We start from the raw sequence: 288,358 nt of genomic DNA on the forward strand, positions 1-288,358 counted from the left end.
ACTAATTGCCCTTAACCACCCCACCCCCCACCAACATTCATTGTCTGTGACTCCCCAGCTGCTGTTCCTAGAAGCCCCAGCAGGTGTCACTGTGACCCTGACCATCCTCACAGGCCCCTGTCCTGGGTCCGTGCACACAACACGTTTGTGGCCTGGAGGCTCTCAGAAGTGCGACCTCAACTCTAAGGAGTCCCACAGGGAGGGTCTTGTCGCAGAGAGAAGGGCCTTGTCTCTGCTTCGGTCTCTCCCAGGACCATTATAGGGAAGGACTGTGGTTCAGTGAAGGTTCAACCTCATGGGCAAGGGGCTGAGGGTGCAGACGGTGGAGAGTGAAGGGAACCAAGGGAATCTAGACCCTCCTCCCTTCCTTCCAACCCAGCTGGACCTCTTCTTCCATTGCATTAGTAGAGAGTCCCCGACCCCCACCCCCACTCTCTTTTAACCCACCTGATCACCAGCCCCGAGCTTTGGGGACAAATCTTTATGGCTGCTGAGGGCCACTCAGGGTCAGGAATCGCTACATTGATGAGGAGCCACAAGGCACAAAGAGGGCTGTAAGTCAGGGAGGCTTCCTGGAGGAGGTGAGTGTGCACCCAAGAGATTAATTCATGGTTCTGCCCCACATTGAGAACAAGGAGGCTGAGGAGCCAATCTACGCGCTTCAGTACTGTCTCAGTGCTGATGTGAGTTCATCAGTGACCATTGGGGAGATGTTTCTTGGGTCAGGGTGGGCTTCCAGGGACTCTCCCCCAATAAGTCAAAGAAGCAGGAGCCACAGAGTAAGAGAGTGTGAGGGGATGGGAGGAGCTGGCCAGGAGTTATAAGGGGAAAACAGCATGCCTGGTTATGAAAGGGGAGAGGGAGTCTTTCTTTCCAGGCTAAAAGTTGGGTCCTCTGAATGAGGGAGGGCTGTGACAACCTGGGTTGGCGGGAGGCAGGACAAAACCTGTGCCCAGCCTTGAGAACAACGCTGCCACCAGGCGAGTCTGCTTTCTTGAGCCATGGCCTTCCCTGGGATGGAAAGTCATTGACAAGCCAGGGAGACGGGCTTTTTTATGAAAGACCCTCAATACTTCCTACTGTAAAACAGAAACCAGGGGACTTCCCTGGTCGTCCAGTGGCTAAGGCTCCAAGTTCCCAGTGCAGGAGCCCCTGGGTTCAATCCCTGGTCAGGGAACTAGATCCCACATGCCATCGCTAAGAGTTCATGTGCTACAGCTAAAGATCCCAGATCCAGCGTACCCCAACTAAGACCTAGCACAGCCAAATAAATAAATGAGTATTTAAAAACAAAACAAAAAACCCCAAAAGACCTCTGAGGACCTGGCAGAACTTTCCAGGTCCCTAACAGTCCAGCTCTCCACCTCTAACAGAGCTGTGCTGCCTCCCTGCCCAGCCAACCTGCCTCCCCAAGAGGGCCTCAGGTGAACACCCACCCCTCCAGCCACTGTCCAAGATACCCCCACGCACACCTCATTCCCCTCCCTGAGTGTTGGCAAGTACGCCCTTTTGGTTATCACCTCATGGGGATTTGGCCCTTCTGGAAGCAAGTCTTGACCCCTGGGGTGGGGCCTGGCCTCAGATGGGTGGGGCCTGGCCTCAGTTGGATGGGGCCAGGAAAGAACAGAACTAGCGGGATTCCCCTGGTGGTCCAATGGTTAAGACTCCTCACTTTCAAGGCAGGAGTTTGATCCCTGATTGGGGATCTAAGATCTCACACGCCAAAAAAAATTTTTTTAAAAGGAAAAGAAAAACCAGAACTAGTTAAAACATATACTTCAGCAGAAACAAGATGCAAAAGAAGTTGGAAGAAAAGCAAGCCTTCCCAATAGAAGCCCTGGACAAACACCCACCCCCACCTGCTTCCTCCAGGAGTCCTGTTTTCCTGGACATCAGCTTGCATGGAAAACATCTCAGTGCACACATGTGTGCAGAGTAAGAGATTTCTTAGAAGATGCAATGACTTCTCCATTTTGTCCAGAAATGGCCTCTGCTGAGCTATTTCACTCCTCCTCTCACTACCTGGGTCAGGCTTCCCCGGTAGCTCAGTCAGTAAAGAGTCTGCCTGCAATGCAGAAGACCTGGTTCAATCCCTGGATCAGGAAGATCCCCTGAAGAAGGGTATGGCAACCCACTCCAGTATTCTTGCCTGAAGAATCCCATGAACAGAGGAGCCTGGCCAGCTGCAGTCCATGGGATCACAAAGAGTCAGACACAACTGAGCAACTAAGGCCAGCCCGAGGCAGGGGCAGTAGGGATGCAGGTCGCCCACTGCCCGGGGCAGGAAACAGGTGTCTGAGCCCAGGGGAACCTCCAGCAGTGCCCCTGAAGTTCAAACAGAACCTCCCAGACGAAGTTGGGGTGAGCTGGCTGGCTGCATCTTTCCAGCACTAACACTTTGAAACTTTGAAGCAGGTTGGAAATGCTCACAGGACTAGAACTCAGACCTTAAAGGCTGCCAGAGGAGTAAAAGAAACTGCTCTTTCTCTAATCTGACTGCTACATGAAACAACAGATATGGCAGCCTGTTTTCAGCAGGTCAGAACACAATGTTGAAGGAGCCTTTAAACCAGGGAGCTCACACTCAAGCCCAGTAGGACTGGTCAGGGCTCCAGCCCAGCTGCCAGGCACGCCTGGCAGAGGACACCCTGGTCTCCTTTACTGACAGCCCCTCCGCTGAGCGCACCATGCACAACCCGCACGGTTGACATCCATCTATTGACAGCCGGGGCCAGGGACACAGGGGTCCTTGTGTTACCAAAATCCCTCACCCTCCATCTATCCCCGTGGCTGTGTGGTGGACTCCTCATTGAAATAGAGACAGTCACCGACCAGGCTGCAAAAACACTGTCCCCAAGTACCAAGGCACAGCCCGCTGTTTTTGTTCAGTCACTAAGTCATGTCCAACTCTTTAGGACCCCATGAACTGTAGCCTGCCAGTCTCCTCTGTCCTTCACTATCTCCCAGAGTTTGCTCAAGTTCATGTCCATTGAGTCAGTGATGCCATCCAACCATCTCATCCTTCTGGAACAGCTGTTCCCACCATGGGACAGGGACCAGGGGGGCAGAGTGAAGGATGGGGGAGTTGTCAGCCCCCTGCCCCACCCTTCTAAGTCCCCTGTTAAGGATTCCTAGACACCGGGACACCTCCAGGCACTGCTTGGCTCACCCTGAGCCAACAGAAAACGATGACCTGCCTTGTTAGATTCCCCCAGCCTCCCCCACCCCAACCCTGTCGGCTCTGATAACTTCCTGGGGCCCCAGCTGGTGAGTTTCACCCCAGAGGTGGCTGCGGCATTTTGGTGGCCAGGGCCACGGCCTTCCCGAATCCTTTTCCATTGCTCTGTAGCCCAGTCTCATTCATCCATAACCCTCAGGAGCGGGGGGCAGGGCTGGGGGCGAGAGGGGCTCTCTCTAGGCAGCGGCGGGGGCGGGGCTGGGGGGCTCCCCTAACTGCGGAGGCTAGCCTTACACACCCAGCAACACATGTCCCCCTTTATGGACAGGGCTTTCTCTCCTTGCTTAAAGGCAACTGTGAAAAGAGCAGGGCTGATTCTGGCTGCCTAGCCGTCTCCTGGCAACAGGCCTGGCAGGAGGTCTTTCTTTCTCCACCCCCCCACCTCCCTTCTCTCTTCCACCACCCCCTTCTTTCTTTCCCCCCTGTGTCTTGTGTTGTGTATCATTAAAACTTCCCTCCCAGCCACTTCGCAGCCAACAACCGGGCCCTTCTGGGGCCAGTTCCCTTGGGGCGGCTCATCCAGCCGGCCCTGGGGGTGGGGGCTCCGAGGGGTCAAGCCCCCAGAGATGAGGCTTTATGTTCTGGAACCAAGGCTTAAACTCAATTTGGCAACCTTCGGCATGTTCATGAGGGCAGCCACTGGGGCCGCCCCCACCCAGGCACCTCTTCCTTCTCTCATCCCCTCCCTCCCTCCCTCCCTCCCAGGTCCCCATCTCTTCTATTAGCGCCTTAAGCCTGCCAACATGGCCACTGGGCACTGCCCAATACTACCAGAGCCTCACCAGGCTGGACACCAGTGGCCCCTCACCTAGAAGAACAGCCCCAGCCATGAGCCTGTAGCCAGCTCTGGCTATTGTCCTGGTCTGCCCTGAAAGGGACAGGAACACAGAGGGGTGTTTACAGGGGTCCTGGGGAGCTGGACCAGCCAATCTATGATGTCGGGAATAGAAGGACTCCTCACTTGGCTGCTGTAACCTAGAGGGACACCGAGACCCAGAGAGGGTAAGTGCCTTGCCAAGGACACACAGCCAGTTGAGAGAAAGCTGAGGCGGAAGCCCCGGTTTCTGGTCTCCCGCTTCTGCGGCTCTTCACACTCCTCATAGGAGGGAGACGAGTGGCTCTCCAACGCCAATGCACCTTCTGGGCCTTGTCCTACCACCTCCTCCAGTCCCTCTGTCTCTCCTGGGCCTAGACTGGAAACTCAGCCCCTCTGGGCAACTGGGACACCATTAAGCTTCCTCCTCCATCCCTGAGATTCCTTGGTGGCTCAGTGGTAAGGAATCCTCCTGCCAACTCAAGAGACATGGGTTCCATCCCTTGGAGAAGGAAATGGCAATTCACTCCAGCATCCCTGCCTGGGAAATTCCATGGACAGAGGAGCCTGGCGAGCTACCATCCATGGGGTCACAAAGAGTTGGACACGACTTAGTGACTAAACAACAGCAGCAACCATCACCCCACCCCTAGTAGGAGTATCTGAGTCACCGAGGCCTCGTGCTAGGCCACCTTGCCATCCAACACAGTCCTAAGGCTGGATGTCTGGCCTCAAGGCTCTTGCCTGTACCTTAAGGCAGAAACGATGCTGGGGTGATTCTCAGCTCATGGCTGGGGTGACTGCCTGTTACAACCCCAGTGCCCTTCCATTCTGCCAGCTTCAGGTCACCCCGGGGCCCTGACCAACCAGCAGGTGCCCATTACTAAGGTGCCCTGGCCACACAGTGGAACTTGAGGGCACCCTGACTGTAAGTACTCAGCTCTGTTTATCCGCATGATCCAGTATTTTCCAGACTCCAGGCATTTCCATGTCACCTTCACTCCATAGGTGTTCTGCTATTTTCTTAACACTTTTCTTTAAATTGATTTGCCTTCCTTTTAATAACTTCAATTACAAAGGAAACTTTATTTATTTTGTTTTGGCCACGCTGGTTTTCATTGCTGTGCGTGGGCTTTCTCTCGTTGCGGCGAGCTATGGCCATAGTTGCAGCGAGTTGGCTTCTCACTGCAGTGGCTCCTCTTGTTGCAGAGCGTGGGCTCTCGGTGCTCTGGTAGTTGTGGCACACAGGTAGTTGCTCTGTGGCACGGCATATGGAACTTTCTCCAAGCGGGGATTGAACCCGTGTCCCTGCATTGGCAAGTGGGGTCCCATCCACTGCGCCACCAGGGAAGTCTGATTACAAAGGAAACTGTAGATTACTATCATTTTCAACAATGTCTTTCTAACCAGATACTGCTGCTAAGTCGCTTCAGTCATGTCCGACTCTGTGCGACCCCATAGACAGCAGCCCACCAGGCTCCCCCGTCCCTGGGATTCTCCAGGCAAGAACACTGGAGTAGGTTGCCATTTCCTTCTCCAATGCATGAAAGTGAAAAGTGAAAGTGAAGTTGCTCAGTCGTGTCTGACTCTTAGCGACCCCATGGACTGCAGCCTACCAGGCTCCTCCATCCATGGTATTTTCCAGGCAAGAGTACTGGGGTGGGGTGCCACTGCCTTGTCCGAACCAGATACTATGCCCCTCCAAAGGCTGGATGTGTGACCTTCTCTCTTTATCACAAAGGAATCTTAGGAAGTGTTGTATTAACATCAAACAGACTTTCTCCTCCCTCGACAATACTCGGGAAGAGTGAAGGAAAACAGGATAGAACATATGAATAAATGAGCTTTCGCACATGTGACCCCACGTGAATTAACACCATCTTTCATATTGTGGGGCATCCATGGTCCTCTCCAGCCTCTGAGAAATACTACCATTAGCCACAGAAAGGCTCTTGGAAGTCTAACTTTTAGGCAAACTATACATCAGACTTTCTTAAATTCTGGAGCAGGAAAAAAAAAAGATAAAGAAAAATATTTTGGTTATGCCACATTCACTGATGTGGGTTTCAGAAAATGATTTCTCCTCTTAGTACTACCCTCTTAAATGTGTACAACAAAAGGCAGAGGGGACCCGGGAGGGTCAAGGTCAGGGTAGGTGAGGAGAAGGAGGGGAAGGTGAACTTTTGGGCCAGACAAAGCAGAAAAGCTGGGAACATCAATCATGAGACAGTCTGGTCAAGGTTTTGCCATTTGTTTGGTCCCAAGTTAATAGTATGTCTTAGGGAACCAGCATTTGTTGTCAACTATTGGGCTTCCCTGGTGGCTCAGAAGGTAAAGAATCCGCCTGCAACGCAGGAGACCCAGGTGTGATCCCTGGGTTGGGAAGATCCCCTGAAGAAGGGAATGGCAACCCACTCCAGTATTCTTGCCTGGAGAACTCTATGCACAGAGGAGCCTGATAGGCTATAGTCCATGGGGTTGCAAAGAGTGGGACCCGACTGAGGGACTAACATTTTCACTTTATGCCCAGGTCTTGGGGATAAATTATGCCATTTGCCCTGTGAGCTGTGGCATTAGTACATGTACCCATTTGCCAGATAAAGAAACAATCACATGGAAGTCTAAATAAATTGCCCGAAGTAGTAGCTAAGGAGAAGGCAATGGCACCCCACTCCAGTACTCTTACCTGGAAAATCCTATGGATGGAGGAGCCTGGAAGGCTGCAGTCCATGGGGTCGCTGAGGGTCAGACACGACTGAGCAACTTCACTTTCACTTTTCACTTTCATGCATTGGAGAAGGAAATGGCAACCCACTCCAGTGTTCTTGCCTGGAGAATCCCAGGGATGCGGGAGCCTGGTGGGCTGCCATCTATGGGGTCACACAGAGTCGGACATGACTGAAGTGACTTAGCAGCAGCAGAGGCAGTAGCTAAGCAGTGGAGCCCAGGTTGGAAATCGCCCTGTCTGATCACAGAGCCTGTGTGCCCCCACAGTATCATTCTGACACCCTTCCCCCAACCTGAGGCAATATGGCCAGTAGGGACAGGAGATCCTGGCTCCTCAGGTGGATGCACAGAGGCCTTAAAACGGTGGGTGGAAAGCAGAACTCACCCTCTGTCCCTAGAGGAGCCTTCCTCCAGCCCCTCTGAGCAGCAACCTCAGAAAGTGGTGCATGGATGTGTGGGAGTGGGGGGCCTGAGAAGGCCAGTGACTACAGGGCTAAGATCACAGGTGGAGGAGAGAGTATGGAAGAAATGCAGGTGAATTGCCAAAGCTTGTTTTTCTGTGTTTAAAACCATGAAGATATAATTCACATACCATGAAATTCCCCATGTTATAGTGTACCACTGACTTTTGCTGCATTCAGTAAGTCGTGTAGGCAACACCATTATCTAACTCCAAAACATTTCATCATCTCTAGAAGATACTCTATACTCGTTAGTAGACAAGCTGTAGCTGTTTAAGGAAAAAGCAACAACAAATGGAACTTTATTCTGGATTAACTTTAAGCTCCACCTCAACCCTACACCTCCCTTTTGTTATTTCCTTCTTCCTCCAAACTGTATCAGAGTGAGTCTCCCAGCTCCAGGCTCCAATTTGCAACCTCATTCCCAGTCAAACTAAAGCCCCCAAAACCAAGAAAAAGAAAAGTGACCAACCTTTAAAGCAACTCAATTTGTAAATCAATCAGTAACACTTTATCTAACTGCCCTATACCAGGCAGGAGAATACAGAATTCAGTTAGGAGGGCTTTGGCTGAAAGTAACAGACTAAAGTAGCCTAAACAACAAGGAAACTGTATTATTTCATATAACAAGAATTTCTGAGGCAGGACTCCCCTGCAGTCAGCTAATATCTTAGCAGTGGTATCAGAGACCCAGTTTCTTTCTCTGTTTTTGTTCTGTTCTTCCTCTATTAGTCAGCCTCATCCTCAGGCAGCTTCCCTCATGGCACAGAATGGCTGCTGCTGCTCCAGGCATCACACTCAGATATAATAATGTCCAAAAGCAGGAAAAAGCAATATGTATAGTATCATTTTCAGTTCAGTTCAGTTCAGTCACTCAGTGGTGTCCGACTCTTTGTTACCCCATGGACTGCAGCATGCCAGGCTTCCCTGTCCATCACCAACTCCAGGAGCTTACTCAAACTCATGTCCATAGAGTCAGTGATGCCATCCAACCATCTCATCCTCTGTTGTCTCCTTCTCCTCCTGCCGTCAATCTTTCCCAGCATCAGGGTCTTTTCTGATGAGTCAGTTCTTCGTATCAGGTGGCCAAAGTATTGGAGCTTCAGCATCAGTCCTTCCAATGAATATTCAGGACTGATTTTCTTTAGGATTGACTGGTTGGATTGCCTTGCAGTCCAAGGGACTCTCAAGAGTCTTCTCCAACACCACAGTGCAAAAGCATCAATTCTTTATTTATAATCCAACTCTCACATTCATACATGACTACTGGAAAAACCATAGCTTTGACTAGATGGACCTTTGTTGGCAAAGTAACGTCTCTGCTTTTTAATATGCTGTCTGGGTTGGTCACAGCTTTTCTTCCAAGGAACGTCTTTTAATTTCATGGCTGCAGTCACCATCTGCAGTGATTTTGGATCCCCCAAAAATAAAGTCTGTCACTGTTTCCATTGTTTCCCCATCTATTTGCCATGAAGTGATGATGGGAACAGTATCATTTTAAGGGCCCCAAAAAAACTTTTGGCAGAAAAGTTTTTGTACCCTCCAGCAGACCTCCCTTCACGTCTCATTAGCCTAAACTGGATCCCGTATCTACCCTTAAATGAATCCCAAGCAAGAGGACTGGGTTTCCATGACTGGCTCAGACCAATCAGAATTTCTCTCTGAGTCAGGTGGGGGAGCCAGAACCAACTGGCGAAGAAAGAGGCCACCGTCAGTGTGAGCTATACTACAACCTAACAGAAGGCTGCCATCGAGACAGATCGGCTAACTATCACGAAGGATGGAGGGGCACTTAACGTGCCCGAGGTGCCCTTTCTGACACTGTAGAAATCACTCCACTGAACAAGCAACAGCCTTTTGAAGCAGGTGTTATTACACCCATTTTGCAGATGAGGAAACAGGCTCAGAGAGGGTAGGTAATGTGCCCAGTATCACACAGGGAGAGGCAGCACTTGGATTCACTGGGGTTGGGGTGCTGGCATGAGATTTGGGCTCTAAGACAACCACTCAGACAGAGGGTCTCTCCAGCCAGACCTGAAACCCCATTCAGGCCTCACCTGGAAGCCAAGGCAAATGAGGGGATGGGCTATGCCAGATGTGGGACAAGGCCAGACAGGTGCCTCTGGTCTGCACAAGGACTCGCCTGCACCTGTGCCAGCCACAGCCACCTGCTCCTGGATGCCTAGTGAGGCAGCTCTCACCACTGGGTACACATCCATGTGTCCAGGCTCCCTGGACCCAGAGCCAATGCTTGGGCCCATGTGAGTTTCCAGCAATGGCTGCTGCTGGCTGCACTGGTTTGTGGGGAGCATAATTAGCTGGCAGAACTCAGGAGAGTACAAACCAGGATTTGATCCGTGATTTCTGCATCACCTCCAAGAATAATCTCTGGCTTGTTCTATCCTATCGCCTTAACGTGCCCCCACAAAAGTCTTCCCCCTCAAGATCTCTGGGATGAAAAGAACTGTCACGGCTCCTATCTTGGTGTAAAGGAAACACTTATCTGATCATCTCCCGGATGACTGTCTCCCCCATAGACGGCAAGGCCAACACCAGGACAGTTTTTGTTCATTAATGCTCATCCTTCATCATTGTTTAGTTGCTGTCTTGTCTGACTCTTTGCAACTCCATGGACTCTAGCACGCCAGGTTTCCCTGTCCTTCATTATCTCCCTGAGTTTGCTCAGACTCATGTCCATTGAGTCAGTGATGCCATCCAACCATCTCATCCTCTGTCGCCCCCTTCTCCTCCTGCCCTCAATCTTTCCCAGCACCAGGGTCTTTTCCAATGAGTCAGTTCTTCCCATCAGGTGGCCAAAGTATTGGAGCTTCAGCTTCAGCATCAGTCCTTCCAATAAATATTCTGTGCTCTATGAAAATGTGTGAATGAATGGAGTCATCCTCTGACCCTGTGCACACAGAGCACCTACCATGCTCCTAGGGTCCTCTTGAGGATCGAGCCCCAGAGCTCAGCCCCAGGCTTTGCCCACAGCAGGCACGAAATACATGTTTGTGGGAGATGGGAAAAACAGAAACACCTTCCTGCCCTGGAGCCCAGGTGAAAGAGGGCCTCAGTTTGGCTCAGGCTGGAGACAGAAGAAAGCAGAGATGGCTCTTGGGTTGCATCCGGGGCTCCCCTTCCTGGTTACGTCCCACCCATCGGGGATTAGAAGGAAAACTGGGAGCAACAGTCCTGACCACGAGAAGCCAAGTCAGCCACACCCAGACAGCCACCCAGAGGTCTGGCTCTACTTGCCCAGGGAAGGAGCACTTCCCTGGGCAGGAACCGACCTGGGGCCCCAGGTCCTCGCTCGGGCAGGCCAGTCATGTCCGGGTAGGGGCTCAGAGCCCCGAGGCAAAGGCAGAATCAAGAAGGATGGAAAAAGACTGAAGAGTTGGAAGAAAAGGGAAAGTGAGGGAGGGAAAGAGGGGCAGAGAGCGGGTCTGGCAGCACAAGGCCCATCAAGCCTCGAGTGTCCTGTGTGGAGGCAACTTCTCGACAGCCAGCCAACCCCTGATCTCAGCCCACCTGGAGCAGTACAGATGTCACCTGGGCAGGAGACAGGAGCCGAAACACAGGAGTGGGGTAGCTAGGGTGGGTGGGTAATTCTCGATGCCAGGATCTACTCAAGATGGGAACCCCAGAGGGCCATAAGGGTCTCAGACAACGGTCCCCTCATCTGGGGCCTCAGCCTCTGCCTCCTCCCTCGCTCCCCCAGCCAGTCATCAGCAATATATAGAAGGGGCTTGCTCTGTCCAGGATCCTGCTCTGAGTGTTGGGGCTTGGGAAGAATTTCATTTTAAAGTAGAGAATAGACAACGTTAAGTGGGTAATTTGACAGACACATTCGACATGGAATATATGGAATATAAGGTCAATGTTTAGGGCTGTGTAGAAAAATAAGGTGGAATAAGAGGCCCAGAGGGACAAGATGGGGAGCAGCTAAGAACTTGGTGGAGGGGGGCGGCGGTCTCTGAAGAGGAGATGGTGAGGTAGGTCTCAAGTTGGGAGGTCAGACAAGATTTTCCTGGATAAATCTGTCCAGAGGAGGCTCCTGGGCGCCTGAGGAGCCGCTCAGCTGAGGCTGACAGGGGCAGAAGGAGCAATCCAAGACAGCTTCTGATTCCTTAGCCCCTAAGAGGAGAAGAAAGAAACCCAATATTTATTATTCACCATCCGCGGTCTGCCGTTCTGTCAGCACGGTTCTCATTTAACGCTGACAACTCCCTATGAGATACAAAGTATTACCCACCTGGATGGAAGAAAGGAGGCTCAGAGATGACAAGCAGCTGGCCAGGAGTGCCCCTCTCACCCCAATTTGCGGTAGCTCCCTCCCTTCTAAAGGACTTTGACCCCAAATCACTTTCCAAAATGCCCTTAGGGAACTAGAGAGGACTAAGACAGGAGGAACTACTGTGACAGGGAAAACCTCTTACGGTCCCACAGGTGGCACCTGTGATCTAGGGGTGCCAGTGGGTGGGCCAGGCCAGGAAGGACTCAGTGACATCACCCGGCTGTCTGCAGCCTCCCACACCTCGACATAAGGTTGAGGCAGCCACACGGCCACTGCCTGTTGGTGCCCAGGAGTGGAAGCCCGGGGCATCACACTGGCCAGTCTGCGTCCTGCTTCTTGGGGCGCGGCCTGCTCTCCCAAGGGAGCCGCCTGGGTGGGGAGGAGAGGGAAGCCTAAAGCCACGCACACCTGATCCCTAGCTAAGCTCGGGGATTGCGAAGTAGATTAAAGGCATTCACTCACGAGGATGCCTACTTAACCGGGATCCCCAAAGATCCGGGCTGCTCACCAACAAAGGTTTCGGCTTCCAGCCGGCGGGTGCACGCGCGGGGCGGGGCGGGGCCACCTTCCTCGGCCACAGACTTCCTGCCTTGTTATCAGCACCGCCGCCAGGGGGCGCGCCGGGGCTGGGCGACAGAGACGCCCGCTTCCGTAGGCGTTTGTTACTCACCTATGTGCTTACCCAGTGCAGGCTTCCGGCGTTTCCAAGCGCGACTTCTATACTGGGCAGTTGAAAGAAATCTTGTTCGATTAAGTCCTGGACCCATCATCCACACTAGGAACCACCTGCCACCAGGTTGCCCTCTCCGGTTGTCTAGCTTTCCAGAGGCCTCCAAGGAGAACCTCGCTTGATACTGTTCTTTAGAGAGACTCCTGTAGCTCTTGGTGGTAAAGTTCAAAGCCCCTCGCCATCCCCGAGCTCCCTCCAGTACAGAGCCCCCACACGCTCTCTTCGTGCGGTTCCCTGCAAGAGTCGCGAGGTTGCAGGCCATCGGCACTTGCTGCATCTCCCCCCGACCCCACCCCGCCCCGCCCCGCAGCGGCTTTGCCCTCTCTCCCTTCATCCGCCCCAGGCTGGTCCGGGATCCCGGCTCCTGGGCCCCAGCGGCCTTCGAGCATGTTCCCAGCACAAGTGAAGCACAGAAGGCTGAATCGACGATGTCCTTCTCCCTCCCCGCGATAGACTGGTAGCCCCCAGCGGGCGGGCGTGCTTGCGGGCGGGCGGGGACCCGGCCCCCCTGTCCTTTGTCTCCGCCGTAGCTCCGCAGGGAGCCGGGTCGAGCGGATGCTGAATACACACCGGCCGACGGCATGCCCCCGGGGAGCGCACGTCGAAGTGAACCTTGGGGCAGCCAGAGCGGTAGGGGTGGGACCGGGACGGGCAGTCACTCCCGACGTCCTCACACAACCCAGAGTGCTTCCCACGTGCCAGCCTTCAGCCCCTAGGCCGCTTTCAAGAGGCCACCTTACCACGCAGGCGGAGGCCTCGTGGTCCAACACGGACGCCTCCGCCGCTCCCACCCCCACCCCGTCCCGGCTGGCCTTGGAGTGAATTTAACCCTTTCCCTATCGAGTGCGGTTCGGGTGCCCAAGAGACAGCGGGTGTTTCCGTTTGTGACACGTGTCTCGGGGGTGCCCTCCCCCTCCCGGGCAGGGACCATTCCTGCGTTCCCACCGGCAGCGTTGGGCCGGCGGGAGGAAGGAAATTAAGCCTGTGTTGAAGGAAGGACACCTGGCAGGGGAGGGGAAAAGGCTCAGGAATCCCCTCTTCTGGGGAGCTTTCAAGTGGGGGGAAATCCCCACACAGCTTCCATCCTCCAGGGCGCCTGTGCTCCTCTAGCAGGTTCCCACACCGCCTCTCCAGGGCTCTCCTTCCTTCCTTCCTTGGGCTGTGAGGCCAGCGCAAGTCCAGGATTCCACCCTACCGCCCACTTGTGACCCTGTCTCAGCTTCCATCCTCTTCCCCAGGCTCACGCCCCAGGTCTCCCGGTGCTCCCGGGCTGCCTGGAGGAGGCATCAGGATACTTGTATCCCTTCAGGGAATGGCCAGGCTTGCCTGCTCGACCTGGGCTCTCTGGCTGGGCAAGTCAACCCCCACCCCACCCCTCCCACAGCCTTCGGGATCTCCTGCCCCCACCTCCCAGGCTGGCACCTATGGAATATTGGGACCCAGACATGACCCCAAAGAAGCCATCTAATCCTTCTTCCCCCTCACACCACCCCCCACACACCGTCCTGGCCACACTGTATCCACAGTGGTGTCTTGGTGGCCAGGGAAAGGCAGTCCTCCTCAGCTCTAATAAAGACGATTGTGGGGTTCCGGAGCCTCCCAAATTATCAGGCAGGATTGGAGTTCGAGCAGGCAGAAAAACCATCGGAGAGCTCCCCGTTGGGGAGGGCAGAGCTCCAGGTAGAACTTAGCAGGCCAGGAAGGGTGTGTGCAGAGGGCTCTCTGCCCTCTAGAGTCAGGGCCCTGAGGTTCCAAGGTCAGGGAAAATGGCAGATTCCCCACAACCCACTTTCCAGGTGAATCAGAAATCAGCCTGCCACGGAGCCATCTCTTAAGGTCCCCATCTCTGCAGTCTCCACCCCCATCCACTGTCCTGGGCAGGTTGGGGCTTTCTCTTCGCCTTTCTCACCCTTCCCCATATCTGCCTCTCCTTCCCCGTTTCTTCCCCTTCTTTCTCTGCGGGCTCCCTCTGTTAATCTCCCCTCGCTCTTGTCTCTCGTGCTCTTTGCTCTTTCTCTCTCAGGCCCTCACTGATGCGCTATTTTCACTACTCTGTCTTTCCCTATTCTCCCCTTTCCTCCCCTCCTCTCTTTCATCTCCAACCAGCACACCGCGCCCCCCCCAACCCCCCCCCCCACCCCCCCGCCCTCTAGTCGAGCACCGGGCTAGGAACGCGCCAGAAGCCGTGACAAGCCCAGGCGGCTCTCCCGACCCTTGATGCCCCCGGGCCAGTTTTCCAAGCTCCCTGCACCCATCACAGCCTTGTGCACTGAGGGCTCTCAGGATGGGCAGGGGCAGTGGGTTCAAGCTATAGGCATGGGTGGCCCAGATCAAAGGCCAGGAATGCCTGGCCCCCTGGCACAGACTTCCTCTAGCCAAGCCCCCACCCGGTGGAGACTCTACCATTCCCGGCCTCCCAGCGCTGGGGGTTAGCCTCCTGATGCAGTTCCAGGAGTCACTGTCCTCAACCCCTCTTATTGGCCTCACTGTCTTTGCCCCAGGCCCAGGGATGCTCCAGCCCTGCTCCTGCCCCAACCCAGAGTGCCTGTGGGGGCCTCGAGGGGCCTGGGAGCAGGGTTGGGGGGCAGGCATCCCAGTGATAGGGGTCAAGGGCCCCCAAATCTGGCTTCAATCTCAGCACCGCTCAAGGCAGACTTAATTCCTTGACTCTGGGGAAAGAGAGGAGAGAAAGAACCCAGGGAGGCCTTGGAAAGACTTTTCTTATGGCCAGGGGTGGGGTATTTAGATTCCTTTGGTGTGCATACAGGAAAGGGGGCATTATCACCAAGTCCCAGGTTGGAGCTGAGAGCCTCAAGCAGGAGAGGTGGGCAGGGCAGGGGGTCTCTTGGCAGCAAGGTCCCCTGAGGACCCCAGCGGCTTCCCTGGTGGGGCTACTGCGTTTCACGCGTGGTAAACGGTTCATCCAGAAGATTCAAAAGGGACTGCGGGTGTCCTTCTGACCTGAGCTTGAGGCCAGGCCTGAACCCCTCAAGGAGGAGAAAGTGACACGGCTCCGCGCGCAGGAAATGCAACTGGCCGCTGGTGTCAGTTGCAGGAAATGCAAAGGCAGCAGGAGGTCCCGATACCGATCTGATCCCTGACAAAAGACTCAAATGACACTCGGCTCGGTCCCCTGGCGCCGCCCGCAGCCAGACCTGCGAGCCTCCGTGGACCTTTCCGCTCGCCTCTTGAAGACTCTGGAAGCCACCTCCCGCGGCTGGGTCGAGGGGCCCGGCCCGCTCGCGGGCTTGGGAGGCTGGGAGGGGTAGCATTTCCCAACCCCCTCTGAGACCCTTGGATCCTGTCCTGCCCGAGCGAAGCTTCTGGAAACATCCTTGTGCTTTCTACTCTCGATTCCTCACGGGCCCAAGTCCCAAGAGGTCACGGTCTCCGGAGAGAAAAGGAGCCACCCGTCAATATCCACGCCAAGCCGGCTCCACGTCAACACCCAGTCACAGCCCCGGCTCCCTAAACCTGGCTGGCGGGGGGCCGCGGCGGTTCCGGGCCAGCGGAGGGTCCGTAGGTGCCGTGTCCCCCCTCAAGTTCCCACTGGGTCCGGGGCGCGGGCTTTGCCCAAGTTTGCTGGGCGATGCCCTTCCCCGAGCCAGACTCGTGGGCCGGGCGGGAGGGGCGCGTGATTGACAGGCTGAACTACAGACTCATCTCTTACCTTAGGCCGCGGGCTCTGATTGGCTGCTCGCTGACATCCTCAAACCCGGCTGCTCCGCGCTGGGCTCTGGAAGGGGGCAGCTGCGGGTGGAGGTGCGCTTCTGACAAGCCCGAAAGTCATTTCCAATCTCAAGTGGACTTTGTTCCAACTACTGGGGGGCGTCGCTCCCCCTCTTCATGGTCGCGGGCAAACTTCCTCCTCGGCGCCGCTTCTAATGGAGCCCCACCTGCTCCGGCTGCTCCTCGGCCTCCTGCTCTGTGGCACCAGGGTCCTCGCCGGCTACCCAATTTGGTGGTAAGACTCGCCTCTTATCTGCCCGCGGCCCGATTTCTCCACGGAGCCCCAGGGAGGTGTGTGTGTGGTGGGGGGGCGCCAGCCGGGGGTGGGCTGCGGCAGGGCTGGGGCTCCTTTCTTCTTACCTCCCTCCAGCTCCCCACTCGCCCACCGCCCCCCACCCCGGATTTTCTGCTGGTGTCGCCTTTAGAATCCAACTCCTGGCTTCTCTGATAAGCACCATTTTCCTTGCTAGTCGCTGCAGAGGCTTGAGGACTTTCCCCATCTCAGAAGGTCTCTTATTCTTAGATCCTAACCCTGAACCCGTCCCAATCTGGGGGCCCCCTGAAGACCCTCCATTTGCTTGCAGTTGGGTTTCTGGAAATCCAGAGAGGTCCCTGGGGCGCAGCCACTCCTCTTCTCCATTTTGGGGTCTTCATGGGCAAAATCATCCTGTTCCTTCGTTGCCACCCCCATCTCCTCCGGCGCCTCCATCAAGAGATTTCCCCACAATAACCCCCTCTGTGCTTTCATATTTTAGACCCCAATGGCTTCAGGGATCCCTGGGGCAGGGTAATGGTGGGGGGTGGATTTCATCAGATTCTCCCCACTCTGCTCTAGATTAATCTTGAGCCTCAGAAGTGAATATGGTATGTGCTGATCCGAGATGCCATTGAATTCGGATTTAATTCATTTCTTGCTTGTCCATCCTGGCAAAAGCAGGGCTCCTTGAAAATGTAGTTGTTTGGGAGGGGGGTGGGTTTGTTCTTTGACCAAAAACCCAATTCTCCATGTCAAATTCGTTCCTTTTGGAAAAACCAAGGACCGAAGAGAAAGGGAGAGAGGGAGAGGAGGATTCAGTCCTTGAGAAATGCGGATACAAAAGACATTTTTAGTAAATAAGGCTGGGAAACCAGGCGCGGTGTTTTGGGGTGGGGGTTGTGCCTGTATGGGGGAACTGGCCATGGAATAAACAGCCCCTTGGGAGCCCCAGTTCCAGGGAGTCCCCTTGTTTTCCAAGCGGCCTCATTGCTACCCGGCAGGTCCCAGAGGCCAGAGGGGAAAGACACACTGAAACCAGCTCTCTAAATTACACCCCGCCTCTCCTCAGTCTCCAGCCCCCTGCATTCCGGAAAACTTTAATTAAAGAATCTTCCCCTCCTGGATGTAGGAGAGCCTCGGCCCGGGGGTTGGGGGGGTGGGGTGGGGTGGAAGGTGAGGAGGAAGAATTTGGGATCTGTGAGTGAGCAGAGGGTCTGTGGCCCCAGGATGAAAGTCAGAGAGGCGTGCTACCTGCATGTCCCCTTTTCCCTTCTTAACCACCCCGTGCCCAGCCTGGGATAGGAAGAGCAGAGCCAGGAGATTTGGGGGTCACACCCTGAGCCTGTCTCCAGCTGTTTGGGGTGGCAGCATTTGTGTCTGGGTGTTCGGGAGGGCAGGATGGGAGTAGGAGCAGGGCATGGCCAAGGGGCTTCATAGAGAGGGTGCTGAGAGTTGCTCCCAGGACAGACACCCAAGGGGAAATCTTTCTTCTGCCCAGCCATTTCTTCCCATCTTGGTGGGCTGGCCCGAGGCCTCCTGAACATAAAGAAGTCCCCAGGGTGGCGGGGGCAGCCAGGAATTCCGGGTTGGGGGCTTTGCTGGTTGACGGGAATGCTGCTGCAGAAAACAGTCCTACCTCACTGGCCCTTCCCGACCCTTTTCCCATCCTCTGGGAAGGGGATGCTGTTCTCTGCTTTCCCAGGGACCTCGGGGTGGGTGGGGAAGGTGGAAAGAGAAGGCTTGGAGACTGATAGGCTGTAAGAACCAAGGGGGAAAGACCGTGTTCCCCTCTCCTATGAGCTGGACAAGAGCACTTTTGGGGGGCAGTGCTGGTAGGGAGGGGTGGGGGGTCTGCTGTGTAGTGGTGTATTGGGGATCATTCAGATAGGGACCACCCAATAGGAAGATGCTGGAGAAACCTAGAAAGCCAGGACATTGGCCCTAATATAATTGCTGGACACATGGCTTATTTGGGGTTGGGGATGGGGACAGAGATGTTGCTTTGTCTGGGCAGAGAGGTGTATGTGTGTTCAGGTCTAAGACCCTAAGGAGTGTCATCTGTATACTAGCGTCCCTCCGTTTGAAGGAGCATCCGTGCCTGCAGATGGGAGACTGTGGATGTGAACTTGTGTGAAATGTGCCTGGGGGAATCCACAGCCCAGGGTGTATTATGTCTTTGCATACAAGTGTTGGCAAGCGGCTGATTCTGTGAAGTGTGTGTGTGACAGAGAAAGTCTAGAAGTATCTGTGCCCATGTAGAGGTCAGCACCCGTGTCTGCTGATGACACTGCATGACTGTATTCATGACTGGGCATGTGGTGTTGTGCGTGTGTGTGTGTGCATGTGCGTGTGCATGTGTGCACATGCCTTCATGACCGTATAAGGGGAAAGCTCCCCAGATGTCTTTGTGCATGGATATCAGTGCTCATGGCCATGACCTGATTGTGAGTATGAGTGTGAGGGCTGTGTCCGGGTCTGCCTGTGACCCCGTCCTCAGGTGGCAGTGATCATGGTTGGGCCTGTGGCTATGGATAGGTTTGCAGGGGTATGACCTGTAAGTGGCTGTGGATATGTTTGCAGTCATATGACCTGTAAGTGTGAATGACATTCTAAGCTTGGGGGCTTGGTGGGCATCCATGGTCCTGCAGGGATAGTCCTGCAGGAGACGAGGGTTTAGAGAGGAAGCTGAAAGGGTCTCAGGGACTTGGGATCTGGGGCTGGGCAGCATGGGCAAGGGGAGGTGCAGAGCCTTGCTTGGCACAAGCTCATCCTGTCTGCCCGAGGACTATGTCACCAGCCCTCCCTTCTTAACGCCGTTTGTCTTTGGTCTTGGAGCTAGGGCAGAGCGTGTTATGTTCTCAGGGCCGGAGCAGGGGGCCGAGGCTGCGACAGGGACAGTAGAGTAGACAGGCCTCAGATTCCTGTTTCTACTCTGCCCCCAGGGCAGCCAGATTCCAGTTCTCTAGCCCATCACAGCCTGCCCTCTTCGGCCCACCCAGCTCACACATTCCCTAGGAGGGACTTTAAAGGGAAACTGTTCAGCTGGGATTTCTGTCTGTGCCACCCATCAAGGAGAGCACCCCACCCGCAGTGTTCCTCACCGTTCAGGCCCAAGCCTCCAGAAGGTAGACCAGAAGGCCAAGAGACAAGGAGGGTCATCAGATAGAGGTTCATGAAAGGAAAAGATGTTCCAGGGCCTTGCAGCCAGGTAGTGGAAGAGTTGGGACAGGAAGAAGTGGCAGCGGCACTGATTTCTATAATTCTTCTTGTCAGTCTCAGTTAGCGCCTGGTGGAGGAACTTGTCTTTCTTCTCCTTCTTGGGGGAAAAAAATGAACAGTCTTATTAGAGCCCAGCCTAGTGCCTGCTGCATTCCAGAGGCGGACGCCCTGATGGAAGGGGCCTGTGCTGGGGGTCAGGAGCCACCTCTGTGGGACACAACCCTCTGGGCCTCTGTTTCCTAACGCAGGAATCACTAGCCTACCTCTGCTTCTCAGCTTCGGTGAAAATGCTCAGCAGAAGTCGAGGGCAGAGATAGGGAAAATAAGAACAGCTGAGCTCTCTCCACCATCCTGGGAGCCATTTCCCCTTTCGAGCACTTGCCCTAAGCCCTACCTCAGTTTCCCCATCTGTCAGATGTCCTGCTGCCTCCCCCACCCACTCCCACCTCCAACCACCTTTCAGAGGCTTGTGAACATGTTCAGTCAAACCCTGTGGGGGTCAGTGGGCGGGGCTCAGAGAGGCACCTGGAGACTGCGGGGGAGGAAGGCCCCGGGCCAGGTGTTAACACTTGTAACAGGCAGGAATTACAGCTGGCTGGGGCTGGGGCTGGTGAGGAGCTGAGCTGGCTGGAGGCTGTTGATCCCACAGACAGACAGACAGACAGACAGATGGGCAGATACCAGATCGGATGGCCAGGCTGTAACCGGGTGGTCTCCCTTCCAGGGCAGGCCTTACCCTCGGGGGAGGTAGTGGGAAATTAATCCGGGTCTCTTGGAAGTGAGTTCACCACCCTCCTGCCCACCCCACCCCCATTGTGGGCGGAGCCTGCTGTCCAAGGGGAGCAAAAGTGGTTGTTGATCTGTTTGTCTTCTGATGGGACCACATTTTGCTTGAAAAAATAAAGAAAAAAGGCCAACAACCATTGAAACGGCAACAAGAGCAAAACCCATGTCAAATATTATTATAATGCTGGAGTAGGAAATGGCAACCCACCACAGGATTCTCGCCTGGAAAATTCCACGGACAGAGGAGACTGGTGGGCTTCAGTCCATGGGGTTGCAAAGGTCGGCCACGACTGAGCACTGCACTGCACAAACAGGAGAATGGAGCTGAGTTATGTTCTCCGAAGAATCTTTTTTAATATATGGCGAGAAGGCATGGGGAAGGGGGTAGCAGTCAGGGAAAGTTCTCCCAGAATTTCAGAGTATTTTGTCAACATCTGTGGGGCCAAGAGGTGAGTGATGGGTGCATCTGGGCCCTGAGCATCACCCTCACCCCAGGTAATCTGAGGACCTGTCATCTGGGAAGGATCTGGAACACTTGCCTGGTGGGAAGAACTTTGGATGGAGGTCAAAAGAGGCAGGAGCTGGACTGGGGTGCCAAGTTCTCTAGCGGGTATGCTCCCTCCCTCCCTGCAGCTTTCCCAGTGGCGAACTCAGCTAGAATCTGCCGCCACTCACACTGTCTGGCTTTGGGGTGCCTGCTCAATCGCTGGTTCAGAAACTGAGGTGAATAGCGAGGGCTCTAGGTAGAAATCCCCAAAGAACAGGCTCAGCCAAGCAAGCATCTCCCATCCTGCCCACTACAGAACTTAATGCTAATAAACATGGTGGTGCTCGGGCAGAGGTACGATCGAGATGTTATGGATGTGAGGCAGGGGAGGGGGTCTCTGACCTGGAGGTTCTCTCTAGACTCTGAATAGATCTCTCCTGAGTCTGGGCAGGAGACAAGGAGCCTGGGGTTGGGGCAGGAGGGGCAGCTCTTCTCAGAGGAGGATATAGCTAACAGACCCTTCCAGGGAGCGTGAGGGAAAAGGAAGACTTTTCTGGTCTCAGAATGTGGTCAGCCCAGAGACTGAGGGGCATCTGGCCTTCTAGCCTTTTCCACTCATCCTGCCATGAGCCACAGAATCCTTGTAAAGCCACCAGGAGGGAAAGGACATTCTCTACTCCCTATTCCTAATTAGGGAAGCAGGTGAGCCTAACCCCTTCCTCAAAGCTTAGTACCACCCTGATGCTACACCTACGTATTCACATTACTGTGTGTCTGGAAGTGAGCAGAGCTTGAGTGCACAGACTGAGTCTGAGGGCGGAGTTTACCACTGACAGGCTGTGTGACCTAGGATGGGTCCCTTTCCTTCTCTGTGTCTCCCTCTAGGCTTCATTTTTCTTAGGCAGCCGGAGGGATCTCTTCTGCCTCCTGGAGTCTGCAGGGCTGTGACAGGGACGTGATTCACGGCTGTGAAACAGGGAGCTCCAGGTGGCCCCAATGCACTCCCCAGGGAGCCTGCCTCCCTCACCCCTCCAGGCCACCCGTGCAGACAGAGCCTCCCATAGGCAGCCCCTTCTGACCTAACTCCCAAAGCTGCCTAGTCCACCTGCTTACACCTCCAAACCTCATTTTCCCCGAACACTCACATTCCTCTTGGAGCCTGACTGCCTGCATTCACATTCCTGTAGTAGTGGGTAACCTACAGCAAGTTCACCTCGCTGAGCCTCAGTTTCCCCATCTGTAAAATGAGAACAGTGACTGTTTCTACCTCATAGGGTTGTTGTGAAGATTGAATAAGTGAACACAGGTAAAGCTTTCTGAATAATGCCTAGCATACTGGAAGTATTAAATACATGTTAGTTTTATCCCTATCTGCAAGCTATTTTGATTCAAGTTCTAGATCGAAACTTGCCTCTCCCAAGAAGTTTTCCCAGGTTGACTCTACCTGTGTGTGTATTTGTGTGTTACTCACTCATTCATGTCCAACTCTTTGCGACCCCATGGACTGCAGCCCACCAGGCTCCTCTGTCCCTGGAATTCTTCAGGCAAGAATACTGGAGTGGGTTGCCATTCCCTTCTCCAGGGGATCTTCCCAACCCAGGGATCGAACCCGGGTCTCCCCCATTGCCAGCAGATTCTTTACCATCTGAGCCAGTTTTCTCCTTATCCTCAGAGCCAACTTGCCCCTTTAACTTGGTACTGGAGACCAGGAGCCTGAGGCTCTATTCTTAACCTGAGGAAGCTAGGCTAGGCTAACCTAGGCTCTGCTGTTTGCCTGCCCAGGAAAGAGGGGGCGGAGAGGGCAGTGTGTTCTCCCCTAATCCTCCTCCTCCCGTCCCACAGTTTGCTGGACTCCTAAGCCACTGCCACTTCCAGCTGCGACTGGAGCCACCTTGGGCTGGACCAGGGAGGGGTGGGAGAGGCAGGTTCCCGGGCTGGTGAGGGTGGGTGGGGGGGAGTGGCACTGGGGCTGCCTGGAGCAGCCTGAGGAGAAGTTACTCCTCCAGGAGCTGAGAGATGATTCAGAAGGTGATTTATAGACGGAAGGCAGAAAGCTTGGCTCCTGGCAGAGGCCTGCTGCTTAATTACATTCTTTGGGGGGTGGAGGTACGAGGGGGCAGCAGCAGGGGAGCGCCTCCCACCCCCTCCCCCTCCAGGTCTTGTCCCTGGAGCCGCCCCAACTCCAGGCCAGTCCCTGTGGCTCCTGTTGCTGGAGAGGGAATTCCCTGTTCTCAGTGGGAGACTAGGACAGGGAGCAGGAAGAGTTCTGAGAGAGAGGGGGTGGAGGAAAAGGGAAGAGTCCTATCTCCTGGGACTCCTGCAGGGGGGTCTGGGATGCAGAGGGGGCTGGGAAGCGTGACTGCCTTGGGAAGATCACTTGGTCTCCTCTCAGCTCCTGGACAGCCAAATATAGCTAACCCACCTGAGCAGAGGGTTTCTAGAATCTTCCTGAGGCCATAACCCCATACTTTCCCTCCAGGGGTCTATCCTATGGCTGCTTCTGGGTTCTTCCTTCACCTTGACTCCTTTTTGTTGCTTGACTTTCAGTGGGCCGTGGGCTGGGAAGCTGGGGACCTGCCTCTGTACTCAGAGGTCGAGACCCACTTCTTTGGTATCAGGCAACCTGTGGTACGTGGCACAGCGGTTGCCTTAGATCCAGAAGGTTCTCCAGGCCGGGTTAGCCTTGCGTTGGAGGGAGAGACACTTTCCTCTCCTCACATTAAACTGATACCTTAGGGAGTCACTACAATTCAACTTGTCGTTGTTGTTCAGTCGCTCAGTCGTGTCCGACTCTTTGCGACCCCATGGGCCACAGCACGCCAGGCTTCCCTGTCCTTCACTCACCCTGTCCTTTGCTCAAATAGTTCAACTGCTAAAGTTAAAATCTCTTCGGTGCTGTAGACAAGCAGCCTCTCGTTCAGTCGGTTACTGGCGGTGGTGACGTCTGGATTCTTTCTATGAACGCTGATCCATGCAGCACAGTCTGCGACATCTCTCCACTACTTCTTAATTCCCATGCAGCCTTCTTCACAGCTTTGAAACCCCAAACTCCGCCTCTCGTTTTTGAGGCTAGCAAGGTGTGTCGGGGGCAGAGGGTAGGGGAGCGCAGGCTGATGGACTCTGTTTATCTGTTTGCAGCTTGGCGTGCACAGCCGGGAGGAGTTGGCAGGGGTCAGGATGGGGACACTAGACAGCTCTCTGGTTCCCCCTGAGGCGGACCTTCTCAAAATGGCCTCATTATGTGTGTGGAGTAAATTCCAGCGATGTCAGGCTCACCCATACATCTAGGGGAAGTATGTTGGGAGACAAGATGGGGCAGTGTGGGCTGGTGGGAGGTTTCTGAGCAGGGAGTTAGGGGACCTGAGACCTGGTTCTGCCACTGGTTGCGGTGTGACATTATGCAAATCCCTCCGCTGTTCTGGGCCCCAGCTGGACATGCTGCTGGCCTTGGACTGCTAGCTATTTGGACTATCTGTATCTGGTTGGGCGGGTGGTGTCATTGAGAGGTGACCTCAGGGCAGGGTGGGAAGTGTTGAGCACAAAACTTTACACTCAACAGCTGTGAGATCACTCATGAGTCTCTAACCTCCCCCAGGCCTCGGTTTTCTCATCTGCAAAATGGGCAATGCTAAGGAAGCCATTTGCCCTGCCTACCTGCAAGGCTGTTAAGAGCTTCAGAAGGAAGGATTTTTACAAAAGTCCTTGAGAAGCATCAAATTCTTTCCAGAAAACCTCTCTATCATTGCTAGTCCTACCAGAGAAGAGGAGTAAGATACAGTCCCTGGTCAAAGAGGGCTGATGATGGACCCTCCAGGAGTCTGAGTCTTTGAGCTTAGAGATTTGGTATTTCCAGCAGAGGAGGAAGGAATGGAACCCAGACAGGGGGGTTCTCAGCCCCTTCTTGCGGTGGTCTTACGGTTCAGTAGGAAGCACCGAGGGGAGGGAGCAGAGGTCGGAGGTCAAGTGGCCACAGAGCATGCCCAGGTTCACCTGAACTAGTGCAGACATTGCAGACCTGACCTGAGCTCAGCCAGGCATGGGATTCCTCAGCAGGGACACGGTGATGGAAGGTGGGAGGCGAGGCGAGGAGTGGGGAGGGTAAAGGGCCAGGAGGCAGAGGGCTTTTCTGAGGCCTGTGGCCATCAGGAAATCCTTGTCACCTGGATGGAGACTAGCACACTGGGAGACAATTCACTCCAGCTAGGCTGGAAAAACAGGAAGGACTGTGTGTGTGTGTGTGTGTATGACCATGTGTGTGTGACCGTGTGTGTGTGTGTGTGTGTGTGTGTGTGTGTGTGGTGAGGGGGATGGGAGCAACAGGACCAAGCGCCCTGCCCCTGGGCACAGAGTCCCACTTATCTGTCAGAGCCAGCTGGGCCAGCGAGGAAAGCCAATCTCCACGCAGGGCCCATTAGGAATGCAAATAGGGACTATGGCGGCAGGAGTGAGCCAGCCTCTCGCATCCTGTCCAGCTTCTCACCACGTATCTTCCTAACCTGGCTGTCTTTCTTTATTTCTTTGGCTGCACCACGCAACACATGAAATCCAGGTTCCCCGACCAGGGATCAAACCTGTGTCCTCTGCATAGGAAGGTGGATTCTTAATCACGGACCACGAGGGAAGTCCCCCTAACCTGGCTTTCTGAGGCTGTCTCTCCCCTGCTCTAAAACCTCCCATGTCTCCGCACTTCTGTGGGCACAAAGGCACCACCACATCAGGTGTACCTTTCATAAGTCCCCAGGAGTCCCTCTGTGCATGTTCATGGAAACACTTTGCTATCTCCTCTCTCCTCTCACGCAGCTGCTCAAATTCCATTTTGCCTTTGAGTGTGCGCTTGCTAAGTTAATTTATTCATGTCTGACTCTTTGCAACCCCCATGGACTATAGCGCGTCAGGCTCCACTGTCCACTAGATTCTCCAGGCAAGAATACCAGAGTGGGTTGCCGGTTCCTTCACCAGGGGATATTCCCGGCCCAGGGATCGAACCTGCATCTCCTACATTGGCAGGCAGGTTCTTTACCACTAGCGCCTTTGAGACCCAGATCAAAATCCTCTCTCTCTGAGTCTGAGATTCCAGATCTACTGTCCAACAAGCAGAGAATATGTCATCCCTCCCTTCTCTTCCCATCGACTCCCCAGGACAGCTATGCCCTATATTCCCAGCGCCCTTTCTCATGGGCCATGGGCATCTTCTACACTACACATGTGTTATTCTAGACTACACATGTGTTATTATTTATTTATTTGGATGCGCTAGGTCTTATTTGTAGCATGCGGGATCGTTAGTTGCAGCATGCGAACTCTTAGTTGTGGCATGTGGGTTCTAGTTCCCCGACCAGGGATTGAACCCAGGCCCCCTGCATTGGGAGCTCACGGTCTTAGCCACTAGACCACCAGAGAAGTCTCACACATGAGTTCTCGTCACCTGGTGCCTGCCTCCCCCAGTGCCAAGCATATGATGGGGGTCAGTAAACAAAAACATAACTCCATGCTATGTATAATACACTGGGTAAAGGCAAGTGGGCAGCAGAGGTTCCTAAGAGTGCCAGTTGTACACGTGAATCACGACAGTGTCATGAGCAGACCTAAGGAGCAGAATGAATTAAAACCTCATCCCTGGGCGTGACCCATGGCTCTGGGCACATTGTTCTGCTGACTTTGAAAGGTAGCCGAACCTGGGTCCTGTCGCTCACTTAGGCCCCAAGTGGCTAACAGCTCCGAGGTTCAAAGCGCACCCAAGAGGATGCAGCCCCTCATCTGAGTGGGCTGCCATCCCAGGGGCTGATGTGAGCCTCATCTCCATGGTCTCAGTTCCCAGAGAATTTTTTCCATCCTGACTCCATTTGCAAATAATTCCTATTACTGTTTTATTTCTCCTCAACAGGTCATACGATGCTTACGTGTCTGAGTCTTGGTTTAAAAATCTCATTTGGCGTGACTTGTTTCCCCATCAAGGACCACGTCAGTATGTTTGGTAATGCTGTGTATGTGCTGGTGTCTGTATACACATCATGAGTTAGAATGAAACGGTCCATTTTATAGATGAGGACTCAGGTCTTAAAGCCTGGGCTCTGAACTCAGCTCTGTTGGGGCCAGAGCTTTTCCCTCCCACTGCCATCCAGATGCAGAAGTGGAGTTCTGCATTTGCTACATGGAGCAAGACTTTACTTATTCGTATTCTAGCTTGGTCCTCAAAGGATGACTTTCAGTCAAGATTACATTTGACCTTCAGCTTGAAAGCTGCTGCCTTGGGTTTGTTAATACTATTTCCGAACCTCTGGGAGTTTTCTTTTTTATTTTACTTATTTTTGGCTGCACTGGGTCTTCGTTGTTGAGTCTGGGCTCTCTCTAGTTGTAGCGAGCGGGGGCTACTCTCTAATTGTGGTGCATGGGCTTCTTATTGAGGTGGCTTCTCTGGCGGTTCACGGGCTTAGTTGCCTGAGGCACTTGGGATATTCCCGGACCAGGGATGGAACCCATGTGCCCTGCATTAGCAGGCGGATTCTTAACTACTGGACCACCAGGGAAGTCCCTGGTAGGTTTCTTATTTGGGCATTTGTGCCAGCCACTGGCAAGCTTTCTACATGTACGAAGCTGGCAGTAGTGGCTCTGTGACCATTTCGGTACGGGTGGAGGGAGGTGGCCTCGGGCAAGTCACTGCTTCCTGAGCCTCTGTTTTCTCACCTATTAAACTGGAAGGAGGTAGAGTCATGGCCTCTCACCTCTCACATTACTTTCAGCAGTAAAAGTTCTCATTCTTTTTAATCCCTTATGCTCCTTTGCATCCAATCCCATCACACATACTAGAAAACAATCAGAATCTTCTCTTTCCCAAACCAATCCTTATGTTCATGTTTCTGATACAGATGATTTTTTACTTGACTTTTACAATTCAGTATTCACCGAGATTTCTCCCTGAGGAACTAGTGTGATTTCTCCTTGTTGTTAAAGTATGTTTCCCTTTAAGTCCTGACTGTCAGAAAACTCAAACATGAACTCAATCCTTGCACCTGCATTGACCTCTATTTGTCGTCGTCTTCACCTTGATCCTGATTTTCTCTTTTCATTTTGTTATTCAATCCATGTGTTCTGTGTTACCAGCTCCTTGAGGGCAGGCTCTGTCTCCCACATCACAGCCTTCTCTATGCTGGGAAAGTTCATAGTAGATACTCAATAAATATTTGTTGTTGTTAGAATGAATATTTGCTGTCAGGCAATTCAAATCCTTCTGGAGGGACTTCCCTGGCAGTCCAGTGGTTAGGGCTCCATGTTTCCCCTACAGTAGGCACGGGTTCAGTGCTTGGTTGCAGGGAACTAAGATTCTCCGTGCCAAAAACAAAAACAAACGAACAAATCCTTCTGGAAAGAGGTAGATCAGATCAGATCAGTCGCTCAGTCATGTCCGACTCTTTGCGACCCCATGAATCACAGCACGCCAGGCCTCCCTGTCCATCACCAACTCCCGGAGTTCACCCAGACTCATGTCCATCAAGTCAGTGATGCCATCCAGCCATCTCATCCTCTGTCGTCCCCTTCTCCTCCTGCCCCCAATCCCTCCCAGCATCAGAGTCTTTTCCAATGAGTCAACTCTTCGCATGAGCTGGCCAAAGTACTGGAGTTTCAGCTTTAGCATCATTCCTTCCAAAGAAATCCCAGGGCTGATCTCCTTCAGAATGGACTGGTTGGATCTCCTTGCAGTCCAAGGGACTCTCAAGAGTCTTCTCCAACACCACGGTTCAAAAGCATCAATTCTTCGGAAAGAGGTAAGGCATACATAAATTTTAAAAATCTTTCTATATCATGGAGTTGGCCCTGACCAGATATTAATAGTTTTGGATTGCAAGAATTCTGATTAGTTTCTGTTTCTTTATCTTCAGAATTTCCCCTCAAGTCTACAAAAGCCTTGTCTTTGGGGAAGTCACCATCTATTCATAAGATCTACTTCATTCTAAACTTGAAGTTGGTACATATTTTTTCTCTTTGGAAGCTCTTGTTTCTGGCCAACGATTGTGCTTTCCCATTCCCTGGCTCCTTTCACACCTGGTTTCTCCCAGCTTCCCTTTCCTTCAAGCCAGCCAGTGCTACTGTGGCCATTCTGCAGGTGGCGGGGTGCCCTGGTAGCATCCTCCCTGCCTCTCCAGATGGCTTGCTTCCAACCCCCACCCCCAGCCATCACGAGAACCGCTGTCACTGTGGGCACAGGTGGGAAGGAAGAAGGAGGCTGGCCGAATGAACATCACGCATGACAAACACCAGATCCCTTGCTGCCAGCCAGGCCCTTCCCAATAGCAAAGCCCTAGAGGGGCACTGGCTTGACCTGGGAAATGCCAAGCCCTCATCCAAAGGATGGAACCTCAAGGAGGGACAGAGAGAGAATGGCTGGTGAGGGATGCCAAGCTGGCCTCACCCACCTGCCAAGAAGGTGTTTTCTCGGCCTCTCACCTCCTCTCTGCTTCTGCATCTCTAGAGACCACCCTCCTCAGCCCCTGGACTTCAGGAAGGAGAATGTGTAACCATAGGTGTGGTGGTCCTTTATCTTAACTGAAGCTTCTGCAGGAGAAATTCTGGAGCCTTCCTCAGATATCAGTAAGGATGGAGTCTAAGACCTTGACACTGTCCTTGAAGCTAAAAGAGCCCCATGAGATTAGCATCTTCACCTCCAGTTAAAAATTTTTTTAAATATTTTGTTATTTATTTGGCTGCACTGGGTCTTAGTCACGTGTTGGCTCTTTGATCTTCGTCGCAGCACGTGGAATCCTTAGTTGTAACATACAAACTGTTGTGGCAGATGAATTCTTAGTTGCAGCATGTGGGATCTAGTTCCCTGACCAGGGATCGAACCCAGGCCCCTTGCTTTGGGAGTGTGGAGTCTTAGCCACTGGACCACCAGGGTGGTCCCTTCATCCCTATTTTATCTGTGAGAAAACTGAGGCTCACAGAGCCCATGCAAGGAGCTGGGAAGCCAATGGGGGAGGCAAGATTTACCAGCCAGCTAAGGAAACATGCCACACACATGACTGCATCCTTACAACAGCCTCAGGAGGCAGACACTCTTATTATCTCCATTCTACAGATGGGGAAACTGAGGCCCTGAGGAAGCCACGCCATTGGCTCCACAGCTGGCCAAGCCCAGAACTCCAACCATGACATAGACTGCCTGAATCCAGGCTTTACAGTCGGTAACACCACATCTTGACAGCCAGGAACTTCCTCCTCAGGTCTGACTGCAGTCTTTCCTGACTTAGTCCAAGACTAGGTTCTCTCCTTTAGTTTTCTAGGGTCATGAGCATCATGGTAACTTCAGCTTGCACTCAAGGACGAGGGTGCATTGCTCAGTGAGTCTTCCCTCCCAGATGACCCAGTCTCCTGCATACCTTTAGCCATCTTGTTCTCCTGATCTCTCTCCAGCTTCTCTACATCTTCTTGCAAGTGCTGTGACCCACAGCACTGTATTAGACCGGGGCAAAGGGATCCTGCCAGGCCCTTCAGATTAGGGGGCTTCACTCTCGTGTCTTAAGGCTACACCCCTCCCTGCAGGGCCAGGTATCTGGGGTTCAAGGGGTCATACCCACAACACTTCACCCTTAGCCATGCTCTTGGTACTCAGAAATATACCCAAGGCACCTGGAAGTGCCTAGTTCCATTGTCTATGAATCTACTTCTGGGCTGGGCAGACCTCAGCTGGGGTTTGTCCCATCAGGGCAGCCATGCTGATGGGTGGGTGTGCCCTTAGGGCTGGGAAGTGGTCAATGGGAGGCCATTTGCAGGGCCTGTGGATGGAGCTTGGAGGTTCAGTCAGGGTGTCCAGTGTGGGTGGAGCAGGAATGAGCAAGTTGCTGGCTGTAGGCTGGGGACTGGCTCTCTCCATGTCACTTTCTCTTTTTCTTCTGTTTCCTTTTAAAAAAAATTTTTTTTTTGGAGGATAATTGCTTATAGTACTGTGTTGGTTTTTGCCATGCATCAACATGAATCAGCCATAGGTATACACACATCTCTTCCCTCCCGAACCTCCCTCACCCCTCCCACCCCATCCCACCCTCTATGTTGTCACAGAGCCCCGGGTTTGAGCTTCCATGTCACTTTCTAGCTCAGAATGCCATGGAGAACCTAGCCTTCCAAGTGGTGAATAAGGTATTTTACCAAAATGCTGCTTAAGTCGCTTAAGTCGTGTCCGACTTTGTGCGACCCCATAGACGGCAGCCCACCAGGCTCCCCCATCCCTGGGATTCTCCAGGCAAGAACACTGGAGTGGGTTGCTATTTCCTTCTCCAATGCATGAAAGTGAAAGTGAAGTTGCTCAGTCATGTCCAACAATTAGTGACCCCATGGACTGCAGCTCACCAGGCTCTTCCGTCCATGGGATTTTCCGGGCAAGAGTACTGGAGTAGGTTGCCATTGCCTTCTCCGATTTTACCAAGATAAGATGATAGAATTTTTTAAGCTTATTATTGAAGTATGTCTACTGAAAAGTACATGAATTATAAGTGTACAGCACACTGAGTGGATAGAATATATATTTTTATTGAATTATAATTAATTCACAATGTATTGGTTTCAAGTATATAGCAGTGATTCAGTCATACATACATATATATTCTTTTCAGATTATTTTCTATTATAGGTTATCACAAGGTATTGAGTGTAATTCCCTGTGCTATACAGTAGAACCTTGTAATTAACCTATTTCATATACAGAAAATATATTTTATTTAACAGTTTGTTAACCTGACATGGATCCTTTAAATATTGGGCAACTGGTAGATGAGATTTCATTTAATACTCTTATCCCAGACCCTGTAAGTGAACCAACCAGGCCTGGGGACTTGGGCAGGAAGTGGAGTCCCTCAGGGTGTGACTAGCACAGAATCTGGAAAAGCCCTGCTTTGTCCGTCTTTGCATTATCTTATGTTCCTGACTTGGTGGGTTGACATCCTTCTACTGGGTTGGCCAAAAAATTTGTTCAAGTTTTTCTGTAACATCTTACAGAAAAACCCAAACTTTTTGGCCCACCCAATACATTGGAAGCACTTCTAGCTGCCTGACCATGAGTGGTCACCTCTTACCTTCAAGTTCCTTTTGTTTGAGATCTTGTCTCACCCACTTTTGGCTTCAAAGGCTTTTCCTTCATATTTGATTGGTTTTGTCTTTTTTTTTCTTTTTTAAAAAAATATTTATTTTTAATTGATTGATGATTGGTTTACAATATTGGTTTGATTTCTGCCATACGTCAGCATGAATTAACCAAGGTTAATTCATATGTCCTCCCTCTATGCCCTCCCTCTTGAATCTCCCTCCCACCTCTCACCCCTTCCCACACATCTAGGTTATTAAGGAGCCTCAGTTTACGGTCCCTGAGTCCTACAGCAAGTTCCCATTGGCTAACTATTTGCATATGTTAGTGCGGTTTTGTTATTTTAAATGGCCCAACCAAGAGCATTCAGCCAGCAGCTCTGACTGATGTTCTACTCTCCTGTTTTTATTATATTTAATTTTTTTGACCTCTGTACACTTTTTTAATTTAAAAAATGCTTATTGAAATATAGTTGATTTTCAGTGTTGCATTTGTCTCATTCTGCCCTCTTCAGTATGGCTTGTAAAATCCAGAATGATCTAGCCTCTTTCTGATTCTCCACCCTAACTCACCTCCCACCCAAACATTTTCACCCTATGACCTACTTTCAGCTGCACAGGTAAGAGTGTGAACTTTGGGTGATACAGTCCTGGACTCCGGATGGTTCTGCCTTTAATATCTGGGTGACCTGAACCTGTCTGAACCTAAGCTTTTTCTCTGCAAAATAAAAAGGAAAGGATACAACATGTGAGAGATTTTGAGGTGTCCACGCTTTGCCATCGGTGTTGCTTCATCATCTGGGTTGTTCTTACGTGATCTTGCATCTCCTGGCCTGTGCTCTTTCCCCGCCTTCTTTGGAATGACTTCCGTGAACTCCTGTCCGTTCTTGGAAGCACAGTCCAGGCACCGCCTTCTCTCTGCTGCCTTCTTTCACACTCAACTCAGCCCCTTCCAGGCGCATCCATTTCATTGATTAGATTGTGGGCGTCCTGCAGGCAGGACCAGGTCTCCATCACCTTTATGCCCACATCACAAGGATAGCGCAGGGCACACATGTTATCCTCTAAGACGGGTTGTAGGATGAAGGGACCCCACTGAGAGTCACCTGCCAGTCCTAGGCTCAGTCTGCTAGACTAGATTCCCATCGCTTCCGCAAGGCCCTCCCGGGAAGACCTGGAGCCCTTGTCACTGGTTACCTCTTTCCAAGGATCTGTCTTGTCTTCCCAACTAGAGAGTCAGCCCCTCTGACTGGCAGAGGGCAGGACTCTGCTCTGTGTCTTCATATCCCTAGTGAGCCCCACACGTGGTCCTGAATGTGGCAGGAGCCCAGCTGGTAACGGTGATGGTTGGTTGGCCGACACACTGAGCTTCTTTTAGCAAGCTCGCAGCTGGGCTAGCTGGTTCCCACTCTCGGGGACAGCTTTTCCCCTCACTCTGTCGTTTCCTAGAGAGTCCGTCTCTGAGCTTCTAGCCTCTGTACACAGAGGCAGCCCGGTGTTTCAGAAAGAGGAGTCAAACCAGCCTGGGAGCGAATCTCAGTTCTACTTAAAAGCCATTTGTGCTGTTAAAAAAAAAAAAAATCTCTGACTCAATTTGTTCATCTGTAAAATGGGGATTAAAATTACTATCTCAGGGCAGTTGTGAAGATAAAATGAAATAATACTCAGGAACCAAGTTAATGATGAAGATGAATTGAATAAATTAAGGATGTTCTGAAGGTCATTCTTAAGCACCAAAGGTCATAAAATATTTTATCCCAGACCAGGCTTCTTTGGAATAGAAAGATCTGAATTCTTTCCAATACAGGAAAGGCCATACTCAGGCAAAGCCATTTGCTTTATGTTGGTTTGTCCCAACTAATTAACCTGTTTGAAGAAAAAAGTGGGGAAATTCCCTGGCAGTCCAATGGTTAGGACTCCTGCTTTTACTGCCAAGGGCCCGAATTCGATCCCTGGTCGAGGAGCTAAGATCCCATAGGCTGTGTAGTGAGGCCAATAAATAAATAAATAATAAGATAAAAAGCAAGAAGTTGGCAGTAAGAGTCCCCTGGTGGCCTAGTGGTTAGGATTCCATGGCTTCTACTTCTATGCAGATTGACTGGGTTCAATCCCCAGTCAGAGAACTGAGACCCTACAAGCCGTGCAGAAAAAAAAGTGGGTGATGGCATGTGGCAGAAGTCTGCGACTAGGTGGAGCTAAGGCAATGTGGACTCCAGTCTGACCTTGTGTTCTGGTGTCCTGTTCAGGCAATAAACTTATAAAGGCCTCCAGTTCTCAGGAAGTGAGGCATCAATCAAAGGTGGTGACTGTTGGAGTTTTTTAGGGGGTTCCAAGGACTGGTCTTTGTGGGTGTACTATGGCTCTGTTTAACAACTCAGCACTGGCCATTTCATCCCTGCGAAGTGCAGTGAGGAAGTTTGGTTGGGGTACCAGGTGGCCTTGGGTTGGATGCAGACTGACCCAGGGATGGCACTCACTGTGCCCTTCCATCCTCCAGGGGAGAAGAGCCTGCTGGACCACAGGGAGGAAGGTGAGGAAACCGAGGCACAGAGGCCATGTAATGTTTTCTGTTCTTATATTTTTGATTGCAGACTGATACAAAATATTTTCTATTATGTGATACTTGATGCATACAAGAGAGTAAACATACCATGCCTGAGTGCTAAGTCACTTCACTCGTGTCCTAGTCTTTTGTGGTCCCATGGACTATAGCCCGCCAGGCTCCCCTGCCCATGGGGATTCTCCAGGTTGGAGAATTAACCTGTTTGAAGAAAAAAGTGGGGAAATTCCCTCACAGTCCAATGGTTAGGACTCCCGATTTCACTGCCAAGGGCCCGAACTCGATCCCTGGTCGAGGAGCTAAGATCCCATAGGCTGTGTAGTGAGGCCAATAAATAAATAAATAATCAGACAAAAAAGTAAGAAGTTGGCAGTAAGAGTCCCCTTACTCTTACTGCCATGTACTTACTCTTACTCTTGTGTGCCATGCAACCCACATCTGCCGTGCAATCCCCACCTAGAGATTGAACCTGTGTCTCTAGTGTCTCCTGCATTGGCAGGTGGGTTCTTTACCACTAGCACCACCTGGAAAGCCCCAAACATACCATAAATACAGGATATAATAACAAGATGAAAACCAGGGCCTGGCCACACCCCCAAAGAACCAGAATATGATCAAGGTCATTATATCCGTCTGTGTTCTACTCCCCGTCCTATCCCCCTGTGTCCCTCCAGGCAGGATCACATCCTGAATTTTGTGTATTTATTCTATCATTTAATTATTTATTTATGTTGGTCACGCTGTGCTGGCTTGCAGGATCTTAGTTTCCCAACCAGGGACTGAACTCGAGTCATAGCAGTGAAAGTGTCAAATCCTAACCAGTGAACCACCAAGGAATTCCCTATTCCATCACTTTAAATAGCTTTCCCAGCTAGAAATGCCTAGACAATGTACATATATATATATAGTTTATTTTTATTGTTTTATTAAAACCTTAAAAACTTGAAGTAGAGTTGATTTACAATATTGTGTTAGTTTCAGGTTACAGCGAAATTATTTAGTGATCTATACATAGATATTCTTTTCTAGATTCTTTTCCATATAGTTTATTACAAAATACTGAGTTATAGTTCCTTGCTCTATATAGTAAGTCCTTGTTGTATAGCTACTTTATATATATTCATAGTAGTGTGTATGTCGGAGAAGGCAATGGCACCCCACTCCAGTACTCTTGCCTGGAAAATCCCATGGACGGAGGAGCCTGGTGGGCTGCAGTCCATGGGGTCGCTAAGAGTCAGACGTGACTGAGCGACTTCCCTTTCACTTTTCACTTTCATGCATTGGAGAAGGAAATGGCAACCCACTCCAGTGTTCTTGCCTGGAGAATCCCAGGGACGGGGGAGCCTGGTGGGCTTCCGTCTATGGGGTTGCACAGAGTCGGACATGACTGAAGCGACTTAGCAGCAGCAGCAGCAGCAGTGTGTATGTGTTACTCCCAGATTCTTTTTAAGAATTTACGCATTTATTTGCTAGGCCTTCACTGCTGCATACGGGCTTTCTCTGCTTCCAGTGAGCAGGGGCTACTGTCCAGTTGGGGCGCACAGGCTTCTCGTTGCGGTGGTTTCTCTTTTTTTTTTTTTACCTTAAGGATTTTTTTTTTTCTTTTTCTTTTTTTTTTTTAATTTCAGGTATACACGTGCTCCCCATCCTGAACCCTCCTCCCTCCCCCCTCCCCATACCATCCCCCTGGGCCGTCCCAGCGCACCAGCCCCAAGCATCCAGCATCGTGCACTGAACCTGGACTGGCATCTCGTTTCATACATGACATTTCACATGTTTCAATGCCATTCTCCCAAATCTTCCCACCCTCTCCCTCTCCCACAGAGTCCATAAGACTGTTCTATACATCAGTGTCTCCTTTGCTGTCTCGTATACAGGGTTATCGTTACCATCTTTCTAAATTCCATATATATGCGTCAGTATACTGTATTTATGTTTTTCCTTCTGGCTTACTTCACTCTGTATAATAGGCTCCAGCGGTGGTTTCTCTTATTGTGGAGCGCAGGCTCTAGAACATGCGGGCTCGCTAGTTGGGGTGCACAGGCACAGCTACCCTGCCGAATGTGGAATCTTCCTGCACCAGGGATCGAACCCATGTCCCCTGCATTAGCGGGTGGATTCTTCACCACTGAACCACTAGGCAAGTCCTCAAATTACTAAGTCCCAGCACTAAAGTGAGGGAGTGAGTCCCTCTTCCCTCATTTTTGTTTATTTTTAAGCATTATAAAAATAGTGTTATACTGTGTACCTTCTCTTCTGTGATTTAATGTTCAGAGCCAGGGCACATTTCTCTCCTGGCTCCCTCCCTGCCCTTCTGTCCCAGTGGATCACCCTGCCTGAGTCACAGCAATAACATCTTTCAGGTGCCACTTCAGGGAAGACCAGAGGTGACTTCTTCTCCTGAGCCTTTATCCAAACTGCTGGGACTCCCTCCTTCTGCGAGAAAAGCCATGAGCTCCTCAACGCACATCAGAGACCAGATGTGGCTGCCATCACCTGCTGGCATCTCTGTCCTCCTGGCTTGGTCCTTACTCATCCTCTCTTCCTGTCCTGGAGCAAAATTGTACTTCCTTGTGCTTGACCACTCAGTCATGTCTGACTCTTTGCAACCCCACGGACTGTAGCTCACCAGGCTCCTCTGTCCATGGGATTCTCCAGACAAGAATACTGGAGTGGGTTGCCATACCCTCCTCCAGGGGATCTTCCCATCCCAGGGATTGAACCCAGGTCTCCTGCATTCCAGGTGGATTCTTTACCATCTGAGCCACTAGGGAATCCCTCCATTTTTTAAAGATAAAGTAGTCTTAGGGTCCCTTTCCTGATCAAAAAACTCTTTTCTATCACTCCTCCAACTGGCCATGACCTTCCTGGAATTTTTCAAAACTCCATTCAGAGCTGTCATCTTCTGGGAATCTTCCCAGTCTAACTTCCACCCTCTCTCTCAGCTCTTCTGCATACCTTTTTTATGTCACAGCAGGAAGTTGCAAACTGTGCTTCTTATACCAGTCCCACAGAATCCTGCTGAGAAGGGCTTTGGGGGTCAAATAAGTTTGGGAAGTGCCACCTGCTACTTCCAGACTCTTGGTGTTTATGGTGCTCATTAGCATATTAGTATCTTCTCAGCATGTTGGCAACACAGAGAGGCTTGCAGGGATGATCTTTGCTTGGTTTGTTTTCCAAAAATATTTACTGTCTCAAGTAAAAACTTATTATCTGTTTGGAAGGTGTGATCTAGAAGATCCTCCAGCCCCTTTTATATGTCAGTTTGTCCTTGTGATCTTATTCTTCTCAGCAACTGGACTGTAATTCCTCTGACTTTTAAAAATCATCCTTTGTGAACTAGTTTAGTCCAGAGCACCCATCCCAGAGGGTCTTGAGTTGAATGAATGAATGAAGCCATCAGCTAATCAACTGGTCAATTTAGTTGAATCCTCTTTCCTGTAAGGCTGGCAGAAACCAGACCCAGCTGCTCACTGTAGCCTGGGGACATGAGTGTCTCTGACCAGTGTTAGACTTTCTCATGGTATTTCTACAAAGCCTAATTCCATCACCCCTGGTAAACTGCATCTCTTGCATTAGGCTTCCTATAATTTTCTTTTTAGGCATCTGTCTCCTTGTGAGTCTGGGAACCTCTGCAGGGCAAGGACCATGTCACACTCACCTCTCTGGGTTCCCATAAGCGGGTGTTCAGTCCCCACTGAACACCGAATAATGAACCTCTCCACCAACTGCACCCGGAGAGCTGGTGGTTAAGACGGCAGGCTCTGGAGCCAGACTGGATGAGCCCCCAAACTACCTGGGTAACCTCGGGCAAATTACTTAATCTCTATACTTCAGTTTTTCCCCACTCTAATGAGGGTAATGATAGCAATACCTTCCTTACAGGGTCGTTGGGAGGGTTAAATGAGTTAAAGCTGGGAAAGATTGAGAGCAGGAGGAGAAGGGGACGACAGAGGATAAGATGGTTGGATGGCATCACTGACTCAATGGACATGGGTTTGGGTGGACTCCAGGAGTTGGTGATGGACAGGGAGGCCTGGTGTGCTGCAGTTCATGGGGTCACAAAGAGTCGGACAAAACTGAGAGACTGAACTGAACTGATGTGAAACAGTACCTGGAGTGGAGAATGGCACTGGTCTGTGTTAGCACTTATAACAGCAACTGCTGTCTATTATACCAGGGATTATGATAAAGTCTTTACCTACCTCCTACACCTCCCTCTAGTCTCTGTAAAGTAAATGATGTTTGGGAATTCCCTGGCTGTCCAGAGGTTAGGACTCTGGGCTTCCACTGCAGGGGACACGAGTTCCATCCCTGGTCAGGGAACTAAGATCCTCGCATGCTGCAGGGCGGGGCCAAAAAATTAAGTAGGTGATGTTTACAGTTTTGGGGTCAGGAAGCTAAGTCCTCCCAAGAGGACATGAAGTGGCAGCAGCAATGGGACCAGGACTCAGGTCAGACAGATCAGCCTGTGGTAGGCGGTGCTGCTCACTCTTCAGGGATGGGGCAGCTCTTCTACCTCTTGTCACCTATAATTACACCCCAGTGAGAACCTGGTTTATCCTCTACCCTTCCCAAAGAGATGGAAATTCATGGCAGGGTTAGGTTCTAGGTGTGCGCATGTACATAATAGAGAGCGTGTACGCATGCGCATAACGGAACCCAGGTAAGCGAGACGAAACTCAGGACAGGGCGGTTGCCAGCACCTCCGTGGTAGACCCAGAAAGACCAAGATATTAAGGCAGGACTTTGAGAATACACAGCAGAACAATCACTCGTGAGTCAGCAATGCTTCCAAACAGCCAGCGAGATCCTGGAATTGCTTGGTATCACTGCCCTCCAGACCTCGCCGGGTTCCCTGTGTGAGCTGGGAAATGTTTGCAGGCAGGACACCTGTGATCGCTTTTAGCTTGGTAGGTTATCCGGTGAAAGAAAGATTTCTGAGGTTAGCAGCCGAAGATTAGGTAGGGTTATAAAGGGGCCTCCAGATGTTGGGGGGCGGATCCCTGACTTCTGAGATGAACAACATGGAGTCACTTGCCCCACGTCTCCACTGGCCTTCACAGACCCCCGAGACTGACTCTATTCCATCCCTAGAAGCCAGGGGCTTGACTGTCTTCTTTCCATCCTGGCCAGGGCTTTATTCTAGCACCTTCCCAGGTCTGGCCACACAAGAGAAGTGCAATGTGGGGGCCTTGGGAGAGGGGCTGAAGGTGGTGATGTGAAGGTAGGAGGTTTATGATGCCCAATCGGAGGCTGTTTCTCTTGGAGCAGAGAAGGTTGGGGTCTTCCTTCCAGGCAGGTGAGGGCCTGCTCCCTCAGCATCTGAGCACAGGTCCCAGGGCTCCACATGGTGGCCAGAGGGCTGGAGTGAATGGGGAGGGTCTCCCATCAGGTGTCACTAGGCAGAGGCACCCATGACTGGAAGCAGCCGGTGAATCTGGCAGTTGGGGGGGTGGGTAGGGAAGCGGGAGGATGCTGAGATCTTCCCGGCCTGGAAAGAGGAGGGAATGCCCAGAAATCAGCTGATTGATTGGGCTACGAATGTGGTATCCACTGTTAGACATTGATCCGCTCCTTGCGGTGCAGTGTGTTCTGTGAACAGAGAAGGGTCTGAATGCCTTAAAGACTTGGAAGCACCCCCACCCCGGCTGATTTCTCTGGTCCCTCAGCCCCTGGGATCCTGCATGAGACACCCCCCTTCCTGGGGCCATGGAGCCTCCTGTGGGCTTTTGTTTTGTGCCAGCTGACCGCCCCCCCCCCCCCCCCGCCCCCGCTGCGCCAGCAGTGTTCCTTCCAGCTCTGAAGAGTTCCTTTGTTGGGGGGGCCGGCCTTGTGTCTGTCCCCGGCTGGTCCCCACTTCACTGCCTGCGGGATCTAAATGCGTCGGCTGGGACCTCAAGCCCTGGCCTCCTCCCTCTTTTGCTCCTCAGGTTTTGGTGTTTTGAGTCACATCTCTGTCCCGGAAGTGCCCTTCCTCTTCCTTTTGTCTCGTAAAGACCCTCCCCAGGGCTCAGCCCTTTGAGGTCTGTGGGTCACCTGAGCCCACCCTGCTCTGTGTCTCCCTTTGCTTGGTCTTCCTGCCTCCAGCAGGACGGCCTGTAAGCTGGCTGCTTCTCTCTGCCTGTGCATGTGGCCTGCCCATTCCATTATACCACCCTCCAGGTTAGAGACGCGACACCGTTCTGTGCCCGGTTCCATGCAGAACACACAGTGGGTGCTGAATAAACACATTAAAAAATATATACATATATATGTATGGCTAATAATAATAATATAAATATTTATTTGGCTGTGACAAGTCTTAGTTGCAATGCCTGGGATCTTTGATCTTTGTTGCGGCATGTGGGATCGAGTTCCCTGACCAGGGGTGGAACCTGAGTCCCAAGCATTAGGAGCTCAGAGTCTTAGCCACTGCACCACTAGGAAAGTCCCATGAATAAACACATTCTGCTCTGATGAACTGGTTATCATCCGTGGGTGGGATCTAGACGGTAGAGCAAAATAGCACCAATGCAGGATTTGGAGTCAGACGAGGGTCAAACCCCCCACCCCACCACCACTTATTGGCTTGTGGGCCCCCTGTCTGAGCCTCAGTTTCCTCATCTGTAAAGGGACAGGATTTACCTCCCGGGCTGTTGTGAGGATTCACTGAGACGCTGCTGAGGCTTTGCAAACTGGAAGGTGCTAGAACGTGTGTCTTCTAGAACGTGTGTCTGCGCATGACACAGCTCATGCACCCTGTGTCACACATAGATCCCTCGAACCCTCATGTGGAGGTCTCCCCCCAGGGAGGCCTTGAGTGTGGGTCTGACCTTGTCTGAGATACAGAGTGTGGAAGATCCATGACAGCCTTCATGGCTGTCATGAAGAAAGATCAGTAGGCAGGGGCCCCGGTACTTGAATTTACAGGTCTGTGAACCCAGAGAGCAGCCCGAGTAGCAGGACAGACCTGAGTACCCCCTCCCCATCAGCGCTCCACCACCAACTTCCGTACAGACCTTGTACTATTAAATGTCTCACCTCATTGCTTTACTGGCTACCTCAGTGCCACCATTTCCTAGCTGTGTGACCCCAGACAAGTTACTTAGCCTCTCTGAACCCACATTAGATGGGGGTAATAATACCCTCCTAGGGTTCTTTGGGAAATTAACAGGTATGTTCCATGTAAAGTGCTTTACATGGCTCTTGGCACTCAGTTCAGTTGCTCAGTCGTGTCCGACTCTTTGCGACCCCATGGACTGCAGCACGCCAGGCCTCCCTGTCCATCACCAACTCCCGGAGTTTACTGAAACTCATGTCCATTGAGTCAGTGATGCCATCTAGTCATCTCATCCTCTGTCGTCCCCTTCTTGGCACTAGTCAGGGCTCAATAACTGTTAGCTATCATTCATAATAATAATGACCGTTCTGAGTGTCCCAGTAAACTGGTCCCCTCACTACCCTATGCAGTTCAGTAAATTACTTCCTCATGAACTTGTTAACCACTCTCTAGCCAAATAAATACATTCACATTATCTTATGCACCCTGGGTTTGCACCATAAAAGCCTTCCCCTTTATTTCATTGACAGCCCTGTGTGTTCCCAGTATATCTCCCCCTGTGTGTCATGGGCACCTTCTCCGGTTTGTGGCCCTCGGGCCTTAGGTGATTTATGAAGGGCCCATAACTGGAGCTAATATGCTGACATTTTGCCCCTCATGGTAAATATACATCCTGTTCATAGAGAGGTTGGTAATTCTTTTTTTTTTAACTTTGAATGTTTGCTGTGTATATATGTGAGTGCATCTGTGTTGATTTTATCTTTTCTGTCTATAAAGTGTTTTTCCCCTGGAAGAAACACTTTTGTAAGAAATGTAACTGGAACACAGGACTGAAAATACGGAAATTGCCTGCAGTACCGGCACTCGTGTGGAGGGGAGGGGGGGTGTACAGCTAGTCCCTTGAGACAATGGTATATGCAGTGAGGGAGCGGGAAGTGAGGCTAGACCCAGGGGTGGTGGGTGGACAGAAGGGCTCCACCATGGACGTGTGGAGAGAAGGCATTTCTGGTGAGAGACAAGTGGGGAATTCGAAATCCTAGACACAAAGTAGCTGTGGGCAAGAACTTAGAAAGATTCTTGTTAGCTATCATTCATAATAATAATAACCGTTCTGAGTGTCCCAGTAAATTGGTCCCCTTACTACCCTACGTAGTTCAGTAAATTACTTCCTCGTGACCTTATTAACCACTCTCTAGCCAAATAAATACATTTGGGAAGAAAGGAGAAAGGCCTTGGTACCTTGAACCCCGAGAGCGTTTGGTGGCAGCCTGCATTTCTGCAGACAGAATTACCACTTAAGAGACACGTACCCCGCCCCCGGAAGGCTAAGTAAGCTGGAAATCAGGAAGAGGGGGAACGAGGAGCTGAAAAAACCAGAGGACACGGGACTGGAGGTTTGGGTGGCAGTGGGGAGGGTGTCATCAGATTAGGCTGTAGGAGGAAATTATTTCTTTTGAAATATACTTTCTATCTTGTCTTTTTCCTGTGCACATTAGCCTGTGTTTTATAACGCACCTAAAATGAGAACACAGTGGCTGGCTGGCTTGTGATTTAGACCTAAGCATATGGAGATAGAGGGGCATGCCCGAACACTTTTTACTGATGCGTTGCTGGATCAAAAACATTTTGCTTCTGTTCCCGTAAAGATGGAGACTTGTTGCAAGGCCAGGAGAGAGACGATGAGGGAGAGGAGAGCTACTTCATGAAAGGACGTGGACAAAACTGTGGCTGGAAAGGATGGGCTGGTGCCGGGAGCCAGAGGGGGTGGGGCCCCTGGGGATGGATGACAGAGGTTGAGGGGGCTCAGCTGGGCCTCCCCCGCCCCGTGAGCAGATTCTTTTCTGTGATCCAGGACAGTGTTTCTCCATGTTGGCTTCTCCTCTTATAATGGAGGAAGAGAGGCCACCACAGAGAGGAGGGGGCACCCAGAGAAGTTAAATCCATTTCTCTGGGGATGGGACCCCAGCATCAATAGTTTAAAGCTCCCCTGGGGCCATGTGACAGGGTAGCCAAAGCTGAAAGCCAGTGACCCACAACTCTGAGTACTGGAACATTGAGAGGGCCTGCGTGCCTGCTCAGCCGCTCAGTCGCTCAGTCGTGATTGACTCTTTTGAGACCCCATGGACTGTAGCCCACTAGGCTCCTCCGTCCGTGTAATTTTCCAGGCAAGAATACTGGAGTGGGTTGCCATTTCCTTCTCTAGGGGATCTTCCTGACCCAGCGATCTATCGGGGGTTCTCTGCATTGGCAGGCAGATTCTTTACTACTGAGCCACCTGGGATGCCCCATAGGTGTTGAGATGATGCTGGCAAAACCAGGCGCCTGTGGCGAGGGGGCCCTCGAGCGAAAGGACAGGGAGAGTGAATGTGGAGACCCAGCAGAGGAATGGGCGGCGGGACACTGGGACTGATGAATTTGGAGGGGCGCAGAGGAAGATGTTGAGGCTCGCTCAGGCAGCCTCGCCTGCGGATGGGGATGGGGCCGGGAGGAGGGGCAGCCGCCGCTTTGAACTTGCGTGGAGCCACCCTTAACAGAGAGGGGGGGCAAGTCCAGGTGCCGGGCAGGGCTGTCTTCACCTGCGCGTGCTCAGCGCCGTGGGGGGACGGGGCGCGCGGAAGCGCTCCTGGGAATGCGGTGGAAATACCCGCCTTGAAAGGGGGGAGCAGACGGCTCCCTAAGCGCCCAGCGATTGCGCAGCGCCGCCCACCCCGGCTCCCGCTCCGCCGGGCGCACCTGCAGCTGCCCGGCCCGGGGGCCACTGCGGATCGGAGACTCCACCGCCCTCCGTGCTCGCGCGGGCAAAGCCGGGTGCGAGCCCCGCGCGGGGTGTGTCCACAAGGCCCCCGAGTTGGTTGGGCTTCTTATGTTCCTTCTAAGTTTTATTATGAACATTGTTCATCAGGAAAGCAGAGAAAACAATTCAAGGAGCACGCGTGGCCACACCTCCTAGCTCGAGTGTTTTGCATTTTGCTGTAATTGCTCCCCTCTCGCTCCTCCCAACAACCCGCCCCCGCCCCCGCCCCAGCTACACAGTGATTTGCTGAACCTTTTCAGAGTAAGTTCTCCTCATTCTGACTCTTCACCCACTGAGTTTCAAAATGTAAGGCTGACCCCTATGACCACATACCGTTATCCCTCTTAACAGAACTATGGATTCCTAATGATTCAGGTTTTCCCAGTAATCCCCCAAATGACTTCATGATTAGGATTTTCAAACCGGTTTCCAATTATATGATTATGTCTCATAGGTTTGTGTGCGTGCGTGGTGGGTGAGTCATATGACTCTTTGCGACCCCATGGTCTGTAGCCCGCCAGGCTCCTCTGTCCATGGGCTTTCTCAGGCAAGAATACTGGGGTGGGTTGCTATTTCCTCCTCTAGGGTATCTTCCTGACCCAGGGATTGAACCCACGTCTCCTGTGTCTCCTGCATTGCAGATGGATTCTTTACCCGCTGAAACACCCCTCCACTGTTTTTCCTGAACACATACACCACACACTGTTTAAAAATGACCTGGACTTTTGGCGAGTTCAGGCCTGCAGCTTTGTGGGTTTGTCTGGTTGCTTCCCCATAGTGTCATTTGGTTTGTTCCTCTATCCCTTGTGTTTCCTGACAGCTGAAAGTTACTTCTAAAGGCAGAGATTCAGGTTAAACGTCTTGGGCCAAAGGACTTTCTAGGGTATGCTGGGCACTTCGTATTGCATCATCTTGCATTGTGCTATTGTCATACTCTGGGAAGGTTTTTATGATCAGGTTCCTGGACTCCTCCCTAGAGAGTCTGATTCAGCGGGGCTGGCTTTGGAGCCCAGCTGTCTGTAGCTTTCAAAACCACCCCAAGTGAGCTGAATGCCCTAGTGCTGTGGCCTGCATCCCTGAATAGCAGCCAGCTGGTAAAGTCATGATCTTGGTTGTCCAGAAGGCAGGGTGGAAGGGAGTGGGTGGGATGGTAGAGGTAGGTGAAGCCCTTGGGGCCCAGCCCTGACCAGGGCAGGTGGTCACTGCTGCCTGAGTGTGAGGTAGGGATCCTGTCCCCTGTCAGGGAGGAGCTTGGGCTACCTGGGGCAGCTCCCAGGCTCAGGTGGGAGTTGTTGCAGCACCAGAGGTGCCTCCACGGACCTCTTGATGCTCCCAGTGCCCGGCACAGGGCCATGTCTCCCGTGATGTGTGCTGAGTGGAAGACACGGCTTTCAGAGGAGCCCTTAGGGAGCTGCTGTGAGCGTGAACTCCCAGCCCAGCAGCTCTTCTTCCCATGTTCCCTCCTGGACTCCTTCCTAATACTCAAATAAAGGATTTCCAGCCTGTGGAAGCTGCAGCTGTGTGATAAGGCCCAGAGAACCAGTGGGGCCCTTAGCTTGTCGTGGCGGCAGCAGGGGAGGTGCGAATGATTGTGGTAACCAGGTGGAGTCGTTCCGTGTGGCAGGAGAGGCAGGTGTGCTGGGCCTCTTGGTGAACCAAGCACTCTGCCCAGTGTACAGAAATGAAAGAAATGGTTCCTCCTCTCAAAAACACTGTTTCAGAGGAAAAACAAAGAGTGAATGGATAATTCAGTGAAAAGTGTTTCCCCCTGAGGTATGTATAAAAACTGGGAAATACCCAGAGGGAACGGTTTAAACTGGACACATTTAGAGGAGCTTTTAGTTTTTATTTATTTTTATTTGTGCTGGTCTTCGTTGCTGCATGGGCTTTTCTCTAGCTGTGGTGAGGGGGGCTGCTCTTCCTTGTGGTGCATGGGCTTCTCATTGCAGTCGTTCCTCTTGTTGCAGAGCACAGGCTCAGTAGGTCTGGTGCACAGGCTTAGTTGCTCTGTGGCATGTGGGATCTTCCTGGATGAGGGGACAAACCTGTGTCTCCTGCATTGGTCGGTGGATTCTTTACCACTGAGCCACTAGGGAGGCCCAGAGGGGATTTTAAAATTGGACCCTGATGGATAAATAAGAGCCCAAAATGAATAAGACAGCTGGGTAGGCTATGTCTTGTCTTTTACCAGAACTGGGCTTGAAGGGTAAAGCAGTCTAGGAACCCAGCAAAATCCCAGTTTGGGAACCAGCAGACTTGCCTTCTTAGAACAAGCAAGTTAACCTTGCGGGCTTCATTTTTCCATCTGTAAAATGGGAAAGTAACCCCAGTTTTATATAACTTAGGGGCTGGAGGAGCTGGGCAGGGGAGAAATCTTATACAACTAAAATGAGCTAAAGATGCTGACATGGTTTATGAAAAGATTAGATCAGAATTCTTATTGGTGGAGTTGGAGGTGAAAAAAAAATGGCAGAGGTCCAGGTATAAAAGATGTCCAAGCTGAACTTACCTTCAAGGCCCCACTCAGAGCTTGCCTCTTCCTCCCTCCTCTTTTCAGTCTCCCTCCCCTCCCTCAGGGTCCACTGCACAGAGTGAGATGGGATTTCTCACACTCTGCTACTGACTGTGGTCACCTTCGGGAATATCTCTCAGGCACTAGGGTGGGGCACCCTGAGGAGGGGGTGGAGGCTGTATTTATACACACCGGGCAGGTGATGGACATGTATCCTAGGACTGGAGCCTCTGAGAAGGAGCTACGTGGTGGAACAGAGGCAGAGTTGTGGCCGGTGGGATCACACAGCCTGGGTTATACTCCCCGCAACTGTGGCGGCAACCTGGGCAAGTCTGGCCTTCAGCCCAGAGCTGGACTAGATAATAGCCAAGGTCCCAAGGCTTGGACATTGTGTAGCCCTGACACTGTGATAGAATGGCTAAGGCCTGTGGCCATCCACAGAAGGCTTATGTCAAGCCCCTCCAGGACATCTTATGTCTCACTGCTCCCTACCCCCCACTCCCAACTAGCAAGAGACTGGAGCAGGAACCTTCTCAGGCTGACACTTCCATTCCCTGGGCTTTTATTAAGCATCTACCTTTGTACCCAGGGAGCACCCCAGAGATCCCTGGTCCCACCATGGTTTCTAGAATGCTCAGCATCTCTCAGGGGCTTCCCAGGTGGCATTATTGGTAAAGAACTCACCTGCCAATGAAGGAGACATGAGAGACCCAGGTTCAATCCCTGGGTCGGGAAGATTACCTGGAGGAGGGCATGGCCAGCCACTCCAGTATTCTTGCCTGGAGAATCACATCAACAGAGGAGCCTGGTGGGCTGCAGTCCATAGGGTTGCAATGAGTCAAACACAACTGAAGCAACTTTAGCATGCACGCACACAGCATCTCTCAGGTTGATAAGATTGGACTCCTGGAGAGAACCCATTTGGCGGAGTACCATAAACCCCCAAGCCTGTCACTTAGCATCTTCAGGCTCTAGTTGGCTCATCCATGAAACGGTGTAACCACTCTGTACAGGTCTGGAGGCAGAGGCTGGGCCGCAGCTTCTAGCTCTGAAGGGTCAGGACTCGACGGACCAAGTGTGACGTGGTGTTCAGGGCTCACCTGTGAGTTCCAAAGTGCTCAGCAAAGCCAGCGCACTTGGGAGCCTGTCCCCCTGGGACACGTTGTCCACCTGGGGTCCTGGTGCCCCTCAGGAGACCCTTCGGGTGTCTGAGGAGGAGGCCTTGGGCCTGCCTCCTTTCTCCTCAGTGGACACTCCCTGGCTCAGGCCGTCTTCCTGGGCTCATACCTGTCTCAAGGAAGATGCCCAGAGCTCGTGTGTCCTCTGGGTCCCGGGGGTGGGGGGGGATACAGCCCGGGGGACCCAAGCTGGAGCTGCTGACAGGCCAGAGAGGCAGGAGCCTCTCCTTCCCCTCTCTCCCCCGACTCCCCGCTTCTCCAAGGCCTCTGGTCTCCCCGCTTCCTCCCAGTTCTTACCCTCTTTTCCTCCCCCTTAGCTCTGACCATCCTGCTCTGTGCTCCCCACCCCCCCACCACTCCTCGGTTTGCCTGAAGGGGACAATCCCTCTCTCCTACCCCCTCCCGTTCTCCATTCCGATCAACTCCACTTTCCTATGAAATTGAGAAGGAGGGAAAAAAAAAAAACACCCCATGCTCACAACACAGCAAAAAACAGGTTTCAACATTTTACAGGTTTCAACATTTTTCAGGCCGCCTTGTCACATCTTATCAGATCAGCCAGGAGCCTCAGGCCAGGCACTCTGGGAGCTGCTTTGGAGAACAGAAGCTGTAACATTCCAGCCGGCCCTGCCCCACCCTCCGCACCCCTCTGCCTCCCCTCCCTCCTCTTCCCAAAGAAACAGCCCACAGGGCTCACCCCACCCTCTACTGGCAACTCTGCGAGACCCTTGGCTTTGCATGTCCCACCCCCTCCCCATCTTTCTCTCCCTCCCACTGCTGCCCAGAGCTGTGGCCCCTCTGGGCTCTCAGGTGGTCTGAGGTGCCCACTTGGTCCTGAAAGGTGGCTTCTAGAAGTTGGGGAGCTGAGGGAGTCATCAGAGGCACTCACAGAATGTCCAGGGGGCTGCTTGGCCAGTAGAGCCCTGAATTGTATTTCAGGAGCCCTGAGATTTTAGGGAGGGAGAGGGAGATGCAGAGAGACACCCAAACCATCCTCAGCGGCTGCTGCCAGCAGGAGGGAATAGCTTTTTACTTTGCTTCCATTTTTAGGGAGATGTGTGGGTCTTGTTGGGCTTCCCTGGTGGCTCAGACAGTAAAGAATCTGCCTGCAATGCAAGAGACCCGGGTCTTGTTACCCATTGCCACCATTCATCCCAGGCCACCACCTCTGGTTCCTGCCACAATGATGGTGACCTTGGTCACACAGTACAGTGACAGATCCAGACAGGGCTGACCAAAGTCCAAAGGCCCAGATTTCAGCCAAGACCACCTGAAGGAGAGACCCAGATTGTGGGTCCCAGGGCGAGAGAGACGAGCTCCCAGGTGGGGGTCAGGTTGGGAAGTCCCACTGTGGGCGCAGAGAGGGACCGCCCCACCCCCCACACACACACCCCCAGGAGGACACAGGTCTGGACTGGAGGCTTAGAATGCATCCACGTGCTCACCCAGGGAGGAGGGTGGGGACGAAAGTGGCCCAGGGAAGGAGCAGAGGAAAGAAGGAAGGGTAGGGTGACTCACTCTGTCCAAGTCTACTGGCTTCGCATCTCCTCTCTCCTGATCAGGAAACCAGAAAGAAGAGCAGACCTGGGCACTGGGTGCCAACGTTGGCTGAGCCTAGCCCAGCCCACCTGCCTCCGGCTGGTTTCCGGAAGGCCCTCCCCACCTCTTGGCCTGAAGTTCTAGTGCCCCTGGAGTGAGGTCCCCACCCCCATCCTTGTGCCCTACTCCTTTGGCTCGTGGCATCCAACACCCCTACGATGAGATTCCCCCACTGTCTCACTCTTTTTCCTGGTGCCCCCTGGGGGAGGCGAGGCCTCAAGCATCATTAGCTGTAGGACGGATTCCCCAGATCTGAACGTCTAGTCTCCGCCTTTCTCTTGGGCTCAGCTCTGCTTCTCCAACACTGTCTGGACCAGGGAGCCTGCAGGTCTCACCAGTCCCACAAACTTCCTCTGTCTTTTTCCCCAAACTACTTAACCTCTTACATTCCTTTTCTTTGTTGACAGTATCTCAATCTTTCTGATCATCTTGGCTCAAAATCTTGGTCATCCTTTCCTCCTTTCCATTGTCTCCATGTGACCCATCCTTGCTCACTGCTTCCTCTGCTCCTAAGGCCACTGTCCAGAGACCCACAGCCACTAACCTAGGCCCCGCTAACCTAGATGGGAAGTGCTCGGGGTCCAGCTCAAATAGGCTCACCCCAGACCCATGAAACCTGTTCCAAGGTTCAGTTCAGTCGCTCAGTTGTGTCTGACTCTTTGTGACCCCATGGACTGCAGCACTCCAGGCTTCCCTGCCCATCACCAACTCCTGGAGTTTGCTCAATGTCCCTCAAGTTGGTGATGCAATCCAACCATCTCGCCCTCTGTCGTCCCCTTTTCCTCCTGCCCTCAATCTTTCCCAGCATCAGGGTCTTTTCCAATGAGTCAGCTCTTTGCATCAGGTGGCCAAAGTATTGGAGCTTCAGCTTCAACATCAGTCCTTCCAATGAATATTCAAGACTAATTTCCTTTAGGATTGACTGGTTTGATCTCCTTGCAGTCCAAGGGACTCTCAAGAGTTTTTTCCAACACTACAGTTCAAAAGCATCAGTTCTTTGGTGCTCAGCTTTCTTTATAGTCCAACTCTCACATCCTTACATGACTACTGGAAAAACCATAGCTTTGACTAGATGGACCTTTGTCAGCAAAGTAATGTCTCTGCTTTTTAATATGCTGTCTAGGTTGGTCATAGCTTTTCTTCCAAGGAGCAAGCATCTTTTATTTCCATGACTGCAGTCACCATCTGCAGTGATTTTGGAGCCCAAGAAAATAAAGTCTGTCACTGTTTCCATTGTTTCCCCATCTATTCACCATGAAACGATGGGACCGGATACCATGTTCTGGGGGGTGCAGTCATAATGCACAGACAGGCCTGAGACTCTCTTTAGCATAAACTGTCCCCCCAGTCCCTCCCCCCACTCCTTTCCCAGCCTTCGGTCTCTTGGTATCCACCCCCTAGCCTCATTCTGCAGTTTGATGATGTCTATGCTTAGTCACTCAGTCTTGTCTGACTCTTTGTGACCCCCTGGACTGTAGCCCACCAGGCTCCTCTGTCCATGGGGTTCTCCAGGCAGGAATACTGGAGTGGGTTGCTGTTCCATTCTCCAGATGATGTCTAACAGATTAACACTCCAAATCACAGCTCAGGAACCTTCAATGGCTGCACAGGTCCCCGGAGTAAAACTTGGCACTCAGGGCCCCCTTCCCCTCTTCTGCTCCTTTGTACGGTCCCTGGACTCTAGCTGGAGTGGACCCACTGCTGTTCTGTCTCCCACCTCTTGTCTGGAGCTCTTCCCTGGCACCCCAGCCCTCCCCCACCCCCCAAGGGAGCCCAGCCATCCTTTACCAGCTCAGTGCCTGCTCCTTCATCGGGCCTTCTTGGTCGCTACTCCCTGGGACCTGCTCTCTTCCAGGATGCCCCTGCTCTTACCATATGCTCTCTGGCATGACGGTTACTTGGGTGGTAAGCTACAGGTGCCTGGGGACCCTCTGTCACTTGTTCATGGCACACACGGCACCCAGACCTAGTAGGTGCCACAGAAATGCTTGTTGGTCTGTAATTGACACATGCCTCCTGGTCTGGGTGCCCCGTGGTTTGTGGCTTAGTTCATCTCCATGTTTCCAGTGCTTGGCACTCTCCCCAGTTCAATCATCACTTAAACGTGTTTTGAGTGAATAGGCAGGAAATGAATTTGTTTACCAAGGGAAGACTTTAACCTACTTTCCTAAGGGCAGGCACCTCAGTGCACTCCGCGTGCTTATTGCTCACAGGGCTCCAGGCTGGATGGCTGGGGCTGAATCAAGATGGGAAAGCAGCAGGAGCCCTGGGCCTTCCAGCTCCCAGGCTCTTGCAGTTGCTTCTTCACTGACTCCTCTCTGGACCCTGGGTCCCAGCTCAGCGTGTGGACCCTTTCTACCTTCACCTTTCCCTTCCTGGGTATAAATAAGGCTGACCCTGAAGCCACCCAAATCAACTTTTGGTGAGAACCATAGGACCCATTCATGCCTACTGAGCGAATGAATCAGCTGCTGATGGGCAAGGTTCAGGTAGATCCTGATGAAAGGCGACCACTGGGGTATCTAGGTCTGCTCTATGGGCCATGTGAGCCCCTTGGACTCTGAAGCAACTCCCTCTCATTGGCTCGCCCTGAGATAGGTTCAGGGTTGGGTCGGGAGGGCATAGAGCTGTGCTTAGCACCCATGCAGCCCAAGTGTGCTCTAGGGAGGCTGACCGGATAGGTAGAAAAAAGTAGTAGCTTGTGACTCTTGACCTAGGTCCCTCCTCTCGCTTTGTCACGAGCTCCCTGCCAAAGCACCAGGGTAAGCGGCCCGTGCCACTCGTGTTTAAGCTCTTTGGAAGTTCCAGGAGTTGGGTGCACCTGGGTCTACTAGGTCCCTGCCCCTGCCCTGCCCCACCCACAGGGTACCTGTGTCCCTGAGTTTGTCACGTTCCCCTCGTGATGTCCACCGGCCCCGAGTGGCCTCTTGAGCTAAGTAGAAAGGTAGTGGCCTTGTTCCAAGGCCAATGCTTGACTCTTTTCTTTCTGCCCATTTTCAAGACTTTCCTTCCCCTTCTGGAAGTTCCCATCTTTCCCCAGGCCAGAGTTGGGCCCCTCTGGACCCAGAAACAGGAAGGGCATCTGTCCTGGAACCAGCAGGTGGACCACCAAGCTCTGGGCCATTGTAGGGTTTCCGGAAATATGGTGGTCATGCTGGAGGAGAGAGCAAAGGACCACAAAGGAGGTGTTCTGGCTCCCGCCTTGTTCCATCTCCCCCACTTCCTCCCAGAACCCATGCCAGTCAGCTGAAGAGGCACTGATTCTTTGGGTCGGAATCTTAGGGTGCCCTATCTGGGGCCAGCAGAGACAGGTAGTCCTTGCCATTGAAAAAGCTGAGGGGGCGGGCCAAGACTCCAAGAAAGGCATGACTCCAGGAGACTCGGCCACGGAGCCCACCCCAAGACTGGAGAGCCTAAGCAGGGACCCTGGATCCTCTTCCTGGGGTACACCCTTGGACCTGCCTTCCACAGCCCTGCCCATATGTGGCTGCATGACCTGGGAAAACAACAAATTCTCTCTGGGTCTCAGTCTTCCCATCCAGAAAAGGAAGTGATTAGACTTCACTTTCACTTTTCACTTTCATGCATTGGAGAAGGAAATGGCAACCCACTCCAGTGTTCTTGCCTGGAGAATCCCAGGGACGGGGGAGCCTGGTGGGCTGCCGTCTGTGGGGTCACGCAGAGTTGGACATGACTGAAGCAATCAGCAGCAGCAGCAGCAGCAGACTAGACCAGTGGTTCTCAGATTGCATCCTGCAGAATGGCCATAGATGGGGAGTGAGGGGAAGGTGAAGGGGTGGGCCTGTGGGTCCCTACCCCCCTCCTTTTTTCAATTTAATCGTTTTAAGTGTACAGTACAGTGGGATCAAGTTATGTTTGCAGTGTTGTCCAACCATCACCGCTGTTTCCAGAACTTTTCATCATCCCAAACAGAAGCTGTATCCTCCCCCTCCCAGCCCCCAGCTGCCTCTAATCTACTTTTGGTCACTATGAAATTGCCTATTCTTGGTACCTCATGTAAATGGAATCATACTATATCTGTCCTGTGTCTGGCTTATTTCACTTGGTATAACGTTGCCAAGGTTCATGTATGTTGCAGCATGTATCAGAACGTCTTTCCTGTTTGTGGCTGAATAATATTCCATTGTATGGATTTGCCACATTTTGTTATCCATTCATCTGCTAATGGACACTGGGTTATTTCCACCTTTTGGCTTCTGTAAATAGTGCTGCCATGAACACTGGTGAACACATATCCGGTTGAATCCCTGCTTTCAGTTCTCCTGGGTCTATACCTTTTCATACTGTTCATGGGGTTCTCAAGGCAAGAATACTGAAGTGGTCTGCCGTTCTCTTCTCCAGTGGACCACGCTTTGTCAGAACTCTCCACTGTGACCCATCCGCCTTGGGTGGCCCTACCTTGGAGTGGAATTGCCGGGTCATAGGAGCTTCTCAGGTGGCTCAGCAGTAAAGAATCCTCCTGCCAATGCAGGGAATCCAAATTTGATCCCTGGGTTGGAAAGATTCCCTGGAGAAGGAAATGGTAACCCACTACAGTATTCTTGTCTGGAGACTCTCATGGACACAGGAGCCTGGCGAGTTACAGTCCATGGGGTCATAGAGTTGGACGTGACTGAGCGCGCATGCATGATGATTCTACATTTAGCTTTTGGAGGAACAGTCCCTCTTTTTATCTGTTTTGTGTACTTGGGAGAGGCAAGGGGGGTGTATATTTGGAAAAAAATAGCTAACAAAAAACACCCTAAACTAGATGACTCCTGAGGCCTCTTTAATCTATCGAATACTACAATGTTAGAAGGGTCTAAGGTAAAAAATGTAGGTAAGTTTGATTGCAAGGGAGGCCACCTGGTTGGGTGAGGGACCCCAACTCACATGGCCCATTAAGGGAAGCAGGGTGGGGGACAGCATGGTGTGCCCCCGTCACCACGGCACGTGGTCCCTGCAGGGCAGGGCAGTGCTGGGTGGACCACAGAGTCTGTGGGTCCACAGGACCACCGTCACGGGGCCCTTGGGGGCCTCACACTATATGCCGTCCACCTCAGCCGGGTCAGCACCGGGCAGCCCTGTGCTCACCAGGCAGACCCACCTCCAGCTTCTGGAGACAGAGGTGCCGCGGGTTGGTGAATGGCTTGGTGAGGGTGGGAGTCTGATGAGACCACACGTGGCATTGAAGCCCGGCTGGTTTGGAGAAAGTCTTTCATCCTGAGAGGTCAACCCCGAGGCCTCAGGAGCCGCCTGTCACCCGCTGGCACCTGCCACCCCATCCGCCTGGCTGCCTGTGTCTGTCCTCAGCCCAGCTGGGCGGTGGGTGGTTGGGGTGGAGGGTGAGCTGTCTGTAGGGGAGGGTGGCAGGGCCCTAGGGCCGGGCCAGGCAGGAGTTGGTATAAATAGCCCTGCCCAGCTGGGAAGGCCTGGCAGGGCCCTCTGCCCTCCCCCTCACCAGCTGCCGATGCCAGGCGGGTCCCCACCTCTCTTGGGAGCCTAGCCATCGTCTCAGGTCCTAAATGGAGGAACTTCCTCAGCGGAACTGAGGAGTCTTGTCCTGTGTGTAGGTGGAACCTCCGGATGCTTGGCAGCCTGGGGAAAGGGGCTGAGGGGCTGCAAAATGGCGGGAGGGGATCAGGCCCTTCGGGAAGGAGTTCTCTAATTCCTCGCCTGGAGAATCAGCGAGTGTTTGTCATGGGCCCGGCTGGCCCTTTCGTAGGCCAAGTGTGCTTGTGTTCGTGTGTGTGTGTGTGTGTGTGTGTGCATCTCCGTCCTCAGGGAACTCACACCAGCACAGCCATGGAAATGGAAACACATCATTTCAGCCCTTTGAGATTAGAAGGCCTGAGTAAGGTAGAAAAAAGAGAGGGAGGAGAGGTTACTTCGGTCTGGGAGCCCACAAGAGTCTTCAGAACGGAGGCAACCCAGGAATTGGAGGTTGAAGGCTGGGTGAGATGCTTGCCGGGCTTGGGCAGTGGAGAGGTGCTCCGGGTGGGTGGCTGCCAGACACATCCGCTTCAGGCCGCTTGCACTTTGGTATGAAGAATGGAGATTGAGGCTCACAGTGTGACCTCCGCCCGGGGAACATGCACTTCACTGTTGGGGACAAGGAGCTGTGAGTCAATGCAAGTTAATGCATCTGTGGTGGGTGGAATCTCAGACATGAGCGTGTGTGGGCAGGAGGCTCGGGCCAGGTGTCAAGGCGTGTTTGGGGGAGGGCAGCCATCCTGTAGATCAGTCCCACGGCCACAGCCTCATTGGCCCCAGCGCCAGCCCGTAGAGCTAAACCCCCATCCCCAGAGGCCCTGGCTCATTACTGGCAGGATGTCCATTTCTGAGCTGAAATCCCTGAATGGAGCATCCTGGAAAGATCCCTCTGCCCTTGCCCTCTGGGTTCTCTTTCACACTCGGCCAGACCACAGATGTCTGTTTGGCCACTCTGGTAAGGACTGAGCTGCTTGGAGAGGGGCCAGCTTTGCTCTGGCCTGAAGCATCCTTCCCAGTGATGGATGGGAAGGGGCTCTGGAAGTTCTGGTGTGTTCTGTCAAGTCAGGGATGGGAGGGCTCAGGAATGAGGTTGATGACATACCAGGGGACAAAGTGCTGGGGACGGCCCTAAACACACAGTAACCACCACAGCCATCACGACTAGAGGGCTTCGTATATGCCAGGAGCTTTATGTCCTTCATCTCTCCCATCACGTGTATCTTCTAGATGAAGAAAGTGAGAAATGAGGGGTTAATAAACCACTTGAGATTGGCAGCTTGGGAACAGCAGAGCTGGATTTGAATGCAGGCAGCCTGGCTCCAGATATTCAATGGATTGGACATGGAAAGCAGGAAGGAGACAGGGTTTGGTGGGAGGAGGGTAAAGAACTCATATCTCCGAGGTGGGGGCGTGCTCTCTGAGGCCATCCATCCTGGAGTCAGACAAAATCTACGGTTGCCCAACTTCTCTGCCTCCGTTTCCTCATCTGTAAAACCAAGATGACAGCAGCCATGTCACAGAGCTGTTGCTGAGGATTAAGCGACATAGTATCTGTGAAGTGCCTGGCATAGAAGTGCTAAATAAGTGATGGTGGTTGTGATCTCTAGTGCTACACATGACTGCAGGGGAAAGAGGAAGTCTGCTTGCTGGAGGGGAAACGGCAGCTATCTGGGAGGAAGAATTCACAAGCAAGGGCGGGTGCCCTCAGGGGAGCACAGGGCACCACACCATGGCATCCCCTTCTGAGAGATGTTTGTGGGGCAGCTCTGGCCTTTGCGGCCAGCCAAGCCCTGCCAGGGCGTGGGGCTCGGGCATGCTGCTGGGCTGGGCAGGCCTGCTGGGGATCCAGGCGGGTAGGGGAGATTGGTGCAATCAGGGAGCAGAGAGCCCCTGAGAACGCTGGGATGAGGAGCATCCTCGCTGAGTGGAAATGAGGAGCCAGCAGGGCTTCCCCACACCCTGGCGCCCTTCCCTGCAGCGCAGCCAGCCTCACCTGGCTTCGTGGGTCCAGCTTTGCCTTGGACAAGCCACTTCTCTCTGTGGGCCTCTGTTTTCTCATCTGTATAATGGGCTTTGTGCTCTCTAAAGGCACCTCTTATAGGTTCTTATTTTGAACCAGCTTAGCTTGAGGGTGCGCCAGCCTGTGGAAGCGCCAACAGGTATGGGAAGAGGATGAGAAAGGAGGCAAGGAATGGGGGGGTGGAGGAGGGGTGAAGGAAGGGTCCTTGAGTGCCCCTCAGGTCCTCCCTTCATTCCTCTGGGCAAAGGGAGTCTGGAGCCTTGGGGCCCTGGTGTGAGAAGACCAGTAAATGGGGGTGGGGGTGGGGCACGACATGGGACAGAACTCCCTGGTGCCAGAGGTGGTCGTGCCACAGGCCTGCCCAGGTTGCAGGTTGCAGTGGGGCCAGGAAGCCAGGTTGAAGGACAGCATAAGGTCCGCAAGGCCAGTCCACCCTTCCGGGGACAGGCATGGATGGAGGCGCCTGCGGTGGGAGGCTGGGGAAGGCTCTGGCCAAAGGAAGGGACATGGAGTTTGGGCAGTGGGTGCCAGGTCTCTCTCCCCATGATGCTCTGGGACAGTTAGGGGCCAGACCAGGGTATAAGGAGGGAGCAAAGAATCACCATATTCCTTTAGAGGGTCTGTCGTTGCTTGCTAATGCAGCATATGCAGGTTTGATCCCTGGGTCGGGAAGACCTCCCTGGAGGAGGAAATGGCTACCCACTCCAATATTCTTGGCTGGGAAATCCCATGGACAGAGGAGCCTGATGGGCTACAATCCATGGGGTTGCAAAAAGTCGGACATGACTAAACACACAATATATATTGATTATGATTATTGTCACAATAACCAGTTTCTAACTGTAAATGGCAGGGGCAGGGAGGGCGACCCAGCAGATGCTGTGTGTGTCCTGGTGCCCATCGTGGGGCTCTGGGCCGACCCACCCTATCACCTGGGTTCAGTCTGGAGGCCCAGGGTGCAGACGGGCCAGGCCTCCAGCCACCCCCACCCTGCAGGGCCCAGGCAGGCACTGCCCAGAGGAGGGTGGTACATGCCCCATGTGCTCTGGAGTCAGGTGAACGGGTTCCAGGGAGCCATCCCTTAGAAGCTCCGTGGTCTGGGTTGGTTACTCCACCTGTCCGGCTAAGCCATGGGAAACGAGCTGCTGTAACAACCCTCCTAGGTCCTAGGGTTGTTACAAGGACTAAATGACGCAGATCCGAGGAAGAGGCTTGGCCTGTGTGGGGCACAGAATTCTCCTCTAATTAGCTAATCTCAGGGGGAAGTCAGGCCTGCAGCATATCCCTCCTTCTCCTTGAAAGGGTTTGGCATTCAAGACCTGGAAATTTCTCATAAATGTTACCATCCAGACTCCCAGACCTGGGTCCCCCATCCCTCCCCAGTGGAAAAATGAGGGCCTGACTGTCTCTCTGATAATGGAGCCCAGAGCCAGCTCCAGGTGGAGGGCACCATGCCCCTCCATGGTGCCCATCACGAGTGTATGATTAGAACTGTTAAGTGGCAGACATTTGGTTCATCCCTGTGTCTAGTCCAGAAAACTCTTGTGTGCTTTTCCCTGATCTGCCTCTCGGGTCTTCTGCACCTTCCTCCCAAGGCCTCATCTTCATTTCGTCCTGGGGACTTGATGAAGGCCACTGCCAGACCAGAGCCTTGGTCAGTGCTGTATACAGGGAGAGAGGAGGTGGGTCCTGATGCCTACCCTGTTCCAGCTCATGCTGGCCCTGATCACAGACAGGACTGACTGAAATTGGCCTTGAAGTCTACTGAGACCCACGGATCATTTTCTCAGCTTCTCTCACAAAATGTCATTCCTCCTGTTCTGTGCTGGGGAGGAGAGTGGAGGAGGAGCCCCTTGGTTTTCCAGTATTTTAATCTCTTGTTCCTCCTCCTCCAGCTCCCACAAGACCTTTTCCCCCATTCGCTCTTCTTATTTTTTTTGTCTTTCTTTTCTTCCCTTTTATTCCTTTCCCCCTGTTCACTCTTTATAAAACCCAAGAGGTTGACAGACTATTGATTGAATAGTGGGACAGTCTCTGGGGTCACACAGAGTCGGACACAACTGAAGCGACTTAGCAGCAGCAGCAGCAGCAGCAGAGGGACGTGATTTGATCAAGGTTATTTGTGTTGGATTGGGGGCTATGATCTGAGGTCTTCTCCCTCCTCACCCTGAGCTAAACTTGCATGAAACAAAGCCAAGCTTCAGTCTCTGGTCAGAGAAGAGACGGAGCTCTGGAAACTTCTAGGGAGCTGCAAAGATGGACATGGAGGCCCTGGTGGACAAAGGACAGAGGACCTGGGGAGAGATGCTGGGAGGCTTTGGGCTAGGTGGGCATCGTCCTCAGAAGAGGCTGCGGAGCATGGCCATGAGTGGCACATGTGTGTGCCTGCATGTATGTGTGCATATGTGTCTATGTATGCATGTGTGTGTATATGCGTGTGTGTGCATGTGTGTGTGCTTGTGTGTGTGCACGCATAAGCTCCCTGCTGGGACCGACACTTCTCTACTTTTTGCTTTCCCTGAAATGTGATGGGGGTCAAGCCAGCTCCTGCCATCTTCCTTTCTGTAGATTTTGTTTCTTTCCCATGGATCACTGGTAATCTCCCATGTGGCCCTAGAAACCAAAACTCCCAGCCTGACCCCTTCCCTGTCAGGGAAATTGGCCCAGAGCCTGGGAGGGACTTGACCTGGGCCCCTAATACCATCTTTCCATCCAGGGTCCTTTTTATAGCATTGCACTGCCCGCTGGTGCCCCTGAAAGCTGGAAATGCCCACAGCAGAGGGCTGACTGCCTTAGATCAGTGCTCTGCACTTCAAGAGACAGTGCACAGCTAAGGTCAAAGGCAGCGCGTTCGTTCGTTCATTAATTTTTATTTATTTGGCTGTGTTGGGTCTTGGTTGTGGCGCACAGTCTCCAGTGTGTGTGGACTGTGTAGTTTGCCACACGTGGGTTCTCTAGTTGAGGCACACGGGCTCAGTAGTTGCAGTGAGTGGGCTTAGTTGCTCCTCGGCATGTGGGATCTTAGTTCCCTGACCAGGGATTGAACCCACGTGCCCTGCACTGGAAGGCAGATTCTTAACCACTGACCCACCTTTGGAAACCTGCTGCCCAAAGGCAGCACATTCAGACACCAGGTTTCTCAGGACTAGGGGTTCAGCCTCATGGGCCCTCAGCGGCTCCACCTCCCCTGAGTGCTCACAAGAAGAAACGATGCCCACGATGGACCATGTGCTTGGTGCCTACAGTGCCACTACCCTCTGTCTGCCCGCAGGTCCCTGGCACTGGGCCAGCAGTACACATCCCTGGGCTCACAGCCCCTACTCTGCGGCTCCATCCCTGGCCTGGTCCCCAAGCAGCTGCGCTTCTGCCGCAATTACATCGAAATCATGCCCAGCGTGGCCGAGGGCGTGAAGCTGGGCATCCAGGAGTGCCAGCACCAGTTTCGGGGCCGCCGCTGGAACTGCACCACCATCGACGACAGCCTGGCCATCTTCGGGCCCGTCCTCGACAAAGGTACTGTCTCTGGGCAGGATAGGAGGTGGGGGTGTGTGTGGCTCAGGACACAGGCGTTCTTCCATATCAGGGTGCCTCAGCTCTGAGCCCAGGGTCCCCAGGGGAGGACAGAAAAGCTGGTCACCTCCACACAAAGTGGGCCAGGTCCCTCTCTGGCCTGACCCAGGTTGTCACTGTGGCTGCCACACCTTCTCAGGCGCTTCCGGGGGTGCTGAGCAGCCTAGAGATCCTGAGATCCTAGGGCGGGCTAGGAGGCTGTGGGTGTTCTTCCCTCCTGGCTGGCACAGCGGATGGCCTCAGGCTTTGATGTGGACTTCTGTGACGTTTTCCCAGTGCTGTGTTAAGTGCTATGCAAATCTAGCTTTAGGGTGAGATGAAAGCACCGCCAGCCTGAGTTCTCTCTCACATAGAACATTCTGGAGCCTTGGAGGCTGCCTGGTGCTGGTGGCATTGCATGGCATCCTGTGAGTAGTTTCTGCTGGTCGCTGTGCCTCCAGCAGGCTGGCTGTGCCTGTGGACTATGGTGGGACTTGAAAACCTGCTGGCCTCTGGGTAACTTTCCAGCCATCATGGAGATTCACAGGTTGTGTCTGAAATGAATGGCATTCACATAACTTGACTTTGAACATGAAGGCACTGGGAGAAAGGGACAAGGTGGGCGACTGGTCCCAAGAAGGAGACTTTGGGGCTGATGAGTTCTGGAATGAAGATGGGCAGCTCTTTGAGCAATTGCTGTGTCTAGGAATGCAGTGACCCTTGCTGCCCTCCTGGGAGCTACCATTTCTTTTCTGCAGCAACTTGAAGCCTCTCAGCCACCACCAGGGCTTTGGCACCCAAACCGGTGAACCTGGCCTTCCCTCCGTTTAGAAGAGCTGCATTTACAGCCAGAAAGAAAAGGGACCCGAGAACCAGCTGGACCTGGGGAAGGGTTGGTGGGGGGAATGGCAGGGAATGAGTGCGGGAAGCCGACCCCCCATTTGGGAGTGCAGTCCCCGTTTACCTGCGCCTCTGGTGCGCCTTGTTAGTCCGACCTACAGGCTATTGTCACGGGACAGAAGGGCAATTAGCGAATCAATGGATGATGATTCTGTTTACGCTTCTATTACCAAAGCTAATTATTCCCTGTTTACATAAAAGGTTTGGCCTCTAATTGGGGCCAAGTGGCGGCGGTTTGCATTTCAAACTTGATCTTGCCGGCGTGTCAGTCTCACCGCCTTCCGGTGCCCCACCTCGGGCCAGGTTGCGCTTAATAAAACAGCCTGGCGTCTAGACGCGCTCCCCAAAGCAACTTATCTTCTGATTGCTCTTCTCTGCGCGGGACGTGAAAACCTGTGAAAACCGGGTCTCTGAGCTTATTATCCCTTCAAGTCTGTGTATAACGTTTTAAATCTCCGTTGTAGGTTCTAGGACTTGCCCACATCCCGAAGTTGCAGGACAGTTTTGTGATGGGGAGGCGTGGGTAGGATGTCAGAGAAAGGAACGTGAGGGGAGCTCAGGTTCCCAAGTCAGAGAAAGGGGAACTCAGCGGTCTGCGGAAGGAGGGCCCCCACAACCCCGCGCCCGCACGCGCTCCCCAGTGCCCGAAGCCTGGCGTGAACGTGTTCGAACCCCGCTCTAGGCTCCACGCTCGCACCCCGCCTCTGGCGAGCTCCCTACCCGCGCCGGGAGGGCTGCCAGGGTAGACCTCTGCCCCCGGCTTTGAGACCCAGGGTGGCAGGGAGGCGGTCTGTGCCGGGGCGCGCGCATCTTCCGTGGCCGCCGGGGACCGACTCCCCGGGGCCGGAGCGCCCGGAGCGGCGGCAGGGGGCGCCGGGGTCGGCGGCCGGAAGGCGCGAGGCGGCGAAGGCGGGGTGCGGGCGGCCGGGGATCGCGGTCCCCGGGCGGGGCGGGGGCGGGCGGCCCGGAGGGGCTTAGGCAGCTTGAAAGGGGCCCGAGCGGCGCCCCCCACCGCGCGGCCCGGCCCCGCGCCCGCTGCGGCCGCCGCGCCATTCACACGCCCTCTGGCCATTCGGCGCGGCGCGGGGGCGGGGGGCGCCGCTTCAATGGGGATTTCGCGGGCCGGCGCCGGGGCCGGGGGCGCGGCCCGGCCGCGGGAGCCGCCCGTTGCTACGCGGTGGCGGCCGGCCCGGCGGCCCGGACCCGGCGGCCGCATTATGCGGGTAATGCGGTGTGACACCGCGCGAACAAAGGCGGATTGAGCGGCCCAGCGGGCCCCGCCGGACGGGGACCGGCACAGCGGGGCTGTCAGCGCCGCTCCCAGGCTAATCCCCGCCCCGCCCCCGCCGCCCCCGCGTCCCCGGGGCTGGGAACCGAGCGCGGCCCGGGCCCGGGCGCCGCCGCCGCCGCGAGAGGCCGCGGGCCGGCCGGAAGCGAGGCGCTCGCCCTCGGCGCCCCCGGCCTCCGGGGCGCTGAGGGGTGGGCAGCCCCGGGCCGGGGTCGGAGCCGGGGCGCCGCGCCTCAGGCCTCGGGCGCCCCCGTCGCAATCGGCCCGGGCTGAGCGGGTCCAGTGCCCGGGCGGGCCTCTCCCACTCCCCGCCAGCCTGCCCGCGAAGGCGGCGCGTCCTCCTTTGCCGGTGGTCCACGAGGGCCCCGGGGCCTCTACAGAGGCGGCAGTGGTCATGAGGGGGGACCGGGCTCCCTGGTCCGCCGAGACCAGAGTCACAGCCCAGGAAAGGAAACATGCAGGCCAGCAGCCCGGTGTTCTGCAGCCTGCCTGGCCTTGGGCAGGTCGCTTCCCGGTTCCCGGGTTCCTCACCAGTAAGGAGAAATGGTTGGACAGGTCTTCCACGCCTTTGCCTCCCTAGTCGTCTATGTCTGTATCTGCAAAATGGGCCTATAAGAAGGCTTTCTGCCTCATAGGGTAAGAGGACTAAATGGGATAAAGCACATGAAGGGTAGAACCTGGTGAATACCCACCACTCAAGGTGGTTATCATTGTAACAAATTTGGGGGAGCACCCTGAGAATCTTCTCTTTCCCTTTGCTGGATCCTGGGACAGAGGCAGGGCATGTGCCCTGTGTCCCTCCATCCTCCTGAGAGGTGCTTGACCTTCTTAGTCCAAAACCTTGGCTTTGTCTTGGGTAGAGGAAAGGAAAATGGAAGGGGGAGGCTGAGATGCCAACCACTGTTCTCTTGGTCAGGAACTTTGGTGGCAGAGGGAATTTGTACCCATTTTACAAAAAGGGTAACTGAGGCTCAGAAAAGGAAAGCCTCAGGGCTTCCCTGGTGGTCCAGTGGTTTAGATTCCACACTCGCAGCACAGGGGGCAGGGGCTCCATCCCTGGAAGGGACACTGGGATCCCACATGCCATATGGTGCTGGCAAAAAAAAAAAAAAGGAAAGCATCTGCCCAGGTGTGTCCAAGTAGGGAACGGGGGGACTTGGGCAGGTTTAGGCTGTTGGTTCCCAGGCATCACTCCCCACAGACCTCAGGCTCTCGGGAATGGGAGGGCCCAGGTCTGTGCTGGATCTCCACTTTAGATAGGCAGAGGGTAGGGGGACCTGGGACCCGGACAGATCAAGGGCACCTTATCTCTTCAGCAACCTGCCAGAGCTGTCTTCCCACCCATTTCTAACAGGCTCCACTCTGCCAGTTAGTGACTCTGGGCCTCCATTTGCTCATCTGTAAAGTGGGGATACCCACTAGGGGCTGGGCCAACCAGAGGGAATGGCATCTGGGTTCCTTCCTTTCCACTGGGGCTGGTGAGCCCCCTTTGGCAGCTGGGGAAGTCAGGGGTGGGGGCGGCCTGTTTCAGGACCCAGTCTGAGCAGTGCCTCCCTGTGGCCTCCCTGCAGCCACCCGGGAATCGGCCTTCGTGCACGCCATCGCCTCAGCCGGTGTGGCCTTCGCAGTCACGCGCTCCTGTGCGGAGGGTACCTCCACCATCTGTGGCTGCGACTCACATCATAAGGGGCCGCCTGGCGAGGGCTGGAAATGGGGCGGCTGCAGCGAGGATGCTGACTTCGGGGTGCTTGTGTCCCGAGAGTTCGCAGATGCACGCGAGAACAGGCCAGACGCGCGCTCGGCCATGAACAAGCACAACAACGAGGCTGGCCGTACGGTGAGCCCCGGCCGCCCTCCCCACGGCCCTGCCCGAGACCCCTTCCGGACCTGTCCCTGTCCCTCCCGGTGGCCCATGTGCGTGCTGGGCTCCCTGCCCTCCTTTCTCCTTGGACTGTTCCCAGCCCCCAGCTTACTCCTGCCCTGAGGATGTTGTCAGCCCACAGGTGTGGCAGCCCCAGGGAGCGGGTACCAAACAGCCCATCCTGGGCACTTTAGCTGCCTGTGTAGCTGTGAGACCCGTGGGCCTGGCTTTGAATTCAGCCTCCGTCCTTTCCTAGGTTACTTGACTTAAGGCGAGTCACTTAAGTTCCCAGCCTCAGTTTCCCTATCTGTTAAATGGGGGTCACAATCCTTATTTCCCAGGGCTTTGAGAAATGAATGTGATTTCTGCCAATGCTGAGGTGTGAAGGAGAGGGAAGCAGGGAAGCAGTGGTCACCATTCTTAGGCTTGAGTCTCAATCCCTAGTCCATTCTCATCCTGGCATAGGGGAGAAATGGAGGAGGTTTCAGCGATGGGGGTGGGAGGGCCTGGTGGGGTCAGTCTGGGGACCAGCTGCGGCTCCTCTTCCCAGACCATCCTGGACCACATGCATCTCAAGTGCAAGTGTCACGGGCTGTCAGGCAGCTGTGAGGTCAAGACCTGCTGGTGGGCCCAGCCCGACTTCCGCGCCATCGGCGACTTCCTCAAGGACAAGTATGACAGCGCCTCGGAGATGGTGGTGGAGAAGCATCGGGAGTCCCGCGGCTGGGTGGAGACCCTCCGCGCCAAGTATGCGCTCTTCAAGCCGCCCACGGAGAGGGACCTGGTCTACTATGAGAACTCGCCCAACTTTTGCGAGCCCAACCCCGAGACGGGCTCCTTCGGTACCAGGGACCGGACTTGCAATGTCACCTCCCACGGCATCGACGGCTGTGACCTGCTCTGCTGCGGCCGCGGCCACAACACGAGGACGGAGAAGCGGAAGGAGAAGTGTCACTGCATCTTCCACTGGTGTTGCTACGTGAGCTGCCAGGAGTGTATCCGCATCTATGACGTGCACACCTGCAAGTAGGGAGCCAGGTAGGGTGGCTGCATGGGGAGGCTGGGGGCGGGGCCTTGGTGCAGGGCCCTGGGCTTGCCTGTCTTCTCTTCTTGACCTCCCCGTCTACTTCTGAGTGACCCTGGACATGTGTGTTTCCACGGCTGCAGTAGGAAGGCAGGCTTTCCCAGGCTTCAGTGGGAATGGTCCTTGGGCAGTGTCTTGGTGGATTACACAAAGCACAGATAATAACCAAGTTTGTGCAAATGAGGCTCCAAGCAGTTGATTCAGTGCATGTACAAGTTAATAAATTATGAGCCAGGCCACTTCACACAGCCACTAGCTGTCATGATTGAGCATCCGTGGAGCCAGAGCAGGGGGTATTGTGGGATTGGAAGCTGGGCCCCCTGACTTCTGGTCTTGACTTGGCTCCTGACTTCCTGTTCTTTTCACTCCTCTGGGCCTCAGGTTTCTTACTGTAAAGTGAGGGGGTTAAAATACTTGGAATAGCAGGCCCCAAAGTCTCTTGTACCCCTGGGGCAGAGTCATTTTGCATCCACCTTGAACTTAGAAGGCAGGATTTTGCACAAGCATAACTCCTACCACCCTCAGGAGGTGGGTGGGGGGAAGCGGTGTGTAAGCCCGTATCCCGGCACATCTGAGGCTTGGGTGGAGCGGGGTGCACTCTCACCGCGTTTATGGCCGGTGATGGGGAGGAGGAAGGAGTCAAGTTCAGAGTGATGGTGGTGAGTAATCGAGGGATCAAAGACTGCTAGAGTATGTTCCCAAGCTTCCCAGAGGTGGCCTGCGTGGGAGACACTGTTGCCCAGCCCTGGGGTCCATGGGTCCCCAGGACAGGTCACGCTGGGCATGTGGTGGTCCTGTTCTTGGAGGGTTTCTCAGGCCCTTGTGCCCTCTCTATTTCTCTGGCCTGAGAAAGGGCCTGGTCCATAGGGATCTGCAACCCAGTCCAGCTGCCACCACTTGCCAACTGTGTGACCCCAACAAGACTGTCTCTTGCTCTGTCGTCCTCCCTACAGCTGCGGTGAGGAAGAGTGAAGGGCACTGGGGACAGTGCTCGGTTCATTGAGGACTCATCTGCCTGGGTTATCGCTGCCTGGGGCTGTGTTGGCAAGGGCACCCCACTGGCCAATGTGGTTGGGAGGGGTCGGGCTTCTCTGCAACAGGAAAGGACTGCACGAGCAGGGGAGAGCTCTGACTGAGGGGTTCCTGACTCAGCCCGTCTGGGGAGCCCCTCTATGTAGCTCAGGTTCCATCCTGGCAGGGACGGAGTCCAGAGAGACAGCAGGAGGCACCGCTTCTCTGGGTGCCTGAATAAAAGCAGCATGGGCGGTGGAGAGGGTGCACGGGTGGTTCCAGCCCCACCGCTTCCCAGCTGCAACCCAGCTCCCTCACTTGCACGTCGTGGGAATGATGGGAGCCTGGCAAGAGTTTTATGAGGTTTGAGCAAGCTGGCAGATGTGAATGCCGTTCTGAATACAGTAATAACAGAAAGTGATAAATGCCATCAGAGCCCTGACACGAGGGCAGTCATCCTGCGAGAAATGGTGGCATCACTTGGGCAGTTACATTTAACTGCTTTTCAGAATGATGGAAGAAAAATCAGTGCATAGGCGAGAACTCCCAGGCTCACTCTGCATGTCAGCAAAGTCTGAAAACTGCGGTGCCTCCTTGCCCTGACATCTACTCTGCCAAGCAGGACACAGCTCTGGCCATTATGAGAAGGCTACGGGGAAACCAGGCTTCAGAACACTAGCTCTGGAGGGGGCACAGGGAGGCTGTCTGTGTAGCCTGCCCATTGTAGCCCAGGGCCCTGCCTCCAGAAAGCCCCAATCTGTGGGTCCTGCAGAGGCCACTCTGGCAGCAGCCCAGGCCCCGGCAGTGGCTCCAGGATGTCACAGCTCCGTTCCAGCTCCTCTCCTCTCTTCCCCTCTGAGGGCAGCTGAGTGAAGCCAAGCCATCTGCTGAGTGGGAAGGAGGTGTGCTGGGTGGGCCCTCAGTGTCCAGAAAAACCCCCCACCTGCGATCTGATACTGATCCTAAGAGCCAACACTCCCCATTTCTGAAACGGAATGGCATTTCCCCCTATGGAACATATTACATGGATGTGGAGGATGGTGGCCCCTGGGCCTCTCATATACGGAGCCCTTGCTCTGGGACATGTGGATTCTTGTCTCCCCATGTGGTGCCCTTTTGATGAACAGTTTTTGTTGAGTGATTTGGGGCAAGTGGTTTTGCCTCTCTGAGCCCCCGTTTCCTCATCTGTTAACTGGGGGATAAGAACCGTGATCCTCACAGGCTTGTTGTACGGATGAGAGCCCTGTGCACGCGAAGAGCCCTGACACGGGGTCCAAGGAGGAGGGAACACCCCAAAGCCTGGCCTCCAGGAGCAGCTTCCCCCCGGCTTGCTGCTGTTTCAGAGCCACAGGCTGAGACCATTACCCTCCTGTCCTTTTATCCACCTGACACTCTGCAGGCAGGACGGGAACTTCTGAGACAGGCTGGCGCAGATGGGAGAGGGCAGGGCGCCCCCAAGCAGCACGCATGCCCTCCACATGCTCGAGGAGGAGCTCGAGCCTTTCCCTTATGTAAGGGCCTTCCTTAAGGAGAAAACCTCTCCACTGCTTGTCGATTGTGTCCGGTGTCTCAGGCGAACCACTGATTTCCCACCTCACGAGGACCAGTTTTGTGCTTTTGTTATCCTGATGCTGTGAGTGCAGCAAGCTAGAAAGGGCTCTGCACAAGAGGCAGGTGGCCTGGCAAACCCCAAGTCCTGGCTCTGTCACTGAGTCCTTGCGAGACTTTGGACATGTCTTTGGAATCTCGCTGAGTAAAAGTCTCCTACTGACCAAGGAGTTCGGGGTTGATGGGGAATGCCCATCAGAGTCCTTTGGGCTTCAAATCTTTTGTGACATGTAAATACATATCTGAGCACACACACGTATCTTGAAATACATACACAAATGAAGAGAAGGTACACATTGGTGCGCCCATGAGGAGGAATTTTTCATAATGCAATAGGCTTTCTTCTGCGTGGACAGCTTGATACAGAAACAGCGGACAAGAGTCTACAAAATTGGGAATTGGGCCCTAGATCCACAGGGTTTCTCCTAGTGTCTATGCAAGGCAGGTTCCTCTGTCAGGCGAGTTACCTAGACTGGGCTTTCTGTTGCCCCAGCCCCGGCTAGAAGGGTGGTGTTGTTCAGTTGTGTCTGACTCTGCGACTCCATGGACGCCAGGCTTCCCTGTCCATCACCATCTCCCAGAGTTTGCTCAAACTCATGTCCATTGAGTCGGTGATGCCATACAACCATCTCATCCTCCGTCATCTCCTTCTGCCTTCCATCTTTCCTAGCATCAGGGTCTTTTCCAATGAGTCGGCTTTTAGCATCAGGTGGCCAAAGTATTGAAGCTTCAGCTTCAGCATCTGTCCTTCCAATAAATATTCGGGGTTGATTTCCTTTAGGACTGACTGGTTTGATCTCTGCTGTTCAAGGGACTCTCAAGAGAGTCTTCGAAAAGCAGTTCAAAAGCATCAATTCTTAGGCACTCAGCCTTTTTTATTGTCCAGCTACAAGGTGGGAAGGCAGGATTTGGATCCCAGTGTGTAGACACTGAAGCCCTGCTATAGCTCACACGCCCTTCCTCAGTGGTTTACCCCAGGGAGAGTAAGGAGCATGGGTCAGCCCCCGCCCCGTTACCTCCCGGTTCAAGAGAAACGCTGAGTGAGACGTGGACCCAACAGCCTCTGTGCTTTGCTTCCTGTGGGTGGTCCCTCTGGGAAAACAACCACTTTCCTAATTCTTCCTCTTTGCTTCCCAAAGGGCACTGGGAACGGGTGAAGTGTGTGGCTGGGCAGATTCACCGAAGCCCTACGGGAAGCAGGACCCAGAGCTGGGCTCGGCCCTGAGCATCAGACAGCATGGAATCAGGACTCTTGCCAGACGCACGTGTGGTAAATGACCTGGACCCAACCCGCCGCTGCCTGGGGGGCCTCCCTCCCTCTCTCTCATCTTAAGTTTCTCACCCTACTCTGGATGGTGTGTGGTTTTTAAAGAAGGGGCTTTCTTTTTTAGTTCTCCAGGGTCTGATAGGGACAGACCCGAGGCTTATCTTTGCACATGTTAAAGAAAATAAAAATGGAAAAAGAAAACAAAACCCCACTTCTACTCCAACAGAACAGGCTGGGCTCAGGTGAGCTGCTCTGCCTGGTGGTAAAGACATCGACGTGGGCAACATTCTGTTTCCTGATGGCTTCTCCCGGTGACATTCCAAGATGCCTGTGAGGTGGGAGTTAGGAAGTAGGACAAAGCCCTGCAGTCTCTCTTTCTCTGTCTACTCCCATTCGAATCTGATAGACTTTCACATTCTGATAAAAGCCATAAGTTTAGCTGGGATCAAGTGGTAGGGAGGCCACGGCCATCGTTAGAGTCAGGTTTCGAGTTTGAAGAACTGGGAGTTCCGGGCGTTTGAAGAGCAGCTGTATGTTCTTCTCAGTCCCCTTTTCTCTGTAACCCTGTTCTGCACGAGAGGCTCTTGTGAACTGCAGTCAGATCTCAAACATCTTTTTCTACCATTCTGCGGTTTCCACCATTAACGCAGTACTTTTTTTTTTTCCTTTCTGTAGTGAACGTTGTAAATAGGTTATGTGTAGGGGGCAAGACTTCTCCAGCTTAGATGGCTTCCTGAAGAAAGTGGTGTCTTTAAAGGGACCATTCTGCCCCTCCCAGCCCTGCTCACCTGCAGATTCTCCATACAAACTCCAGGTTGAGCGGTTGGACTGTAGGTCACCTGAGTATAAATGAGACAGAGGGTCAGAGGGAGAGCAGCCGTCTGTTCCTCAAGTTCCGACTCTGCCAGTAGATGGGGAGGATACAAATGATTCCTTCCTTTGCTCTCCTGTGAGGACACACTGTCCTGCATCCTTTTCTTCCTATGGTCTGTGTGAGGAAGCAGAAATGCAGAGTTCCTTCACACAGGTCTTCCGGCCTCACCTGTGCGCCGATAGCATCAGTCCATGCAGTCTCCGAGGATCAGGATTAGGTCTTCAAAGTGGGGCAGGCCGTCACTTGCTCCCTGGGGTAGAGCATCTCACAGCTGAGTTCTCCTTGATGCACGCGGGTCCTCTGGAGGGTCTTAGGGGAAGTGAGCACAGTGGCGGCAAATGGCTCTGCCTTAAGGAGAATCAGAAAGAAGAGACGCAGTAGGGGCCTAGGCTAGAATGAAGTGACTCCTTCCTTTCCCCCTTCTCTCTCTGGTCTGCCTAACACTGACCTAAGATACCAGGTTAAGCCACCTTCCTACGTGCTCAGGCAGGTTCGCCCAAGACGATCGTCTAGAAGCCGTGCCTGCACACCCGAATCTGCTGGCATCGAGCCCTGCTCAAGATCCACATGCCACCCCCTCTAGAGAGTCTGAAATGCCCCTCCCCATCTCATCTCTTAAGACTGAAAAAGTTTTAAATAATGTCAACCAGATAATGCTTGCTTTATGTGAGAATTCTTTTGGCAGAATGGATACCAATTTTCACAACAGTCTTTTCCTATCTATGTATTCTATATTAAAAGTGATAAAGTCATGTTTCTGGGGCGTATTCAAGTAGCTGACAAGTAATTATTTAATAATAGTACATTGAGTGCACTGTAATTATTCTCGCCGTAGTCAGGTCATAGTATCCAACAGAAATTTCCTACCAACCTGCTGTATCCAAAGTTTTGTAAAAAGCTGTAGAAGTTGTTGATCTTTTTGATTTTATATTCAAAAAGTCTCTTTTTATAAATATTATTTATTATACAATGTATATACCTTTGAGTTAACTAAGATTATATATTATATAAATATATATATATTTGGAGAAAATATATTTCATCATGCAGTTTTTTTCTGTTAAGTCATTAAAGAGAAGGTAAACAAACTGAAAACGGATACATTGTACAGTGTGTGGAGTTTCCAGAGTCATGCTCAGGAGGTCCAGAATATCAGGTTCTAAATGTGGGAGCCTCCACTTTCACTCTGAAATGAGGGGCCTAACTTAAGGTCATCTCCTCTGTTTTCTCAGCAAGATCACCTGAGATGTCATGGACAATAGGTCTGATCTACTCAAGGGCTTTCTCACAGGCTTACTTTGTTCTAAGTCAGCTTCTAGAAGAATTTCCACTGTTATACCTGAGTGACTTGGGCAATAATTCATCTCATAGACTCCAGCACTTCCAATGCACAAATTAATGTCACAGACACTCAAGAGATACGGCTCAAGGCTAATGGACCATGGGGTTGGCCACCAACTTAATCCCTTTCAAACCCATGTTTTCAACTCTATTTATTGGGAAAATAGAATCTGCCCTCCTGAAAATTAAACTTTGAGTGGAAATGGCTCTCCCCTGCTAGCTCCACTCCAAGCTTTGGAAGGGGTAGCTTGGTGGGAAGGAAGAATTGGTGTGCCCTGGCCTCTAGAATGGGCGTCACTGGAAGGGTTAGACTTATTTGGGCAGAACAGACCCACCAGTGGGCATGCTCTAGGGAGGGCATGCTCTCCTTGGACCGCGGCTTCAAAAGGACTCACCCGAAGCTTACAGGTAACACCTTTTCAACAGCCAGATGCTGTAACTCAGTTTTATGACCACAGACAATCCTTTGGTCTTCAGGCCTGCCCATAAAATGTCACCTTCAGTTTATCTGGCACAGCAAAAAGGTTCTCTCTCCCTTTACTTACCTTTATTAGGAATTAAGTAAATTCATCTCACTTCACAGAAGAAATAACAGGAAAACAGAAGAATCTGCCTTCTGTGGTGGAGGTGGGCTGCCTGGGCTCTAACCTCAGATAAGGGAGGGTTCCTAGAAGTTCATGAATTTTCTTGTGCCCATGACGTGTCTTTAGTACCTGAAAAGCTGAACCCACAAAAATGGTTCATTTGTGCAATGAATGGGACGTGGAAAGGATACAGATCTCCGTGTCTCATGAGGCTGCCTGTCTTCGTGTTTCACTTTTACATACAGCTAGTAATACTCATCGACCCCAGTATTTTGGGTACTTGTTTTTTAACCTATAAAACTGCTGAATGTTCAAATGGTCCCTAGTCACACTCGCCAAGCCCATTTGTAATCCTTTCTATGATTAATTATGTTCTATGATTAAAGAGAACACAGTTTATAGCAGTGCTTGAACATTTAGTTTCTCCAGAAGCATAAATACTATTAAACATCTAAAAACAAGAGGAAGATCCAAAAAAAAAAGTCCCAAAGAAGAAGATAATGTAATGAGTTGAGCATTATTATTTTTCAAAGCAGTGTTAGTTTATGAAGGAAGAAGAGAGGTCTGAGAGACAGTTCAAGGATGAGATACAAATAAAGGCAGGAGGAAGAAGCAGAGAGTGGGGAACGATGATGGTGACATTATTCTAGGTGCGTTCGAGGATAGTGTGCTAATGTGAGAGGTTGATCTACACACACACACACACACACACACACACACACACACACACACACATGCCAGTGAAGTTGTTGAAATTTCAGCAAAATTATGGTTGGTACAGTGTCATCATTTCTCCTAGCTCAACAGAGAACTTGCTAGGAGGCAAAACATTATCTCTGCATTCATCTTATACTCCCGAAAATAGAGTGAGAGAGTCAGCTGTGTGACGACTGTATGTTGGGAAAATTTCAAACCCAAGTCCTCCTTGCAAACTGTCTCCACTCCTTGGGATTCCAGCCGATCGCAGGCGCCATCTCCTGCATCTTAATGCCACGGTGTCCACACAGCACACGCCCTCCGTGGGCCCGGCTCCAGTCTTGGCACCGCTTGCCAAGCTGAAGAGAAACTTCGGGTCATTTTGCAATAACTTCTGAAATTTACATGCTTTTCTGAACTCTCATACACACCTCTCCCAGTCATTTCTCTGAAGAGGCTGATGGATCAAGTTGTCAGGCAAGGAAAATGAAATCTTTACCTTCTGTGTTTGGGCTGGGTTGGTTGTTTATAGCTGACTCAGTGCTTCAACAAGTCTGTTTACCAGGATTTGATTATTAGACACACTTGAATCTACTTTAAGACTTGTTGCTGAAACTTAGGCTGTTCACTGTAATTTTTAGGATATGAAAGTGAAAGCTGTTCAGCTGTGTCCTACTCTTTGCAACCCCATGGACTACAATAGTCCATGGAGTTCTCCAGGCCAGAATACCGGAGTGGGTAGCCTTTCCCTTCTCCAGGGGATCTTCCCAACCCAGAGATTGAACCCAGGTCTCCCACATTGCAGGCAGATTCTTTACCAGCTGAGCCAGAAGGGAAACCCTTAGGATATGAAAAGGCAGCCTTAAAACATATTTCAGGTTTAACTACCATGATCCAGTTTTTCTGTGTTACACTTAAAAAAAAGTGTTTGGGTAAAGTTGTAAAACTTTAGGAAGGAAAAAAATAACCCCCTTTTTTGAGGTTTCAATTATATCTTCTGACAAAAAGTAGCCTGTTAACAGTTCATCTGCAGAAATTAAGGCAGTGGCCAGAGGAGTCACCATCGCTTTATCACCAGGCTGTGCTGTATACTCGCTCTGCCTAGCATCAGCTCTGAAGAGTTCTGGAAAGGCTGAAGCCCTCCAATCCCAAGGTTACACGGGGACCAGGAAGATCTTCAGAGGCCTCCTTGCAGGAGGGTGTGCACAGCTCCCAGGGGGCTGACCCTGCAGTCAGAGAAGCTCTAAGGCCGACCTCTCCCCACAAGTCTTGCTGGTTTTCTGGGTGGCCGTTAGTCCTACCCTGAGCCACCTCTAAGCATCAGGGTTTAGGCTAAAGATGTGAGAGTTCAGAAACATGCCAGATGGATGAAGGATACCAAAATGAACCATGTGAAGAAAGCTCACTGAGGGTGTTCGCATCTTTTGGTTTGTTATGTGTCACAGGAAGGACTAATTCTACTTGGGAAACAATCTTCCTTTCTGGTTTACTGCTAACCCGCTTATGGCTTTGGTGTACTTCAGTTTTTTAATAAGAGGAAATAAGTAAAGGGGGTATAAAGATTCTTCTTGTGTGCCAACTTTATATAAAACTGGCTACCAAACTGTATTTGTCAATTTATATTTTCTAAATAATTAAAGTCAGAGATTTTAAAATAAAAATCTTCATCTCCCTACACTAGTTAAAACAAGGAGGGGCTTTTCTGAACCCCTTCTTCATATCCTCTGGTCAGTTATGCATGTTGTCTTGTACAAAATATTGGTCTGTTACAGGATGTTTTCAAGTATACGTACTCTTTATTGCATTCCTTCATTTGCATTAAACAATATAATATTTGCATTTCTTCAATATAGTTCTGGACAAAACACAAAGACATTAACCTTATTTAACAAGAGACATAAGTTAATACAATGTATGCTGCTTTCACGGGGAGCAAAGAAAGAGGCAAGATCTAAAACAGATGAGGGGATCCAGGATACTGGCCACCAGGAACCACAGAATTTTTACAATACAATCCACTTTTTTTAAGCCGCACAATAAGCTAGAGATGAAAACCCAAAAGAAAGCAGATGCAACATATAAATCTACCAAAAATATACAGAGAGCAAGATCTGGAGATAATTTATCCTCTACCACAGGGACAGATGAGAGAGCTGCACCACGGACCACCGTGGTGACACCCAAGTGCCACCTGGTGCCAGCCCTGCATTAAGTACCTTCAGGTGGTGCCTGTCCTCGAAGCTGAAGCTGCAGCAGCAGCGGGGGAGGGGCGCATGTTCTGCAAGTCTTCTCACCGAACATAACGACCTGATCACATTTCTTCCAACTCAGCTTAAACTACTGTTCTCCTTCCCTTTGGAAGAAGCGTGCAGAGGGGGAAGGAGACATCTTCAGTACATTGGAATGGATGTTGAAGGACTGAGGAGAGTGTGCTAGAAAGTGGTTTATTTTTTCCGGAAAATAGTGTTTTATTTAGATGCTAGGGAGTACAGATAATTTAAAATAAAGGAAGGATACATTCTAAGTAAGTCGTTAAGCTAAGGACAGAAGAAAAGTGGTGATACTAAAGAAGCCTTTAGTATTATGGACCCACTTAGACCTGGGCACTAATGAGTGCTGAGAGGGTTGGAAGTTACTTGAGTTGACACCTTTCTGTTTTGGGGTGTATGCTTTTACCATACACATCTCTCACAGGTTCTTAACAACGTCTACTAAGTAGTAATGACCAGCGTTCTCTCTTACCGCTGAGCACATCACTTGCATTAAAGGGATGGCACAGCCAACACGGTAATAATCTGACTTCCTATTAAGAAAGATCTCCTGATTGCAACCTAGAAACATCTCTGAAAATGATCGAGAACAGCATCTTAGAAATTCATAGCCCTAACACTTCAGGCAAAGATAACTAGCCTTCTGGGAGAAACTTGAACCAAATATCCAATGACCTATAGTGTAGTTAGCACAGGGAAGTTGTGAGAGAATCCCTTTGAACCCGGTGCCTCTAGTCACGGCTCCTAGCTTACAGGTGGAAAGTCTTCCTTCTATTAGGCCAACTGCTGTTTTGCAACATCAGTATGTTTATTGAGAGTTTTCGGGTGGTGGTGGTAGGGAGCTTAGAACGTGTAGTGTTCATAAGTACAGTATGTTTCCCACATTTAAGATTGAGCAAGAAGGAATCAGCTTACACGGAGAGTTGAGCACAGCATTCTAAAGCGAATTTACACCTTCCACAAGAGGGAGTATCTCAGTAAGCACAAGGAAGGGAGTTTCATTGCACTCGTCATGCAGTGTGAGCACGTGTCGAAGGCAGGGTTCATTTCACTGTGTTCAGTATCTCGAGGAGGTCGAGTGATGATCCCAGGCCGTCTTCACCTTGGTCACTTTGCTTGGTCACTTTGCGTTTGAAAATAGTTCATGATCATAGTCGAGGGGGCTACTGAAAAAGAAAGAACCGAAACACAATGAAAAACAGATGAAGGGTCTGCAAAAAGCCCTTCACCACAAAACCACACTAAAAGCTTCTTAGTGGTTTATCTACATTTTTCACTATGCATTTGCCATTAGAAGAGCATTTCACAAAAGAAAATGTTTACACTCCATGCATTTAAAAGCAGGTTCCAATAAATATGTACCATCGTGCTTTTTCCTGCCTTGTGACAAGGAAGTTTTGCGAAGCAGGACAGGGAGAGCAAACCAACAGTACAACCCACTTCCTTGCTGGGTCTCCTAGACCTACAACACAGCGGAGAATTCTAATAAATGGAAACAAAGTTGTCCAAGAGAGGTTGAGAATTCAAATTCACAGGCACTGTACAGCAACTCTTAGAACAGGCACACGGGTTTACAAGACCGGGGAGTCTGGCTGGAGGTCTCAAGTGTCGTATGTACTTACGCTCCTTCTTCTCTTAAGAGGGCCAAGAATTTTCTCACACGGTATTCGGGATCCATCTAAATACATCAGAAGGAATAAAGAAGACAGGTTAGTGGTACCTTCTAAAAATGATGCACTTACTTCAGGCCAAGAAAATGACTGGTTTTATACTTTCTCAGGGCTTTGGTGAGCCACGGAAATGTGTTACCTGCTCCTTAACCAGTAGTCTGCTACACAGCAAAGTGGACCGTGTCACGTAAGGGAAGTGAGGAGGGATATTGGAGCACAGAGAATCGCTATGCATGAGGTCATCCACAGGCACCTCAGCCCAGCGACCCCTTAGCTGGGGCTGGGTGAGGAGGTGGCCCTGAGAGGCACGTTGTGAGAGCAGGGCTGGCGATTCAGGGGGTGCAAATGGCATCCAATTCACAGGGCTCATCCAAGGCACGAAGGTGGGGCCAAAATGGAAGAAGCCAATTGATGCTGATTAAACAGTGAAAAAGTAGCCTATTAACTCTATGAGTGATTCTTTAGCTTTTCTTAATCTTGGTGTGCCTGGCATAGTTTTTTCTTCATAATTAATAATAACGGTTGTGCTGGAACTAAAAAAGAAAATCAGTGGGGCTGATTCCTCTGACATGCTCTCTGGATAATCCGGGTCTCCTGGGACTGAGGACAGCATTGTGAGTCTAAGAAAAGATGGGGGACTCAGTTCTCGCTCAGGTTGTAGGGTCTGGGTTGCTATTATTAATTACCCCCATTCATTTTCATTTCATATTTCTTTAAAAAATTTTCACCATATATCTTTTCTCTTTCTTCTTAATTTTATTTATTTGTTTAGGCTGCACCAGGTCTTAGGTGCAGCACGTGGGATCTAGTTTCTGGACCAGGGATCGAATCTGGGCCCCCAGCTTTGGGAGTATGGAGTCCTATCCACTGGACCACTGGGGAAGTTCCTCATATTCATATTTCTATGAATTTGCTTAATTTTGTTTTATTCTCATTGGTCTACCAGAGATGTGAAGTTGTTAAAAAAAAAAAGATCATTTAAAACAGCTTTAATTCCTGAAGATGAATTTTTATTGTAAGAAACACACCTAACTTTGAAAAAATGTTCCAGGGCAAGAGTCTATTCCCCAGGAGGGAACTCCCTGCCCTCCAGGAATAGCTTTCAAATGCTCAGCACAGCTGTGGCTAAATGTGCAATTGGATTCCCCCCTCCAACCACTTTTTTTTTTTTTTTAAAGATCTCTTCTATCCCCCCAAAAATCCAAGTTTCGAATGTATCAAAGTTAAGAGGTCAGACTACAAAGGACTAAGAAAAAGTGTGAATAGTTAACAAGAGAAACATTTTTCCTCTTTGGGAATAGAATTACATATGAATCAATTGTCAAGTTCTTTTTCAAAAAAAAGGAACTGGCTGGAGCTCTGCTGTAGTCAGTACTTGCAGGTCTTTGCCCATTAAACATATTTAATATGTGTGAGCAACGACTTACTGACTTGCCTGTAGCTATGGAATTAAAAGTCAAGGGAAAGGGAGGAAAAAAGTAATCTAGATAAATGACTTTATTCCCTCAGGTGACATCCAGTCAGAGCAGATCCTCAGCACTGTGCAAGTTTTAACAGAATTGTGTATGGTGAACAGAGAGGTAACATGACTTATATTCAGCTAAACTACATGCCTCTTCACTGAGACTTGGTCTCTCTAAGGCAGATCTAAAGAGAATTCACTCAGCTGCACGAAATCCATTTGACGTGAAGGGGTTCAAACTCAGAGGCCTATGAAGTGTCAGTCGCTGAAGATTAGGTCTGAGTGCCCCACTCTCACTTTCCACCCCACAAACAGAGGAGGCATTAACTTGATCACTGACCTGCGGGCATCAAAGGAAGAGAGGAAGGGGTAGGGATTGGGGAGAAAAACCCACATAGTTTCTTCTATGCAATTATTGAAAAAAAATTGTGCTGAAACTTAAAGAAATGAAGCATAGAGCTGACTGTCTGACAGATTTATCTCTTCCAAGGAAAGAGCCAATACAAATGTATGTGCACCTTTACCAAGAATAATCCTCAGCAAAGTGATTAGTCTGGAACTTTAACTTACTGCTCATAAGGAAAAATAGAAATAAATTGGCTTAAAAATAGTCCAGCTGAAGGTTTCTCAAAGCCACAATTTTAAAATAAATTGACCAGCAAAGATTAAAAAAGCATTCACTTTGTGATTGCAATTTGTTATTGGTCTAAGAGCCTATTTCAGCAATAAATGAAGTAAATTTCACCTCTGCCACCCACAGTTCACACTGTTGGAACAACAGGACTGAGCGTTAATGCATGATGCTCAGAATGCAGCCAGTCTGTCCACTGAGGACCCAGGAGAGATTCATTCAACAGAAACTGGCTGAGGGCCTGACAATGTGTCCAGCTCTGTTCCAGGAGCTGTGGACTTACTAGTGAGTGAGAGCCAAGATCCCTGAACTCATACAGCTTCGAAGGGACACATTTAGTATCTAACTAGTATGTCAGATAAGGACAAGAGGACACAGGATAGGCACAGGGAGGGGTGGAGTTACAAAAAGAAGAGAGGTAAGCTGCCAGTAGATGTGAGAAGGTCTCAAAGAAGCTTCATCTGTTTTTGCCCTGGCAGCAGCCTGGGGCTTAGTTTTCTATGTGATCCTGGATGCTTCAGCCTTACAGTAGTTTGCGTGAAATTTCTAGGAGCCCTGCCAGGGGAGAATATATACAGCCTCTGTCTAATCTCTACACTCAATCACCTTGTCCCTTGAAACAGTCTCCCAGGCCTCCTCTGGCATCTGTGCATCACTTCCTGACTTCTGATAGACAATGCCAGGTCCCCCACCTCCACCCCGTTGGATCACTAGCTACGACCTTGGTTAACTCACTGACAACTGGTGGGACTCTCAGGATCCTCACCTCTAAAATGAGGGGGCAGCAGAAATTGTTCTTTCAAGTCCTTTCTAACTGTAAAACCTAGTGACTCCATAAATTAAAATTTAATTTTATCATCTTTTCTTCTATTTTTGAATTTTAAGAAGTAGGAAAGAAAGTACCAATAAGTTGTTGCTTGATCTCAGAAGCAGGTTACTAACACCAACTTGACTCTGGAAATAATATAGGAGACTTTCAACTTAAAACCTTAATGAGAGGGAACGATAACACCTGTTGGGATAATATTGTGAACCTTCTGTGTCTGAACCATATGGAGAAGGAAGCATCTTACCTGTAGGGACATCTCAATCAACATTAGTAACTTCTTGATTCCTATCCAGACCTTCTTCCCTTTGACTTGCTGTGTAATTGTGGTGCGTTCTTCATCCTTGAAGTTGCCCAATAGCTACGAAAACAATAAAAGTAAGGAAAGCATTATATAAGGACATCAACAACATTAATTCCCACATTTACCCTTAAAAGAATAGTGATAAGAACTACCTGACTGGTTCAAGCTGATGGAATTATCTCATATTTTAAAATCCAACTTGACTTTTCTGAATCCATTAAGTGCAATTATGAAAATGAAAACTGGAATCTTAAACCCTATTTTCTTATGGACCTTCAGTATAATTTAGAGATATGTTTGCTGGGGGAAAAATAGCTCCAATCCATAATAAATATCAGTTAAAATTTTTAACATTCCATTCTAAGAATAATCTGTATATGTCAAAGCAGACTAAATTTAATTCTCTCACTCAACCTCGGCACAAAAACTGCTCAAACAGGTAGGCTGGAAACATTTATCATATAGCTTCTATTTTGTTGGGAGCATGCCCATCTGTACAGGTCTTGAGGATTTTAAGAAGCCTTCCTGACTCTATTGCTGCTGAACAAGTAACTAAATAATCTTTCTTAACACTTCATCAAGTCATTTGTGAACACTAATTTTAATCAAAAGTTTAATAAAGGATATATATTTTTTTAAAAATTAAAGACTATGTCATCCTCAAAAAAAGAAAACATTTCCATATTATGAACTTGTTAATAAAAAGGTTCCTTTAAGGCTTTAATTATTGCTCAAATTGATTAACTGCAAGTAAATGTACTGAATGCTAGTATGAAGAACTGAGTTTTCTATATATTGATTATTTTACTTCCTTCCCCCCGCCAAAGCTTCTGGCCCAGTAATCTACATGCATTAGTCATGCTGGGCGCAGAGTAATTCACTCCTGGCAGTTTGCGTGCTGCTTCCACTGAGGAATGAAGAATTGCTTCACTCTCACTTGTATTTCTCTTTTTCCTCCAATTCCTGAAAGTGACTGGAGGTGTATCCTGGGTCCCGTGTTCTGTGTTAACACAGAAACTAAACACCAGGTGCGATGCCTGGGGCACCCGTAGCTCCTTTCTTTGGGCAGTGCGCACTCCACTTCCTCATCCTCACCTCCAGAGCCTCCAGCAGCTGCTCCCCTGTGGCGATATTGGGCACATGGATGGTGGTGCTGAAGGCGTTAAGCATTTCCATCTCCTGAAGGACATCTTTGCGGCTCGTGGTCCCAATGATAAGAAGCTTGCGACCCTGATCATAGGAAAAAAAGGTGTTGAAACATAAAGGAAAGAACTCATTAGGAAACTAGACTCAACACCCATTTTTTTAATTGTAGAAATGCAAACGCTTAGGCAAAATAGAAGGAAAAAATTCAGAACTATCCTCTTGAAAATCTTCTTTTTGGCCACATCACATGGCATGCGGGATCTTAAGCTTCCTGTCCTGCGGTGGAAGTGGGGAATCTTAACTGCTGGACTGCTAGGGAAGTCTCTTGAAAAATCATTTAAAAATGTTATCAACAACATGATTCAGAAAAAGCGACACTTTCTTCAGCATGCGGTTCAGAAAGAAGCAACTGTTCTTTCTCCTCATCCACATCAGTAACATCCTGGGTCAGTAAATCAGGAAGATACATAAACCAAACAGAAAGATACTTTAATATATGTCTGTAATTCATCTCTACAGCCAATATATACATATTTCAACATATGTATGGTTGGGGGGAAAAAAAAAGAATGAAAGTCCTTGCCGCCCACTTAGCAAGACTTTATTAATGCTTTTTAGGAGAGGTCCTCAGGTAATAATAATTGTTTACATTTATGCAGCAGTGAAAGGCATGGTGCTATGTTTCACATAATTGTCTCATTTAATGTTTTTAAGTTCATTTTAATTTTTAGCCTCCTAATGTAACAAGGAATGTTTAAAAACTATATCAGGCTTAGGCCACCATTCCTGATTCCCACATTCCAGAAGCAACCATTTTCTATTCTTTGGGTTTTTCTTCTTGTATTTACTTCCTTATCTTTAAGTAACAATAGCACTCTGTTATTTTTAGATCTTTCTTTTCGGCTTTAAATATTATTTCCTGAATTCCTATTATGGAAGATGGAGACTTAATACTAATTTTGCAATAACCCCGCACCTCCAATATGTCCCTTTTCTCATCCTTTCAATATAATGATTTCACAGTCTCTGGTTAAATCTATACTGAGTATTTATTATGATTATATAAATATGATTTATGACTAAGCTATGTAGTATCTTTTCTTGGGCAACATTTTGTTCTTGTTAAGAGTTAATAATTGCCATTTCCCTCTTTGCTTAGTTTATCAGGTACTTATCATAAGTTCATCCCCAAACAAATACAGCCACAAATATCATGCCAATATGTCCTAACATGTTAGGGAATTTTAAAGTTTGGGGTGTATTTTTAAAAATTTATTTATTTTTGGCTGTGCTGGGTCTTCACTGCTCCATGAGGGCTTTTCTCTGGTTGCAGGGAGCAGGGGCTACTCTCTCGTTGTGGTACATGGGCTTCACACAGCAGTAGCTTCTCGTTTCAGAGCTCGGGCTCTACCGCACAAGCTCGACAGCCGTGGTGCACAGGCTCGGCTGCCCTGTGGCACGTAGGGTGTTCCCGGATCAGGGACTGAACCCGTGTCTACTGTACTGGCAGGCGGGTTCTTTACCACAGAGCCATGAGAGAAACCCCTTGGGTGTTTTTTCGAGGGCATCCCCCTCGTGGAGTCTTCTGTTCTCAGAGCTCAATCTCAATCTGAACTGACTGTTCTCTATGCTGGCTGCACAAGCTATAGCTCTAGAATCTTCCTCTCTCCTCTCTGAGATTCCCTGTCTCCTAGCCCTCCTTTCTGCCCCCCCTGTTTATTCCCTCTTTTCCACGGTACACAGACTTCAAAAGCTTCCTGAGAAAAAGTGTATAGGAGGTAAAAACTTAAGACCTGGAAATGCCTTTATTCCATCCTTAATACTGTACATTTCATACTTGATAAGTTTGTCTAGTATAGAGAATAAGGCTAGAAATAATTTTCCCCTCAGAATTATCAAGTCATTGTTCTATTGTCTTTTAATTTTCAGTGCTGCTGACTAAAAGACTGATGCCATTTTGATTTTCTGACTCATTGCTTCTAACTTTTAAAAAATATATAACTTAAAAAAATCTTTTATCTCTATGTCCTATAAGTTACAAACCTTCAGGTAAGTCACTCTTTATTTCCTGAATGTATCTTTTTTTTTTTTTTTTTTATAAAAATCACATACTGTTATATTTCATGGATACTACCTTATTTTAGAGCTCTGTCAATATTACATATTTTTAAAAATGTTTTTTTATTTTCTATGTTTTGTCTTTGTTTCCTCTGAGATGACTACTCATATTTAAGAGTTAAACTAATAACTGGAAGCTCTGAATCTGAGGGTTTCACGATAGGATGGTAAGATTTGGCTGATTACTGGGGGTCCCTCAAAGGTCAGGATGTGTACATTTTCCCCAGAGAATCTTTCAGTCTCCTTCCTGAGGGCTATACAGCCTAATTTCCAACATACTTCATGGGAATCCATGAGGGAAGGGGTCTGGGTACCTCACCACTCAACATGAAGACGTCCATTTACTCCTATTTGCAGCATGTGCCTTTTTGGATACATCTCTCATTCAGTGTTCATTATGCTCCCAAGAATTAAGTATCAGTATTATCTCCACTTTACTGTGGAAGCTATTAAGTCTTATAGATTTGACTAATTTGTTCAAGGTCTAATAATAAATGAGAGAGTGGAATGGAATGGAAACCAAATCCAGAATCCAAAACTGTATACTGACTTTTTTTCATGAAGAAAAACACACTTTAAAAATGTTTACTTGGAAAATGGAAGAAGAATGGACTTTAAACTATGTCACTAGATTTATGATACACACTCATTCCACAAATAGGCCTTTAATTCAATCATTAAACCTATTCTCAGATCTCAGAAACTCAGGGCATTAAAATAAATGAGGGAATAAAAAAATTATTATGTGAAAATTAAATATTTTAAGAAACTGAAGATCAGGTGCCCAAACAATTACCCTTTGGGTTTTGTAAATATTAAACCACTATTGCTAATAAGGCATGCTAGCTTTTCTCAGTCTTAATTGATTGGTTTTGTCCATCTACTGTGACAAGAATAGATATTGTAAGAACATAAACAATGGCCCACCAAAGAAGCAAAGTTGAGGCTTTCTGGTATAAGCAGTAATTGGCGTATCAAGTGCCTGTGCAAAGACTATGAGAGAGAAGTATACCTATGAAGTATAGAGATTAAAGGGTAATCATTGTTATTATTCAAGAAATCAACTTGCTAAAAATCAAACACATTGTCAACAGACCCTTACCAAGCTACTGGATGAATCTGGAATAGACCTTACACATACAGAGAGACAGATACAAAAGAGATCATTACAATACAATATGGAGAGGTGGAGGTAAAGGCACAGGATGTCATGGAAGAGGGAAGAAATGTGTGGCAGAGAAACACCTCCCTTTCCTCTGGAGGAGACAATATCTGAACTGTCTTAACGAATGAGTGGGCTGACTTGGAGATGAAGGGGAAGGACATTCCAAGTCTGAAGGAGCAGAAACAGATAAATCCAAAGGCAAAATAACAAAAACTGAGATGTCGGTGGGGGGTAATTAAAAACACATGAAGACACAGAAGGGCTTTCCTGGTGGCTCAGATGGTAAAGAATCTGCCTGCAGTGCAGGTGACACAGGTTCGATCCCTGGGTTGGGAAGATCCCCTGGAGAAGGGAATGGCTACCCGCTCCAGTATTCTTGCCTGGAGAATCCCACTGACAGAGGAGCCTGGTGGGCTACAGTCCATGGGGTAGCAAAGAGGTCAGATATGACAGTGACTAACACTAACTAAAGACATATAAACTTCTATTATGTAACAGTAAAGTGGTGCTTTTTACATTCAAGCTATTTTTCAACATTAAATTCTGAAAACTTGGGAACATATCTCAAAACCACATAGGCTGGTACATCTTCATTACAATTAAGATAACTGTTGGGACTTCCCTGGTGGTCCAGTGGCTAACACTCCATATTCCCAATGCAGAGCGCTCAGGTCTGATCCCTGGTCGGGGAACCAGATCCCACATGCTGCAACTAAGACCTGGCGCAGCCAAATAAATATTTTTTAAAAAGAACAAAATTAAAAAAAAAAAAAAAAAGATAACTGTTACTTTGCTTTTTTTTCTTTAGGTTTCCAATGTTCTTAAGTCCATAATTAAAGCTCCCTCATTTTGCTCCTTTCTTACAAAGGACAACACTGGCCCTCAAAGAACGGCTTGCTAACCATTCTAAAAGCTGGAATGGCCATTTTCCTAGTGAAACTCTGTCTTACATTACCAGTGACTATGCACTTCAGAGTGTTGAAAGACTGGGAAATGTGGAGCAACTTATAATGGAGACGCTAATTTATGTTTTGCTTTTCTTCTTGTTTAACAAGACTGCAAACACTGCAGAGAGGTCATGACCCAGGCAAGTTCGGGCCTTGACTTGTAAGCATCATCTTCAAGAAAACACCGAAAAACATTACCAAATAATTAAATTGTGCTGGGTCATTTTGTATATTAATTAGTGGTAGTACTCATGAGGCAGCTTTATCATGAAAAACCAGCTCTGAATATATTTAATATCCTAAATCACACTGGAGAACATTCTGGAGAAAAAGTTGCCAGCAGCATGAGGTGGGAAAGCTGGCTTTAAAAACAGAAGTAGAGCTCAACCCAGAAAGAGAAATCCAACTTGTTCATGTGTGGCTACCAGTCTGAATCTACAGTGCCAAAACATGCCCCTTGATGGGAAAAAAAGAGGCAGAGAGATAACTTACTTGGGAAAAAACTGTTCCCAGAATACTCTTTCCTGAGATTTTCCAGTTCTGATGCAATAAAGAAAAGGCCTAAATAAAATGACTATCTGCCAATCGGATTATGATAAACATTGTTCCAAGGTTAAATAAGTATTAGTTAACTAATTCTTACTACTATAAGAAGCAACTCAGGTGAAAACATTACCATGAAAAAGGCAGGGCTCAGTCAGGTGTTGATCCTTCAAAAAAACACTTCTTTACACGATGAAGAATGAGCCAAGTACTAAGCAGTATCTAAGCCTTTTGCCACACAAAGGACTAACCAGATAATCCACACCCTTTCACAGGTCCTGCCCACTGATTGGCCCCAATAAACTGATCTGTAACAAAAGTTCATGTGGAAGAAAGCTCTTTTTTTTTTTCTCCCTTAAATAAAAATGCCACCAATATAATACTTCAGTGAAATGGAAGGGCTGATTTTAACCTGCTAACAAAAGTGAAGTCAGTTATGCAGTAAAGAAAGGCCAATTCTTTCCCTATCATTCAGTGCTGAGCAAGGGCAATACACCCTGGGTAAGAAGAATGAACTGGGAACAATTGGAAACCCTGAAATGGATTAAGAAGTGTGTGTGTCGGGGGCCTTAAACTTTATTTTCTCGTTGTTAGAATTTGAAGCTTTTGTAAATAAAAGTGAAGTTTCTCTGAATTTGGAATTTATAAGCCCGGGAAGTAAAAGATAAAATAGATTAGCTAATCAGATCATGAGCACGAATTGACTCTGTTCAAGTATGTATGGCATTATGAGATTTGGTTTGTGCCTCCAAAGTGAGTACGATCCAGCTGGGGAGAATGAGTAAATATTCAGAGACCAAGGAACACACCAGCAAACACGAATGAGTAATGGATGTGGGGATACAGCACAGGGGCACAGCTTCACTGGCAGAGGGTCTGCCGGGAAGATTCCTGAAGTATCACAGAGACGCTGGTGAAGAGGAGGCCCTGGAGGAGATGGAATGAGTCTCCTAATTCCCCCGTGGGTGGTGGAGGCAGCTGAACTAGAGCACCAAGAGGGCTGAAAACAGAGTCTTCTTAGAGCGGAGGGGAGTAGGTAGCCTAAAAAAAAAGGAAGACTCTGAATGCTAAACCAAGGAAGGAAGTTTAGTATAAAAAGCAACAAGAAGCTAAAGAAGGTGCTGGAGGAGGAAGAACTGTGATGGAGAGAAAGAGGATCCTAGCAGTTTCATGCCGGGCGGTCCAGTGGCCTGTGAGGAGGCTGCTATGAGAGAGGCATCTCTGAAATAAGGTCTTGGAGCATGTGCGCCCAGGGAGGATCTGCACCTTTTCATTAGTGACGCACACACATGCCTCCCTTTGAAATGCAAGCCCGGGGTGGGCAGAAAGCAAGGAAGGAGAGGCAAGTTCCCTGATAGGTAGGGGCTTGGTGCCATGGAACAAGTACAGGCTCCGTCCTTCATAGCTGGGTGATGTGGGTTAGATTACTGAACTTCTCAGCATCTGTCTCCTCCTCAACCATAAAAATGGGATTAAAAATCCTATTTCTACCTCTCAGAGTACAGCAGGAGGTAAAGGATACTTGGGGAAGGGGGACCTGTGCCATCACTGTCAGGGGAGGCAGGAAGGGAAGGAAGTGAGATGGTCTGCCTGGGATTGGGATGTCAGGAATCTGTGACCTCAGGTCAGGTGGACAAGCACTGGGCACCTGAGAATTCCTCTAACAAGGCAGGCAGGGCACTGGCCACAAAAGATTCCAAGAGAGAGCACTCTCCCAGAGGGCCAAGATGCACTCTGTTCAGGGGAGATGAGTGCGCCAATCTTCAGCTTAACTAGGGTGACAGCGAGGCCCAGACGAGGCCTGAAGCTAAAGATCAAATACCCCTCAGAAGTAGCTGTGGCAGCGGGCAAGACTCAGGCACCTTGACAAGAGGCAGTGACTCGGAGGAGAAATCAGCTCAGGGCAGAGCTTGCGAAGCTTTCCCGGTAAGAGGTGTTTCAGTTCACCCCATATACTAGTTTCCTTCTTGAAATGCGAGTAACAACTCATATTTTAATTTAGTTCAATGCAGATTAAAAGAAAAAAATTCTACCTACCATAGAGCTTGTACAACTTTACCACTACTTTTATTTGCAAGCCTGAATCTTGTTTCTAGCCTGTCGACTCCCTGGGGGCAGGGCCATGCTTGATTCATCTCCGTCCTTGTGGTTCTGAGCACAGCATGCCTGGCGCACGGAAGACACTCCCATGTTCCCTCTGCCTAGAATGCTCTTCCCTGATACAGCCACGTGGTTCCCTGCCTCAGAGTCAGAGCTCTGCTTGAGTGTCACCTTTCCCATAAGGCCCACCTTTCCCATAAGACCCTTTTTCATCTCCCCTTATCAGGCTCTATCTGCCTCCCCCAACAGTAGGGATCACCTCTTAACATACTATATACTTAACGCATTTATTCTACTTATTGCTGGTCCTCCCTTGTGGGGACAGGACTTGTGTCTGTCTGGTTTTACTGATGGGTCCATGGTGACCTGTTAAATACATTTGTGTTGAATGAATGAATGGTGATCTCAGTGTAGGTGTCAAGGGCCACAGACCACTCCCCTACTTCTTCGTTACATTTTCTCTTCTGGTCCTGGAATAACACACACTATATGGTATGTTCAACAGGAAAATAAGTATCTACAGTTACAGTGTCTCTATCGCTGAGTCCCAAGTGTTGAATACTAAGTCAACAAGTTTTAAAGAAAAGAATCTAGAATGAATGGCATGTATGCTTCATTTACAATATAAGTAGACGCAAAGGATGTCAGACCACTTTCTTTTAGCTAATCAACTGATTATCAAAAGTTAAGTTGTAACTATTCATAATACAGACTACTCTCACAGAGAAAAGATTCATTAGAAGCCATTACTTTAAGCTGGCAAGGTAAGTATTGTTACGCATCTCCTATTGGTTTCCCCAAATCCAGGGAAAAATCTGACTACTATTAAAAACGACCAAGAGTCTGGACAGTGAAATGAGAGGAATGCAGCCTCTTTGCGTATCCTGCATGTATTTGATCCAGAGGAAAATCTGACTACTATTAAAAACAACCAAGAGTCTGGACAGTGAAATGAGAGGAATGGAGCCTCTTTGCATATCCTGCATGTATTTGATTTCTCGATGCTCAAACGTCTGTAACTTCTTTTTTTGGTAGTTAAATGTTTCAGTTGAATACCAAAGGAAGGATGTTTCAAATAAATCAAGCTACAACGAGGCAGACAACTACACTTAAACTCTCCATTAGATTTTTACCCTGAAGCAAATTCTTAGTCTGCTGGCTTTGTAACCATCCTCCTGGTGCTGCCAGTAGGAAAGAAGACAACAGGGAGGGGAATTCATGATGCACACTGACTATGAAATATGCAACTTCACCCCAAATAATTTAAAATAATTACTAAAGGCAAGAGCAGACCACTTTGAGATATTAAAGAATATTTTAGTACCAGTTTGTGAAAAAGACATGGAATCATCAGACTATCCTCAGAGCAGCTCTGAAAGCTTATCTAAGTTCCCTCCTTCCCTCTCTCCTCTCCTGGCTATTTTGTAGGTGAGAAACTGGGGTAAGCTTTTACATCCAGGGAGGGAGCTAAAACTAGAGTTCAAGCCTCATGGATATTCCCACTATGCCTTGCCATCCATTTTTATTTGTGTAATATTAAAATTCTATCAGCAGTGGCTGATTTCTTAATGACGAGTTAGATAGGTACCACCTATAAATTATGAATTATGACCTCTAAGGAGAAAAGGTTAAATAAATTTAAGGAAATAAAGATGTATGACCATGCCACAGTATTCTCAGTGCCAAACGGAACAGTTTTGTAGGTGCTTTCATTAGAAACTTAACTAAAATGATCACTGATTCATCAGGGAATCCAGACTCCTCCACCTGGCACCTATGGTAGACTTTCCCTCCCTCCCTCTGCTTTTACCTCAAGACGCCCTAAAATGTCCCCTGTGCTCTAATCAGGTCACTTTTCCTCTTCCTTCTCATTTAATTTCTACCTCTGTGGGTTTTTTTTTTTTTTTTTTTTTGGCTGTGCTGGGTCTTTATTGGTGCCTGGGCTTTTCTCTAGTTGCAGAGAGTGGAGGTTAGTCTCTACTTTGGTGTGCGGACTTCTCATTGCTGTAGCTTCTCTTGTTGCAAAGCACGGGCTCTAGAGCACAGGCTGAACAGCGGTGGCGCACAGGCTTAGCTGCTCCTCAGCGTGCAGGATCTTTCGGAGTCAGGAATTGAACCCATCTCCGTCACTGTCAGGTGGATCCTGTACCAGTGAGCCACCAGGGAAGCCCTGTGATTGTTATTGCTTGTTTCAGAATTCATTAGTAGTTATTATATTTTTTAAAGCTTTACCAATAATTAATACTAAAAGAATGTCAAGTCAAAGAAAAGGATGGACATAAAGGGAAAAATTGATTTAATAAATGTCGTAAGGCTTTATTACCTGTAGAGATGACCTTTGCCAGCAGAACTTATACATCAGGAGAAAATTTAATTTAAAAAAGTCATTTGACTTTTTTAACTTCTTATTTTGTATTGGGATATACCCAGTTAACAAAAAATGTTACAACAGTTTCCGGTGAACAGGGAAGACACTCAGCTATATGCATCAGTTCACTTGCTCCGTCATGTCCGACTGTTACTATTAGTCAAGCAGCAAATCAGCTGCAAAGGATTGGAACTTTGGTAGTTACACTGTTGAGTTAAAAGTGAATACAACTGTATACACATTAAGTTTTTCTTTTTCCTGATTATAAAGTAATAAATGCTCACTGTAAAAAATGTATAAAATACAAGACATAATAAAGCAGAAAAACCCACCCATAATCCACCATCTAAGATAAGAGCAGTTATCTTTAAGACAGAGAAACAGAACTTCCTTTTTACTTCTGTTTTTCATTTCACTCTTTTAAAAACATTCTTTTGTGCATTTTAAAATGAACATCAATTAAAGAATAATAAATGCATTAAAATATTGGGAGGCTGAGCAAAAACTTTTCTTTCAAAAAGTTTGGTGGCCATAAAGACAATCACAGAAAACAATTCTGGCATATTTCCTCCAGGCCTTTTTTCTTTATAGCTGAAATCACACCTAGAGAATAACTGAGGATTAAGTGGAAGGTGATGTGATCATTAGGCAGGCAGTTTCTGACACTGGCCCCGTTTATACAGATACTGGGGGTCACAGCAGACAGCACCCAGCTTCTCATCTCCCTGCTCTGGCTGATGTTCCTCCCTGTCCTCCCTCCCCATGATTACTCCTTTCTCAGGGAACCGGCACCCTCTTCCACTTGCTCCAGGGCTGGCCCTGGCAGGGTCTGTGGGAGCGTGATGGCTGGCAGGTAGAGGCCAAGGAAGGTGTCGTTCCTGCTGACGTGTCTATAGGGCTGGCTTCTGGCTATCTGGAGCCTAGCTCCTTTGATATGGATTAGTTACTCTGTTGGTTTTATCTATTTTTGTGTATGAGGAAAGACAAGAGTCAGAGTTTTCTTCAAAGTGAATACTAAACTGAGTTGTGATTTGTAGTTTACAAAGAATTATAATCAACATTTATCTTATTTAATTCTTAAGACTTAAATATTAAATATTACCACTGTTACCAACTTACAGTGAGAAAATTGAGGCTCAGAAACTAAGTGACTGGATTCAAACTCAAGCTTTCTAACTCCTGAGCTCTTATTTACATTGCCAATGCCAGTTCTATTAATATGTGTAGTTAAGACCCTCCAGCTTCAAGATGTCCATTCAACAAATAGTATTATCTATATAGCCTAAATAGGTCTGGAAAGAGAGAGGAGAGAGGAAGGAAGAGAGGAAGGGAAGGAGAGAGGGCGGGAGGAAGGCAAGGAGGAAGCGTGGGTCCACACAGACAAGTCTGGAGCTTTCCCTGTGAAAAGCAGTCTTGCCATTCCCCAGTGTGAGAGGTAGGCAGGACTGTCAAGATGAAAAATGGTTATAGACCAAGTTGTGACTTAAAAAGATCAAGGCCTTGTTCCACCTATATTCTAATAACTATCAGGAATATTGACAGACCTTTGTAAGGTCCTCCTTAGTGGTTCTGCTTACCCAATAGCTGTTATGCCATAATAGTATAAACCCCAAGGAATCTCCAAAGGCCTGTGTATTTGCTTTGGGGACAGAAATGTAGGAGAGAAGCTGTGAAGCTCTATTCTGTACCACTTGGATTAGAAGGAAAAAAGGGGAACTTTAGTCACAAGCAGCTGTAGGGAAAAAGGCAGTAGGAGGGCAGTCCCTGGAGGCCAAGGACTAGTGTAATGGGCAGTGTCCTCAGGACCCCACAATCCACCAGAAGCCCTGACCCTGTCTCTTCTCCTCATGCTGCTGAACTCCGAAATTCCTGTTTCTACTTCATTCTCCCTTTTATAATAGGGATCTCTAATCCCCAGACCAAAGTATTTGTCTTAGGACTCAGGAAGCTTCTGAATTTCAGCGAATGGGAGATGGGGAAGTAGTGTCTCTATTTCTTTTGACAGTATTGCTGCTGCTGCTGCTAAGTTGTTTCAGTCGTGTCCAACTCTGTGTGACCCCATAGATGGCAGCCCACCAGGCTCCGCCGTCCCTGGGCTTCTCCAGGCAAGAACACTGGAGTGGGTTGCCATTTCCTTCTCCAATGCATGAAAGTGAAAAATGAAAGTAAAGTCGCTCAGTCATGTCCGACTTGTAGCGACCCCATGGACTGCAGCCTACCAGGCTCCTCCGTCCCTGGGATTTTCCAGGCAAGAGTACTGGAGTGGAGTGCCATCGCCTTTTCCGCCAGTATTGCTAGTGAAGGAATTTGAACCTGGGCATTCCAACTTGGAATGCTGAACTCACTTTCCGTGGAAATGTGCCATATACAGCAGTTACACTCTGTATTTTTCCTAACTTACATGCTAAAAAGTTCTGTGGACTATCTAAAGGTACCTCTTTTCTTAAAACAATAACTGGGAGATATATTTCCAGTTCTAAACAACAGCCTTAATAAAATACTAAACCTCCAAGAACTTTAAAACAGTAAGAAAACAGGAAGAAACAGAATCTTAGATGTCAACACTGAACTCCAAGCAATGGGAACATTCAAATCACTCAAGAGAAACATTGATCCTTTTTTAAGGATAAGATTCTTTACAAATTACATTCTCTGTGGACAACACTATACTCCGACTTCTCAGTAACTCTGTGCTTTTCACAATAAGGCATTAATCTTACGTCTGTGCAGCCCGCAGGTTTACACAGAACTTACACGATGTTCGCTGGCTGTCCATGGCGGGGGTAGGGAGGAATCATCACCATTTTACAGATGAAGAAATAGACACAAAGATGTTAAGGGGCTAGTTGAAGACTATAAGGCCAGGTGTTTGTGCTAAATCTCAAACTCAGGTTTTCTGACTCCAAGTCCAATATAGTGAGTAAGCTGTGCAGAGAGTACACTCATAACTAGATTCATGGCCTCGTGGAACACTAGGATGGTAGAATCAACACTTCTCTAATGCTGATGTCATGTCACAGTAATATATCAATATTTAAGGCAATGAGAAAATATTTTGTCTAAACAACATTAGCATTTCTCGATGACTAAAATTTAGAGATCGAATTTTGACTTACCTATAAATGGTGTGTGTGTACGTATATATCTAGCTTATAATTTTTGTATTAATTAATATGTATTATAGATGTGCTCTACTGAAAAACAAAACAAAAACTCTATTTAGAAAACATGGTTTTACTGTGGTTGATTCATGTCAATGTATGGCAAAAACCACCACAATACTGTAAAGTAATTAGCCTCCAATTAAAATAAATAAACTAATTTAAAAAATAAAATACAAAAAAAAAGCAAAAAAAAGAAAACATGGTTTTATTTAGCAGATATTTGTAGCAATATTTTATAAAAGGACTCACCAAACTTCTTTCACTGATTTTGATGAACTTAAAACTGTCTCTCTCTCTCTCTCTATATATATATAACTTACACAGAACTGTCTGAGATAATCTACTAAGCGAAGTATACTTTTAGAGAATTTATTTATAAACTATGGTAGCCATCTAATATCACTGAGTTAAATGGGAAAACTGGGCTACTGAACTGTCAATCATCACCCAGATTTTTTTCAATAAAGAAGTCTAATGCAAAAGTCACCACATCAGTGATTACAATTAATGTGTCTGGCAAAATGACTAAACCTCTTTCCTAAAGTGGTTATATATCTTATTGAGTCATATTATAGTCATTAGCCCGAGTTAATTTTGAACAGATAGACAGAGAGATATTCGTGTTTAGGCCTGCATGAGTTGGAGTCTCTTCCATTATTTGCTTATTTCGCTAAAGCAACCCAAAGCCTGAGGAGTTGCTTAATATCACCAAGACTTCCTAATAACATATCTGAAGTAAGATTGCACTGAGAGATCATATAAGGATTACAGGAAAAGCAATCTTGTCTAGAGATCGGTGACCTTAAATGAAACCCATGGAGAAACAAACATGTCTGCCTGAGTTCCCATCAGGAATTTACTAAGTCTTATTGGTTCACATATTACACCCTTCCCAGCTCTAAGCCCTACTTCTTTCTTCTCAGGTTAATATTTCTAAATGCCAGAGCAGTGAGGAAGGAATTTTTCTCAACAACTTTATTTTTTAGCTAAAAGTCTTAACAACTGTGAGATCTTTTGAGTCCTACTTCAGTAATATTGCTATTGGAGTGGTCTTCTTTTGTAAAAGTTCACAGTTTCCAAAGATTCTGCCAGCTGGAATGCTGTGAATAAACTGTAAGTGTTCTATAGTATCAGTACTATTTAGCCGTTGGGAAGGGGGTTAGCACCTGGTGGGGATGCACCTCTGGCCAGCTGTGACTGGCCTCATCCACTTACCCAACTATATCATCAGATGTTATTATTTTCTATATGCTGTGATATGAAAAGGGCTGGGAAGCACTGAAGTGAAAAAGCAGTGGTTCTCTGTAAGGTACAAGGTTACTCTGGTACATATGGATGAGGTCTTCCAAACTGATTTGCAAAAACTGTCAGGTAAACATTAAGGCAGTCGGGTTAATGGGCTTAACTGCTCTCACACTTGTTGAGGAAACTAGGAAGTCATGTCATTTCACAGCTGAGGAGTTCCTTTTCAGGCACTTTGTCTCCCGGAAGGAAAAAAAAAAAAGAAGGTGCCAGAAGAGATCTAGGAGGAAAGTAACAAAGCCATTCGTGTTACAGTTTGCAAGAAGGTTTACCTGGCCTTACTGCCTCTTTCTTGACAGGAAGAGACTAAGGCTTTCATCCTCCTGATCCTGAAAAGCACATTCCCCTCGACTTCCATAAATCTGCAAAACTTGAAAAGAGCCCCAGTGTCATCGAGCAAAAGAGCCGGCTTTAGGAATCTTACTGGAAGGAGGGGTGTCTTCGAGCCTCTCACTGCTAAGCCGGACATTTCCTAACACTGGACAAATTGTACGTCCAGCTCAGGGAGGGTGAACTGCAGTGGTCTTTTCCCCTCCAAGCCAATTGTTAGCTTTTCACAGGAATCAGCAGGGAAGCACATGTGAAACCTCTGTGGTGACGGTGAGCACCCCCGTGCCTTGTGTGACTCTGCATGTAGATGAAGCAGGCTGGGAGCTTTCTTAGCTGCTGCTGCTGAGTTCTCAGAGCAGCCCTTTTCTCCGGCGTGGCTCCCTGCTGGGACAGCCCTTTTCAATTTTTCTATCCCCCCTCGATCTCTTCTCCTGCAGAACACAGGGAAACTTGATTGAAATAAAGACCTCGGGAACATGTTTTATTTTCTCCTGTTCAATCCATTTTAGAAAAGCTTTTAATTGGTTTTAAAAAGATGCTAAACAAAATGTGATGATGTTTTTCAGTCTTCATGAACTACAGATACCACTTTTTATACTTTCAAAGGGCTAATAAATCAATCATGAAATTAACTCTCCAGCTAAATTGAAAGCAAATCCACTGAATACCGAGTTCATTAAAAATCTATGCATTTACTTACAAAAATTTAAAATTCAAAGAAAATTATCCTAGTAACTGAAATCTGACTTGAATTTTTAGTCCTACACTGAAAATCCAAGACCAAAGCAATCACAAAAGGAAAAAAGGAGGGCTTGTGAACCAGTTTTAATAAGCCAATTTACAATGAGGGAGGGGAGATGGGGGATGGGGAGAAGTAGAAAAGAGAATATCTTGATCCATAACAACACAGTGCCCTTGAAGGGATCCTTTTATTTCAGCATGTGCACACATGCACACACAATTTTTCTATGTGAAAGCTGAATTACAACAAATGCAAAATTAAAGATTCTGTGACTGATAATGATTACTGTATTGTATGCATGTACAGTTCCTCTTTTTAAAGAAAAATGCCTACAACTTTTCTGTTTCCTTGACAGTGATAAAATAATAGCTTTCTACTAATAGTCTACGCATCCCTACAACATTGGGATTCATATACTTTTAATATTTAACTGCAAACAGCTGAAAAGCCTACATGATAATGCTTTGGCAAAGTGAAGCCTTCTACTTCAGAATGACAAATAGTCTTGACACTGGATCACCTTGAAAAATTCTCCCTTATTTTCTTCAGAGGATACAAACTAATTTAAAAAGTAAGATGGTACAGAGAAACCACATTTTTATTTTGTTAAATATATGCCAACTAGAAATATCTTAAGCATTCATTTCTTCTGCCACTGATTCGCTTACATAGCAGGTCATCTAGCAGTCCAGCTCAGAGCCACCCAATTCTGATTAAGGACAGGCTGGTATTTTATTAGAATCCCCGCCACTTCCGATCACTAAGGCAACCAGATCTGCCTTTTACTTCTTACATGTTCCTGTATTCTTCCTTTCCAATCCTTACAGAAATTTGTTCCGCATCCCTTTCTAATGATCCAACTCCTGTTTCTAAGATTTCTCCCAAGCTGGGCCATGTACTTACATTCAGCTCTTCATAGAATCCTCCTTTCTTCATTTAAGCTTCTGAAACTATCTATCGTAACCATTTTATTAAGATGTAACTCCTATTAACACGAAGTTCACTGACTTAAACTGTACAGTTCAATGGTTGTTAGTTATTGGGCAGATACATGCAACTACCGCTGGACTCCATTTTAGAACATATTCATCAGGCCCCAGAGAAACCCAGTGTCCACCAGCAGTCACCTCTCATTCTCCTCGCCGACTCCTCCAGTCTTAGGCAACCACTGATCTGTTTTCTGTCTCTATTAGACTTGCCAGTTCTAGGTATTTCACATAAATGGAATCACACAATATGTAGTCTTTTGTGACTGGCTTCTTCTGCTTATCACGTTTTCAAGGTTCATTCATGTTATAGCAAGTACTCAGCATTTTTGTAAAATGCCAAATAATCCTCCATTGTATGTATATACCACATGTATTTTATTCGATGAACATTTGGGTTGTTTGTACTTTTTGGCTATTATGAATAATGTTTCCATGAACATTCATGTACAAGTTCTTGTGTGGATATATATTTTCATTTCTGTGTGGTATATACCTAGAAACAGAATTGCTGGGGCATGTGGTAACCCTATCTTTAACCTTTTGAGTGCTAGACTGTTTCCCAAAGGTTGCACAGTTTACCTATTCGCACCAGCAGTGTATAAGGATCCAATTTCTCCATCTGCATGCCAACACTTGTTATTGACTTTTTTTTCCTTGGCCATGCCACATGGCTTGTGGGATTTTTTTTTTTTTTAAGTTCCTGACCAAGGTCGAATGGTGCAGTGAGAGACCAGAGTCCTAACCCACTGTACATCCAGGGAATTCCCCTGACTTTTTAATTTTGGTAATAAGATAATGTTCCTTTCCTCAAAGGTCTTACAATCATTTTTATAAAACAGAAACAGTTATTCCTAAGTCTTTATTCAAGATTTTGGAAGTCATTTGTTAATATGTTCTGTTTATTTCTAGAAACACTCACTTCTCTATTTTCAGCTTTAATATAACCTAAAACTTCAACTATTGGGAGTAACAGTTTACAGAAAAATGATGTAAAAAATCCTTCACAGTGCAAATATGCAGTAAGTTTTCAAGATTGTTGTAGGTTATATTCCTTTTCACTAATCTAAGAAAAAAAATAAACCCTAGAAAATCAAGACAAGTCCTCTACCTTTAGGTCTAACACATACACACATACAATTTTAACTCTTAACTTAAATATCAGATTCACCAGCTTAACATTAAATATTTTCCATACAACTTACTTTATATCTCTAACTTCAAGTATGGAATTCCCATACAGTTTTTTAAGTTAGTACTTCACCCCTTTGTATCTGCCTTTGATTGGCATTTCTTCAAGATTACAACATGCAAAATCAACCAAGAGAATTCATGTCTTATGTCATAGCCAAACATGCTCTGGCAGCCTCTCCATAATTAACATATTTAACCAACCGTCATAGGTCAGTTTAAATGTGTTAAGCTATCAAAATCACCAGTCTCCAACAGCCACATCAGTAAAAATGGAACCACGGGAACCAAGAGCCTGGCTATAAACTCACCCTTCAAAAGTGCCACGTGGCATGAGAAAAAGGCAAATTCATCTGTAAAAACTAAAAACAAAACAAAACTCCCTGCAGGACATAAATTTCCCCAAATACAAATTCTTAGAAAAATCTATGAAAGATGGAACAAATGGGAACATATATTTAATCACTTCTACATTAATATCATGTGTTAATATCGCTCATGGGAGAAGGGGTGGGAAGGGATGTGTAATGTGGTGCTGAACTTGTAAAGGAACAAAACAGAATACTAACCGAAACTGGAATTTTGAGATTTTCAGAAAAAAATGGAAAACTTCTCTGCTTCAGAGAAGTGATTAAGAAAATTATTTACGTTAAGACAGAAGGCCAGACTGGATGACCTTGCAAAATCCCTTCAACAAGAGAATTTTACAAGTTTTTGATAATCTGCTTATTTAGAGAGTGCACCATTATATAATTTACTGGAACAACTCTGTGAAAATGTTCCTTATATTATTTTTACCTGCGGAGGCGCCTTTTTCAGTAACACAAGAAGAGCCTGTAGTACCAGATTAGAAAATCGAGGGCCAATAGGGACATAATCTGGAAGAGAAACATTACTGTGTTTAGGGATTCAATATACATATGCACATATTCCAAACATACAGATTTTTCTGCATCAAGAGTGAAAACAGTCCTAAATAAACGTCGTGTAACTAACGATAACAACAAAAAAAGCTTCTAAATATCCATTTTGTGCTTGTGTAGACATCTTTTGATATTCAGAGACAGTTTTTTTTAAAGGGGAAAAAAAAATTCCCAGGTCTATTGACTAAACATTTCCAAGAAGCTACTGCAAACCTTGGCAATACAGATGACTACACACGGCAACAAAACAAGATACTAGAAAATGGAGAGAAGGGGAAGTAACAAGGAGTAATAATGGAAGTAAGGTACTTTGACACAACTGAAATGATGGCAAAGCCGTGAAGACTGGCCCACAGATGGTGAAGAACAGTGAATTTCTCAAAGAGCTTTCTGTTAAGCTCCTACTCATCCTTCAGGATTCCGCACAAATGTTACCCCCTCTGCTTTCTCTGCATACCGCGTGTGCACCCTTGCCCTGTGCTTAGAGCTGCCTTCCAGCAACAGCCCTCTGAAGTCAAAAGTGATCTTCCCTTTTCTGAATACCCAGAACACATGGCACGTTCTACTTTATATTAATTTTTGCTGATGTATGTCATAATGACAGCATCTTACTGTTTTTCTGAAGCCCTAATGATTCTAGCCCAGTGGTAAGGGCTCAGCAAATGCTTACCAAATAAATGAACCAACATGAATGGATAATAACTATTCATACAAGTGAAAATATACTCGGAGGGCAAACATTCCTGACATAGTACTGTTGCTATGACCACACATCTCAATTGTGTTTAGGTAAAGGAATTTATGCAGGGCTATGAGTATGTGCCCAAAAGCTTTTAAAGAAATAATCCCAGAAACTGAGATGAAATGTTTCAAAAAATAGCAGATCCAAAACCCAGGTCACCAGATAAAACTATTTAAGAAGACCTCTTACATATACCTACTTTGTTTTGTAACAAACACTGCCTCAGGAAACAGGAAAACAGATCATAGAGGACATAAAATAAGTCTCAAAATCATGGGGGAAATGTAGTAACAGTTAATACGAAATCATTACTACACCATTATAGACCCCTTAAGGAAGAAGGGTGTTAGTTAACCAGGCATTGGTAGTATCTTCAGATATTTATTAAGTTACCAGATGGGATCAATTTCAATCAATTTTGTTACACCATCCTGAGCCACTGTTACAATGAATTTATCCCAGATTTATCTAGTTTGTGTGAAGAAATAAAATATAAGAGTAACAACACTGTTTCGGCATTTATTTGTGGAATACACCTTATGAGCTGAGTACAGGGACTGTTTCATTTATCTTTGTATTCTATAGGAGTGCACTTAAACATAGGAAATGTTTAATAGGTATTCTTAAAAATTACTGTAGAGCACTTGTAACTTTGGGAATGTTTTTAACTTTCACAACATTATCTCATTTCTGTCTTTACATTTACTCTGTGGGATAACTAAGGAAGAGAATACAGTCTCTGCTTCATCTGAATGGAAACTGAGACAAAGAGCTGACAACTTCTGCCCCAAGTGTTACTGCTAACTTGTAGATTTCATTCCAACCCTAAGCTCTTCTTTCCTTAGTCCTGACCCAGTTAGCAAATGGAACCTCTGAGCTCCAGGCAGCTCTGAGATAGAATATAGCAAACACATCCATCAATGAAAATTACTAATTATTTATTATGGTCAGGGAACTTTGTGGAAGATACAAAATATGAGACATGGACCCTTATCGTTATGTCATAAGGCATATTTACCACTGATATCACTGCTGACTTCAGATATAAGAGAAGTTATATTTCCTTATTAGATAAAGCTATTTCTATTGCCCTATGGATTATAAACACCTGTATTTTCTCTTGTAATTTGTGAGACACTAGCTGTAATGTGGCAAGGATAGTACAATGGCAGAAGTGATGACTCACCAAGCAGTCTCTCAATGTCATCCACAACCACACAACTGAGCTGGGATTTGTATGCATCATCAAAGATCTAGAAGAAAAGCAAAACCATGGATTATCTCACTGCCCACTTGGAAATTACAAGAATTTCCAAGAAGATAACATTTAGCTAATTCTTGACCAATGCCCACCCCCCCCGTCCCAAAACACATTCTTTTTAAAAAGTTTTATTTATTTACGGCTGCGCTGGGTCTTTGTTGCTTTGTGAGGGCTTTCTCTAGCCGGAGCGAGAGGGGATGGGTGGTGGACAGGCTTCAGCAGTTGCAGCATGCAGGCTTAGTTGTGTGACAAAGGGGCTTAATTGCTCCGTGGCATGTGGGATCTTCCCAGACTAGGGGATTGAACCCATGTCTCCTGCGCTGGCAGGTGGATTCTTAACCACTGTGCCACCAGGGAAGTCCCACGCAATATTTCTGACTACACAAAATTAGACTTTAGTAGATAATAGGACTTTAGAAATTCAAGAGTTCTTACAAATTTAAAAGTGAGGAAATGGAGACCTGAAGCAGTTAAATGACTTGCCCAGGACATCACAGCTGGATCACAGCTGACCATGGGGGAGGGTAAGGCTACTTTCAGCTCCAAGGGCTGGATGCGTCACACTGGGGCGTGCTCAGGAAAAACTGGAATTAATCAACTGACAAATCCATCAACTTTATCACAATGGTCTCTCCTCTCTCTGTCGGGGGCACGACTTTCAGTGCTGTGACTCAAGGGCTAAATGGAGCCACAGGAATGTGCAGGGTAAAACTGAATGTCATTTTATTAGTAGTAGGAACTGTGGCCCTGTCAAACAGGAGTAACGTTGAAAGCAGAGAATTCTATCAGCTCAAATCAGACTGTAACAGCCAAAGTGTCTACAAAAGAATTAAAGTTAGGTATAAAATATCAGATAGAGGCATCATTAGAACTAGACAAAAGATGACAGTGCATTATTTTAAGATAGCCAAATAAATGGAAATTAAGCAAGCAGTGAAGGAGGTTGTTATATCCTGGCAGGGAAGTAGCAATTTCAAGCCAGACAGAATAATTAATTCTTTTTTAAGTTGAATATAAGCACTCAAAGCCTTGAGACCAGCGTTTTTGTAAATGTTGGCGGTTCCTATTCCAGCGCTCAGTGTAGCCCACTGGTGTCATCGCTAAGAATTAAACCCTGCATTCCAGTCCAATCTGACTGATGAGTAACCTCAATGCACCAAGATGGTAACCACCACTCTCCTGATTTTGCTTGGTAGTAGCATGATATTCCTTACTGGGTACCTTTTAACTATAGAAGATTAAGAATTAGGTATAGGAACAAAGTAAATTAAACCTACAATATTAATCTTTTTCATATTATGTTTAAAGACAATCTGTGAATATGTGGTCTTTAAAGCATTTGTGACAATTAAGAAAATTTACTACATTAGATTAATAGATTAGCCTTGCTAGTTCAATTTAAAACATGCAGTTGACTAATTTTGATAAACTTTAATGCTGGAAGGTGAAGTATAACTTTAATAAGCCTTGCAAATAGTAATCTGAGATTCACCATAATTATATTATTTTGTGTGTGTGTGTGTGTGTGTGTGTGTGTGTGCTCAGTCATATCTGGCTCTTTGCAACCCCATGGACTATAGCCCGCCAAACTCCTCTGTCCATGGAATTTTCCAGGCAAGAATATTGGAGCAGGTTGCCATTTCCTACTTCAGGGGATCTTCCCAACCCAGATATTGAACCAATGTCTCTAGCTTCTCCTGCACTTGTAGGCAGATTCTTTACCACTATGCCACCATATTGTTAATTTTATTAAATAAATGTAATTATAGATTTACTTTGAAACTTAGAATGTTTTGTTAAACAACTGAAGTACTTCAAAGAGAAAATAAAACATTTTAAATGTCTAAATACAGTTTAAAATATTTAAAGAAACTGAAGTTGTAAAAATCTCTTTTTGAGCTACCCTTTACTTGACTTATAAATAGAATAAAATAAGTGGATTTTTTAAAAGTTTAAGTTTTCTTTTGTGTTGAAAAACTAGATTTTAAATTATATAATTTTATTATGTTTAATGTTAATTTTTTAGACCTCTAACTAGCTACACATGGTCTTTTCTATGCTCAAAAGTCACTCTCAAAGATGCAAAAATAAATAAATAAATAACCCCCCAAAAACTCATCAACAAAAATAAACCCAAAAGCAAAATGTCAACTCATGTGACAATCTACATGGTAAGTTTCTCCCTCACACACTGTATATGCTTTAAGGTAGGAAATGTCTTCTTTAGCATTATGTGTTCAGGGTCTGATGCTTCACCGGTGCCTAATAAACATCTGCTGCATACATGTGGGCAAGAATGCCTCTGCTGCTTTCCTTTGCACCATCCCCTGTACCCGTCAGTCATCTACCCTTTCATCCTTAGCCATCTGTCTCCTCATTGGATTGGGAGGTGGATAAAACCTTTATTCATGTTACCCCCCTGCACCCAGCACAGAAGAGTATTTACTAATCTTATCTGCTCAATGGATTCAATGGTTGAAACAACACAAAGTTCTAATTTCATCTTGTCATAGGTTACTTGCCTCTCTTCTCCTTCGGTATAGCATTTTGTACTGTGTATATATTACGGATTCATAGTATTCTTCCCTATATTACACCAGACTGCTAGCTCTTTGAAGGCAAGTACTGTTGTATTTATCTCTGTATCCATGTCACTTAATATGACGCCTTATCAGAAAGTAATCAATACATACTTACTGAAGGAATACACTGAAATTTATGCATTAAAGTCAAGTAGACATATCAGGGCAGTAGTTGGAGATGCATGACTGAAGTCAGAGAGTATGGACATCTCGTAAGGCTGAAACCATGAGGGAAGAAATCTTCAAGGAGAAACGGTAGAAGTAGAATAAAGGGCTGAGGACTGAATCTTGGAGCGTTGTTCTGTTAACTCATTTAACAAATATTTTTAAATTCATATCGTGTGTCAAGCAGTAATGAAGGCAATGGAGAGAGTAATAACTAAGGTCACGTGTAACTATGATGAAGCACAGCATGCTGATGTTAGCGGAGACACAGAGGATGTGGTGGCACACAGCACAGGAGCTGTGGGGCCCGGGGCGACACCACGCACATCCTACTCTTTCTGGCACGTGGTCAGACTGCACTTTCTCAACCCCTCGAGTCAGGGATGATTATGGGGTTTGCGTTGGGTACTGAAATGGAAGTGGAGTATTTCACTTTCTGAAAGGAGCTTCAAGAGCCATGGCTTGGTTCATTCTCCTGCCTTGGCTATCAACAGAATCACACGTGCGATGGAGCCACTATTACCTATCAGCTTGAGTCTCTGAGAAGCTGCAACAGAGCTTCCTCTCTGAGTTATGGTGGACATGTAGTGTGAGCAAGAAATAAACTCTGTAGTGTTAAGCCCCTGAGATTTTAGGGGCTATTCATTATCGCAGCATAGTTTAGCCTATCGTGACTGATATAAGAGCTTATGAAGTTGATGATGGTCTCCTAAATTCAGGAAGTGACATTTAAGCTGAGAACTGAAGGATGAACAATTCACTAGGAAAGAGGGAAGAAAGTGTTCTAAGCAGTGCATATCAATTATAAGGAGGCACAGAGAAAATCCAGGAGCACTGCAGGAACTAACACAGTCTGTAAGAACTAAAAGGAAGAGGGGTCAGCATTGGTGCTGTGTGTATGGAGAGTGGCGGGTGAGAGATGAAACAGAAGAGAAATGGAAGAGACATGGAAAAGTTTAGAAGCTGTTCCACTGCAGTTCTCTGCTCTTTTTTGAAGACTGGACTAATAGCAGCCAATGTGGCAAACTCAGGTGATTTCTAGAAGTCATTAAAAATAATGCTTAGCTCTTTTAAAACATTTGCTCAGAATCCTATTGATATGAAGGGCTTTGATGCAAGCATATCATTCTGTCTGACAGACTGTAATATCGTGGATTTGAGTCACAGGGGCCCAGGACATTGTGGATGGGATACTGCAGTAGTTCTACACTTTCTCTGAATCAGCCCCTCTTCCTCCTCAAAGCTTATAGAGCTTATAAACATTACTTAGGACATTGCTGGGGTCTGAACTAATGATAAATTTTCACCAATTTATCTCAGATACTGTGAATCACAAAGCATTTCAAATCATTTCACAGCTGACTGCCTGGGCTACCTCTAACATTTTAGAAGAAAATACCTACAGCCTTTAATGTAGTTTGTTTTCGTTTTTTTACAGACAGTTCTTAATGTACTAATTACTACCATGGGGAGAGGAGTACTCGCAGCTAACTCTCTTAACAACATACTAACCATGACAAAGGCTATGCAATTCCAGTTGTAACTTGACCAGTTTCAGTTGACTCTGCTTTAATTTAAATACACACACATCTTTCACTTCTCTCACACACATTCTTTCCCACAGGTAGTCACAAGTGTAAGATAAGGTCACCACTATTCTCCTGAACCCATGTTTCTGCCTAGTCGCCTCAGCCTCTTCCACTCTTGGCTTCCTGGCCCTATGCTAAATAAGGAGATATCAGCATTCCATTGGCAAGTGTATGCAATGAGCTGCCAGACTAAAATCTGAGATATTTACATACTGAGTGGGGAAGTTCTACCATAACTGCAGACAGATAAACCCCAAAAGGAGGAGAGATGCAGAAAAAGTAAAACTGCACAAACTGCCCCAGCTCAGACACAACAACTAAAGTGCTGAACCTGCCATCAGTAATAGCACCCGGTGAATACACACTGCCTTCTCCAGACCAAAAGCCAAAACAACATTTAGCCAGGTGGGCTGAAGCTGGGGCTACTGCTGGTATCTTACAGACTCTTTAAAAAATTAACTTAAATTCTGATCCTTTCATGTAGTAAGATGAAAGTACGATGCTCAAGTTTTTCCTGCTGGAGAGGTTATCAGGAGGGGATCACAGAAGGTATCATGCAAAGTAGGATACCTGAAAGAGGGGAGCGGCTGGAAAAACAGAAAAACCATGACTGCACACAGCAAACTGGAGGATATAGTTTTCCCAGCTCTATCAGGGAGTTTCCTAGAGCATGTAAACTTATCAGAATATATGTATTCTGAGAGTCAGGTGAGAAGTCTGAAAGAGAAGGCTGAAGAAAAGAATGGGGAGAACGGAAGAAAGAAAAAAAGTGTGGCGAAGAGTGACAACAGTCAACAGGGCAAAAACGAGAGGTCTACTCTAGAAGATGAAATCACAAAATCCCACAGTCTACCTAGCTGTGGACATAAGGGGACTGTCGTCATGAACCTCTTTGGTGCCTCCTCTCTTGTGTGCAAAGGCAGGCTGTGGGTCATGAGAGACGACCTAAAACGTGGGGAGCCTGGGCCGGTGGCAGGAGCATGCTGGATGCACTGGGAAAGGAGGTATGGAGCTCCTGTTGCCGAGGGCTTGGGAGCAGGTCTGGTCATGGACCTTGAGGGTGCCAAGAGCTCTCAAGGCACTGAGCCCACTCCTGGAATCTTCACATGAGCTGGGAACCACCTGTGTATAGGGGAGGGGCAGCAGCTGCAGCCTTTGGAGTCTATATGAATGCAAATGGGAACATGCCAGCATTAGCTCCATGTTAATCCCAGTCTTTTAGAATCACAAACCCCAGCAAAGCGTACTCCAAATAGAGTCTGACCTCCATTTTCTAGAACCTCTTTAAGGCTCTGAGGTAAGTGAAGCCAAATTCTCTGGTTCTTTCGGGGCTGAAAGAGTTCACTCAATTCAGAAGTGGTTGGCATGAAGTATTGAGTTAGTAGGAATCTGTTGACAGTAGGAATTTGATGACTTAGAAAATCCCCAATGTAGTAAATCTGTCAGCAATTAGTTGAAAGCATACTCTAATCATATTTGGTAGCACATAAAAATGTAAGTGAGCAAATTCAAATCGGTGCTATCAGTAATAATCTCTCGTTTCTAAAAATAACTTGGGAGTAGACCAAGCAAACATTAGCTGTCTTCTAATGAAACTGACTCAGGAAGTGGACCTAAACTTCTGGCAAAGCGCTCAAGCTTCCTGGAAATGACCTCAAATTCCCTTATTTGTTCTCCCTGCTTTTCAGGAAAAATTCTTACAGTTTCACAAAATATGAGAGACAGACTGAGTGGGATATCTTTAATAACATAAGAAGTCACAAGGTCTGAAAGTTAAGTTCTACTGAAGAGCTGCACAATCCTCTTTTGCGTGCCAGACAGATACAATCGTCAGAAGACAAAGTATATTAAACAAAAAGAACAAGTGTTGCCGCCCCCCAACCCCCAGCAGTACAGGGACCTGTGGTCACTTACAGGGTGTCCACTTGTCAGTTACTGCAAGCACACTCTTCAACAAATCAGCTACATGATATATTAGGATGTTAACCAAAAACATCCAAATTCTGTTGCTTAGTAACTGCTGTCAAAAGATCCAATTTCCAGTTCCGCTCTTTGTATGGACTAAACCATGAAAAGAGGAGGATTAGGCACCATGATTCTGTTCTGTGCAGACTACAATTTGCAGTGGGATTTACAGGAGGATATTCAAAGAAGATTATTTCTTTCTTGCAAAGCTAGTGGAAAGGAAAATGTCTTCCATTAATTTTCAGTCCTTTTAAAAATGAGACTATATGACCTTACTAACGGGTATAGTTTTAGAAATCACAAATCTTTTACTCGATTTTCTTCAAACAATGTAATCACATCGACTGTCCTACTTCATCTCTATACTGACTGTATACTCAGAAGGCATACTAGTTACAATCAAGATCTACCGCATTGTTATTTTTTTCATTTAATGCCATTAACAGAACTAGAAAATAGGTTTTTTTTTTAAAGTATAGATGCAAAAATGGATAAAGAAATTAAATTTTTTAAACAGAATAATGTTGGGGAAACAAAAACAAAATACGGGAGAAGAGAAAGATCTGTAAATACTTCAACTATCTTAAGGGAACATATAGGGTCTCCTCCCCAACAGAATGTGAGAACAATACCTCATACAGAGTTTGCTAGTATTCAGGAGTTTACCTACACAGAGAAAGGATTTATTAAGCAAATTAAGAAGCAGAATTGAATCGAGTATAAACTACTTTCATATGTTTTAGCACCAGAATCTGTATGTGAATAAGAAGCAATAGCTTAATTGCAATTTAAGGTCTGAAAGTTAAGTATCTTAATCTTAGATACTCATTATAGCAAGCCTAATAGCTCTCTCCACTAACAAAAACTCTTGGTTTACGTAACAAAACCAAGCAGTAAAATGATATATAAAGATATTATGGGCAAGAGTCCAAGGAAATTGATATTCTTATATGATGGGGCTGCGAGTATAAATTGGCACAACTTTCTTAAGAAGGTTTTATAAACATTAATATTTTTACATATGTTTTAATAGCAATATTTATCATAAATTTACACCCATTAATATTTTTACCTTAGCAATCTCAGCTCTAAGAATTCATCCTAAGGAAATAACCAGAAATGTATGTACAATAATAATGATAAGTAAGAATAACCACTTATTGAGCACATATTATATCCCAAGGCACTGTATGATACAGCACAAAAATCACCATCTCATTTAATTCTCCTAACAATCCTATGAGGCACCTATTGATATTATCCTCATTTTGTAGATGAGAAAACAGAGGTTTACAGGTTAAGTGACTATTAGAGCTGGTAAGCGCAGCGGACCTGGGATTCAAATTCAGGTCTATTAGAAACTGAAGTCCAAGTTCTCAGCCAGTAAATTTTGATGCTACTCTCATAAAAATGTAATAAGCAAATGGGGGCAGTCACTGAAGTTCTGGAGAAGGAAATGGCGACTCACTCCAGTACTCTTGCCTGGAAAATCCCATGGACAGAGGAGCCTGGTTGGCTACAGAACGTGGGGCTGCAAAGGAGTCGGACACGACTTAGTGACTAAACAGCCACAAATGAGCGTTCTACAGAATACTGTTTATAATTGTGAGAAAACTTGGAAACAACCTAAGTGTTCAACAAAAAAGGAATGTTTAAATGGACATTACACAGATATTAATTCAACATAATATTTGGATAAATTTTAATGAGAATGAAAAAATTTTATAGTAAGTGGGAAAAAAACAGTATGTCCAATGTGATCACCAATACATAATACGTTGTGTGTATGTGTGTCTGAGAAGAAGATGGAAGAACAAATACGGACTTTATTTTCTTCTGTGTTCTTTTCTGCATTTTCTAAATTATTTTTGAAATTGGGAAAAGCTAGATTTTGGGCGTGGGAAGGATGTACCTAAAAGGAAAGAACTTTCTCCAGAATGATAAAAAAAAATTATAAATTATTTGTGCTTTGGGGGAAAAAAAGACACCAGCTTTCCATTTTCACAGTAAAAAAAAAAAAAAAAATGAAGGGAAGAGAACAATGGTGGGAGGTAGACTAGAACGTCTAAAGAATGGCATTTATATTTCATTTTCAAAAGCAAACTGGAAGACTGAGCACCTTCAGATGGGTCTGAGCCCTCAGGCTTTTGTCAAGCTATCATTAGGCAACAATGTGAAAACTATTTGCAGGGAAAGATTCTGCAGTATTTCTAATAAATTTCTAAGACACCTCTGCTTCATTCTTTTCTCCATTCTGTTCTTTAGTCACAGAGAATAATATTTTTCTCCAAGGAAAACCCAAAAAGTCTAAATATGAATTTACTATACTGCTGAAGCAGAAATATTTTTTGCAACTTTAAGAGTATACAGCTGATCCAGACAGTGAATCATGAATCCAAATGATTTTAAGTAAGCTGGTATAGACACATTTTTATACCCCTTAGCCTTCCACTCATCTGAAACCTTACCTTGAAAGGCTACAACAATTTAAAGATTAAATCATAAGTTATTAAGTCATTAATTTAACCATTTAAGCCTCTAAAATCAGCACATATTACCTTCCCCCCTCAAGTCAATTTGCAAGAGATTGAAATAATAAAAATGATAATATCTCACACTTACAAAGCTGCTTTGATGTGCAGGAGCCTAAAATACTTTTAAAAAAACTTTATAGAAAAGACTAGGACCATCCACCCACATCTCAGAGTACATCTGAGGTAGAACCTGGCAGCTGGTGAAAAGCAATGGAGTAAATTACCATCTGCACAGAAGACTACTTTTAAACAAGTATAAGAGATAGATGGAGTTAGGAAAATACAAACAGAATTAGCTATTCAATTAAATGGGAGGTTCAGTGGCTACGAGTCCAAGAGCTGTTTAAATTTTCACCAAAAGAAATGGTTTAAGGGTTCCCTTTAGAGGGAAACATTATAAAAATACAAAAAACAAAAAGAACAGCAACCCCATCTACATAAGGGAGGTTACTGGTCCTAGAGATTCTCTCCAGGTCTTCGCAGGAACGATAGATACTACCAGTTTCATCTCAGACACCAGTCCTGTGTCTTATGATATTTAAGTTCTTTTTGTGTCAGGCAACAACATTTCCCTCACTTTCACACTCAGTTTTAACGACCTTGTGCAGAATGTTTATCTCGACGATTCAGTGTGCAGGGCTGGAATCCTGCTCCAAGCTCTGCCTCCTCCATCCATTTCAAGGAGTCGACACAAATGATTTTCTGCTGCCTGCACAAACATGAGACTCTTCAAACTTACATTTCTGGGGAGTCTGCTTTTGAAAAAATGTATTTTCCTCTTCAATCTCCTCCCTAAAAGAAACACTTAGGTAATCCTATCCTACATCTTTATAAAGTGAGGGCCTAGGAACAAGGTAAAAGCACATCTGAACTGCCTTTACTGGGTAGCAGTCCCATTCTCAAGATTCTTTTCCAGTAGTCTGGCAGGCAGATTCTTTACCAGCTGAGCTACCAGGGAAGGCCCCTGGCTTTCTCACATCTCTTTAACTTTTAACTTACAGTCATTTTTTATCTATAAAAAAATCAAGCTTGAAAAAAAAGTTTAAGTAAAAGATATACTTCAACTAGATATATAAAAACTAACCTTTCTTCAGTCTGGGAGTATGCAAAATCAGAATATCAGTGAAAACCAAGTGAGGTGAAACAGCATTAAGAGTGTTCAGCACTGATTTTTATTGTTTTTGTTTTTAATGAGCAACCACCTACTATCCAAATACCTTACACGGTACTTGCTTGAATGTGAGAGCGATGAACCAGACGATCTAAGAGGCCTTTCAGCACTAGGATCCTAGTCTATGCTGCTGTAACTTTCACCGGTGGTTCAAAGCAGCCATGCTAGGAAGGTGACAAATGGTACTTGGAGAAACGCAGAGACGAGGACCACCTGCCCCAGGTCTGCCGAGCAGACGCTGATTATTATCTGAGACATCACCATCTTTCTGTAGGGGTTTTGAGAATATCTTTCCAATGATATAACTTTGTTCTTTCCCAAACAATACAGTCAACTTAACTGACCCCAGTCTGATTTTGCAGATTGACAAGAGAACTTAAAAAATCCTAAATGAATTTGCTTCACTCTACTCAAACACACTTAATTCAGGCCTTTCAGTTGATACAAACTTAAAAAGTGAAAAATAATCCTAATACATACTAAGTAAAGCATAATCTGGAAGATAAAGGTACTTTAATAAAAATACATTACAAAGTTAAATACTATATCTAAAACAGTCACTGTTTCCCTCCCCCCAAATTCTGCTGATAATTTCACTTGAGAAGAACATAACTGTTATGGCTTATATATATATACACATGTGTGTGTGTGTGTCTACATATATACATGTGCAAAGATAAATATATATGTACATGTGTATGTATACACACACATACACATACATCTAAAAGGTAGGAAGTCAAAATGAAAGTAAAAATCTTGATACCTTCTTCATGGCCTGACACTTGGCTGTCTCAGAAAAGCCAATCATCTTATCAGGAGAACAGATCTTGATGAAGGGGAAGTTGGATTCCTCTGCAATCCTAGCAGCTAAAGCTGTCTTCCCACTGTGAGGAGGGCCTGCATAACGACAGGAGCAAGTCAGGGGAAAAAAGCCAACCTAAGCAAAGGAGAACCAAACAAGTTTAAACTTTTATCCATAAAGTACTGAGGCCTCAACCAGCTGCTCATTAACATTTCCCGACACAATTTCACGGCAGACATGTTTTCTCTTATTAGCAACTAAACAGACTGATTAGCATTTCTCAAAAGTATGATGAAATATATTCCTTCTTTGTCACATAACCTTAATCTTTCAAGGTTCTGGCTACATATACAAAATGCAAAGGTTTTGCTTCTTTAAAAAAAAGAGAACAAGAAAGCATTCAAATGCATATCAGTACTTATTAGTTCTATCAAATCATTTGTCTGACAAAAAAAAAATACAATCTTCTTTGGAGATGATATTAGGGGTAGGGAAAATTGCCCCTGCTCAGTTGCTTCAGGCATGTCTGACTCTGCGATCCTATGAACTGAAGCCTGCCAAGCTCCTCTGTCCATGGGATTCTCTAGGCAAGAATAATGGAGTGGGTTGTCATGCCCTTCTCCAAGGACTCTTCCCCACAAAGGGATCGAACCCAGGTCTCCTGCGTCTTCTGCATTGCAGGCACATTCTTTATAGCTGAGCCACCAGGCTAGAAAACTAAAGACTCAGGTCTTCTCATGAAGGCAACCAAATCTATAAATTCACCTGTATTTAGACAACTCCTCCTTCCCTTCTGTGTAATAAAAGATGTTCCCCTCTCCCACCCATAAACCGATCAATTATTCTTTCCCGTCTTCTCAGAAACCTGACATTATCAACTGTACCCTCTCCCCCTGTGTTTCACCTCTCCCTCTTCCCTGGAGCCTTTCTAACAGCATTTAAACATGCTCTAGGCTACTGACACGACTGATGCGACTTAGCAGCAGCAGCAGCAGGCTACTGACAGTTTAATAAAAAAGACTCTTTTTTGACTTCACTACTTTCAACACTACTCTGCCTTGTCCCTTCAAAATGGAACATCCCTAAACAATCATCTACTCCAGCTGCCTTCACTCACCGTCCAACCATCCTCAAACCAACCTCATGGCTTCCATTCCTATTACATGGCACAGGCTCCCATCAGGGCCACCAACGACCTCAATCTCACCAAATCCAATATTGTAATCTGTTGGCCTCTTAAGAGTATTTGATACAATTGACAGCTCTCTTCTTTCTTTAAATACCTTTCTTGGCTTCTGTGACAGCACGTTCTCTTTTCCTTCTCTTAACTCTGGTTATTCTTGTTCAATCTCCTTTGTCAACTCTTCCTGCTTTACTTAGTCCTTCAACATTGACACACCTCAGAGATCAGTCCTAGACCCCTCTTCCTTCTCAACCTTCCCTTTCTCTAAGTGACTCATCCACTCCCATGGATTGAACAATAGTCTACACACTGACAACTCATGAATGTATACTGCTAGCTAGACTTGTCTTCTGAGCATAGACCTACATATCCAATGGGCTACTCAACATTTTCCATTCAATTATCCCATAGAATAGAACTGATTCAGTGACTCAGGGTGTTTAAGGAAGATATTTGTTGTTTAGTCGCTAAGTCGTGTCTGACTCTTTTAGGACCCCATGGGCTGTAGCCTGCTAGGCTCCTCTGTCTATGGGATTTCCCAGGCAAAAATACTGGAGTGGGTTGCCATTTCCTTCTCCAGGGGATCTTCCCAACAAAGGGATTGAATCTACATCTTCTGCACTGCAGATGGATTCTTTACTGCTAAGCCATCAGAGAAGCTCAATCATCCTATAGGAACCTTGAACTTATGTGTCTAGAAATGAACTTGTGATCTTTGTTTCTGAAATGAACTTCTCTACTAGAGCTCCCACTCTTAGTAAACAACATCATTCACCAGCCCTGAATAACAGAAACCTGGGGATCATGTTTGATACCTCTCTCCATATTCAATATAGCTACTATTTCTAAGCTTCAGCTTCCTCATCTGCAAAATACAGACCCAGCAGCATCTACCCTTGAAGGACTGAAGTGGGGTTTAAATGAGAAGGTATGTGTAAAGTGCTAGTAGAGTGACTGGCAAACAGTTAAGAGTTCAAAGAATGTTACCTTCATTATGCTTAATACTTAATAATTATTATAAAGTCTCTTTTATTCTACCTCCTAAATATTCCTCAAAATAGTCTACATGACTCCATTTCCTCTACTACTATGTAGCTTCAAACCATAATCAGCTCTCATTAAGACAACTGCAACTGCTTCTTACCACTGGTCTTTCCCATATATTAATATTTTTACCACTCCAATCCAATCTCTATCACAAAGTGGTCATGATGTTTTGAAAATACAAATCTGATCATGTCACTTCAGTGCTAAAAACCCTACAAATGCCTCCCCATTGCCCCTTGGATAAGAGTCTAAATCATTAACGTGGTCTACTAGGCTTTGCACGAACTGGCTCCTGTCTACCTCTTCAGTCTCACATTTTAGCGTCTCCCTTTCTGTTTCAGTCTCCTTCCAACCCTGGGCTTTTTCATATACTGGTCCCTCTGCTTAGAACACTGTCTCCAGTTACTCTGCCCAACCAGTTTCTCCTCACCCTTCAGGTCTTGGCTTAATGTGTTTCTCAGGGAGCCCTCACCCTCAGACCTTTGGAAAGAGCTAGATCCACTGTCATGTGGACTCGCTGAACTTTTCTGTTGTTCTACTAATAATCATAAAAAATAGCTGGAGAATAGAATGTCCTTCCTTTTTTTGTCTACCTGGTAAAATCCTCACTGATCCTTCAAAGTCTACACTGAACAGTTTCTTTGACCACTTCTGGGCAAGATGACTTGCATTCAGATACCCTTACACACAAACACAGTAGTTAGGCCTTTTTCACGACCAAACTGATCCCTGTGAATGTCTTTGAGTCTCCCACAACCAATTCAACGCCTAAAACATAGTAAGTACTCAGTGAATATTTATTTAACTCTTTTGAGTACTATGTGTATCATAAGAGTCTATTAAGTAACACAAAAATTTAGATACAGTCCTATAAGAAAATGAGTTGCTATCAATCATCAGTAACATTCTACTCCAAGAAAATTTAAATTTGTGCACAATATTGGAACACAGAATGGACTGCGATTTTCAGATCATGAACAAGTTTAGAACTGAAAATTCAGTTTTCTGGAATGTGCTAAACGGTTTTGTGTAAGTGCTTTTAAAAAAAAAAAACAGAAAACTTTTGATGCCATCTCATCACTTTTTCTCACCTTCCAAGAGGACGCTGACCAGTGGTGTGCGGTCACTGTTTTTAGTCTGTTGAACCAGAAGTTCCCCATCTTCTAGAACTCGAGTAACTGGATCACCCCATTTGATGATACCATTCATAATGTAACTTGCATAATCCTCTTGGTTTGTGCCAAATGCCTATGAAGGAAAAGGACAGTTTAATGCATTTTCAGCATTAGTATTAAGACTTAAATATTTAAAGGCATAAAGGATGAGTAATAATTCCTACATGCTAGTGCTGTAACAATATCTCATATTAATATAAAAACCCTGAAAAGCAAAACAAAAACAAAACTGTTTTATAATTTCTCACTCAACTTTTTACCCAATTTGGGGGAAATAGAAATAAATTTTAGAATAAGAAATAGATTTGGAATAAGAAATAGATTCTAGGCTCAGATTCTATGACAGCCCAAGCCCTCTCAATCTCTGAGATAGGGTATGTTCCAACGTGCTTGTTTTTGTAAGGAGGACATGGGCTGTTTCTGTTAAGAACAAAGGGAAAAAGGCAGAATATGGATTTAGAAAATGAAAATGGTTGACTCAGCACACAGAGATACTACCCTAACACCGACTGTAGGTGTCAGGGATTAAAATGGAAATATGAAATTGTACTAGGGCTCTGTAATGACCTAGATGGGTGGGATGGAGGGGTGGGTGTGAGGGAGGTCCAAGAGGGAGGGGATTTAAGTAAATATATAGCTGATTCTTGTCTAACTCGATGAAACTATGAGCCATGCCACATAGGGCCACCCAAGACAGATGGGTCATGGTGGAGAGTTCTGACAGAATGTGGTCCACTGGAGATGGGAATGGCAAACCATTTCAGTGTTCTTTCCTTGAGAATCCCACGAACAGTATGAAAATGCAAAAAGATAGGACACTGAAAGATGAACTCCTCAGGTTGGTAGGTGCCCAATATGCTACTGGAGACCAGTGGAGACATAACTCCAGAAAGACTGAAGAGACGGAGCCAAAGCAAAAACAACACCCAGTTGTGGATATGACTGGTGATGGAAGCAAAGTCTGATGCTATAAAGAGCAATATTGCAGAGGAACCTGGAATGTTAGGTCCATGAATCAAGGCAAATTAGAAGTGGTCAAACAGGAGATGGCAAGAGTGAATGTCAACATTTTAGGAATCAGCGAACTAAAATGGACTGGAATGGGTGAATTTAACTCAGACGACCATTATATCTACAAGATATAATGGTCAAGAATCCCTCAGAAGAAATGGAGTAGCCATTACAGTTCACAAGAGAGTCCAAAATGCAGTACTTGGATGCAATCTCAAAAACGACACAATGGCAAACCATTCAGGATCACAGTAATCCAAGTCTATGCCCCGACCAGTAATGCTGAAGAAGCTGAAGCTGAACAGTCCTATGAAGACCTACAAGATCTTCTAGAACTAACAGCCAAAAAAGATGTCCTTTTCAATATAGGGGACTGGAATGCAAAAGTAGGAAGTCAAGAAATACATGGAGTAACAGGCAAATTTGGCCTTGGAGTACAGAACGAAGCAGGGCAAAAACTAATAGAGTTTTGCCAAGAGAACGCACTGGTCACAGAAAACACCCTTTTCCAACAACACAAGACTCTACACATGGACATCACCAGATGGTCAATACCGAAATAAGACTGATTATATTCTTTGCAGCCAAAGATGGAGAAGCTCTATACAGTCAGCAAAAACAAGACTGGGAGCTGACTGTGGCTCAGATCATGAACTCCTTATTGCCAAATTCAGACTTAAATTGAAGAAAGTGGGGAAAACCACTAGACCATTCAGGTATGACCTAACTCAAATCCCTTACGATTATACAGTGAAGTGACAAATAGATTCAAGGGATTAGATCTGATAGAGTACCTGAAGAACTACGGATGGAGGTTCATGACATTGTACAGGAGGCAGGGATCAAGACTATCCCCAAGAAAAAGAAATCCAAAAGGCAAAATGGTTGTCTGAGGAGGCCTTACAAACAGCTGTGAAAAGAAGGGAAGCGAAAGGCAAAGGAGAAAAGGAAAGATATACCCATTTGAATGAAGAGTTCCAAAGAATAGCAAGAAGAGATACGAAAGCCTTCCTCAGTGATCAGTGCAAAGAAATAGAGGAAAACAATAGAATGGGAAAGACTAGAGATCTCCTCAAGAAAATTAGAGATAGTGTGGGAACACTTCATGCAAAGATGGGCACGATAAAAGGACAGAAATGGTATGGACCTAACAGAAGCAGAAGATATTAAGAACAGGTGGCATACACAGAAAAACTGTACAAAAAAGAGCTTCATGACCCAGATAATCCCAATGGTGTGATCACACACCTAGAGCCAGACATCTTGGAATGTGAAGTCAAGTGGGCCTTAGGAAGCATCACTACGAACAAACCTAGTGGAGGTGATGGAATTCCAGTTGAGCTCTTTCAAATCCTAAAAGACAATTCTGTGAAAGGGCTGCACTCAATATGCCAGCACATTTGGAAAACTCAGCAGTGGCCACAGGGCTGGAGAAGGTCAGTTTTCATTCCAATCCCAAAGAAAGGCAATGTCAAAGAATGCTCAAACTACCACACAACTGCACTCATCTCACACACTAGTAATGTTCAAAATTCTCCAAGCCAGGCTTCATCAGTACATGAACCGTGAACTTCCAGATGTTCAAGCTGGTTTTAGAAAAGGCAGAGGAACCAGAGATCAAATTGCCAACATCCACTGGATCATTGAAAAAGCAAGAAAGTTCCAGAAAAACATCTATTTCTGCTTTATTGACTATGCCAAAGCCTTTGACTGTGTGGATCACAACAAACTGGAAAATTCTTCAAGAGTTAGGAATACCAGACCACCTGACCTGCCTCTTGCAGGAAGTCTGTATGCAGGTCAGGAAGCAACAGTTAGAACTGGACATGGAACAACAGCCTAGTTCCAAATAGGAAAAGGAGTATGTCAAGGCTGTATATTGTCACCCTGCTTATTTAACTTCTATGCAGAATACATCATGAGAAACGCTGGGCTGGATGAAGCACAAGCTGGAATCAAGATAGCCAGGAGAAATATCAATAACCTCAATGGCAGAAAGCAAAGAAGAACTACAGAGCTTCTTGATGAAAGTGAAAGAGGAAAGTGAAAAAGTTGGCTTAAAGCTCAACATTCAGAAAACGAAGATCATGGCATCTGGTTCTATCACTTCATGGCAAACAGATGGGGAAACAGTGGAAACAGTGACAGATTTTATTTTGGGGGTCTCCAAAATCACTGCAGATGGTGACTGCAGCCATGAAATTAAAAGATGCTTGCTCCTTGGAAGGAAAGTTATGACCAATCTAGACAGCACATTAAAAAGCAGAGACATTACTTTGCCAACAAAGGTCAGTCTAGTCAAAGCCATGGTTTTCCAGTAGTCATGTATAGATGTGAGAGTTGGACTATAAACCAAGCTGAATGCTGAAGAACTGATGCTTTTGAACTGTGGTGTTGGAGAAGACTCGAGAGTCCCTTGGACAGAAAGGAGATAAAACCAGTTTATCCTAAAGGAGATCAGTCCTGGGTGTTCATTGGAAGAACTGATGCTGAAGCTGAAACTCCAATACTTTGGCCACCTCATCTGAAGAACTGACTCATTTTGAAAAGACCCCGATACTGGGAAAGATTGAAGGCAGGGGGAGAAGGGGATGAGAGAGGATGAGATGGTTGGATAGAATCACCAACTCAATGGATATGAGTTTGAGTAAACTCCGGGAGCTGATGATGGACAGGGAGGCCTTGACGTGCTGCGTCCATGGGGTCACATAGAGTCGAACATGACTGAGCGACTGAACTGAACTGACAGCTGATTCACCTCATTGTACAGCAGAAACACAACCCTGTAAAGGAATTACAGTCCAATAAAAAATAATAAATAAAAGTAAAAACTTTTAAAAGTGTGAAGTGGTAATGAGGCAATCTTGTCCACATGAGTCTGGTGGTAGAGGACATAAGTCAATTTCACCAAGGTAAGTGTATGTATAAATGTAAGATTTAGCAAGCAGGAGAAATGAGCAGAGGTAATGAAAGACTGAAGGGTAAGGAAAGGAAAGTGATTGCTATATATTATAACTTTATTTGCACTATATATTGGGGCTTAAATCACATCCCTCTTCATTTTCAGCTTCTAATCTCAAATTGCAACTCCCATCAAACCAGCTGCCAAAAGCAGTTTAAAACTTTAGTAGCTATTTACTTAATTGAATAGCACTTCCATAAGGTTAGCAGAAGAAATGAGTAGGAAAATAAAACCCAGTGTAATGTAAAAGTCATATACCTTGAGAATTTTGAATTAAAAAAAATTATCACAATCCTCAAGTTAATTTTTCATTCCCCAATTATGGAAAAATCTTAACAGTTCTTTAGAACATGCTCCTCATAGAAAGTCTTCCTTTGTAATATTGTCTCTAAACAGTATACAGTGGTCTCATCACTCGATCACCTTGCTACCAAATCACTTTTCAGACTACTCTTTGGTCTTTTCATACACTAGTGCTTTGATTCCTGAGTACTCCCTGTTCCAGATATGGTAAATTCAATGGCCCTATAAAAAGTTACAAGGGAAGAGCCTAATAAATACTGACTGGAAGGCTGTTGTAGAAAATATGTATATTGGCTGGTTTTTGTCTTTAATTACCCAAGATATATACTCCCAAGCCTCATAGCAGTGTTAAGATACCTGAACCAGAAAACAGTGACCCTCTTTAACTATTACATAACATATATAGTCATCCTTACTTATCCTGTCATTCACTTTTCATTTTATCCCCCAGACTCCTGGAATAAATAAAAGTAAGTTACTGCTTACTTAACTAAGTTGTCATAATTGCCTCCTCCTTATAGCCAAATTACTTGCTTTAAAAAATTTTAAGATAGTTTGGTTATGCAGGGCTCTAATATTTTTGGTAACTATTATGAATAACAACAGCAAAATAGTAAACCATTTCCACTGCTGAAATATTTTATATTTAAAAGTCACAACAGTCATTAAAAAAAAGCAGACAGGGCTAAAACAAGTTAACTTCTGTCTTTAAAGGAGATAAGTGCAACAAATAACTATTGTCAAGGATATATGAAGAATTTATACAAATCAAATAAAAACAAACAACAGAAAAATAGGCAAAAGACATGAACGGCATATCATATTAGATTCTCATATGGCTGACAAACATATGAAGAAATAATTCATTCACAGGTAATCAGTGAAATGCAAATTAAGACAAAAATGAGATCCCATTTTTATATCTAGAAAGAATAGTGAAAGTGGAAGTGAAGTCGCTCAGTTGTGTCCAACTCTGTGACCCCATGGAATGTAGCTCCTCCGTCCATGGGATTTTCCAGGCAAGAGTACTGCAGCAGGTTGCCATTTCTTTCTCCAATTTTTATATCTAACTGAATGGCAAAAATTCAGTCTGACAATACCAACTGCTGTACAGGATGTAGAGAATAGGATCTCTTTTACATTATCGGGGGCTTCCCTTGTGGCTCAGCTGGTAAAGAACTGGCATGCAATGCAGGAGACCTGAGTTCGATCCTTGAGTTGGGAAGATCCCCTGGAGAAGGGAATGGCTACCCACTCCAGTATTCTTGCCTGGAGAATTCCATGGACTGTATAGTTCATGGGGTTGCAAAGAGTCAGACACGACTGAGCAACTTTCACTTTTCTTTACATTATTGGAGGAAGTGTTTATTGGTTTGACCACTGGGAAAACATTTTGAAATTCCTAGTTCAAGGTTGGACATTCATATTTCCAATAACCCAGAAATTTTATTCCTAAATATATGTCTAGGAGAAACTCACTCAAGGATGCCTTAGCAGCACCTGTTTGAAATAACAGAAAACTGGTAATATTCCAACTGTCCATTGACAGGAAAATAGACAAACTATGGCAGTCGCACAATGGAATATTATTCGGCAATGAAAATAAATGAAATATAGCACAGAAAATCATACAGATGACTCCTGATAATAAAATATGTAACAAAACAGAAAGTCTCAGAAAATTGATATATACTACATTTTATTTTATACATTGTAGACTAATGACTGTATGTCGTCAATTAAAGATTAAGATGAATCCAATTCCGTGCACCCAAGGTCCATTTAAGAAAGAGAAAAGCATACACACCTTTTTAAGAGGCCTTTCTACAATTTATTTTTGTACTAATATAGTTACTCAAATATGAGTGGTTGTTTTACAGGAAACAGGTTAATGTACCTTATAATATATGCTCCGACTATAACTCCAACTATGACTGTTGAGTTTTAAGTATATTTTAAGAAAACTGACCTTTTTTAAAAAGAGCACTGGGCATAATTAAAAGTTTCAGAACCGAGAATAGTGAGAGGAACTAGAGATGTTGAGCAAGAGAAAGGAATGCCCTAGAAGAAGTTGGGGAAAGGTATAAAAGAGATGAGAGTTAATTTTAAATGTCAGTAACCATATATGAAGGATGGATGAATCAGGATGAATTTAGTTTTCTGTAGCTTCAGACATACAAAGAACCAATGAAAAACTAGTTCAAAGCAATTTAAGAACTAACTGCTAGAAAGTCTCAAAACTGAATGGCCTGACTTATAGGATGGTGAGCTCCCTATCATGGGAAATATTTCAGTAAGTCTTGGCTTCCCTGGTGGCTCAGACAGTAAAGAATCCACCTGCAATGTGGGAGACCTGGGTTCGATCTCTGGGTTGGGAAGGTCCTCTGGAGGAGATCATGGCAACCCACTCCAGTATTCTTGCCTGGAGAATCTCCATGGACAGAGTAACCTGGCGGGCTACAGTCCATGGGTCCATGCAGTTGCAAAGAGTCAGACACGACTGAGCAACAGAACAGCACAGAGTTACTGAACAGATGTTTCTTACACTGGACAGTTACACTATTGAGATTTTATGTTTTTTAAAAAAACTACACGATATAATCTTCCAAAATACAGGGTAAAACAGCACTTATTTTTCTCCTGATTTGTTATTTTTTTGACTTACGCATCACTTGATATTTGTACTCACTGGTTTGATATCATTTTCCAAAGAAGCAAGGAAGTCCCCTCTTGTCACCTGCAGGCTCTCTGCTTTCTCCATGTCCACTTCCACTTTAGTACTGGCCTAATCAGAAATGAAAACAAAGTGTAAAGGACTTCCAAGATTAAAGAATATTTTCAGCCTAAGAGTATAACACCTGAGGATTTAAAAGGCCTATTTTCACATAATAAAAAACATAAAAAACAAATTCACAAACATATATACGTCCTTTGCCCGAACGGTTCCACTTCTAGGTGTTTATCCCATGAATATACTCACAAATGTGCACAAAGTTGGATGCACCAGGAGATCTACTATAGCAATCTCTAAGAGCTATAAAGAAGCTATAAGAAGACAGGAAGTACATTAGAAGTCCATGGAGAGGGTACCAGTTAAGTGAATTATGACATATCTATACTGAAGAGCATTAGATAGCCATTTTTTCCCCCAAAATGAGGCACAAAGAGAAGAAAATATAAAGGGGGGGGGTCTCTAAGAAGGTGGTTCTCATCCTTGGCTGCCTATCAGAATGATACACACACACACACACACACAGATGCCCAGTTCAAACCTGTAGGATTTTGACTTAACAGGTCCAGAAGAGGGTACAGGAATAAAAATATATAAATATATTTTTGTAAAGTGCACAGGTGGTTCTGATGCTCAGTGGTTTGTGAGCCATTACCCTGGGAGACCAAGGACCTGCGACTTTGGTTTTTACTCATACTTTGTGCTCATGACTCTGTGTGCCAGTTCCAAATACTCTGCTCTTTGCACCTGGAGCTCCTACACAGAACAGACGTCTGGAGAAGCATCAAGGCCTTTATCAGCACTTGGAGCTGCCTGTACCTGATGAGTGAATGAGATACCAACACACTTTTTAATGTGACTGGGCTCACTCCCAATAGCACAAGGCAAGTGAGTCTAATTTTTAAAATGGTACTATGGGTTTTTGTTGTTGTTGTTGTTGTTTTTTTTAAAAACCTATCTTCAAAAAATCTGACTATAAAACCAAACTATGTTAAGCAATATCAACCTTCTAAAGATTATTATAAAATATGAGTCATGTCCCTTAGAAACTGACTGCTGAGACAAATAAAATGACATTTTATAAAATCTCAGCCTTATGGGATAAAAAGAACTGTCAGAAAACTGGAACAAGACAGCAAACAAAATACACTTATTTATCTCCCTTCCTGCCCCAAATCCCATGAAATCACAGAAAGTGAGAGAGAAAGGTTCAAAAGCAGGGAACATCAATTTGGAAGTTTTAACTTCCTAATCTAAGACAATTAGATTCCTAGTCTCAGAGGGAGGAGCGGAGAGAAAGAATGATAGAGAAAAAAAAATAAAAGAAGAAAAAAATTTCCCTAGCTGAAGAAAGGTGTACCTTTGCAGTTTAAAGGTTTCAATGAGTAATCAGGGCAAACAGGAAGAGACTTACACCTGTCTAGACACACTACTGCAAGCTATCAGAGCACCAAAGGTGAAGAGAAATTTCTAGAACCTTTCCGAGAGACAAAAACAGTTCACCTGTAAAAGGAACAGAAATAAACACTAGAAACTAGGAGACAATGTAACCACGCCTTCAAAAATCTACCTGGTTATCATTACCCCAGAAAATGATTCTCGTGTGTACATAGGGAGGCATGGGCCAGTGTTTTCGTAGCAGTGTTATGAAATACTATTATGATTTCCTCTTAGAGTGAACCTGCATTCAAATGACAGAAACATATAGCAATATGAAAGGAAAATCTTGTCTATCTTTTGGCATTTGCTGGAAAATAAGAGATTCTAGGACTGCAACAAGTGTGAAACTCATATTTTTACTATTAAGAAAGGACTCACTCAATGAACTAAGGTGAATTAAGATGGTTGAGGGACAGTTATTTTAGAACAGGCTGTTTTCAGGCCTCCATGAATTTTATAAGTTACCTAATTGTACGTAAGCAATATTATAGTTATAAACTTTTTCTACCTATTCATTAAAATAAGTTTCTTAAGGACTTCTCTTGGTTTACTTTTACTATTTTTTCAAAAATTTAAAAAACTTTAAAAATCTACAATTCTGAATTTTTATTCATTCAGCAAAACTTTTCTCACTTGTCTGAATTAGATCAATTTTTTCTGAATTTTATTTATAACAGCTAATCAATATAGAAGAGGCAACATCTTTCAGCTTATACCTGCAGAAACTAATAAACTTGTATTTCAACACTAGCAAATATCCAGTGGTCACCCTTAAATTTAATAACCTTTTAAATCTGACCTTTCAAAGTTCTTATCATTCCTCTTAAATTAAGGGTAGAATGACCTTAATCAATCAAAATTCTACAGAAAATAAAAAATAATTTTATTGAAATTCTATAAACATAAATCAGTTTTGATTCCTTTATAAGGTGCACGTGCGTCCTGAATTTATTTCCTTATAACAGATCAGCACAGAAGAAATTTGGGTTATGAATCTTCTCTACCTGAAGCAGAAATTCCTTTCAGCTAAAAACAACCAGATGTCACATGAATTTTAGGTGACCACAAACATGGGTCTAAGTATAAATGACATGAACATCAGGAGTTTGTGACTGGATCTTCCACTTGTTTCAGAAAACCTGAAAAAAACAGGTTAACAGGGAAGACGTGTTTAGTTTATTCCATCTGACTTTGTCAAGTCTGATTATTTTGAAAAAGCAGCAATATAACACTAGTAATGGCTTCAGTTATTTATTCATTTGGCCACGCCATGCAGTTAACAGGATCTTAGTTCCCCAACTAGGGACTGAACCCAGGCCCTGGCAGTGAAAGCGCGGAGTCCTAACCAACTGGATCGCCAGGAAATTCTCAATGGCTTTTTATAATACAAAGGAAGAACGTCATAATAAACAGAGGAATGTTGTGCGTAAGTTCTACACCAACTGTAAGTCATTAAGTTTCAAATTAAATACCTATTCATCAATTACTACTAATAAAGCTCTGAATTTATACAGCAATGAGAATACTAAAACTGCGTGCTTTTTGTTCAAGTGAGGAAGAGTCCAGCTGGGAAAACAACGTTTAAAGACCTGGGCAGTGCAGTTTTTTTTTTAAATGCAGAAAAGAGAGCAAATAGTACGCTTTCTTTTCTGAGCTTAGTGTCTTACACATCTCTCCCTTTCCTGAAGTACCTATGAAGTCCTTTGCATTGGATATTCCACAGATACTCAAAATAATCAAAAGCTGTTTGGTACAAAAAGTGTTGGTCACAAGGCTATATGCATCACTTAAGTTTAAAGATAATTTATCCACATGGAAAAAGTGAGGGAAATAATGTCCACTATTTGTACTACTTCTTACTTGCAAATCTAAAGGATAATACATTCTGTACAGTGGTGGTTAAACATTTTAGCTTTAAATTAGAAATATTATAACTACAAATAGTTAACAAAAATTGTTAAAAACTCAGATATGGAAAAGGATATATATTATATATTCTCAAATATATATATATATATATATTCTCAAAGTAGCCATAATAACAAAAATGGAAATAACAACAAACATTTATATAGTCTGTAGGGCACTTTCACAAACAGTATTTGATTTTATTTTCACAAAAACTTGATGAAATAGTTATTTCCTCTTGACAAATTAGAAACAAAAATGTAGAAAGAACTGTAACACATAACCACACCTTCTGACTACAAAACCTGTCACCATCCCACCATTCCTCATTGCCTTGTGTGTAAATAAATCCAATACATGCTGGAAGAAAGCACGTTTCTTAAGAACGGCTTTAGAGACATTTGGGGATAAGGCTATTGTGATAAAAATGACAAATGACTAAATAAGATAAAAATCCAGTAGCTAATGCATATGAAAAATCTGATAACTAATAAACTAGTAATTGTGGATTACAGTATCAAGAAGCACTGATGGTGAACTGAGGTGAAAGATCAGTACAGCAGGGAGCAGTTTCCACAACATTTATATAATTTCTCTTGAAGTCACCGTCACTTTATCACTTTTCCTAAGACATTTCTTACAGCAAGGAGGAAGAATGGATGAATGAAATGAGTAGATCCACCTATAAAGGCTCCAGCACTATCTAGTCTTGCATTCTCGGGGTCTTTTGTTTTGTTTTTTAAAGCAGTAGTACCACTATCCTCCTCGCCACAGGGTGGGTCTCCAGTATTTTAAACACGTGTAACACCTTGTCTAAAGTGGCCTCTTCCATTACGGCAGTCATCCCCAACCTTTTTGGCACCAGGGACTGCTTTTGTAGAGGACAATTTTTCCACAAATGGGAGAGGGTTCAGGTGGTACTGTAAGCAACAGGGAATGACAGATGAAGCTTCGCTCCCTTGACCACCTCCTGCTCTGTGGTCCAGTTCCTAATGGACCATGAACTAGTACCAGTCCCTGGCCCAGGGGGTTGGGGACCCTTGCATTATGGCATTCTTAGGAGAGAACAAAGTCAATTATGTTATGCAAGGGAATTAATTATGATTTATGGATAGTTTGATTCAGAATACATATTTACTAATTTAAAAAATATTTACTAAGCAGCTACCATATTCTCAGTATCAAGACCTAGATACTGTGAGAGATTCAGAAATGAGTAAGATAAGGACTTCAAGTCTAAAACAAGGGTCGACAACCTTTTTTCATGAAGGGCTAGACAGTAAATATTTTAGGCTCTGTGGGCCACGCAGTTTCTGTTGCAGATACTTAATTCTGCCACTGCAGCATGAAAGCAGCTACATAAAACACATAAATGAACAGGTGGGTCTGTGTTCCCAAAAACTCTATTTCTAAAAACTGACAGTTGGCTGGATATGGCCCGTGGACCATAGTTTACCGACCCTTGGTTTAAAACCATTGCTAGGGTATACCCAAACAAAACATACTCAACCCGACTGTTAGGCTTTTATTATTTCCTGAGTGAACTGTTACACAATTTCCCCTCTCTTGTCTCATGTCGCCAACTTCACTCCCCTAAATACTCCACTCAACACAGCTGCCAGAGTGAGCTTATGTTTTAACACTATGCCACTGCTATTCTTACAACTCTTCAGTGACTTAGCACTACTCATAGAAAAGGCGTCCATACTTCTGAGCACAATATAAAAGGCTCTTTGTGTTCCATCCCCAGCTTTAGCCTCCCGACTTATCCCCCACCACATCTCTACCTCCCCTTCCCTACCTTTTATGCTGAAGCAATACTGAATTATGCTTAACACACCATGCTATTGTGTCTCTGTTCCTTTGCACATGTTGTTCTTTCTGCCTAAAATGCCTGCCCCACCAGGAAACACGTTCACCCAGAAATTCCTCTGTGAAAGCTCCTCTCACTTGATAAGCTGACTGCACCTGACACCTTTTCGCTTTCTTACCTTGAATGTACTTTCTATTACTGTATGTGGAGGATTAGACTGTGAGCTGCTCAAGGGAGGAAATGGGAGCAGTAACCCTTAGCATAGTGTCTGGCATACAGTAGGCTAAATAAATCCATTGACTGAAAGTCACCAAAAGGTATCATAAATGATACATTACTATTAATATTTCTTTTTTTTTTTTTTCGGCCATGCCATGGGGCTTATTGGATCTCAGCTCTCCAACCAGGGACTGAACCTGGGCCATGACAGTAAAAGCACCAAGTCCTAATCACTGGACCACCAGGGAATTCCTGATACATTACTAGTTCAAGAAGGAAGAGAACACATCATTCTTGAAAGGGAGAAAAAAATTTTTTTGAAGAAAGTGGTGGTACATGAGTCAGGTATGAAAATTTTTTGAAGAAAGTGGTGGTACATGAGTCAGGTATCAAAAAGATAAGTAGGGACTTCCCTGGCTGTCCAGTGGTTAAGACTCTGTGCTTCCAATGCAGGGGGTGTGGGTTCGATTTCTGGTCAGGGAACTAAGATTCCATATGCTTTGTGGCACAGCCAAAAAAGAACAAAAGAAAAGATAAGCAACATAGAGGGTAAAGATTCTCAGTAAAGCATAAAAAAAAAAAAAAGCAACATCAGAGAAGTAGTAAAATACATTACTATATGATGACTGGTAAATATTTCAGCTTGGCTGAAGTGTATGAAGAATAACTGAGAACACATCAAGAAGGGCCAATTTAAGGTCATGTCTAAAAGGACCTTAAAGACCAGGCTAAGACATCTGTTCTTTGTTCTGTAGATCATGGTTAGTTGCTGAAAGGTTCTGAAGAGAATGCTATGAAACAGGAAGATTAATCAAACAGAAGATCAGTGGTGCAATGAGATCTGAAAGATACTGTCAAGATAGAACAGACAAAATCTGGCAAATAACTTGAGGGAGGACACAGTAGGGGCTTCCCTGGTGGCTCAGAGGTTAAAGTGTCTGCCTGCAATGCAGGAGACCTGGGTTCGATCCCTGGGTCAGGAAGAGGATGCAGTAGACTGGTAGAAATCAAAGATAATCTTGGATTTTTAAGCCTAGGAAATTGGGATAAATAGGGAAGTAGGAGCAGGAAGGAAAGTAGTAAAAAAAAAAAAAAAAAGTGAATTTGGTTTTGGAATATTAAATCCGAGACCTGATAAAACATCCAGGTATAAAACTGAAAGTGGGAGAAATACACTTTTAAAAGATGAGACACAAATCTGGGAGTCATCAAACTACAGGGGTAAGTAAAACCTGAAGAGAAGGGATGACAAAGGATTAAATGCACTTTATCAAGCTTTATTTACCAAAATAAAAGTATCCTTTGTATGTATTTCTCCTAAAGCATCAATAACATTATTGTATTAATTTGCAAACACATCCATTTCCCTGTCTATTCTTTGTGGGAAGAGGCTGTGTTTCATTACCTTTGTGTCTCCAGCTTAATACTTTGAAAACAGCAAGCAGGTATTTAATATAATTCTAGCATGCAGGACATCCAACTTCCTATGACATGTTACAAGTCAACACAGCACAAGTTTTTAAACAATTCTTCAGAATCACCATCTTCACATATCTGCATCAAATGGGGGCAACCTAAGTTAAATGGGTCAGTAGTTTCCACGGGGCAGGTGCTACCATTATCTTTTTTCCAACTACTCTGAAGACGTAGCAGTTGACAATTAATTAATACCTTTCATCATGTCTGTTCTCCATCAAAAGTCAGTCAGTATTAGTCTGGCCCTTGGAATGCTTGAAAGAAGAGGAAGAATACTAGCACAGGACTTACAGGGCTGTAGACTCCTAATCTGGCAGTTGATTTACTGACCTTTATGTGTCTATTCATAGCAGTGGACTGTGCTGCTCGCACCAGACCCTCCAGTTCAGCGCCGCTGAAGTTCTTGGTCTCTACGGCCAGTTCTTTAATGTCTACGTCAGCAGAGAGTAACTGATGCCCTCTCATCCTTGCTGTATGGATGTGAAGGATCTGTAATCGGCCTTTCTCATCTGGTAAGCCTGATAACATTGGAAATAAAATAGATAATTATAATCCTAATGCTTTTCTTATAGCCACTCAAGTATATAAATATCTGCTTTTCATGATATACAAGTTTTCTAACAAATATTAAGGTATATGATTTTGCTCCTGCTAATGAACTCTAATTACAACCCCCTACCCCAATCAGTGACAGAGCTATTTACCTATCTCCATTTTAACTTCCAGTCTTCCAGGTCGAAGGAGAGCCTCATCGATCAGATCTGGTCTGTTGGTCATTCCTGAGCACAGGTGTTAAACAATACACAAATGATCAGAATTCAAAAATAAGATAAAATGCCCTTTTAGCATATGCAAGAATAGTTGCAAGAATTTCCCTGACAAGCTAAGAGGACAATTTTAAAAAAGTCAAATAGAAAAGCAATGATTTTCAAAAATACCATTTGTTCTTAACCTAAGAAATATATCTGGGGACTTTGCCTTAGTATTTCACTACTGTATACACCAGTGGAATATAAATGTAATGAAAGCATCAAATATTTAAAAAGAAAAGTTTAGGTTCAAACGGCGTAGGTAAGCTGTCAAAGTGAGAGGGGGGCAATGTGAACATCTATCTGACCTCAAGATCCCTTCCCTTTTTTGTAGGCGAAAGGTGTTCAACCTTCATAAATAGCATAATTTGTGTTTTTTTTCAAAGTCAACTTAAGAAGAACTTCAGTACATAAGCAGTTAAAAGTAAGTTATAATAGGGATGCACGATCTGCCCTGGCCTGCACAGAACCTGAAGAACCTCTGAGGACCCTTGGAGGCCCACAGAAACCAATGTGAAAGCCACCACTTACACAGTGCTGCCTTTTTCATCTGTTAACTACAAGTTTAAAGCCATGAGTCACTAGAACTCATCTTTCATTTGTCTTCTTGTGACTTGTTGTTATTGTTCGGTCGCTAAGCTGCGTCCGACTCTTTATGACCCCATGTACTGCATCATGCCAGGCTTCTCTGTCCCTCACTATCTCCCGGAGTTTGCCCAACTTTGCCTAGAGTTTGCCCAGAGTTTGTTTATTGTGGCTAGACATTAAAACAATGAAATTCTTCAATATCACTTGATTCTAATTTGGCAACACTGGCCAAAATGTTTGTATAAAATTGCAGGTAAATTTTATATGTAATTACATATAAAAATTACACTCAAAAATTACATATAAAATTACAAGCTACACAAATCTGAATTTAGAACCTGTGTATCTAATATTTTTGAAATCACAGTACTTTATTTTTTTAATTAAGCAAACATACCAATGACTAAGATGTTGTTCAGTTGCTCTACGCCATCAATTTTGGACAGCAGCTGGTTGACAACGGTGTCATGAACCCCTGTGCTACCAGCCATGCTCCCCCTCTGCTTGCAGATGGCATCAATTTCATCAAAGATGATGATGTGCAAACCACTGTTAGCACCAAGCTAGTAAGGGAAGAAATTACATTAAAGGTCATAATTTGAATATATTATTAAACAAGGCAATCAAGAAAGCAAAACAAAGCTTTCACTCCATTTGACTATTAAATATAGCAAGTATAATCATGGCTGCTGCCCTGTCAAAGGTGGAACTGCAGTCTAAGAATTCTGCAAAATGAAAAGGCATTCCAGACCTCATATTTAACAGAAATAAAATGAAAACATACACTATATACTGATATAAGTGAATATCCATCATACCTATTCATTCACACACATTTCTTACCTCATTCTTTGAAAGAACTCTCAAACATTTCTTAATTCCATGAATTTCAACTCATTCCCATTTTCCCTGAGTTTTGGTGAGAGGATAGCCCCCAAAGCAGTAGGCTTAATGTTTCTCATAGTATATAGCTAAAGAGGAACTCCACTCAGAGGTGGACTGGAAATTGGACAAACGGGAGAAGGTACTGAACTTGATTCATACCCAGTTATATCACATGAAAAGAGATTGCTTCTTCTGAACAGTGAAGTGAGAAAAGCGACATGATTTATCAAAAGAACACAGTCAAGCAGGTGCTGTTTCCTCTACATCGTGATTTGTTTTATTTTGTTGGATATAGAGTCATGATGAAAAAGAAATCGGTTTATATATTTTGAACTTCTAATAGATGCAGATACTTTTAAATGCCAACAGTGATTAGGTTAAGTTATCACGAACCTTCTAGCAATTTATATTTAAGTAATTAAGTCTCTTGTCAGGAACCAAAGGCAGAAGTGCATTGTAGAGACTTTTTTTTAAAACCATTAGGAATTAGTAAAACAAACAGGTGAAAATAAACATAACCTAAATATAACAACACATGGACAAAATCAATGATGGCCATGAGATTCAAAATTAAATATGACTGGTATTCACTAAACCTCGAGCAAGGATATCATTTTTTTTAATAGACAAAATTTTGATTATGAAAGTATTAGATGTTAACTAAGCAAAAGTTATAAAACAAATAGAAATAAGTTAAAAATAAATTATCAATATATCACTTAAAGATAAATGCTGTTAACATTCTTTAGATTTGTTTTTAATTTATCTTAATTAAAAAATTGGAAACTCATTACATCTTTCATTTGCTTGAACATTAACTGTTTCTTCTTTAAAAATCTAAATTTATTATGTTTGGTTCTAACTGCAAAATACATGATCACTATAAAAACTTGGAAAAATACCAAAAAATGTAAAGAAATCACAATCATCCAAAATCAACTAGCAAGAAATAACTGATATTAATTTGGTACTACTTCAAAGTTTGCATTCCTTTTTTCAGTTCAGGTATCAGTATTTTAAGCTCTTTCCCATGCCTATAAGTATACATTATAATTTTTATATTACAATGTATACAACTATACAATTTTTAATGCCCCTATATTTCATCGTATGACTGGTTTCATAATTTAATTCCTCTATTCCACATTAATTCTTTATTGTCACAGACTTAGTAATTTCTAAGTTTTTTGCATTATAAAAGCTGTTGCAATGAACATTTTTATATTGAAATCTTTGACAATACTTCATGAAGGCAAATTGTTAAAAGGTGTGTTGAGTATTTTAATGCTCTTGAAATAGGCTTTCAAATCTTTTCTAGATAGGTTTTATCATTTTATAATAATCCTACCACAGTATATAACACTGCCTATCTTGATATATCCCCACAAGTAAAAAGTAGTTCCCAAACTGACAGATGAATAATGGTATTTTTCAATCATTTTTAATTGGCACTTGTCTAATTACTGATGGGGTTGGTACTTTTTAAAATCATATATATATATATTTTTTACCATTGTCAACTTTTCTCTTATTACTCGTTCATGTCCTCTGCACATTTTTCTGTTGGGATTTAATAATTTTTATCAATATATAAAAATTCTTTATACATTTAAGGGTATTATTGTATTTGTTATACATATTTTATCCCAGTTTGCCCTTTGGCTTTTAATTTTACTTATGGTATATTTTGGCTTCCCTGATAGCTCAGTTGGTAAAGAATCCACCTGCAATGCAGGAGACTCTGGTTTTATTCCTGGGTTAGGAAGATCCCCTGGAGAAGGGAAAGACCACCCACTCCACTATTCTGGCCTAGAGAATTCCATAGACTGTATAGTCCATGGGGTAGCAAAGACTTGGACACGACTGAACGACTTTCACTCATGGTATATTTTTGATAAATGAAAGGGTTTTTAAAAATGTATTTTTACTATTTAAGCAGCCAACATTATCAATTTTTATTTTTATGATGTTTTCTGTTACTTTTATCTTTAAAATCTTCCCCTATTACAGACACTGGTAGTCACCTACATTTTATTCTCTTGTAAATTTTTACTTTATGTATAATTCTTTAATCTATCTGAAGTTTAATTTTTATATATGATACAAACCAGGTGGTTCAGTGGTAAAGAATCTGCCCACCAATGCAAGAGATGCAGGTTCGATCCCTTGGTTGGGAAGATTCCCTGGAGAAGGACATGACAACCCACTCCAATATTCTCGCTTGGAAAATCCCATGGACAGCAGGGCCTGGAGGGCTACAGTCCATGGAGTCACAGGAGTTGCACACGACTTAGTGACTGAGCACACACACACAAGAATCCAAGTAATTCTTCAAATATTTAGCTGATCCAAAATTGTTGACTCAATAATCCTTTCTTCATCAAGACACTATTTCTATCAGGCTTTATATTTTTACATATGATAGGTATTTTCAGCCTATACTATGGACAGTAGCAGCTGGGGCAAACTCTTTCTCTCCATACCTTTTTCTTCTTTATTATAACTGTCTTGCTTACTTTCAACCATGGTTGCTGCCCCATGATTATTAGAATCCTTCTACTAGAGTAAAAATACGTTCTCCAACTAAAAACAAACAAAAAGCCAAGTTTTGACTGAAATTGGATTTAATCTCTAAATTAGTTTAGGAAGTACTGACATGTTTATTCAGTTCTAAATATATCTCTCCAACTATTTAAGGCTTTTATGTCTCCCAATAAAGTTTTGTACTTTTTGTCATATAAATTTCTTCTTGAAGATTCCTATTTATGGTTTTTGGTTACAATCATGAAATGGGCTTTTCACATTATATTTCAGAAACAGTATATATGTAGAAATGATAATAATTTTTTGTATTTATTTTATATCTGACACTTTACTCTTATTTATGCTTTTTTTAGTTGATTTTTTTTAATGTTCTATGTAGACAATCATATTATCTACAAGCACAACTTTGTGCCCTCCTACACAACAGGTATTCTTCTTGTGGGGTATGAGAAATTATTCCTGAGCAAAGGCAAATAGAAGGAGAAAGAGAAGAACTAACAGATAAGAATTCAGATGCATGCAGGGCCACTTGAGCAGAAGGCTAAGGGGGAAATCCAGGCCCTATAAAGGGGATAATAAAATTTACCTAACATGAGAAACAATAATTACAGTACTGTCACAAGAGGGACTAAAATCCAGAAACAGGCCTTTCTAATGAAGCAGAGAAGATCAAACACACACACACACACACACGCGCGCGCGCACACGCACACACACACACACACAACTGCAAAAGCAGAATGCTCTTTATACAAGATGATTTTAATCCTGACTTTAGGATGGAAAAGGAGAAACACGCAGTTGGAAGGTCAGCGAGAAACAATGGAACGTAAATGAGGTGAACACACTCTTTACGAGACTTTTGGTGACAGGAGTAGTGATGACTGAAAAACAAAAGTCTTAGGTTTGGTTACTGCCTGCAAGAGGAAAGGGGAAGTAACAGCAATCGTTAATAAATTACCTGTGATTACGATAAGAAAGCTTCAGAAGGGAAAAGATGGAAGGGAAAAAAATTCTTTTTTAAGTTTCTACCATGAGAAGACTGAAGTGTTAACAGGACATCTAGTTAGAAATGTCTTCCAGATAACAAGATATAAACTGAACAAAAGAGGATAGAAAGATAGATGTGAAAGTTACCTACAAATGGCAGAGTATAGCAGCAAATGAGATTCTGTAAGGAGATGAATCATATAATTAAGCTGGAGGAATATAAAAGCCAGACAGATTCTGGGCTACAGTACCAGAAGATGATTCCAGTAAAGTCAACCCAAAGAAAACAGGATCAGGAAAACATGACAAAGATGAAAGATGAAATGCTGTATCAGAAGGAGGAAGAAAAATGGTTCTAAAAATGACCTGAAGGAAATTGGGAAGGATCTAAAACACACCTGAATATATACTTAAAAAAAATAAAAACCAGATAAAACATAGTATGATCAAGCAAGTCCCATCCTGGGTTTACAACAGCTCTGCTCGTAACTGCCCCAAACTAGAATCAACCCAAATGCCCTCTAGCGGGTGAGTGGATAAACAAACTATGGTACATCCACATGATGGAATATTACTCAAGAGTACAAAGGGATGTTTGATACATGTGACAACTAAGATGAAAGCTCAAAGGCAATATGCTGAGTGAAAGAAGCCATTCTCAGAAGGTTACATACTATGGTCCCATTTATATGACACTCAAAAAAGCAAAAGTATAGGGATAGACAACCAATTAGTAGTTACCAAGAGTTATTAGCAAAGGGACAGCACAGGTGAATCCTGCGAGGTGATGTAAATGTTCTGCATCTAGATTTTGGTGATTACATGAAACTATACATGTCAAAATTCATAAAAGGGGACACATCAAAATTCATAAAATTCAGAAAAGTTAGTTTTACTTCATAATAAAAAATATAACATCTTATCACACATTCTATTATTCATTATTTGGAATACTGTTCATTCTTTAATGCATTCTTATGCAAGATGACAGTCATGTGTTCATCAAGGTTTTCAAAATTTAACTAAGCTTCATTATATTTTTTTTCCGGAATATAACTTACAAACTGTTCTCCTTCCACAATGTTTTAAAACTAAAGTCTGAAAAAATAACTTAATTTCTCAGTTATTGCCTTATTTATTGAACAGTTATCTAAAGATAAATGATAGCTTGTTGCTTAAAAAAACTTCAACACCAAAACCTATTCACCTTTCTATCTGTAGAGAAGATAGAGAATGAAGAATTGAAACTACAGTCTTAGCTTTGCCAAAAAATTCTAGACAGTACAGTATTAATTCTTGTTGTCTTCAATAAAAGACAAGGACACTCCTGTCTGTGACTGAAAAGCTGTGAGATTTTATGCTATTTTTTTTAAAGACACCTTTATTCAAGGTTGTCTGTCAATACAGCATAAAACAAAAAGCTGTTATAATGTATGAATTTTGCTGTCAATGTGCCTTATGTTACCACTGGAATCATGACTTCCTTCTCAGTCCAACCTCAAAAATCATCTGTATGGAAGGGAAGCCAGAGACAATAAGAACACTGTGTTTGATTTAATGATCACAGGAGCAATCTTCCCTAAACATAATTCAGTACAATTCTGACCTTTTCAGAACCTTGCTAATCTTGAGACTTGTCATCAGGTCCCTTCCCCCAACCTAGGGAGTACAATAACATCAATTTCTACAGGTGCGTTATTTAAATAAAGGCAAGTTCTTATTGTAATAAATTAGGAATTGGGTAAGGAAGATGTCAAGATTAATGTTCACAGATTAATATAGTTGAATCATCAATAAACCCTTTACCAAAAAGTTTAAAGTTGCATAATGCAATCCTCTTCAATTCACTGACTTCTAGCTCTGTTCTTATCTGCAAAGTCTTCCCCCACAGAAACAGCTGATGCCATTGAGCCCCTGGCAACAGCCTTGGAAAATGGCTGTTCTATATTTAGCTAGTTTGACCTATATGCAAGTGTTCGTCTTTGTCAGCCTTGTCCGTCCAGAATCACAGAGGTGATGCTTTTCTTTATTATGTAACACATATATACTCTCCATGGGGTCATTAGCTGAATACACCAAGCCATTTCTGGGTGTAAGAATTGAGAAAAGTATTTCAGAAAAACCTAGCTATGATTAATACCTGCCTAGAAATTCTTTGCCAACTCAGTTTGATTATTAAGTGTCATATTTAAACTGTCTGCAAGTTTCAAATCAGCAACAATGATACCTACGTGGTTATGTAGAAACTATCACAACAGATCTTATAAAATGCTTCTCACCTGCACCTGATGTTTAATCCTCAGTATACCATTAGAGTCCATTAGAAACACAATTTTTATTTTTAATTTTCTTTGTTAAGCAGTATTAGTATTTATAAAAATTGATATCGCATGTTTTTTTCCCCTAGAAGTCTGCTACAGGAACAAAAAGGGGGGAAATTTATTTATTTTTTGGCTATGCCCCATGGCATGTAGAATCTTAGTTCTCCAACCAGTTATTGAACTTGTACCCCATGCTCTGGAAGTGCAGAGTCTTAACCACTGGACCACCAGAGAAGTTTCAGAAATCATGTTTTTTAAAAAATAGAACAAAACTCATTCTGGGAACTCCCTGGTGGTCCAGCGATTGGGACTCTGCACTCACTGGGCCCAGGTGAGATCCCTGGATAGGCAAACTAGGATCCCACAAGCTAGGCAGCACAGTCAAAATAAAATAAAATTCATTCTATCTTCCAATTACTGTATGGATCCATTGGATCTTTTTTATAAATCTAAGATATATTACGGAGAAGGCGGTGGCAACCCACTTCAGTACTCTTGCCTGGAAAATCCCATGGACAGAGGAGCCTGGTAGGCTGCAGTCCATGGGGTCGCTAGGAGTCGGGCATGACTGAGCGACTTTACTTTCACTTTTCACTTTCATGCATTGGAGAAGGAAATGGCAACCCACTCCAGTGTTCTTGCCTGGAGGATCCCAGGGACAGAGGAACCTAGTGGGCTGCCGTCTATGGGGTCACACAGAGTCAGACACGACTGAAGTGACTTAGCAACAAGATATATTATGCTATTTCAACATTCTAGAAATTATGTCATCATTACTCATCAATTAGTCCTAATTATGCTAAAGAAAGATTAAAATAATAAAAAAATGAAAGAATGAGGTATTTCTCTGAAGGATGATGCAATAGTGAAATAAATATCAGATAACATCAATTTTCAGCATTTTTACTGTGTGGCCCAAAGTATTATATCTGCTTTCAAAAAGGTATAAAAGAAGTCTAGACACCATCCACTATCTTTGTTGCATGATTTTAGCTTTAACTGAACACAGTTCAGATTTTTTTATTCTATGGCTGTAACGGCAAAGAAAAGAAAATCAACAGAGGAAAACATTCTGCTATTGGATAAATCTAGATGAATACCAAGAGTGAGACAGCAGCACCTGAGATGCTAAGAAAGATGATGAAATGGATCATCTGAGTAAATCTGACTATGTACCTTTAGATGATGGTATCCTAATAAACTGTCTCAAACTCAAGGATGAATAAGACAACAGATGCTGAAGGCAGGTATTACAAAATACCAAGAAGAAATAGATGATGTAGACATTAAAAAATTAGACTGGTCATTAAAAAGCTGTATACAAACCTAAAAAGAAAAATATTTTGCAATTACAGTGTCTGATGGCCATCCTCTTTTCAAAAAAATTATAAGCCAAATTAAAAAAAAATTCTTCAAGTATTGTCTTGATGACACAAGTAGAAGAACCAGAAGTAATGATGAACTATAATCTATGAGGGATATCATTTGAAATTTACAATCAGTGTACAAGTTCATGCATGACAACTGATGAACAGTTACATTCAGAGGGTCCTGCCCATTTTGGATATATATTAGTATCTATCGATCAGTCAATAGATGTCTCCAAAATCAAGAAAATATGGGATAAAAATTTAGTTTTCTATATTTAAGCTCTTATTAAATAGTTTAATAGTCTTTGCTTCCCTTTATTTTTATGTTTGTAAATGATCTGTAAATCAACTTACAAGTAATTTTTAAAAAGGAGTTCTTTCAATCCAGATAGAAATGGTAATGACTATTTTTCGTGGTATTTTGAGCTGTACAAAGATATTTGAAACAAAAACTACTGTAGTGTTAGGGATGAAATCCCTCGTGGCTCAGACGGTAAAGAATCTGAACGCAATGTGGGAGACCTGGGTTCGATCCCTGGGTAAGGAAGATCCCCTGGAGAAGGGCATGGGAACCCAGTCAAGTATGCTTGTCTGGAGAATTCCATGGACAGGGAGCCTGGTGGGCTATGGTCCATGGGATCGCAAAGAGTCAGACACGACTGAGCAACTGACACAAGGACACAAGGGATGAATGCAAAACTGAATTGGCTCCGGGACTGTCCGAAGAGTTGAGATCAGTTATTAGACTTGCAGTAATATACTAGGACCCAATGCAGCTGAGACAGCTGGAAACCTGAATATGAACAAGAACTTATTGGAATGCAGGGGAGAAAACCACCTTGGGTAAAACTGAAATGATTAAACACCCAACAAATAGATCTGAAGCAGGAGAAGGGCTGTTATAAAGGCAATGTTTAAAACTTATTTTTACCACCAAAAAAAATCAGAAAAAGTATAAAATGACAGTTTAATAGTACTAGATTAAAAAAAAAGATGTTATTATGTTTCTGGTGTTATTCATATTGGCCCACGTACATCTGTTATTTATTTTAATGTCTAAGATGATATTCTATTTCCTACTGGGAAGAATCAAGATGTCTCTACTTTTCCCCCAACTGCATATAGTACAACCAACATTCTGATACGTGTAATTTTGTGCATAAGTGCAAGAGTATTTCTCTAGGGTAGTTGTCTTGAAGTAGAGCACTCATGGGTCATGGGGTTTGCGCATCTTGACATACTCCTTTTCCCATTTGGAACCAGTCTGTTGTTCCATGTCCAGTTCTAACTGTTGCTTCCTGACCTGCAGATAGGTTTCTCAAGAGGCACGTTCAGGTGGTCTGGTATTCCCATCTCTTTCAGAATTTTCCAGTTTATTGTGATCCACACAGTCAAAGGCTTTGGCATAGTCAATAAAGCAGAAATAGATGTTTTTCTGGAACTCTCTTCCTTTTTCCATGATCCAGCGGATGTTGGCCATTTGATCTCTGGTTTTCTGCCTTTTCTAAAACCAGCTTGAACATCTGGAAGTTCACGGTTCACGTACTGCTGAAGCCTGGCTTGGAGAATTTTGAGCATTACTTTACTAGCGTGTGAGATGAGTGCAATTGTGCGGTAGTTTGAGCATTCTTTGGCATTGCCTTTCTTTGGGACTGGGATGAAAACTGACCTTTTCTCATCCTGTGGCCACTGCTGAGTTTTCCAAATGTGCTGGCATATTGAGTGCAGCCCTTTCACAGCATCATCTTTCAGGATTTGAAAGAGCTCAACTGGAATTCCATCACCTCCACTAGCTTTGTTCGTAGTGATACTTCCTAAGGCCCACTTGACTTCACATTCCAGGATGTCTGGCTCTAGGTATGTGATCACACCATTGGGATTATCTGGGTCGTGGAGCTCTTTTTTGTACAGTTCTTCTGTGTATTCTTGCCACCTGTTCTTAATATCTTCTGCTTCTGTTAGGTCCATACCATTTCTGTCCTTTATTGAGCCCATCTTTGCCTGAAATGTTCCCTTGGTATCTCTAATTTTCTTGAAGAGATCTCTAGTCTTTGCCATTCTGTTGTTTTCCTCTATTTCTTTGCACTGATCACTGAGGAAGGTTTTCTTATCTCTCCTTGCTCTTCTTTGGAACGCTGCATTCAGATGCTTATATCTTTCCTTTTCTCCTTTGCTTTTCGCTTCTCTTCTTTTCACAGCTATTTGTAAGGCCTCCTCAGACAGCCAGTTTGCTTTTTTGCATTTCCTTTCCATGGGGATGGTCTTGATCCCTGTCTCTTGTACAATGTCAGGAACCTCCATCCATAGTTCATCAGGCACTCTATCAGATCTAGTCCCTTAAATCTATTTGTCACTTCCACTGTATAATCATAAGGGATTTGATTTAGGTCATACCTGAATGGTCTAGTGGTTTTCCCCACTTTCTCCAATTTCAGTCTGAATTTGGCAATAAGGAGTTCATGATCTGAGCCACAGTCAGCTCCCGGTCTTGTTTTTACTGACTATATAGAGCCTCTTACTTCTTATATAGGAGTTATTACAGAGAATTCATTATAGAAGATGCCAATTCTTTGTGGATTATATGGACTTTAAATATCTTCTCTAGTTTGAGACATTTGTATTTAGTGTAATTTGACAAAGAATTTTCTTTATATCAATGTAACCAAATTAACATTTTTTTCCATGTCTTTGATTTCTCTGTATTAAAGAAATTCATTCCTAGCATCAATTCTTAAAGCTTTTCCCTATATTTCTAAAACTTTTCTTTTGTAAGTTTTAATTTTGTTTTTTGAAAATCCATTTTGTAATTTTGTATGAAGTGAGATAAGGACTACACTTTATCTTTCTCCACAAAGACAATGATCTCAGTCCCATTTATGGAACAGTATACTATTTCCCCTCTGATTTGTATTGCCACTTTTCACATAATAAGTTCTTCTTATGTTCCTCAGTTTCTTCGGTCTGTTTTTACATGCATATATAAAACTGTTTCAATTACCGGGCTTCCCTGGGGGCTCAGTGGGAAAGAATCCACCTGTCAATGCAGGATACACGGTTCAATCTCTGGTCCAGGAAGATCCCACGTGCTGTGGAGGAACTAAGCCTGTGCATCACAACTACTGAGCCCGCGCAGTAGGGCCCAGGAATTGCAACTACTGACGCCTACATGCCTAGAGCCCACGCTCCACAACTAGAGAAGCCATGCAATGAGAAGCCCATGCACTGCAGCTAGAGAACAGCCTTTGAAGCAACAAAGACCCAGCACAGCCCTCCCCCAAAAGAAAAATGTAGGAAAAAAGAAATTGTTTCAATTACTACAGCTTTCCAGTAAGTTCTGATACCTGAATAAGTAAGTTTTCATTATTCTCCAAAATTTCCATGACACTTCAAGCATCCAAATTAAAAAGTTGTTAAATTCCAAAAAATTCATGTTACACTTGACTGGAAAAGCACTTACAGATTAATATGGGCAGAAATGTCATTTTTATGATATGTTAGGATTCCCATATGAACATGTTCTATCTTACCATTTACTAGCTCTTGAAAATTCAAAACTGTTTATAATTTTATCCTTTATTTTTCCTGTTAAGATTTAATCCTAGTTATCTTATCATTCTGACTGCTGTTGTAAGTTAAATCTTTTTTTAAAGTTACATTTTCAGTGTCTTCACACTTTGAGTCATGTTATTCCCTTCCTGCTTGTTAAGTATTTGAGTTTTATTTATTCCTTCCTCAGCTCCCCCTTATGCCTTGAAAAGCTTGAGAACTATATACAATTTTCATATAAACATATGACTTAAGTTTTATGTTAATTAACATCAGCATCTTCTTCCCAAATAATACAAGGATCCTATATGAATTCAACCCACTTACCACATGGTTTGTTCTGTATTTTAGCTCTATCCTTAAAATATATATGTACTGATCATCATCATCATTTTGTACATTGAAAGCTTATTAAATTTTCCTCTTTTAAACCTTTTTATTGTGAAATAAGGCATACCCAGAGGGAAATGTCCCCAAATGTGTATGTATGTCTGAAGGAATTGTCACAAAATGAGCATCCATGTAACCTTAACAGGAACTAGAATAGTGCCAGCATCCTGCAGTGTCTCCTTACCACCATTCCCCAACACCCCTCAACCATCATGCCTCAAAGGCACCACAGTCTGATTTTTATGGTAACTATTTCTTTCCTTTATAGTTTTACCAAGTAAGGAACACGTATCATAAAACACTATACTTTAGTGGAGCTTTATATAAATGAAATCATACAGCACAGATGATCCTTTCTTGTCTGATTTCTTTTGCTCAACGTTCATTTGTGATATCTACAAATATGAATAGCTATGTGTACAGCCAGGCTTCCCTGGTAGCTCAGCTGGTAAAGAATCCACCTGCAATGCAGGAGACCCTGGTTCAATTCCCGGGTTGGGAAGATCCACTGGAAAAGGGACAGGCTACCCACTCCAACATTTTTGGGTCTCCCTGGTTGGCTCAGCTGGTAAAGAATCTGCAATGTGGGAGACCTGGGTTTGATCCCTGGATTGAGAAGATACCTGGAGAAGGGAAGGGCTATACCCACTCCAGTATTCTGGCCTGGAGAATTCCATGGACTATATAGTCCATAGGTTGCCATAGTCTGTTTACTTTTATTATAATACAGTAATTTATTGTATATTTATATGACTGTGAATTCTAGGTTGACAAGTTACTCTCTTAAAAAAAGGCATTTAACTGATTTCTGATTTTCATCGTTTCTGTTGAGAAGACAAAGTGTGAAAGTGTAAGTCACTCAGTCATGTCTGACTCTTTGCAATCCCATGGACTATACAGTCCATGGAATTCTCCAGGCCAAAAGACTGCAGTGGTAGCCATTCTCCAGGGGATTGTCCCAACCCAGGAATTGAACCCAGGTCTCCTGCACTGCAGGCAGGTTCTTTACCAGCTAAGTCACTGAGAAGACAAGTGCCATCTATTTCTGCTTATTGAAAAATAATTCACTTTTTTCCTCTAGTTGTTTTTAAGATTTCTTTTTTTTTGTTTTCAGCTGTTTAATAACGATCATCTATACATGCAGAATTCTTTGGTATTTCTCTTGCTTGAGGTTCATATGCTGGAACCCATGGACTGATGTTCTTCATCAGTTTTAGAAAATTCTAAACCTCTTTTTCTTCAAATACTGCTTTTGCTCTGTTCTCTTTCTCCTGACTTTTTGGAAATTTAAATATGTGCACTAGACCTTGTTATGGTTTTATCTCTATTGCCTTTCATCCTTTGTTTCTGGTTATTTTCGTTTAACATCTTTTGGTTCACTAATTCTCTCTTTGGATGTGTCTAATCTGTTGCTTCAATATGAGTTAATTTACTTACTTTCTCATTCTCAGAATTTCCACTTGATTTTTTTTGTAACATTTTCCAATGCTCTGCCATAATTTTCAATCTTTTTTCTCTCTGAATGTGGTAAGTATACTTAAAATACTATACCTGAGAATTCCAATATCTTGAGGCCCAATTTCTATCATCTTTTGTTTTTCTTTGTGTGTGTTCACGTCTTTGTGTATCTGATTCCTTTTGATTATAAGCCTGGCACTGCATTTGCAAACTACAGAAGCAGTTTATGACCTTACATGACACTATCTTACTCCAGGAAGGATGTACAATTCTGTCAAATGCCGGGGTCACTAATCGTTTAGGAACCCTCAGACTAATTTTAGAGAATGACACAATTCAAAGCTTATCTGTAGCCTCTATTAGAACATGTCTACTTCTGGTTAACATTTGCTCCTATGGTGTAGCCTTTCATGGTCCCAACTCAAAAGTGAGCAGGTTCATCAAGAGTCCCCTCTTTGTGGGCCATGGGCTCTAATCTCTTTTCCCCTTACATTCACTCACTAGCCAGTCAAAAGGGTTACAGAGCTGTTTAGCAACTCTCTCCAGAATTGGCTCATTTCTCCAGAGGAACAGTGACCCCATACACTGGGACCTTTTCCCCCTGGGCCTCCATTCTCCCCATAGATCTTGTACGCTCTTGATGCCTCCAAGCAAAAAAATAAATAAATAAAACTTTTCGTTGAGCCTTTCTGGTAGTGTTCAGTGGCAGGCACAATTTAAATTACCTAATCTGCAACTACCAGAAGTTAAAGTTCCACATTTTATCTACATTTTCACCAATTTCATTGCTCACCATTGTTTCTAGTACCCAATCCACTCCTTCTAGGTTCAATATTTTTCAGTCTCAAGTACATCCTGCTTCACATTCTTCCAACAAGCTTCTGTGACTTGTTGGAAACTTCTAATAGTTAATTCTATTAGACTTTATCTGAAAAAATACCTTCATTCTATCTTAATCCTGAATGAGAATTAAACTGGATATAAAATTTTAAGTTGACAGTTATTTTCACTTAGCTCTGTGAAGATATCTTTCCACTGTTTTCTGATCTCTCTTGCTATTGTTAAAAACTTTACTGTCAACATAATGGATATCTCTTTGGATGTCATCATCATTTCTTCATTGCTAATACTAAGACATTTCTCTTTTTGCTTTGGCATTCTCCAGTTTCACTACAACGCATCTACATATAAGTTAATTTTTACTTTTCCCATTTGAACTCATGGGCTACATGAATTTAGGTATTTATAAATCTAAGTTTTTTTAAAATCAATTCTAGAACATTTTCAGCCACTCTATTTTTGAATATTGCCTCTATACTATTCTATTTGGGTTTCTTATTTTAGTTCTGTTATCTCAATTTCTCTTTCATACTTTCCATCTCTGTATCTCTCTGTGCCACATTCTGGGTGATTTCTTTAGATCTATTCTTCTGTTTATCACTTCTCTCTTCAGCTGAAGCTACTGCTTATGCTGAACCTAGTTGCTGCTGCTGCTGCTAAGTCGCTTCAGTCGTATCCAACTCTGTGCGACCCCACAGACGGCAGCCCACCAGGCTCCCCCGTCCCTGGGATTCTCCAGGCAAGAACACTGGAGTGGGTTGCCATTTCCTTCTCCAGTGCATGAAAATGAAAAGTGAAAGTGAAGTCGCTCAGTCGTGTCCGACTCTTAGCAACCCCATGGACTGCAGCCTACCAGGCTCCTCCGTCCATGGGATTTTCCAGGCAAGAGTACTGGAGTGGGGTGCCATTGCCTTCTCCAGCTGAACCTAGTTGCTGAGTTTTAAATTTTGATGATGTTTCTATTTATTGGAAATATTTTAGCTTTCCCTGTGAGAAGCTCCTGTAGCCTGGGTTTGGTGGAGGACCCTTTGGGGTGTTCTTTTATCTAACACCTCTATGTGGGATCATTAATCCAGGATTCATTTTAAAATTAACTTCCCAATTTGGGGACCTCAAAGTATATTGGTGGTGTGCATATGTACGTCTCCCCCCGCCACCTCCTAAGCGTGAGCCAAAGACCCATGGTTTAGAATGTGAGATTCCTTAGCTTCCACTCTAGAACCCAGGCAAATAGTTGAACAATTCTGTCATTTCTCTGTTGGTAGGGAAATAATTTCTAGTCATTTCTCTCCACTGATGATACCGTCACTTAGGAGGTCCCAGTTCCTAGTCCACATCTTAAGTAAGTTCAAGGGCTCATTTTATGCCCCCTTGTTGTTGTTCAGTCACCCAGTCATGTCTAACTCTTTGCAACCCATGAACCACAGCATGCCAGGCCTCGCTGTCCTTCACCATCTCCCAAAGTTTGCCCAAGTTCATGTCCAATGCACCAGTGATACCATCTAACCATTTCATCCTCTGACGCCCTCATCTTCTGCCTTCAATATTTTCCAGTGTCAGGGACTTTGCCAATGAGTCAGCTAGTGGATGCTAAAACTCAAAGGCACACATTACCAGCACCAAAAAAGGAAGCTCATTATCTTTAGCACTTTAATTTCCAGTTTTCTTTTAATTTATGAAGACATTTCTTTCCCGAGAGCTCAACTGTTCTTCTGAAAATATTTTAATTATATTTTACCCAGCATTTGAAGATTTTTGTATGTTTTCATGCTTTCTAGTCTACTGTATTTCCAGAACCAGAAATCTCATGACATTGTTTTTCAACTTTTCTTTAATGAAACAAATACATTAATACTAGTATATTAGTCAAGGTTTTCCAGAGAAACAGAATCAACACATCTATAGATGTATTCTATCTATTCTATTGGTGCTTTAAAAAAATATATTTATTCTAGACCTAGATTTATCTTTTTACCTATCTAGAGATTAATTGGAGAAGGCAATGGTAACCCACTCCAGTACTCTTGCCTGGAAAATCCCATGGATGGAGGAGCCTGGTAGGCTGCAGTCCATGGGGTCGCTAAGAGTCGGACATGACTGAGCGACTTCACTTTCACTTTTCATTTTTATGCATTGGAGAAGGAAATGGCAACCCACTCCAGTGTTCTTGCCTGGAGAATCCCAGGGACGGGGGAGCCTGGTGGGCTGCCGTCTATGGGGTCGCAGAGTCGGACACAACTGAAGCAACTTAGCAGTAGCAGTAGCAGCAGAGATTAATTATAAGGAACTTGTTAACAGAATTATGGGAACTGACAAGTCTTACTATCTGTACTGGGTGAGCTGGAGACACAAGAGAGCCAATGGTGTGGCTCTCTCATCCAAAGGCCTGTAAGTTTGAGAGCCAGGAAGAGTGGGTGTTTCAGTTTGAGTCTGAAGGCAGAAAAAAACTGATGTCCCAGCTCAGGGCAGTCAGGCAAAAGGAAATTCCCTCTTACTCAAGTGAGGGTAAGCCTTTTTCTTCTTTTCAGGTCTTCAACTGATGGCATATTAGCAAGGACAACTGCTTTACTTAGTCTACAGATTCAAATGGTAAACACAACCCAACCAAAACAATGTTTGACTGATGTCTGGGCACCCTAGGGCCCAGAAAACTAACACAAAATTAGCCATCCTAATTAGTAAACTCTGGTTTGATTTTTAGTTAATTTTATTTTATTTTTCTAAGATCCAAATCAAATTTTCCTTTGTGACCTAACAGCTTATACCTGTCATTCTACAGCTGAGTTGGGTCAGTGGTAAGTAAACTAGCTTTCTGCACAAGAACTTTACACATACATAATTCTATAAGTCTCTTTATGGATTTAACTTCTCTCTTTTATGATAAATGAGTTCAAGACTCTAGAAGTAATGTGAAACAAAAGTGTCACTTAAAAAGATATTCATGATATGTTCTGGGAAAACTTTTGGCTTATATCACCATCCATCTTTGTATTCTAAACATGTGGATACTGACATCTGCTCACAACATGTAACTCTCCCATAATCCCAGGTTAGTGACATAACTCGGTTCTAAATAAATTTTACTTACAATTTCTTCAAACTGTAAATTATGGCAACATGTTTTACACCAGAACTTTGGGTTTCAATCATCACATAAATGACAACAAACTTTTACTAAATTATATTAGCATTACCCTCCTTTGCTCCTCTTCAGCATCAGCAAAGAGTTTACGAATGTTAGCCTCTGACTCTCCCACATATTTGTTGAGAATTTCCGGCCCGTTGACCACTTTAGGCTCTCTTGCATTCAACATCTTGCCAATCTGTCGAGCCAACAGAGTCTTACCACAACCTGGAGGCCCGTATAACAGGATGCCTTTAACATGTTTGCAGCCTAAAAGGAAAAGAGAACAGTCTTACATCAACTAAGTAAGTAAGACATCAAGATTTCCTTTCTTCATATGCATGTTAGGAAAAATACAGCAATTGCATTAACATACATTAATATCCAGGTGCTATAAACATAACAAGAACAAACTAAAGCTCTTTTTAAAATAGAATATTCTACAAACAATTCCTACACCAGTACCAATAGTTGAGGGGGAAAGCTGCCAATTAAAGGTCTTTGGAAAAGTATATCTGAATTATGATTTAGTTTAGAACAAATACTTTTAACTGTGAAAATGTCTCTTTGACTTAAATACCTAATTAGGAACTATTACTTCTTTTTCATTATCCTTCACTTTAAAGCTAGCAGGGGAAAAAGAGATCTGTTTTCAGGCAAATTTAACTCAACACAAATCTATTATGATACAATAGCTATGGAAACTATATCTTAGTCATAGAAATTACAGGTCTGCCTGTCAATACAAGTACTAGAAGAAAGGGCAGACATGTCTGAGTTGGGTGGGGACTGAGCAATCCACAGGATCCAGATGGATGTTACAGACTTTGTGGATAAAGCTGAATGCCCTATTTCACAGGACTATGCCAAGTGAGAAACCTGCTTTTTAGAACCACCAAGAAGAAAATGAAGCTTCCAAAGAACAGTGTTCAATTCTTTTTGAGGCAACCATTGCTAAATGCATTAAAGGTATCATTAACAACAAAAAATAGCAAGACTGAATGACTTAAGACTCCCTAGAATTTCTTGAGCTCACTCTATGCAAGCATTTACTCCATTTCTGAAAATTAAGAGGAACTTTGGTTTCTGTTTATTCACTCTAGGAATTCTCACCTATCTTGCAGTTTCACACTTAAGATGCTTGACTCTTTTCTTATGAGTTTCTTTATACTACACCAAAAAAGCACTCTGTGAAATAATAAATTCTTAGATTTCAAGTGTTACACTCAAAACTACAGGTGAACAGGAAATTTTCTGGAAATGGAATATAGTTAAGTTTTTATGGAAAATGTTCTCATTTGGAATGAAACCTTAAAAAACTGTATCTTTAAGAAAATTATGACAATATATTTAATGACTCACATAAAGAAAACCACAAGATTCAACCAACTCTAACTAGAAATTTTAGATTCTGAGGAGGAAGATACTTGGTGTTGCCTGTATGGCCATTGCTTCTTTGTTTCAAAAAGGGACTCCCTTTTAAATTCTTGAAAGTGATGAGATCTATGCTTATGGTTAGACTTTTAGAGACAAGGGGAACTTGGTAGAAACATATGAAGGCTTAGATTATTAACCTTCTCATCAAGAGTAAGTTCATGTTTCAAGAACTGTAGCCTATAAAATGTCTTTGCCCTTCTCCCACCCTTGGGGCATAAGGGGTAAGGAGATAAGGGGATAAGCCTTGAGCTTCTCCTAGAGGCCAACACCACCAGGCACCCTCAGGATCCAATCTACTGGGACACATCTGAAGTGAACTCTGGAAGTTCACTTCAGTTCAGTCGCTCAGTCATGTCTAACTCTTTTGTGACCCCGTGGACTGCAGCACATCAGGCCTTCCTGTCCATCACCAACTCCCAGAATTTACTCAAATTCATGTCCACTGAGTTGGTGATGCTACCCAACCATCTCATCCTCTGTTGTCCCCTTCTCCCACCTTCAATCTTTCCCAGCATCAGGGACTTTTCAAATGAGTCAGTTCTTCGCATCAGGTGGCCAAGGTATTGGAGTTTCAGCTTCAGCATCAGTCCTTCCAATGAACACCCAGGACTGATCTTTAGGATGGACTGGTTGGATTTCCTTGCAGTCCAAGATACTCTCAAGAGTCTTCTCCAACACCACAATTCAAAAGCATCGATTCTTCAGCTTTTTTTTTCCTCAGGTGCTCAGCTTTCTTTACAGTCCAACTCTCACATCCACATATGACTACTGGAAAAAACATAGCCTTGACTAGACTGACCTTTGTTGGCAAAGTAATGTCTCTGGCTTTTAGTAAGCTGTCTAGGTTGGTCATAACTTTTCTTCCAAGGAGCAAGCGTCTTTTAATTTCATGGCTGAAGCCACCACCTGCAGTGATTTTGGAGCCCCTCAAAAATAAAGTCTATCACTGTTTCCACTGTTACCCCATCTATTTGCCATGAAGTGACAGGACCAGAAGCCATTGATATTAGTTTTCTGAATGTTGAGCTTTAAGCCAACTTTTTTACTCTCCTCATTCACTTTCATCAAGAGACTCTGTAGTTCTTCTTTGCTTTCTGCCATAAGGGTGGTGTCATCTGCATATCTGAGGTTATTGATATTTCTCCCAGCAATCTTAATTCCATCTTGTGCTTCATCCAGTCCAGTGTTTCTCATGATGTACTCTACATATAAGTTAAATAAGCAGGGTGACAATATACAGCCTTGATATACTCCTTTCCCTATTTGGAACCAGTCTGTTGTTCCATGTCCAGTTCTAACTGTTGCTTCCTGACCTGCATACAGATTTCTCAGGAGGCAGGTCAGGTGGTCTGGTATTTCCATCTCTTTCAGAATTTTCCACAGTTTGTGGTGATCCACACAGGCAAAGGCTTTGGCATAGTCAATAAAGCAGAAGTAGATGTTTTTCTGGAACTCTTCTTGTTTTTTTGATAATCCAATAGATGTTGGTAATCTGATCTCTGGTTCCTCTGCCTTTTCTAAAACCATCTTGAACATCTGGAAGTTCACGTTCACGTACTGTGGAAGCCTGGCTTGGAGAATTTTGAGCATTACTTTACTAGAGTGTGAGATGAGTGCAGTTGTATGGTAAGTTTGAGCACTCTTTGGCATTGCCTTTCTTTGGGAACTCTGGAAACTGGCTCATAATCTTCCACCCTAAGCCAAGCACTACTGTTTGACTTAAAACTATTTGTAAAAAACCATACCAGAGGAAAATGGAGGTGGTGGGAATGAAACAGGCACAAGGGGAGAAAACCCAGAAAGGAGAAAACAAAGACATGCTTCACACCTACAAAGTACCAGAGCTTAGCCCCATCTCCAGTCTCTTAACCTTCTCCAAGTTCCTCAACTTCCTCCTAACCACACTTCCTTCCAGTTAAGCCATACTTTCTTTCAAGGACTCTTGCTTCCTCGGCATTCTTACATTTCTGTTATACCTATCTCAGGAGCCCTGAACACAATATGACTTTACTGCACCTAAACATTGGCCACAGAGCAAGACCAGAGAAAATTACACCACTATGCTGACTGATATCCTAAGAGCTTCATGCTATCTGATTTCAGCTCTACTCTCACTGCTTCCTCAGTATTGTATGCCACCCCTCACTCGTTTCTGTTAATCTCCCATTCTCCTTAGTAATTATCCAGATCGTCACTGTTCTCTTCTCAAGTGCTACCCATGTCATTAATTCTTAGGGATGATTTAGATTTCTACTTTGCACATTAAAAAAAAAATCTATCAAGTATGAATTCTGTTTAGCTCCCTGCTTCCTTTTTTTTTTTTTTTTTTTTTAACACTGCAAATTTATTATCTAACAGTTCTTTAAGTCATAAGTTTGAGTGGGTTTGGGTAGCTCAGATCCATTTTTCATAAGACTGAAATCAAGGTGTGAGTCAGTGGGGTTTTGGGTAAAATCAGTTTCCAAGTATATGCAGGTTGTTGATAGAATCCATTTCCTTGTGACTGTAACACTGCGATTCCTGTTTCTTTGCTGGCTGTCAAGCTGGGGGTTCATCTTTTCTCCCAGAGGCTGCCTGTTTTCTTTTGATACTTTCCACATGGTCTCCCTCCAGTGAGTGACTGAGTTTCTCTTATGCTTCAGATCTCTTGAGCTTCTTTTTCTGACACATCTCTCTCTTCTGCCTTCCTCTTCTGCTTTAAGCTACCTTCTGTGATTATGTTAGGCCCACCCCGATAATTCAGGTTAATCTATCTTTTGACATGATTATTAGTAACCTTAATTACATATCCAGACTCTCTTTGCATCCCTGCTTCTTTATCTACAGATTTATCTGCAGACATCTCCATTCTCAACTTCACCAACTGTTCTCAGAGGAGGAGTTTCCTTCCTCTTCTCCAAGGTTTAAATTGCAATTATTTGTCTTTATACTTTCTTCTCTACTAGACTGTGAACTATTCAAGGCAGGTGCTGTCTCATCAATTCTGAATTGCAAACACTCAGCATTAATATCTAGCACATAATATATACTCAATAAATAGGTGAACAAGTAAATTGTTGACATCTTTCCTACAAAACTCAGAGAAAATGGGGGGCAAGAAGATGATTTTTAAAAAAAAAATTATTTGAAGCTCTTGTTTGAAAGTATTCATTTTGTATTTGAAGCTCTCCACAAAAGTATTTACTTTCATGGCTAAGATAATTTAAATACCTAAAAAAAAATGCCTTTGGAAACACTGGGACTTTACAAATTTGGCCAAACTACATAATATCTAAGTACTAGATTTTTAACTCTGTAACTCTGTTTTTGTATGTGGGAAATGCTCAATTTAATATGTTTTGAATTAAATTAACTCAGATGTTATGAAACGAATAACCCACAAGATATTACCATGAAATTTGAAAGAAAGAGATAATATGCACATCCATGGAACTTATATATAATCTATAATACAGATCTGTGAAATTATAGAATCTGTTCAATATAACATCAACAGGAACGTCATAAAAGCTCTAATCTGCATTAAAACCATCATTCTACCATCTTTTTTAGGATGCCAAGAAAGCACATCAAAAAATATACACTTACATGTGAAGATTTTAAAAAATCCACTTCCACAAAGGAAGCAGTTACCTGAATAAGCAGTGGAAATGGGACTTTGTTATTACTATTATTATCATAGCTTTTTCAACTTATTAAATAAGCATTGGTCTCTAATTTTAAATGAGTCATAAAACTCTTCATAAGTAATTTCATTCAACAAAAGTGTATTAAGCTCCTGTTTGGACTAGGCACGAAACGAGGTGTTTGGGATACAAACATGAAAAAGGCAGTCCATACCTGCAGGGCATTTCTGATTTAGTAGGAAAGACAGAAATAAAAATAAGTTATCTATAATATAATATGACATTATCAGAGATGTGCATGAAATGTTTTTGGAACCTAGCCAAGAGAGACTGATCTTGCCAGGGTGATGGCAGAAAATTAGGGATGGACACAGGGGAAGGGATAACACAGAGTCTGGGCCTTGGAGGATGGCTTGAGGTTCCTAGTTGGGCAAAGGAAGGGAAATGGCAGCCTAAAGACAGAGACCATCACTAGATCAGGCACGGCGGCATGGACCTAGAAGCTGTCCTCTCAAGACAGCCAGTCATCCCTTCCGTGGCTGGGAGCCTTGGAGGTGAGTGCCTGAATACAAGGTTGACAGGTTCCCAACTAAGACAGGCCTTAACACCATGCCAGGAGTTTTTAATCTGTTTTGTAAAAACCCAGAGGTTTCTAATCAGGGAGGCTACATAATGAGATGTGTGTTTAAAAGCTAACTCTGGTGGCAGAGCAGAGGAAGGACTAGAGAACAAAGACCAGAGGGTGGGAGTCTAGCTGGAGGAATGTTCTTAACCTTTTTCTGGGGACACTGCCTCACTGTCTGGCTTTGGGTTTTTTGCCAATTAAGCCTTCCTATCCCTCCAAGTCCTTTGGAAGCACATGAACAATTGGGTCGAGAGGCCTCAGAAGGCTGCCTCCCTACTGATGCCCCAGCTTTCCCCTGAGCTTCTCCAGAACATGAAGGCCTAGCACTGATGCTGGGAGCCTCTGATCTCTGACCGCTAGACTGTCTGACTGCCAAGCTGTACTGATTGCTGTTACTTTTTTTCCCCTTTATGTCTTACATGCCCCCTCACTACTCAGAGATCAGTTCCCTGAGTTAGGGAACTACATAGCAAAGGGTAGGCACAGAGGAAGGAGAAATCAGTGGAACTGACTTGTTTAAAATGTCATGTTCTCTCATTCTATCCCTTACTTTTTTTCCCATGGAATAGTCTAGTGGACCTCCCTAGAAAAATGCCCACGTACAAAAATTTGTATGCAGTTTTGAGAAGATTCTTATATCCTCTGAGGTCCAGGCATGGAATTCAAATTAAAAATCCCTGAGTACTACAGAAGTAATCCAGACAAGAGACCAGAAATGGGAAGAGGCAACAACTGTTTGCAACTCCTACAGCTCAATTCCAGAAAAATAAATGACCCAATCAAAAAATGGGCCAAAGAACTAAATAGACATTTCTCCAAAGAAGACATACAGATGGCTAACAAACACATGAAAAGATGCTCAACATCACTCATTATCAGAGAAATGCAAATCAAAACCACTATGAGGTACCATTTCACACCAGTCAGAATGGCTGCGATCCAAAAGTCTACAAGCAATAAATGCTGGAGAGGGTGTGGAGAAAAGGGAACCCTCCTACACTGTTGGTGGGAATGCAAACTAGTACAGCCACTATGGAGAACAGTGTGGAGATTCCTTAAAAAACTGGAAATAGAACTGCCTTATGATCCAGCAATCCCACTGCTGGGCATACACACTGAGGAAACCAGAAGGGAAAGAGACACGTGTACCTCAATGTTCATCGCAGCACTGTTTATAATAGCCAGGACATGGAAGCAACCTAGATGTCCATCAGCAGATGAATGGATAAGAAAGCTGTGGTACATATACACAATGGTGTATTACTCAGCCATTAAAAAGAATACATTTGAATCAGTTCTAATGAGGTGGATGAAACTGGAGCCTATTATACAGAGTGAAGTGAGCCAGAAAGAAAAACACCAATACAGTATACTAATGCATATATATGGAATTTAGAAAGATGGTAACAATAACCCTGTATACGAGACAGCAAAAGAGACACTGATGTATAGAACAGTCTTTTGGACTCTGTGGGAGAGGGAGAGGGTGGGATGATGTGGGAGAATGGCATTGAAATATGTATAATATCATATATGAAACGAGTCACCAGTCCAGGTTCGATGCACAATACTGGATGCTTGGGGCTGGTGCAATGGGACGACCCAGAGGGATGGTATGGGGAGGGAGGAGGGAGGAGGGTTCAGGATGGGGAACACATGTATACCTGTGGTGGATTCATTTCGATATATGGCAAAACCAATACAATATTGTGAAGTTAAAAAATAAAATAAAATTAAAAAAAAAAAAAAGGACTTGTTGAAAGCTTAGAAAAGGTATCAGAACTCCTGGTTCAATATTTTTGAATGTTTGCTCTGGGCACATGAAAAGCCTCCAAAAGCTTTAAGCAGAGGAATGTGACAAGAGGGACAAATGCTCCAGAGACAGAGGATGAGGCCTGGAAAGAGAACATGTGATGTAAAAATCAGGAGGTTCATGCTGATCTAGGTCAGATCATTTGGGGCTGAGGTAGGAGAAGGAAGTCAAGTAGTGTAGGCAGGAACAGACAAGAGGTAACACTTTCTGGAACTCTGGCAACCTAGAGAGGGGATTTAAGGAGAGGTGCAAGGAAACTTCTTCTGAGACTAGTGAAGTAAAGAGAAGAGGAAGTGAGCTGAGGTTCCGCCTGCTGGGTTTTGTTTATCACCTGAAGTAGGGGCTGAGGTCATCTAAAGAATGCAGGATGAGGAGATGGCACTGGTAAACATGTGAAAATTTGGAAAGAACGTGAGGAACTGGGGAAACGTGTGAGAAAGTGGGCTTGAGCAGACAGATGCCACTGGGTAAATGAACTCAGCATAGGAAAGTCAGGTCGCTGAGGAAGTCTCCTCTTTGTTGTAATTATATAAGCAACTTACAGTGTGAGGTAAGGTGTAGGTTCTTACTCAGTTCTGTAAATACAAATTTTATTAAAGCTGGCATAAGAATCTTGACTTTTGGGGTTTTAACCACTGTTTTTTCCAAAACTGAATCTTAAACTTTAGCATTGCAGGGTAAATAAAATTACCACAAAAAAACCCCAAACTATCCCCAAATCCAAAACTACCACGTGGCCTGTTCTCACCACTCTCCCTCTAATTTCCACAAATTTTGAGGCTTTAATTTTCATTTCTAAATCATTTGCATCTTTTCTCCTTCCTCCATAATTTATGGACTAATAGTATAAGCAAAAGAGACACTGATGTATAGAACAGTCTTTTGGACTCTGTGGGAGAGGGAAAGGGTGGGATGATTTGGGAGAATGGCATTGAAATATGTATAATATCATATATGAAAAGAGTCGCCAGTCCAGGTTCGATGCACGATACTGGATGCTTGGGGCTGGTGCAATGGGACGACCCAGAGGGATGGTATGGGGAGGGAGGAGGGAGGAGGGTTCAGGATGGGGAACACATGTATACCTGTGGCGGATTCATTTCGATATATGGCAAAACCAATACAATATTGTAAAGTTAAAAAATTAAATTAAATTAAAAAAAAAATAGTGCCAAAGCATTTCTTCTCTTCATTTCCTGAGTTGTTAATTAACTGCTTATTTTAATAACTGCTTCTGTTAATCTCTTCCTAAAAACACCTAATTTTTATCTGGATGAGGCACAAATATAACACTCCTGGTTATTGTACCATAAAGGAAGGTGGTAGTGAAAACCATAATTCAGAATGGCCAAAACTGGCTTTATATACTTGGTTTTGGAATTTAAGTTGCTAATTATATCTGAATATAGGAGTAAATGAAGTTTTGGGACTGTGTTCTTTGACTCATTCAACAAGTGTTACATTAAGATGAGGTTGTTCTCTTCTGATTATTTCTCTTTCCTCAGTGAAATTAAAGATTCCAAATTATCAGCTGCTGGTGAGGATGGAATGAAGCAAGAGGTAATGTTGGATGTTTGTGGAGAATGGAGATGAACTAGTCCTCTCAGATAGGGGGGAAGGAAATTGACAAGACTAAGGAAATACATCCCTTCTAGGCCTCTTGGCTAAGACCAGGTGTAGACTAAGGGGATATAGAAGGAATGCCAGGAAACACTAATTCCAAGATATACTGATGCTTGCTTGATATTTGGTTCTTAAATTTAAAGTGAGGTCAAACATCATGGTTTTGTGTTTTTCTGAAGCCATATTCAAGAGTAAGCAGGTAGCTGAGAAACACTTGACACACAGAACATGAGGAGCAAGGCTGTTAAGGGCGTACCGTAGGAGGGTAAAGGGCTTCTGCAATGGCTCAGCAGGTAAAGAATCCACTGCAAATGCAGGAGACACAGGAGATGTGGGTTCAATCCCTGGGTCAGGAAGATCCCCTGGGGAAGGAAATGGCAACCCACTTCAGTATTGTTGCCTGGAAAATCCCACAGACAGAGGAACCTGGCAGGCTACAGTCCATAGGATTGCAAAGAGTTGGATGCAACTGAGCACACACAGAGGCGGGTAAGGGTGGTAGACCACGGAATCTAAGCTGGGTAGAGATGACAAAACAGCTGGGAAGTGACAGAGTAAATTAACTGGAAGGTCCCACAGGACTGAACTTGCTGGAGTAGGGGTGAGATGTAGGCTAAAAGAAAGCAAGGAGGAAATGGGAGGTGGCTAGAGAGCAAGAGGCTTAAAACTGAGACCCCCAAAGTCGTGGTTATTAGTCATGGTGCAGTCTTGGGTATGACCAAAGTGAGTGTTTGAGATGGAGTCAAAGAAAAGTTAAATGGAGAACTGTGAAGATAGACTGTTAGACAAATCACCAACAAGGATACTAAAGTCACCAGTGACACACAGAAAAATAAAACAATCAAGATTACAGTTAGAGGAGCAAGTAAGCCAGACAAGTTCTTTATCTGGCCCCCCTGTTCATTCTTCTCTAGCAGGGCTATTCCTGTTCTCTTCCATTTTGTTCTCCATATGTTAGGGACAATGAAAAGTATCAATGTCTATTATTGTAAAATTAATGCCTATTATTGTCTATTATTTTACATCATTATGTAAAAGCTATTAATAAAGGTACAAATACTGTTAAATGCCAGTAACATAAATACAGCAAATGGTAATGCCATTGTTTACTAAGGATTTAAGCAAATATGACACTGGAAACTCACTGTAAGACTATATTCTGTAAATAATTTAGTGTAAGGATGGTTTGTATCTCATTCTAGAGCTCTTGTCATAAGGAATTTTTAATGATTTGCTAGAATATGAACCGCAAAGCTGAATTTCAATTATATTTCACAGTGGATATTTGTCAAATGGATGAAAGTACAGCTTGTGGTCAGGCACCAGATAGGTGAAGAATGACTGGTTTAAGCGCGTTAGAAAATAAATCATGTGAAAAATCTCAACAGAACGTTAAAAATTACTAACTCAGAGTCCCATTTTTCTGACCATTGATTCTCAGACTTAGATTTCTAAAGCTATTGTAGCTAAACAACTTCTTTAAAAACAACAACTGGAGATTAGTGTTGTCATTGGGTTGCTTAGCTTTTATTTTGCAAGGTAAAGATTTCTTAAGCAAACAAAAATATCAAACCTGACATCTTCTATCACCACCATTTAATCTAAGAAAATATATTGTACTATCAAAAGGTAGGATGGACATATAATCTCAGAATGAATAAGAGTTTTTTGTATTAGACTCAAGAGTGAGTGCTCTGGAGTCAGCTTGTCTGGGTTCAAGTCCTGGTTCTTCCACTTATAACTGGAAATAATAATAGCAACTACATCAGAATATTATTATGACAATTAAGGCACTTAGAAAAAGCTCATGCTGCTGCTGCTGCTAAGTTGCTTCAGTCATGTCCGACTCTGTGAGACCCCACAGACGACAGCCCACCAGGCTCCTCCGTCCCTGGGATTCTCCAGGCAAGAACACTGGAGTGGGTTGTCATTTCCTTCTCCAAGAAAGAGCTCATAAATAGGCTTAATTAATATTAGCTTATTTTTTTTTTTATCACCTTGCTGCGCAGGAGTTATGAGATCCAACCAGACTGCCAACTGGTAGGTGAGAATTAAATCACTGCTGCTGCTAAGTCGCTTCAGTCGTGTCCGACTCTGTGCAACCCCATAGACGGCAGCCTACCAGGCTCCCCCATCCCTGGGATTCTCCAGGCAAGAACACTGGAGTGGGTTGCCATTTCCTTCTCCAATGCATGAAAGTGAAAAGTGAAAGTGAAGTCGCTCAGTCGCGTCCGACTCTTGGCGACCCCATGGACTGCAGCCCACCAGGCTCCTCCATCCATGGGATTTTCCAGGCAAGAGTACTGGAGTGGGGTGCCATTAGGTGACTGTAAAGCCTGAAAATAAATGAAGATCTTGCTTGTGAAATTCTTTCTGAGACTGACTACTGTGACCATCTGGCCCCTTAAACACTTTATCTAAAACACCATCATCACTGGGACACTGCAAATTACAGGACTCATTCCACTGATGAACCTCAAAATCCAAATTAACACTGTAATAAATGAGTTGTAACAGCAGTTTCACAAAGATTTTGCTAGTGTTCAGCAGGGCAGGATTCTCTGTAGCTTTAGCCTCTCTTTCCAGGTGGATTACTATCAGAGTCAATCCTCCCTGCTCCTCTTATGACTTAAGCAAGATTCAATTCATACCAATTTCTCAAGCCTTCCAACCTCATTAAGGGTCAATATGTAGCTCCATCCATAAAAATCAAGCTACCATGACTATCACTTTCACATGTATACACCTTTCTAACATCTCTCTCCCCAACCTGTTCTATTATAATAAGCATGTTTCTTCTTCAAAGTTCCCCTTATCACCCCAATTGCACCGATTCTTACAGTCCTTAACTATCAGATATTAGAAAGCTGCCACTCTGTGGCACTCACCTGGGATGATCTGGTTCTATTAAGATGAGCTTGGGCTATTTCTGGGTATTTCACCCAAAAGGACATTTGCAATGCTAGATAACCACTGCCCATCCTTTGTCTCTTAGTTTGAGGTAGCTTAGTATGATATACTGGAGAAGGAAATGGCAACCCACTCCAGTGTTCTTGCCTGGAGAATCCCAGGGACGGGGGAGCCTGGTGGGCCACTGTCTATGGGGTCGCACAGAGTCGGACACGACTGAAGCGACTTAGCAGCAGCAGCAGTATGATATACACTTCTGATTCTAACTTTCACTCTCTTAGTTAAATGAGCAATTCTCCAACCACGTACAAATGTGTAACACTGTTTGAGCCCCATGTATTGTTACTCAGTGATTATAATCATACAAACTTTGGTGGGGACAACTTTAAGAGGCTTTAAGGTGTGTGCTACGATTAGCATGGATGACTTTTGATCTAAAAGTCTAAACAGAGTAAGACCTTATCCACTATAATAAAGCTTATGTAGCCCCTCTGATGAAAATAATACATGAAAATATGTGTAAGATATCTTAATGTACTAACTATAACCTCTTTTCTTAAGATAGTTCAATGAAAAAGAACAGCCTGTTTCTACAATAAAATTAATAAACAGTAATGTTTGCTGTTTATAATCTTTGAAATAGTACCCATAAACGTAAAAAATCTGCATTTATTAATCTCTTCAATTTTAAAAAGCAGTGAATTTTCTTTGTTTTCCTGAGATTGTATCAGAAGCAAGCCGCACTGAGGAAAAATTGTCAACTTTTAGGTAACCAAAAGAGGAAAAAAAATTAGGGCAAATGCTAATTTTACACAAGAGTAAGCAGAATAAGAATAAATTAGGACTGCTGTCAAATTAGCATCAGGATAAAGAGTGTTTATTTCGTGGGGAAACGCGATCCATAGAGAGAGAGAGAGAGAGAAGTGTGAAGTCGGTCTGGTGATGTTTAAAGGGGAATCCCACATAACTTCCAGTTCAAATGCAGACAGATTTGCCATGTTTGCCAAAACAGGGAGGCTATCAACAGAATAGCGGCGAGTCAGGACATATTCACAAGTCTTGCAAGCCGCTCTCTGCAGTTGTGCAAACCAGATTTGAATGCTTATTTTTAAATCGTGCACGCACTTGCAGAAAACACAATCACAAATTAATGCTAATATTTAGTCTTTTATTTTAAAGTTTGCGCAGTTCCAACTTCTAGAATTATATGAGTATTTTCTTAGTTCTGTTCAACTTATCCTTCAATTTTCCATCCATACAAGGAGGACTTGGAGCATAACTTCCATCAATTCATAATATAGGAGGGCTTTCTGTTTGTTTCAAAGATTGTCAATCAGCCTCTAAAACAAGTCATCTACATTTGCTTAGCGGGGCACTTACCAAATCTTTAAGAAAAGGAAATAGTTAAGAATGGAAACACAACTTGGACCCCATTTAAGCAGTCAGGTCTTTGATCATCCATTCTCTGGGTATCATTTCGTCTAGTAGAGACCCACTGTTGCCCCCAACAATTTTAAAATGCTGAGAGCACTCTGAGTTCCGTTATGATTAAGTGAAACGGGCCTGTGCCCTGAGCACCCAGCAGTGCAGGATGCCTGACTGGTCTATATCCAAATTAGTCACCTGAGATTCAGTACAGATCTTCTCACTAGATAGCCCACAACTAAAGATGGGGTGTGTGTAGCAACGCTCCAAACTAATCTCTGCTGACACCTCCACCTTTTATACTCCCTCAGAGGGAGTGGCCTGGTATTTCACAAATTCTTGATGACAAAAATCATGCTTCTACTATATAGCAGGTCCTGCCTTGCTGCCATCTGGCAGCACGTATCTTTACTAGTTTCAGAATTTTACAGCTTCTCCTGTCTTCTTTTTTTCCCTCTGTCCTTCTGTTTTAAACCCACTCTACTTGCTGTTCTATATGGCCTCTGCTTCTGACTAGCAAATACCTTGTTTTCTCTAGCAGACAGCTTATTCTTTCTTCACTTATACCTGGACCTTCTATTGTATCAGTTCATGTTCTTCTGTTTCTCAGAAGTCACCTCCTTAATGCATGCCACCTGACGATCACATCTAATTCTGTTAACACTACTAAGCTCTGACCACATCTTTGGGCTCTATTCTTTAATACTTACAATGGTAGCAGCGGTCAAACTTTAACATGCACCAACCTCCTCTGCATCTAAAAACTCAGATTTCCAAGCACTAATCCTAGAAATTTGAATTCATTAAGTCTAGAGTGGAGCTGGGGAAGTTATAAAACAAGCACTCTCTAGGTGATTTTAATGCGAGCCACAGACACTTTGAGAAACATCATTCATAGTTATAACTGACACTACATTAAGCTGCTTTCTAAGAGCTCTTAGGTTTTTATTTAGTGTAAATGTTCTATAACATTTACTTCAATTAAATCATAAGCTAATAAGAATACCTTTTTTTTAAATTCCTTGACAAGTTGCAGATATAGAAGAGCAAAGAGCTATTCCAACAGGATAAAAGTTATCAAGAATAAATGTAAGGGACTTCCCTAGAGGTCCACTGGTTAAGACTCTGTGTTCCCACGGCAGCAGGCCTGGGTTCAGTTCTTAGTCAGGGAACTAAGATCCCAAATGCAATGTGGCTTGGCCAAAAATTAAAAATAAAAAAGAATAAATGTAAGATTTCTATACTTGAGTACAGCTAGGGGAGATATAGGCTTATGGGAGATGACACAGTGGGAGGGATTTACTTAAAAGTAAATTCACCCATGGCGGATTCATGTCGATGTATGGCAAAACCAATACAATATTGTAAAGTATTTAGCCTCCAATTGAAATAAGTAAACTTATATTTAAAAAAAAAAGAGAAAAGCTCATTCAGCCAAAAATAAATAAATAACTCTAAAAAAAAAAGGTAAATTCGGTATTAATCAAGATAGAATGTGGATGTCAAAAATATAACCCAATTTCAGCCTGCATTAAAAGAAGACTGAAGCTGTGAACACAGGACGGACAGTTCTTGCCTACTGTCTAATGCGGGCCATGCCTGCAGTGCTCCAAGTATTTCCACTGACTGCTGAGTTTCACAATGCAAATATGAACAGATACTAAAGTTCAGAGAAATGAGAATAGAATGGCAGAGGGCTAAAAATCAGGTTATAAAGAGATTTTCTAGAAGAACGAATCAAGCTGGGAGTTTTAGCTCAGGGAAAACATAAATGCAAGGAGAGTTTATGTCTGGACAGAACAGCTTTCTTCACACACCTAAAGGGCTTTCAGGGGGAAGCAGGGAACCCTTTTCTGTATAGTCTTAGGGGGTGAACTACAGCTGGCAGCAGAAGCTATGAGAACCTATGTTTCACCTTAAGTTAAGGAAGACTCAATCAATGGTTGTCCAAAAAATCAATAGTTGACCCAATCAATGGAAGGCAGTGTTCAGAGAGAATGAGTTTCCTGTCACTGAAGGAATTCAAGCTTAAAGAACTTGGCAGAAGTTCCTCAGCAGAAATAGAAAATTTAAACAAAAGACAAGTATGTAAATTAAATTACTTTTAAGATCCCTTGCAATGCTGAGATTCTATCATTCCTTTGATATTCTCTGGTAGAACCAGCTAGTTTTGCAATAATATTTGAAATAAATATTCTAGGATGGGAACAAAGAAGGAGATGGAAGGCTAGGAAGATGATAAAGAGGCTACTGCTGTAATTCATGTGTAATTTACTGAAAGTATGAAAAAGATAAGAGGAATGATCCACTCCCCCCTCTCAAAAAAAAAAAAAAGCAGAAACAAAATTAAGAGTAGTCAATAATGGATTTGAGAAAATGCATACACACATGAATACAGCCAACTGATCTCTGACAAAAATCAAAGGCAACACAGTAGAGCAAACACTGTCTTTTCAAAAAATGGTGCCAGAATTCATGGACATCAACATGCAAAAAAAACCAAAACAACAACAACAAACCTGATCTAGGCACAGACTTCACACTCTTCACAAAAATTAATGCAAAATCAATTACAGACCTAAATGTAAAATACAAAACTGTAAAACTCCTAGAAGATAACACAGAAAAAAACCTACATGACTTATGGTATGGCAGTTACTTTTTAGATACAATACCAAAGGCATGATCCATGAGAGAAAGAATTGGTAAGCTGGACTTCATGAAAATTAAAAACTTCTGCTCTGTTAAAGACAATGTCAAGAGGATGAGAACGAAAGCTACAGAATGGGAGAAAATATTTGCAAATGACACATCTGATAAAGCATTATTATCCAAAATACACAAAGAACTCTTAAACCTCAACAATAAGAAAACAGCCCAATTAAAAAATGGGCCACAGACCTTAACAGACATTTTACCAAATAAGATAAACAGATGGCAAATAAGCATATGAAAAGATGCTCTACATAATATGTCATCAGAGAAATGCAAATTAGAACAGTGAGCTATCACTACATAGCTATTAGAATGGCCAAAGCCCAGAGACTGACAACGCCAAACACTGGTAAGGATGTGGAGCACTGGAATTCTCATTCATTGCTGGTGGGAAAGCAAAATAGTTTGGGCACTTTGGAAAACAGTATGATGGCTTCTTATAAACCTACTCTTTCCATTTGATCCAGCAATCACACTCCTTGGTATTTACCCAAAGGTGTTGAAAACTTATGTCTAAACTAAAACATGCACATGGATGTTTACAGGAGCTTTATTCATAACTGCAAAACTTGGAACCAACCACGATGTCCTTCAGTAGGTGACGCATAAACAAACTGTGGAACATCCAGACCATGGAATATTATTCAGGACTAAAAAGAAATGAGGTGTATCAAGTGACAAAAAGACATGGAGAATGCATAAATGCATATTACTAATCAGAAAAAGCTACTATATGGCATTCTGAAAAAGACAAATCTATGCAGTCAGTAGAAAGATCAGTGGCTGCCAGGGAAGAGGGTGACAGAATATTTTTAGGGCAGTGAAAATACTCTGTATGATGCCATAATGATGGATACACATCACTATATCAATACATTTGCTCAGACTCAGAGAACATACAACACCAAGAGTAAAATGTAATGTGAACTCGGGACCTGTGTGATAGTGATGTGTCAAAGTCGGTCCAGTAACTGTGACAATGGTAACACTCTGGTGGAGGATGGTGACAGTGGGGAAGGCTGTGCACGTGTGGGAACAGGCAGTACACAGGAAATCTCTGTACCTTCCCCTCAATTTTCCTAGGAGCCTAAAACTGCTCTAAAAAAAAATCAATTAAAAAATGCATGCAAAGTACAAATGATATGGCCAATAAGGGATTAATATCCAACATATATAGTCCCAGGTGGTGCTTGTGGTAAAGAACCCGCCTACCAATGCAGGAGACACAGGAGACCCAGGTTTGAACCTTGGGTCAGGAAGATCCCCTGGAGGAGGGCATGGCAATCCACTCCAGTATTTTTGCCTGGAGAATCCCATGGACAGAGGAGCCTGATGGACTACAATCCATGGTGTCGCAAAGAGTCAGACACGACTGAGTGACTAAACACACACATCCAACGTATACAAACAGCTTATATAACTCAACATCAAGAAAAACAAACAACCCAGTTGAAAAATGGGCAGAAGAACTGAATGGACATTTTTCCAAAGAGGAAATGCAGATGGCCAACAGGCACATGAAAAGATGCTCAACAATGCATCAGAGAAATGCATATCAGAACCATAAACAGATATCACCTCACATCTGTCAGAACAACTATCATCAAAAAGAACACAAATAAAATGTTGGCAAGGATGTGAAGAAAAGGGAACCCTTGAACACTGTTAACAATATGCTGGTTTCTCAAAAAAAACTAAAAGTAGAACTACCATATGACCTGACAACAACTCCACTCCTGGGTATACATCTGAAAAAAAAATGAAAACACTAATTTGAAAAGATACACACTCACAATGGAATGCTACTCAGCCATAAAAAAGAACAAAATCTTGCCATCTGAGGCAACATGAATGGACTTGGAGGGCATCATGCTAAGTGAAACCAGACTGAGAAAGACAAATACTGCATGACATCACTTACAGATGGAATCTAAAAAATACAACTATATATATGAATATAACAAAAAAGAAGCAGATTCATAAATATAGAGAACAAACTAGTTGTTACCAATAGGGAGGGAGGGATGGGAAATATAGGAATGGGGGAATGGGAGATACAAATTGCTGGGTATAAAATAGGCTCAAGGGTGTACTCTACAACATGAGGAATATAGTCAATATTTTTTGAGCTCCAAAATCACTGCAGATGGTGATTGCAGCCATGAAATAAAAGATGCTTGCTCCTTGGAAGGAAAGTTATGACCAACCTAGATAGCATATTCAAAAGCAGAGATATTACTTTGCCACCATAGGTCCGTCTAGTCAAGGCTATAGTTTTTCCAATAGCCCTGTGTGGATGTGAGAGTTGGACTGTGAAGAACTGTGGTGTTGGAGAAGACTCTTGAGAGTCCCTTGGACTGCAAGGAGATCCAACCAGTCCATTCTAAAGGAGCTCAGTCCTGGGTGTTCTTTGGAAGGAATGATGCTAAAGCTGAAACTCCAGTACTTTGGCCACCTCATGCGAACAGTTGACTCATTGGAAAAGACCCTGATGCTGGGAGGGATTGGGGGCAGGAGGAGAAGGGGACGACAGAGAATGAGATCGCTGGATGGCATCACCGACTCGATAGACGTGAGTTTGAGTGAACTCAGGGAGTTGGTGATGGACAGGGAGGCCTGGGGTGCTGCAGTTCATGGGGTTGCAAAGAGTCGGACACGACTGAGCGACTGAACTGAACTGAACTGAATAAACTATCATCTTTCTTTATGTTACAGTGTCTCACCTGGAGCCACAACTGCATATAACATGAATATGAACTTTGAAGAGCTGAGTTCTATGTCATTTAGTATGACATACGGTCAGCCTTCTCCATAGCCAGATAAAGAAAGATCAGACTACAGAGAATTTATAACATTATAAAGTGGTCTTCCTTTCTCCCTTTTTCTAAGCTCTTCACAGCCTCAGTTGGTTGCCTAACTGAACAGTTACGAGAGGAAGTCAAAGCAACCAAGTAGCATACAGGAAAGCAAGAAGAACCAATAAAGAGAAGTTTTGTAGAAAGAGAAGTGCAGTAAAAGAAGAAAAGTGTCAGGCAAAAAGGTAGTAGTTGTGGGTCACTATGGAAATGTCTTTGGAATGCATTAACAATCTGCAATTTGGGTAATTCTCCTACGTATATGTGAGATGTGACTGAATATATATAATGTGTGTGGATTAGCAGCATACTAATTATAGGTTTATCCTCTAGTAACCATTCATTATCAAAAGACTCGTAAGTCTTGCTAAGTTTTCTCCCTCATTACAGGATTCTAGGTAGATTTTCAAAAATCAAAGTACTTCTAAAAAACTGTATCATTGTGGGTAAATCTGAGTAAATATATGTATAAATAATTCAGAAGTTTAAGCTACAGATGTGTACACCTTTATATATCAGTTTTCAGTCACTCTGGAATAAGAACAGAACTCAAACTATTACTTGCTTAGAGAAAAGATACTGTATTAAGACCAGAGGTATTAGTGAAGTATTCAAAGTCACAAATAAATCTCTGAGTAAAAGATTCATTAAATACAATGGCTTTCAATGTCAAAGTTTAACACTATTAGTAAAATGGTACGTGGAAGGGATTTACTGTCGTCTACGGTAATTTCTTTAAGAAACCTGAAAGAACACTATGTTAATTATTTAAAAAGTAAATGTAAAACCCTAGTTGCTGGCAGGTTTTTTTTTTTTTTTTAATTATGAACATAATATCAAAGGTAGATTACTCAAGATAACAAATCATATGGAACTCAGAGAAAAGCCTTGTTTGAATCATGGTAGAAGTATCAAGGCTCTTCCTCTTCCTCTTCTGAACAGTAATGTGTTATGTTCTGGGCAGTTTTTTGCTAACATTATAGTTAATTTTTTCTTCCACTTCCCTTCCTACAACATCCTATTCTCTATAGTGTCTTTCAAGATGGTTGTTGTTTTTCTAAGTCAGTATACTACATAGAAGAAGAAACTGACAAGATTTATATAAGGAAGTGAGAGAGCATTTATCAGCTCTTTTCTGATGGAATGTGATAAAAAGTAAATAGAGATCAGCCAAAGTATGAGTTCATAAACAAAGAAAACATATTTCCAGGTGTCCCTTGACTACCTTATCAACAAACACTGTTCAAAATGTATAATTACAAAATATCAAGAGGATAATCTCAGGCGTAAACTGTTTTGAACAGCAACAAAAGTTTAAGATAAGGAGATATACCTAAACATTTGATTAAAGGGAATAGATTAAAGATTTTTGTCTTTTATAACAGCACTTTTTGGCAATATAATCATACCAACCACCATTATGTAATGTTTCACAGTAAGCAAGGTACTATGCTAGGAAATTTTTACACATTAATGCTCTACTGACAATAAACTTACAAAGTAAGTAATTTTGCAGGTGAGGATACCAAAACTCAGAAAGTTCAGGGCCCAGGGCCCTGAAGTACTAAGATGCCCTGGGGGATACAAGTGATAGGTGGTGATGTCAAAGCCAGCCCTGTTGGTGTGCCCAAAAAGCCTTCTTACTGCTGAGGAAGAGATGCTAATTTACCAGTACAAGCTTATCTTGATATAGTTTTGCTAATATGATTCATATTTTTTTTAAAAGTCATTATATGTGTTCTTTCTTGGGAAAAAGCCCATGATACACTCTCTCTTTTTTTTTTTTTTTTAATGAAAGTACCCTTTATTTTAACTGTGGAAAATTCTGAAAGAGATGGGAATACCAGACCACCTGACCTGCCTCTTGAGAAATTTGTATGCAGGTCAGGAAGCAACAGTTAGAACTGGACATGGAACAACAGACTGGTTCCAAAAGCAAAAGGAGTACGTCAAGGCTGTGTATTGTCACCCTGCTTATTTAACTTTTATGCAGAGTTCATCATGAGAAACGCTGGGCTGGAAGAAGCACAAGCTGGAATCAAGATTGCTGGGAAAAATATCAATAACCTCAGATATGCAGATAGCACCACCCTTATGGCAGAAAGTGAAGAGGAACTAAAGAGCCTCTTGATGAAAGTAAAAGAGGTTCATTCCCCGGCACCTTCACCAAAAGAAAAAAGAAAAAAAAAAAAAAAAAGAAAGAAAGTAAAAGAGGAGAGCGAAAAAGTTGGCTTAAAGTTCAACATTCAGAAAACAAAGATCATGGCATCTGGTCCCATCACTTCATGGCAAATAGATGGGGTAACAGTGGAAACAGTGAGAGACTTTATTGTGGGGGGCTCCAAAATCACGGCAGATGGTGATTGCAGCCATGAAATAAAAAGACACTTACTGCTTGGAAGGAAAGTTATGACCAACCTACACAGCATTTTAAAAAGCAGAGACATTACTTTGCCAACAAAGGTCCATCTAGTCAAGGCTATGGTTTTTCCAGTGGTCATGTATGGATGTGAGAGTTGGACTACAAAGAAAGCTGAGTGCCGAAGAATTGATGCTTTTGAACTGTGGTACTGGAGAAGACTCTTGAGAGTCCCTTGGACTGCAAGGAGATCCAACCAGTCCATCCTAAAGGAAATCAGTCCTGAATATTCATTGGAAGGACTGATGCTGAAGCTGAAACTCCAATACTTTAGCCACCTGATGGGAAGAGCTGATTCATTTGAAAAGACCCTGATGCTGGGAAAGATTGAAAGCAAGAGGAGAAGGGGACGACAGAGGATGAGACGGTTGGATGGCATCACCGACTCAATGGACATGAATATGAGTAAACTCTGAGAGTTGGTGATGGACAGGGAAGCCTGGCATGCTGCAGTCCATGGGGTTGCAAAGAGTCGGACACGACTGAGTGACTGAACTGAACTGAACCCTTTATTTTTTGGAGGATAACTACTTTACAATATTGTGGTGGATTCTGCCATACATTAACATGAATCAGCCACAGGTGCACATGTGTCCCCCCATCCTGAACTCCCCCTTCACGTTCCTCCCCACCCCATCCCTCTGGGCTGTCCCAGAGCACCAGTTTTGAGTGCCCTGCTTCATGCATCAAACTTGCACTGGTCATCTATTTTCCATATGATAATATACATGTTTCAATTGCTATTCTATCAAATCATCCCACCCTCGCCTTCTTCCACATAGTCCAAAAGTCTGTTCAATACACTCTTTAATAAAGAAAAATGTCACAATATGACCAGTATGACATTGATCACAATGACCAGTATATGATTCTATTTAAAGAGAAAAAGTGTAGAGCCAGTCAAAAATACATACGTGTATAAATACCTAAGTAAAATACCTTCCCCCTTCTTATTTCTGTAGTCCAGTTCCATTTAGGAACAATACAAGAGGTCTTTCCTAGATTAAGAAGGAATCTAAAAGGATCAACATAGATTTAATAACATTTTAAAGACAAGGCATTCATCAGGGCATCTGCTGCTTCTTCATACTATCTACTTTGCTAATTTGGTTCACAATGTACCTTATACTTTACACAATACTACTCTGGGTATGCTGTGTTAGTCCCACATACACCATAAGCATCTTGAGGGCAGGATTTGGATCTAACTAAGTGGTCTACAACTGAGTTAATCAAGTTCTTGGTGTTTATTCACTTTCTAAAAACTTACACTGTGAGCCAGGCACCAGCACAGGAGCAGAACATACACTAGTAACCAAATAAAGAAGGTCTCTTCCTTCCTGAATTTATCTTATGCTTATGCGGGGTAGGGGCATGGCAGGGCCTACCCGCCAGGGTGTAATAAGCAATTATGCTACAAGCTAATAATGCATAGAAGAACATGGAATTACTAGAACACCTTGGAGGAACACTAAAGTCAAAGCATTCTGTAAAAAGTGAGATCAAAGCTGAGGCCTGGAGGATGAACAGAAGGTTGGATTAAAAGATGGTGAAAAAGTACCTTTGGATATTGAGGTAAGAGACAGTAGCATGGCAAATTAGTGGAGCCTAAAATAGCACAAGTTGGCTGGAACCCAGAGCATGGGGTGGGGGGTACAGGCTGAGAGAGGAGGTGGGAAAGTTTGGCAGGGGCCAGACCACATCAGGCTTGTAAGCCACGGAAGGCGTTAAGGAGAGCTACTAAAGAGTTTTAACCAGTGAAGTGACAGGATCAGACTTGCCTTTTTATAAAAATCGCTCCAGTTACAGTGTGGAGAATGGATTAGAGAAGGGCAAGGCTGAAGGCTTAGGGAGCAATTCAGGCAAGAGATAATGGTGGCCTGAAGGAAGGCATTGGCGGGGAGATGGAGAGAAGTGGACAGATTTGAGATTAGGAGGAGAAGGCAGTACTGACAGGAAATGGGAGGGGAGGGAAAGAGTGAAGTTAAACAGGGTGCCTAGATTCTCTGCCAGAGCATTGCCTGTGCTATAAAACAGAAGTATGTATAGGGGAGAGGATGGAGGGGGCAGATGAATGAGTTTGATTGTGCATTTACTGTATATCCATGAGATAGCCAAGAGGTTATGATGCTAGAAGTCCAGAGCTCTAATTTCAGACTGTAATGGAATACGCATATTTGAGAGTTAGTGGCATAAAGACACTAATTGAACCTATGGAAATGGATGTGACCAATTTAGAGGAGAACAATTTCAGAATGAGGAAAAGAGCTCTAAGACAGACTCCAGGGGAACTCTATTGCAAAGGACACAAAGGAGACTGAGAAGGGACAGCCAGAAAGGCAAAAAGGAAGATGAGAAATCCTTGGAGGGAGAGAAACCAAGTTAAGAGTTTATTTCAAAAAAGAGTGGTCCATGGTGTGTTCTTAAATGTACATAGAGTGACTGAAGCTCAACTTCCCTCTATCCTCAATGGACTGAAATTACATTCATTTAGCAAATATTTATGCAGGGCGATGCTTCTCAAACTATCTATGTTAAAACCCAGTTTGTTTTTTTTTCTTGTAAGTTTTCAATCCACTGCACCTGGCTTCCCAGGTGATGCTAGTGGTAAAGAACCTGCCTGCTAATGCAGAAGACGTACGAGACGCAGGTTCCATCCCTGGAGGGAATCGACACAGGGAAGATCTGGAGGAGAGCATGGCAACCCACTCCAGTATTCTTGCCTGGAGAATTCCATGGACAGCAAGCTTGCCAGGCTACAGTCCACAGGGTTGCAAAGAGTTGGACCCAACTGAAGCGACTTAGTACGCACGCATCCTCAATTCAGCTTCCAGGGTTTTTTTCATGGTGATGAATATATGTGCAATGATTATTTTCTACTCCCCCGAGGTCCTCCTGATTTTCTTATTTCTAACATTTTCTCACGGAGACCTGAGTCTCACCTCTAGTTCTGTTACCACAGTAACTAATGACCAAATTCTGCCAATTTCATCTTTGTAACTGTTTTCAATCTTTTCTTCCTTTTCCATTCCCACTGTCACCACCTTAACCCAGGTTTCTAGTACCACACAACTGCACAATTATGGTCTTCTGGTCTCTCACTATCTCATCTTTCACCTCCTCTCGAGAGCAATGCTTTTCATACAGCATAATCACATTAATTATCTAAGACACTAACTTTAATTGCTTTGTTCCCCTATTGAAAATTCCCCCATGACTTCCCATTATGATTGTTTATTCAAAAATTACATTCATTTGGCAAATACTGATGTAGGGCAATGCTTTTCCAACTATGCTAAGACCTATTTTTTTTTTCCTTCTAAGTTTTCAATCCATTGCAGACCAATGTTTTCGTAAAAATACAATTTAAAAAAGTGATAATTTTTAAATTACTAAAAAAAGTTTCTAAATTCTTATTATCAATTTTGATATTTTTCTCATGATGGACTGGTAACAACGGTTCATGGCTCAGCAATGATCTGTAGACTGTATTCCAAACTGCCTGGTTGTTGCTAATAGATAAAAATCCACGCACATATGGACACCTTATCTTTGACAAGGAGGCAAGAATATACAATGGATTAAAGACAATCTCTTTAACAAGTGGTGCTGGGAAATCTGGTCAACTACTTGTAAAAGAATGAAACTAGACCACTTTCTAACACCATACACAAAAATAAACTCAAAATGGATTAAAGATCTAAACCTAAGACCAGAAACTATAAAACTCCTAGAGGAGAACATAGGCAAAACACTCTCTGACATACATCACAGCAGGATCCTCTATGACCCACCTCCCAGAATATTGGAAATAAAATCAAAAATAAACAAATGGGACCTAATTAACCTTAAAAGCTTCTGCACATCAAAGGAAACTATTAGCAAGGCAAAAAGACAGCCTTCAGAATGGGAGAAAATAATAGCAAATGAAGCAACTGACAAACAACTAATCTCAAAAATATACAAGCAACTCCTACAGCTCAATTCCAGAAAAATAAACAACCCAATCAAAAAATGGGCCAAAGAACTAAATAGACATTTCTCCAAAGAAGACATACAGATGGCTAACAAACACATGAAAAGATGCTCAACATCACTCATTATCAGAGAAATGCAAATCAAAACCACTATGAGGTACCATTTCACACCAGTCAGAATGGCTGCGATCCAAAAGTCTACAAATAATAAATGCTGGAGAGGGTGTGGAGAAAAGGGAACCCTCTTACACTGTTGGTGGGAATGCAAACTAGTACAGCCACTATGGAGAACAGTGTGGAGATTCCTTAAAAAACTGGAAATAGAACTGCCTTATGATCCAGCAATCCCACTGCTGGGCATACACACTGAGGAAACCAGAAGGGAAAGAGACACGTGTACCCCAATGTTCATCGCAGCACTGTTTATAATAGCCAGGACATGGAAGCAACCTAGATGTCCATCAGCAGATGAATGGATAAGAAAGCTATGGTACATATACACAATGGAGTATTACTCAGCCATTAAAAAGAATACATTTGAATCAGTTCTAATGAGGTGGATGAAACTGGAGCCTATTATACAGAGTGAAGTAAGCCAGAAGGAAAAACACCAATACAGTATAATAACGCATATATATGGAATTTAGAAAGATGGTAACAATAACCCGGTGTACGAGACAGCAAAAGAGACACTGATGTATAGAACAGTCTTATGGACTCTGTGGGAGGGGGAGAGGGTGGGAAGATTTGAGAGAATGACATTGAAACATGTAAAATATCATGTAAGAAACGAGTTGCCAGTCCAGGTTCGATACACGATACTGGATGCTTGGGGCTGGTGCACTGGGACGACCCAGAGGGATGGTATGGGGAGGGAGGAGGGAGGAGGGTTCAGGATGGGGAACATATGTATACCTGTGGCAGACTCATTTTGATATTTGGCAAAACTAATACAACTATGTAAAGTTTAAAAATAAAATAAAAAAAAGAAGAACGTCAAAAAAAAAAAAAGACATTACAGTTGCACCCTCAATGCAGGGCGATTTTGCCATTCAGCGGCGACATTTTTGATTGTCACACGGCAGGAAGGAGGGACTACCGGCACTGAGTGAATAGAGGCCAGAGATGCTATTAAACAACCTAAATGAACAGCATAGCCCCCGCCCCCCGACCAAGACTTATCCAGCCTAAAATGTCAAAAATGCCAAGGCTGAGAAACTCTGCTTTACAAGTGTAATGCAAATGAATAATTAGAAGAAAGGCTAAGAACAGACACATAAGCACCTGAGTCTGCCTGGAAGGTTAAATGGACAGTACTTACCAAAGTCCTCATCTCCTGACTCGTAGCTTTCCAGAACCCAACCACGGCCTAACTTTTCAACAACAGTGTTGCTAGACTGGTCAAAGTTGTGAGTGCTATGCCTTGCTTACTGTCAAGTTCCAAGGATACAAACAACCATCCCTTCCCTTCCCCCTACCCAAATCACTCAGCATTTAAGGCCTCACTCTAGGGCTAACTCCTCCAAGAAGTCTTCTGTGATCCTTTCTTTCAAAATTCCTAAAGATTTGCCATCTATACCACTCATTTAGCATTCTATCACATACTGGCTTTTGATACTATTGACATTTGTTAGGTTATATTGTTTAACTCCTAAATGATTATTTGATTTTCACATTCATGTGCCATCTCTAAGCTGACAGCTCACTAAGAGAGAGCTTCTGACACAGCCCCAGCAGCCACCCATTTCCTGTAGTGTGCTACAAAGAGCACCCAAAGCATACGAAGCACGGGGACTAGAGTTACTGGGGAGCAGGCATCACAGTCTTACCACCAGTTCTTCACATGTCTTGAGCTCATGACAATCTGAATATATCAGGTTACTGCAAAAGTAACATCTACAAACTTTAGTATCTTAGAAAGTTTACGGATTCATAGACTGTGTCTATGTGTCTATACTTCTTACTGCAGGCCAAGGTAAGTCCTCAGGTTTCTGCCATATTCAAGTTCCAGAAAATCTACTAGAAATAAGAAAATTAAGGAATCCCAATTAAGACAGTTCCTCCATTCAAATTTTAAAACCCAAACAGATACTTCTTTATGCTTTCAGTCAAGACACTCACTGCCCAGACAACAATCAGAGATTTTAGAAAATATCTCTACTCTTAAAAACAAAAATGGTTAGAAGAAGGTGGGAAGAAGGGGAAGGAGTAGAAGCAAGGAAAAAGAGGAGGAGGAGGAGACGAAAAGGAGTATGATAAAGAGGAAGGAGGAGGCGGTAGTTTAACTCTTTAGCAGAGGAATAGAGGGCAAAAAGCTTCAACAGTTGTCTGACATATAAATGAAAAGGTCAGACTTCCATAGTTATTAACCAGCTCTATATATGCTCAGTATGCAGAATTCTACCAAATCACCAAAGTACTGGGTAATGTCTGAATGTGAAGACTGTCATTTATAAGTGTGTACAGGAAATGGTAGTGGGTGAGGCCAGACCTATAGACCTGCAGTGCTTTAATAATTCCTCCCTCCCTTTTCACCCCCCAAATCTATTAGGTCTAAGCTCTTCCAACCTTATATATATGGAAAGGTTGAGAATTAATTCAGGAAGAAAGGCAAAAGTGAAAGTTATGTACTCATCATAGGATATTATCTGACATAAAATTCAAGGCTTTATTGACTACTTGACTCTTAACTTCATCTCCTCAATATCCAGAGGCAACTCGGAATACAGACTCTGAAGCCAAGCATCCTGATTCCCAGTTGCAACACTGCCAGTTACTAGTTGTACAAACTCAGTGAGTCATTTCCTTTCCTCTTTTCCTCCCCCTGCTTCCTGGACCAGAGACCCAAGTTCTAGTACTAGTTCCACCATTGACCTGGTTAGTGACCTTGGGCCACAATTTCTGCACCTGTAAGGAGAAGGCACCAGGGGATGTACTAGATCAGTGGTTCTCAACCAAGGGTGATTTTGCCCCCAGGGGACATTTGACAATGTCTTGAGATATTTCCGATTATCACCACTAGGTTTGAGAGGGACAGTGCAACTTGGCTTCTAGCCGGTAGAGGCCAGAGATGCTGCTGAAAATACTACAATGCACAGGACAGCCAGTACCTCAGGACAAATAAATATCCAGCTCAAAATGTCAATGGTGCCACAACTGAAAAACCTATGGCTTCAGCTCCCTTGAAGGTCACCTCAGAGGTCCCCTAGAAGTAAGGCTGAGAAGCCCATTTTAATAGTTTTATATTATGGGTTTTCATGAGAAAAGAACAACATAAGAGTTAATGACATGCACTCTCAGGCTAGATTCAGTCATTTCAGTTCAGTCGCTCAGTCGTGTCCGACTCTTTGTAACCCCATGGACTGAAGCACGCCAGGCTTCCCTGTCCATCACCAACTCCCAGAGCTTGCTCAAAGTCATGTCCATAGAGTCAGTGATGTCATCCAACCATCTCATCTTCTGTTGTCCCCTTCTCCTCCTGCCTTCAATCTTTGCCAGCATCAGGGTCTTTCCCAATGAGTCAGTTCTTCACATTAGATGGCCAAAGTATTGGAGTTTCAGCTTCAGCACCAGTCCTTCCAATGAATATTCAGGACTGATTTCCTTTAGGATGGACTGGTTGGATCTCCTCACAGTCCAAGGGACTCTCAAGAGTCTTCTCCAACACCATAGTTCAAAAGCATCAATTCTATGGTGCTCAGCTTTCTTTGTAGTCCAACTCTCACATCCATACCTGAATACTGGAAAAACCATAGCCTTGACTAGATAGACCTTTGTTGGCAAAGTAATGTCTCTGCTTTTTAACATGCTATCTAGGTTGGTCATAGCTTTTCCTCCAAGGAGCAAACATCTTTTAATTTCATGGCTGCAGTCACCATCTGCAGTGATTCTGGAGCCCAAAAAATAAAGTCTCTGTTTCCATTGTTTCCCCATCTATTTGCCATGAAGTGATGGGACCGGATGCCATGATCTTAGTTTTCTGAATATTGAGTTTTAAGGCAACTTTTACACTCTTTCACTTTCTTCAAGAGGCTCTTTAGTTCTTCTCTTTCTGCCATAAGGGTGGTGTCATCTGCATATCTGAGATTATTGATATTTCTCCCAGCAATCTTGATTCCAGCTTGTGCTTCTTCCAGCCTGGCATTTCGCATGATGTACTCTGCACATGAGTTAAATAAGCAGGGTGAGAATATACAGCCTTGATGTACTCCTTTCCCTATTTGGAACCAGTCTGTTGTTCCATGTCCAGTTCTAACTGTTGCTTCTTGACCTGCATACAGATTTCTCAGGAGATGGGTCAGGTGGTCTGGTATTCCCATCTCTTTCAGAATTTTCCACAGTTTGTTGTGATCCACAGTCAAAGGCTTTGGTGTAGTCAACAAGGCAGAAATAGATGTTTTTCTGGAACTCTCTTGCTTTTTCGATGATCCAATGGATGTTGGCAATTTGATCTCTGGTTCCTCTGCCTTTTCTAAATCCAGCTTGAACATGTGGAATTTCATGGTTCACGTATTGTTGAAGCCTGGCTTGGAGAATTTTGAGCATTGCTTTGCTAGTGTGAGAGATGAGTGCAATTGTGTGGTAGCTTGAACATTCTTTGGCATTGCCTTTCTTTGGGATTGGAATGAAAACTGACCTCTTCCAGTCCTGTGGCCACTGCTGAGTTTTCCAAATGTGCTGGCATATTGAGTGCAGCACTTTCACAGCATCATTTTTCAGGATCTGAAATAGCTCAACTGGAATTCCATGACCTCCACTATTGTTCGCAGTGATGATTCCTAAGGTTCACTTGACTTAGCATTCCAGGATGTCTGGCTCTAGGTAAGTGATCACACCATTGTGGTTATCTGGGTCATGAAGATCTTTTCTGTATAGTTCTTCTGTGTATTCTTGCCACCTCTTCTTAATATCTTCTGCTTCTGTTAGGTCCATACCATTTCTGTCCTTTATCGTGCCCATCTTTGCATGAAATGTCCCCTTGGTATCTCTAATTTTCTTGAAGAGATCTCTAGTCTCTTCCATTCTTTTGTTTTCCTCTATTTCTTTGCATTGATTGCTGAGGAAGGCCAGACTGTCTGAGTTCAAATCTACCACTTACTAGCTATATGTCTTGGACCAGTTACTCAACCTTTAGAGACTCACTTACCTTTTCCATTAAATGAGGACAATACAGTATGTACCCTATAACGTTGTTGTGAGCGTTAAATAAATTAATAGATGTAAAGCATTTAGAGCAGTGCCTGGCCCTATATAATTAACAGCTAACATCACCATTACCACCTGAATACAGAAGGAAAATTGAAAAAAAAAAAAAAAACCAACCATTTTACTTTAGGAGTCACATGAATTAGGTTCCTGAGTGGAAAGGTTTTTAAGACCAAAGGGATTCAAGCATGGTTGCTCACATGGCAGACACTCTGCTCTCCCCCAATCCCGTCTCCCACTCCTTCCTCTCTCATGCTTCCACAGCTGCTTAAAGTCTCTAAAGTCTCGGGTGCAAATGTTCTCACGGTTGGGAGGGAATACAAGCTACTTGCACCCATTCCATAATACAAAAAGTATATCCATTCTACAATGCAGAAATTAACTGGAGGAAGTGGTCTGTTACACATCAAGAAACTGTTTTTATCTTTCAGGAGAAAAGGACAGGTGTGTCTGCCTATGCTTAGCAAGGGGCTGCCATCGTAGCTCTTGGGATCCAGGCCTGTCTGAGCTCTCCTTCTCCACAGAAACTTCACCAGGGAGAGGGACATCCTTGTCCCCCAGCTCCCTTGATGTGCCGTCAGGGGAGCTGCCATGAGACAGACAGAGCCTATATGGTTGTCTTTTTGTTTTTTAATTATACAAGCAGAAATATCACAGTTAAACATTCAGAGAAGAGGTACACAGAGTGAAGGAACAAAGTCTCTCTTTATGTCCCATCCTTATTTCCCTTTCACGGAAGCAAGCAAGTTTTTTTTTCAATTTAATGTGAGTTCATATTGACTTTTCTAACAGCATTTACTTTAGTATGTTTAATTATTAAAACGTATCTGTACGTTTAGAGCTATATCATTTTAAGATTTGTTTCACTGTATTCCACAGTAGGTTGGGAAGGATGCAGCCTAATTTATTTAATCATTTCCTCACTGGCGGACATTTAGGTAAAAACTTCAGACTTCAACTTCACAATGACACAACTGTTGATTTGTAAGTAACTCAATTGTAGTTGCCAGCAAATAAAATCCAATGGTGATTCTATAGATAGTTCTGCCTTCCTCAAAGAAAGAAATCATTCTAAAAGTCTATTTATAAATTAAAAATGCCAACTGAATTTACATATAATTTGACTCTGAGATAAAAGCATAACTATAACATTTATATTCAAACATAAATAAGTTTAACTTAAAAAATTAAAACCAATGAAAATTTAATTTTAGGTTAAAATTTTCAGCATATAAAAAGGCACCCATAATATTTCTCAGGGTGTCTGTTTTATCTTTATATCCTGCTCTACAGTTTCTGAAAATCACACAGTCATAAGGCCATTTTCTTCTTCTAATTAAAAAAATAAGATAAATTCCCCAACCTGAAGTTAGAATTAGTAAATTATCACATTCTTCATATTCAAGTATCATCTATAAGTACTCAGTGGAAAAGCAGAAGGGGTGAGTTTTGCATCTCTAACTAGTGAGCAATTGCTTTCTTTTCCTTTCCTAATAAATTACAGGCAGACTTGAACAGATGTCAGGTTGGCATTCAAAACCTAAAATATAGCTGAAAAGCAAGTTATGACTAATACAAGGAAAAAAGATGAATGTCAGAAAGCTTCATTTTTTTTTTGTTTTTTTTTCAAATTTCAGATAAGCTCTTTAGCCTTAGGGTTCCTTTTACAGAGCCCTAGAGTTCGGCAAGATGTCTTAACCCCCATTTAAATTGCAATCTCTCCTCATGTGTGGGGGTGTGAAAATGCATTTTAAGAGTGTCAGTGTTTATGTTAATCTTAGCAAAAACTCCCTCTCTCCCAAATATGGCATGGACAAAACCTCAGCGCCCTTTCTTCCTCCGTATTTTATTTGCACTGTTTTTAGCATGTGAAAGATGTCTGCATGTGATTGAAAGGCTCCTTATCTTCTCGGCAACTGACTTGGTAGAGTAACTGCAGTTTCACTGGTGATATCAGAAACGAGTTGCTTTCCTCTAGAATTTCAAGAGCGACTTTAAAAATACAGATTGAAAATAGGTTTAGAGATGGAGGCAGAGAAAGGGGGACAAGAAAGAACACAGTGTCAGTTTCAAAGAAAGGGGGCACAAGATGCTAACTATTGGCTGTACCCCCCACGGGGTGGCCTGCATTTCTATCACAAAGTATAGTGCTGGCTCTCAGTTGTGTCCAACTCTGCGAGCACATGGACTGTAGTCCACCAGGCTCCTCTGTCCATGGGATTTTCCAGGCAAGAATAGTGGAGTGGGTTGCCATTTTCTATTCCAGGGGCTCTTCCCGACCCAGGGATCCACCCTGTGTCTCAATGGTCTCCTGCATTGACAGGCGGATTTCTTTTACCACTGAGCCACTTGGGAAGCCCAATTACAAGGTATAGGTCCACCCAAGGACAGGATGAGGCTTGAGGCCTTTAAGTCACTACACTCTTTCTTCCAGCTCTGAAACAGATAACTTCTGCCAAAGCCACTTTGCTTGATGCATGTGAACTTAGTCCTAAAATTATATTAAGAGACAGTAATTCTTTAACAATTATTTCACTGTTCTTTGAAAAAAAAATTGTTTTTGCTCTGACATTTATGGTATAGAGGTAACTGCCAGGGATGCCAAAAAAGGAAGTTTCTTTGTACAAACTATCTTTTCCAACCAAAGAGCTATAATGAGAATGGAGGTGATCCTTTGTCCAGAGCACTCTCCACACAACTGCACACCAGGCAGTAAGCGTGGTGAAGGGCTGAACAGGAGCACAAGGGCATTCCTCTGACACCTCAGTGTACGCAAGGGCTGCGGTGTTTATTCACCCTTACTTAACGAGGCTGGTTTCTGATGCCAAGGTTTCTATCTGGGACCCAAAAGGTACTTCTATTATCCCACAGAGTAAGGATTTAAGGTCTTTCCTAACTAAACGGGTATCACTGTAGGCTCTGGAGGACATCCTAACTAAGAGGCTGTTGGGTACCCACTAAGTGCAAACTTTAGGTCTAGTTTTCCTTGCTAATGCTTTCATGTGCTTTTAAGGAAGAGCAGCCCCATGTGGGTTTTGGGGTGAGTCCAACTGCTCCAGACAAGGAAAAAGTAAATAGTTACAATGATGCAGAAAAGAACAACAGAAGCCAAAGTGCATTCCCCCAAAGTAACTCCTTTTCCTAATTCTACATATGAGCTTTCTTCCACTCTCTGTGGGGCTGGTTATATGTGACCTCTTTTCCCCTTAAAGACCTTCCTTGACTTTAATTCTATATATAAAAAAAATTTTTTTAACAGGGGCTTTCCTGGTGGTTCACCAGTAGAGAATCCACCTGCAAATGCAGGAGACATGAATTGGATCCCTGATCTGGGAAGATCCCACGTGCCTTGAAACAACTAAGCCCATGTGCCACAACTATGAAGCCTGCACTCTAGAGCCCAGGAGCTGCAACTAGTGAAGCCTATACACCCCAGAGCCCGCGCTCAGCAACAGAGAAGCCACTGCAATGAGAAGCCCACGCCCCGCAACCTGAGAGCAGCCCCACTCACTTCAAGAGAAAAGCCCATGCAGATTCAGCATAGCCAAAAATGAATGAATAAAAATTTTAAAAGATTATCTCTTAAAATACTATAACAAAAACAGGAAGGTGTATATTACATATTTGCAAGTGTTTCAAGAGAAAAACTAACCTATGGGAAACTCTGGGACCCTTATTTCATGTCTATTACATTATCTGATCCCTATTTTTTTCTGCGTAATTGTGTGCCTCTGGTTAATTCTTTAGTCTCTTTGTATCTCATCAGCAAAATTCTGTATGTATCAAACTATATATGCAATTTTGAAAAGCAACATGAAGTTTTACAGGCAAGAGGAAAGAACTATATTACCAAGAAGCATAATTATCAGTCTTATAAACACAATGACAGAAGAGAATTCTAAATTCATCACTTTGTGAACTTGAAACCTTGATATATAGGCAAGAAGATCCATTTAGTTAAGATTCCTGTTTACAAAGTAGACGTAACTCTAGACTCCATGGTAAAGACAATGATTTGGTCTCAAGCCAAAATAAAAATGTTCCCTGTTTAAATAAAACAGTCTCATAACCTACATTAATTGTTCTTTTCTAATCCTTATTTTTTTTTTTTCATTTGAATTGATTTAACCAATCATATCCATGTCCAGTGAGATCCCATGCAGGTTGACTATTTCATTAACAAAGAATGAAGGAAAAAATCAGCAAATTTTGTTCCCACTTGGCAGGGTAAAAGAACACAGGATATACATTAACAAGATGCATGTAATGTTAAATTAAATGTAGCAATTTGTACTTTCTATATGCCTTTATCAAAGCCTAATGAGAACTTTCTAACCACATTGTACTCAGAAGGCAATGAAATTTTTCTACGTAATTTCTCCAAAATTCAAATGAGAAAAGAAGCCTCTATAGGAAGATAAGGAATGATACACGCACAGCAAGAGAATTCTTTCTCAGCCATTTCACCATTAAAGAAGTAGCATAAGGACACTGAGAGTCTTCATTCAGAAAAAAGAAAAAAAAACGTCTTTCAGTTCAGCTCAAAAGCCAAGGTACCTTAAGACTTACTGCCTTCCCCCTACCCGGTTTTTAAATTTATTTTTAAAATGGAACATAACTGTTTTACAATGTTGTCAGTTTCTGCTATATAACAATGCAAATTAGCTATATATATGCATATATCCCCTCCCTTTTCAGCCTCCCTCCCACCCCAATTTATTCTTTTAAGTCAAATTGACAACACATGCTTCTTGATAACAAAAAGCCATAAAGATAAAGAAGTATTGCTTTTAAAAAGAACTCATTTATGCCTAAGTAAACCAATAGAAATATTAGAAAAATAAATCCATAAAAAATGTAATGGGTAGTAGTACTAACAAACAAACCTGAAATTCAAAGTCCTTGGTCAAAAAGCACGTTAACAACAAAAAGCATACTGTACAACTCAACTAATTTCAGTATGGACTGCAGAAACAGATTAAAGTCACTCAGAAATTCCAAATCTGTTTTAATTTCAAACTCTTCAAGAGCTGACAGAGTCACAAACCAACAGAAACGGGTTTACTTCTTTACAGGTTGTTCTCTCAACCTCAGAGAGAGGCCCTAATGAGCAAGGCTTGGACAATGCACAAACAGGAAACTAGTATCTGAATGTTCGTAAGCTTTTAAACCTTGAGAAAGTATTTTAATATAGTTAAAAGATATAACTTATAGAAGCAGCTGTTTTTCTACTTGTTGGCTGTAGAGGGGTGGTGGTTTACTCGCTAAGTTGTATTGACTCTTGTGACCCCATGTACTGTAGCCCTCCAGGATTCTCTGTCCATGGACTTTCCCAGGCATGAATACTGGAGTGGGTTGCCATTCCTTTCTCCGGGGATCTTCCCAACCCAGGAACCAAACCCACGTCTCCTGCATGGCAGGCAGATTCTTTACCGCTGAGCCACCAGGGGGAGTTTACATGTTCAAAGACACAATCATCATACTCTCTGTATGGGGCTCGGGCTTGAAAATATGTAAAAAGATATTGCACAAGAATAACTTAGAACATTTGGAATCTTATATCTCAAACATACTTAATCAATATTTCCATGTCTTTAAAGTTTTATGGATTTATTGTGCCTCAAAATACACCTTACCAAGGTAGTGAACTATCACATTTTTAACTATTTTCCAAATTAAAATTCTGTTTTTTTATGGACTTGGCCTTTGTGTCTTTCAGATAAAAAAAAGTATCTTATTGCCATTTCAAGGTGTATAAAACTCAGGTGATGAGGGTCTCTGTCATTTTCTCTTAATCCAATTTCAAGCTCGACCTTTAGCCAGTGAACAGGTGTGTGCTGTGTGTAACTTATCAGAGTGAGCGACTAGGCCGAACGGCTACCAACAACAGGAGGCTGAGAGAACCGAGCACTTAGTGCCTAGAAAGTAGTTCTCAGCCCCACCATGATGAATATACTTTTATCTCCCAGTAGCAATTTAAAGATAAAGAGTGATGGAGGTGAAGGGAGTAATATATTTGTATTCCTTCAGTTTTTTTGGATACAGTTTTTAACACGAATAGTCTGCCAGAAGCTGTTATGGTATAAATTCCTTCTTCAGATATTCTGTAGCTAACATTCCAATCCAACGTATGATATACATACGAAAACAGTCATGACAGCATTTCCACCAGGGCAAATAAAGCCATTTCACACATAGATAAATTAAATAAACCTTCAAGAAAGAAGTGATAAATGACTAGTGCATTTCTTTGTATGCAATGTGGAAATTCCTATGTATATTCTGCATTTGTCCTTTTGCATAAATTTAAAACATGCCAAGTATCCATTTACCAGGTATGAAGATGTATTAACTGGGTAATACAATTTTTAAAAAAAGCAACAGCTAATATTAGAACAGTATCCATAGTCTAATAGATAATGACTATTCGGCACAGTAAATCTGACCTTTAGTGAATCTTTAGAGTCAGATGACATTTCTAAATAGGCCCTGTTAAAAATTCATAAATATAATGAAATTTCTAAATATGTCCTATAGAGAAACATACTTGGATAAATAAATTAAATCAAGCAACCACAATTATTATGATTTTCCCATAAAATTAAAATGTAGTTTTAAAAATCCTAAAACTTTAAAAGTTTTTTTAAGCTTTTTTAAAAGAGGAAGAAAACAGAAACAGTTTGTCAGGACTGAAAAATAATTTCAAAACATTACTGAAAACAGATTTTATCACATCCATTTTTTAAAAACAATACAAGATTTTATCCAATTTTTCTTTTTAAAACTCACCCATCTGTTCCACAATCTCTGGAGGAAATACTCTGGAAGCAAATGCTCGTCGAAAAATATCTGAAAACTCCTTGTCCAGACCTCCTATTCCCATTTTCTCAAAGTTCCAGTCAGGATTGATGATGGACTGGCGATTTTCCTTGGTTTTTGCTTTGCCTATTTCAAACAAAGATAATCAAATGTGAGAGAAGAACTTCATCATTAAGCGTAAAAAAACAGTCAGAACTCCCTGGGCATCCTCAGTGAATAAAGAAAAGCTATCAAACATGAAAACACCTTCTTAGCTGATTTTTTAAGAAGGATGAGTTTTGTTATATTCGCTAGTTTGTCTGGTCCCCATTTAGGGTCACTCATGGTGTAGTCAATCCATGAAGCTTGGTCTTATTGACCTCTAACTCCTAACCACGTTAACTAACTTGGTTGATTAGAAGAAACACCATGTGCATATCTGATGAAGAAAACACTAGTTGCCAGACATGCAACTGAAATCTAGCAGTCCCTCAAGGCTCCTAAAGCAATATTTAAAAATACATATACTTATCTAAATTAAGTATATAATCAGGAATTTAACTCTTCAGCCTGAAAAGATGTATGAAATTTAATGTCTTATTTGCTTTTTCTTCATTTGCACAATAATCTAAAATTATCCTAAAGTCTTGGATGATTTCAAAATTCATGTTTTCAAATTTTTTCACAAAGAAGAAAATTATCTAACTTAAATGTCATAGTGCCCCCTAAAGAAACTCAAGAGAACCACATTAACTCTCTCAAACACAAAGAATAAAAGTGCCTTAGTACAGCCCACATAAACAAAAAAAAGAAAGTACTATAGTTTGCTTTTAATTAGGGAATAACAGGTCACATTAGAAAAAGTTTACCCTAGATGCTAACTGTACGGTTAGTTTTGTGGACTTAACACTTCCTTTACGAAGTAACCAAAAATACTTTTCTTAAACTCTACTGCCCTCTTGTGGCGAAATTGTACAATTTTACTTTCCAATGGTGGGGGAAAACTATTCATCACACTTAGAAATTACCTCCATTGTACAAAAGTCATGCAACTCTCTTGGAATAATATACCATATAATATACAAAGAAATCACTCCAGAAACATATTGGATCAACAACAGGAGATTATGATATATCCTAATTATGATCGAACCTTAGTCTCCTACTTGGTAGGTGGACTCTTTAGCCACCAGGGAAGCCATAAAACAATATATTAGTCATTTAGAAACAATATTGTAGAAGTATATTTATTAAGATGCTTGAAATACGTTAAGCAAAAAGAACAAACTATAAAACAGTATGAAGATATAATCAAATATTTTAAATTTTAGAGTGAGCTGTTTTTGAGCGCTTATTCATATTTCATGAAATAAATATTTTACAGTTGAAAAACAATAAAAGAGGAATGATAATTTATGGCTCTCGAGAAAAGGACACGCATTCAAATTTAAATGACTTTGGATATAAGTGTGTAACCACTGCAAATCCTCTACCTTGTACTGGGATAGACACCAACACAGGTAAATACAGTTAATGGCATCATTATGCTGATGACTTACTATTTTTAGAGCCCAATCCGCATTATTTTAATATAATAAAAGCGGGGTTAACGTACAAGAGTAGGACTGAACTATGAATCTGCTGGAAAGACTTTCTTTACCTGTACACTGATCGTTTAACCCAGTCACTAATGGAAATAATGCTAGTATCACATATAACACACATCCAGCTGAGGGACATTCTACAAAATACATGACCAGCTCTCATGGTCATGAAAAGACAATGAAAGTCTGAGGAACTGTCAGACACTGGAGAAGACTATGGAGACTAAACCACTAAATGCAATGTGGAATTCCGAGTTAGATCCTGGAACAGAAAAAGGACATGATGAAAAAACTGACAAAATCCAAATAAAGTCTCTAAAACAGTTAGCAGCAATGGAAACATGTTAATCTAGTTTTGGAAAAGTGTACTATGGTTACTTAAGAGGTACCATCACAGGAAGCTGGTTAAGTGTATACAGGAACTTTCTGAAATATCTTTCATGAATCTTCTGTCAGCCTGCACATATTTATTAAAAGTTTAAAAATTAATTTTTATCCATCTTTTCCTTTATTTTTTTAGTGAGGTTACTAGGAAATTTAAAATGACATACATTATATTTCTATTGGACAAAACTGATTTAGTGAAGGTTTAAAATTTTTTCTACATCAGTACATCTGAAAGATAGGAAATACTCCATGATTCTGTGATTGGCCTTTTCAAGGCAAGTGTCTCTGTTCTCTCTCCCTGTTTAATCACTGTAGTTGAGTCACGTATTGTTAACAGATGTGCTGTGCTTAGTCGCTCAGTCGTGTCTGACTCTCTGCGACCCCAAGGACTGTAGCCCACCAGGCTCCTCTGTCCACGGGGATTCTCCAGGTAAGAATGCTAGAGTGGGTTGTCAGGCCCTCCTCCAGGGGATCTTCCCCACCCAGGGATCGAATCCAGGTCTCCTGCACTGCAGGTTCTTTACTGTCTGAACCACCAGGGAAGCCCACTATTAACAGATGGTCCCTCAGAATCTTCTAAAAATTGTAAATCTTACCAATAAGATTGAGTGATGAATTTTCTGCTTTTTCAAATGCAACCTGACTGTTGCCAACAACCAGCCCTATTTCAATCTATAAAGAAAGACAATAATTAGTAGTTAGTCTTACAGCAGATTTCTGGACTTCTCAAAGCAAGGTGAAAAACAAAAGAGAAATGAAGTCTCCATGAGCAAAGCAAATTTTTCAAACTATCAGCTATTTCAAATTACTTATTAGATCTTCACATGAGTCTGTTTTATACTGTATTTTAATAACTATGCTGGCTTTAAAGGCAAATTTTCCCTACTATCTTAGAAGAGTACAGAATATAAAAGAAATCACTGAGGGAGAGAATGGCTAGGAAAATTGTATTAATTTGTACAAGGCACATCATACAGATTATCAGAAATAAAGCATACCTTCTGTCTTTTACCAGTTGCAGGCTCTCCCTTGAGGATACTAGGATCCATGGCTTCAATGTCTTTGACCAGTAAGCCAAAAAGCTTTTCATTGAAGCTAAATACAAGCTATGTAGAAAAGACGGGGGGGAAAAAATCACTGTATGATATAATGGTTTGATTTTCACATAATCGCCAATGTTTTTCAAACGCAGGCAAGCAGCTTTCTCTTGTATATCACTCTTCTCCACAAGGCAAACTACCCACATAACAAAGGAACTAACATTTACTGAGTGTCTGCTGTGTGCCAAACAAACATTACAGGATGTTCTGTAATACTCAGTAACTCTCTTGCAAAAAATCAGTCCTACTTTACCAGTAAGGATGCTGAGATTCAGAGAGGAGTTAAATGGGGCCTAGAGTAACAGCAAATGGCAGTGCCGGGATGCAAGCCTGGGTTGTGTGCCTCCACATCATGCTTTTCTACAATCAACACTAAGTGCCTCCCATGCGAGTGCAGACACAGCTTCTGAATGCTCGTTCACTCGCCAAATATTTATTAAGTGCCTTCTACAAGCTAGGCCCTCATTGAGGTTCCGGGGTACAACAAAAATACAATAAACAAGGCTGACTGTCCATCCTGCCACTACTAACTACCAAGAATGGGAATAAATACTAAGAAGAATGATTTAAGATACTTATTTCTTCTCTGTATTATGGAGGATTTTCTTTCGTGGGTTTGTAGACGTTTGCATGTCACTGGGTTTTAAATTATTACAAATACCAAGGCATTTTCTATTAAAATACAAAAGCTAAAAGAGAAGGTAAAAACAATGAAGTTTTAGTTAGGCAATTTGAGCACAACTATCAGAAAGTGTAGGAATCCAGAAGGACTATGGTGAAGCCCAAAAAGCAATGGGCAGGTAAATCAACAAACTGTCAGCTACCTATCACCCTGGGGAGCCGCCTCAATCCATCTAATTCCAAGAAGCAGCCCAGCGGATCTCTAGTGCATCATCCCATTTGACTGACATTAACAGTACATGGCATTTCTTTCTTATTTTCTGTCTTTTCCAACTAGAAAGGAAACTCTACAAAGGTAGGAACTGTGTCTGTCTTATTCACCAAAGATTTACAGGGCCTAAAATAGTATTTACTGAACTTGTACTAGGTGTTCAATAAGTATTTGCTAATGAATGGATCAACTGACTAGCAGGTTCTTGTCTCAGCTACACAGGGCAGCTCACAGGTCGTCTCTGGACCTAAATAAAATTCCTCATGTGCAAAATGAGGAGGTTAGACAAGATAACCTCTGAGGTTCATTCCAATTCCAGTACTCTTAAAAACAATAATATGTGTTCTGTGTCCTTTTCCTGTCTATCAGTAACTCAAGTTTTCAATTGTGAAAGTTTGATATTACGATATATGGGTTAACCAAATCCTTACGAGTCTCGTCTTTCCAGGTAATACACTCCACTCATTTCCACAGGTCCCTCCTTCTGCCATTTCTTCCATTTTACAGGCCTTCCCACAGGAGAGACACAAGGACAGTCTATGTAACTCATGAGAGATCAGAACACAATAAAGCTGGAATTTTCAAACTTTTGGGGCTCAGAATCCTTTTATATTCCTAAACCCCCAAATTTTGTTTATATGGATTGTAATAATCTGTTGATATTCACTGTAGAATTAGAACAAGAAAATTTATTAATTAAAAAAAAACAATAATTAAGTATATTATATATTAACATAAATAACATAGTTATAATTTATTTTAAAATATTTCAATTTCCCAAGGTATAAAACATAAGTGAGAAGAGTGGCACTGTGACATTTCTGCAAATCTCTAATTTCTTGCTTAATGGAAGACCACTCAGCATTCATGTTTGCCTCAGCAGGCAGTGTAACTATGCACAACTCCACTTGTGAGAGAATAAGATGAAATGGGCACATAACACCCTTTTTAAAAAATGTTTTGGTATTAGATTTGACCTCACAAACCCCCTGAAACGGCCTCAAGGCCACAGTTTGAGAACAGCTGCTGTGGAGCTATGGGAGGAGGAAGGAGTTAATGATTCAGAAAAGTCACAGAAGAAGAGACAAATGGAATGGTAAGGTCAAAAGAGGAGAGATTATTTATGTAGAAAAACAAATAATTTATGAACTCACACATTTTTTTAGGTAAAATAAAAAAAAAAACAAAAGCACACAGAATTTCTTCTTAGGAGACCAAACAATGTACTAACTGAAGTCCAAAGAAGGGAGCAATAATAAACAGGGTCACTTTTTTCTTTTATTCTATTGGACTATAGTTGACTTACCCTGTTGCGTTAGCTTCAGGTGTACAGCCAAGTGATTCAATTATACACATATTCATTTTATTTTAGATTCTTTTCTCATATTGATTATTACAAAATATTGGGTACAGTTCCCTGTGCTATACAGTAGGTCTGTGTTGGTTATCTATTTTAAACATTGTTGGGGGGGGAGTGTGTGTGTGTGTGTGTGTGTGTGTGTGTGTGTGTTCACTCCAAGCTTCTGATTTATCCCTCCCCCAATGTTGCCCTTTAGGTAATCGTAAGTTTGTTTTCAATAGCTGTAAGTCTTTTCTGTTTTATATATAAGTTCCCTTCTTTTTTAAAATTAAATTCCACATAAGAGTGACATCACAGGATATGTTTTTCTCTATCTGATTCACTTCACTCAGTCAATATGATAATCTCCAGGTTCATCACTGTTGCTACAAATGGCATTATTTCACTTTTTTATGGCTCAGTAATATTCCATTGTATATATGACCCTCATCTTCTTTATAAGCAATATTATTTTTAAGAAGAGAAAATCTGGGCTTCAAAAGCTCCATTAAAAACTGAATATATATTTACATGTAATTTTCTTAAGATTCTCAAAGAAGCTCATAACCAAAAAAGTTAAGAATTACTTTTCTACAGAAATACATCAGGAAAACAGAAAGACATCCCCAGACAGATGTCCCGTGACAAGAAAAGAAATTTGAAATACATGTCTACAGTGTTCCCAAATTTACAGAAAGAAAAGCTGCTGTCCTTATACATGACACTGTAACCTAATTTATAATTTTTCTAAACAGTCTGCTAGAGGTTCAGCAAATATATTTCCCTCACTTTTTATCACTCACCTTAGATATAGCTGTTCATATGCAAAGCTCCTCTCAGCTTTTAAAAAACAATTAATTTTGGACAAGTACAGAGATTAGAATGTCTCTAAATGAAAGAAAGTTTAAAACTACCTGTTGACCCACTGAGAATGCCTGGTTGTTGAACTGCTGAATAAATTCTGCGGCCATCTTGTCAGTATCATACGGGTTGGAGTCGATACTTTTTTTCTGCAGGAAATCAATCTCGATGGTCATCGTGCCAATACACTGCTTGGCTTTGTCAAAGGTATATAAGGACACTGGGGAGGAAACAAAGGAGCATTTTTTTTTAATCACAGAGACACCAAATCCTTGCTGTGCTTCAAGTAACTAAAAGTTTCACATAAATGAATTAGAACGTGACCAAAGGGGGATTTTTCATGACGTTCATTGGAGGAATACATAAGGCACCGATATTTTTTAAACACAATAATAACCACTAGAGATGTTCTTCCCCCTGACTTAATTGGAACATACTAAATAGCAATCTCCTGTACTTTTACCCCTCACCTGACTGTTTTGGGGAAATTACAGCTGTCCCCATATACCCTCTCCATCTTCCTCCTTCTCGTTAGGCAGAGGATGAAGTGACAGAATGGGAAATCCTGGTGGAGATGGCATACCATGCTGTTTCCAAACAAGACTTTTGCTTGACACAAGAAAGAGCTAAGGTCAGAGGTGTGTGGACTCTTGCTTTAGCAAATTAATAGTGTAGGACCAAAACAAAAACCAAAACAAAACCAAAAAAACCTTTGAGAAAAAAATGTTTCCTAGAGGGGTTTCCTCCAGAGCAACTCAAGACTTTGACATTTCTTTTTTTAATACTACAGAAATATTTACTGAGCACCTATGATTTCAGGGAACCTCAGTAAGTTCTACATGCATAACAGGACAAAGACCAGACCTTTAGCTCATTTTTGTATTAACAGCGTCTGTGGGCTTCCCAGGTGACTCAGTGGTAAAGAATCTGCCTGCTAATGCAGAAGATGCCAGAGATGTGGGTTCAATCCCTAGGCTGAGAAAATCCCAAGGAGGAGAAAATGGCAACTCACTCCAGCATTTTTGCCTGGGAAATTTCAAGGACAGAGAAGCCTGGTGGGCTACAGTCCATGGGGTCGCAAAGAGTCAGACATGACCAAGCACAGCAAACAAACAATGGTGTTAGCAGGATGCTTAATATATTCACACTGTTTAAATGAAACAACAGCAGCAAAACACCTATACTTTCCATACTAGTAACAAAAGAGGCAAAACAAAGGGACTCTGGAAACTGCGTTTCAATCTATTAGTAAATGGACAAATGTAAAAAACTTTCTGTGCCTTGATTTGTCACACCTATAAAATAAGACTGGGCTAGATAAACCTTTATGGTCCTTTCATGCCCAATTTCTGTTCTCAACTTATATTTTACAGACTAGCTGAGTCTAGTATTGAGTTACGTACAAGGATTTTTTGTAAATCCTTGGAATGAAATTGCTTGATTAATCATATTTTTGTATTTTGGTCTGCCATCATAAAGGGGACACACATATTTGATATATGTTTTCAAAAGCAAAATAACAAAGAAAGCCAGGATGGAGGGTTGGAAAATTTGCTGAAGATCAAATATAAGCTCAAATCTCAGCTGAGAGTTTCAGAATACTCTCTGGCCTCCACTTCTGCATGTTGTGTTATTTTTGTGTCCTTCCTAGGAAGTACAGATTACATTCTGAGTGATTTTCATAAGAGAGCTTAGTTGTTTCTCCATAAGAAATATTTATAGGATGAATTATTAATGGAAAATAAATAAGTTGATCAACAATCTCATTTCCAGGGGTCTGTCCCCAGAAGACTCTTAAACATGTGTCTAAAAAGAAAGTTACAGGGAGGTTCATTGCAGCATTATTTCTAATAGTCAAACATTTTAAAAATGCTTATCAGTCAGGAAATGATGAATAAAATGTGGCATAGTCATAATGTAGAATAATGTGTAGCACTTAAAATTAAAATCTGATATACATTTAATAAAGATGAATGGTCCATTAAAACATAATATTGAGTGAAAAAAGTATAATTCAGAAAGGGCTGCACAGTATAACACAATTTTGTGCATTAAAGACTCCAAAACAATTTCATGGCATCACCATGTGTGTGTATACATATATGCATGGATATGTACAGGTGTTTGAACCATTCTTATACCAAGAAACTTGAATACGTTATTAAAATATCATCAATACCGACTATAGTTTTCAAATGCATCTTAATTTAAGGTCAATGTTCCTAAACAGAAAAGACTAAGTTGTTACAATTTCAAATGCTACGGCAGTACCATGGACAGTTTCACAGGCAGCACCATGGTCAGCGCCATCATCAGCCCCCAAAGGGACAGATGCCCTGAGGGTTTCAACAAGGAGCAAAGGGCCAAAAGGTTAAGAATGTTTATTTTATGACCAATAGTAATTTAACATCAAAGATTAATTTATAAACAAAAAGTTACAGCCAGTGCTTTGAACAGGCATTACAAAGACAGGTTCAAAAAAACGTGTTAACTGAATGAACATCAGTCTGCAATACTTAAAACATGGTACTTCCAGAGAGAAAACTAAATGATTCTTGTAGAAGATTTAGTCTGAGAACTAAAATCACTGACCTGACTAAAAAATTCTGCTTACAGACAGAACTCCTGTTTTAGAATCTTTGAATAAACACTCCCCTTCATACCAAACTTCCTATTCTCTCTTTGTCTACACCTCTACTTACACTCGGAGAAGACAATGGCAACCCACTCGTTTTCTTGCCTGGAAAATCCCATGGGCGGAGGAGCCTGGTAGGCTGCAGTCCATGGGGTCGCTAAGAGTCGGACACAACTGAGCGACTTCACTTTCACTTTCCATTTTCATGCATTGGAGAAGGAAATGGCAACCCACTCCAGTGTTCTTGCCTGGAGAATCCCAAGGATGGAGGAGCCTGGTGGACTGCTGTCTATGGGGTTGCACAGAGTTTGACATGACTGAAGCGACTTAGCAGCAGCAGCAGCTACTTACACTGAAAAAGCTTTGTACCTTTATGCTACATCATGACAACAATCAGGCCCCCAAACCCTTCCTTACCTCAAGCTTACTCCACCTTAGTCCCATCTGAACACTTAAGTTTTATAATTCTGCCAATTAGGTCTGTTTGATTTGCCTTTTTAAAGAATTGATTTTACATTCAAGGTAAGCATTTCTGGTAGCAGGAGAATGCTTTAAACACAATTTAAGGCCACAAAACACATTTTTTCATTTCATCTTGAATTTTCTTTTTCACAACAGAATTTATCTGCATTAAAACTTAAGAACATTCATATTTAGAAAAGTAAGTTTAAGAAAATTAGAAACCTAAGCCTCATACACATTGGTCTTCTCATTAGATTTAACAAGTGTTCATTTTTATCTCTGACAGTGTCCACAAACAGGGAACCCTGGCTTCAGGCACTGACCTACTTCCCTTTGGTGCCGAACTCCTGCACTGTCTCAGCTGAAATTCACGCTATGCTTTCAAGTGAGGAGGTGACAGTTAAGGGAATCACTTATGTCAATGTTCCCAAAAATGTGACTGATAACAACTACTTAAGGGTGATTGTTAAAAACACAGATTCATGAATTAGACTCCCCAAGGGAGGGGCCTGAGAATCTTTAAAACAAACAAACAAACAAACAAAAAAACAGAACTCCCCAGGTGTTTCTGTGAGGCAAGTTTAGAAAGCACTAATTCTCCAACATTCACTACCAGTTATCTTATCTAATTTCCTTTATTTTCACCCTTAGGCGAAAAATTTTATCTTTAATCCTACTTCTACAAAGAAAAGACCAAATAAAGATAATCCCAATATTTAAGTTCCTTCTGATTCAGAAAAAACAAACAAACAAACAGTAAGTTGCCAAGTTCCTAAATGAGAAAGAGGATACTCTCTCCTTCCACTTCACCAACTTCTCTTCTCAGGCATCTTGACTACAGACTAGGCTCATAATGTGTTCCAGGCAACTGCTTTAAGTAATTGCTTTCTTTCAACCAGTTTAAAGTAAATGTATCTTTGAATATCTCCAAAAGCTTGGATCCAGAGGATCTGAATGTGAATCTGAACATTCCCACACATCCTCCTAAAACTCTGTGGGAACCGCAAGGAGAACAAATAATGCTACGCACAGTCCACACCGTCAGCATTACTAAGAGACACAGAATATCACAAAACTCAAATTACTTGAAAATAGAGAAATATGTAACAAGATCAGACAGAGCTCCCACTGTGGAAAAATAGAAGGGAAAGCAGTACATAGGGAAAATACAAACAAAAATCACCCTCAAAAGAGAAAGTGTAATAGCAAAAGCCAAAACACTATACACAGGTTTGGGACTTGGTAATCTAAGATGGTAGGTACCCAGAAGGGACCTGAAAGTAAGTAGAACTGGAAGTAGTAACATCAAAGAATCACTGGGAAGAATCAGACAGAAATAGAAAGGGTGGTGCCCTTCAAGACATGGCAATAAAGGAAAGAAGACAGGAAGAGAGGAAAATTAGGGATCACACAGAAACCAAACAGAAATAAGCTATACCAACCAACCTTTCTACCTACCCCACCTCACCATTATTAAAGAAACTGCCCTTCTCTACACTAACAGGAAAGAATGCTCTTGCACTAATAATTTTGCCTACAAAATCATATGAAACAAAAAAAAATAATAATTCCACAAAGTTTCTGTAAAGAAAACATAACAAATAACAAAGTATTGCAGCATTTCAGCTGTCTTCTCTAAAAAGATCAATTATGAAATAGAAAATATACATAACATTTTAAACTAAATTAAGTATCCTCAAACAAGTACTTAGACATATAACAAAACACCTAAAGTCAGAAGATTAAAAACTAAGAACAGAAACAGACAAATATTAATAAAAGAAATGCAATGAATTTATCAAACACAGGAAAGAAATCGAGGAAAAACAAAATTACTCAGAAGTGAATAATATATTACAAAGTGTCCATGGAAGAATAGATTCAAGTTAATATTTAATAAGAGGCAGTGAATGAAGACAAGAAAACAACTAAGACAATAAAAATAAAGCATTTACAAAGAATAGAGAGAAAGCAGCTGAGATGTAAGAGAGATAAGGCCTAAAATACATATATAATTAGAGCCCTGGAGAAGAAAATCAAAACAATTCAGTCAGAACTAATATTTTAAACCAAAACCTAAGAAAATCTTTTGGAAACAGACAAAATTTAAATCTACACATTAATGTATAGCTGAGTTGTTGACCCAGAATGGCCAATTCCAAGCAATATTCTAATAAGGATATTTGAATTTAAAGACAGAAAACCCCTCAGGGCTCCCAGGCAAAAAAATCAAATTATTTATAAAGGTAAGAAAATAAGACTGGCATCAGATTTCTCAACAGTTTGATACAAAATAAGGCAATGTGATACAGTATTTTCAAGAAATTCAAGGAAAGAAAAGCCAAAAATTTTATATCCAACTAAGTTTCCCTTAAAGGCATCAAAGATATAAAAGAAAAAAGTTTGAATATCCAAGAACTTAGGAAACGCTATACACATATATACTTCCTGGAAGAATCTACTAGAGGATAGGTTTTATCCAACCAAGTAGAAACTGGCAAAAGGACTGATCATGATCATTTAAGAGATTTATTGTAGAACTGAGACTAAAACAAATATGGGGTCATTTGTGGAAGAATAGCATGTAAATCCTGGAGGAGGGCATGGCAACCCACTCCAGTATTCTTGCCTAGTGAATCCCCATGGGCAGAGGAGCCTGGTGGGCTACAGTCCATGAGGTCGCAAAGAGCTGAACACGACTGAAGCAACTGAGCATAGCACAGCACAGTGTATAAATACCAGAGAAAGAAATGAACCAACATGTACATCATGGTGACTATAGTTAGTAATACTGTATTGCACACTTGAATGTTGCTAATAGAGTAGACCTTACGAGTTGTTATCACAAGAAAAAAAATCTTGTGACAGATGTTAACTAGATTTATTGTGGTAAGCATTTCACAATGTATATAAATATCAAATCATTATGTCAGGTGGTTCAGTTCAGTCGCTCAGTTGTGTCCGACTCTTTGTAACCCCATGGACTGCAGCACGCCAGGCTTCCCTGTCCTTCACCAACTCCTAGAGCTTGCTCAAACTCATGTCCATCGAGTCGGTGATGCCATCCAACCATCTCATCCTCTGTTGTCCCCTTCTCCTCCTGCCTTCAATCTTTCCCAGCATCAGGGTGGTGCTAGTGGTAAAGAACCTGACTGCCAGTGCAGGAGACACAAGAGACGAGGGTTTGATCCCTGGATCTGGAAGATCCCCTAGAGGGGGGGCAGGGCAACCCACTCCAGTATTCTTGCCTGGAGAATCCCCATGGACAGAGGAGCCTGGCAGGCTACAGTCCATAGGGTTGCATGGAGTCGGACAGGACTGAAGTGACTTAGCAGTCATGCATACTTGAAACTAATATAATGTAATATGTCAATTATATCTCAACTTTTAAAAAGTTGCTTCTTCCACTAAAAAAAAAAAAGACTTAAAACTTGAAAAAAAAAAGGAAGCAATTAATTACAAAATGAGAGGAGAAAGAGGAAGGCAGAATATAAAGATTAACTACTGTATAGATTAGAGTCAAATGGTATCTTTTAGAAGATATCTCTGTATTGTTTTTGTAACCTTTCCATAATATGAATTTTTTTAGGTCTTAAAAAACACTTCACACTTCATTTCCCCAACTTTGCCACAATGACTAAGAAACAATGCCAGTTTTCACTTAGCTCTTTGGTTTATAAACCACAAGTGGCTTAGTCTTTTTTTTTCCCTTAAGTCATAAATTGCTTTCCATATCCTTCCCTAATGAACTATGATGACTTTATAACACATTTTAAAAGTCCACAGTTTTCTTAAGTACTGCTACCCTTTCTTCTCCTTACCCTAAACCTGATTTATCTTTTTAAGCAAAGACATTAGAAAATACATCTCAGTATACAGTAAAATGGAATCACCATGTAATACCAATTATTCCTCTTTAACATAATTTCAACTTTTAAAAATTTTTTCCATAGCCATAATTTCACAAAGTCCTATTCAGCTTAATTCCAGGCAAGTCAAATAACCTCCCAGCAATTGTCCTTCACTCCTGTATTCTTCCCACTCCTTGCTATATACTCCACAATGACATTAGAATTCTTTTCTAAAGGTAGGATTTTGATGGGCTTATTCAAGACTTTTAAGTGTGTTTGTGTAAAATCCAAAAATTTCAGTATGTATTTCCAGGCCGCCCACTAACTGCGTACTCCACCTCTCATCACTTAATACAACCCATTCAGGCAAAACCTTTCAACCAAACACACTTATGAGCGATGCCTATAATTTGCTTGCTCCCATCCCAGTGCCTTTTGTTTTATTTCTCATCTGAAGAGCCTTTGTTCCTTGTCACTATCATGTCATGCTTTTCTCCTACTTCATAATCATGCTCAAAACTCCAGTGCTGGAAAGATTTCTCTGGCTAATTATCCAGTCTCCAATCAATTCCTCCACTCCTGTTCTGTCTCAGCACTTTTACACAGTGCTCTTAAAGGTAATTTGTGCAAAAATTTACCTTGTACCTTTTCTGTGAGCTATGAATATGTGGCTGTTCCTTTCCCAGGAATACCCAGACATATAACAAGTAGACAGAGTACTAACTACTTACTTTCCATTCTCATACACCTAACTGTAACATGGATGAAAAGAAAGCTGCACAGATCTCTACGAGAAAATTGTAAAGAGAATCTACCTCAGATAGCTAAAAAATATACCTACCTTCTATTTCTTGTCCAATAGAAAGTCCAGCCCATTTTCGCTGTAAAACAAAAGAGAGGGGGGAAAAAAAGACACTTAATACCACATCAAAATTAGAGAAACGAGGAAAACTGGATTTCTGTGAATTTCATGTACACATTCCAAGACTAAACCATGGCTGTTAAGTGTTGAACCGTGTCCCACAAAAAAGATACATTAAAGCCTTAGCCCCCAGCTCCAATGAATGTGACAGCATTTGGAAACAGGGTCTCTGCAGATGATATCAAGGTATGATGAGGTCACAATGAATTAAGATAGACTCTAAGCCAATATGGCTTCCTTATAAGAAAAGAGAGACACAGTCAAATGGGGAAAAAGTCATGGGACAGTGAAGGCAGGGACTAAAGTGACACAGCCACCAGTCAATGAACATCAAAGACTGTCTGCTACACCAGAAGCTAAGCATGGAACAGATTTTTTCCTAGTGCCTTCAGAGAGAACACAGCCCTGCTGACACCTTGATTTCAGACTTCTGCCTCCAGAACTGTGGGAGAATAAATTTCTGTTATTTTAAGCCACCTAGTTTGTGGTACTTTGTTACAGCCGCCCTAGCAAACATATGCTAGAGTTTATTTATACCTGAATATCTGTCCTCAAAACGTAGAAAGTTTGCCTTTTTACAGTAAAGCCGGCACCACTGAGTAGGATGCTCCTTTGCATAATATTTTAACGCTCCTGAAGGCCTTCGGAGTATCAGACATTTCAGATTCTAAATGTACTGTGGACAGTTATACTGTTTGATACAGTAGCACAAAAAGAAAGATGTTCAATTCATGAAAAATAAATCAGAACTCATCAGATAGACAATAATGAAACCAAGCAGGGATTCAAATCATTAGATGGTCATGACTACTCTTTGTGTACTAGCCAAAGAAGCGTCAGGCATTTGTGACAAGGCTTTTAGCTTCTCCCTAGGTACCGACTGGTTACAATGGCAAGAATATACAGAGGCAGGACAGATTGTGTTCAGGCAGGAATTCAGGACTGGCTTGATATAGATTCAAAATGAGTACTTCCTGACAACACTTCAAAGAACAGTGAGAAAAATAATCTTTGGCTGAAAAACAAGTTTGTCTACTCATCTGAACTTCGTGAACTTTGTGGTGGTGAGGGGTTAAGAAGATGCTGCGTTTTGAATCCATGCAACAAGTGCTCTCCCTCCCAGCTTTCTCACTTCCTCTCCACCCTTCACTTCTCTCTTCTGTCATACTCCATTCCACTTTCGGCCAACCGGAAACGCAGAGGCACACTGGTTGAGCCCAGATTTGGGGTCACAAAGCAGCCACATTTAGGCTCTACACCCAGAGATAGCCTCAAGGATGATAAGAATACTATCCATCATCTGGGATTGTTGACAGAATTCAATGAAGGAACACATGCAAAAGCACTTAAGAGTAGTACTTGGTTTGTAGTAAATGTTGGGGAAAATTTTTTTAAAGCAGACAGACAAGGAAAAATGGTTAGAAATCCCATTTCTGGCCAGCTGAGTCCCAAATTTAGCTCTGAGAAAGCTGGTAAGCTCTAGAACATTCCAAACCTTTGATCTATATAAACAAATGCAAAAAGCAGTCCTGATACTGCAGAGGCATTCAAAAGGGGGAAAGGGAATAGCAATGAAGATTTCCCATAACATGTGAGGAATTCAAGAGATCTTTAATAGTTCCTTAAGGAGTTAATTCTCCTTTTGATCTCTTTCCCTAAACCTCCAGAGGTGGGAGGGCAGCAATCAATTGGCATAGTACAGGAGGTATGGGTTGCATTTGCACTGTTTAGGACTAAGGATCAGCAGCCTGAGTAAGATGACAAGGGAGGAAAAGACACAGACTAGTACTTCCGATGCTCCTATATTACATATTATGTGCCTGCAAGAGTGTTAGGCAATTTCTCCTCCACAGAATCTACCAACAGCTATAAATTTAATCATAATCCTTCCACTTATTATGGAAGCCCAGCAAGTTAGGCTGTAATTTGATATAACAACTGTGCTTAGTCACTCAGGCATGTTCGACTTGACTGTTTGGAATGTAGCCAGTCAGGCTCCTCTGTCCATGGGATTCTCCAGGCAAGAATACTGGCGTGGGTTCCCATTTCCTTCTCCAGGGGATCTTCCTGACTCAGGGATCGAACCCACATGCTCCTGTGTCTCCTGCACTGAAGGCAGATTCTTTATCACTGAGCCATCAGGGAAGCCCTACTCATATCATGTTCTTTAGTCTAACATCATTGTATTTAAAAACGCTATTATTAGATGTCAATTTTAGATGTAAGTGCTATTTTTATATATTCTCTATTACCCTGAGAGCTAACATTAAAATAACTTGACACTGATAGCTAACTGATATCACTGCAGAATTATTTTTTTTAATTAGGGGAAAAAAATCAAGGCAATAAAATACAGATACAGTAAAAATTGGCAATTAAGAACGTATCTTTAAATTCCTTATATAACACCTAGATCGTTTTCATCAATATGAATCAATACCACTACAGGGTGATACAGCTTGCTTTAAATGAATTGATTCTTCTACAACTTTCAAGATTAGAGGAGAATAAATTCACTTCCTAGTTACCTGAGGTAAGCTGAATGCAATGCTCCCTGGAACCACAGATGGGTGTGTCCTCAGTGTAAATGTGTACCTGTGGTTGGGGGAGGTCCTCACAATCACGTGCCTACAAGACAGAAACACAGTCAACACTCCATGTCAAAGGAAATAAAGAACATCAACTCTAATATGCTCATTTCCAACAGATGATGCTTGATGAGGACCAAGTGAAAGCATGGCATTATATGAGTCCTGAAGAAATAGGACCACAAATTGTCAGCAATTCACAATGTTTTCTAGGTGTAAGGACCACCTTGGGCCAAACAGACATCAAGCAGAATCAAGACCAAGTTCAAGAGAGTACATGCCGTTCAAAACATCAACCTCATTACATTTCCAGTTTACATAAAATTGAAGGCACTGATTTACTTGATGCTAAGTAAAAATTAGATGAATTTCCTCTCCTGAGAATTATTTCACACACTAACTAGACTAAAGGAACAAGAACCAGAGATAGAAGAGCCATGGATATGGCAGTCCAAAAAAAGTTTTTAGGACTATTCCTTAAATCTCTTTGCAGATTTCCACAACAGGTTGAAAGAATAACAGCCTATAAAATTTAAAAGGTGGTAAAAATGAAAAATTTTCATGAAATATATCAGCTTTCATATAGATATCAATATTTACTATTTCAAAGCATTTTGTTCTAATTCACCCTGCTCAGAAGTAAACACAGCAAGTAAACAGATGAAATATAGTTATCTTATGATAAATCTCCTATACCAAGAAACTCAGAAGACTGTGTAGGAGACAGAAGCTTCAAACTCTTGTTACAGCAACACTATCTTTTTTTATTAGAATACTATAATTTTAAAAAATATTAATGGCTAACATTTCTATACATATCATTTTGTCAGTAGGACACAAGTTCCTTATAGCCACTATATTTTAAGTAACCCCATCATGTGTAGTAAACACTTGACATGTAAAAGAATTCCATAAGCAAATTCTCACACTGATTATATATAATATATAGTCCAGTTTATATGTAGAAAGTTTTGCATCACAGAACTTTTAGGACTGGAAAGAATGGTAATACTATCACGTAATGTAGCCCTCTACTCTGAGGACAAAAACCACAAACAGCAATTCTAATTCTGTGAGACTCATGTATTTCGAAGATAGTTTTAAAAACAGAAAAAGGCTCAGCTAAAATCCCACTTCCTTCCTCATTTCCCTAGCCTGCCTTCTGGTACTGCCCCTTCATGTCCTTATTTCTACCAACCTTAGAAGCACTGTGGATGGCACTGAACTTGGTAGCATGGTATTTAGAAGTTTGGGCAGTGGGTGATGTGAATGAACTGAAATAAATGACAATGAATCATGTTGTATGACAGAAAATAACAAAATTCTGAAAAGCAATTAACTTTCAATTAAAAAATAAATATGTGTATTTTTTTAAATGACCATGAAAAATGCTTGTTAAGATTCTACAGTTGATCATCTTCCAATTTTCTTGTCTCTTGGGTTGTCAGAGTAACAATGACCAAACAGCTAATATTTGTTAAGGACCTACTAATGTGGTAGGCACTGTTCTAAGTGATTTATTTGTGCAACTCAATATTCACACATACCCTGAGGAAGATGGTGTCGTCATCCCCATTATACAGGTCGACACACTGAGGCACAGTCAGGGTAAATAACCTACCCACAGTCACCCAGTTTGTAATAGGCAGAGCCAGGATCCAAACGCAGACCATCTGCTCCAGAGCCAAAAACCTAATGACTACGCTATATAATGAGTCATATAACCAGTATGCTTAGCTCTGCTAAGAAAACCAATGGAAAAATAAAGTTACATATAAAAAATTATGCATGACTTAGAAAACACTATATTTACCAAAATTTGATGCAGTAAATATACAACTCTTTTTCATCTCTTCCATTTTCCAATTCAGCAAGAGGAATTTAAAAACTTACACTCCAAGGTTTCCAAAAAAAAAACCAAAAACTCTTGACAAGTTTCTAAAATACCACTTTGCAGGTAAGAAGAAAATGAAGTCAGATACTCACTGGCCAGACTGGAAATCCTTTTCATTCACAACTGCACAGTTAGTTAAAGATAATTCATCTGTAGGACATCTTGCAGCTTGCATACTCTATAAGAATGATTAGGAAAACAAAATTAAATCACCTTTTATATCCTTAAAGAATATGTTATGCCTTCCTGTTCTCTATTTCCCATTACTTGTAATAAACACAATGTTTTTGACTCCTGGCACCCCTTCCTCTGTGGTAATAGCAAATCCTGCCTTTCAGAAACTGTTCCTTTCCCATTCCATGCGCTCCTGTGGGCCTGCCAATCACAGCACACAGGCCATCATCAGAGTCCTAATCCATCCATAGGATTTTACATAGACAGGTGCGAGAAGACAGGTACTCTCCCTTATATCACTACCACATGAAGAAGGACTTTCTGCTCTGAAAGAATAAAACTATCCCAGAGAAAGCAAAGGTGAGAAAGACAGATACCTTGAAACTCAGACATGACAAAGAAGTTAAAGCCCTGGAGACCAGTTCTGAAAGTTGGCTGAGTCAATAAGTCCCCTTTCCTTCAAGCTTACTTGGGTTGGGTTTTCCATTTCTTCAAAAAATAAAAGATTCTGACTGATAAAAATGCGATGATATAAATTTGATAAAGTGTATCATGAAAAAGCATTTCTTCATAAGAGATTCCAAGTAGTATGAACCTTATCTCCTATAGACTAATAAAAGCTATCTTCCAAGTATCTCCCAACAAAAATAATTACAGGTATATTTAATATAAAATGGCAATTAACTGTCCTTTTGGCCAACAGCAATGAGAAAAACATTCCTTCATACAAGGTATGTAACCAATAATCTTTCCTCCATCCTCTAGGGTTTCCTAGTTAGTGAGATATGACATTCGTAGTCTGTTCATGACTAACGTGCTCATTCTTCAAACATCAAGCCAAAGCTGATTCTCCATAAATTTGTCTTCCAAATACAAATTTATAGAGGGAAATAAATTACTCTGCTTTGCTTTTGTTTGAAACTAGAAGGCTAGTTTCAACACAGCTATCCCAGCCGTTCAGAGCAATGGACTCTAAAGTGGGGCATGTGCACCTGAAGGGTTTGCAGGATAATCCTTCGGGGTATAATTTAGAACACGACACAAATAAGGTTCAGGTCACAAGTCTGCTTTCCGAATGAGACAGTAGTTCTGCCCACAGTCACAGTTTGACCAGCCACCTGACCAAATGTGCAGACCTTGCTTCCCACTCACCCCGGGGGTCTCTCTCACCTACAAAAGCTTCTTTCTCTTACATTCTCCTCTCTTCCCTAACTCCAAGCCCCTTGCCTAGTCAACACCTACTCGTCCCACAATTTCTCAGCTCAGGAATTACATATTCTAGAAGACCTTCCTAAACACCTTCCCCTCCTGAAAAGACAAATGTCAAATGGAAGAATATTTTCACTGTCTGTAACAAATGTCAAATGGAAGAATATTTTCACTGTCTGTTTATACTGCATGAAAGACATAAGACTCTCAAGGACTGAGACTGTACCCTGTTCATGTCTACGGTTCTCAAGGCTAAGACAGGGCCTGGATACAGTCAGCGCTCATCAAACATTTGTTGAACAGAAGAACTTATGGATCAATACAATCTACCTCAACAGCAAAATAAACAATTCAAAGAACATGGATGCAAAGGACATTTCAAGGTTATTTAGGAAGTGATACAATTTAGCTAACACAGAATCGATACACCCAAAGTTATTTAAAAATTTACAAAAGGCTAACTTAACCTTTTCCTTTGTGAACTTGCTTTCTTGTCAAAGATTTGGTGTCCTTTAAAAGAGCGAAAAAGTCTGTAGAAGTCATCTGGCTGGGTAACTGAAACAGATGCTATGAGCAAAAGGCCTCCCTACTGGAATCTAGAAGCATCTGTGTTTTTATGGCAAGCCAAGCAGAATATCTCATTTTCTCATCAGAATCTAAGTCCCTATAAATAAATGCTGTTTACTTATCACAATAATGGCAAAGGAAAATTCCACAGTTTTTCTAATACTGACCTTGCCTCTAGGAAACAATGACAAAAGCCCAGCCACAATGTCCACATAACTACTATGAAATGAACAGATTGAAACTGACAGGAAATTTTAGTTATAGGTTTAACTATTTGAGTTACTAGAACAATTAACTGTCTAAAGACTATAAAATGTTTTCCTTAATAACTTGAAATGTAAAAAATTAATTCATTGCTTCTCAAAAGTATGAAAATCTCAACAAACCTTTAAAGGAAACTTTAGCAGAAGTAATTGTATCATTGAGCTTCCCTGGTGGCTCAGATGGTAAAGAATCTGCCTGCAATGCATGGGACCCAGGTTCAATCCCTGCATCAGGAAGATCCTCTAGAGAAGGGCACGCAACTCATGCCAATACTCTTGCCTGGAGAATTCCATGGACAGAGGAGCCTGGAGGGCTACAGTCCATCAAGTCGCAGAGAGTGGACACAACTGAGTGACTAACTAATTACATCATTACTTATGTGAGAGCCTTTAAAGTATAGGAAGAGAACTGGCTTCTTCTCATCCCCCAAAAAAATGGGAGAGGGGTGTAACCAGGACTCCTCTGGACAACACTGCCGTTTTTCAAATTTAAATAACATACTTTCATTCAAAGGTTCACTTTAAAAATTAGATTTTTAAGTATATGCTTTATTTTTTACTGAAGAATTAGTAGGGCAAAATTAAAAAAAAACAAAAACAAAGCGTGCAGTACCTAATTAAAAGACCTCATTACAAATAACTGCAACACTCATGAATCCACTGGTCTTCTCTGTGGTGCTTCAGGCCTAGGTTACATGTCTCCAGAGACACAAATTCCTCCACAGGAAAGGGAAGTAGGACAACCTATATGAACCTGCTCCAGAGACAGCTCAACTAACAAGTCTCGCTCAACTATGTGTTTCCTGAAAAATAACATTTTAGAAATGTACTGTGCAATAAAATAACCACTAGACACGTTATTAAAATTAAAACTAGTTAAAATTTTAAAACTCAGTTCTTCAGGTGTACTAGTCACATTTCGAGAGCCACACGTGGCTATTAGGGATCACTGCATACAGTTTTATTTGACGTTGCTAGTCTAAAGCAGTGAGAGAAAGGCCATCAGTAATAACCTGTCTTCAGGCCTACGGAATCACTCTGCTATGACTCCTGAAATAATAATTTCTATTAAAATTCTGAAGTTCTGCAGGACTAAAGTGATAGGTAGAAATAAGTCAAACTTGTATGTCCTATAGTAATCTTGAGGAGAGCCTGTAAGAATACCCTTCACATTATGCATCTCAGACTAGTAACTATTCACACAGATGAACCTCCTGACATCCTGTAAGGCCTTACAATTCCTTTACAAAATTATATTGGAAAAAAAAAGAAAAGACTTCCCGTTTTGGTATTCAAAAGAAACACACACAAACACACAAAGGAAAATGTAAAAAGCTGACAGCACTAAATACTGGCAAAGGTGTGAGGCAGTTTCTTAAAAGGCCAGTGTGCCCCAGCAGATCTATCCCTAGGTTTTAAATCAAGAGAAATGAAAACGATGACTTGTACACAAATGTCCACAGCAACTTTATTCATAAATCAAAAATGGAAACAACACAAAGATCTGCCAACAGTCGATGGATAAACAAACTGTTGCACAGGCATACAATGGACACCACCCAGCAATTAAAAAGAAACCACGTCCTGATATAGGTAACGGCATGTGTAAACCTCAAAACATAACGCTGAGTAAAGCCAGGTGCTTAAGTTATTTAAGCCTCATCTTATAATCAGATGAAATCTCAGAAAAGGCAAAATTAATCTAGAATAACCATATACACACAGAATCAGTGATCAACTGGGATGGGGGTGAAATGGACAGCAAAAAAGCAAGAAGTAATTTTTTGAGATAGTTCTATGTCTTGATCAGATTTTATTGTGCAGAGGTTATACCTCAGTGAAGTTGAGAAATAACAGTCTGGTTTTTTTAATGGTTGGGCAATCTCCAATAATTCCCATTGAAAAGATAGTATAAATGTTCAAACTACAAAACATAGTTTGGATATAAGGTACCTGCTGCTGCTGCTGCTAAGTCGCTTCAGTCATGTCCGATTCTGTGTGACCCCATAGACGGCAGCCCACCAGGCTCCCCCATCCCTGGGATTCTCCAGGCAAGAACACTGGAGCGGGTTGTCATTTCCTCCTCCAATGCATGAAAGTGAAAAGTGAAAGTGAAGTCGCTCCGTTGTGCCCGACTCTTAGCGACCCCATGGACTGCAGCCTACCAGGCTCCTCCGTCCATGGATTTTCCAGGCAAGAGTACTGGAGTGGGGTGCCATTGCCTTCTCCCATAAGGTACCTACACTCATGCAACAAAGACCTAATCAAGAGACCCAATCTCTTGCCTACTGAAAGAGAGATAGCTAGGTTTCCAGGACAGACAGCTCACTTTCCAACAAGGTCTCATCTCAACTGTAGGAATCACAAACTAGGAGAATGGCCAGATCTACCTCTAAAAGGCCAGTCTAAGGTTACTGACCATACTGGCCTGCTAGTCCTGGGCCCAGAATGTAAAAAAAGGAACTATAAAACCTACACTCCTGTGTGTGTCTCATACTAAGATTGGCGATTCTTCCTCTGGAGAAGAGTTAAGACTTTTTTTTTCCTCTGTAATAATTCTTCCTTAAGAGGCAAGAAATTTGATCTAAAGTTCTACTCTCCCCCTGGACAGGAACAGAAACATGAGGACATGGGAAAAAATCCACACCTACCCAAACATACACAAGAGGATTAAAGGAGATACTATGATTTACCTGGTACTGAGTAAATACTCAATAAACCTCAGCTATTATGACCATCATAGAGATATGCAATAATCGTTTGTAATAGAAAAAAAAATTCACAACCTAAAGCTAAATAAATGCCGTGAATAGCACCATGGTTAAAAGCATTACAAGTATGCAGCAATCTAAAAGGTCAAGGTACCTCTGTACATACTGACAAGGGGAATATCCACAATATAGTGCTAAGTTTTAAAAAGGTATAAAACAGTATTAAAAATAGTATGTAGAGCACAGTTTTTAATTACAAAAGACATAGTAAATTGTTAACAGTAGTTATCACTGAGGTGAAACAAGAAGGTATAAGTGAAACATCCTCACTTTTCAGAGTTCTGAATGGTTGGAACTATTTTTACAATAAATAACCCTTATCTTAGGAAAATAATTTAAAATATAGAGAACTTTTATGTACAAAGTCGTCCTCTATGTCATTACTTTACAGTGATGAATTAGAAGCAAATTAAAAGTCCTATTTCAAAATGATAGCTACGTAAAACATGTCTACTTCATACATGTTCACAATATTCAAATCACAGGACAGTATACATATACGTGTGTGTGTGTGTATATATACACATGTATATAAATTTTACTTTACAGTTTGATTTTTTAAGTATAGCAAAGCAATTAAATAAAAACACACCAAAATGTAAAAAACAACTGTGACTGGAAAATGGGACTATGAGTGATTTAATTAATTTTCCTCTTTTCTGCATTTTCCAACTTAAAAAATAAATAGGTGTTACCTTACTAGCCAAATTAAAAGTTTTGTATTAAAGTTAATTGATGGTATATGTCATTTCAGATCTTTGTTTCTGCACAAACAGTGATGACCTCACACACATCAGGAAAATAACTGTAAGGATACTGTCATTATTCACGAAAATATAAGACAAGGTCTCATAATTTGCTTATTGTGTTTTTTCTTCATAATTAAACCATGTTGGTTAAATCTAGTTTTCTTTGACTACAGTGTGACAGTGTGACAAGGATTTTTGTCCATAAATTAAGAAAACATACTTTTTATTAATAAGCTCAGTAAGAAATTACAAAATATGCTCTGAAGCACAGAATCTTTTGATAAATATACAAAGAGTTAAAATTTTGTTTATACGGGGTGGATTAACCAATGATTCAGCATTAAAATGAACACCAAATCATAAACTAGTTAACTGAGTCCTTGGCTTTGTGAATAATTTCCTCTCCATGACTGCATTAATTTGGGAAAGTTCATTAATGCCTCAAAATACATTACTTTAAAATTTGGAGAAGTACCTGGAACAATATAACAGGCACTCAATAAATATTTGTGGAATTAAAAAAATAGTTTGAGAAATATATCTAGAAAGTTAATCAATATAAGATCCATATGAGGAAAACCAACAGAAGCACATACTGTAAGGATATCATCAACTCCAAATTAACCTATATATTTAATGTAATTATAAGAAAATCCCAATGGGACTTTAGCAAACTCAATCTAAACTGTAACCGGCAAAGTAAACGTAGTAGGCAAAATGAGAGGGGAACAAAGTCTTTTCTAATTTGTGAAAGCAGCCAAGCAAAATTTCAGAAAGAATGAGACTGGCCCTACTAGACACACCACACACAGTAATTAAACCAATGTAGTGGAATCCCCTGGCAGTCCAGTGGTTAGGGTTCTGGGCTTTCACTGAGAGCTTGGGTTCCCTCCCTGGTTAGGAAACTGAGATCCCACAGGCTGCCTGGTACAGTTCAAAAAAACACACAAAAAATGACATAGTACTAGTACAGAAACAGTTCAATGAAGTAGAAAAAGCAATCCAGAAACAGAACCAGGCAAGAACTTAATAGGTAAAATTTAGAAACAGTAGAGGAAAGCTGAACAATTCAATAAAAGGCATTGAGACAACTGATTATCCACTTGGTGGCTGGGGGCGGGGGACAGTGTCAATAGTAGTAGCTAATGTGTTTTGAGAGCTTATTTCCTGCGAGGCACTGTTTTAAAAGCTTTACACACCTGCAAACACCCTAGCTCACAATTCTCTTTCCTACTGCCAAAATCTAAAGAACATTATTTGCCTCACTCTAGCTAACATTTTTGTTTTCTCATAACACAAGAATATTACTTCTCTCTAAATGATTTTTTAAACATGACTCATTCTGAATTTTGTACACTTAGAAGAGGAAAAAAAAGTCTGATTTCTAGGTGAATAAACTAAAAGACTGTGTTTTAATCCCACAGCTACCTCGAATTTGACTCAAGTACATACTGGAGCTCCATTTGGTCCTGTTTAAGGATCACAGCATCCTATTCTTAAGCTTACAGAAGCATCTTAAGGCATACATCTCAAATGTATAAGGAGGTAGAAACCCTCACTTCAGTGGTTTTTAGTATATCCGCTATGCCGTGTAATCATCACCACTCTCTAATTCCAGGACACTTCCAGCCCTCCAAAAAGAAACCCTATACCCATTATCAGTTAGTCCCGATGCTCGCCTCCCTCATCCCTTGGCAACCACTAATCTATTTTCTATCTCTATGGACGTGCCTCTTCTGAACATTTCATATAAATAGAATCATACAATCTGTCATCTTTGTGACTGGCTTCTTTCACTCAGCATAATGTTCGCAAGATCATCGATGCTGTTGCTCGTGACAGCACGCCATCCCTTTCCAGGGCTGGATCACGGTGCATCGCATGGATAACCCACATTTGTTTTATCTATACTAGCTGATGGATAATTTCCACTTTTTGGCTATTACGAATAATGCTGCTATGAACATTCATGTACAAGTTTATCTATGAACATACATTTTCAGTCACTTGCTGGACTTGCTGGATCATTCTGTGTTTAACTTTTTGAAGAACTGCCAAACTGTTTCCCACAATGGCTGCACCATTTCACATTCCCACCAGCAGTATATGAGCGTCCCAAATTCTCTACATCGTCACCTTTTTTAAACTATAGCCATCCTAGTGGGTGTGAGGTAGCATTTCACTGTGGTTTTGATTTTTATTTCTCTAATGACTATGATGGTGAACACGTATCTTTCATGTGCTTGTTGGTTATTTTCACATATTTTTTTGGAGAAGTATCTATTTAAATCCTCTGCCCATTTAAAAATCAGGTTTCTTTTTATTGTTGAATTGTAACGGTTCTTTATACATTCTGGATGCTAGACTTTTATCAGACATATGATTATTAAATATTTTCTCACATTTTGTTGGCTCTCTCTTCATGTCTTGGTAGTATCCCTTGATATATGAAAATTTTAAATTTTGATGAAGTTCAATTTATCTAAAAAAAATCACTCTCTTGTTTCTACCACCAGAGACAGAAATCAAACAGATGAGTTTAGCCTGCTGAAAATTTTATATAAATGGAATCACTTCAGTATTCATGCCTGGAGTATCCCATGGACAAAAGAGCCTGGTGGGCTACGGTCCACAGGGTCGCAGAGTTGGACACAACTGAAGCAACTTAGCATACCATGTATTATTCCATGTCTGACTTCTACCCTTCAATATTATGATTACAAGACTCATCCAAGTTTTGGCATGTAGCAATAGCTCATTTTCTTTGCTTTTTATTTATAGTGTATAATTATATGAATATGCTACTACTATTTATCCATGAGTTGTTTCCAGTTCTTAATCATGAATACTGCTGCTAACAATATGTTCATACATGTCTTTTGAATAACATGTCTATGCATTTCTATTGGATATCTATACTATACACACACACACGTATATACACATGTATATACATGTATACACACACTCCTCTACCCCTACACCTACCCTCTCCAGTAGAACAGCTGGATCACAGGCATACATGCACAAGTTCAGGTTTATGGGAATTGTGCCTAAGGTATACAATGTGGTGTTCTGATACAAGTATACCTTTGTAATGATTATGGTAACAAGCTAATTAACAGACCCATCACCTCACAGAGTTACCACTGTGTGTGTGGTAAGAACGCTTAAGATTTACTGTCTTAGCAAATCTCAAGAATACAATATTTTTAAAATTAACTGTAGTTACTATGCTATCTAGTATATCAAAGTCAGTCAGGGTACCTGATTCTTGATACTGCAGGAAATAACTTGTGTTTTCTTAAATGTTTGAAAATTGGATATTGGTGAAGGTATTAAAGGAAAGACAATTCAATAACCCTGAAATGTAGAAACAACAAGTCTGAGTATACATTTGGAAGGAAATCTGGGGGGGATCGTCAACAATTTGTAAGAAATTGAATCCAAGAGCTTACAATCCTAAGTCCATGGTCCTCAACTTAAGCATTCACCAGAATCAGGTACAGAACTCTTAAGGGATTGCAGGGGCCCCACCCCCAGAGTTTCTAATTAAATCAAGTGGAGGGAGAATCTGTACTTTTAACAAGTTCTCAGGTGATGCTCATTAGCTGGTCTACAGATTCTACTTTGAGAATCAATGCACTAAGAGAAGCAAACTTAAAAAAAAAAGGTTCATTTCCTTCTACAATAGAAGAGAAGAAAATATAGGAAAGAAGGCTTCAATAATGCTCTTGGTCCATTTCATCCTTTACCTTGATAAAAGTTTATAATTAAGTTTATTTTGATGCTTGATAAGTAGTAAACTGATTCAAAGTCTATATAAACAAAAAACTTAGACTTCATAAATGAAGATCAAGAAAAAGGACTGTATTGGAGGCCAGTAGCTCTTTAAAATTAGATCTATGCTATATTACTAATGACTTCAGTAGCCTGGCAGAGAACATAACATTAAAATACAACTACACACCTTGTCCAAAATTATAAGTTACTAGGTTAATCAGAAATAGTCATTCATCCATTCAACAATCATTCCATGCCAGGCTCTGTTCTAAACAGTAGGATCTAAGTTTGCTATCATCTCACAAAATTTTGTCGGTACTATTCTCCAGGAGAAAAGTAACTAGGATAACCAAAATGTTTTAATCTCCCCAAAACTGATATTTTTTGGAAGACCCAGAATGATAATTTCTAGTTTCATTGTTTGTCTAAGTAAGAAAACGTTCGTTCATATGCACATAACACTAAAAAATACTTCACACTAAAAAAAAATCCACCAGTGATGGGAATTCCCTGGCAGTCCAGTGATAAGGACACCCCACTTTCACTGCTCAGGGCACAGGTTCAATTCCTGATGGGGGAACAAGATCCTGCAAGTTGCTTGGCCAAAAAATAACAATAATAATTTTTAAATTAAAAAAAAAGTGAATGTTGGATTTCAAAAATGACAACATATTTGTTACTTTAATAATTTTCCCATTTTCTCTTACCAAAGATCTACATGCTGCTGCTAAGTCACTTCAGTCGTGTCCGACTCTGTGTGACCCCATACACGGCAGCCCACCAGGCTGCCCTGTCCCTGGGATTCTCCAGGCAAGAACACTGGAGTGGGTTGCCATTTCCTTCTCCAGTGCAAGAAAGTGAAAAGTGAAAGTGAAGTCGCTCAGTTGTGTCCCACTCAGGGACCCCATGGCAGATAGTGCAAAATACATCAGAACTTAACACTTCATTCCGAATTTAGCAAAGGACCAAAACACTCTGCATTACTCATAAACAGCTGATGCTAATTCACTTGATTTCAAATCTATAGAGCACAAAGTTGCAATAAATTATTAGCACTTTTTGGCTTCATGGTTTAAAAAAAGGAAGGAAAGAGGAAGAGAGGGAGGAAAGAAATCAGCTTATCAGATTCTTAGAGTAATTCAGCTCAGTTTTACTGAAATGATCTTTATATCTGCCCCGTGGATATATAAGGAAAAAATATAAGTCAAAATCAATGGCAATAAACTTAAACATAAAACAATTTAAAGGAGGAGAGACTGAGTTGCTCCTAAAATTCATATGGAAAAGGGCCAAGAAATGCCAAATGAAGAAAAATGAGTGGCTAACCCTACGAGATAGCAAGAATAATTTTTAAGCTATGGCAATTAAGACACTGGTAGTGGTGCACATACAGACAAATAGAACGATGAAACAGAAAAGAGTTCGGACTTAGAACGGATATAAAACAGAGGTAGCATTACAGATCAGTGGGAAAAAGGATGGACTCAATACATGATATTCAGACAACTGGTTATATATATGGGAAAGATAAAATTAGCTTAATTCACACCAAACACAAAAATAAATTCCAGATGAATCAAACACCAAAATATGAAAAGCAAACCATTAAACCTTTTCAAAGAAAATCTTTCTGACTTCAAAGTGGGAAAAGATCTTAAAACATATAAGCACACTAATACACAGAGGTTAAAAATGGGTAGTTATAACTACAATAAAATTTAAATCTAAAACTCTACATACATGAAAAGATCATCACTAAACAGCTCAACAACAACAACAAAATGGGCAAAGGATATGCAAAGGTAATTCACAGAAGAGGAAACTCCAATAATCAATATGAAAAATGCTCAGTCTCACTAGTAATTAGGGAAAATTGCAAATTTAAACAACAGTATTATTTTATACCTATCATATTGTAAAATTTAAAATATCTCAATATTAAGTGCTGGAGAGGACACAAGGAACAGGTAATCATACACTGTTGGTAAGAACACAAACTTGTACAACTAGGTAAAGATAAAGGTAACTGATTACCCAGCAATTCTATGTAGCAATTCTACAAACAGGGTATAGATCCATATCTCTAGACATATCCTAAAGAAATTCAACATACATATGCAAGGAGATATAGACAAAAAAATATATTTCTGTATGTATGAGTATTTTCTCCTGTGCATACCAGAAGAAATAAAATTTGAAAACCACCTAAATTGTCCTCTAAGAAAACAGATAATTGCGGTATATTTACAAAATAGACTACTACACAATAAACAGACTTAACTAACTCTATATAATTCCAACATGACAATCTCAAATGAAAAAATTCAGGTTGCAGAAGGAGATACCCAATATAACACCATTATATACATTTTTAAGACACACAAAACAATATATTGGTTAGGGACACAAACCTACATAGACGTGAACAGAAAGGATTTATACCAGCTTTAGACTAGTGGTTATTTCTGGGGGATTAAAAGATATAAAGCAAATATCACAATATGTAAATACTTTTACAACCTGGGCAGTGAGCACATGGATATAAGTATATAGCATACTTGAAATCTCTTAAGATATATATGACTTATTCTTGTTTAAAATGCACAGAGCTAGAAATAGTTACAGTCATACAAGGACTATCTAGTTTGCATCATAAAAAAAATAAGTAGGAAATCATGACTTTGAATCACTAGGAAATTGAAGGCAATGTAAGGTGGGTCTCAGAGCCCATTCAAGGGCATTAACGCTGAATGATCAAGGACTTCATTATGAGATTTTCCCCTGATACACCGTAACCAGAGTATGGACCTTTCAGAATAGCATTACAGCAAGCACCTAGTGCACTGCCAACACAGCTGTTTCCAAGAGTTCACTGTTCCACCAATTCAGGAATTTCCAACAGTAAAATAATATACTTTCACCTTACACCTTCCTTTGCAGTCTGACTTAAACACTTATAAAGAATACCTTAATCATCAGTTCCTCTGGGTTTCACAGCCTCCCTGTCCATCACCGGCTCCCGGAGTTCACCCAGACTCGGGTCCATCGAGTCAGTGATGCCATCCAGCCATCATACATATATATAATTTTAAAACTGTCAATCAGTTTTATTGGCATTTTAAATGTCTTCTAAAATATTGTCCAAGGGTGTGAAATCGGCCTATTAAGAGCGATTTTTGAGCTGAAGTAAGAGCCAAAAGATGGAATTTCTCCTTTTAGCATTAATTTTTCATTAAAAATCATGAGGTTCAATTTCTACCATATTATTTTCACAAATCATTGTTTTATACAAATAAAAGTAAACCAGTAATTTAAAAAAAAAAGAAAGAAGCTATCTGATAGTGCTGTAAAGAGTTCAATGCTGTTTTCTAAAATGTACTGCCTTTGAAAATAATAAAATCACAGGAGTGACACACAAAAACAGTAACTGTTGCACACAAGATTGCAAAACCCTGACTTAGAAATGGAACTAGGAGACTTTTAAAATTATTTGTTTTGACTTGTGGTACTGCCCATGAACTGTCCCTAATTTACCACGGTGTTCTAATCTGAAGGCTGGTCTTTAGTAAAGATGTCATTCACCCATAAAATGTTATAAATGGTTAGGTTTCTGGACTAGACTACAAGAGCTTTTTCAATATGCTAGCCTGACCCAGACCAACAGCCAGATGAGGTAAATTTCACTTCTAACATCTTTCTAAACCCTTTTCAACACCTAAGAGTGTTCTCTCCCTTCAATTCCTATTTAACGTCGTCTTGCTCCTATTTCTTAAAACAAATTACCTCCACCAGATAAAAGGATTTATGAAGAAGACAATCCATTGGTTTTATTCTCCTTAATGCATGTATATTTTCAGAATGGGACTGCTAAATCTCCAATATGAGAGATGTCTAGTAATTTTAAAAGATAAGAGTACAGGGGACTTTCCTGGTGGTCCAGGGTCTAAGACTCGGTGCTCCCAAAGCAGGGGGCCCGAGTTCGATCCCCGGCCAGGGAACTAGACCCCACAAGTCGCAACTGAAAGCTCCTGCATGCCACAACTAAAACTCAGTTCAGCTAAATAAATAAATAAAATCTAAAAAAAAAAGAAGAGTACAGAAAAGTTCAGGCAATGTGGAAAGCCTATCTTCCTCCCTTTCCTTTTTCTTCAGGAGTGGTTTGAGTGGTAGTTTAAGGGACCTGGCATGTAACATGAGAGGAACGTCACTAAGGAGCCTCCCCCTACCTAGAGTCAGCTCTCCTTAGCTATAAAGACTACATTTCAGATTCTTTTCTCTGCTTCTCATTCCATGATTCCAGAGCAGTTGCAGCATGAGAGTTCTGAAAATCAGTGTGGGGGCCAGAGGCAGTGGCAGCCATTTGTACATGGAGGTCATTTATAAATAAGAGTCTACAGTCAATGTCAGTAATAAGAATTACAACGTTAGCATCTTGATTCATTACGAGCAAAAATTTAAAAGAGCTGAGAAAATCTATTACCTAATTGAATCTTTCGAAAAGCCAAAAGGAACCAGATATGTTTAAATTGATCGTATTATAAAATGTATCCAACTTGTCATTCCATATTTTTCTCATATGACAAATACAGTAAAACAATAAAGACAAAAATTATTTTCTTTCAGGTTCTTTACTTTTAAGATTAGGGGCTTCAAAGTAATTTAGGGATTAACCAAGTTCTGATGACCTTGGAGCTATATATTGAATAACATCACACAGTTTATTTTTCAGTTTCCCAGATGGACTAAACATGATGCTTTCTTTTTGGACAGCAAAAGCAAAGGAAAAGAAATACAGATTACTAATGCTATCATCAGCAACAGTGATACAACAAATCTTCAGTTATAGAGCGAACATAAATACCGTTTACAAGATGATGTCAGAATGCCAAAATTAACTAAACCAACCCAAAGCAGTAATAACTCAAGATAGCTTTTCTCCCACAAAGAGGAAATACAGAACCCATTTTAAGAGAATTACAAGGCTCACCCTATTTGTTAAACATGGATGGGTGGTTGTTAAGTTATGGCTACAGGAAGAGAAGACAAGACAATCTGAGATGGGCCAAAGGGGTTTAGATTTTCCAAAAGGTAGAAGGCAGTTTTAAAAAATTAAACTTTGACAGAGGCTCTAAAATGTTTTAGGTAAGAAGGTAAATCTACTCTTTATACCCTGTCAAGTAAATTGGGGAAGTGACCTGAGTTCAAATCCTAACCTTGCCTTTTGCAGGCTGTGAACCTGCAAGTTACTAAGCCCCTCTCTCCGAGGAAAACAAAGTTAATACTATTTACTTCGCAGGGAGGTTTTGTCCGGATTAAAGGAGATACATTTGTAGTTAAGCAATGGTACCTGAAATGTACTGACATGTGCCAGCCTAGAAGAGGGTCTCTAGCAGCATGCTCAAGGCCTGCTTCTGACCCCATTGTACCCTACGTTTTATCAGTGGCTAGAATGGAGGCACAGAAAGCAGGGTCATTAAAGCTACTGATCTATGGATGAAACAACACTGGAACAGAGCACAACTGTGTTGCATAAAATGAAAGAATCAAAGAAACCTTCAATAGGCAGCAGAAACGGACCCCAAAAAAGTGAACTGCAAAGGGGATAAATGTAAGGTCTCACACTTAGGTTCAATAAAACAACTGCACAATACCTAGAATGTAGGGGTATGGTGGGGGCGGGGGGGGGGGGGGGTGCTGATTTTAAAAGAACACTGGAGCTGTAACTGATTCTAAGTTCAGTATGGGTGGGCCAGGCTTCCCAGATGGCTCAATGGTAAAGAATCTGCCTGCCAATGCAGGAGATATGGGTTCAATTCCTAGGTAGGGAAGATCCCCTGGAGGAGGAAATAGCAGTCCACTCCAGTATTCTTGCCTGAAAAATCCCATGGACAGATGAGCCTGGTGGGTTACAGTCCATAGAGTTGCAGAGAGTCAGACACTACTGAGCACTGAGCACTCAGTATGGGCCAAGAGTGTGATTTACTGCAGAAAAAAAAGCAAATTAGCCTGGATTAGTAATGGTATTGTCCAGCATCAGAGAATAATAGTTCAAGGAGATTCTTCACTGATCACCATGTTAGACTCTTGAGCACATTTTATCAATAGAAGAAACACTGACAAAAAAGAACATTTCCAAAGCAAAGTCACCTAAATCATGAAGGATTTAGAACAGAGGATATTTGAGAAATTGGGGATGTTTAATTTGCAAAAGAGAAAAATCTAAGGGAATATGTAACCTGTTTTCAAACAGCGAGGGAGTTATCACATGAAAAAGGAATTGTTTAGTTTTACAGTTTCAAACAGCAGAAATCATATGTATAAAAATTACATGGAACCCCATACAAAAAAAGACTTTTCTAATATGACACTAAAATGGGCTAGCTTTATGGCGTAGCACCCTCTATCACTAAAGTATTAAGACAGAGATTAGATTCATTTCCAACAAAAATGTATTGAGCACCTTGGTCCCGGGCAGATACAAAGCACTGATGACGACAGTGAATACAAAACTAATATGGTCTCTGCTTTCGTGGAGAGCAAAGTCTAGCAGTGGAGACAAGTAATCACGCTAAAAAGTTTTAAATGTCAGATAAATCTCTAAGGAAAGGAATACAGTTCTTCAAGAACGTATGGAGAGGGGAGTTTGGGGGAGAATGGATACATGTATATGTGAGGCTGAGTCCCCTTGCTGTCTACCTGAAACTATCACAACATTGTTAATAGGCTATACTCCAATATAAAATAAAAAGTTTAAAAAGAGAGAGAAGAGCATATTAACACGGGATCTGACTTGGTATGGGATCAGAACAGGCCTCCCTTGAGTAGCTGAGTGATCTGTGAGTAGGAGGTAAACGGTTGCGAGCAGAACATCATAAAGAAAGAAACAGCACACGCAAAGTCCTTGTGATAAGAGGTTCAAGGATTGGAAAGGCTTATATAACCCAAGCATAGAGAGTAAGGCAGTGAGTAGAGATGCAGGAGCAGAACCACAAAGGGCCTTAAAGGCCCAGTTAAGGATTTGGTCTTCTCCCAAAAGTAATGAGATGCTACTAAAGGGGGGATTAAGTAGCAATTTGCATGGGAGAGAATAATCAATGTGGTGAATGGCATAAGGAGACCACTTGGGAGCTTCCTGCAGTAGTCCAGGCCAGAAATGATAGTGCTTCGGGAAAAGCAGGTGGAAATGAAGATGTAAAGAGGTGGATGGATAGACTGGAGAGATTTTTAGGATGTTAAAATGACAGAACCCATGTAACTAGTCCAGTGGGTGTTTGGATACAGTTTAAAGCAGCAATGCCCAAGCCAGATTCTTTGGCTCTAATAATTAATTCCCTTTTTTTTTTGGGGGGGGGGGGTGGGGCGTGGGGTGGGGACAGAACTCAGTGATGAATTTTACTTGGGGACAAAGGACATGGTGACGGAGAAGTATAAGGAATGACCCACTCCCCATCTGCCAGGCTTCTAACCTATATACATGGATGGATTGTGATGCCATTCACTGATATAGGAAACTGTAAAAATATTAGGTGGGATAAGACCATGGGTTTATTTGAACAAGATGAGTGTGAGGTGTCTTGGTTTTAAATAGTTTGGCATATTGATCCGGAATTTAAAGAACGGGTTTGGACTGGGAGTAAAATACTGAGTATCACTGGCATATAGACAGTAGTTGAAACTGGGCTTAGAAGAGACTGCCTAGGGAGAAAGCACAGACTGAGGAGACAGCCCTGAGGAACATCTGCATTGAATAACAGAGTAGAGGAGGGTGAGTCTGCAAAAGAGTGGTCTGACTAAAAACTGGAGGGAGGCTGAAGCCAAGGGAAGAGCGTTTTCCATGAAGGAGGCAACGGTCAACAATGTCAAACGCTGTTGAGACATCCAGCAAGACAAGGAATGAAAAACATCAATTAAGTTTAGAGGCATGTTTCACTGGGATGATGGGACCAGAAATCAGACTGCAGTGGGTTGAGGAATGAGTGGGAGAAAGGCAAATGGGAGACAAATACATAAGACAATTCTTGTCAAGATTCCTGGCTGTAAGGCGGGAAGAGAAAAGGTGACAGCTGTGGGGGTGAGATGGAAAAAGCCTGAGTTTGTTGTTAAAAGGGAGCAGGTGAACACACAGGAATGGGGTTCCTTAGAAGATGGGGAGAGACAGACTCTGAAGCACAGATGGAGGGAGTTGTTGTGAAGGAAGTAGCTGCAGATAAAAGATAAGGCTGTGGGGAAAAGAAGAGAAAGAGACCTAATTAAATGACCTTTAACGTCTCTTCGCACTCTAGAATCTCCTGACTTACAACTGTATTCAGGGAGTCTATTTGCATGTATGCATAACCTATGCAAACTTATTCAAATATTCCAGTAGAAATAAATCAGTCAAACACATCCTTATCCCCTAATGACGCAGTTAACGTCCCCAGGTTTATGACCAGTAATCTCTAGGCAGGATCCATCCCTCAGAGAGGTTTTTGCTCAACGCACACTGCAGTACAGCACAGAACCGGTCCTATCTCCCCTAGCCAGACCCATACTACACCGCGATCTCAGAGGCTAAAGGAGGAAGTAAAATTTAAAACCCTGAAACTACAACATACCCTGCTGCATTCAAAACGACTGTCATTCATAAAAGCAAAACGTGACACCTCAAATCCATCCCCACTCCAAGCTCAAGGCATTTCTGCCTCAGCCGGCAGTGACACGTCCCCCTGATGGCCGAGGGTTAACAGCCAAAGTCATTTGCACCCCCCTCCTCCTTTCCCGAGACCTCTGATTGTGAACAACCAGGAATGGGGTTCCTAATGGTCCCTGTCACAGCCCCTGACCCAGTGGAGCGGACAGATGCCCCGCAGTTGTTCCAGAGAAGGCACCTAACAAGCCCTCCTCGTAAAAGGGTGCGGAGAAACCCCTCGAGCCCTCCGACCCGGGCTGGGACGGCCACGAGCCTGAGACTACCCTAAGAAGCTAAGGGGACAAGCCCCAAGGGATGGAATGGGAAAATTAAAGGAGACCCGGGAGACCTGGGTTGCTAGGGGGTCTCCTCCCCTCGAGCTTCCTAAGGGGGAAGGAGTTTCTGAGGAGGGCTAGTCCCCTGCCACCACTCCCCACTTCCCACCTTCTCTGGCCTGCCGCCCCCTCCAACACCCCATTTGCTCAGACTCACTCCCCTCCCCTGAGGCCGTCTGGACCTCCCGTTGCCCGCGAGCCTGGCACCCCCGCCTCGAGCCACGGCTCCCGGGCCGGCACTCACCCGGCCCGCCATCTTCGCGGACACGTCCGGCTCCGTCGCTGCAGCTCGGCACTAGGCAGAGCCCGCCCCCGCCGCGCGCGCCCGCTGCCCGCCCTCGCGCAGGCGCGCAGCCGCCTTGACGCGCGCGCGCGCGCGCCCGGCCGCGTCCCCGGCGCCGGCGCCCCCGCTCCGCCGGACGCGCGCGGGTTCGGCGGCTGTCAGGGGCGGGCGGGGCGCCATTTTGGACTCGAGCTGCCGGGGGCAGTGGGGGCCAGTGACTGTCCATGTAGCACGTGTCTGCTGGTGACTTTCAGCAGGGCTCCTTTTGCGAATCTCATCACAGCTGGCTGTTTGCTCTGGACTATGTAGCAAAGATTTTGATACTTTTAACCATTGAGCTCCTGCTTATCTCTACCCTTTAATGACCTTTTAACTTTATGCTTCCAGACCGGCTTGGGTGAAAACGTACAGAAGAGCCCCCAGCGCAGGTACTGGCCTTCCCCCTGGGAAGATCAGTGATGTGTAGCGGGTTCTGAGTTCAAGTTCTTTGTGAATTCAGGCTTTTCATTGTGGGCGCACTTGTTTCCTAGCACCTGGAAATGATCGACCTTGATGTTTACATTTAATTTGTTTTGCCTGGAAAGCTCAGATTTAAGATTTCATTCAAATGTATAGTGAATTGTGATAGTTTCTATGTCTTTATATAATTTTATTATTAAGTATGTTTATGTATAAAGGTAAGTTTATCTCTTAACAACCTTTTGTCATTTACCCGGTGTTCATTTTAGACAGTATAAATATGGAATTTGAATGAATTGTGCCTGAAATTCGGTCTTTTTTTTTTTAAACCTTGAACGTCTTCTGTCTACCACAATATTTCCTCAGAACAGGTAATAATAACAGCGCTCTGTAAGAAGAGAGATTCTCCCAAATAGGGACTCTGATGCTTTTATTGCCTCCACTATATTTCTCTTTATATTTACACAAGACAATAAGAAATGATGTCTTAACTTTTTCACAGTTAATTAGACCACTGTGCCCTGCTACCTCCCTTCATAGTTAATTAGAAGAAACAGTTTTTTCCAGCTTGAGGAAAGGAAAGAATTATAAGAGCTGGCCATGCTTTAGCGACTTGAAACAGAGAACCAATAACAATAAGATTGTGGGGGATGGGAGGGCAGAAGAAAAAAATCAGGTGAGTGTCATAAACTTTCACACTGCACTTGAGAACCAGACTGTGCTCTTGGACAAATTAGATGTTAACTAATCATGGGTAGATCAGAGAGTTCATCAAGAAACACAGGGAACTGGTTGAACTCTGACCTATTAACTTGGAAAAACTATAAAAATAGTTAGAATTGACTGGGGAGTCAGAAGTCTTAGATTCTCGTACTTTTCCTTGCTCTGCTACTCTCTCCCCATCTTTGAGCCCCATGTTCCTTATTTAGGAAGTGAGAGGTATAATTCAATGAGCTTAACAGGTTGTTTTGCATTTTTTGATACTTTGAATGTATAAATCAAAGACATTTTGCCAAAATGATTACCAGATCCAAAAGATGACATTGGCTGTCAGTACACTGATCTGATGTTATTTTCAAGGCGGGAGAATAAGCAACTGTATTTATATACGCCACTGCTGTGTTGTCTTGTTTTGCTGGGTAAGCTAGATTGCAAGTGAAAATGTCTTCAGTCTCTCCAACAAGGAGCAGTGTTTCTCATCTAGGAAAGATAGTCTTGCTGGATGCTTGGAAAGGTTCCTGTGTGTCAGCTTGCAAGCATATGTACCCATGATAGGGGGTTCTTTGTATCCTCTGACAAAGGGTATCAATTCACGGGACTCAAGTGCACAGCTCTCTGCAGGGTCCACCAAAGAAATAACAGGCAGACATGAGCTCCTGTCCTTGAGGTGCTTAGCCTCCAGCAGGGGAGTGAGGGTTCTGAGATATCACTCCAGGCTGTCACATGTCTGTGCATTCCATCTGTGCCTTGCTCTAATATTCCAGGGTCATCCTAGAAACAGTGGGACTGTTGGTGATTCTGCGTCACCTTCTGAGCAATCCTTGCAGTCAGGGTTGATAGGCAGCACACATTTTTTCTGCCCCAAATCCATTCCCCTTTTTTTCTGGTCACAGGTACTTGGGTTCACGTAGCCTCAAAAGCATTGTCAGACAAAGTACCCAGCACTCCCCTGGCCTGGGAAGGATCACAAAACCCAGACTCAGTCAGTCAGATGCTCTCTCTCCCAACCAACTAGAATCTTGACCATCCTGAGGAAGAAAGACAGAAAAAAGCAAGAGCTGATTTACCCCAATGGTGATATCCTGAAAAGGCCATCTGCTTGATTATCTAGCCCCCTGGAATTTACCTGATTTCTATTTTTTTTTTAATAAAGCACCAGTCTCTTATTTTATGTTTTAATTTATTTTTATTTTTGGCTGTGCTGGGTCTTTGTTGCTGCTAGCAGGCTTTCTCTAGTTGCAGCAAGTGGAGGCTACTCTTCATTGCAGTGTTCTGGCCTCTCATTGCGATGGCTTCTCTTGTGGAGAACGGGCACTAGGTGCTCGGGCTTCAGTAATTGCTCCATGACATGTGGGATCTTCTTGGACCAGGGATCAAACATGTGTACCCTGCACTGGCAGGCAAATTCTTAATCATGTGACCACCAGTGACATCCTACCTGATTTCTGTCTTTGGTAAAATCTGTTTGTCTCTCTTTGTCTTGATTTCTGTTAGTCTTTCCTCTCCTCAAAAGCAAAAAACAAAATCTCCATCAGCTTGTCATTGATGCCTGAAACTCTTTTAATATGCTTTCCTTTCAATGAGAAACTAGGTATGACAGCTTACAATGATTTAAATTTAACCTACAATGTAAATAACTAAGGTAAATTTCTAAGGTCTAGGGGGCTTTTTCAGGTGAGAGGAGGTGGGAGAGAGGACTAGGGATAGGCTCAGAGAGGAAAGGGGGACCAGGTACCTGAAGGGTGAGAAGAGAAGATGTCATGCTGAAGTGCAGGTAGCGATACCCAAGACAGAGAACAGTGAGGTAAGTGGGGAGAAGGTCAGCTCTTGCTGATCAGCTACTCTCTGGCCCACCATGATGGTTAATTTTACATATTAACTTGGCTGGGCCATGGTGCCCGGATACTTGGTCAAACGTCATTCTAAATGTTTCCACGAGGGTACTTGGTGACGAGATCTACATTTAAATCAGTGGACTTTGAGTAAGATAGCTCTCCATACTGTGGATGAACCTCATCTAATCAACTAAAAGCCTGAATAGAACAAAAGGCTCATATCCACTTAAAAAGAATTCTCCAGTGGAATGCCTTTGGACTTGAATGGCAGCTCTTTCCTGAATCTCCAGTTTTCCAGTGTCTCCCATCAGATTTTTGGACTTGCCAAGCCTCTGGCATCACATGAGTCAATTTCTTAAAATAAATCTCCCTATATATACACAGCCTGTTGGTTCTGTTTCTCTGGAGAAGCCTGACTAATACACCATGTTTCCTGCTGATAACGAGAAAGTGATTCCAAACTCTTACGCTGTAAACTTGGTATTACTCATTGCTCCCTGATAGGTAACCAGCATTTAGAGGTGGAGGCCTGATTCAAAGTTTTGGAGACTCCATGAATATATATACATATTTAATTTTCTGGATTTTGGCGTGGGCGTGGGGGCGCTGTGCTGGGTCTTCATTGTTGCGTGGGCTTTTCTCTAGTTGTGGAGATGGCATGCTGCTCTCTAGTTGTCGTGTGAGGGCTTCTCGGTGGCTTCTCTTGTTGCAGAGCATAGGCTCTAGGGCACTCAGGCTTCAGTGGTTGCAGCACTCAGGCTCGATAGTCGAGGTTCCCAAGCTCTAGAGTACACGGGCATCATTGCTTCATGGCATGTGGGATCATCCCGGACCAGCCATCGAACCTGTGTCTCCTGCATTGGCAGGTGGATTCTTTACCACTGAGCCACCAGGAAAGCCCCTCCATGGATATAATTCTATGTTCAAATTATGTCCAGTTAAACAACACTTAATAATTGCTTCCTTAGAATGGGACTGAGTAACTTTGGGACATTGTGGTTGTAGCAGTGATGCTAACAACTTAACCAGGGGGAAATAAACATGTTCTGTGTTTTGAGGAATGAGAGCAATAGTGAGCTACATAAAGTGAACTGATGCTCTGTTATCCAGTTTCTTTAACAAAGAATGTGATGTTTTGCTGATTTCCACATTAGTTAAGGGAAAACTAACTTTAGTCTGGAATCCTGGGGCTAAACAAATGGCACTGGGGACAGAAAGGAGTTTTTAGTCACATCAAGGTGTGGGTTTCAGAGATCTTCCAACAGGACTGTATGCAGGTGTTTTGGGGAACAGCGCTGTGCAATGTGACTGTCAGAAGCTATCTTCAGGGTGTGTGTGTGTTTGTGTGTGTGTGTGACAGAAAGAAGGACCTACACTGCCCCCTTGCACAAGAAAAAGATCCTTGTGAAGCAGACAAAGGTGAATTTCATAAAACTTTTGATACCCTTCCCTCTACAGCTCCTCCTTTCTTTCCCAAGTACTTTCAGTATTAGTAACATAATAACATTCCTCTTTTCAGGACTGTATGCAGTTTAAGAGAATATTGCCAGGAAAGCAATAAAGAAACAAATCTCTAAGGGCAAAATTTCGGAGACTGTAACATCTTCATGTGGATAGTGATCCTTATTCTTGCCCCTCCAATCATAGCCCATCAGTCAGCCCCCCATGTCCTCAGTCCAGGCTTTCAGGAAGCCTTATTGAAAACTTCCTATTATGGCCCCATCATAGCCAATTTTAGGAAGATGAAGTCGCCATCTGTTTGTTTTCTGTCAGAGAAACCTATTTCTCAAAATGATGGATAAGGCTAGAGAACAGAACAAAATGGAGAAAGGATACAGAGTTTTCAGAGAAAGGAAGACCAGCTGATGCAATGCAGCATTTTAACTGCAGTCAGGTGTTTTTTATTGCTGGTTTCTTTTCTTTCTTTTTTTTTTTTGATGAATAAGTCTTTTCTCTTTGGAGGATCAAGGACAAACACCTAGAGTCACAAAAAATCAATTCATTCTGGAAAGTCTGAGTGGGCAGGAGAGATGATAGGATCCTCCTTGGAAAGGGATGAACGTTGCTATGGAAACCAGCCATCCTTCATTGCAAGCCCCAGTGCACTTGCCAGGCTGCCTAACCCTGCATAATAACAACATGGGTCCAGAGAGGTGCCTGCATCTCTCGGAAAAGGAATCATTCAGACACTGGGGTCTGATGAGTTTTTATGCATCTTGAAGAAAAGGAACTTACAGTCTCCTGGGTGGAGCTGAGTTGCCTAGAACCTTGAGACGCCAAAGACCCAAGACCCACAAACCATATGGTTGTTGTTTAGTACTGAGTCGTGTCCGACTCTTTTGTGACCCCATAGACTGTAGCCCTCCAGGCTCTTCTATTTATCAGATTTTTCTAGGCAGGAATACTGGAGTGGATTGCCACTTCCTTCTCCAGGGATCTTCCTGACCCAGGGATCGAACCCAAATTTCCTGTATTGCAGATGGGTTCTTTACCACTGAGCCACTGGAGAAACCCCACAAATTACATCGGAGATGACTGTATTGTCTCCAGAGGGCTCCTGAGAAAAACTGAAGGTGTGTCTTAAGATTTCATCTAAGGGAGAGTTTCTGGAGAAGTTTGTTTCCAGGGTAAGGAATATGTATAGCAGGGCTTTTCAAGGGAGGGAGAAGACATCTCTTGAGCAGGATCATGACCAGAACAGAGGGATAAGTCTAGTGATACTGGGGGAAGGTGGTCCAGGAATACTGTGTTACATTTAAACTCTCTAAACGGAAATTTTTTCATGTGAGAATTAAATAACTTTCACATAGTACCGAATACATTCAAGCACCTGACCCAGCAGTTATACAGCAGATGTGAACTACCACTACCAAGAGTGCTGGAACTAATACTAATCACACTATTAACCAATTTTAAAGTCTAACGGGGGTGGCGTGGGGAGCTATCTCCAAATAAGATATTTCTCTGGGTGAAATTATCCCTCTGCTTCTCCCAAGAGCACTTTGTACTTTTCCATGCTGTACAAATAACACTGAAGAGAGACGTGTATTCTATTAAGGAAAAAAACCCCACTCAACCATTACTGTCATAAGCAATTTATGGAGTTGCCACAGTTTGTGTTTATTAAATTTCCCTGAGCAGCAATCATGATTTCTATTATACTTTCTTCCTAATTGTCAAAATTTTGTATTTTTTTAAAAAGTAAGTTGAGTTTTGCATCATAAAGTTAGCACAACATTTTCTCTCAATCTTAAAATGTCATAACCTCAACTCGTGAATACAATCACTAGTAAGTTGGGTCTCTTTCCCTTCTAGCCTCTTTGCATATATTTTCTTGCAGGATTTCACTTCCCCAACCAGGGATTGAACCCAACCAGGCTATGGCAGTGAAAGTGCTGAATCCTAACCACTAGACCACCAGGGGACTTGCCCCATATGTATTCTTATTTAAAAAAATATATATAGCTCTTCCTTGCCCAACAATGGGGTTATATTCCAATAAACTCATCATACATTGAACATATCATAAGTTAAAAATGGATTTATTAATAATATGCCTTGCCTACCAAACATCATAGCTTAGCCTAGCCTACTTTAAATTAAAAGATGCTTTTAATTTGAAAAGATGCTTTTAATGAAATCAAAAGACACTTGCTCCTTGGAAGAAAAGCTACGACAAACCTAGACAAGGTATTAAAAGGCAGATACATCACTTTGCTGACAAAAGTCCGTATAGTCAAAGCTATGGTTTTTCCAGTAGTCATGTACAGATGTGAGAATTGGACCATAAAGAAGGCTGAGCACCAAAGAATTGGTGTTTTCGAATTGTGCTGCTGGAGAAGACTCTTGAGAGTCCCTTGAGCAAGGAGATCAAACCAATCAATCCTAAAGGAAATCAACCTTGAATATTCACTGGAAGCACCGATGCTGATATTGAAGCTCCAATACTTTGGCCACCTGATACGAAATGCTGACTCACTGGAAAAGATCCTGATGCTGGGAAAGATTGGGGGCAGGAGGAGAAGGGGACGACAGAGGATGAGATGGTTGAATGGCATCACTGACTCAATGGACATGAGTTTGAACAAACTCTGCGAGGTAGTGAAGGATAGGGAAGCCTGGCATGCTGCAGTCCATGAGATCGAAGAAATGGACATGACTGAGGGACTGAACAACAACAGCTTACTTTAAACATGCTCAGAATACTTACATTAGCCTACATTTGGGCAAAAACATATAACACAAAACCTGTTTTGAAATAAGGTGTTGACTATCTCATGGAATTTATTGGCTACTGCACTAGAAGTGAAAAATAAAATGGTTGTATGGGTACAGAATGGTTTTAGGTGTACAGCTGCTTACCCTCGTGAATGTGTGGCTGACCATAGAACTTGTGAGACCTGGGGGGATTGATGTTAGATGATTTTGCCCAAATGGATAACATATCACTGGCCCAGGAAAAGATCAAAATCCAAAATTTTAGGTATGGTTCTTCTGAATGAATACTGATTCCCTATCATATAAAGTCAAAACATTGTCAGACTGTTGTAAACTGGGGACTGCCTACTTACATATATGAAGCATATAGATATGTATGAAGCATATATATAATATATATAAAGATATGTGTATATATGTATCTATATAGTTGTAGACCTTTAGCAATTGAGTGCCATACAGGCTAGGACTCTGGATGCAGCTCTTGTGAAAATAATGCATTTTCTCCAGTTGTGAGCACTGGAGGCAAAAAGCTACCAGCCTAAACATTCCTTCCATAGGCACAAACAGTGGTAGGTAAAAAAATCTAATCTTTGCTATTTCATCATTTTTTCAGCTTATGATGATTCCATTCAAATAAACAAACTGAATAGTTGACGGCAAAACCACTTTACATCTTTTCTTGCAAGTTATCAGGACACAAGTTGCTCATTCTTAGTACAGGAAATAAAAATATTAGTAAACATTTGGGGGGAAATAAACCAAGTAACCAAAGAACTGAAAATTAAACCAACATAAGACACCTTTTTTGGTTATCAAATTGGAAAAGAAAACAAAGACACTAAAACCCCTCCTTTTAAAAAGAACTTACCAGATAATAAAGCAAGTTCGGCTTTCACTTGGTTGATGGGAATGGAAATTTGTATAATCTATTCAGAATAGTTTGGCAAGTAATATATATCAAGATCCTTAAAAATCTTAATGTTTTGATGTAGTGATTTCACTGTTGGAATTTTTTTTTTAACTAGGAAAGAATGTAGAAAAGGGAAAAAAAGATGTTCACTACAGCATAATCCATAAGAAAAAAGCTTTAAAAAATCTAAATATTGAACTATGATGAAATAAACATTTGTAGTTCTAAGGCAAGTCAAAGGAAATTTAAGCATAGAAAATTTTCTCTGCCCTTTCGCCTCCTCTCTCCCCTTTACTGTGGATTGTGTAGCTGCATTAAAGTAAAGTGAAAGTGAAGTTGCTCAGTCGTGTCTGACTTTTTGTGACCCCATGGACTGTAGCCTACCAGGCTCCTCAGTCCATGGGATTTTCCAGGCAAGAATACTGAAGTGGGTTGCCATTTCCTTCTCCAGGGGATCTTCCTGACCCAGGGATCGAACCCAGGTCTCCAGCATTGTAGGCAGACGCTTTACCGTCTGAGCTACCAGGGATTAGGCATGCATCAAACCTCCTTATTAACAGAAATACCTGCTCAACCATAAATAGCAACAGTCTCCTAGCATCACCAAGACTATGCCTTAGAAGATAACCTTTCTACTAATTTAGTAACGGGTGACGGTGACCCATGACCCGCTAATTCCTTTGTCCATGTAAACCTGGGTTGTGTAAACTTTTAATATCATTTAATGTACAGCCCTCTGTCTCTCTCTCAAGTATCAGGGCTTCCCTGATAGCTCAGTTGGTAAAGAATCCGCCTGCAATGCAGGAGACCCCAGTTCAATTCCTGGGTCAGGAAAATCCCCTGGAGAAGGGATAGGCTACCCACTCCAGTATTCTTGGGCTTCCCTTGTGGCTCAGCTGGTAAAGAATCCGCCTGCAATGTCGGAGACCTGGGTTCGATCCCTGGGTTGGTAAGATCCCCTGGAGAAGGGAAAGGCTGGCACAGGAATGGCAGCTGCGCGGTTGAGAGGAGGTATCCCACCTCCAGGGTAAGGAGCAGCGGCTGCGCTTTGCTGGAGCAGCCATAAAGAGATACCCCACGTCCAAGGTAAGAGAAACCCAAGTAAGATGGTAGGCGCTGAGAGAGGTCATCAGAGGGCAGACAGACTGAAACCACAATCACAGACAACTAGCCAATCTGATCACATGGACCACAGCCTTGTCTAACTCAATGAAACTAAGCCATGCTTTGTGGGGCCACCCAAGACAGACGGGTCATAGTGGAGAGGTCTGACAGAATGTGGCCCACTGGAGAAGGGAATGGCAAACCACTTCAGTATTCTTGCCTTGAGAACTCCATGAACAGCATGAAAAGGCAAAAAGATAGGACACTGAAAGATGAACTCCCCAAGTCGGTAGGTGCCCAATATGCTACTGGAGATCAGTGGAGAAATTACTCCAGAAAGAATGAAGGGATGGAGCCAAAGCAAAAACAACACCCAGATGTAGATGTGACTGCTGATAGAAGCAAGGTCCGATGCTGTAAAGAGCAATATTGCATAGGAACCTGGAATGTTAGGTCCATGAATCAAGGTAAATTGGAAGTGGTCAAACAGGAGATGGCAAGAATGAACATCAACATTCTAGGAATCAGTGAACTCAAATGGACTGGAATGGATGAATTTAACTCAGATGACTATTATATCTACTACTGTGGGCAAGAATCACTTAGAAGAAATTGAGTAGCCATCAGAGTCAACAAAAGAGTCCTAAATGCAGTGCTTGGATGCAATTTCAAAAATGGCAGAATGATCTCTGTTCGTTTCCAAGGCAAAGCATTCATTATTACGGTAATCCAAGTCTATGCCCCGACCAGTAACGCTGAAGAAGCTGAAGTTGAATGGTTCTGTGAAGACCTACAAGACCTTTCAGAACTAACACCCAAAAAAGATGTCCTTTTCATTATAGGGGACTGGAATGCAAAAGTAGGAAGTCAAGAAACACCTGGAGTAACAGGCAAATTTGGCCTTGGAGTACAGAATGAAGCAGGGCAAAACGCTAACAGAGTTTTACCAAAACACACTGGTCATAGCAAACGCCCTCTTCCAACAACACAAGAGAAGACTCTACACATGGATGTCACCAGATGGCCAACACCGAAATCAGATTGATTATATTCTTAGTCAAAGATGGAGAAGCTCATTACAGTCAGCAAAAGCAAGACTGGGAGCTGACTGTGGCTCAGATCATGAACTCCTTATTGCCAAATTCAGACTGAAATTGAAGAAAGTAGGGAAAACCACTAGACCATTCAGGTATGACCTAAATCAAATCCCTTATGATTATACAGTGGAAGTGAGAAATAGATTTAAGGGACTAAATCTGATAGACAGTGCCTGATGAACTATGGATGGAGGTTCGTGACATTGTACAGGAGACAGGGATCAAGACAATCCCCAAGAAAAAGAAATGCAAAAAAGCAAAATGGCTCTCTGAGGAGGCCTTACAAACAGCTGTGAAAAGAAGAGAAGCCAAAAGCAAAGGAGAAAAGGAAAGATATACCCATTTGAATGCAGAGTTCCCAAGAATAGCAAGGAGAGATAAGAAAGCCTTCCTCAGTGATGAATGCAAAGAAATAGAGGAAAACAACAGAATGGGAAAGACTAGAGATCTCTTCAAGAAAATTAGAGATACCAAGGGAACATTTCATGCAAAGATGGGCTCAATATAGGACAGAAATGGTTGGACCTAGCAGAAGATATTAAGAAGAGGTGCCAAGAATACACAGAAGAACTGTACAAAAAAGATCTTCACGACTGATATAATCCCAATGGTGTGATCACTCACCTAGAGCCAGACATCCTGGAATGTGAAGTCAAGTGGGCCTTAGAAAGCATTACTACGAACAAAGCTAGTGGAGGTGATAGAATTCCAGTTGAGCTCTTCCAAATCTTAAAAGATGATGCTGTGAAAGTGCTGCAGTCGACATGTCAGCAAATTTGGAAAACTCAGCAGTGGCCACAGGACTGGAAAAGGTCAGTTTTCATTCCAATCCCAAAGAAAGGCAATGCCAAAGAATGCTCAAACTACCACACAATTGCACTTATCTCACATGCTAGTAAAGTAATGCTCAAAATTCTCCAAGCCAGGCTTCAGCAATACGTGACCTGTGAACTTCCAGATGTTCAAGCTGGTTTTAGAAAAGGCAGAGGAACCAGAGATCAAATTGCCAACATCCGCTGGATCATCAAAAAAACGAGAGTTCCCGAAAAACATCTATTTCTGCTTTATTGACTATGCCAAAGCCTTTGACTGTGTGGATCACAATAAACTGTGGAAAATTCTGAAAGAGATGGGAATACCAGACCACCTGACCTCTTGAGAGACCTGTATGCAGGTCAGAAAGCAACAGTTAGAACTGGACATGGAACAATAGACTGGTTCCAAATAGGAAAAGGAGTATGTCAAGGCTGTATACTGTCACCCTGCTTATTTAACTTATATGCAGAGTACATCATGAGAAACACTGGACTGGAAGAAACACAAGCTGGAATCAAGATTGCCGGGAGAAATACCAATAACCTCAGATATGCAGATGACACCACCCTTATGGCAGAAAGTGAAGAAGAACTAAAGAGCCTCTTGATGAAAGTGAAAGAGGAGAGTGAAAAAGTTGGCTTAAAGCTCAACATTCAGAAAACTAAGATCATGGCATCCGGACCCATCACTTCATGGCAAATAGATGGGGAAACAGTGGAAACAGTGGCTGACTTTATTTTTCTGGGCTCCAAAATCACTGCAGATGGTGACTGCAGCCATGAAATTAAAAGACGCTTACTCCTTGGAAGGAAAGTTATGACCTACCTGCTGCTGCTGCTAAGTCGCTTCAGTCGTGTCCGACTCTCTGGGACCCCACAGATGGCAGCCCACCAGGGACACCATCCCGCTGTCCCTGGGATTCTTCAGGCAAGAACACTGGAGTGGGTTGCCATTTCCTTCTCCAATGCATGAAAGTGAAGTCGCTCAGTAAGTGTCCGACTCTTCATGACCCCATGGACTACAGCCTACCAGGCTCCTCCATCCATGGGATTTTCCAGGCAAGAGTACTGGAGTGGGTTGCCATTGCCTTCTAGACAGCATATTAAAAAGCAGAGACATTACTTTGCTAACAAAGGTCCATCTAGTCAAGGCTATAGTTTTTCCAGTGGTCATGTATGGATGTGAGAGTTGGACTGTGAAGAAAGCTGAGTGCTGAAGAATTGATGGTTTTGAACTGTGGTGTTGGAGAAGACTCTTGAGAGTCTCTTGGACTGCAGGGAGATCCAACCAGTCCTTTCTAATGGAGAGCAGTCCTGGGTGTTCATTGGAAGGAATGATGCTAAAGCTGAAACTCCAATACTTTGGCTACCCGATGCGAAGAGTTGACTCATTGGAAGACTCTGATGCTGGGAGGGATTGGGGGCAGGAGGAGAAGGGGACGATAGAGGATGAGATGGCTGGATGGCATCACTGACTCGATGGACGTGAGTCTGAGTGAACTCAGGAGTTGATGATGGACAGGGAGGCCTGGCGTGCTGCAATTCATGGGGTCACGAAGAGTTGGACACAACTGAGCGACTGAACTGAACTGAATACAGTCATTGGGCTTCCCTGATGGCTCAGGCCAGTAAAGTATCTGCCTGCAATGCAGGAGACCTGGGTTTGATCCCTGGGTTGGGAAGATCCCCTGGAGGAGAACATAGCAACCTATTCCAGTATTCTTGCCTGGAAAATCCTCATGAACAGAGGAGCCTGGTTAGCTACAGTCCAAGGGGTTCCAAAGAGTAGGGAGGACTAACTGAGCGACTAAGCACAGCACAGTACAGCATACAGTCATTAGGGCTTCCCCGGTGGTGCTAGTGGCCAAGAACCCACCCACCTGTGCAAAAGACATAAGAAATGTGGGTTCGATCCCTGGGTTGGGAAAATCCCCTGGAGGAGGAAATGGCAACCCACTCAAGTATCTTTGCCTGGAGAATTCCATGGACAGAGGAGCCTAGCGGGCTGTCCATAGGGTCGCAGAGTCAGACACGACTGAACCGACTTAGCACACATGCACATACTTTGTGACCAGGAAAGTATTAGGTTAAAAAGATTAAGATGTTATACAGACCTAGGCTTAAAACTCTGCCCAGCTCCTTTATAAAATAGAAATAATAGTAGACTCCAACTAACACACTGGGGCGTTTTGGTCACACATGTCAAGTCCTTGATATATTTCCTGACAAATTTCACGTGTTCAGTAGATGTTAGTTTTCCAGATTATGTACCATTAGGTACAACTATTTACGGGCATTAGTGAAACAAGATGGCATTGGGGGCTGAGTTATCGACTGGATTTCTCAGGAAGTGAGGACTCTGGTTCTGTGCGTCTGAAGGAAGGTGCAGGTGGCTAGTATTTTCCCCAACTGTTGAAAATCTGTTCAAAATCAAGGCGACTGTTTAGCTTCAGACTGAACAGGAAATCTTCCTTATGCCTAATTTCGGTGCCGATGACTGGACGTTTCCCACACAGAAGTCCGCCTCAAGCTAGTTTCTACTTTTAGCTCAACCCGGGCAAATTTCCTTAAATATCTCTGTGAACGTGGTCCCGCCCACATGCCCCACCCAGTTGGTCTGAATGCTCCCGGGGTTAATTCAATCCGTGGAATTTTTTCGAGCTGATTGGCGGAGCAAATCGGAAATCTTTTTGCTTTTTTGATTGGTCGCACGCAGCCTTGGGGCGGGGCACATGGGCGTGTCTCGCCGGGACGCGGTGAGCTGTCATTGGAAGATGAAACCGGCATTTCCAGAGCTTCGTGCCGTCGCCTAGGTCGCAAGGGGCGGGCCTCCTCCCTCCCAGGCTTTTATTGTCCTTTACATTGGCCAGACTTGTTGTCACTCATGGAACCTGGAACTCATTGGTACAAAAGCTCCAAGAAGCGGTGGGTGATTGGTTGGCTACTGTTCCCGCCCCGATCCTGTCGCCATTTTACATAGGGGCTCAGAAACCTTAAAGGGAGTGGTATTAGTACCGGTGGTCAGTTGGGCGATTGGTGAGTCGTGGGCTCGGGCGAGAGGGCTGTGGCACTCAAGGGCTGGGTGAGTTCTCGCAGCTTCAGAGAAAGGGAGGCTGGAGAGCAGCGGGTTGCCTGCAGAAACGGGTGGGTCTCCCTGTCTCTTCGCACTCTGTAGGGCAGGGGCTGGGGGACTCTAGAGGCTTGGCTAGTCCACTATGGGGTTTGGGGGGTCGTGGTGAGGAGGCGCCTTCGCTTTCTCGAGGGCCCGCAGGTCGAGAGGAAGCGGCCTAGCAGCTGGGCAGAAAGGACACTCGGGCGCGTTCCCCGGGGGGACCCAGCGCGCGTGCCCGCCGGCTGCGCACGCCCACTTGGTCACCCGCGCTGGTTCGCGTCCTGGAGATCTCCCCGCAGTTCTCCCTGATGGACAGTTGGTGCTTGTGTTAGAGGAAGGCGAGCGTGCCAGAGAGGCGCCGGGGTCGGCGGCGTCTTCCAGAGGGTCTCTAGCAGCCCAGCGGGCTTTGGGCGTCTGAAGCTAGGATGTGTACTGTGCTGTTGGGAGGAGGAATCGAGTGTTTGCTTCACAGGACATCTTAAATGTACCTCCCCTTCCGCAAAATGTTCCTCACGGTTTTTCTCATCTGTGAGATTTGTCTTTTTCTCTAAAACAAAGACAAGGAATCTTTAACTTTGTCGCCCACAGGATTTTGAGTGCTGCAATGCATTGGACTTCTGTATGCTTTCTGTATGGCCTCCTATGAATAACTAAAGCATTTATTATCATTCTTTGGTTGTAGCAGCTTCCCTGTATCTAATTTTTGTTCAGGTTAAATGCTCTGCTCCTTTTCTCATGTCTTAGGATTAAATGTGTGCTTGGACATCATCCATGAAGTTTAGCAACTGTAGGACACGACTAAATTTCAGAGGTGGGGCTTCTGGAATTTGGTGACCTCACCTCTAAGGTCCCTAGGGAACTGATGAATGGGAGATGGACTGTCCTTGTTCCCTCTCACCTCTGCTCTGCCAAGGAGTAAAATTTCCCCATAATTAGCAGTTTAAAGGGAAACAGGATTTTTTATTTTTCTTTGAAGAATCTTTGTAGACTTCAGTAACAAGGTTAGAGTTGTAGTCAGTACTACTTTTTAGTGGAGGATAATTGCTCTACAGTATTGGACAGTACTACTTTTAAGTCTGTAATTAGAATGTCAAGCCCACACTTCAAATAGGCTGATCTGTTGAGATTAAAGATGTAAATTTCTGCAAAGCTAATCTGAACAACAAATTTGTCTTGACTGTTGCCTTCCTTTATAAAGTCTCTCATGTATTCTACTGAAAAATAAAATATTGAACATTTTTACAGTTATATGTCAATATGTTGTTGTTCAGTAGCTAAGTCATGTCTTGATTCTTTTTGAACCCATGGACTGCAGCATGCTAGGCTTCCCTGTCTTTCAGTGTCTCCCAGAGTTTGCTCAAACTCATGTCCACTGAGTCCCTGATGCCATCCAACCATCTCATGCTCTGTTGCCCCCTTCTCCTCCTGCCCTCAATCTTTCCCAGCATCAGGGTCTTTTCCAACCAGTCACCTCTTTGCATCAGGTGGCTAAAGTATTGGAACTTCAACTTCAGCATCAGTCCTTCCTTTGAATAACCAGGGTTGATTATTGTGATTATCTTTGGAGGAGTGATAATTGGGAAGATGCACAAGGAGATCTGGGTCGATGATAATCATCTTTTTTTGATTTGGTTCATGACATTTCACTGAACTCTATGTTATCATGTATGTTTATATCTATGTAAATTATGTTTCAAAAGCTAATAATTAACAGTAAGGTGATCCTGTTGGTGGGAATATAAATTGCTACAGCCACTATGAAGAACAGTATGGAGGTTCCTTAAAAAACTAAAAACAAAGCTACCATATGATCTAGCAATCCTACTGCTGGGCATATACCCTGAGAAAACCATAATTGAAAAAGACACATCTTCCCTCGATGTTCATTGCAGCCCTGTTTACAATAGCTAGGACATGGAAGCAACCTAAATGTCCATTGACAGATGAATAGATAAAGAAGCTATGGTACATGTATACAATGGAATATCACTCAGCCATAAAAGTGAACGAAATTGGGTCATTTCTAGTGATATGGATGGACCTGGAGTGTTATACAGAGTGATGTAAGTCAGAAGGAGCAAAAAAACAAATATTGGAAAAAAAAAAACAAATATTGTAAATTAATGCATATATGTCGAATCTAGAAAAATGGTGCAGATGAATCTGTTTGCAGGGCAGGAATAGAGACACAGATTTAGAGAATGGACATGCACATGGGGAAGGGGAGGGTAGAGCCAGTTGGGAGGCTGAAATGACATATGTACCATGTGTAAGACAGCTAGCTAGTGGGAAGTTAATGTAAAGCACAGGGAGCTTAGCTTGGTGCTGTGTGATGATGGAGAGGGATGGGATGGGGGATGGAGGGAGGCCCTAGAGGAGGGAATATATATGTACAGCAGGAACTAATGCAACATTGTAAAGCGACTATACTCTACTAAAAAAAGAAAATGTAATTTTTTAAAAAGTGAGGCGATGGTCAACACTGGGTGCTGTGGCCTCTCCCCCAGTCTTTACCTGATTAATTTCTTTGTTAGCCATGCAGTTTCCCAGTGCTGTTATTTCCTCACCTCTGAAATTTTTTAGGTTCTTTTTTGGGTCTTGATACTGTCTACTGGCCAAAGGCAACTATTAGATTTCTAAGAGGTGTTGATATCTAACCTGCCTTAACGAGTTTGCTTCACTGTGTGTAGAATAGACTCGTTCTCTGCTTCATAAGTTCTCATTTCAGAAGTATTAGTTGTATCTGTGGTGGCATTGCTTCCATACTTAGGGTGACGAAAGCCTGCCACCATTGAGACTGGGCTTCCCATACCCCACTTGGATGCTGCAGTGGAAAAGTGAATTTTTTGGCAAGGCATCAAACGGCTTAGTTGAGTTTCCCCTATGAAACCAAGATACTCAGCTCCTTCCTAGCCAAACTATACTTGAAATTGTTGAAGTTTTGCTAGGAGCCACCTCCAGTGGAGGCTCGTATTTCGTGTGTATGTCTCGTATTTGTGTGTCCATATCTCTGCAAAGAACCATTCCTTGACTTGCCTTTCTTTTCCTTCAGGTCACAGAATTCAGTAACAATGGGGAACGTTTTTGAAAAATTGTTTAAAAGTCTCTTTGGGAAAAAGGAGATGCGGATTCTTATGGTGGGCTTGGATGCCGCTGGAAAAACCACCATCTTGTACAAACTGAAGCTGGGAGAGATTGTGACTACCATCCCCACGATAGGTATGTTAACGCCCTGAGACAGGACCAGTGTTCACTGCAGTATGTTGTGCTTTTACAAGCTTCTTGTGTTGCTGAATTCTTACTTTAGAGAATCTTGTCCGCCTCATAAACTTCTTGAGGCCAAAACCGGGTAATATACGATTTCCTAATTGCTTCCTGGTATCTCTGGCACATTGCTAGGTTTATAGGAGAGTCATACAAACAGATGTAGGTGGAACAAATTTAACCCTGTCGACTTGACCAAAAAAAAAAAAAAAAAGGAAAAGATAATGATGATTAAAATCAATCTTTCTTCCAGGAGCCTTTCCAAGTGGAAGCATCTCTCCACGCCAAGTATGTTCCTGGCATTTAAAGATGTAGTGTGGAAAAAAGAGAAGGACATGGCATGGTTTTTTTTTTCTCCTTCACTTTGGCTCACACCAGCTACTTGAGGTGGTGGTCCACTGATGAATCTGATTTGTTCCATTGCTGGAGGACAATCTGACGGTGTAGTTATTCCTGCAAACCAGCTCTGTGTTTTGTCGGCCATTTACAGCTTTTGCAAAGGCAGTTTTGGCAGAACTTAGTCTGTGCCTCCTGAGCTGCCTCTAAATCCAAACTCCTGAGTGAGAGTGGGCTCCCCAGGGGGGCATGTGAATGTTATTAGTATTCTGAAAGTTGGATTAGGCACAGGAACCAACTGAGCAACTTCAGAGATTGCAACATTTAAATGAGGAGGAAACCAAACAGAGAAAATGCTCATACCCATAGCTGTAAAAAATGTTATTAGTCCAAAAAGAAAATAGGATAATTACTTGTTTTTCTCCTTTCATAAAAATAATTCATCCTTCTGTAATGTCATACATACAGAAAAAATTTAAACAAATGTTAAAAAAAAACAAAACACCTGTGATTTTGGTGAATATCTTTTTTTGTTTTAATTTATTTTTGGCTGCACTGGGTCTTCATTGCTGAGCACATTCTAGTTGCAACAAGCGGGGGCTGCTCTCTGGTTGTGGTGCTCGGACTTACTACAGCGGCTTCTCTTGTCACGGAGCACGGGCTCTGGAGCATGGGCTTCGTAGTTGTGGCACGTGGGCTTAGTTGCTCCAAGGCATGTGGGATTGTCCCAGACCAAGGAACAAACCCACGACCCTTGCATTGGCAGGTGGATTCTTAACCTCTAGACCACTGAAAGTTTGCTACTGTAAGCCGTGTGTTATGCCAGGATCCGTGACCTCCAGAGAAGAGGATTTCAATCCGGGATCAGAGACAAGGCTTGACTACTTGGAGCCTTTTTTTTTTTTTTTTTTGAATTGAATTTTTTATTAGAAAAAATGCCATATTTTATAGACCACCATTTATGAGAATCCTACCAAAACACTACAACAAACTGGCCTTGAAGAGAAACAGCACAATGACAGAAAGCTCAAAACACTACACCTCTGAGGAGCCTGCAGCCAGGCTAATTGAAAATCGACACACAACGCCCACCACACCACACACAAACATGAACAGGTTATGTAAGTGAGCCAAGATTTAGAAAACACATTGGAGAGGGGAACACACCCACACACGTATCTGTGTGCATGTTTTCCTTAAAAACATGTAACAGGGTTTCCTTCATTTTACTCAACTCAAAGAAACTCTTGATCTAAAATTATTCCATGTCTAACATTATACAAAAGAAATATCATAAAGCAAAAGTTTACATTTTCCTGGGAGCTGTCCTTTGCAAGAAAATGTTACTTGCATTTTTTAGTGTAAAATCCACATAAAAACAGGAGTTGTAATATAGTGCTTGCCATTTAAGTGTAACATTGCCAAAATGCTTTATACAGGACTATTTTACCTTACAGAAGAGGAATATCAATGTAGAGGTAATCAGTGCTTCCAAACTTTTCTAATTCTTCTACAGGGGAGATCTAAATAGTCAATATATTTCTATTTAAAAGGAGTTTTCTTCCCTCTGGTACGGTGCTTGCTGATGAATAAAGACAAGCACACAGTCACACTGCTTTCTGTTGTGTAGCAAAGTTTCATTAAGGTATAACAGAGACAGGGAAAGCTTCTGACATAGATATCAGAAGGGGACAGAAAGAGTGCCCCCTTGCTAGTTTTTAGCAAGGCATTTTATGTCTGTTGGCAAGCTTCTAATCAGATAAGAGAGACACCTCAAAGCTGAGGGAGTTTCACCAGGCCCCTGTCCCACAGTATGCATATTTGAGATAGAATGGCAAAAGGTATGTCATCCCCAATCATAAATAACTGACATGAATACTGGTTTGTTGAGCCATTATCAACCCAAGGTTTGAGAAAAGAAAAAAAAGGTTAGTCTTAGGCAGAACCAGTTTCATCAACAGAGAAGGAAAAAAAACGTCTGCCACTTGCAGTTTATTTCCTCCTGCCGCACGGGAACCTCTGGCCTCCCTACCTGTTACCCTCTCACCAGGTCCCTGGTGAATATCTCTGTGAAGTCATATGCGTGCTGTTTTCCAGCTTCCTCTGCATTACACAGCATCTTTGGTTCTCTTCTATGTCTTTACCTCTCTGTGGAATGCTTTCCTACCTTCTTCCTTACCACACCCACAACCCTCCCCCCGCCCCCCCGCCCACCCCGACCCCACCGCTTATGTAGCTAAATGTCAGCTTATTCTTTCAGTCTCAGTTTAAGCAGCATTTCTCAGGGATCCCTTTTCTGGTCCCTTGGATGGTTTTCCCCTGTTGTAAGTTTCCATAGCAACCTGAACTTCTGAGTAACTCTCAGCATATTTGTCATTGCTCACTCACTGCCTCTCTTCCAAAAGTGTAAATAAGAGCAGGAATCATGTCTGCCTTGCTCACCACTGTTCTCAAGTGCCTAGCAAATTGCCTGGCACATGGTGGATGTCCGGTAAACATTTGGTGAATGGATTGAATACCGGTCTTGCGGTACATCATTGAACTAATGGCCCCCAATGAATCATGCCCCTCAGTAGCCACAGCCTTCACAGTCCCCTTCCACAGTGATACTGGGCATGGCCATATGACATGCTTTGGCCAAGGGCACATCAGCAAATGTGATTCACACAGAGATTGGATAAGAGCTTGTGCCTTGGGGTTTGCCCTTTTGGAACACTACCACCACCACATGAGGGAGCTCAGTGCTCCTTGAAAGTAAAAAGATCACCTGGAGAAGAGAAGTCCAGCCTACCCCCCAGAGGACTCTGCAAGAGGAAGCCCAGGCAACCTACTGAATTGGGGAGGGGGGAGAATCATTGTTCTAAGCCGTGTTCTAAATAAATCATTGTTCTAAATAATAACCAATACAGATCAACCTCCAGTTTTAGTAACTAGATAGTATGTGGCTCTGTGTTTAACAAATTTCCACTGATGGATGATTAGGTTATGTGCAACAGTTCTCTGCAAACGATCCTGATCATTCGAAGACCAGTCAAACGTGGCTGAGCTCACTAAGGAGATTGAAAAGGTACAGCCAGAGAAACATAAGGAAAATGGGAAGCCAGGGAAGAGTTTCAAGGAGGGAATGAACAGTAGTGTCAGATATAAAATCAAATTATGTAAGCACTGGAGAGCTGTTGATGGATTTCTCAACCTTGCTGACCTCAGTGAAACCATAAAGCATGGTGAAGCAGAACTAAGGTGTAACGGCTGAGAGGTAACAAAGTTTGACTTTAAAAGGGAGAAAGGGGTGGTTGCAGGTGATGACGTGGAGTCAAGGAAGGGTTTCTTTGAAGAATGTACTTTTACATCCTAAGCCTGCTGAGGAGAACAGGTTGGAGATTTCATATGGGGCAGAGAAGAGCAATAGTAGAAGGTTCCAGACAGCATAGGTGGACCAGATTCAGCACATGGGTGGATGGAATCAGCATTAGCTGCTTCCTTGTTCCAAGAGGGAGGGAGAGAAGTGTGGATGAAGCGGTAAGTGGGTTTCTGTGGTGTGTGGTGGCAGGCAGAAAGCAGCCCTATCGATGGCTTCTGTTTGCTCTGAAGTCTGCTGGGAGAGGGAGAGGAGGCATCAGGTGGGAGACACCTGTCAAGATGCACAGAGAGCAAGCTGACTTAACACGGTATGTTGTGTAAGCTGTAGATCTTTGACTGGCAAGCTGCTTCATAAACGAAAAATACTGTCCAAATGTTAGCTGAAGTTATTTTGAATTGTTGAACCAGCAAAAGTCTGCATTAAACACTTTCCCCATCTTCCCCGTGTAGGTTTCAACGTGGAGACAGTAGAATATAAAAACATCAGCTTCACAGTCTGGGATGTCGGTGGCCAGGACAAAATCAGACCTCTGTGGCGACATTATTTCCAGAACACACAAGGTAGAGATTATCCAGTTTCTTGCCTTGCAACCATTTCTGTTAAACGCACCTAAAGATGGGTACTTGAAGCAAAACCTTGGGGCAGTCTGCTCTATCTGGACTTTCAGTCATTCCTTCTCTTTCGATGACCCACTTAAATTTACTGGGGGGGGGGGGGTTTGAGAAGTGGTCCCTGCCTTCTTTGGAAAAATACTTGGGCTTTAATGCTTTACACAGGTATCTCCTCTTAATCCAGAACAGTTATAAAATGGTTGTCCTGATGAGTTCCATCTTTTGGTTAATTGAAAGTGCCTTAGATGAAGTACCAATTTTTAAAGGATTTGAATTCTGTAAACTCCTTAAAGCCAGTTGAGCATATCTGAAAAATCATGCCTAAGGAGAGAAAGAGATAGACAGTGATGGTTGGAACCCCCAAACCCAGCATCCTGTGTGGCCATAGTCCCTCCCAGCTTCCCTGTTATCCCACAAGTACATGAACAGGCACGAATATCCTAGATCAATGCCTTGTTTCCTTATTACTGGATTTTTAAACGTTGGAGTTTTAATGTGTCCCATGCCAGTCTCTCTGAGTTTTTCCATTGATTATATTTTGGATAACCTTATAGATATTGCCTATCCAGAGATCCATAAGCTGTTCAGATAGTTTTTACACCCTCATTCTCAAACCATCTGGCATCCACATACTCATTTCAGAATTTACTTGGAGTCTTTTCATTTTGAAAATTCTACTACTGATGGTGGGTGTTTTCAGTGCATATGTTTCATAGTAATGACCCATATTTATTGGTCTTTTCAGTCCAAATACCCAGGTCGACCACCCCTTTATATTGTATATCATTATTTTAGTGATGACCTTTAACACTTAAGTCTGTTTGTAGTTATTGTCTCAACCTGTAGATTTAGAACGTCTTTCCTCAGAATAGTGCATTTATCTTTTCTTTTTTCACTTTTGTTAGTGGGAAGTTGAAAATAAAAAACAAAGAAGATACATAACACATCCCCATGTACCCATTACACCCAGCTTCAAAAGTTATCAGCATTTTGCCCAGAGTGTGTGATAGCAAATGATGTCTCTTACTCATCGTCCTTCAGTGTTTATTTTAAACTGATAAAAGTTTTTGATTTCAATATTTATTTGGCTGAGCCAGGTCTTCCTGTGGCCCACAGGATCTTCAGTTGCAGCATGCAAACTGTTAATTGTGGCACATGGGATCTAGTTCCATGACCAGGGGTCAAACCCAGTCCCCCTGCATTGGGAGCATGGAATCTTAGCTACTGACCCACCATAGAAGTCCCTAAAGCTTTTTAAGAAAAACTTAATCTCCATGCATTATCCCACTTCCAAAATTAATATCCTTTCTTTACTGTCTGGTACCCAGCTCTTGGGGGATTCCCTGGTGGCTCAGACAGTAAAGAGTCTGGTCTGCCTGCAATGCAGGAGACCAGGATTCAATCCCTGGGTCGGGAAGATTCTGCTGGAAAAGGAAATGGCAACCCACGCCAGTATTCTTGCCTGGAAAATCCCATGGGTGGAGGAGCCTGGCGGGCTGTAGTCCATGGAGTCACAAAGGGACACGCCTGAGTGACTTCACTTTTACCCAGTCCTTGTTCAGGTTTCTCCAGTTCACATTTGACTTGTTTGCATCGGGAATCAAAGTTTACACATTGCATTTCATTGTCACATCTCTTTAGTCTCTTATTCTACAGCAGTTTATCCCTCCACTATTTTCTGTCTTTCCATCTGCATTTATTAGCTGAAATCCTTCTAAATAAAGAATTCTTTTATTAAATATTTGGTTTCTCTGAAATATAGTTTATATAAGAAAGGCAGAAAAAAGATATAATTCTTTCCCTTTATTGATTTTCGGAGAAACAGTTTGATGACCGTAGCAGCCTTCCATGATGTTAGTGTTAGTAGTGTCCAAGTCTTTGTGACTACGTGGTCTGTAGCCTGCCAAGCTCCTCTGTGCATGGAATTCTCCAGGCATGGAATTCTTCCCTGATGACGCTTAGATTTTTATGTTTTACGCTTCAATCTGTTGCAGACAGTATACGTTTTGACACTTAGTTGTTGCTGTTGAATCACTAAATTGTGTCCAACTCTTTTGCAACCCCCATGGACTGTAGCCTGCCAGCCTTCTTTATCCGTGAGATTTCCCAGACAAGAATACTGAAGCGGTTTGCCTCTCTCCAGGGGATCTTCCTGACCTAGGGATTGAACCCATGTATCCTACATTGGCAGGCAGATTCTTTACTATTGAGCCACCTGGGAAGCCCACTCAGTGTACTGATTCAAATGTTAATCTCATCCAGAAACACACTCACACACACACCCAGAATACCGTTTGACCAAATGTCTGGGCAGCCTGTGGCCCAGTCCAGTCGACACATAAAATTAACTATCCAGAGTCCAAAATACTAGAGGTTTCATGTCCTCATTCTCTGAAGGGTTCCCTTCTCCGACCCTTTTAAAAGTTGTCACACTCAGTCAACAAGTAGAAATGCCTTTTTATTTTCAATCTTCTATTTATAGCAAGCCTAATTTTATTGAGTTTCAATAGCCATTGCTTTGATGGTAGGGAACTGGCTATATTCTAGGACCTTCGAGTGGGTGGTTTGGACTCTTGATGAAATAAGCAAATGGGGCCTCTTTGAAGAATGGATTTTCTGTTTGAGTTGGTGAGTTCAAACATTGCAGCCACTAGTAATCTTAGATGTTGCCCTTATTTTTCCTGCACCTTTGCAAGAGACAGGCTGACTTTTTTATTTTAAATTTTCTTCTCCATCAGTATGTTGAGCAGAACAGAGTTAATGATAGCTTAGCTCTCAATTAAGATAGTTAAGTAGGTGTAGATTGGAATGTGAACTATTTACGGGATTTCTTAGTTGATTTATCACGTGTGCTTAGTCGCTCAGTTGTGTCCAACTCTGTGACCCCATGGACTGTAGCCCACCAGCTTCCTTGTCCATGGAAATCCCCAGGCAAGAATGCTGGAGTGGGTTGCCATTTCCTGCTCCAGGGGATCTTCCGACACAGGGATTGAACCCGTGTCGCTTGTGTCTCCTGCGTTGGCAGGTGGATTTTCTTAGAGAAGGCATAAAATAGTGCATTCGATAGGCCATTAGTTGTGATGTGGAAAGATTTTTCTCCTTGATTTAGGTTCAGGTATTTGAATTTGCTAAATAGCAATGTATTTATATGGTTTAAAATTTAAAGAAGTGAAAATACACAGTGCAGAGTCACCACCTCATTCCTGCCCCCAAACCACCCGGTTCCTCTTCCCATTTTTATTTCTTGTTTATCTGTCCAAAGATATTTTATGCGTATACAGCCAGTTGTGGATACATATTTCTACCCACTTCTAAAAACAAATCACAGCACACTATTCATTGGTAATTTTACCTTTTTTAGGTTTTCTTAGTTCAGATGTGTAGTGAGTCTGGTGCTGGTTCTTTTGTTTCTCACACAAGGATCTAAATAAAAAGAATATAAAATGGGACCTAATATTTATAAACCTTTATTTTTTATTGGGAATGGCCAGTGAATCATATGTCAGCTTCTCCCCTGTCGGTTTTGCATGGGAGACTAAGGGTCTCCTAAGAATTCAGGAAAACCGCCTTTACTCAGCTGTGATCGGAGTCCAGAGACTTACTGGCAGCCTATCAAGTCTTTGAGGGGAGTTTTGAACATTCTGCATTTTTTGGGTCTGATGTGATGTAACGGACATGACTTTGACTCTCATGTAAGCCCCAGACAGAAGCTGTGGGCACTCCCGTCTGCTGGAATGGGCTGTTCCGGGCAGCTGGTCAGGCAGCTGTTGGGTGGGCCTGGGAAGCGTGGGGGTGTCAGGGGTTGGGGAAGGGGTGTGTGGAAAGGGCCGAGGGCCAGCACAAGTTTTCCCTCCTAGACACAGTGGTGAGGTCTCAGTGTGAAAAGGAGCCCGGAGGTCATCTCATTCCACTACCCTTTTCCCACCAGCAGAGTCCCTTCTGTGGGCTCCTGCAAGTGGCCACTGAAGCTGCTCACAAGTATCTCCAGTGAGGGGCAGGCCTCTTGAGGCAGCCCACGGCACTTGCAGTTCTGTTAACTCTTTTTTTTTTTAACTTTTTTAATTTTTAAAAATGTATTTACTTCTTTGGCTGCATCAGGTCTTAGTTGTCGCTTACGGGATCTTGGTTACCTCACGTGGGTCTTTCATTCTCTCTAGCCATGGCGCGAGGGCTTCGTTGCTCCGTGGCGTGTGGGATCTTAGTTCCTCAACCAGGGATTGAACCTGAGTCCCCTGCATTGCAAGGCAGATTCTTCACCGCTAGACCACTAGGCAAGTCCCCTGTTGGCTCTTTATCACCTCAACCTCCTGGAGTTGTACCCACTGATCTTCCATCTACTTCCAACAAGTTGAACCTGTCTATGTCATAGCTTTTAGATACTTGAAGACAGACATCAGTCCCCTCGGTGAGTCTTTGCTCTAGGCAAAGTACTCCCAGTTATATAAATTGTTTTTCGTATGACATAGTATCTAATTCCTTTGCCGTCCTCGTCAGTCTTTACCCTTCCAGTTCGTCTGTGTCTTAGAGTGTGGGGTGAGCACCAACCACGTAACACGCCCAGGATGTTCTGACTGGTGCACTGTAGCCTAGGCTTTTTTGCCCATATTTTAGAGACTGAGCTGCTCTCTCTTCTGTTGATACAGCCTAGGGTCACTATTATTAAATGGTTCTTCTGGCAGCCACTTCCTGTTTTTGTCTGCCAAAGAGCTTATTGTCAGCTAACCACCCGGTTCTTACCGCCATTAATGTCACATGGATCACTGCTCAGAGCGTCTTCCCCTTCCTATATGTGGATTGTGTGCTGAGTTCCTCCTGGGCACCGCCTCTAGAGACCCCGTGGCCCCAGCTCTTCCACCAGCCAGTGTGGCAGTGACCAGGTCTGTGCAGGCTTCAGCCACCTTTGCTCAGATACGATGCGGCAGTCCCGTTCTTTGACCCATCTCTTGCTTCCTGGAATTTCTCTGGGCTGTAGTGTGGGATGCTGCAAAGATTTCTGACACCAGTTGCCTGGGGTTGGGCCATACTTTACAGGTTAAGGGCAGAAGACTCCCTCACTGCAGACACCAGCTGCAAATTCAGGGCTCCCCAGACCACCCTCACTTTATTTCAGCTGTTCACAAATATGGCAGTTCCCAGGACACCACTGAGCAACTTCACTTTCACTTTTCACTTTCATGCATTGGAGAAGGAAATGGCAACCCACTCCAGTGTTCTTGCCTGGAGAATCCCAGGGACGGGGGAGCCTGGTGGGGTCGCACAGAGTCGGACACGACTGAAGTGACTTAGCAGCAGCAGCAGCAGCAGTGTCCCTTAGGTTCTTTTTTTTGTTTGTTAATTGGCTGCACCGGGTCTTAGTTTCGGCATGTGGGATCTAGTTCCCAGACCAGGATCGAAACCAGGCCCCCTGCATTGGAAGCCCGGAGTCTTAACTACCAGGGAAGTCCCCCTTCAGATTCGGTCTTCATTAAAACAACTCTCAGGACTCAGATCGCTACACTTAGACCTCCAGTTTTATTACACAGCAGAAGGATACAGATGAACCAGCCAAAGGAAGAGATGGATGTGGGGGGCGCACAAGGTTCACAGGGCTTGTGTCTCCTCTTCCCGTGGGGTCAGGGCTGTTACCCTGTGGCCCATAGAGGTGCCACATACACAGAGCGTTGCCAGCCAGGGAAGACTGTCTGAACGTGGATGTTCGTAGATTTTTATTGGGTCTTTATCGTGTAGGCATGATGTAGAAATGAAGTAACTAAACATGAGCCTAACCTTTTCTCTCTTTATTCTTTTAAACATTTTTATTGGCGTGTAGTTGCTTCACAACCTTGTATTAGTTTTTGCTGTACAGCAAAATGTGTACATAGACTTGCATCCCCTCCCTTCTGGACTTCCTTCCGTTCGGGTGACCGCAGTGCATTAAGTAGTTGGCTGCGCTATAGAGTAGGTTCTCGATAGTTCTCTCCTTTATACATAGTATCAGTAGTGTGTATGTGTCAACCCCCACCTCCCAATTCCTGCCCCTTCTCCCCGCTTGGTATCCATATATTTGTTTTTTTATATCTGTGTGTCTATGTCTGCCTTGCCAGTAGGATCATCTATACCATTTTTCTAAATTCCACATATATACATTAATGTACAGTATTTGTTTTTCTTTCTGACTTACTTCATTCTATATGACAACCTCCAGGTCCATGTTTCTACAAATGAGCCCGTTTTATTCCTTTTTATGGCTGAGTAATATTCCATTTATGTATATATCACATCTTCTTTATCCCTTTCTGGGTTAATGAGCATTTAGGCTGTTTCCATGTCCTGGCTATTGTAAATAGTGCTGCAGTCAACATTGGGGTACGTGTGTCTTAAATTACGGTTTTCCCTGGGTATATGCCCAGTAGTGAGATTGCTGGGTCATATCGGAGTTCTGTTTTTAGTTTTTTAAGGGATCTCCATGCTGTTTTCCATAGTGGCTGTATTCTCTGTCTACTCTTGTTATTGTTGATCTGTTGAGGGGCCATGGTGCCTCTGAAAAAGGCTGGTGGGGTGTCCAGCAGGCTCCCCAACTCTGGAGATTCTATATATGCTTCCGTATTGATTGCTTTCAGTGAAGCCACACATGTAAGCAGGCAGAGGCTGTCAGGACGTGTGAACAGCTACCCTCCCCAGGTTCAGATTACTAACACGCTGCTGCTTTCCATTCAGGTCTGATTTTCGTGGTCGACAGTAATGACAGAGAGCGGGTCAATGAAGCCCGAGAAGAACTAACCAGAATGTTAGCTGAAGACGAGCTCAGAGATGCGGTCTTATTGGTGTTTGTAAATAAACAGGTATGTCACTAGCTGTCTGAATCCTGGGACTGAAAAGTAGTACCAGCTGCTCGCTTTAAAAATAGAGATATTTAATTAGCTGCCTGCCTCCCTCTCGCCAGTCCCACCCATAACCTTCCCCTTCACCTCCTTTTTAGTTTTGGTCTTACATTCGTTCACTCGCTCAGCAAACATCCACTGAGCATTCACTAAGATCCAGGCATTGTTTGGGGTATTGGTGATTCAGCAGTGAACCAGACAGACAGAAATCCCTGAGTTCATGGAGTTTGCATTCCTACTGGGTAGAGCGTCAGTCAGTAACAGATATGTCCTATGTCTGGGGGGGAGTCAAGGGAGAAGGGGCAGGTGTGGAGAAGGATCAAAGAGCCCCTCTGATAAGAGGACGTCTGATCAGATGACACCTAGCTGCCATATAGCACAGGGAGCTGAGCTCAGGTCAGCACTCTGTGATGACTTAGGAAGGTGGGGTGGGGTGGGGGTGGGGTGGGAGGGAGGGTATATATGTATACATACAGCTGATTCACATCATTGTACAGCAGAAACTAACACCACATTGTAAAGCAATTACACTCTATTTAAAAAATAAGCTATAAGCATATGTTGTACAACACAAGGAATACAGCCTATATTTTATAATAAGTATAAATGGAGTATAACTTTTAAAATTGTGAATTATTGTATACCTGTAAGCTATATAATCGGAGAAGGCAATGGCAACCCACTCCAGTACTCTTGCCTGGAAAATCCCATGGATGGAGGAGCCTGGTAGGCTGCAGTCCATGGGGTCGCTAAGAGTTGGACACGACTGAGCAACTTCACTTTCACTTTTCACTTTCATGCATTGGAGGAGGAAATGGTAACCCACTCCAGTGTTCTTGCCTGGAGAATCCCAGGGATGGCAGGGCCTGGTGGGCTGCTGTCTATGGGGTTGCACAGAGGCAGACACGACTGAAGCGACTTAGAAGCAGCAGCAAGCTATATAATATTGTACATCAACTATATTTTAATAAAAAAAAAAGACGACCCCTGAAGGCGCTCAGGAAGGGAGCCAGACTGTTCTAGGAAGAGCAAGGCAGCCAGTGCAGCTGGGGTAGAGTGGTGTGGGGTTGGGGGTCAGCAAAGGGGGGGATGAAATTGGATGATATGGGGCCAGTCCTTGAGGAAACTCGGCTTCCATGTAAATAACACAAAGCAGTAAAAGTGGGGGTAGGAGGAAGATGTGGAACCATCCAGCCTCAGGACAAGAAGCTGAAGTAAGGGTGGAGAAGAAGGTGGAATCCTGTGGAAGTTGCCAGCCTGAGATAAACAGTCAGGTTTTGATGCATTTCCCCCTACTTTCTCCTTCACGAATACATTCGTTATGTAATTGAGATCTTACCATTTTGACAGTGTTGCGTCCTGTTTCATCATTTCAGATTTATCAGAGGCATGTTCTCTCATCTAGCTCTTTGTAAGCACTATTTTAAATGGTGGGCGCATCATCATTCACTTGGCCATTACCCCACCGTTAGACTGGATGTCAGTTTGAGGTTCATTAGTGCACGTGGACTTTGATAAAAGAAAACGTTTGTTCTTTTTAATTATAGAACCAGGACACGTTCAGGGTATAGATCCACAGACAACTCACAATATCGAGTGAAACATTCTAGCCCGGCTTTTCAGGATAAAACCATTGTTAAATTCCTTACATCTCTCTCCAGAGCTTATTCTGCATTCTGTTTTGCAACCTGCTTCTTAGCATATCTTTGATGTCCTTCCAAATCATTGTCTAGATCTACTTTGTTCTTTTTTTTTGGCCGCGCTTCGTGGCATGTGGGATCGTATTTCCCTCATCAGGGATCAAAACCTGTAGCCCCTGCATTGGAAGCTTGGAGTCTTAACCACTGGACTGCCAGGAAAGTCCTCAGATCTACCTTGTTCTTTCATGCTAATTTATTAAAATTCGGTTTCAGCTTACTACATGCTAGACACAGTTCTAGGCACTAGGAATACGTCAGAGAACAAGATAGACAGAGATTGCTTCCACGGTAAAACTTGCATTCTAGTTACAGGAGGCAGGTAATAAACATACTAAGTCAGTCAGTTTTGTAATACAGTAAACTTGCGGTGAGGGCTATATTTAAAACAATGAAGCAGGACCATCAGGAGGGGTCACGGGGGCACAAAGACCTTGCAGAGCGTCCTGAGAACTTGGGCTCTTTACACTGAGAGAGACAAAGCTGTCGAAGGGTGTTAATAGAAGGAAGGACTTGATCTGACTTCACGGACTGCCAGGTTGAGGATAGACTTTTCAGGGAGGAAGAGCAGAAGCGAGGAGACCAACTCAGAAGTAATTTCAGTACTCCAAGTGAGAAGCAGTCAGACTCTAAATATGTTTTGCAGGTAGAGCCAATGGTCTTTCCCAGCGTGGAACTGTGAGAGTGGAGAGAAAGAGAGGGAAGGAAAAATTAAGGGCGATTTGAAGGTTTGAGGCCTGAGCTTCTAGGCGGCCAGAGATAAGACTGTGGGTTAAGGGCAGGTGTTGGGGAAGAGCATGGTATTTCATTACGTGGACGGAACATTGCTGAACTGACTTCTGAATATTCTCTTCCAAGGATCTTCCCAATGCTATGAACGCAGCAGAGATAACAGACAAGCTTGGCTTACATTCCCTCCGCCAGAGAAACTGGTACATTCAGGCTACTTGCGCCACCAGTGGAGATGGGCTTTATGAAGGCCTGGACTGGCTCTCCAACCAGCTCAAAAACCAGAAGTGACGGGAGGTGCTGCGCTCCCCGTGCGTCGTGGCAAAGTCAGCTGGCCTCTTGTGTGTGCGTGTGTGCGTGTGAGGAGCCGAGTGTGGGTGTGTGGCGGGCGTGGGAGCAGCTTTCTCACATAGTGCCTTATACACGCTCTAAAGAAACCAGTCTTACATGTTAAGAACAACCAGTGTTACATTTTCTACACTACCTTCCATTTCAGTAGCTTTGATGACCAGTTTTGCAGTTCATGGGGGAGTCCATGGGGGAGTCCCAAGGGCTCCCCCATGCCCGAGAGCCGGACTGGTCTTTGTGACGGGAAAGTTGGGGTAGGGTGGGCTGTGGACTGCCTTCACTTGTGTGATCTTGGCTCAGGCCTGGGGTCTCTGCACACCTGGGGATCCTGTTAGACTCTGGCATCCTTTTGTTAAAAAAAAAAAAGAAGGCTCAAATTAAAAAGGCCCTTGCTTACCACAGATACAAAGTTCAGATCTGAACTTATTTTCTAGCCCAGAGGTCTTGGTTTAATGTACGTTACTGAGAGAAATCAGTGATCTTATTCTATGAGAAGGAAAAAAAAAACCCATAACACTAGACCCTGTAACACTAGAAAATCATTGAATCCTTCCTTCCTTTGACTCTTATTTGCCAAATGGAGACCCTCTGGGGTGGGCACCCAGCGCGTGGCAAGGCTCTTTGCCAGGGATGCCCCGCCACGCCCCAGGCTGGGTTAAGGAGGGGCGATGCCTTCGTGTTCCTCGTCACCTCTCTGAGGCTGCTGCCCAGACTCCTCTGCTCTGCACCGAATGTTCTCCGCCTGAAGCAGGAGCTTGGCTCCCCAGATGGAAGCAGAACCATGTACAGTATGTCAGTCCAACTTGCGGTTTGGGTTAGCTGCTCTTCGTAGAACCACACACCCGGGAGTTCTGAGAGTTTGTGAGAGAATCAAGGGGTTAAATTTGGGCAACGAGACGCCCGGCAGCCAAATTGGTTGGTGCTAAATTTTGCCATGAAGGATGTCTCATCCAGGCCACTCTCCGTGGCACTGGGACTCCCTCTTCTGGTTGGCAATCATGGAATTTTCCATGCCATGGAATCATGGCAAACGTGGAAACGTGCTCTATGTTATCCTCAAAATAGAGGTAACAACGGCCCGGAAACGAGCTGGGTTTGCTCAGTAGTCTAGAGCTGTTTTGTCCAGACAGCTGTTGTCCAAATTTGTACCTAAGCTCTTCCACTACTACCTTTTAAAGTTGCTTTTTCAAAAAAAAAAAAAAAAACTCTTCGTTTTAAATTACAGAGAAGGAGAGTGTAAAATGAATTTTAACAAAAGTAAACCTTGTTGATAACCACGAAGTTGCTATGACTTGGAAGAAATGTCATGATGTGATCAATGTGAGTGTAATGTTTTTCCTTAAGACATTGACTTTAAAGAATGTTCCTTGCAGTACTGGCAACAAAGTCCAGATTTGATTTTTTAAACCATGCAATTAAGTCCTGAGAAATATTTAGATTGTGCGCCTCGAATTGGCAGGGAGTGTGTCTTACACTTTTGTATTTATGCTTAGTGCGTGTGCCCGGTACCGTGCTGGGCCTCATCAAATACTTGTTGATTGGTTGGACAATAAAGACTTGCTTTGGAAGGAGGAGAGGACAGCCATGTGCTTGCGGATGTCTTGAGCGTCTTTATTTATTTTTTTTTTTTAAACTTTAAGTTCCACCCCAGATGGGGGAACTAAGATCTTGCAAGCACCGTGGGCAGGCCAAAAGAAAGAAACTCAGACCTTGAGCGTCTTTAAAATTCCTTCCCCTCTCCATCTCAGCAGACTTGCTGTTAAAAACCCCCAGGGCACTTGTACAAGAGGCAAAACATCCCAGGGTGCTGTCTGGGCCCTCCTGCCTTCAGCAGTGCTCCTCATTCTTACCTTCCATGATTCTTGGAAGTACTGAGGTCTTTCTCTGAATCTGGAGCTGATGATTTATGGTTAGTGGATCAGTGGAGGCACTTCAGTGCAGTGCCTTTGAGGAAAGGCTTGGGTCCCTGAAAGCCGTATTCACATCCCACCTGTGTCCTCACTCCTGCCTGGCAGCAGGCTTGTCATTCTTTGCCTCCCTATCCCTGAGCCTCCATTTGCTTAACTGTTAAATGGGCATAATAATACCTACCTCATAGGGCTGTGAGGACGAAATGTCTCAGACCTTTGTTTTCCTTGCCTGGTGTTTCCCTGAGGATATTTTGATGTCTCAAGTCTGAACAGCAGTGCTGGCCACAAACTGATGAGCATTTTTTTTTTGGCTGTGCTGTGTGGCTTGTGGGATTTTAGTTCCCCAACCAGGAATTGAACCCAGGCCCATGGCAGTGAGAACACAGTCCTAACCACCAGACCTCCAGGAAATTGCCTGATCAGCATTATTTATAGGAGCAGTGAAGTGAGATGGGATAGGGCTATATTTAATCTCTCCCACTCTGTTCACCTTCTAATCCCATTGAATCCCCTGTCCTTTTCTAACTTGGGAAGTGATAATAAGATCACTTGGGATGCTTGTTTAAAAAAGCATGTTGCTATGTTCCACACTTACTTTTTTAAAAAATTTTCTTATTTTTAGCATATTCAGAGTTCTGTGACCAGCACTACTAATTTTAGACTATGTTCATCACCCCTCAAAGAAAACCTGGATCTATTCCCTAATCCTCCCTTTCCTATGGCCCCTGGCCACCATTATCTACTTCCTGTGTCTGTGGATTCGCCTATTCTGGGCAGGTGTGGGTCCTAGGCAGTTGCTTCCTGAAGCCCTGAGGTGCTGTTGGCTTGAACACAGTATCAGTCCTGAGGCATCAACCTGTAGACAGGTGAGGCAGAGCCCCAGGGAAGAGACTGCCTCACAGGTGACCCTGAAATTTATTACCTTGAGACGGAAAGGGGTGCTTCTAATAATTATGCAGGGGCACAAGGCATACCCGGGGATGTATGGTTACCCTCTCAGAATGGAGAGAGCTTTGAATCTGGAATCAAAGTCACTGCCCCCCCCCCCCGCCCCGCCCCCAATATCTGCACCTGTAAGGAAGTTCCTGGGCTTACCTGGGGGACAGCTCTGTGTGGGTACCAAGAATACAGGGGTAATTGGGGGATCCATGAGTCAATTCTATATATGTGATTTGATCTATTTGAAACAATACCTTAACAGAGCTGAGAATATTCACATGTGAGTTGATCGAGACAGGTGGCTTTTTACTCCTGTGGAGGTCAGTTTCAAGTGACATGAAGCGTAATAACTTGAGAAGACCTGAGTTCTTTATCCACAGGTATCTGGAGGCTGTCAAACCGTACACAGAAAATCTGACAATGTGCTCTGGAGACTTTTTTCCTTTGAAATTTTTGATACTCTTCACCCTTTTTGGCAGCAGCTTTATTGAGATACATTTCCATGAATTCACAGATTTTCTTCAGTCATATCCTATTGTGCAACCATCGCTGCAATCAATTTTATTCACTTATTTGGCTGTGTCAGGTCTTAGTCACAGCACTTGGATCTTTGCTTCCAAGATGTAGTATCTTCTGTTGTGGCCACAGGCTTACGGACTCAGTAGTTGCGGTGCAAGGGCTTAGTTACTCCACAGCATGTGGGATCTTAGTTCCCCAACCAGGGATCGAACCCTTGTCCCCAACATTGCCAGGCAGACTGTTAACCACCGGACAACCAGATCAGATCAGATCAGTCGCTCAGTCGTGTCCGACTCTTTGCGACCCCATGAATCGCAGCACGCCAGGCCTCCCTGTCCATCACCAACTCCCGGAGTTCACTGAGGCTCACGTCCATCGAGTCAATGATGCCATCCAGCCATCTCATCCTCTGTCGTCCCCTTCTCCTCCTGCCCCCAATCCCTCCCAGCATCAGAGTCTTTTCCAATGAGTCAATTCTTCACATGAGGTGGCCAAAGTACTGGAGTTTCAGCTTTAGCATCATTCCTTCCAAAGAAATCCCAGGGCTGATCTCCTTCAGAATGGACTGGTTGGATCTCCTTGCAGTCCAAGGGACTCTCAAGAGTCTTCTCCAACACCACAGTTCAAAAGCATCAATTCTTCAGCTCTCAGCCTTTTAAACAGTCCAACTCTCACATCCATACATGACCACAGGAAAAACCATAGCCTTGGCTAGACAGACCTTTGTTGGCAAAGTAATGTCTCTGCTTTTGAATATGCTATCTAGGTTGGCCATAACTTTCCTTCCAAGGAGTAAGCGTCTTTTAATTTCATGGCTACAGTCACCATCTGCAGTGATTTTGGAGCCCAGAAAAATAAAGTCTGACACTATTTCCACTGTTTCCCCATCTATTTGCCATGAAGTGATGGGACCGATGGCATGATCTTCGTTTTCTGAATGTTGAGCTTTAAGCCAACTTTTTCACTCTCCACTTTCACCTTCATCAAGAGGCTTTTTAGTTCCTCTTCACTTTCTGCCATAAGGGTGGTGTCATCTGCATATCTGAGGTTATTGATATTTCTCCCGGCAATCTTGATTCCAGCTTGTGTTTCTTCCAGTCCAGTGTTTCTCATGATGTACTCTGCATATAAGTTAAATAAGCAGGGTGACAATATACAGCCTTGATGTACTCCTTTTCCTATTTGGAACCAGTCTATTGTTCCATGTCCAGTTCTAACTGTTGCTTCCTGACCTGCATACAAATTTCTCAAGAGGCAAATCAGGTGGTCTGGTATTCCCATCTCTTTCAGAATTTTCCACAGTTTATTGTGATCCACACAGTCAAAGGCTTTGGCATAGTCAATAAAGCAGAAATGTATGTTTTTCTGGAACTCTCTTGCTTTTTCCATGATCCAGCAGATGTTGGCAATTTGATCTCTGGTTCCTCTGCCTTTTCTAAAACCAGCTTGAACATGAGGAAGTTCACGGTTCACATGTTGCTGAAGCCTGGCTTGGAGAATTTTAAGCATTACTTTACTAGCGTGTGAGATGAGTGCAATTGTGCGGTAGTTTGAGCATTCTTTGGCATTGCCTTTCTTTGGGATTGGAATGAAAACTGACCTTTTCCAGTCCTGTGGCCACTGCTGAGTTTTCCAAATTTGCTGGCATATTGAGTGCAGCACTTTCACAGCATCATCTTTTAGAATTTGGTAGAGCTCAACTGGAATTCTATCACCTCCACTAGCTTTGTTCGTAGTGATGCTTTCTAAGGCCCACTTGACTTCACATTCCAGGATGTCTGGCTCTAGGTCAGTGATCACACCATCATGATTATCTGGGTCGTGAAGATCTTTTTTGTACAGTTCTGTGTATTCTTGCACCTCTTCTTAATATCTTCTGCTTCTGTTAGGTCCATACCATTTCTGTCCTTTATCGAGCCCATCTTTGCATGAAATGTTCCTTTGGTATCTCTAGTTTTCTTGAAGAGATCTCTAGTCTTTCCCATTCTGTTGTTTTCCTCTATTTCTTTGCATTGATCGCTGAAGAAGGCTTTCTTATCTCTTCTTGCTATTCTTTGGAACTCTGCATTCAGATGTTTTTATCTTTCCTTTTCTCCTTTGCTTTTCACGTCTCTTCTTTTCACAGCTATTTGTAAGGCCTCCCCAGACAGCCATTTTGCTTTTTTGTATTTCTTTTCCATGGGGATGGTCTTGATCCCTGTCTCCTGTACAATGTCATGAACCTCATTCCATAGCTCATCAGGCACTCTATCTATCAGATCTAGGCCCTTAAATCTATTTCTCACTTCCACTGTATAGTCATAAGGGATTTGATTTAGGTCATACCTGAATGGCCTAGTGGTTTTCCCTACTTTCTTCAATTTAAGTCTGAATTTGGCAATAAGGAGTTCATGTTCTGAGCCACAGTCAGCTCCTGGTCTTGTTTTTGCTGTCTGTATAGAGCTTCTCCATCTTTGGCTGCAAAGAATATAATCAATCTGATTTCGGTGTTGACCATCTGGTGATGTCCATGTATAGAGTCTTCTCTAGTGTTGTTGGAAGAGGGTGTTTGTTATGACCAATGCATTTTCTTGGCAAAACTCTATTAGTCTTTGCCCTGCTTCATTCCATATTCCAAGGCCAAATTTGCCTGTTACTCCAGGTGTTTCTTGACTTCCTACTTTTGCATTCCAGTCCCCTATAATGAAAAGGACATCTTTTTTGGCTGTTAGTTCTGAAAGGTCTTGTAGGTCTTCATAGAACCGTTCAACTTCAGCTTCTTCAGCGTTACTGGTTCGGGCATAGACTTGGATTATTGTGATATTGAATGCTTTGCCTTGGAAACGAACAGAGATCATTCTGTCGTTTTTGAGATTGCATCCAAGTACTGCATTTCGGACTCTCTTGTTGACCATGATGGCTACTGCATTTCTTCTGAGGGATTCCTGCCCACAGTAGTAGATATAATGGTCATCTGAGTTAAATTCACCCATTCCAGTCCATTTCAGCTTGCTGATTCCTAGAATGTCGACATTCACTCTTGCCATCTCTTGTTTGACCACTTCCAATTTGCCTTGATTCATGCACTTGACATTCCAGGTTCCTATGCAATATTGCTCTTTACAGCATCGGACCTTGCTTTTATCACCAGTCACATCCACAGCTGGGTATTGTTTTTGCTTTGGCTCCATCCCTTCATTCTTTCTGGAATTATTTCTCCACTGATCTCTGGTAGCATATTGGGCACCTACTGACCTGGGGAGTTCCTCTTTCAGTATCCTATCATTTTGCCTTTTCATACTGTTCATGGGGTTCTCAAGGCAAGAATACTGAAGTGGTTTGCCATTCCCTTCTCCAGTGGACCACATTCTGTCAGATCTCTCCACCATGACCCGCCCATCTTGGGTTGCCCCACGGGTATGGCTTAGTTTCATTGAGTTAGACAAGGCTGTGGTCCTAGTGTGATTAGATTGACTAGTTTTCTGTGAGTATGGTTTAGGGAAGTCCTATTTTATTTCTTTAGCCATACCATGCAGCACATGGGGTCCCAGTTCCCTGACCAGGAGTGGAACCCACGCCCCATACACTGGAAACACAGAGTCTTAACAACTGGACCGTCACGGAAGTCCTGCAATCAACTTTAGAACATTTTCATCACTCTGAAAAGAGACCCTGCAGCCTGTAGCAGTCACTCCCATTTTTTCATACCTGTCAACCCTAGGCCATTACTAACCACTGGTCTCCTTTCTATCTAGATTTGCTGCTGTTGTTGCTGCTGTTAAGTCGCTTCAGTCGTGTCCATCTCTGTGCGACCCCATAGGCGGCAGCCCACCAGGCTCCCCCGTCCCTGGGGTTCTCCAGGCAAGAGCACTGGACACTTTAAACTTTACTTTTTAACCACCAGCTGGTCTTTGAGGTGTATCACTCTAAGAACTTTCCTCCTATTTTGTTTTTCATTATGTTACTGTAATAGACAGCATAGGAGGGTTTCCCTGGTGGCTCAGACGGTGGAAGAATCTGCCTGCAATGCAAGAGACCCAGCTTCGATCCCTGGGTCAGGAAGATCCCTTGGAGAAGGGAGTGGCTACCCACTGCAGTATTCTTGCCTGGAGAATTCCAAGGACAGAGGAACCTGGTGGACTACAGTCCATGTGGTCACAAAGAGTTGGACACCCCTGAGCGTGCATGCATGCGGCCTGCTACTGCACCCGTCGCCGCTAGGTGGTGCTGCTGCTCCACCTGACTGACACACAGCCCTGGAGTGGGCCACGCGGGTTTCCAAGCGTGGGCGAATCATTTTCTTGCCTGGTCACCAAGAATGACCCAGAAAACTACGGCTAGGAATATGCCTGGAAGAGAAAGATGAAACAGGAATTGTGAGTGCCAATAATAATAAAGGTGGCAGCAACAGTTGTTGATTGTGAAGAATTAATCTCTATTTACTGAGCATGGTGGGTCCTGTTCTAGACACTGTGCACACATCATCTCTAACTGTCACACCCAGCAAAGCAGGAAACCAAGGTTCAAGGATACAAAGTGACTTGATGGTGGCCGCATGGTCGTGATTCAAATGCAGGTCTGGGGCTCCAGGGTCCTGTCCTTCCAGTCCACGCTACTGCCATAGGCTCTGGCCTCCAGAGGTCAGGGGAGGGGGAGGGAAGGCAGCAAAAGTGCCCAGTGGAGACACTGGGGAGGGACACAGCAGCACTCAAAGAACCGTGTCAGCTGACACGCCCTGGGAATAAGGAGTGGATGGAGGGGAAGAGCCAGGGCACTGAGATGCGCTGAGGCCAGTGGAGACCTGGACTTACCCTGGAGGCTGATGATGAATGTTCCTGGGAAGTAAAAGAGATAATCACAGTGTTCTAAAACGGGATTGTGGCAATGGTTGCATAACCATAAATTTACTGAGAACCAGCAAATTGTTCACTTACAATGGGTGAATTGTGGGATGTGTGCATATTCAGTAAAGCTATGAAGTTTATAATCATGAAACCAGTAGCGATGAGGGTGCCGACTCCGTGGGGCTCAGCAGTGCTCTAGGCACTGAGAGGAGAGGGTGAGTAGCGTCTCAGAGTAGAAAGGCTCACCGATGGCTGTCCAGGGTCTGTCTGAATGCTTTGGGTGTCAGGGAGCTCAGTACCTCATAAAGCAGCCCATTCTAGCTTGGGATGACTCTAACCCCTTGAAAGTTGAAATCTGTCTTTGTCTTTATCCTGTCATGCACAATAAATCTCTCTACTTTACCATGTGCCATCTCTCACCACTCAAGGACAGTCACTGCATTCTCCCTAAGTCATTGTTATTCCATATAGAAATCCCCCTTTTTCACAGGACAAGATTTCCAGTGTTCCTGTTCTCCTGGTCTTTCCCTGCCATATTCGTTTTGATCTGTTCAGCATCCTTCCTAAAACGTGGGGACCAGCAGTGGGCCCAATATTCTGTCAGATGGCAGCCCAATGTTATAGTTAACAGATTGGATCCTAGAATTAAGGCCCTTTGGATTCAAATCCTTGCTGTTACAGATCAGCTGTGTAACCATGCTTAAAGTACAAACTTTTCTGGGCCTCTATATCTCTGTCTGTGGAGAAGGCAACGGCACCCCTCTCCAGTACTCTTGCCTGGAGAATCCCAGGGAGGGCGGAGACTGGTGGGCTTCCGTCTATGGGGTCAAACGGAGTCGGACACGACTGAAGCGACTTAGCAGTAGCAGCAGCAGCATATCTCTGTCTGAGTTATCGTCAGGGTTGTACTGAGTCTCACCTTTGGAGGGGCTCTGCTGTCCAACCTCTTTAGGTGGGCTTGGCGTTGGCTAGAGCACAGGAAAACAATCTGAAATAGCAAGCTGTCACAACTGCTAATCAGTCTAGTGTGTGCATGCTCAGTTGCTTCAGTCATGTCCGACTCTTTGCAGCCCCATGGACTGTAGCCCGCCAGGCTCCTCTGTCCATAGGATTCTCCAAGCAAGAATACTGGAGTGGGTAGCCATTCCCTTCTCCAGGGGATCTTCCCCACCCAGGGATCGAACCCAGGTCTCCTGAGTCTTCTGCATCTCAGGTGGATTCTTTATCGTTGAGCCACCAGGGAAGCCCAGTCAGCCTAGCAGATACACACAAACCCTCAGAGGAAGGGTCTCTGCCATCTCTGCCTACAGGGCTTTCCTCATGGAGCTTTGGTCCCTGGCAGAGGGGGTGTGGTAATGGGAATGGGGTGGCAGCCAACATCAGCTTGATGGGCTCATGCCCAAGTCTCTGCTTCCTTCCTTCAACATTTTTATTTGAAAAATTTTAAACACACAGTTGAAAGCACTATTTAGAAAATCTTCACCTAGATGCCACAGTTGTTCACTTTGTTCCACTGGCTCTTTAGATCTTTCTATATATACTTCTTTTGTTGAGTCCTTTGAAAATGAAATGCAGTCATCATGACCCTTTACCCCCAAGAACTTCAGCCCAGATCTCCTACATGTGAAGACATTCTGAACATAAACAGGAGATTATCATCACATCTGAGAAAAGCTGGACTCATTTCCTGATATCGTCTCCTTGCTAGTTCATATTTAAATGTCCTCAACTGGGACTTTACCGGTGGCCCAGTGGTTAAGCAGGTGTTTCCAATGCAGGGGCCATGGATTTGAACCCTGGTCAGGGATATCTATCAATCATCTTTTATAGCAGTTTTTTTTTTTAACCCCAAAATTGTATCACAATATTTGTTCATGTTTCTTTAATCGTATACACCTATTTTTTTAATGGCTTTTTTTTTTTTTCTTTCGTTCTTTTGGCCACATTGCACAGCATACAGGATATTAGTTCCCCTACCAGGGATTGAACCTGTGCCCCCTTGCTGTGGAAGCACAGAGTCCTGACTACTGGACCACTAGGGAATTCCCCAGGGCATTTTTTTCAAGAGTAGACTCTTAATCTCACCCTTTATTCACAGCACAAACCCCTCCGTCAAACAACCCCCAGGGCAGGTCTCACTGGATGTCTTGTGACTCCACAATCTAGCTACTGTTATTCCAGCCATTTTCATTTGCAATCCATTCTCTTGAGAAAGAGACACTGAGACAGCCTAGCTGGTCTACATAATTCAGCCTTAGTCAGGTCAAAGGCTTCATTGGGTTGAAATTTAACCTGATTCACTGCTCATCTCTCCCTTCAGGTCCCAGGAATGTAAACACCCTGCAGATTCTCCCACCAGCGCTGTTTGTGTCTTACGATATTTCCTTCATTTCACTGACTCCACACATTATATTTCCACTCAATCTTACATACGTACTTTTCCCTCTTCCGGTACAGTAGACATCCTTTTTGATCAAAACGACACAAGAAGCATCAAGAAAACATGGGAGCACAGCACAGTACTGGCATACAGTAAGCACTCGGTAAGTATGAACTATTGTTGATGCAGCATGGGGACACTTCTTCCTCCATCCTCCTGTGTAGCTGAAGGTTGTCACTGTGCTTTGGCAGCCACTTCATGCTAATAAGGCTCATTAGCTTCTGACATTTCCAGTCTCTTTGTCAGATCTCTTCCATGAACTGTGGTGAAGCCGTGTCCCTCTTCTACATTATCTGTGCAGCTACTTTTAGGAACCTGAATGTAAGGCGAGTGCAAAGAAAAAGAGAGCTAGCCAGGCAGTCAGGCAAGGAAAGGGAAATTTATTAGAGGGAAAAGAGAGGGTAACTGGCACTTAAGGAGAACCAGCGTCCTCCCTTTCTGACAGAGTCCTTCTTATACCCTACCAGTGAAAAATTCTCTGAAGGGATGGTTATGTAGCCAGAGGTCTGGAATCTGGTGGTCTCACAGCTCTGAGAAGATAGGCACCAGTGAGATAACAGGATGCCATTTGGGCAATTTGGTCAGTCTCAAGGATCACTGTGATTTATTCTTTGTTTGCGAGGTTGGCATAATGAGCTGTCTTATCAGTGAGACCCCATGTGGACCCTATTACTAATAACTGACGTTTGTCTCTTTATTTCATCTAAGCCTTGGCCCATCGCTCTAAACTGTTGGCTTCATTTTGAATCTTGTCATTGAATGTATCAATTCTCCTGCCAAGTTTGGATTTCTGCAAATTTCGTATCAGGACTTGGGAGTCACCATCTCAATTGATTATTAGACCTATTGCATGAGACTAGCTTCCTGCCATCAGAAACCTCCTTCTGGCTTGACTTATTTGTACAAACAAATATTTCCTGAGCTCCTATAATGTGCCCTGGAGAGGGCACCATTTGATTTTTTAGATGTGGATATTCAGCCACCCACACTTTGGCTAGTCACACTTTAAATCTAGCCCTTTTCCTTCATCTCACCCATCAGGAATCCTGACAAATTCTGTCAGATGCTTTGCTAAAATTAAGTAGACAGTTTGTATAGCAATGTCTTCATGTACCACTCTGTCAATATGGAAATGAGGTCAATTTGACCAATTATCCTTAATAAGCCACATTGGCCATGAGTAACATCTGCTATCTTTGATAAGGATGCAAAACTGGTGACTCAAATGGTGAAGAATCCAGCTGCAATGCGGGAAATCTGGGTTCGATCCCTGGGTTAGAAGATCCCCTGGAGAAGGGAAAGGCTACCCACTCCAGTATTCTTGCCTGGAGACCTCTATGGACAGAGGAGCCTGGCAGGTTACAGTCCATAGGGTTGTAAAGAGTTGGACATGACTGAGTGACTAATACTTTTTACTCTTTTTTTCAAAACCTAGCTGACTACAGGTCAACAGCAGACATACCAATCTGTGATTTCCAGAATCCATTCTCTGTCAAATCTGAGCAATGTTCCCCCATCTCCAGTTTTTTTCCCATCCCTCTCAGCTTTATGATTTCTCAATATTTACCAGTAGAGGTTCTACAATCAGACTGGAAAATTTTCAGAAACATTTAGTTGGCATCAAGAGCTCATGCCAAGCAGTAGAGCTCTCCTTGGGTACTGCATTGTCTGTCTTTGGTCCCAATTATTCCATAGTCATGTTTGTTAACCTTTCCAGGTTGAATATTATTCTCTTTAACAAAGGAAATGGAAGAAAATTAGGAGAAATAAGGCTTTAACTTTTTTCAGTCTTTTATTACCATCACGTCATCTGCCTTGAACTATTATTCTTGCCCTGACAAAATTTAGCTTTGAAAGCCTGCCTTTGCTACATTTACATTTTATTACAAGCTCTCAACATTCTGAGATACAATACTACTTACTACTGATAATAATATGAATTAATGTTTGTTGAATATTTAACTGTGTTCTAGGCACTGTGCTAAATGTCTTACACATATTCATCTCATTAATAAACATTTTTGAAATGATCCATTCTTATACTTTGTCCTTTAGTTTTGTTCATTCACATCCTCTTAAAATCTGAGTCTAGTCACAAGCTCCTGGTGCAACCCTTGCATTTATTAAAAAGCTGTACCTCCTTATTTTCTTCTGGGTGGGTGGGTCCTGCCTCTGAAGCTGGGATGACCCAGGTACAAAGGAGTCCTGCCTTCCAAGACCTGCCTGCAGCAGGGGTGGTTCCCTGGGGCTGGATGGATGATGCAAAGTCTTGACTTAGGGTAACTGATGCCTTTGTATGGGAAGTCCAGTTCAATCACTCAGTCCTGTCCGACTCTTTGTGACCCCACGGACTGCAGCATGCCAGGCTTCTCTGTCCATCACCAATTCCCAAAGCTTATGCAAACTCACGTCCATCGAGTCAGTGATGCCATCCAACCATCTCATCCTCTGTCGTCCCCTTCTCCTCCTGCCTTCAATCTTTCCTAGCATCAGGGTCTTTTCTAATGAGTCAGTTCTTCACATCAGGTGGCCAAAGTATTGGAGTTTCAGCTTCAGCATCAGTCCTTCCAATGAATATTCAGGACTGATCTCCTTTAGGATGGACTGGTTGGATCTCCTTGCAGTCCAAGGGACTCTTAAGAGTCTTTTCCAATACCACAGTTCAAAAGCATCAATTCTTTGGCACTCAGCTTTCTTTACAGTCCAACTCTCATATCCATACATGACTACAGAAAAACCATAGCTTTGACTAGCTTTGTAAGGGAAGGAAGAAGCTAAAAATTAACCAAGGAAGGGTGCCAAAGGTGGACAGGCAGACTGAGCATCAAGACCGAGAATGCAGGGGAAAGGAGTCTGACGGTTAAAGTCTGGGAAGCTTGGATCTGGTCAGGAAGCCGAGGGAAGGAAGTCCTTCCAGGTGGGGGCTGTACCAGTATGAACTGATCTACGAAAGTTCATTTTAAGAGTCAGTTTCTCTGGGCTAAGGAATGCCCAGCTAACTGATAAAATGGTATTTCTGGGCATGTCTGTTGAGGGTATTTCCAGAAAGGATTCGTGCTTGACTCAGTAGACTGAGTAAAATAGATTCATCCTCACCCACATGGGCTTGCTGGCATCATCCAACCCGACAAGGGGTATAACAGGGCAAAAAGGTGGAGGAAGGGCGGATTCTTTCTCTTCTTGAGCTGAGACATCCATCTCTCCTGCCCTCAGACATCGGAATTGGAGCTCCTGGTCCTTGACCTTGGCCTCCAGGACTTAAACCAAGCTGTCCCTCCTTTGGCCTCCTGTATGCTGCCAGGCCCTGGTCCTCCAGCTTGCAGACAGCAGAACATGGCCTATCCCAACCTCCATCATCAAGTAAACCATTTCTCACAATAAATCTCCTCTCATACATCACTTTGTATCCTACTGAATCTGTTCCTCTGGAGAACCCCAAGGTACCATCTTTTCTTTTTCTCAACGAGGGTCAGAAATGAGTCCAGAGGAGTGGCCTATCTCCACCACTTTCTCAACCTGCTGAGGACTGAGGCCAGCACCAAACAGGTAGGACCTGACAGGACACTCTTCTTTTAGCAGAATGGTTCTTTCTTATGATTTCCTGACAGCCAACTTTCTCCTCACTCCTGAACCTTGACTCTGTTCCATGCTGTGATTTGCATTAAAAAAAAAAAAAAAAAAATATATATATATATATATATATAGCCTCCTCACTGTGCTGTCAACTCTTGAAGATAGGGATTTTTTTTTTTTTCAAAATTGCCTCCTAGGACCTAATGCTGGGTAGGTGTTTAACAAATATGTGTTGAGTTCGTGAATGAAATCAAAATGCTCCCCTTCTGCTTTTCTGGCTGGGTCATGTAGAGAAAAGTCCCAGGGCAATACCATGTCTAGTTCTTTCTCCTTTCACTGATCTTAGGAATTCTCCATGATTCATCTGGTCTCAGATATGTGGATTTCCAGGCAAATGATTTACACACAAAGACTGCTCAATATATGTTACTTGCTCATCTAAACAGAGACTCCAGAAGAGACTAATACACTCCAAAGAAGCAAATATTACTCTTTTTAAGGCTTCCCAATGCAAAGCAAACATTGTAGGGATGAGTATGCAGAAGGCAGCAGATAAATATTTGGTGACTAATTAGGCAGTATAAATATGTAAAATGTAAATTAGAAAGGAAGAGAGTTGCATTATAGATAATCAAATAATGAAGTTATTCAGGATGGTAGGATCTACCTGAGCTCTGGGTATTGAAGAGGAAACATTGGCTGGCAAGGCAGATCTTCCTAGTAATTAGACTTCAATTAGGATAATATTGCAATTAGCCTCGGATATTAGAGCAGGTATCTTCTATTCTTAGAACAAACTCCTGGGGGATTTTAGGTTGGGTGGTAAAAACAAGTTGTCCCAGGAATAAATAAATTCACTAGGAACCACTTCTGAGTGAACCCTCCCCGCGTGGCTAATAGAAGCCAACCGTCTTTGTACACTTGATTGGGTTACTTTGTTTTGTATCAATGACACTTAAACACAAGCTGGAGAATCTGGATGGCCAATTAACAGAACAGCGCTCAGGAAATGAGAAGTTCTCAATTTCAGAAAAATCAGTGATTTCAGGCAGCTCAAGTGTCTTCTGCCTCATTAGGGCAGACAGCCTCAGCCTCCAAGTTCTGGCTGACAAGGACTTGCTGTGAAGACCGGCACCAAAGGGACTGAAAAAATAAGATGCTCAATTATCTTGCCAGTTATTGAAATTTTTTTTAAAACCCACCTCACTCCAACAATTCCATTTAAATAGCTCAATTTCCTGTGTTTTAATCTGCTGACAGATCCAGAAGGACGGGCTGTATGGGGGTGTCTGCTCTCCCTGGTTGGGATGGATATGGTTTGACAGGTTCAAGGTCCTCTCTGCCTGTGACAGCCACGAATTCTTGCTCTTTGACCCCTCCAACCAGCAGATTTTCACCTCATTCATTCCATCCCATCCACCACACTTCTTCTGTTTCTTCCGTGACAGGAGAGGAAAGTACACAGAGTTTTTTGTCAAAGGGCCTGAGCTGGAATCTCATCTGGCTCCACTGCCAATTAGTTAGGTTTTAGTTTTCTGAGGCTCAGTTTCTCTGTCTACAAAATGGGTACAACAATGTCCTCCCAAAGCACTCAGAAGGTTTCTGGAAAGGGCGGTGCCTATGTGACTCACCTAAGCTTTATAGAGCAGTCTGGGTGCTGGTGTGGAGCCCACAGCCATTACCAGACACTAACTGATGATTGACAGCCATTAGGACCAGCCCCAGAAGCCTCCACGTTGAAGCCGTGTTCCCTGTAGATGGCGCTCTGGCCCGCAGAATCCTGCTTGTGATAAACGGGGCAGGTGGGACCACACTGGGAGTTTGACAGTCGGTGGGTCCAGCCTGAGTTTCCACTTCCTGTATGTCCTGAGTTTCCACTTCCTGTGCGTACTGAGTGCGTGCCCCACAAAAGGCCTCCCACCGACGCATTTGGTTTTTCATAGGACCGTGTGTGCGCGCTCAGTTGCTCAGTCGTGTCTGACTCTTTGTGACCCCATGGACTGTAGCCCGCCAGGCTCCTCTGTCCATGGGTTATCCTGGCAGGAACAGTGCGGTGGGTTGCCATTTCCTTCTCCAGGGGATCTTCCCGACCCAGGGATCGAATCCGCATCTCCTGTGGCTCCTACATTGGCAGGCAGAGTCTTTACCACAGAGCCACCTGGGAAGCCCTCTCGTAGGACCAATTCCCTACTAAATCAGGAATCCTCCTTTTTGCCTTTTCTGCCCTTTCCAGTGGACGGAGCAGTGGGTCTCACCACTTCCTCTGCCCAGGCCTCTCCTGCCTGCCCATGCCCTTTGACCCCTGCAGCAGGCAGTGCCTCTGCAGCTCCTTCAATCCCTTTGGGGCATATTAGCACTCAGGTCACTCCCCAGGCCTCTTCCCTTGTGATGGAGGCTGCCATCTCTGCTCTTGGAAACGTCCTTATTTTGATCTTGTTTCTCATATGAGATGGAGCTATGCAGTCTGAGAAAGCATCTAAGCCAGGGCCAAAAGAGAGGGGCTCCAGGCTTCGTGTGTCACTAAGAAGACAAAGGCTGAAGGACATGGCTTGGCTCCAACAGGGGAGGTCAGACCAGAATCCCAGCCCACCAGCTAGCGCTGTGTGACCGGGGGATGCCCTCAGCCTCCCTTCCCTCCCACACACAGAAGAGAATAAGACCTGCCCTCTAGGATGCAGTAACAAAGACTCAATAGGGTGAGCTGAGCAGTGGGCGTGGCAGGGTGTCAGGCACAAGGCGATATTCACATGAGGGTGATTACTATTCAGTATAGAGTAGAGGTGATGGGTTGGGGACCTCTGACCAGGGAGAAGACAAGGCTAGCTAGTGAGCAAGGACTGGGAGGAAAGTTACGATAGGTTCTGGACAGGCAAGTCCTTGGTGGCCTTTGAAAGCCACTGTGGGGACCCACCCTCATTCAGCTGACCCTCTGGGAGTAGGGGGCCAATGGCTGGGATCTGGGCACGGGGCATGGTGAGCCAACTGTCTGTCCAGCTGTTTTTGCAACAAAAAAGAGATGGTGTCAGAGCCTTTGAGAGCTGAGCTCCTTTGACTTGTAGCAGACAGCAGAGACCAAGGCCCCCTGGAAACTGACACCCTCCATATGGACAGCTCTCCGGCCAGCACACTGCAGGAGCCTGTGGGCGCAGGGTCTCGTCTGCAGAAAGCCCATGCAAAGTCTGGAGGGCCAGAGCCTGCGCTGAGCAGATCATGAGGGGATGGGCTCCGTCTCACCCTCCTGGTCAGCGATCCCTGTCCCCCAGGGACTCTGTCTCCTCTGTGTCCCTTGAAGATATTCCCTCCCCCGGCTGTGGGATTTCCCACCCTGCATGGTTAGAGGAGCAGGTTCTTCTGGGTTCACAGCCAGCTGCCATGTGCATTAGCACATTAACTTTGAGCAAGTTTCTGAGCCCTTTTTCTTTCAGTTTCCTAAACTGCAAAATGGAGTTATGAGGGTCCACGAAGTTAATATATGAGGTGTTGCAACAGGGCCTGGGGTTTACCACGTGCCTATAGGTGTGATCTGGGACCACTGTGTGTGCCTGGGGTCCTCCGGGCCCCAACATCTCATCTCCCATTTGAAAATCAATCTCCCTGTCTCTCTTTCTCTGTTACTTTTCTTGGCATAGTTTTCATTAAATGAATATGTTATGAAGGGCCTGCCACATGCCAGGCACTGGGGAGAGGAAAGTGTTGGGGACACAGAGTTGGGATATACGGTGAGCCCTGGATGGGATTCTCCAAAGCTGTGATTTGTCCACCCTGCTGCTCTTTGCGCCATCGTGATGATGGAGACAGTGGTTCAGGCCTTGAAGACTAGCCCAACCCAGCCCCCACAGAGACAGAGCTGCCTCAGCCCTCAGCCTCCAGGGAGAGCTGGCAGTTCTAGGGAAGGGAGAGGGGCTGCAGAGGAAAGCTGGGAGTCTGTCTGGGAGTCACTGGGGCTGGTGGCTGACAGCATGGCTGTCAGCTCAGGAGTCCTTCATCCAGGGACCGTGAGCCTCTGCTCTGCTGATGACAGAGCTGTCACTCACAGGACACCATGGAACCTGCAGGACCAGACACGGCTGTCTCTTCTCTGACAGGGTGACATTTGCCACGGGGGCCTGGGGAGCTCTGAGGGGAGAGCTGGGTTACCCTCCCCCAACTCAGGTTCACACAGTTGTGTGAACTCCCAGGGTCACACAGAAATGTCCTGACACAGCCCAGCACCCTTGCACAGGCCATTCCCTCTGCCGAGCCTGCTCTCCCCTGCCTTGGGCCTTCTCCATTGGACGACATCTCAGGCGTCCTTCAAGACTCAGTTCCCGGGACCCCTCTTCTGGGATGCCTTCTTCAGGGCCCCAGGATGGAAGGCATTCCGACCTCCTCCACGCTGCTGTGACGTCCACAGTGGTCACAGTGAGTGATGGTTATTGGTTTAGGTGTCTGTTCCTCCTGCCATACACAGACTAAAGGCTAGGCCTCCCCTCTCTCTGTGTCAGCGCCCCACAAACGTGTGCTGAGGAGTGGATTGCTGCTGCCATCACCCACCGGCACAGTCTCGACCCTGAACAGGATCCAGTTCCTGCCTCACGCCTGGCCTATGGCCACAGACCGCTCTAGCGAAGGGCTGGGGTTTCGAAGGCCTGCTGGATAGAAGGATCTAGAATGAGGGGGCATTTTCCTAGTGAGGACCCACTCTAAGCTCTTCTTTTCCTAATGAACCAGGAGAGACTGTTTGGAATTATCTCCAAATGTGCACGATGGATTTGAGCTCTGAGCTAGCTAAACCTCTTATTCCCTTCTGAGGTGACCCGCAAAACGTAAACTGCACCCACCAAACAGGGAAACGAGACAGGGTTTCCCAGACAGAGATCTAGGGAGGCCTCCCACAGACCACAGAGGGGGAAAACAGAAATCAGTTTCATTTCAATTTTGTAATCGGAGACACAAAGTGTTCCACATGTTTGCTCTTAAGATGGAGAAGAGAGAACAGAAAATGACAATAAATGAAGGAAGCAATTAGGAAAAAGATCCCTCTCATTCTGCAGGAAGAGGAAAGAAAGGAGGGGAGAGTGCAGAAATCATGACATGAAAGAAGAGAGGGGCCTAGAGAGAGAGGGTCTTTGAGAACACCGGAAGAGATGAACATAAAAACACACATACCTACACACACAGAGACATATACAAACACACAGACACACACACACAGAATACAGACACACAAATAGACACACAGACAGACACATACATATAGATACACAGACACATACACAGACAGACATACACACACAGACATACAAACACAAACACACATACAAACACATAGACACACACACAGACATACACACAGAATTCAGACACAGATAGACACAGATACAAAGACGCGGACATACACAGATATACAGACACATAGACACACAGACCCACACACACATGCACAATGCTTGATCTCATCAAGGACAGACTGTCTAAAATTTGTTGTTTGTTGTTTTTACCATTGAAGGAGGCAATTTGGGACTTATTTCTCTGTTGTTTTCTGACCTCTAGAGTGAAAAGTTGTCAGTGAGAAGTCTGATGCTATTCATTGTATTGATCTCCTTTTCTTAAAATCTCTTCTTTTCCCAACTCTGGAAACTCTTAATATTTTCTTTTATTTTCATGCGCATCACCATGAAAGCAGTGTTGGCCTCCATCCATTCATGTGTTAGATGCTCAATGGGCTTTAAACCTGGAAATGCAAGTCCTTAAATCCTGGGAAATTTTGTGGTATTATTTCTTTGATAATAAATTCCCCTCCATTCTCTCTATTCTGTCTTTCTTGTGTCGTGCCTTCTAGGTAGAGCTTCTATTTTCTCTATTTTTTTCCTCTCCATTATTTTCCATACTTTTTTTTCCCACTTTCTGAAAGGTTTCCTTGTCTTTATCTTCCAAACCCTTCCATTGACTATTTTATTTCTGCTATCATATTTCCAATATCTGAAGGTTTTCTCCTTTTGTTTCTGATGATTCCCTTAAGAAAATGTTTTTATTTATTTATTTGGCTATGATAGGTCTTAGTTGCAGCATGTGGGATCTAGCTCTGTGACCAGGGATCAAACCCGAGCCCCCTGCATTGGGAGCATGGAGTTTTAGCGACTGGACCATAAGGGAAGTCCCTGATTATTCCCTTTTTTATAACAGTATTTTGGGAGTACAATTTACATAACATAACATTCATCCATTTTAAGTGTATCATGCAGTGATTTTTGGTAAATTGACAGAGATGTGTAGCCATCACCACTGTCTGCTTTGGATTTTTCCTTTTCGTATTATCTTTTGTTCTAGTTTCACTAGTGAAATCTCTCATCTCTCTAAAGATATGCATGGCCAATCCTTTGATGTTTTATTTCCTCCACTTTCCTCTCTTCGGTTGTGGATCCGCTGGTTTCAATTCCTATCTTTCATGTTGGAGACATTTCTCAAGTTCTTGGTTGTCCTTTGCAGTCCACTAATATTTAAGAGTAAAGTCTTAAGAAGCCATTCTGTATGGATGTCATTTGTCACTTGATGAGTTTCACCATAGGAGCTATATAGGGGCCATTTTTGGGGGGCTCCCCAAATGTCAGGAGCCAGTCTTTTCTAGGGGCTATTGACTTTCTTCAAAGAAGAATCCAGCAACAGCCTCTCTGGGGTGGAGGTGGATGAATGGGTGGGGTCATGCAGGTCAGTTGCCAATATCCCTGGAGCTGTGTGCCGCTGGGGGCTGGAGGGGGTAAAACCATTTGTAGATAGGCTTTCATTTAATTCTCCTATTTTCCCTCTGGTGCTCTTCTACTGTTCCTGTTGATTTGGGCTTTAGACTCTCCATTTCTCTACTGAATAAACCCCCTGCTGGGGTGGGGAAAGGTATCACTTGGCTGTACCAAATGGGTGTGGGGACCTGGGGCATCTTTCTACTGACTCCCCAGTTTCCAGGTGGCCTGAATCCCTGTTTCCAGTTCTACAGCTCATCCTTGTCTTCTGCAGTTCCCAGTCAGTGCTACAACTCCTGTGTCTTGCCAAAATTCCACAGCTTGAATTGGCTCTGTTCTTATTAGCATCCCCCTGTGTAGGCACATGGTATTCAGATTTCTCAGTTCTGATAATTCCTCCACCTGCTTTCCATCTTCCAAAACTCTGTTGACATCTTTTATTTTTTTTTCTCTCATTCTTTTCCTTCTTGTGGCCTTATAACTTTTTTAATACCTTGACGCACATTTTAGTGGAGTTTCAGAAACAATGATAAATCCATCTGTTCAATTTGCCAAGTTTAACCTGTGGGGTTAAAGATTTTTTCATGCAATATGGTGTTTTTTCAGCTATAAACATAAGGAAAAACAAGAGGAGGTCTCCTGTATGCTATACCAAATATGTTATGGATTCTTTTCTTATCAGAGTGATCGTTCTAATCTGGGTCACGTGTTCTTAAAGAGAAACTGGGAAACAGGGAAATCCTGAGAAAGGAGCCTGAGCTAATCAGAGGGATGGACTTTGAATCCAGGGAAAAGTTGGAAGGTGTTGGTGATGTTTAGCTGGGAGAGGAGACTCAGGGATGGTTTAGTGATTCATCTGAATTAATTTTCCTTAAAGTGATTTATGCCCCATTCCCCACTCTCCTATTGTGTTCACAAGAATTCTTTTTTTTTTTTTAAAGCCACAAGGCATGTGGGATCTTAGTTCTTCAACCAAGGGATCGAACCTTCCTCCCCTACATTGGAAGCATGGAGTCTTAACCATTGGACCACCAGGAAAGTCCCAATATGAACTTCTAAATTACCATGGTATGTAAAACAAACAAACACAAAAAATTACCGTGGAAGAGGCATCCTACACTTGAGAGAGAGGTGGATAGGGGAGAGACCAAGACCGTATTAATCAGGGTAGGTTAGGCTATGCTGCAGTAACAACAAAATGGTGGAATTTCGGTATCTTAACACCATAAAGGTTCATTCCTCTTTCATTTCACCATCTTGTCCCTGCTTGGTAGCTTCCTGCAAAAGTGGCTCAGGGACCCAGGCTACATCCATCTCATGGCTATGTCATTTGGAACACATCGTTTTCAAGGTTCTGCAGGAGAGGAGAAGGACTGGAAGATCACACGAGATGTTTGTAAAGGCCAAGACTGGAAGAGGTTTATATCACTTCTTACCCACCCATTGGCCAGAACTCTGTCACATGGTCCCAAATTACCTTTAAGGGAGGATAGGAAGGACAGTCTTCCTGGAGGAGAATGCAGTGTGATAAGGATGTTGCATTGTCTCTGCCATCTGTCTTCTAGGTTTTCTGAGGGAGATGCCAGTATTCTCAGGGGAAAGGAAGATACGGTTTCTATATCCACAGTGCCTGAAAAGAGGAAATGATGTTCAGTTACAGTAGGAGGTGGGGACTTCCTGGTGGTCAGTGGTTAAGAATCAGTCTGCCAATACAGGAGACATGGCTTCATTCCCTGGTTGGTGAACTGGGATCCCACGTGCTGCAGGGGGACTAAGCCTGCGTGCCACAGCTGCAGAGCCAGATACCACAGCTGCTAAACCCATGTGCTCTGGAGCCCTTATGCCACAGTGAGGAGCCCACACATGGCAACAAAAGATCTCACATTTTGCAACTGAGACCAGACACATACAAATTAAAAAAAAATTTTTTTTTAAAGGAGGAGGCAGCATAAAGAGAACTTGCTTGGTTTTATGGGAGTCAGACATTAGAATGGGCAATGGGAAGGTGACATCTCCCCTTGCAGATCCCTTAGAAAAGACTTCCTGGGAGTTGATGGATCTACCTGCTTGAGGGATGTACCAGATACTCTTTTAGGATTCCACCCAATTCTTGGATTCTGCTCTCAAATAGGCAGAGTTTGTAAAGATGGAGGACAAGGACCAGGGGTGGATCCAGGTGTTGTGAAGCCTGAAGTTTACACTACTTTGGATGGCTTCTGTAAGAAACATAATGCAAACTTATGGACACAAAACTAGATGCAGGACCTGGAAGGGGCCCTTGCAAGTAGAGGGCCTCAAGTATAAACGTCTTAGCTTTCTGATAAGTTTTCCTCTGCTGGGAAAGGTCCATTGCTCATTGGAACAAACAGATTCCAACACATCTTCTTCCAACAGACTTGCTCTTCCAGATTTGAGATCACCCTCAAGATTTTTTTCTCAGCCAAAAACTTGTTGAATGCCAACCATGATTTAACTCAGCAAAAAGCTTCTGAATGCCTACTACAAACAAGGCACTGGCCTGGGCACATTGGTACCTGCCTCTGTCACAGGACTGAGCTGGGGACCAGCCCAGGGGTTGTCAGTCCTGATTTGAAATGCTCTTGAGTTTGTGCAGGCAGCATCAGGGCAGAGGAGGAGGATGGGCAGAGAAAGCCCAAGGGGAGAACAGGGCCACGTATGACCTGAGGACATGGCTGGGGGATGGGGGGCAGTCATCTGTGGACGTCAAGCTCCTATGTGCAGAGGAAAAATCCCTGCTGCTGTCTGTCTTGCTTCTAAAAGGAAAGGTTCCTGCAGAAGCCTGCTGTGCATCGGGAGGCTCGGCTGTTTCCTGCGACCCCTCCGTCAGATGCATCACTCCTCTCCGGGGGCTGGAGTCACTGCAAAGAGTCAGCAGTCTGAGCTCAGACACTTGATCTGGAGCCCAGCTGTCAGCCCTGTCCTCGTCGCTGTCCCTGGCTCTGTCCTCTGGGAAACTTTTTGAGCTGATCGAACTGCAGCATCTGGAAAACTCCACAGCAATGTTAAGTCCTGTATACATCTTCCAAGAGTTCTTTTTTTTTTTTCTCTTGGATTTTTTTTTTTTTTTTAATGGAAGAGAGTCACACACCAACAGTGGTTTCTGAAGCCCCTTCTCTAGTCCAGAGTCCAGGTCATGGATGCGCTGGGCAACCCTGATGGACACTTTGGTCTCTCCAGGCCTCTTTTTCCTCATCTGTAAAATTGAGAAAATAACCCCTCTGAAGGGTGACCTTCACTGTGGTCAAGGTCAGTATGGGTCTAGGAGAGGGGAGAAAGTGAAAGTGAAGTCGCTCAGTGGTGTCCGACTCTTTGCGACCCCATGGACTGTAGCCTACCAGGCTCCTCTGTCCATGGGATTTTCCAGGCAATAGTACTGGAGTGGATTGCCATTTCCTTTTCCAGGGGATCTTCCCAACCCAGGGATCAAACCCGGGTCTCCCGCATTATAGACAGACGCTTAACCGTCTGAGCCACACTGATATCTCACAGTCTATCCGCTGGTCCAGCCACACAGTTGCTAGCCAGGGGTCCCAGTCAGTGAGGAAGAATGGAGATAATTGGGCAGGTAGGGTTCTTGGAAGCTCCGAATTTGCTTTATGGTTTGTGATGTTCTTGCATGATTTGCATTGGGCCAGGCCTGGTAAGGCTGGATGGAGGGAATAAAAATAATCAACATCGCAGTGATTTTCCTGAAAATTTTTATATGGAGACATATTGTACTGAACACAGGCCTGAAAACACATTTTAAAAGGCTTTCTAATGAGGCAAATGGAAAACAACTCATATGAGATATACCTCCATGGCAGAGAAGACTATTAGGGGGCAACAGAGGTTGCCTCAAACAAAAAAAGTAGGCTGAAGAAGACCCTGGGGTGAAAGGGGTGATATCAGGGTGGCCAGGGAAGGCCTGGGGAGGGCTGGTTTGGGGTCCCCTCCAGGATTCACTATGACCCTGATTTCTACCAAGAAACCCCAGAGCCCTGCCCTCTGCTCTTCACACTAGTTGCTTCCCAAACTTCTTGGGTGATACCTAATTTGGGGTCTAAATGCCTTTTTAGGCTTTCTTCATGGTCCCACTCCAGTACTCTTGCCTGGAAAACCCCATGGACAGAGGAACCTGGTAGGCTGCAGTCCATGGGATCGCGAAGAGTCGGACACGTCTGAGCGACTTCACTTCCACTTTTCACTTTCATGCATTGGAGAAGGAAATGGCAACCCACTCCAGTATTCTTGCCTGGAGAATCCCAGGGACGGTGGAGCCTGGTGGGCTGCCGTCTATGGGGTCACACAGAGTCGGACATGACTGAAGCGACTTAGCAGCAGCAGCAGCAGCAGCATGAACTTTTGTAGATGCCAAACTGTTGATATAGGCAACACTGTTTGTGTGTGAAAAAGTTGAAGATGGGCCTGAGTTTTCTCCTGATTCTCCCATGGGTTCAGGACCCGGGACAGAAGCCCTCACTCTAGACCAGGGTCCCCAACTTCCGGGATCTAATACCTGATGATCTGAGGTGGAGCTGCTGTAATCATAATAGAAATAAAGCACTCAATAAATGCAATGCACTTGAATGATCCCCAAAACATCCCCCACCCCACCCCCATCCCTGGTGGGGACGGGGACTTGTCTTCCACAAATCCAGTCCCTGGTGTCAAAAGTGTTGGGGACTGCTCTTCTAGACCATGCTGGGGGACAGGAGAAGATGGGCAGCTGAATCACTGGGAGGGTGGAAAATAGACCACTCCCAACTTTAGAGACAGCTGGGTACCCAAAGGAAGATGGAAACTTGAACCTCAGAATGCACTTTCCTTTATGAAGTCTGTCTCTGTGGCAGTTATGATCCCCGGCAAGTAGCAAGTGCCTCCAATAGATGGACCCATGTGGAGCCCCTGATTGGCACCCAAGGTAAGCCTGGCCCTGCAGTGGGTGCAGGATGCAGGAAGAAGATTAGACATGGCTCATCTCTGTCTGTGGGACTCCCAAGTCTAAGAGTCTAGGTGCCCTGAGAAATGACAATGCAGTGTGGCATGTGCTATCAAGGACGGTGAAAGAAGGTCAGGTTGCACTGAGGGAGGGAAGTTGCACTGATCTGAAAACTGGAAGGCTACCCCAGAAGGTGAGCAGTATGGGCCCCTAGGACCTAAAAGACTGGGGTGTGAGACCAGGCTGTGTGACCTCCGGGAACCTCAGTTTTCTCTGCTATACAATATGCTGAGAACTACTCATAGAGTTGTTAGGAGAGGCAGATGAAATAATGGTCACACAGCATCTCCATGGATTGGACCTTAGATCTGACTTTTGGAAAAATCTAGAAACTGCAAGGGGAGCATGGGTAAAGGCATGACTCGGGAGGGTACATTGTACTGACTCAGTGATTAAGGGAGACTGCTCCCCACCCTTTTTTTTTGGGGGGGGGCACACTGCATAGCATGTGAGATCTTAATTCCCTGAACAGGGATTGAACCCTCACTCCTGCAGTGGAAGTGCAGAGTCTTATCCACTGGATCACCAGCGAAGTCCCTCCTTTTTTTAAAAAAAATTATTTATTTACTTATTTATTTAGGCTCTGTCAGGTCTTAGTTCTGGCATGTGCATCTAGTTCCCCAACCGGGGATTGAACCCAGGTCCCCTGCATTGGAAGCATGAAGTCTTGGCTACTGGATAGCCAGGGAAGTCCCAGACTGCTCCATTTGGATGGTCCTGTCCCAGGTAGATTCAGTGACTCAGCAATTCTTGATTTGATGATGTAGCACTTGAAACATCTCATCACATCCTGGTGGTTAAGCAAAAGGACTACTTATAATATAGGGCTGCTGACAATCATTAATGATTGTCCTTAACAATAATTGAGAGTTTCCTATATGCCAGGCCTCCCATGGTATTTGTGGATAGACTCGCCATTCTTTGAGCATGCAAAGGGAGGAAACTGGGACAATCCCCTTATGGGGACGGGAGGCCTCCTGTCACCCTCAGTTCCAGTTCATTCCTGCCCTGCCTCTGTTCTCACTCAGCCCTCCACAGCCCTGCCCCCCATAAGCCTTGATCCTCTCTTGAAAGTCCTGGTGAAAGTGAGTGAGACCTTGTCTCCCATGTCCTCTGCCTGCCTTTTGTCTGTGGAAAAATGTTAGCCAAAGAATAAGTTTAATCAAGGGCTTTCCTGGTGGCTCAGATGGTAAAGAACATGCCTGCAATGCAGAAAACCTGGGTTCAGTCCCTGGGTTGGGAAGAGCCCCTGAAGAAGGGAATGGCAACCCACTCCAGTATTCTTGCCTGGAGAATTACATGGACAAAGGAGCCTTACAGGCTGTAGTCCATGGGGTCACAAAGAGTCGGACATGACTGAGCAACCAACAAGTTTAATCACAGAAGTGAGGACATGCTGAAACAAAAGAAAATAGTCAAAGCAGATCAAATAATAATAGTGTAGACATTAAGTGTCCACACCAGCTTGAGCTCCCAAGATGGGCAGCTGCCAGCGTCCATGTCCCCAGTGTGAGCCACAGGCGACTACCATGTCTCCAGGAGACTAGCAGAAGTCTACAAGATGGCAAAGTAGAAGGATGTACACTCATCTCCTGTAAGAACTCCAAAAGTACAGCTCACTGCTGAACAACTGTCGACAGGAGAATGTCGGATCCCACCAAAAAAAGATACTCCATGTCCAAGGGCAAAGGAGAAGCCCCAGCAAGATGGTAGGAGGGGTGAAATTGCATTTAGAATCAAACCCCATACCTGCCAGAGACAATTCGAGGGCTCAAACAAAGCCTTGTGTGCACTAGGAGTCCCCACAGAGACTGAACCAGACTTGCCTTTGAGTGTTTGAGTGTCTCCTGTGGAGGTATGGGTCAGCAGTGGACTGCCACAGGGGCAGGGGCTCTGGGTGCCGCAGACCTGGGTATGGCATAAGCCCTCTTGGAGGAGGTCGCTATTAACCCCACCATAGAGCTGCCAGAACTTACATAGGACTGGGGAACAGACACTTGGAGGGCACAAACAAAACCTTGTGTGCACCAGGACCCAGGAGAAAGGAGCTGTGACCCCACAAGAGACTGACCCAGACTTGGCCATGAGTGTCCACGAGTCTCGGATGGAGGCATGAGTCAGCAGTGACCTGCTCCAGGGTTGGGGGCACTGGGTGTGGCAGTGCATGCTTGGGGTCTTTTGAAGGAGGTCACCATTATCTTCACTACCTCCACCATAGTTTGGCCTCAGGTCAAACAACAGGGAGGGAACACAGCCCTGCCCATCAACAGAAATCTGGATTAAAGATTTACTTAACATGGCCCTGCCCATCAGAACAAGACCCAGTTTCATCCTCAGTCAGTCTCTCCCACAGGAAGCTTCCATAAGCCTCTTATTTATCCTTATCCATCAGAGGGCAGATGTTGAAAACCACAATCACAGAAAACTAATCACGTTAGTTTTAGTACCACAGCCTTGTCTAACTCAATGAAACCATGAGCCATGCCGTGTAGGGCCACCCAAGACGTATGGGTCACGGTGGAGAGTTCTGACAAAATGTGGTCCGCTGGAGGAGGGAATGGCAAACCACTTCAGTATTCTTGCCTTGAGAATCCCATGAACAGTATGATAAGACAAAAAGATAGGACATTGAAAGATGAATTCCCCAGGTCAGTAGGTGCCCAATATGCTACCAGAGATCAGTGGAGAAATAACTCCAGAAAGAAAGAAGAGGAGCCAAAGAAAAAAACAACACCCAGCTGTGAATGTGATTGGTGATAGAAGTAAAGTCCGATGCTGTAAAAACAATGTTGCATAGGAACCTGGAATGTTAGGTCCATGAATCAAGGTAACTTGGAAGTGGTCAAACAGGAGATGGCAAGAGTGAACATCGACATTTTAGGAATCAGCAAACTAAAATGGACTGGAATGGGTGAATTTAACTCAGATGACCCTTATATCTACTACTGTGGGCAGGAATCCCTTAGAAGAAATGGAGTAGTCAACATAAGAGTCCAAAATGCTGTACTTGGATGCAATCTCAAAAATGACAGAATGATCTCTGTTCATTTCCAAGGCAAACCATTCAATATCACAGTAATCCAAGCCTAGGCCCCAACCAGTAATGCTGAAGAAATTGAAGTTAAATGGTTCTATGAAGACCTACAAGATCTTCTAGAACTAACACCCAAAAAAGATGTCCTTTTTATTATAGGGGACGGGAAAGCAAAAGTAAGGAAGTCAAGAGACATCTGGACTAACAGGCAAATTTGGCCTTGGAGTACAAAATGAAGCAAGGAGGGCAGAGGCTAACAGAGTTTTGCCAAGAGAACACACTGGTCATAGCAAACACTCTCTTCCAACAACACAAGAAAAGACTCTACACATGGATTTCACCAGATAGTCAACACCAAAATCAGACTGATTATATTCTTTGCAGCCAAAGGTGGAGAAGCTCAATACAGTCAGCAAAAACAAGACCAGGAGCAGACTGTGGTTCAGATCATCAACTCTTTATTGCCAAATCCAGACTTAAATTGAGGAAAGTAGGGAAAACCACTAGACCATTCAGGTATGACCTAAATCAAATCCCTTACGATTATACAGTGGAAGTGACAAACAGATTTAAGGAATTAGATCTGATAGACAGAGTGCCTGAAGAACTATGGACAGAGGTTCATGACATTGTACAGGAGTGATCAAGACCATCCCCAAGAAGAAGAAATGCAAAAAGGCAAAATAGTTGTCTGAAGAGGCCTTACAAATAGCTGAGAAAAGAAGAGAAGCAAAAGGCAAAGGAGAAAAGGAAAGATATATACATTTGAATGCAGAGTTCCAAAGAATAGCAAGGAGAGATAAGAAAGCCTTCCTCATTGATCAATGCAAAGAAATAGAGGAAAACAATAGAATGGGAAAGTCTAGAGATCTCTTCAAGAAACTTAGAGATACCAAGGGTACATTTCATGCAAAGATGGGCACAACAAAGGACAGAAATGGTATGGACCTAACAGAAGCAGAAGGTATTAAGAAGAGGTGGCAAGAATACACAGAAGAACTATACAGAAAAGAACTTCATGACCCAGATAACCACGATGGTGTGATCACTCACCTAGACCCAGACATCCTGGAATTCGAAGTCTAGTGGGCCCTAGGAAGTATCACTACGAACAAAGCTAGTGGAGGTGATAGAATTCTAGTTGAGCTATTTCAAATCCTAAAAGATGATGCTGTGAAAGTGCTGCACTCAACATGCCAGGAAATTTGGAAAACTCAGCAGTGGCCACAGGACTGGAAAAAGTCAGTTTTCATTCCAATCCCAAAGAAAAGCAATGCCAAAGAATGTTCAAGTTACAACACAATTGCACTCATCTCACACGCTAGCAAAGTAATGCTCAAAATTTTCCAAGCCAGACTTCAACGGTATGTGAACCGTGAACTTCCAGATGTTCAAGCTGGATTTAGAAAAGGCAGAGGAAGCAGAGATCAAATTGCCAATATCCGCTGGATCATCAAAAAAGTAAGAGAGTTCCAAAAAAACATCTACTTCTGCTTTATTGACTACACCAAAGCCCTTAACTGTGTGGATCATAGCAACCTGTGGAAAATTCTGAAAGAGATGGCAATACCAGACCACCTGACCTGTCTCCTGAGAAATCTGTATGCAGGTCAGGAAGCAACAGTTAGAACTGGACATGGAACAACAGACTGGTTCCAAATTGGGAAAGGAGTACATCAAGGCTGTATATTGTTACTTTGCTTATTTAAATTATATGCAGAGTACATCATGCAAAATGCTGGGGTGGATGAAGCACAGCTGTAATCAAGGTTGCTGGAAGAAATATCAATAACCTCAGATATGCAGATGATACCACCCTTATGGCAGAAAGCAAAGAGGAACTAAAGAGCCTCTTGATGAAAGTGAAACAGGAGACTGAAAAAGTTGGCTTAAAGTTCAACATTCAGAAAACTAAGATCATGGCATCCGGTCCCATCACTTCATGGCAAATATATGGGGAAACAATGGAAACAGCGGCTGACTTTTTTTTTTTTTTTGGCTCAAAATCACTGTAGATGGTGACTGCAGCCTTGAAATTAAAAGACGCTTGCTCCTTGGAAGAAAAGCTATGACCAGAGAGCATATTTAAAAAGCAAAGACATTACTTTGCCAACAAAGGTTCGTTTGGTCAAAGCTATGGTTTTCCAGTAATCATGTATGGATGTCAGAGTTGGACTATAAAGAAAGCTGAGTGCCAAAGAATTGATGCTTTTGAACTGTGGTGTTGGAAAAGACTCTTGAGAGTCCCTTGGACTGCAAGGAGATCCAACCAGTCCATCCTAAAGCAGATCAATCCTGAATATTCATTGGAAGAACTGATGCTGAAGCTGAAACTCCAATACTTTGGCCACCTGATGTGAAGAACTGACTCACTGAGAAAGACCCTGATGCTGGGAAAGATTGAAGGCGGAAGAAGGGGATGACAGAGGATGAGATGGTTGGATGGCATCACCAACTCAATGGACATGAGTTTGAGCAAGCTCTGGGCATTGATGATAGACAGGGAAGCTTGTCCATCAGGTCCAGGCTGCAGTCGATGGGGTCACAGAGTTGGACATGACTGAGCAACTGATCTGAACTGAGACATTAAGCACAGCTAAGGACTTTTATTTCCTTCTCAGGGGTTATAGATAATATTCCAAACCAGGCTTTGAGCTGTCTTATACATCCTGAAACTTGCACCAGGTGGAGAAGTTAGCTGTATGATGACCACACCATAGCCATGACATGGGCTGCCACCATTCTGAGAACTGGCCTCAAGGAATATTCTGAGAATTGTCCTCAAGGAAATAGGAATAAACTGACCATGGAACTGAAGATAAATTGTACCTAAAACAATCAAGATGACACTGGTCAGACCATTGCATGTCCAATTTCAAAATGACTGTCAAAGCTGACTCTGCTGTTTCTGCATGTAGCCCCCTCCTTTTGTCTATAACAGCTCTTGCCCCCTGATTGTAGGGTTGAGGGGTGGGGAGTTGGCCTTTGGACAGGCGTCTACCCTCCCCCACCACACACACACTTGGTTGCCAGCATGCAAAAGGAAGCAAATTTCCTTTCCACCCACATGGCCTCTTTAACAACTTTTGAGTGGCAAGCAGGTTCCAAACACTAGGTCAGAGCCAGGAGGGGCTTTGGAAACGCCCCATGTCAGCACCTCATTTTATATATAGAGTAGGAAACTAAAGCCCCTGAAAGGAAGGGACATGTTTTCTAGACCAGAGGGAAAGGTCTCTGAGCCTAGCTGGTGCTGGATGGATCCAGGCAGAGGGCCTGGGTCAACCTGTATTTTCTGTCCTCATGATCTGGGGTGGGGGTCTTCCGGGTAAGGTCAGACTGGTGATACTCTGGGTGTCCACAGGCTCCCCAGATTCATATCTGGGTCACTCTCTTTTCAAGTGGTCCTTGTCCTCAGTGTCCCAGGCCACCCGGTTTCCCCTTAGATCAGGCGGCTGACGTGGGAGGCCCAGGCCTCTCCAGGGCTCCACCTCAGGTCTTGGGGGTGCAGAATACGAGGTCGGGTGCCATGGCAACGGTGATGTGTGAAGTGATGGAAACTGCAGCCCTGTGTGAGGGACCAAATTCCCACCCTCCTGCATCTAGCCTCTGATCCTTTGGGGATGAACCTAGCAGTGATATAGCTATGCAATTCCATATTAGCACTGAAGAGTGCTTAGTTGCTCAGTCGTGTCTCTTTGTGACCTCATGGGCTGTAGCCCACCAGGCTCCTCTGTCCATGGAATTCTCCAGGCAAGAATACTGGAGTAGGTTGCCATTCCCTTCTCCAGGGGATCTTTCCAACCCAGGGACTGAAGCCAGGTCTCCAGCATTGCAGGCAGATTCTTTACCGCCTGAGCCACCAGGGACGCCCATGGAATTGCTGATCGGAGGGTAACTCTAGGTCTGCTTTTTGGAGACACTGCTAAGCTGTCTTCTACAGAGGCTGCACCATCTAACATGCCTACCCGCAAAGTACAAGGGTTCCAATTTCTTCACATCCTGGCCAACTTCTGTTCTTTTGAAAACAAGAGTCTTTTCCCTCTCTGCTGGCAGCCTCACCCTCACCAGCTCATTCTGTTCTCTTTAGGACCTGATCACAAATGATGAGCCCGTTCTCACTTGCGAGGCTCCTCAGCCCAAGTGCCACAGCAGTAACTCAGGAACAAGGTGTTAAGGCAGCAGTTCTCACACTTTGCACATCAGAAGCCCCTGGGGGGCTGTTGAAACACAGGCCTTTGGGCCCCACCCCCACAGTTTCTGATTCAGTTGGTCTGGGAGCAGCCCTGGAAAACACTTTTCTAACAAATTCCCAATGGGTGCCCAAGCTACAGTCTGGAGACCAATCTGAGAACTTGGCTTTGAGATGCTGTAGGCTTTGCCCTTAGGAGGTCCCTTGTGTGGGTCTTTCCCTTCCTCATTTGCATAACAATAGCACCCCACACCACCTCAATTTAAACTCTCCCTCCCCTAAACCTCCTGAGGCTGGGTGTAGGGAGACCGAAGGACAATGATTCTTTCTCTTCCTCAGTTCTCAGACCCTCAGCCCATCTGAGCTGCTCCTTCTGGGAAGTGAGTGTACCCTGGCTGACAGCATCATAGCAACGAGGCCCTCATGTCGCCTTGGATCAGCTTTGATTGACTTTCCACTTTGGAGCTATTCTTGGTGAGAGACTGATATTTTATTCAGTGTGTGAAATGGCTGATGGGAGTTAAATGTGCTAAAAGATTGCCCTGGGAATACTGTTTCAAGGCCTGGTGTGAGGCAAAAAGAAGGAAAGCCTGACCTCTCCTTTGGGCTCTAGAACCTTCCACTGAAGCTCTATTCAAGGTAGCCAATTGCCAACTGTCTGTCCCTTTCCCCTCCTCCCAACTCTAGCATGGAGATCTTGACCAACCCTTGGCTCCTGAATTTGGCTAACAGAGCTCAACATCTCAGCTCCAGCTTGACTGC

The 288,358-nt window shown here is 43.7% G+C and overlaps 3 protein-coding genes across 6 annotated transcripts; 2 read left to right on the plus strand and 1 right to left on the minus strand.

The window, feature by feature from the left end:
- Window positions 1-15,465: 15,465 nt before the first annotated feature.
- WNT3 (Wnt family member 3) lies at window positions 15,466-71,546 on the plus strand. The gene is made up of 5 exons (XM_027518956.1): window positions 15,466-16,228; window positions 60,281-60,522; window positions 64,318-64,583; window positions 65,158-65,645; window positions 69,450-71,546. The coding sequence occupies exons 1-4, from the start codon at window positions 16,149-16,151 to the stop codon at window positions 65,635-65,637; spliced, it is 1,068 nt and encodes a 355-aa protein (XP_027374757.1). The 5' UTR covers window positions 15,466-16,148; the 3' UTR covers window positions 65,638-65,645; window positions 69,450-71,546.
- A 3,300-nt stretch (window positions 71,547-74,846) lies between these two features.
- NSF (N-ethylmaleimide sensitive factor, vesicle fusing ATPase) lies at window positions 74,847-223,045 on the minus strand. Of its 2 annotated transcripts, XM_027517364.1 has the most exons (22): window positions 222,934-223,045; window positions 204,263-204,348; window positions 202,217-202,316; window positions 199,608-199,647; window positions 191,872-192,038; window positions 188,625-188,732; window positions 188,223-188,298; window positions 185,627-185,782; window positions 148,278-148,477; window positions 131,137-131,302; window positions 130,047-130,121; window positions 129,673-129,860; window positions 122,445-122,540; window positions 115,396-115,552; window positions 112,036-112,169; window positions 101,189-101,255; window positions 99,136-99,215; window positions 81,331-81,465; window positions 80,179-80,292; window positions 76,965-77,020; window positions 76,705-76,804; window positions 74,847-76,508 (listed from the first exon to the last, which is right to left on the minus strand). In XM_027517364.1, the coding sequence occupies exons 1-22, from the start codon at window positions 222,943-222,945 to the stop codon at window positions 76,506-76,508; spliced, it is 2,316 nt and encodes a 771-aa protein (XP_027373165.1). In that variant the 5' UTR covers window positions 222,946-223,045; the 3' UTR covers window positions 74,847-76,505. The 2 variants fall into 2 exon arrangements, with proteins under 2 accessions (XP_027373165.1, XP_027373166.1); XM_027517365.1 differs by lacking the exon at window positions 76,705-76,804 and having other exon boundaries at window positions 222,934-223,030.
- Window positions 223,046-237,065: 14,020 nt separating this feature from the next.
- ARL17A (ADP ribosylation factor like GTPase 17A) lies at window positions 237,066-256,030 on the plus strand. Of its 3 annotated transcripts, none has more exons than XM_027517487.1 (5): window positions 237,066-237,169; window positions 240,298-240,464; window positions 244,656-244,766; window positions 251,514-251,638; window positions 254,233-256,030. In XM_027517487.1, exons 2-5 carry the CDS (start codon window positions 240,317-240,319, stop codon window positions 254,392-254,394), a joined length of 546 nt encoding a protein of 181 aa, XP_027373288.1. In that variant the 5' UTR covers window positions 237,066-237,169; window positions 240,298-240,316; the 3' UTR covers window positions 254,395-256,030. The 3 variants fall into 3 exon arrangements, with proteins under 3 accessions (XP_027373288.1, XP_027373290.1, XP_027373289.1); XM_027517489.1 differs by lacking the exon at window positions 237,066-237,169 and adding an exon at window positions 237,192-237,215; XM_027517488.1 differs by lacking the exon at window positions 237,066-237,169 and adding an exon at window positions 237,215-237,277.
- Window positions 256,031-288,358: the final 32,328 nt, after the last annotated feature.

Source organism: Bos indicus x Bos taurus, chromosome 19, assembly GCF_003369695.1.
Source record: "Bos indicus x Bos taurus breed Angus x Brahman F1 hybrid chromosome 19, Bos_hybrid_MaternalHap_v2.0, whole genome shotgun sequence".
Lineage (NCBI taxonomy): Eukaryota > Metazoa > Chordata > Mammalia > Artiodactyla > Bovidae > Bos > Bos indicus x Bos taurus.

Excerpts from the sequence above, each read along its gene's own strand:
- NSF (XM_027517364.1), bottom strand. Across the intron at positions 188,733-191,871 it reads CATTCTCAGTGGGTCAACAG|CTTGTATTTAGCTTCAATGA; the intron begins GTAGTTTTAAAC and ends TTTTCTACATAG. Across the intron at positions 148,478-185,626 it reads AGAGATTGTGGAACAGATGG|GCTGCAAACATGTTAAAGGC; the intron begins GTGAGTTTTAAA and ends TTTTCCTTTTAG.
- WNT3 (XM_027518956.1), top strand. The coding sequence starts at position 16,149 with ATGGAGCCCCACCTGCTCCGGCTGCTCCTCGGCCTCCTGCTCTGTGGC. Across the intron at positions 16,229-60,280 it reads GCCGGCTACCCAATTTGGTG|GTCCCTGGCACTGGGCCAGC; the intron begins GTAAGACTCGCC and ends GTCTGCCCGCAG. Across the intron at positions 64,584-65,157 it reads ACAACGAGGCTGGCCGTACG|ACCATCCTGGACCACATGCA; the intron begins GTGAGCCCCGGC and ends TCCTCTTCCCAG.
- ARL17A (XM_027517487.1), top strand. The coding sequence starts at position 240,317 with ATGGGGAACGTTTTTGAAAAATTGTTTAAAAGTCTCTTTGGGAAAAAG. Across the intron at positions 240,465-244,655 it reads GACTACCATCCCCACGATAG|GTTTCAACGTGGAGACAGTA; the intron begins GTATGTTAACGC and ends TTCCCCGTGTAG. Across the intron at positions 244,767-251,513 it reads TTATTTCCAGAACACACAAG|GTCTGATTTTCGTGGTCGAC; the intron begins GTAGAGATTATC and ends CTTTCCATTCAG.